This window comes from Bubalus kerabau, chromosome 4 (genome assembly GCF_029407905.1).
Source record: "Bubalus kerabau isolate K-KA32 ecotype Philippines breed swamp buffalo chromosome 4, PCC_UOA_SB_1v2, whole genome shotgun sequence".
NCBI classification, from domain to species: Eukaryota; Metazoa; Chordata; class Mammalia; order Artiodactyla; family Bovidae; genus Bubalus; species Bubalus kerabau.
In genome coordinates, this window is record NC_073627.1 from 8000624 (window position 1) to 8223528 (window position 222905).

The 222905-nt window shown below is 46.3% G+C and overlaps 7 protein-coding genes, 1 long non-coding RNA gene and 2 other non-coding genes across 24 annotated transcripts; 3 read left to right on the forward strand and 7 right to left on the reverse strand.

Moving 5' to 3' along the window:
• Positions 1-7189: 7189 nt before the first annotated feature.
• SUMO2 (small ubiquitin like modifier 2) lies at positions 7190-16152 on the reverse strand. Of its 6 annotated transcripts, XM_055575111.1 has the most exons (5): positions 15905-16152; positions 14159-14290; positions 11448-11514; positions 10289-10334; positions 9992-10019 (listed from the first exon to the last, which is right to left on the reverse strand). In XM_055575111.1, the coding sequence occupies exons 1-5, from the start codon at positions 16118-16120 to the stop codon at positions 10007-10009; spliced, it is 474 nt and encodes a 157-aa protein (XP_055431086.1). In that variant the 5' UTR covers positions 16121-16152; the 3' UTR covers positions 9992-10006. The 6 variants fall into 6 exon arrangements, with proteins under 6 accessions (XP_055431085.1, XP_055431089.1, XP_055431084.1 ...); XM_055575110.1 differs by lacking the exons at positions 10289-10334; positions 11448-11514 and adding an exon at positions 7190-7849 and having other exon boundaries at positions 9948-10019; positions 15905-16143; XM_055575109.1 differs by lacking the exons at positions 10289-10334; positions 11448-11514 and adding an exon at positions 13662-13767 and having other exon boundaries at positions 9965-10019.
• A 16226-nt stretch (positions 16153-32378) lies between these two features.
• Positions 32379-61672, forward strand: NUP85 (nucleoporin 85). 3 transcript variants are annotated; one of them, XM_055575117.1, is made up of 20 exons: positions 32379-32620; positions 33347-33428; positions 37753-37846; positions 44310-44472; positions 47415-47485; positions 48030-48073; positions 49090-49159; positions 50291-50412; positions 52982-53116; positions 53209-53331; positions 53534-53665; positions 53907-54013; positions 57124-57207; positions 57362-57427; positions 57624-57775; positions 58516-58633; positions 58736-58836; positions 60560-60711; positions 61062-61163; positions 61494-61672. In XM_055575117.1, exons 2-20 carry the CDS (start codon positions 33387-33389, stop codon positions 61593-61595), a joined length of 1980 nt encoding a protein of 659 aa, XP_055431092.1. In that variant the 5' UTR covers positions 32379-32620; positions 33347-33386; the 3' UTR covers positions 61596-61672. The 3 variants fall into 3 exon arrangements, with proteins under 3 accessions (XP_055431092.1, XP_055431093.1, XP_055431094.1); XM_055575118.1 differs by lacking the exon at positions 33347-33428; XM_055575119.1 differs by lacking the exon at positions 33347-33428 and having other exon boundaries at positions 32551-32696.
• Positions 61673-62975: 1303 nt separating this feature from the next.
• GGA3 (golgi associated, gamma adaptin ear containing, ARF binding protein 3) lies at positions 62976-76314 on the reverse strand. Of its 2 annotated transcripts, none has more exons than XM_055575115.1 (17): positions 76184-76314; positions 70957-71041; positions 70755-70830; positions 69323-69421; positions 68624-68747; positions 68361-68464; positions 68169-68249; positions 67687-67824; positions 66959-67040; positions 66738-66854; positions 66221-66445; positions 65810-65880; positions 65300-65595; positions 64900-65108; positions 64434-64603; positions 64219-64329; positions 62976-63451 (listed from the first exon to the last, which is right to left on the reverse strand). In XM_055575115.1, the coding sequence occupies exons 1-17, from the start codon at positions 76221-76223 to the stop codon at positions 63275-63277; spliced, it is 2205 nt and encodes a 734-aa protein (XP_055431090.1). In that variant the 5' UTR covers positions 76224-76314; the 3' UTR covers positions 62976-63274. The 2 variants fall into 2 exon arrangements, with proteins under 2 accessions (XP_055431090.1, XP_055431091.1); XM_055575116.1 differs by having other exon boundaries at positions 63310-63990.
• Positions 72827-74165, forward strand: LOC129648634 (uncharacterized). Of its 2 annotated transcripts, none has more exons than XR_008712809.1 (4): positions 72827-72939; positions 73280-73408; positions 73830-73920; positions 74030-74165. It is a non-coding gene; the product is annotated as an uncharacterized LOC129648634 (long non-coding RNA). The 2 variants fall into 2 exon arrangements; XR_008712808.1 differs by having other exon boundaries at positions 72900-72998.
• A 60-nt stretch (positions 76315-76374) lies between the features above and the next one.
• On the forward strand, positions 76375-79749 carry MRPS7 (mitochondrial ribosomal protein S7). The gene is made up of 5 exons (XM_055575125.1): positions 76375-76622; positions 77163-77354; positions 77460-77523; positions 77888-78055; positions 79140-79749. The coding sequence occupies exons 1-5, from the start codon at positions 76540-76542 to the stop codon at positions 79359-79361; spliced, it is 729 nt and encodes a 242-aa protein (XP_055431100.1). The 5' UTR covers positions 76375-76539; the 3' UTR covers positions 79362-79749.
• Positions 79654-84309, reverse strand: MIF4GD (MIF4G domain containing). Of its 3 annotated transcripts, none has more exons than XM_055575126.1 (6): positions 84167-84309; positions 82719-82850; positions 81457-81566; positions 81119-81274; positions 80935-81027; positions 79654-80414 (listed from the first exon to the last, which is right to left on the reverse strand). In XM_055575126.1, the coding sequence occupies exons 2-6, from the start codon at positions 82798-82800 to the stop codon at positions 80187-80189; spliced, it is 669 nt and encodes a 222-aa protein (XP_055431101.1). In that variant the 5' UTR covers positions 82801-82850; positions 84167-84309; the 3' UTR covers positions 79654-80186. The 3 variants fall into 3 exon arrangements, with proteins under 3 accessions (XP_055431101.1, XP_055431102.1, XP_055431103.1); XM_055575127.1 differs by lacking the exon at positions 84167-84309 and adding an exon at positions 83781-83911; XM_055575128.1 differs by lacking the exon at positions 84167-84309 and adding an exon at positions 83676-83814.
• Positions 84310-85146: 837 nt separating this feature from the next.
• On the reverse strand, positions 85147-96660 carry SLC25A19 (solute carrier family 25 member 19). Of its 4 annotated transcripts, none has more exons than XM_055575120.1 (8): positions 96564-96660; positions 95991-96043; positions 93537-93706; positions 93202-93357; positions 91417-91587; positions 90214-90397; positions 89440-89570; positions 85147-86676 (listed from the first exon to the last, which is right to left on the reverse strand). In XM_055575120.1, exons 3-8 carry the CDS (start codon positions 93666-93668, stop codon positions 86494-86496), a joined length of 957 nt encoding a protein of 318 aa, XP_055431095.1. In that variant the 5' UTR covers positions 93669-93706; positions 95991-96043; positions 96564-96660; the 3' UTR covers positions 85147-86493. The 4 variants fall into 4 exon arrangements, with proteins under 4 accessions (XP_055431095.1, XP_055431097.1, XP_055431099.1 ...); XM_055575122.1 differs by lacking the exon at positions 96564-96660 and adding an exon at positions 96483-96537; XM_055575124.1 differs by lacking the exon at positions 91417-91587.
• LOC129651874 (U6 spliceosomal RNA) lies at positions 89207-89314 on the reverse strand. Its single transcript, XR_008714378.1, has one exon. It is a non-coding gene; the product is annotated as a U6 spliceosomal RNA (small nuclear RNA).
• Positions 96661-119831: 23171 nt separating the features above from the next.
• Positions 119832-187432, reverse strand: GRB2 (growth factor receptor bound protein 2). Its single transcript, XM_055575130.1, has 6 exons — positions 187251-187432; positions 178538-178754; positions 131793-131890; positions 125492-125614; positions 122623-122791; positions 119832-121874 (listed from the first exon to the last, which is right to left on the reverse strand). Exons 2-6 carry the CDS (start codon positions 178613-178615, stop codon positions 121689-121691), a joined length of 654 nt encoding a protein of 217 aa, XP_055431105.1. The 5' UTR covers positions 178616-178754; positions 187251-187432; the 3' UTR covers positions 119832-121688.
• An 18501-nt stretch (positions 187433-205933) lies between these two features.
• Positions 205934-206036, reverse strand: LOC129651869 (U6 spliceosomal RNA). Its single transcript, XR_008714373.1, has one exon. It is a non-coding gene; the product is annotated as a U6 spliceosomal RNA (small nuclear RNA).
• Positions 206037-222905: the final 16869 nt, after the last annotated feature.

Here is a 222905-nt window from a genome sequence, read left to right on the forward strand (position 1 = left end):
TGACAGTCCCAAAGCAGCAGCACTATGAGTCAGCAATAGAAAGCACACGGGGATGATCCCTTGTAAAACGACGGGAAATTCTTAACATTTTAATATAACTATTTAGCTGTAACGCGTGGTGCACGCACTAAACCAAAATTACAGTCGTTCCGATTTGAGGGCCGGTTCTTAAGGCGGGTCAATGCCGGGCTTCGGGGAATGGCCACATCCCTTGCTACTAAGGCCACGGGAGTAGTCCAGGCCTCTGCAGCTGTTTATAACCGTTAAGTCATGACTCTTCCACCTGTCTGGGTAAATCTATCCCCACAACAAATGCAGACACACTTGTAGGGCTCAGGAATGACTGTTTATAAGATCATAATAGCAAAGTCTTGGGCTATTATGAGGCGAGGCCTTCCCGGTCACGCTATTTCCTCAAGGCAGATCTCTTTATTTCCTATAAGAAGTGAACTACATTCCTCTTTGTGTGGCCTCCTCCTTCCTGGTCATCTGTATTGGTTAACCACTCTCCTGGGTTTTCATGAAAAGCCAGAGACAAGCCCTCCTCTTCCAGAAGGCCTGGGTCGTGTTTACGTGCTTACCACAAAAGCATGAAGCATACCACTTGTTTGGATTAAAATCTCTTTCCAAAGGCTGGACGTAAAGTTCCTAAACTGTAAAAACAACCCCCCCAAAAAACTCTTCAGGCCAACCTAGTGAACATGCACCCCCTCTTCAAAAGTCACAGTTATTAATTAGGAGGTAATGGAATTAGGAGGTGGCTGTGAGCTCAGGGTCTCAAAGGAGAAATTCAGGTTTGAATCTCAAATCTTAACTTTTCTGAGCACTGTTTCATTTGCAAAACACGGATAGACTAGTATCTAGACTCCACAGACTTGAGAAGACTGGATGAGGTAATGGATGTAAGGTACTTGTCCTGACATATCAACATGATAGCCATTTTTATTATCAGACTTACTTGGAAATTAACCACATTTTTCTTTAAACAATCTCCAAATGGTTTTCTTTTGTTAAGTTAAATGAGGGATTTAGACTTGACTCTTAGGGTCCATTTTTGCCTAAGTTTTTGAGTTTGCACTGGCTTGCCTTATTTCCTCTGGAAACAAGAAAGCCTATGTTCTGGTTCCACTTCCTCCCAATTTAAGACACTTGTAGGTCATTTATATCCTTGATCCCAGGTTTTTCATCTGTAAAATGGGTTAACAGCAGCTATTCTGTAAGATTTGGAATGAGATCATTAGGTACCCCATCCTGGCTGCGTAACAGAATAATCTATGAGCTTCTGGGGGATTTCTGGATACAAGATACAGCAGTGGATATCTGGAATAAGTTAAACAGACAATTCTCATATACATATAGCTTGGGCTGAGAACCTTCGCTTCAAAGGTAAGGAATCAGTTCCAAGAGAATCCTTTTTAATCTAGTCTGAGTCTGATTTATGAAGAGTAAATTCACATAAAACAGACATCTGATTAAAGCCATCTGAGCTCTGTTTGGAACATTCCTTGTATTTTAAAGTAAACACTGCCAGAAATTTCCAGAATAACTAGCCCTATTTACTTGTTCACATACTTAACAATGAGTTGGTCAAAAAGCTCATTCGGATTTTTCCATAAGCCGTTTTGGAAAAACCCAAAGAATTTTTGGCCAACACAATAGTTTTGACCAAATTACCGTACTTTACTTTCTGCTGCAAAATTGAGATTTGGGGTAAAAGATACGATAAGTAGCTCTGCTATAATCTTTGCTTTAGATTTTAGGTGACCAAGTAAGTTGAAAATGGGACATTAATCAAATTACATTTTTCCCCCAAAGATCAACACAGATCAAGATCAAAAGATGCAAAAGGATGGGACGATGTGAGTATCTGCTTATAAAGTCATGAAGGCCTATCATTATGATTTTTAAAATACACACAAGGGTCTGTATCAATATGAAATTTGCTTCAAATTCTCAGGTTAACCTAAAAATCTAAAGAAATAGAAGACACATGAAATCTTGTAACAAGGAATGATTCCACAGCTATTTCAGGACCTACAGCAGTGTTTTTAAACTTTTATGAAGCAGAATCCAAATACATAAAATAGATTAACAGAACCCTGGCTCTCTCTGCTTTCCCATCCTTGGCCACTCTCTACATGGTCCTCTCCTCTTTTTGCACAACCTCAGGGGTCCATGAAATTTTAAAATCACTGCCCTCTATGCATGTCCATTTTCACCTGCTTTTTCAATACAGTTAATAGAAGAATGAGTAGTGGCCTCCACTTCTTTTTCAGCAGTAAATACTCTTTAGCTTCCTGTAGTCCCAACTGCCACTTCCCTACTATATCCATTTGTACCACTCTTCCATTTTAGTTCACTTCAGGAAGCCTGGCAATCAGCTTTTGCAATGGGTCTTTTGTTTGTTGGCATCAGGTCCTAGTTTTAGTTGCAGCATGTGGGATTGAACCCAGGCCCCCTGCATCGTGATCACTAAGCCTTAGCCACTCAACCGAAGTCCCAACGGATTTTTCTGGCCACTTCACCCAGCATGCATAACTTCCACAACCAGGGATCAAACCTGTGGCCTTTGCAGTGGAAACTCAATCTTTAACCACTGGATCACCAGGCTTTTGTAAACCCAATATTCTTAGAAATTCCTTAGAACACAATCTATTGTTCTGAAGCATGTGGCAAAAAAAATCTTTACTATTTAAAACATGTCAGAAAATGATTAAGGCCCTAATAAATTTTTATTTGGACAGGAATCCTGTTGCTTTTTATATTTGTTGCTGAGGGTGTGGACAGTTTTATCCAAGTATGCAATGTACAACTTAAAATAGAAAAATCTGCTAGTTGTTCTTCACTACTTGTGCCTATTACAGATAATAAGTAAATTTTCACCAAACACAAAAAACGCACTAATGTAGCATCTCTTTGGAAAAGGCAATGGCACCCCACTCCAGTACTCTTGCCTGGAAAATCCCATGGACGGAGGAGCCTGGTGGGCTGCAGTCCATGGGGTCGCTAAGAATTGGGCACGACTGAGGCTTCACTTTCACGCTTTGGAGAAGGAAATGGCAACCCACTCCAGTATTCTTGCCTGGAGAATCCCAGGGATGGGGGAGCCTGGTGGGCTGCCGTCTACGGGGTCGCAGAGTCGGACATGACTGAAGCGACTTAGCAGCAGCAGCATCTCTTCGTTCTCACACATTTGTGTCTTGAATGTTACCAGCTCTCCCATTACCAGGTAAACTGAGGTGCCCATAATTTCAACTTGTCCCTATTTATCCAAAATGCCAGAGGAAATGGGCAATCTACATAGTCTCCTTACTGGAATTTATTCCACCTAGATTCTGCAATTGGGTTTGAACCAACCTCTTAAAATAGTGTCTTTCACTGTGATCCAATACACATATATGAGGTTGAACCGTATGACACTGCAGATACCTATTTCTGATCTACATGAATAGCAATTACATGTTTAACCATACTTTCATACATACTCTTAATGTTTTCTAGTCCTTATTACTAAAAGGAAATACTGGTCATGTGCTTCTGAACTTGGTTGAGTGACTTCATTAACGAACAGCCCAACAAGTACAAGTTTTACTTTCATCCCCTATTGCAGCATGCTGTTAAGTATATCACTCATACATACATTCTGCATCCATCACTCCTAGAGCCAAATTTAGTATGCATCTGTCCATTCTTTTCTTAGCTGCATCCTCACCACACAAAAAAAGAAAAAGGCAGATCAATGCCACTGAGAGAAAAACAGCCCAAGGAGTTTGGTTTCTCTTAAAACTCACTTGCCATTAAGTAAATCAAATAAACCAACCTAGAGGCCTCAAATATGGAAAATGGCTTTGTTATATTCTTGCCTTCTCCTTCTCCAAAGTTAAACAAAAAGGTATGCACACTCTACTAAGGTCTGACATGCCCTCTGGTCATTCTGAAATACAAAGAGGAAGAGCATGGTTCCTATTTCCCTATTTTTTTCCTCCTCCTCTCCTACTAAGAGCTGAATAAGATTGTGATTTTTGTCTTCTTTCCTCAATCCCAAGTTTTCTATTTAACTAAAAAAAAAAAAAAAAAAAAAACCTAAACAATCTATCCTGTTCTAGGTGAATTTAACCTCTTTTACAAAAGTAATTACTAAAATTACAAATATCAAGTAACTTAAAAGGTTATGCTCAGAAAACGGGAAAATTCTTAATATTCCATATTCTGTAACTTGTTGCAAAACGAGTCACATAATACTTCTTAAAACATCTAGTGCAAAGAAAACTATTACATGAAAATTCTTGGACTTGTCACAAAGGCCCTAAGGGTGTAGGAAATCCTAAAATGAGCACATACATTAAGTCACATGTCACTGCTTACAGGGAAATAACACTCCACATTCCAAATAACAGATTAAATTCCTAACCTGTTTATATACTGTTCTAATTATGTTCCACTATTTCCATTAGTTAACCACTACACATACCAGTCAGTACAAAACACATATATTTCTTACTAAATCCTGGACTAACCCTCAAATCATCACCCAGATAATCAAAATGTTGAAGCATCTTGTGGATGAGTCCTTTGGTTCTAAAGTATTGGTGAATTATTAAAATCTTGAGGATTGTTTTTCCTTTAAGACTGGTTAGGGCACAATTTAGTATTAGTATTTATTCAAACACCTAAAGAGACAAAGATTATATTCAGTTTTTGAAATGAAAAGAAAATACAGGCCAATTGGTAGGGATTACGGTATTCAGTTGATGACCCAGGCAGAGAACTTACTTCATACTGAAAATAATTTTTATTTAAAATTAAACATGGAACTTCCGTGGTGGTCGTGGCTAAGATTCTGCCTTCCAATGCAGGGGACACAGGTTCGAAACATAGTCAGGGACCCAAGATCCCACATGCCATGGAGCAGCTAAGCCCAAGAGCCACACTGAGCACATGCTCCAAACCTGTGTGCCAGAACTAGAGTCAGCACGCTGCAACTTCTGAGCCCCTCTGCCCCAACTTGAGTCTGTGCACCTCAAAGAAAGATCCTACATGATGCAACTAAGACAAATAAATACATAAAATTAAAGAGTTCAGTACATGGAAGGGATTGTTAAGACAGCTGAAACATCTCATTCAATCTTTACCATGAGGTGCTTGGCTCTCAAGAGTCGTGAGAATGCTTCTCAGTTCCATATTGCACTGAAAATATATTTCTGGGGGTAGGGCCCAGGCACTGGTATTTTTTAAAAGCTCACCAGGGGATTCTGATGCAAAACCATGATCCAGTCAGTCATATTTAAAAGCAGCATCATTCCAACTCAAAAATAACCCTCTGTGGCACAGCTGGCCCTCATAGCCCCCACAAAGACCTTGGAAAAACTTTCCAAAGGGCCTCCCTCAAATCCTGGGATTCCATCATCTTACAGACCTCCTTGTGTCACAATCCGCTACACAATTACACACTGACTCAAGTCTCATTTCTCCTTGAACTGTTTACTTCTTCCTGTTCCTTCCATTCAACCTCACCCTTATTAGACACAATGTAACCTAATCACCCAATTAATTTCCATGAAAACATACAAAAGAAAAATAATACTTGAAATAACTTGATACTCTTATTTCTGAAAAGTTGCTAATACCTTTTGAGATCAAAAGCAGCTTGTATTAAGTCTTCCCAGGTGGCGCTAGAGGTTGAGAACCCACCTGCTGATGTAGGAGACACAAGAGACTGGGGTTCAAATCCCTGGGTTGGGAAAATGGCTGGGGAACACAAAGGCAACCCGCTCCTGTATTCTTGCCTGGAAAATCCCATGGATAGAGCCTGAAGGGCTACAATCCATGGGGTCACAGAGTCAAACAGGGCTGACTCTATACAGACTGGGTTCACTTAGATACTATATGCTACTTCTGAGATACAAACGTGGGATATGCAAGCACGGCAAGAAAGTGTTTAGCAAACTATCCTAACAGTTAACCAAAACAGCAGTGTAACTCCCATCACTTGAACCTCTCCTCCCAAGCCAAAAAAAATTAAAATGCTACAATTACTTTTAGCATTTTCAACAATTCGCTTATTTTCAAAGTGTTAAAAAGAATCCTTCCTTAATAAAGTTCTCTGGCTTGAATTTCAATCCTAACTTTACCTTTGGGGACAACAAAAGTCCACTACTTAATAGTACCTAGGACAAGAGAAATGTACTTACCTGATCTAAGAATTCTTGGGGCAGGCTTCTCACATTATTTCACAATAGAAATTGTAAAAACAGGTTGGCACACTACACATACAGGAAAATAAAAACTTCAGTTGATTTAACTTACAGTCAGGAACCTATGCAATTCCCACTGTCTCTTGGAAAGCTCATTCGCTATAGGAATGTAAGACAAACCACATTGCAACAGAAGAGTGCATGATAATTCATGCGGTCTTCATTCAAAAGGCCACATTTAGGCAAGGATGGGAATTGTTTCTTGAGAACCATTATTGGAAAATTCGATTAAGTCATCAGAAAACCTAATCTCTAGTCCCAGTTCTATACCCATCTATTAATAATTGTGAGAAATTATCCTCTGGACCTCAGCCTTCTCATATTTAAAATAGGGTTAGAATTAGTCTTTACATCTTTCCAGCTCCAATATTCTATTTATTGGTTCTGTAGTTGTTTTCTTTCCCTATACATTTGAATTTAAAAACTGTAGTGATCTGCATATTTAATTGCTGTAAGAATGTATATATAGGTAAAAATGTTTTCTGTCATTTAAGATCCTTAAATAAGGAACAAAAACTCTATTTTAGGTTAGGGAGTATTTACCATGAGACAAAATGAAGATTAGAATGGTGAAGTGTGATACATCAGCAGAGTCAGAAAAATCCTTTTTCCTAGCTTTGTGTACTAATCAACTCTGCCTCAGGTAGTGGTTACAGAAAAGAATACTTACAGAGTAAACCCACAACACTATAACCCAATTTTTTGCTAGTAAAAGTTACATACTTGAAACTGACTAAACTTTCTGAATGGAGGCTGAACATTCCTTGCTAGTCATTTATATAACTTTGTTATTCTTTGTTTTGCATTAGTCTGTCAGAAATGCAAAGTAGCTTTATTTCTTCCTTGAAATGTTACTTTTAGCAGGCCTATTCAGGTCACGTTTTCCTCTAAACCTCAACTTTCTATTTAATATTCCTCAGAATAAAGAAAACAGCTCATTTTAAACAAGAAGTTTATTTAAACAACAAGACGCTTGACTTGAAGGGAAAACTATCTAGGATTCATTTCTTTTAGAGTAATTTATCCCTACTTAAAGACAGATTGCCCTACATGTAACAGCTACGTACAAAAAAGTTATAAAATTGTCCTTGGTTTTACAATGATAAATGAAAAACATTAAAATTCTCCAATCGAACAAGGTATGCAAGAATTTTTATGTTGTTCTTTTTTTTGTTAAACAGTGAGAGCAAAATAACTTACTGGAATATAAAGATAGAGAGCTGATGAGCATGCCACTAATGGAGAAAAGGGGGTATTTTCACAGAATCAGTATTTTTCCCCATCCCATCTCCATTTGATGTCGATCAAAACATACCATTGGCCATTTAGTTAAAAAAAAAATGCAATATGCTTGTGCACATACACCAGTTACTTTATGTACAATAAAGGAATGGGGAAGGGGAAAATGAAAGAATAGAGAAACTATACTGTAGTAGTCAGGATGTGGTGGAACCAAATTGCGGTTTTCTAATTGAGAATGTCTTCTTGGTCTGGAGCAACAGAATTCTGGAGTAAAGTAGCAGGTTCCCTTTTTAGTAGACACCTCCTGTCTGCTGCTGGAATACATCAATTGTATCTTCATCTTCCATCTCCAACTAGCATAAATGAGAAAAAATAACCCACCATTGGTTACTCAGTTCTTAAAATGTTTAACTATCAGACTTAAATATCCTGAATGAGTTCTACCCCTTCCAGTGTTATTTCCGATGTCCCACAGCTTAAAGCAGCATTAGACTTAGGTTTGAATAATTTTTCACTTGGTCTTTTTATTAACATTATAGAAAACTGAGTTTTAAGTTAAAAAATGAGTATGACCATGAGTTAAATCATCTCATCTTTCATTACTTAAAATAAAAGTGATGTGTATGAAGGATCTCAATGCAATGTTTAGATGAGCAAAAACCTGGAAATAATCAAATTATCAAAAACCCTAAGAATTATGGTACATGCATACATGAAATACCATGTAGCTATTATTAAAGAATAAGTAAGATTTACACATGCAGAAAAGAAAATATCCCTTAGAGATAGTATTAGGCTAAAAAACAAATTTAAAAACCAGGCATCACATACAATATAGTATTACATTTGTATACATATTTTTAATTTTGTGTAAATGTGTGTACAACAGGAATATATCCTTGCCTATATACAAAACAGTGGTTACCACTATGAAGTAAGGAAAGGCATATGGGAAAAACAGACTTGTTGAAATCAAAAGGAACTGTTTCTAATGAAGTTGAATCATAGTACAGGTAGGGCTAAAGTATTAAAATATTAAGTCTCAATTCTCTATTTGTAAAATGGAATATCATTCAGTTATAAGAATTCAATGAGTCAAAGAAAGTATCTAAGAAAATGGTTAAGTGCATCAACAATTATACTGCTGTTAAAACTGGCTGCTAAGATGTTCTAATTTATACAATTCTGCTACTTAATAAATACTGGAAGAACAATTCTAAAATGAGTCAGTTTTATTCTAAAACAAATTCAATTCCAAATACTAAAATGGTCAATTCCTAATTCAATTTGAAGATTTTATAAATGCAGTTGTGAATAAACCTTCCCTAGATTTAATTATTTGCAGTTAGCATAACAGACAAGTTCCAGAACTTTTTGGTGGTGGGTGAGAGTTTCAAAAAACAGAAAATACATTATCATCAGAGCCCAGCATTAATGGTTTAATTCTTTTAAAACCATCAAAACTGGTCTTCAGCCTATCTACTAAAATGAAACTACTGAAATGTTTTTAAATTTTATAGTGAAAGTTTAAACGCTTTTGAAGGATACAGGAGAGCTTTTTCTCTCATTCAAGAGAATTCAGCTCCTCCTTGTGGCTACCCACTATAATTGCTTCTTAGAGACTCACCAACAGAAAATAGACATGTGAAATTTTTGAAGATTATATACAAAAACAAAATCTGGATGTTCTGTTTCACTCATATTTTATAACTTCCTATTTTTTATGGGGGTTATAAATTCAAAAGTACAAGGGGTCCAATTTAAATTTCTGCTGTCAATTTTTTTCCCCCAAAACTGGAAGTCTTAAACTGAATTTCAGAAGGTAAAAAGAAACAAAGACAAAAAATGTCTGCTACAGAAGGTAGCCCAGTCGATTCCTTACAAACTGACAGAATAACTGAGGTTATATGTAGAGATTAAGGGATCAAACAATTAAGGGTTTGGGAACAGACCTACTATCAACAGCCTTATGAAACATAAGCTATCAAGAGACTTGCAGTTACAACCACTAGATTTCCTTCAGTTCAGAAATATATGTAATCAAGACTTCAGGAGGAGCTAAAATGGCTACAATAGCCAATCAGTCACTTGTGAGAAACTCTGAGTATGATTTAGAGTTGCAGCAATGAAAACAGAAGGAAAACAACAATCTGAAGTAACAGACACGAATTTTAATTTTCTTCTTCCAAATGATGCTTGCAAGAGGAAAACTTGGATTAAAATAAAATGACCTACTAGCTTTACTAAGTGATAAGTAGATATTAAAAAACCATTGGCACTTCGTGAATTTATTCCTGTTTTTTCTTTTTACTCCCCTTTGGCCATATTTTACGTAGCTTTGAACTCTGGTAAAGAACTATACTCCAACGACTAGAAGTTCACAAGTTAACAAAGCTGCTCAGAAAATTATGGACACATTTGTTTTCAAGTTAGCACAAAGAGATTTTTTACCTGTGCAGGTGTGTCTGTTTCATTGATTGGCTGCCCGTCAAATCGGAATCTGATCTGCCTCATTGACAAACCCTGGACAAAGCGTTTAAATGCAATAAGAATGCAAAGAAACGGTTAGGATTATGTTAAGATTTCCATACTGGTTAAGTGATTTGGGGTGATTTTTACTTTCTCTAAACTCTAGTGTTTTTCATTCTATTACTAGAGCTTAACTAATAAATTCTATTACTAGAGTTTAACTTCAAGAAATTTTTATGTGCATTTAAGGAGATAAATGAGCCGAAACATGCAACTTTCTGCAAAGGGGACTCCAATGTTTAACTTCTTCAAGAATTACCTACCTGTCACAGGGGTGGGAAAGGAGCAAAACAGTGAAGCTGTTGGTAACTGCAGCCACATGAGAACAAGATAGAAAATAAAGTATCTTTGGAGGTATGCTGTGAATATATTAACTAGAAAAACAGCTTTCTTGGAAGTGTCTTACACAAAGTCATTCCTGTATCATGCACAAGTTATAAACTATAACTCTTGTTACACAAACTCTTTGCTTTAATATTTAAGAGAAAATTAAACTGAGTTCCTAGGACTAAAAATATTGAGATCAAGTATTCTACAAACACTCGTGTAACACCTGTATTCACTTATTCAACAAGGATTCACTGAATTGGTCTTTAAAACTACCTGTAACATACTGCTTCCTTTAAAACTCTAGTCTTGACACATACCACCCACTTCCAGACTAGCCCTTGTCTTGAGGAACACAAGCAATCCCCCACTAGGTAGGTGACAGCCATAACCTAATTCATTTCTCATGACTTTCAAATTTAGTTTGTGATTACACAAAGCAACCAAGAATCCAATGCCAAGCCATTACTACTATTACATATTTACAAACACTATAGATTGGAGACGATTGCTTCAACAAAACACTAAGCACCTTTTATATGCCGTGTTCCTCACTACATCGACCGATAAGGACATAAGGTCAATGGTGTGACCATTCAAATTAAGGAGGGGGGAGGGGAAAGGCAGGGCCAGGAGAACACAAGCAAATTGTACTCCTTTATTGCCACCTTTTTATGCTTTTCCTTATCAATAAAACCTCTTTTATTTTGCTAGAGATCAAAAGTCCAAAATTCAGGAAATTGGCTTTTAAGATTCCATAAACTATGTAAAATTAAACAATGAATTTATACTAAACCAGTACTTGGTTTTCTATGTATAAATCTCAACACTGAGCTTTAATTGTGCCCCAGAAGAGCTGTGTGAGGCTATCTCTATATGTTCCCACTTCTTCATTTCACAAAAATGAACTGGACTAAACCAATTATTCTGGGCTCTCTGAAACCACTTGATACCCTAGAAAACAACTAGGGTTGGGGTAAATTTATACTAAAATGGAATACTATGCTCTCAGTCATTTAGCTTAAGGACCTGTGGCTGATATAAAGTGGGCAAACTAATTCTACATGTGAATGAAAAACTTATTTAGAAACCAACCTCTAGAGATACTAGTCTGAATCTCTAACATTTGAAGACATTCTGTAAGCCAGTACTGGTCCAGGATCTATCTAGAGAAACAGTGAACAAAACAGCCCTATGCTCATGGAGCTTACATTTTAGTGCAGAGACAGGTAAATACAATAATCAATGAAAAAAACATCAAAACAAACAAAAAAGAGAACTGAGTTAACAAGGGCACTTTGAAATCAGAGAAGTCCCTGAGGTAGTAATCAAGCGTAGAGTAAAAATGATTGAGAGCTCAGCACTATCAAACAGAAATACAGTGTGAGCCATACATGTAATTTTAAGTTTTATAGCTGCCACACTAGAAAGTTAAAAGTAAGTAAAAGCTTAATGAAAATGTTTTAACTCAGCATAATTAAAATACTATCACTTCGACATACAATTAACATTTTAACAACTGAACCTTTGTCATGCTGAGTCTCCAAAATCTGGCATTTATTTTACACTTTGCAGCACATCTCAATTTGGACTAGCCACATCTCAAGTGGTAATCGGTCACATACGGCTTGTGGCTACTGTACCGGGCCAAGTTTAGACAGAGAACACAATTGGGTGATGGATTTTGAGTTATGTTACATCATCAAGGAAGATCCTAAGGTTTCGGCAACTAGATGTAAAATGATGCTATTTACTGAGTGGGGACACTACAGAAGAATCAAGGGTCCTCTTTTGCATGTTTAGTCTGAGATGCCTAGTAGGCATTCACTTGGACTCCTGCGGAGATCCAATGCCAAATGAGTGCATAAGAAATTAAATATGAGCATTCAATTTAAACCTTGATAGGAAATTCTTGGTCTTCTTCCTCACCTGCCAAAAAACTTAAGCTCTGCAAATTAGGTGGGATAAATACTGAGGTTTTTTTTTTAAATAACATGTACCACACTTAAAAAGCAGGGACTCAGTCCTCTTCCTTAGAACAAGAGAAACCACTTGCAAAGTAAACAGGGACCTTCTGTCACTCAAAACTTTGAGGTTTCCCCCATTTAAGAGGAAAATGGGAATAAACATCTTTCCAAATTCTTCCTGGATACTATCTTCAAATCCTATTTGCATTCCAATGGATATACAGTAGAATTATATTCTTTATGGATTGCCAATGTTTTTTCCTCTAGTGCAAAGTAAGAATGGCCTCAATACGTTTAGTCAAATATAATCCCAATCTCATGCCTAATAACTGAGAAAAATCAAAGAAAACTTTAATCTGGGCAGTACAGTAGATTTATTTTAACACAGAAGGAAAACTAAAAAATCCTTGATTGACCCACTAACTGACCTTATAGAACAATTCCCTATAAAAGGAAAATCTGGAATACAGAGGATGCGCTTTACTTTTTCTGGGACACAGTATAATGCCCCAGTTTATATGCATCTTGCAAAAAAAAATAAATATGTAAACTTAATCTAGGGGTAGACTCATGGGTATTCAATGTATCTTTCTCTAAGTTCAAAAATTTTCAGTCCAATTTTAAATGAAAGCTAAAATTTAATAGTAATCAGAGAAGAGTTAGGCATGATATGCAGAGAATTTTGTTAAAAGTTACCAAATTTAAGCATGAGTTTCTATTTTGTATAAGGTTGTGCTACATAAAAGTTCCACCTTTTAAAATTCCCCTGTAACTTGAAGGGGTATTATTGCTAAAATACTGTAGATACTCTTTAGCATAATTAATAAGTATGTATTTACTAATTGTTACAGGATTTAACCAAAATGCTTCAAATAAAAGTACACTGAAGGGTGTATCTTTGTAAAGAATTATGAAAAACCTTACCTATATAAAAAATTATAATCACAGTATTCTGTTATGTAAGTAAATTAGGCATAAACTAAAGCTTCAAACTCGAAGTCTTCGGTTTCTTTAAGAAGCCTTTCAATGTCATAAAGGAGACCCAAGTATCAATTCGAATTCAATCTCCCAACTCTCGAAACTTGTAGATTGTAACTTTATTTTGAACCTATTTTTAGGAGGTCAGTATGCAATGTAGATAAATTGTTTTAATCTAACAGAATAATTTTCCAAACTTTTATATGTTATTCACCCAGGGTAAAGCAAGAAAAATACTTATTGTTGGATTAACTGATCTACTAGTTTCTGCTATACTTGCAAAAGTCAACTTTAAAGTTGCCTTGTAGTATTATAGACTCAACATCACAAAAGGAAGCTTCTTTGTCTTAAAGCTCACATTTACCTCCTAGCATCTGTTGATTTCTACTTCCTCTTCTTGATGTAAAAAATTTACTATTTTCTGAGTAAAATTCAAATGTCTTGAATATAGCAGTGTTTACGCCTGACCTCTATTAGTGTAAAAAGAAAATATTACAATTTTACGTGATTCAGAAAACTTGCAATGTCCTTAAACGTACATTTATTTCCAAGTTGGTTAAAATACTTGAAATAAACTGTTTCAACACAAGACAAATTTTAAATTGTTCAAAAAGAGCCTGACAAGAATGCATTATGGCACAGAACCAGAATCATGTATATTAACCATCTTAAGGGGTTTCATGAAAAATCAACAAACCAAGTGTATGATAAAACTCTGACATGTCAAATATGTAAGTGTATATATATATTCTACCAAAAACAATCTATTGTCATATTATGCTGGTTTCTATTTCTCAAGAAAATGTTTGTGTTTTTTAAAATCTGTTTTATTCAGAGGAAGTACACATGTCAGCTCCTCACCTGTCGTTCACAATAGGCTTTCATTAGTTTACTAAGTGGTGTATGCCTCTTAATCTTAAACTGCACCACAGAACCATCCTGCCCCGCCACCTTCAAATTAATATGATCGTTGTTCTCAGTCTTGACTCCTTCCTGTTGAAGAAAAAAAAAAAAATTTAAGTATAATTTGGAAAATGTGAAAGACAAACACCTTTTGAAGAAGCAACAGCCCAAGTCACTTCAGAAATCAACAGGTTTCTCATTCTGTATGACAACAGAGCATACAGCTGTTTTCAGCTGCTGAAATCAATCTGAAAGATGAGAAATCCTGAAGCAACAATATTAAATAGCTGTCGCAGAAACAGAAAAGCAGCCTACCTCCAATACTATCAGTATCAACGATCGATTTTTAAAGATGTACCCTCTTCAATTTATTGCAATGCCCTTTTGATTCTGAGTTTTAAAAAATGACATCTCCCAAAATATATCTTTGCTCTAAAACGATTAAAAACAAGCATCCTGTCTCCTTTTAAAGTGCTTTGAGTACACAATGCAAGAAACAAGAATCTAGAGCTTGCAATTCAAAACTCATCACAAATCTCGTTAAAAAGTTAACAAATTAACTTTACCAACAAATCTCAAACTACATTAAAAAAACAAACAAACACCTAACTGAGGAATATCCTTAGATTCTCTCGGAAGCAACAGTAATAACTCAGAACCACTATTATTGTTCGCCTCTATGAGCAGCTTCATTTTTGTTTATTTTTAGTTAAGCGCTTTTTCTCCACTCCCCTCTGTTGTCATGAGTCAAATGCACAGTTTTATTCCAAGTCTTCCTTGTAGATTTCGACAAAATCTTAAGTTCACCAAAATCAAGTGCAGAAAGAATTCTGTAGCCCCTAAACCACTTCAGAAGGGAAGGGGATGGCGGGAGGTGGGGGTCACAAAACAAACCAAAAGAAAAGTCCCGTGTGCCAGGGAGAAGTGTGCGCCCTAGTCCTCCAGGGAAAAGCCTGGTGCCTCAAAACTCACGTTAAAAAAGTTAAGCCCTGCAAAGTCTCTCTGCTCGTACATCTGCCTCCAACTTCTCCAAACCACATGGTCTCGGCAAGCTAAGGGTTACTTGGCACCCAGGGAAAAGCCCCTGCCCATCCTGACAAAAAATGTGGGAAATACTCCCCGGGAATCCCCCAATCCCTGCGCCCCTGAGGACGGCCCTACAGGCATCCGGCTTCCAGCTCATAGGCAGCCCATTGATTCACCCCGAGCCCTCAGCCGGCCAGTGCGGCCAGGGCAGGGGTCCTCAGAAGCTTGCGGCCCCCACCCCCGAGCGGGGAAGCCCTGGGCCGAGGGAACTCCTCGCCACCGCACAGGCGGCAACACCCGCCCCGGCGCGGGGTCCGCCGAGGGTGGGGACACCGCGCGCCCTAACGCCCCTCGTCACGCGCGCCCGGCCAACCGGGCCCGAGAAGCCCCGCTCGCGGCCGGTGGGCCCGCGGGTGTCCGCGATTCGCCCGCCCAACTCGCGCCCGGCGCGCACTCCGAGGCGGCCGGGGGCGGGGGAGGGCGGCGGGGCCTCCTCCCGCGCGGGAGGGAGGAAGAGGGGAGGGAGGAAAATGGCGCGGAGCGCCGGGGCCTGAGCCGCGGCCGCCCCGTGGGGGGCCCGGGAAGGCGCGGGGAGCCCGCGGCGGGCTCAGGCCGGACCCCGGCCCGCGCCGTGACCCCGGCCGCACGGCGAGGCGCGGAGGCCGGCGCCGAGCTCACCTTGGGCTTTTCGTCCGCCATGGCGAGCGCCGGAGTCTCCTCAAGCTGCCGCTTCACAAAAGAGGTACCAGGTCCGCACGGAACGAGCACACAAGCAGCACCAGGAGCGGCAGAAGAAGGAGGCGGCAGCGGTGGAGGAGGGAGAGGGCGCGCGCACGTCGTGCGCTCCCTCCCCCCACCCTGCGTGCGCGAGCCCGAGTCACCGAGGCTCCTCATTGGTTGCTGCCTCGCGGGAGCGCGCAACGCTTACATAACCACCCCCAACCCCCGCCCCGCGCCGCCCCTGCCTGGCCCCGGCGCCCGCCAGGCCGGCGGGAAGAGGCGCGGACACGCGCACGCGGCCCTCCGCGGGGGCGCGCCTGACTCTGGGCGGGGCTGTATTGTCCTCCTTCTTTGGTGGAGCTTAATCAAAATGGCTTCCAGCTGGTCCTCGGTGGGGACAAGGAGGCTCGAGGCCTAGACGTGAGAGACAAGCTGGGGAAAGCAGATTGACTAGGCGAGGCAGGGGGACCCAAAATCAAAGCCCCAGCACGAGGTTCGGGGAAAAGAACCTCTCATTTTGTGGCCCAAATGCAGCTTTCCTCTGGATGAGAGGAACATCACACTTTCTCTCAGTCAGCCTCTCATCCCTCGAATTTTAAAGCTTCAGCCTCAGCCCACTTCCCACTAGGCTCGTGCTTTAGCGCTTTGACTACTTCTGTCCTGCTGGAAACCTCGTACTTTGACTAGCTGAGGAAAAAAGGTTCAGCCTACAAACTCCTTACTCATGGCCTGGCTCCCAACTTCCCAGAGGATAAACAACATCCATCAAAGAAAAGTACCAGATATCTATCTTCCAAATCAGTCGATCATTTTCTCCGTCAGTTTCACAAATAGAAGTAGGTCCTTCGCATCTTAAGAACAACCCTGACATCTGTGCCCTGCTTCTCTCCATAGGGTTTATTGATTATTTCTTTTGCCCTATATTTTCCTCCACTCCCTGGTTAGCATAGAAAAAGATTCTCATTTCTAGTTCCATCTAAAGTTACCACCGTATCTCTCTCTGTTCTTGGCCCAACATCTTGAAAAAAATGTCCATGCCAGCTGTCTCCACTCCCTCACCTCCCACTCACTCCTCAATCCACTGCAATCTGGTGCTGTCCCCAAGGCTCCACTGAAACTGCTCTCTCCAAGGTCACCAACGACTTTCCTGCTGAATCCAGGATGCTTCCCGGTTCCTCACTCCTTGAACTCCCTCCCTGTGACTTTGGGTTGTGACTTGGCCTGGCCTTGATCCCTTTGCACTTTTTTTTTTTCTTTCTCAGCCCTTCCCTTAAATGTTCCTTGGATTTTGTTCTGAACCCATTCCTTTCCCCATTCTGTTAACTCTCCTGGGATGATTTCACACCACTTCTTTTACCATCTATTTGCTGATGATTCCCAACTCTAGATTCTAATCCAAATCTTTCTCCAAACTTCCAGCCTATAAATCCAACTGACTTCTGAACATCTGCACTTGAATGTCCAGTTCAGTTCAGTTCAGTCATGCAGTCATGTCCGACTCTTTGCGACTCCATGAATTGCAGCACGCCAGGCCTCCCTGTCCATCACCAACTCCCAGAGTTCACCCAGACCCAAGTCCATCAAGTCAGTGATGCCATCCAGCCATCTCATCCTCTGTCGTCCCCTTCTCCTCCTGCCCCCAATCCCTTCCAGCATCAGAGTCTTTTCCAATGAGTCAACTCTTCGCATGAGGTGGCCAAAGGACTGGAGTTTCAGCTTTAGCATCATTCCTTCCAAAGAAATCCCAGGGCTGATCTCCTTCAGAATGGACTGGTTGGATCTCCTTGCAGTCCAAGGGACTCTCAGGAGTCTTCTCCAACACCACAGTTCAAAAGCATCAATTCTTCGGCGCTCAGCCTTCTTCACAGTCCAACTCTCACATCCATACATGACCACAGGGAAAACCATAGCCTTGACTAGACAAACCTTGGTTGGCAAAGTAATGTCTCTGCTTTTGAATATGCTATCTAGGTTGGTCATAACTTGCCTTCCAAGGAGTAAGCGTCTTTTAATTTCATGGCTGCAGTCACCATCTGCAGTGATTTTGGAGCCCCAAAAAGTAAAGTCTGACACTGTTTCCACTGTTTCCCCATCTATTTCCCATGAAGTGATGGGACCGGATGCCATGATCTTCGTTTTCTGAATGTTGAACTTTTTTTTTTTTGAATGTTGAACTTTAAGCCAACTTTTTCACTCCACTTTCACCTTCATCAAGAGGCTTTTTAGTTCCTCTCCACTTTCTGCCATAAGGGTGGTGTCATCTGCATGTCTGAGGTTAGTGATATTTCTCCCGGCAATCTTGATTCCAGCTTGTGCTTCTTCCAGCCCAGCGTTTCTCATGATGTACTCTGCATAGAAGTTAAATAAGCAGGGTGACAATATACAGCCTTGACGTACTTCTTTTCCTATTTGGAACCAGTCTGTTCCATGTCCAGTTCTAACTGTTGCTTCCTGACCTGCATACAGATTTCTCAAGAGGCAGGGCAGGTGGTCTGGTATTCCCATCTCTTTCAGAATTTTCCACAGTTTATTGTGACCCACACAGTCAAAGGCTTTGGCATAGTCAATAAAGCAGAAATAGATGCTTTTCTGGAACTCTCTTGCTTTTTCCATGATCCAGTGGATGTTGGCAATTTGATCTCTGGTTCCTCTGCCTTTTCTAAAACCAGCTTGAACATCAGGAAGTTCACGGTTCACATATTGCTGAAGCCTGGCTTGAAGAATTTTGAGCATTACTTTACTAGCGTGTGAGATGAGTGCAATTGTGCGGTAGTTTGAGCACTCTTTGGCATTGCCTTTCTTTGGGATTGGAATGAAAACTGACCTTTTCCAGTCCTGTGGCCACTGCTGAGTTTTCCAAATTTGCTGGCATATAGAGTGCAGCTCTTTCACAGCATCATCTTTCAGAATTTGAAAGAGCTCAACTGGAATTCCATCACCTCCACTAGCTTCTTTGTAGTGATGCTTTCTAAGGCCCACTTGACTTCACATTCCAGGATGTCTGGCTCTAGGTCAGTGATCACACCATCGTGATTATCTGGGTCGTGAAGATCTTTTTTGTACAGTTCTTCTATGTATTCTTGCCATCTCTTCTTAATATCTTCTGCTTCTGTTAGGTCCATACCATTTCTGTTCTTTATTGAGCCCATCTTTGCATGAAATGTTCCCTTGGTATCTCTAATTTTCTTGAAGAGATCTCTAGTCTAGAGGCACCTCTAACTCAGCCAGTCTCAACTAAAATTCCTCAATTTACTTTTCAGACCGGCTTCTGTCTTTCAAGTTCTCAGGTCACTGTATGACACGCCATTACAACCATAACATTGCTTTAAGCCAAAAAGCCAAGGGGCATTCTTGACCCCTTTACACACTTCCCATACAGTCAATCCCCAAGTCTTGTCTATTCCCCCTTTCAAATACCTGTCAAATCTACCTACTTCTTGCCTATTCTACCTACCTACTTCTTTTCAGCCTCTGTCCAATCTTTGCTTCCCTGGTGGCTTACGCAGTAAAGCATCTGCCTGCAATGCACGAGACCCAAGTTCAAACCCTGGATTGGGAAGATCCACTGGAGAAGGGAATGGCAACCCATCCAGTATTCTTGCCTGTCCAGTCTTTGGGGTCTATTCCATTTGCTGAGCTTTCCAGCTGGTCCTCCAAGGTGAAGAGGAGGCTTGAGGCCTTAGATGTAGGACAGGCCAAGAAAAGCAGATTGATTCTGGGCAGGCGGTGAAAGCCTCAGTTCAACTCAAATCTCTCCAGGGCTATTGATCTTTTGGTTTTAAGTTGTGTCCTAACTGCGTTTGAATAGTTAAATAAATCAGAATCATCTAAGGTGCTGCATTTTTTGTTGTTTTGGTTTTTGGCCACAGCATCTAGGGGTATGCAGCATCTAGTTCCGGACCAGAGATTGAATTCAAGCCCCCTGCAGTGGAAGTCTGGGAGTCTTAGCCACTAGACAGACCACCAGGGAAGTCCCTAAGGTGCTAGTTTAAATGCATATTTTCAGGCAGTATGGCTCTGGGAACCCTCTTTCTTAAGCATTTCCCCCCCTTAATTTTTGGCTGTGCCATACAGCATGTGGGATCTCGGTTCCCTGACCAAAGATCAAACTTGTGCCCCCTGCAGTGGAAGCGAGGTGTCTTAACCACTGGCCGGCCAAGAAGTCCCAAGGGATCCCTCTTTCTTAACAAGTTTCCCTGGTGATTCTTAAGCACACTAAAGCCCCAGAACCCCAAACCATTCTAAAATAAAAACAAAATCAAAAAAAGTTTCTGCCACTCCTTGGTTCAGTGGCAATCTTCTGCCTTATGGGATACAGTTCAAAATTCATATAAGACCTACAAAGCCCTTTGAGAGCTAATCCAGGCTCATCATTTCCTCCTCACAATCTCTGCTTCAGTCATAATCAATTACTTGGGGTGTCCTGAATGTACCTGTTCTCTCTCAACTCTAAGCTTTTGTGCATTTTTGATGTGTAAAGATAACACTGAATGACTGACTAATTGAAACCATCACTATGCATAAGATCCTGTGCTAGGATCATTTTGTCTGGGGTGTGGGGGATCAGACTGCAGTAGGGAGGGGAGGCAATATACAAGCAGTGAAAGGAGAAGAGAACCAACTGCACTGTGTCAGGCAGTGAGTGGGGCTTTACTAGTATTAGTTCTTTTCCTCCTTTTACAAACCTATCCAAGTGTATTAGTATTTATTTACTCCTGAGGCTCAAAAAGAGCTAATAATTTGCCCATTATCACACATCTGACAAGTAGTGTTGACTGAGCTCCTATTATATGCCAGGGAATTAAGGAGTTAGGTACTGTGCCAGTTACTGTAGAGAAAGAAAAAGAGGTGCTATCCTTGCTCTCCTGAACCAAGGACTTTTTGTTGTTGTTCAGTGGCCAAGTCATGTCCAGCTCTTTGCAACCCCATGGACTTCAGCACACCTGTCCTTCACTACTTCCCACAGTTTGCTCAAACTCTTGTCCGTTGAGTTGATGATGCTATCCAACCATCTCATCCTCTGCCACTCCCTTCTCCTTTTGCCTTCAATCTTTCCCAGCATCAGGGTCTTTTCCAGTGAGTCAGCTCTTTGCATCAGGTGGCCAAAGTATTGGAGCTTCAACTTCAGCATCAGTCTTTCCAATGAATATTCAGGGTTGATTTCCTTTTTTTTTTTTTGAGTTTCATATTTTTTTTAATTTTATTTTTAAACTTTACAAAATTGTATTAGTTTTGCCAAATATCAAAATGAATCCGCCACAGGTATACATGTGTTCCCCATCCTGAACCCTCCTCCCTCCTCCCTCCCCATACTATCCCTCTGGGTCGTCCCAGTGCACTAGCCCCAAGCATCCAGTATCCTGCATCGAACCTGGACTGGCAACTCGTTTCATACATGATATTTTACATGTTTCAATGCCATTCTCCCAAATCTTCCCCACCCTCTCCCTCTTGATTTCCTTTTGATTGACTGGTTTGATCTTGCAGTTCAAGGAACTCTCAAGAGTCTTCTTCGGGACCACAATTCAAAAGCATCAATTCTTCGGCACTCAGCCTTCTTTATGGTTCAATTCTCATATCCATACATGACTAACACGACTACAGGAAAAACCATAGCTTCGACTACACAAACCTCTGTCGGCAGTTATGTCTCTGCTTTTTAATATGCTGTCTAGGTTTGTCATAGCTTTCCTTTCAAGGAGCAAGCCTCTTTTAATATTTTTAAAAATATTTATTTGGCTACACCAGGTCTTCCCTGATGGCCCAGCTGGTAAAGTATCCACCTGCGATGTGGGAGACCTGGGTTCAATCCTTGAGTTGTGAAGATCCCCAGGAGAAGGGAAAGGCTACCCACTCCAGTATTCTAGCCTGGAGAATTCCATGGACTATATAGTCCATGGGGTTGCAAAGAGTCAGACACAACTGAGGACTTTCACTTCACATTGTTGGGCTTCCCTCGTAGCTCAGTCAGTAAAGAATCTGCCTGCAATGCAGGAGACCTGGGTTCAATTCCTGGGTCAGGAAGATCCCCTGGAGAAGATGGCAACCCACTTCAGTATTCTTGCCTGGAGAATTCCATGGACAGAGGAGACTGGCAGGCTACAGCCTATGGAATTGCAATATTCGAACACAACTTAGCAACTAAAACCAAACACCAGGTCGTAGTTGCAGCATGTGGGAACCTGCATCGTAAGTGTGGAGTCTTAGCCACCGGACCACCAGAGAAGTCCCTGATCCCAGGTCTTCTATTGCCATCACACATCTTCCCAGGCTTATAGGATGGCAGAACCATCAAAGAGGAACATGTCACGTCAAACTTAGACTCAGTAAAATGTGGGGGACTCCAATAATCAAATGGTTGTTCAGTTGTTAGCTTCGAGGTGACAGGTGGGTCCTACAATATCATCCCCCCTTCTAAAGTTCTGCTAAATTACAAAAATCACCTTCAGGCAAAGAAGGAGCTCTATAGAAAGTCGTTACATGTATTCAAACATGTGAACAATACATGTTTAAATGACAAACTGGAATTCTGTGAGCTGAGCCTAGGCAATCTACTAAAACTGAATACTGAGAGTCTCTGCAACTGCCAGGGGAAACAAATTGTGAAAAAATAGAAATTTCCCAACATTAAGATTTTCCCTCTATCTTTTCCATAGGAATGGGAAGTTTGGGGGGAGGCTGTGCACTGGAAAAGGGTGTTTTGGGGAGAGAAAGCACATGGAGTAGTATACATAGAAAAACTGGCAAACGTTAATTGAGTGATTACTATGTGGGGATTCTGGCTAAGCCTTTAATCCTCACAAAGCCTGTATTATTATTCTTCCCATTTTGCAGGCGAAGAAACTGAAACAAAGAAAGTTCAGGTAACTTGGTCACCCAGCTTGAAGTGGTAGATTCAGTAGACCTGAGACTTCTGACTCAGAGCCGAGTTTGATTACTGCAGGATTGCATCCAGGTCCCAGTGGAAGGCCTCAGAGAGATGAAAATGTGCAGGAAAAAAGTCCCAGAATAGTGGTGGGAGCACAAGTTGTTTTGACTTATTTTTATATATAAAATTTTATTTATTTTTGGCTGTGCTGGGTCTTTGCTGCTGCACGAGCTTTCCTCTAGTTGCAGAGAGCAGGGGCTACTCTCTAGTTGCAGAGAGCACAGGCTTCTCATTGCAGTAGCTTCTCTTGTGGAGCACAAACTCTAGGGTGCTCTAGAGTTTGTGCTACACGGGCTTCAGTAGCTACAGCATGTGGCTCAGTAGTCCTGGCACACGGGCTCAGTTGCTTCCCAGCATGTGGGATCTCCCTGACCTAGGAATTGAAACTGTATCTCCTACATTGGCAAGATTCTTTCCACTGAGCCACCTGGGAAGCCCCAGGAATAATGAGTATTCAATTCCTGAATACTGCAGGAAATCTGAAGACAACATCACAGAATCTCTCGTGGAAATCTTCCAGCTTTCTACCCTTGGATCATGGCCAAGAAGAGGGGACCCAAGCTTGCACCAGCAGTCAAAGCCAAGAAGCTGGTACATTTCACTTTAAATGTATCAGCTGGGGTATTAAATGTAGGGAAATATTGTTCCATTTCACAGTACAATCGCTGAAATTTTTCTATTGAAGTATAGTTAATTTACAATGTTATGTTAGTTTCAAGTGAACAGCAAAGTGATTCAGTTATATATGTGTATCTTTCTTAGATTCTTTTCTGTTATAGGTTGTTACAAGGTATTGAGTATAGTTCTCTGTGCTATATAGTAGGTCCTTATTGCTTACCTATTTTATACATATTAGTGTGTATGCATGCATTAGTGTATATATGCTAATTCAAAACTCCTGGTTTGTTCCCCCTCCTTGCTATCCCCTTTGTTAACCATAAATTTGTTTTCTATGTCTTTGAGTCTATTTCTGTTTTGTAAGTTCAATTTGTATCAGTTTTTTAGATTCCACATGTAAGTGACAGGCTTCCTTGGTGACTCAGTAAAGAATATGCCTGATATATTTGTCTTTCTCTGGCTTATTATGATAATCTCTAGATATATCCATATTGCTGCAAATGGCATTATTTCACTATTTTTTTAATAGCTGAGTAATATTCCATTTTGAGAATTATGGCTCAAAATTCTCCAAGCCAGGCTTCAGCAATACGTGAACCGTGAAATTCCTGATGTTCAAGCTGGTTTTAGAAAAGGCAGAGGAACCAGAGATCAAATTGCCAACATCCTCTGGATCATGGAAAAAGCAAGAGAGTTCCAGAAAAGCATCTATTTCTGCTTTATTGACTATGCCAAAGCCTTTGACTGTGTAGATCACAATAAACTGTGGAAAATTCTGAAAGAGATGGGAATACCAGACCACCTGCCCTGCCTCTTGAGAAATCTGTATGCAGGTCAGGAAGCAACAGTTAGAACTGGACATGGAACAGACTGGTTCCAAATAGGAAAAGGAGTACGTCAAGGCTGTATATTGTCACCCTGCTTATTTAACTTCTATGCAGAGTACATCATGAGAAACGCTGGGCTGGAAGAAGCACAAGCTGGAATCAAGATTGCCGGGAGAAATATCACTAACCTCAGACATGCAGATGACACCACCCTTATGGCAGAAAGTGGAGAGGAACTAAAAAGCCTCTTGATGAAGGTGAAAGTGGAGTGAAAAAGTTGGCTTAAAGTTCAACATTCAGAAAACGAAGATCATGGCATCCGGTCCCATCACTTCATGGGAAATAGATGGGGAAACAGTGGAAACAGTGTCAGACTTTACTTTTTGGGGCTCCAAAATCACTGCAGATGGTGACTGCAGCCATGAAATTAAAAGACGCTTACTCCTTGGAAAGCAAGTTATGACCAACCTAGATAGCATATTCAAAAGCAGAGACATTACTTTGCCAACCAAGGTTCGTCTAGTCAAGGCTATGGTTTTCCCTGTGGTCATGTATGGATGTGAGAGTTGGACTGTGAAGAAGGCTGAGCGCTGAAGAATTGATGCTTTTGAACTGTGGTGTTGGAGAAGACTCCTGAGAGTCCCTTGGACTGCAAGGAGATCCAACCAGTCCATTCTGAAGGAGATCAGCCCTGGGATTTCTTTGGAAGGAATGATGCTAAAGCTGAAACTCCAGTCCTTTGGCCACCTCATGCAAAGAGTTGATTCATTGGAAAAGACTCTGATGCTGGGAGGGATTGGGGGCAGGAGGAGAAGGGGACGACAGAGGATGAGATGGCTGGATGGCATCACTGACTCGATGGACATGAGTCTGGGTGAACTCCGGGAGTTGGTGATGGACAGGGAGGCCTGGCGTGCTGCGATTCATGGAGTCGCAGAGTCGGACACGACTGAGCGACCGAAGTGAACTGAACTGAACATTCCATCACTGAACATTAATATTTACATTGCACAAACATAACTTAATGAATGGTCCTGTAAGCTTTTTGAGGGCAAGTATTGTCACTTTTCAGTTTCATAGTCTCTGCAAATAACAAGTTCCTGAGAGCAAGCGATGGATAAACGTTCACTGACTGACTTTTGCAATAGTGACGTAGCACTTGGCATGAGAATACCGGAAATGCTTGATTTAGGGTTCCTGCAAGGTGTTCTATCAGGAATGCAATCTCTACGCTGGTATGACGATTTCAAGTTCTTCTATCCTGTGAAATGCTCCAGTCCTACTCCTTTGTCCATTACTGGATTCAGGAAGGACCTGTTGTGTTTCATAAGATGAACAGAAACAAACTGAACAAAGTTTATATTTTGCAATTGTGCCAAATATAAATAGCTGTTCTCTTCAAGCTCCTGTCTGTGACTAATTACTCTCACCCTAAGGTAGGGAAGGCAGAGCTGGAAGGATGGTTCTCAAAGGATGGTCCCTTGGGCAACATCACTTGGGAACTTGTTAGAAGTACAAATTAGAATAGATTCTGGGCCCTAGCCCAGACTTACTGAGTTAGAAGTTCTGGGGAAAGAGTCCAAGAATCAGTGGCTTAGAAAGCCCTCTAGATAATTCTGAAGTTTACTAAAGTTTGAGAACCACAGGGCTAGAGCAGCTTTAACTCCATTTCTCAATTGAAGTCTTATGTACATTAGTATGGCTATAAAGATGCTTGCTCCTTGGAAAAAATGTTATGATGCACCTAGACAGGATATTAAAAAGCAGAGATGTTACTTTGCCAACAAAAGTCCATCTAGTCAAAGCTATGGTTTTTCCAGTAGTCATGTATAGATATATACATGAATTATATACATCACCCAGGAATTGATGCTTTTGAACTGTGGTGTTGGAGAAGACTTTTGAGAGTCCCTTGGACTGCAAGATCCAACCAGTCCATCCTAAAGGAAATCAGTCCTGATTATTTGTTGGAAGGACTGATGCTAAAGCTGAAACTCCCAACACTTTGGCCACCTGATGCAAAGAACTGACACATTTGAAAAGACCCTGATGCTGGGAAAGATTGAAGGCAGAAGGGGATGACAGAGAATGAGATGGTTGGATGGCATCACCAACTCGATGGACATGAGTTTGAGTAAACTCCAGGAGTTGGCGATGGACAGGGAGGCCTGGTGTGCTGCAGTCCATGGGGTTGTAAAAGTCAGACACAACTGAGCAACTAAACTGAAGTGATGGCTATAAAACAGGTTTTTCACAAAACGGCCTTATTCATGTATGTGTGCATATATATCTACATTTGTATTTAAAATATTTATCAGTAAAATATTTTTTAAAGAATAAAAAATTTTAATTCACATTCCCATAAGGCAACACTTAATTCCCAATCCTTATCCACATGTAAATTTCTTCATATAATTGTAGGAAGTTTTAACTTGGTCCTAAATTTTTAAAAATTTTAAATTACGTGGTAAACATGCTAAAAGGTAACGTTTTCTTTTTTCTTTTATTTTTTAAAAGCATTTATTTGGCTGTGTCCAATCTTAGTTGCAGCACACAGGATCTCTGATCTTCAGTCTTCATTGTGGCAGGCAGGTTCTTTTTTTTCAGTTGTGGCATGTGGGATCTAGTTCCCTGACCAGGGATCAAACCCCAGCCACCTGCATTAGGTTAGGGCTACCTGGACCACCCTATTTATTATTAATGGTTGTCTGAGGAGGCTTTGCAAATAGCTGAGAAAGGCAAGAGAGCAGCAAAAGGCAAAGGAGAAGAGGAAAGTATACCCATCAGAATGTAGAATTCCAAAGAAAGGCAAGGAGAGATAAGAAAGCCTTCCTAAGTGAACAATGCAAAGAAATAGAGGAAAACAATAGAATGGGAAAGACTAGAGATCTCTTCAAGAAAATTAGAGATACCAAGGGAACATTTCATGCAAAGATGGACTAAAAAAGGACAGAAATAGTATGAACCTAACAGAAGCAGAAGATATTAAGAAGAGGTGGCAAGAATACACATAAAGTGAAAAGTGAAAGTGAAAGTTGCTCAGTTGTGTCCAACTCTTTGTGACCCCATGGACTGTAGTCCATGGAATTCTCCAGGCCAGAATACTGGAGTGGGTAGCCTTTCCCTTCTCCAGAGGATCTTCCCAACTCAGGGAGCCAACCCAGGTCTCCCGTATTGCAGGTGGATTCTATACCATTGAGCTACTTGGGAAGCAGAAGAACTATACAAAAAAAAATCTTAATGACCCACATAACCACAATAGTGTGATCACTAACCTAGAGCCAGACATTTTGGAGTGTGAAGTCAAGTGGGCCTTAGGAAGTATCACTATGAACAAAGCTAGAGGTGATGGAATTCCAGCTGGGCTATTTCAAATCCTAAAAGATGATGTTGTTAAAGTGCTTCACTCAATATGCCAGCAAATTTGGAAAACAGCAGTGGCCACAGGACTAGAAAAGGTCAGGTTTCATTCCAATCCCAAAGAAAGGCAGTGCCAAAGAATGTAACTATGCACAACTGCACTCAATTCACATGCTATTTATTATTAAATAGGCCCTATTTATTATTACTGATTTTTTTTTCAAAAAAGTTAAAAACTCTTTACTGATTTTGTTACAATATCGATTCTGTTTTATCTTTTGGTCCTTTTGCCACGAGGCATGTGGGATCTTAGCTTCCCAGCCAAGAATCAAACCTGCACCCCCTGCATTGGAAGATGAAGTCTTAGCCACTTGACCACCAGGGAAACCCCCTATTTATTATTATTATCTTTTGGCTCCACTTAAGGGCTTGTGGGTTATTAGTTTCTTGACCAGGTATTGAACCTAGGCCCTAGGCAATAAAATTGCAGAGTCTTAACCACTGGACCACCAAAGAATTTCCAAGATAACTTTTTTCCAATTATGAGAGTAATAATACACACTCTTGTCAATATATTTTTCTGCATAAATAGTGATAGCTTTTATTATTATTTTTTTTACAAAATTGAGAAAATTTTTAATTAAACTTTATTGTGGACTTCCCTGTTGGTCCAGTGGTTAAGAATCAGCCTGCAGATGCAGAGGACAGGGCTTCCATCTTTGGTCAGGGAAGATACCACATGCTGAAGGGCAACTAAGCCCAGTTTCAGAAAGCTGAAACTACTGAGCCCATGCACCACAACTACTGAAGACTGGGGCGCTCCAGAGTCGGTGCTGTGCAACAAGAGAAACCACCGTAAAGAGAAGTCTGTGCAGAGCAACTGGAATAGAGTAGCCCCCACTTGCCACAAAAGACCTAGGGCAGCATAAATAAAATTTAAAAATAAGACTTTACTGAATTTTATCTTTATAAACATTTGCTAATTACCTTTCCACGCGTGCATGTGCGCTCACTTGTGTCACACTCTCTGCGACCCCATGGACTGTAGCAAGCCAGGCTCCTCTGTCCATGGGATTCTCCAGGCAAGAATACTGGAGTGGGTTGCCATTTCCTTCTCCAGGGGATCTTCCCAACCCCAGGAATGAATCGGAGTCTACCTGCACTGGCAGGCGGATTCTTTACCACCAAGCCACCTGGGAAGTCTTATCTGCTTCCTTTTAATTACCTCTTGCTATTGCTGTTGCTATTTGCTAAGTCACTTCAGCCGTGTCCGACTTTGTGCGACCCCATAGACGGCAGCCCACCAGGCTTCCCCATCCCTGGGATTCTCCAGGCAAGAACACTGGAGTGGGTTGCCATTTCCTTCTCCAATACTTGTCTTAACTCCTCTATTTCTTTTAGCTACTCAATTTTGTATTGCACCTGTTCAATTCAATCATAGTGCCTACAACTGGGTACAAATCAAATTTCATTTACAAAATATACATGATAATGCCTCTCTGGATGTACATTTACTGCAAAAAGAAAATCTTTAAAACTTTTAATTACCTCTTAATGACCGCATAATCCTTCTCTAACTGTGAGACATTTCTTCCCTTTTTTTGGCAACTATTCAAATGTCTCTTGATTATTTCCTGGAAGTGAATTTATGTGAGGAAAAAGAAGGACTTCCCTGGCGATCCAGTTGTTAACACTTTGCCTTCCAATGCAGGGGGTGCAGGTTTGATCCCTAATCAGGGAGCTGTGATTCTGCATGCCTTGGGGCCAAAACACCAAAACATAAAAAAAAGCAATGTTGTAACAAATTCAATGAAGAATTTTTAAATGGTTCACATAAAAACAAGTTAAAACAATTTCTTGACTTTTCCATGCTCTTATGTCTTTGTAATTCTTCTGAATAGGTGAATATTTCATTGATATTAACTATACTAACTAAGCTGTTCCTCTCTTCCTGTGGTTGAATATCTATGCCAGTAGTTCTTAAAAGAGGTGACTTTGCCCCCAAGGGGACACTAGGAATATCTAGAGACTTTTTTTCCCCTTCCAGTTTTAATGAGATATAATTGACACACCCGAACTATACAGAATAATGACTTGACTTACATGTATCATGAAATGAGGACCCCCGTAGGTTTACTGAACATGTCATAAACATACAAAATTAAAGAAATAGGAATTGTTTTCCTTGTGATGAGAACTCAGGATTTATTCTCATAACAACTTTCATATGTAACATACAGCAGTGTTAATTACATTTGTCATGTTAATTACATTTGTCATGTTGTATATTACATCCCTATACTTGCTTTGGAGAAGGCAATGGCACCGCACTCCAGTCCTCTTGCCTGGAAAATCCCAAGGATGGAGGAGCCTGGTAGACTGCACTCTGTGGGTCACTAAGTCGGACACGACTGAGTGACTTCACTTTCACTTTTCGCTTTCATGTACTGGAGAAGGAAATGGCAACCCACTCCAGAGTTCTTGCCTGGAGAATCAGAGGGACAGGGGAGCCCGGTGGGCTGCTGTCTATGGGGTCACACAGAGTCAGACACAACTGAAGTGACTTAGCAACTTAGCAAGTACTTACTTATAACTGGAATTTTGTATCTTCCGACTGTCTTCATCCAGTCTTCACACCTCCCATCTTCTAGAGACTTTTTTGGTTGTCACAACTGTCAAGGGTATTATTGGCATCTACTGAACAGAGGTTAGAGATTCTGTTCAACAGCCTGCAGTGAACAGGACAGCTCTGTTTTGTCACTCAAGTTACTTTTTTTCTCAGGTCTTCTTCTGAGGATGTTTTTTCCTTCTGGTCTTTCATGTTTACCAGAATATTTTTTTTTTGGTCTTATATTGGAGTACAATAGATTAATGGCCTTCCCCTGGTGGCTCATTGGTAAAGACTCCACCTGCAATGCAGGAGATGCAAAAGATGCGGATTCGAACTTGGGTTGGTAAGATTCCCCTGAAGAAGGAAATGGCAACCCCCTCCAGTATTCTTGCCTGGGAACTCCCTTGGACAGAGGTGCCTGGCGGGCTACAGTCCAGAGGGTCACAAAGAGTTGGACATGACTGAGCAACTGTACACACACAGTTGATTAGCAATATGTTACTTTCAGGTGTACAAAGTGATTCAGTAGCAAAGTGATTCAGTTATATGTATACATGTATCTATTCCTTTTCAAATTCTTTTCAGAATAATTTTTTTATGGAGGAAATTAGACATTTCTATCAATATCTTACTAAACTTGGCTTTAACTTCACTTCTGATGCTTTAAACACTTTCAATAGAGCAGCTATAATAGCCAGTTTTTAAAAACTCATTTATCTGCTACTAAAAGTTTATTTTACATTTGGAAACTATCAGGCTTCTTTTCACCCACTAAAAAATGGATATGACTGTAATTTCTCATAGCCACACCAATGGTGTCAAAAATGCTCAGATCAGAGAAACTTTGTGAAACATTTGGAAAATGCAACAAGACATGGTAGAACAGTGTGGAATTTTGTGTGAAACTACATTAAATTTCATCGTATGGATGGCTGACTTCAGAGATACAGATTTGAGTAAAATTGTGGTAACCATAGGATTTTTCTCTCTTTACTAAAAAGTGTATACCTCAAAAGAACAAACTATTGGGGTCACAGGGTTTTCCTAACATTCCAAGTCATCTTATTTCTACTATTCAAATAGGTCGTTGAGAATCATCTCAGTGAAGGAAGTGCTTCCCCAAGTAAATTACTGAAAATTTGTCTTATTTTCATATCGAATTTCTTTTCTAGATAATAAGGGCTGCTACATTTTCAGGCACCATTTCCAAAGGTTTAAGATATCGAATTAGCTCCAGCTTGTTAAAAAACAAACAAACAAAAATGCGCTTATTTGGGAATTCAGAACCAATAATATTCTCTTCTTTGTATGTCTATGCATTTGTAAATATGGAACTCACAAAATAAATAACTCCTTTAGGTCACCGAAGCATTTGTGAAGTTTTCCATAACAAGACCTGGGATTCGAATTCCCTGATTTTTTTTCTCCTGCTTTTCTTTGGTGAGATAACAAATCAGTTGTTCAGCCGCTAAGCCGCGTTCGACTCTTGCGACCCCATGAACTGTAGTCTGCCAGGCTCCTCTGTCCATGGGATTTTCCCAGCCAAGAGTATGAGAGGGTTGCCATTTTCCTCTGTAGGGGATCTTTCCCATCCAAGGATCGAACCCGCGTCTCGGGATTCTTGACCACTGAGCCACCTGGGAAGCCCATAACAAACCAGTATTTGTGTTCAACTGAGCCCAGGGGTCTCCATTTCCCAGCTGTTTCATCTGCATCAATCTCGTCCCCTTCGTGCCTCTGGAGCCTTTTGGGGTAGGGGCTGGTGACGAATACCTTCGTACACAAGCCCGATGGACCATCGGGGCTCCTGCCATGGAAAAAGCAGCGGCGCCGACGACGCGAGCCTGCAGACCAAGGCGCGGGGAGGAAACCCAGGCTCGGCAGAGGTGGTGAGCTCGCTCCCGCCGGGGCCAAACCGAGAGCTCGCCCTCGGCCGCGCACGCGCAGCCGCCTCCCCGCCGCTCCCGCCGTCTCCGGGGGGCCTTTTCTCCGCCCGGCTCAGGGGTGTCCGCGGCGGCGCCGGATCTGGCGAAAGCGGTCCCGTGAGGGCAGGCCGCCCCTGGCGCTGCCTTCCCCGTTCATGTGGTCGAGGCCAGAAGGAGGGGCGCGTGCGGAGCGCCGCAGAGGGGTGGCCGTGGCTCTGAGGAGAAGCCCCCGCCGCGGCGGGCGGCTGGGCCTGCAGGCAGTGCGGGAGGCGCTCGCGCGCGGGGTCCTCTCTCTCAGCGGGCCCTGAGCCGGAGCCCTGAGGCGCCAGCCTTGGCGGCACTGCGAATTCCCGGCGGCTGTGGTGCGGCGATATGGAGGAGTTCGACGGCGAGCCGACGGTCACTGTAAGGGGGCCCCGAACAGTACGCTTCCGCCCCGGGGCCCGGAGATTGGGTCCGTCTCGTCCCTGCCGCTGGCGAGGTGCCCGGCCCTTTCACAGTTGCCCCCCGTTCGGAAGTCGCATTAATTCGGTCCCCGCGTGTGGGTCGCGGTGGTCGCTGGGTTTCTGCTCCCTTGTATATTCTGAGGAATACCTGGCCCTGGAGACCGCCCCCCTAACTCTGTTCCTTTCCGTCCCTCGCCTCCCCGACCTCCCTGCTTCTCTGGCTTTTCCTCTTGGGCTAAAGCTTTAATGAGCGGGTTGGAGCCAGGCGGAGGTATTGTACGGCTTTTTTTCTCCCAGCATGGTAACCCACTCCAGTATTCCTGCCTGGAGAATCCCAGGGAAAGAGGAGCCTGGTGGGCTGCTGTCTATGGGGTCGCACAGAGTCGGACACGACTGAAATGACTTAGCAGCAGCAGCAAAGCTTCACGTCGCAGCCCCGTGAGCTTGGCTTCTGCTTGAGCTGGCCCAAGGTTTACCAGGTATAGTTCTCTTGAGAGACTGCTGTTGTTCAGTCGCCCGGTCGTGTCCGACTCTTTGGGACCGCATGGACTGCAGGACACCAGGCCTCCCTGTCCCTCACCACTTCCCAGAATTTGCTGAAGTTCAAGTTCATTCTATCCGTGATGTTGTCCTGTCATCTCATCCTCTGACGCCCTCTGCTCCTCCTGCCCTCGATCTTTCCCAGCATCAGGGACTTTGCCAAATGAGTCGTCTGTTCTCATCAGATGACCAATACTGGAGCTTCGGCTTCAGCAACAGTCCTTCCAGTGAGTATTCAGGGTTGACCTCTTAAGATTGACTAGTTTGATCTCCTTGCTGTCCAAGGGATTTTCAGGAGTCTTCTCCAGCACCACAGTTCAAAGGCATCAATTCTTGGGCGTTCTTCCTTTACAGTCCAACTCTCACAACTGTCCATGACCACTGGGAAGACCACAGCGTTGACCACATGGACCTTTGTCGGCAGCGTCTCTGCTTCTCAACTCACTGCCTAGGATTGTCATCACTTTCCTGTCAAGAAGCAATTGTCTTCTGATTTCATGGCTGCAGTCACTATCTGCAGTGATTTTGGAGCTCAAGAGGAAATCTGTCATTACTTCCACCTTTTCCCCTTGTATTTGCCATGCAGTAATGGGGCCAGATGCCATGATCTTAGTTTTTTTTTTTAAATATTTAGCCTTAAGCCGACTCTTTCACTCTCCTCCTTCACGCTCATCAAGAGGCTCTTTAGTTCCTCTTCACTTTCTGCCATTAGGGTGATATCTAATCCGCATGTCTAAGTCTGTTGATGTTTCTCCCGCTTATCTTGCTTCTGGCTTGTAACTCACCCAACCCAGCATTTCTCATGATGTACTCAGCCTATAGATTAAACAGTGACAGCAGACAGCCCTGTCATACCCCTTTCTCGATCTTGAACCGATCAGTTTTTCCATACAGGGTTCTAAACTTTGCTTCTTTGCCATTTAGCAGGGCTTATAGGTTACCAAGAGCTAAGAGGTGTAGAATAAGCCTAAGTGGACGGACGGAAATATTTGCCGGTCAGGGAGTATTTCTCAGGAGACAAGTGAGATGGTCTGGTGTTCCCATCTCTGTAAGAGCTTTCCACAGTTTGTCATGATCCACACAGTCACAGGCTTTAGGGCAGTCAATGAAGCAGAGATAGATGTTTTTCTGAAATTCCCTTGCTTTCTGTATCATCCAGCAAGTGTTGGCAATTTGATCTCTAGTTCCTCTTTCTTTTCTAAGCCCAGCTTGGACATCTGGAAGTTCTTGGTGTGCATAATGCTTCAGCCTAGCATGCAAGATTTTAGGCATGATCTTACTAGCATGTGAGATGAGTGCAATTGTCCGATGGTTAGCACATTCTTTGGTACTACCCTTCTGGGGAATTGGGATGAAGATTGACCTTTTCCAGTCCTGTGGCCACTGCTGGGTCTTCCAGACTTGCTAACATAATGAATGCAAAACCTTGATGGTATACTCCTTTAGGGATTTGAGTAGTTCTGCTGGAATTTCATCACATCCACTAGCTTTAACAGCAGTGCTTCTCTTAAGGCCCACTTGACTTTGCACTCCAGAATGTCTGACTCTGGGTGACTGACTATACCACTGTAGCAATCCGCTTCATTAAGATATTTTTTATACAGTTCTTCCATGTATTCTTTCTATCTCTTCTTGGTCTTTTCAGCATCTACTAGGTCTTGGGAGAATATCCTGCTTTTTCATTGCTCTGTTTGCTTTCACATCTGTTTGAACTCTCAGGAGAGTATGTCAGATGTGGATGATATATGATGCTTAGAAGGAGATCCATGGCTGTTAGAAGAGGGATACTTATCCTTCCCCCATCTGGAATGCTCTTCTCTCTTGGGTTTCTATCCCACACATTTTTTTACGTACAAGCTCCAGCAGCCTCTTTGTCAGAAAAGCTTTCCCTGACTTCCCTGACTAGGAAATATTTCCGTCTGTCTATTTAGGCTTGTTTTGCATCTCTTAGCTCTTGGTAACCTGTAAGCCCTGCTAAACAGCAAGCTGCTTGACCTTATATTTTTCCTTTTTAGAAAGTTGAAATGCCTTCAGCTTTCTGCTGAAGCCATCAAATTGCAAAGCAGTATCTCACAAAAGCAAAAACTGAAAATAGAAGTCAATTCAAAGCTAACTAGACAAGAGACATGAGATCTCAAACAGCAGTGAATGTGGGATGTTACTCTCTATAAAGCTTACTGCTATATCCTATAGAAAGTTAACTTTTAATGCATACGTGAAGTACTTTAAATGCTAAATATCCATCAAGGACTGTGTCAGTGTTTTGGGGGAGGAAAAATAGACTATTGGAATCACTGGGACTTTTTCAGACTACATGTTATCTTGCTTTTCCCTCCTTTACTTATGTCAGAATCTTTGGATGGGGAAACTTTCCCAGTACTCTGCGACCCTGGAGAGCTACTTGCTATTGAACCATGACAATTAGTCATGCATTTACAAATAGAATGAAAACAATCTAAGCTGAGTTTTGCCCCCAGTAGTGATGACTGACTTGTGACAACCCAGCTTTACATTGGTGTTGGGGAGACCAGGTAGGAGGACCAGGTTGGCCTTGTGGACACAGCCTCTCAGAAGGGCATCATCCATAGTCTAGAATCTGAACCTCAACAATGAAAGTTTGAATTCAGTCATGTCTGTATTTGAGAGTTAGTCTGCTCTTTAAGCTTGCTCTATGTGGTGTTGGAGAAGACTCTTGATAGTCCCTTGGACTGCAAGGAGATCAACCAGTCCATTCTAAAGGAGATCAGCCCTGGGTGTTCTTTGGAAGGAATGATGCTAAAGTTGAAACTCCAATACTTTGGCCACCTCATGCAAAGAGTTGACTCATCGGAAAAGACTCTGATGCTGGGAGGGATTGGGGGCAGGAGGAAAAGGGAATGACAGAGGATGAGATGGCTGGATGGCATCACCGACTCCATGGACATGAGTTTGAGTGAACTCCGGGAGATGGTGATGGACAGGGAGGCCTGGCGTTCTGCGATTCATGGGGTCACAAAGAGTCAGACACAACTGAGCGACTGAACTGAACTGATACACACTCTCAAGAGGCTGATGAGTAACCTTGAAAACTATTGTCACTTTTTGTAGCAGGGTGAATATATCAAGGCTCATGAAGGCCAGTTAGTAACTAGCAGATTCAGAAATGTTTCAGTGTGGATCCAAAGAGATTAATCTTGAGTAGTTTTTCTAGACCAATGGTATTATCTTTTTAGGTCAAGGACTCTTAAGAAATGTGAGTTACAGTTCTTGTCTTTTTTTTTCCTAAGGGCTTCCCTGGTGGCTCAGCTGGTAAAGAATCTGCCTGCAATGTGGGAGACCTGGGTTGGGAAGATCCCCTGGAGAAGGGAGCAGCTATCCACTCCAGTATTCTGGCCTGGAGAATTCCTTGGACTGTATAGTCCATGGGGTCACAAAGAGTCGGACATGACTGAGCAACTTTCACTTCACTTCACTTTTTGGTTCTTTCCAGATAAATACCTAGAAGTGGAATTGCTGGGGTATAGGAGAGATGCATGTACTCAGTTGTGCCTGACTCTTTGTGACCCAATGGACTGTAGCCCTCCATGCTCCTCTGTCCATGGGATTTTCCAGGAAAGAATAATGGAGGGGGTTGCCATTTTCTTCTCCAGGGAATCTTCCCCACCTAGGGATCAAACCTGTGTCTCCTGCATTGGCAGGCAGATTCTTTACCCCTAGCGTGACCTCAGTGGGTCATGAGGGAACGAGGAGGATTACAAGGGTTGCTCCTAACAGTTGGGGAAGGCTTTGTCCTACTGCGGGAGCTGGAATGAGATTTGGGAATGAGTAGCAGAAGTCCCTGTTTTGGGACTTCCCTTGTGGTTCAGTGGATAAGAATCCACCTGCCAATGCAGGGGACACGGGTTCAGTCCTTGTTCCAGGCAGATTTCACATGAGCCGCGGGACAGCTAAGCCCATGCGCTCTAGAGCCTGTGCGCCACAACTGGAGAAGCCACCACAGTGAGAAGCCCGAGCACCACAACTACAGAAAGCCCGTGTGCAGCCATAAATTAAGTTCCTGTTTTGGCTCTTGATTTTATGGATATAGCTCTGGAGGTTAGATAACACATAAAGGGTGGATTATGCAGTTGGATTTATGAAGCTGAGACTCAGAGGAATTGGTGTGACTGAGTTGGAGAAAAAAATAAAGCACCATTAAGATGTGACATAGAGGCCATGGGATTGGAGGTCTTTTTAGTGAGTACAGTGGTTCAATTCCTGTTTAATTTTTTTAACTGCCCTTTTTCTGAACTACAGATCACTAAATTACCATATAATAATTGATTAGGGGGTAGCTTTCTTTTTTATCAGCACTTGAGAAGTGGCAGGCTGGGTTAAGGTGCCTAACAAAACTCTCTTGCTCATTTAGGGTCTAACAGACTGGGCTCATCTCAGCCACACTCAGTTGTATTTTTAGATTTATAGATTAATAACTTCTACTACCACTGATTACTAGAATTATACTTGCAAGTCAATTGATAGCAAAGCCTTTAGGAAGAATAACAATTTCTGTGCCTTATTTTTTTTTACTAGTGGATTCCAGGAGTGAATTCCCAGAAAAAGCAAATGTGTTTTGACTGGGGTCCAGGGGAGATGCTGGTGTGTGAAACCTCTTTCAATAAAAAAGGTAGGTTTTTTTGTTTCTCTTGTAGATTATCTGTGTTGGTACAATTGTTTTTTTTTTTTTCTTTATTCTCTCAGATTTGAGTACCTGAGATATGAAAACAAACGAACTTATTTTGTACCATTTTCATTTTTGAAACTTTTTAGCTGTTTAAGATTTTCATTGATTTGTGAGACTTGGCAGATGTTGAGTCTAGGGGAAAAAAGTTAACAATGATCTTCCCAATGTTAAAGAAGGTTTTCTTTATACTTAAAAGCTTGAAGCTTTTTGTTTCCCTTTTTGTCCTGAGTGACTAAATTCTCTTTGTAGTGGTCCCCTCACTGTGAATGGTGGCAGATGTCATGGCCCTTACCTTCATTTTTTCATTGTGAACAAAATAACTTGTCTTCTAAGCTCCATCAGGTGTCAGACATGGCTCTTACCTTTCCGATTGAGACTCCCTATAGGAGTAAGGTAAAATCGACATCTTGATACTTGATTTTGCTTTCTCCTTTTCAAGAGAGAAATCTCAGGAAATGTTGAAAGGATTATTTTGTGAATCTTTGTCATGTTCTTTATCTAAATATAGAGGTTTTCCTCTTTTGTTGGGAGCACATTGAGCTAATGAAGGTCATACAATTAAGGTAGTATGCAGTTCGTGTGATTTTTTTTTTTTTTTTAAATTAAATTTTTTTGCCACTTGGCATGGCATGTGGGATGTAAGTTCCCTCACTAGGGATTGAACCCATGACCCCTGCATTGGAAGCATGGAGTTGCAACCACTAGACCACCGATGCTCAGTAGTGTCTGACTCTTTGCAATCATATGGACTGTAGCCCTCTAGCCTCCTCTGTCCATGGGATTCCCCAGGCAAGGATACTGGAGTGGGATGCCATTTCCTTCTCCAGGGAATCTTTCTGACCAGGGATCGAACTCTCATCTCTTATGTCTTCTGCATTGGCGGGCGTGTTCTTTACCATTGTGCCACCTGTGAAGCCCCTCATGTAATTTTTAAGCAGAGTAGTTTTTCTTTATTTTATAGTTTGAAATGATCCCTGATGTTGCCAAATATCTATGGGATATCTTGGTATTGAGAATCTCAAGTTTGGTAGAGTGGTAGAAGTTGCTCAGAAGAGAAACTTCTGTGACTGTGTCTGAATGGCTTCTTTCCCTGCTTAATGGGAAAGCTTATCAACATTTCTAGCTTGTCCTTGATTGTTGGAAACTCAGGATTTTCTTTCTTTTTTTATTTATTGAAATCACATTCACAACAAGCCATTGAACATTATCACAACTTATTTGAGAAGCTGCTGTATGTGAAATTTCCATAAATTGGTGGTTTATAATTTATCATTACAGAGCCTTTTCATCACTGTTGCAAAATAGTTTAGTCAGTTCTTGATTCTTTGTTTTAGGAATAATGGCAATAAAAAGTAATATAAAAAAAATATTTATTTCGACATTTTGTAAAACTTCAGCTGTAGGTTTATTTATTTAGAGTTTACATAGGGTAATATTAAGTGGTTTCCTTTTTTTTCCTAGTATATTTCAATGGATAGAGGTGAAATGTCTTTACAGAGTATGCTAGTGAGTTGAGGGATGAAGTCTAAGAGTAAACATTTGCGTATAAAAATTCACATATGTCATAAATCAAAGCAAGATCCTCTATGACCCACTTCCTGCTGCTGCTGCTAAGTCACTTCTGCTACTGCTAAGTCACTTCAGTCGTGTCCGACTCTGTGCGACCCCATAGATGGCAGCCCATCAGGCTCCCCCGTCCCTGGGATTCTCAAGGCAAGAACACTGGAGTCGGTTGCCATTTCCTTCTCCAATGTGTAAAAGTGAAAGTGAAGTCACTCGGTCATGTCCGACTCTTAGCGACCCCATGGACTGCAGCCTACCAGGCTCCTCCGTCCATGGGATTTTCCAGGCAAGAGTACTGGAGTGGGTTGCCATTGCCTTCTCCGTGACCCACCTCCTAGAGTAATGGAAATAAAAACAAAGTAAATAAGTGGGACCTGATTAAACTTAAAAGCTTTTGCACAGCAAAGGAAACTGTAAGCAAGGTGAAAAGAAAACCCTCAGCATGGGAGAAAATAATAGCAGATGAAGCAACTGACAAAGGATTAATTTCCAATATATACAAGCAGCTCATACAACTCAATACCAGAAAAACAACCCAATCAAAAAGTGGGGAAAAGACCTAAACAGACATTTCTCCAAAGAAGACATACAGATGGCTAGCAACCACATGAAAAAATGTTCAACATTGCTCATTATTAGAGAAGTACAAATAAAAACTACAATGAGACATCACCTCACACCGGTCAGAATGGCCCTCATCAAAAAGTCTACAGACAATAAATGCTGGAGAGGGTGTGGAGAAAAGGGAACACTCTTGCACTGTTGGTGGGAATGAAAATTGATGTCGCCACTATGGAAGAGGGCATGGAGATTCCTTAAAAAAAAACTAGGAATAAAACCACCATATGACCCAGCAATTCCACTCCTCAACATACACCCTGAGGAAACCAAAATTGAAAGAGACACATGTATCCCATTATTCTTTGCAGCACTATTTACAATAGCTAGAACATGGAAGCAACCTAGATGTCCATCAACGGATGAATGGATAAAGAAATTGTGGTATATATACACAATGGAATATTCAGTTCAGTCGCTCAGTCGTGTCCGACTCTTTGTGACCCCATGAATCGCAGCACGCCAGGCCTCCCTGTCCACCAACTCCCGGAGTTCACTCAGACTCAACGTCCATCGAGTCAGTGATGCCATCCAGCCATCTCATCCTCTGTCGTCCCCTTCTCCTCCTGCCCCCAATCCCTTCCAGCATCAGTCTTTTCCAATGAGTCAACTCTTCGCATGAGGTGGCCAAAGTACTGGAGTTTCAGCTTTAGCATCATTCCCTCCAAAGAAATCTCAGGGCTGATCTCCTTCAGAATGGACTGGTTGGATCTCCTTGCAGTCCAAGGGACTCTCAAGAGTCTTCTCCAACACCACAGTTCAAAAGCATCAATTCTTCGGTGCTCAGCCTTCTTCACAGTCCAACTCTCACATCCATACATGACCACAGGAAAAACCATAGCCTTGACTGGACGGACCTTTGTTGGCAAAGTAATGTCTCTGCTTTTGAATATGCTATCTAGGTTGGTCATAACTTGCCTTCCAAGGAGTAAGCGTCTTTTAATTTCATGGCTGCAGTCACCATCTGCAGTGATTTTGGAGCCCAAAAAAGTAAAGTCTGACACTGTTTCCACTGTTTCCCCATCTATTTCCCATGAAGTGATGGGACCAGATGCCATGATCTTCGTTTTCTGAATGTTGAGCTTTAAGCCAACTTTTTCACTGTCCACGTTCACTTTCATCAAGAGGCTTTTGAGTTCCTCTTCACTTTCTGCCATAAGGCTGGTGTCATCTGCATATCTGAGGTTATTGATATTTCTCCTAGCAATCTTGATTCCAGCTTGTGTTTCTTCCAGTCCAGCGCTTCTCATGATGTATTCTGCATATAAGTTAAACAAGCAGGGTGACAACATACAGCCTTGACGTACTCCTTTTCCTATTTGGAACCAGTCTGTTCCATGTCCAGTTCTAACTGTTGCTTCCTGACTTGCATACAGATTTCTCAAGAGGCAGATCAGGTGGTCTGGTATTCCCATCTCTTTCAGAATGTTCCACAGTTTATTGTGATCCACACAGTCAAAGGCTTTGGCATAGTCAATAAAGCAGAAATGCATGTTTTTTAGGAACTCTCTTGCTTTTTCCATGATCCAGTGGATGTTGGCTATTGGATCTCTGGTTCCTCTGCCTTTTCTAAAACCAGCTTGGACATCTGGAAGTTCACGGTTCATGTATTGCTGAAGCCTGGCTTGGAGAATTTTGAGCATTACTAGAGTGTGAGATGAGTGCAATTGTGTGGTAGTTTGAGCATTCTTTGGCATTATCTTTCTTTGGGATTGGAATGAAAACTGACCTTTTCCAGTCCTGTGGCCACTGCTGAGTTTTCCAAATTTGCTGGCATATTGAGTGCAGCACTTTCACAGCATCATCTTTCAGGATTTGAAAGAGCTCAACTGGAATTCTATCACCTCCACTAGCTTTGTTTGTAGTGATGCTTTCTAAGGCCCACTTGACTTCACATTCCAGGATGTCTGGCTCTAGATGAGTGACCATATCATCTCAGCCATAAAAAGGAACGCATTTGAGTCAGTTCTAATGAGGTGGATGAACCTAGAATCTATTATACAGAGTGAAGTGAGAGAGAAAGATAAATACCATATTTTAACATGTATATACGAAGAATTTATTTGCAGGGCAACAGTGGAGAAACAGACATAGAGAATAGACTTAATGGCCATGGGGAGAGGGGAGGGGAGGGTGAGATGTATGGAAAGAGTAACATGGAAACTTACATTACCATATGTAAAATAGAGAGCCAATGGGAATTTGCTTTATGGCTGAGGAAACTCAAACTGGGGCTCTGTATCAACCTAGAGGGGTGGGACGGAGAGGGAGATGGGAGCGGGGTTCAAAAGGGAGGGCACATATGTATACCTATGGCTGATTAATGTTGAGGCTTGACAGGAAACAGTAATATTCTGTAAAGCAATTATCTTTCAATAAAGAATTAAAAAAACATAAAAAAATATTCACGTATGGGGGCTTCCCAGGTGGCTGAGTGATAAAGAATCCACCCACCAATGCAGGAGACATGGGTTCGATCCCTGGTCCAGGAAGATCCCATATGCCATGGAGCAACTAATCCGGTGTGCCACAACTTGAACCTGTGCTCTAGAGCCCAAGAACTGCAACTGCTAAACCAGTGCACCACAACTACTGAAATGCATGCCCTAGAGCCCGTGCTCCACAATAAGAGAAGCCGCGGCAAAGAGAAGCCCGGGCACCGCAACTAGAGAGTAGGCCCCGCTCCCTGCAACTAGAGAAAAATCCAAGCAGCAACGAAGACCCAGCACAGCCAAAATAAAAACTTAAAAATTCATATATGAGGAATTTCTCCTGCTATCCAGTGATTAGGACTCTGTGCTCCCACTGCGAGGGTGTGGGTTCAAGCCCTGGTTGGGAAACTAAGGTCCTACATGCTGCATGGCCAGAAAAAGTAAAAATTGCCGGGGTCCAGCCCCGGTGGATCCAGGGAATTCGAAGCGGGGACGGCGTCGGCGAGGATCAGGAAACAACTGCTTAATTAAACGTTAATTAAGGATATAAAGAGTGGTGAAATAAGGATAGCTCAGTAGGAAAATTCAGTGAAGAAAAGAGGCTGAATAATTCAGCCAGAAGGTAAGAGAAAGAAAGACATGAGGAGACCAAGTTTCGGTGAACAAGGACTGCACTTTATTTTCCAAAGTAGTTTTTATACCTTAAGTTATGCATAGAGGATAATGGGGGAAGGGGTAGAGTCATGCAGTAAGCCAGGCTTTCTTCCTGCAAACTTATCATATGCAAAAGTTTAAGTGATTTGCATCATCTTCTGGCCCGGAGGCCTGTTAACATTTTAAGACCCTTTCTTCAGAAATCTTATTTTTCTCTAAAGGTGATTAGTCAAGCGCCACCCTCCAAAAGCCTTAGATAAAGTTGCATTCCTACGGAGCAAAGGTGTGGTGGGCTATAACAAGAAAAAGAATTAACTCAAGGGTCCCAAGTTACAAACATTAAAGCTACTATTTACACCAATTATATTAACCAATACACTGCCAGAGACACAGCAGGTAAGGGATATGGAGACTTAGCAGCAAACATTGGCCCAACAAGTGAAAAACCCTTCACCAGTACAATTTCTAATCAATCTTTTAACTACTCAAAGGAATCTGTATTTAGACAGTTTAGAACATCTCATGCCTCTCACAGTTGGGAGGCTCTGAGCAATCACATGTGGCCAGAAAAACCTATTCAGGCAGGCTAGAGTATTGCCAAAGGAGTTTGTAGGTTAAACACTGTCACACCCAGGAATTATTAACTGGAGCTCTAAGCTAACTCTTTTTTCAGAGAGAGAGGTAGTGGGGGACAGCCCCCCATAAAGTCAGAGGTGTAGGTGAGAGCACAAAGCAGAAAGTAGGCAGACTCTGGTTTTGGGGGTAGATGCTCAAGAATTTCCAGGGGGACTCCTGAGGCTCGATCCCGCCTTTGCGTATGCCGAGCCTCCTTCCTCATGACCTTTGCCACGGCGGAGTGCCTCACACTGGCTCCCAGCAGAGATAGAATTCTAGATGAACTATTCCAGATCCTGAAAGATGATGCTGTGGAAAGTGCTGCACTCAATATGCAATATGCACTCAATATGCAATATGCCGGCTCCTGGCAAAAAATAATTCATGTGTGGATAAATAATATATCATGAAATCAGTAGCAAAGAAGCTGAAGCTTTTGTAATTAGCTACTCAATTAAAATTTTTAGAGTGCTTTGATGAGGATGATGGTGATAGATGTTAATTTTTTTTTTTTCCTGTTTCAGAAAAATCAGAGATGGTGGCAGGTTGCCCCTTTATCCATATCATCCGAAAGGATATAGATGTTTACTCCAAAATCCTGAGAAAACTCTTCAATGAATCCCACGGAATCTTCGTGGGCCTCCAAAGAATTGAAGAAGAGTTGACTGGAAAATCCAGAAAAGCTCAGTAAGTTGGCTGCTGATAGGTGCTGCCTCCCACAACTAAATTTTGAAAAACCAAGTGAAATGCATCCTTTTCCTTTTGCACAATGGATGGACCTCCTGGAGAAATATGGGACTCCATGTTTGATTTTCTGGCCTCTGCTGGGCAGTATAAGTCCTTACGGTCACGGATGGAGAAGTCCTACAGAGAATGTGTGAATGGCTGCCAGTTGACTTGCTGGCTGCTTGATGAGCTTTCTTTGTTTCTATTCCTACTAAATTTACCCTCCAAAGAATAAAATTTAGGCCAGATAAGCACCTGAGAGTCATTGAATGAGGTCCCCCTGTTGAGAGTTTTGTTTTGTCTTTAAAGAATTATTTTCAAGGCATTTTTTTTGGGAAGAGACCAGAAAACTTACATTGTTTATAGACTAGAATTGGTCGAAGTATGGTTTGTGAATTAACTGCATCAGTGTCAGGTACTTATTCAGGCCTCACCTCATATCTCCAAAATTTCTAGGGGTGGATCCTAAAGTCTCTAGGTGAGTCTTAAGTACAAGTGGAGTTTGAGAGACCCTGTGTTAGGTTTTTCTTAGTGTCTATTCATATGTCTAGGGAATAGATAATGTTGGTATTTGTGTTGGGAAAACAAAACGTTTTTCCTGTGTTTCACTCATAACCCTTCTGACATCAAATGTGTGGGAGTTTTCATGCACCAAGCAGTTCTCTGACCCCAGCCGGGTGTCCTGCAATTCAGCTGTATTCTGACACCGCCTACCTGGAGATAACAACAGATTCCATCAATTAGGGGCTCTATCGCACAAAACTGCCTCCCATTCAGATGCCAGTCATAAATAGTGGGTCCCCAGGTTACCTATAGCTGCTCTTCAGCTTAGCTATAAATCAGAGGTTCCCATGGTAACCTCAGGTTTGATAAATTTGCTGGGGGAGCTCACAGAACTCAAGGAAACAAGTTTAGCAGTTCATTAAAGGATATGAGAAAGGACCCAGATGGACAGCCAAGTGACGATGAACGTGGGGCCTGGTCTGGAAGAGTCCCAGGTGCAGGAACCTCGTCCCTGTGGAGGTGGGCTGTGTCACCATCCTGGTACACGGATGTGTTCACCCACCTGGAAGCTCTCCAAACCCCTTGCCTTTGAGATTTTATGGAATCTTCCTCATGTAGGCATGATCAATTATTATCTCCATTTATGGCCCTCTCCCCTCTCCGGGGAAGTCAGGGACAGGGCTGATAATTTCAATTTCTAATACAGCTTGGGCTTTCTGGTGATCAGTCCTCATCCAGGAGCTACCTAGAGTTGGAACAAAAGATGCTGCTGGTGCTCTTGTCATCTAGGAATTTACAAAGTCTTTAGGAGCTGTGAGTCAGGGATTAGGGATGAAGATTAGTGTTTTATTTCTTCTTATAAACCACAGTGTCCAGTATTTTACTTCCTTGATAAGCATTTTACAGATGAATCACCCCAGAGGATACCCTGGTCAGCATGTGTGTGTGCCTGTGTGTTTATGAAAGATCACTGCTGACAAGAGGCTCTGGTACAGGATATTGGTAACTCAGAGAAATCTCTATTGACCATAGCATGTCAAAAGTCCTGTAATTCCCTGAAGGCAGGGACCCTGTCTTGTTTATGTGGGCCTTCTGTTCCCAGATACCCTCATTTACCTATATAGTAGGTGCTTTTAAAAATTTGCTGAATTTAATAAATTAGTGATCTTGTGAATGTCCTTCTAATGGTGGGATGGTAGCTCTTGTTTTGTGCGTGGGGGTCAGCATATCATCTTGTTTTTGGGCCAGGTGAGTTATTTATTCGGGACTGAGTCTTGACTGAAAAATTAAGTGAGAGTGTGTACAAGTTGCTTCAACTGCTGCTGGCCCCATTGTACCTTCTGTTCATCTTTAAAGGGAGCTAGAAAATAAAAGTAAATGGAGCCAGTAGGCAGCATTTAGGTCTCTTCATTTAGAACTAACGTTTCTTTCCAAGGATCTATATCTTGGTAACTAATAGTCAGTTTCTTTTTTGTTTGTTTTTTTCTGCTCTTTCCTTTTTTAAGAACTCTGTTTTGAAATAATTTTAAACATACAGAAAAAGTGCAAAAATAATAGACTTCTGTACATCCCTCATCCAGCTTCTCTGATGTTAGTATCTTATATAACCACATTACTGGTATTTAAACCGGGAAACTTAAATGTTGATGCAGTATGATTAACTGAAGGCCTTATTTCAGTTCCACCATTTTTTCCACTAATGTCCTTTTTTCTCTTCTGCAACCAAATGAGGTTGCATTTAGTTTTTTTCTCCCTAATCTGATTCATGGCCTTATTACTTTTGAAAAATATTGACCAATTATCTTGGAAACCGTCCCTCAAAACTGTCCTGGGTTTGTCAGATGTTTTCTCATGACTGAGCAGAGATTATGAATTTTTAGCAAGACTACCACAGAAGTGGTGTGATATGTCCTTCCTCACACATCATCACATCATGAGGTTCATGATGCTGATGTTTTATTATTTTATATTGACCTTGATCACTTGGTTAATGTGGTTTCTACTGGGTTTCTGTACTATAAAGTTATCATCTTTCCCTTTATAACTAGTAAGTATTTGAGGGAAAAACTCTGAGACTATGAAAATCCCATTTCTCCTCAAATTTCAACCACTAATTTTAGGATCCATTAGTGGGTCTCGTTTGAGACAATTAATATCCTTGTGGACTCATGGATATTTCTTTTAGTCCCTGGGTTATATGGTATTTTGTTTATTTTGTGGCTCAAGTTGTTTTAGCTTTGGCCATGAGGAACTCCTTCAAGTTGCCTCCTGTCTGTCAGCAAGCTTTTTATCTTTTTTTTTTTTTTTTTTTATAGTTTCTGTCATCACAAGATGTTCCTTATTTTTTGTCACCACAAACTGTTCCAGGTTCATCTTGTATGCCATTTCATCTTTTGTAGATTAGTTCGAGTGAGTAAAAACTACCGATCAGTCATAAGAGCGTGCATGGAGGAAATGCACCAATTTGCAGGTAAGTATTGTGTGTGTGTGTGTGTGTGTGAGTAATTGAAGTATTTATCTGGCTGTAAGTACTACAAGGTAAAATCTGATTGACATTCTAGTTTAAAACTTACTTTCCTATCTTACATAATCTGTAATTTTCTGGCAGTTGTCTTGAGTACATTTTAGAACAAATTAGAACATATTATGTTAGCAAGTATGAGGCTAAAGGGCCAAATTAAAGACCTTTGACAATTACATTCCAGTTCTTTGATCTTGGTGATTGAAAGTTACCATAACCCTGAGAGCCATATGACTCGTAGGTGCTGGATAGAATCTCATATAGCATGGTGGTCTCTACGTTTGCCACATTGTAATTGAAAGAGCCACTTGTCATTTCTGGGCCATGGTTTGAGATCATTGATGTACAACAGAGATATGAAGCATGTTTCAAAAAAAATCTGTAGTGAAAACTGGTGGTCATCAGAAGGCACAAGCCGTAGTGCCTGTCTGTGAAGCTCTAACAGTAAGACTCGAGTTACATTGCTCACTTAAAATGCTTTGTGTTTTGTCAGTTGCTGATAAAGATTCAGCCATTGGCCGCCAGTTCAGCAGCCAGGTAAGGGGGTGGGGCCACCTGTGTTGTACCAGCACCATTTATGTCCTTCTGAGTCCTCAGTAACCACCGGGGGTGGCTTTGTAATCACTGATACTGCAGACGTCTGTTTTCTTGCCAGGTGGACAGGCACCTCCTTGGAGTGGTAGGAATCATCTTGAACCTCCTGGTGCCCTCTCCAAGGCTTAGCGCCTTGGAACACAAGGATGTGCTTGTACGAGTTTTCAGCTCTTAGGGGAAATATAAATCCTAAGCACGGTGTGTCACCTGAGATAGTGAGCTGAGCTTTTAGAACCACTGCTTAGTCTCATAAACTATACTCAGTGAACCAGTATTTATAAATGGCAGGTTGTTACATTTTAATTGGAAGGTGACTTAAAGAATTCTCATTCTTTGGTTAGAATTTTGATATTATTCAAACTCAGTAGTCAATAGGGACTGGTACACCATCTCTGAAGTCATCAGACCATCTATTTTTCCTTACGATTAAGGTATAAATTTCTGTGATTGTATAAGAAGGATGATAGGGGTACTGCATATTCCTAAGGTCAGGGTCCACAGCTGATTTATTTTGGAGTCTTACATTGGATTTACTTTTTTAATAGACTGTTTCCTAAATATCAGTCCCTTGAATATCAACATCATTAATTTTTGCTGTACCTGTATATTACGATATTATTTGCTAAATATTTTTCTAAAAATCATTTCTCCCTTTTTACTAAGAGCTGTTTCCTAAACTGTAATATTCATCAAGATCATGGGTGTAAAGAGCTGCTTACATTTTCCTAACGCACGTTAAACTAAAACCACAACCATTAAAACAGAAACTATTATTCTGTGTCCCACCCCGTAAAATTCTCTGACTGTCTTGTGGGGAACCCTACCATAGGAACAGTCTATAAATGTTGAGTTAATGAACGACCATCATGTGTTTCAAGCTCTGCTTTGTTTCTTAGCTCTAGGGGGAAAAAATCGTAGGAATGTTTTCAGTCAAAACTTGGCCTCTGTTCCTTCCTTAGGTCTCCATTCTGTCAGCAATGGAGCTCATTTGGAACCTTTGTGAGATTCTTTTTATTGAAGTAGCCCCAGGTGAGGTGGCAGAGGTGTCCCCCTACCCTGTCCTGTGCTGTGATGAGTGTTTTGTTGCCTAGAATGTGCTTTTTGTTGCTTTTCATCAATATAAGCATTGGGAAGTATTACAGGATGCCTGAAGAAGCCTGTGTTTTTGTTAAGATACTGCAAAAAGAGTCAGAGTATCTTCTGAAAACCTTAAGTTGTAGGCAGGTGACCCCTAAAAACTATGAAGTAACAGATATTAAACTAGCGTGCGAAAGGAGTGGTTCATATTTATATCATGGACTGGTGGAGCTTTACAAAGTTTTAGAAGCTCGGGAGAGGTGTGTGCAGGTTCTTCCCCAGCCTCCGAGGGAACCAGCCCTCCCAGTTCCCAGGAGACTTAGCTTCCTGAAGCATGAGACAGTACGTTTCTGTTGTTTAAAATGTTAAGAAGAAAAAAGTTGTACAGATATGAGGCAGGACTAGGTGGTGGAAGGCAGAGCCCCTTAGAGAATTTCTTTGCTGGTGATTGGGTCAGGGGCAACCCTACAGCTTCATGCGTCCACTCTGAATTATTCCCTTGATCTTGAATTTGACTGTGGCCAGTACATCATCCTGGCTTGAGTGGGCTCTCTGTGGAGGGGCTGCAGACCTTTTTGCTTCTTCTAATGGCTTATATTACTATTGTCTGTAAGCGTGTATTAGTCTCTGTGCAGTCACAGCTTTTTATTCATACTCCTGCTCAAGCACTGAGCAGCTTGAAATTGAATTGGTTGGTTGTCTGCTCGCCTCCTCCAGTAAATTCTGACTGTTGCTATCTTTTTATCATGGTTGTGTACCTGGCACCTAGTCAGTACCATCCCCATATGGTCATTACTGATGTGGTCACTGAGTATTGTGTAGTTGTGAAGAAGCTGGGGGTGGTCAGGGTGGTGAGGTTTGGGTATCATGTTCAGCCCCCCTGATGATTCAGTGAAAGGTTGAGCTGCCTGGCAGAAGTCCACAGAAGCCCACAAGAGTCCATTCACTAGCTCAGCCCTGTGGTCAGGACCATACGCCGCTCACTGAAGAGGGGCAAACCACTTCCTCCATAGTTTGCTCGCCTGCCCTACACTCTCTGTACTTCGGGAAAATGGAATTTACTGCTTGTGTGTTTCCTCCCAGCTGGCCCGCTCCTCCTGTACCTCCTTGACTGGGTCCGACTGCATGTGTGCGAGGTGGACAGTTTGTCGGCAGATGTTCTGGGCAGTGAGAATCCAAGCAAACACGAGAGCTTCTGGAACTTGGTAAGACCCTCGTGTGTGCTGGGCCTCCCTGCCTTCCGCCTCGTATTCTCTTTGGCCTGTGCTCCTGGGCCGGCCTGAGGGTTTCCCTGCTGAGCCCATGTGCGTGTGGTTCTTTGAGTCTGTGATCATGGAGACGTGCTTAGGGAGGTGTTTTCTTCCCTGCTCCGTGGGAGAGTTTTGAACTAAGTTTTCATGTAAGAAAAATAATGCTTTGTAGACTTCACAGTGAGAAGGGAATTTTGATCTTTTTGTGGATCTAAGAATGAGGCTTGGTGAAGACAACGCAAAGCTGATGGATAGGTGCTGGGGTAGGGGTTTGATGTCAGTGAGCCGAGGGCTGTTTTGAGGTGTTAGATGTGTTCTGAAGCTGAGTTGTGATGATAGTGCCCAACTCCGTAAACTTACTCCAATTCACTGAATTAGACACTTAAACAGGTGAATGTTTATAAGATGTACATTGCAATCAGTAAAGCTATTAAAAACAAAGACATTGATGATCCCAGTCATTTTAGATGGTCAGTTTGAAAGTCAGTGTGTATGTGTGTATTCTGTGTCTGGGAGAGCAGTACTTTTCCATTCATCTATACTGACCTATCACCCAGTTTGGAGTGACCAGAGAGGAGGTTGCTGATTGACTTGAATGTTGGAGACTTATAACATCTGAAATTCAGGTAAAGAGCTGCTGCCTTTGAGGCTGTTTCTGAGGCCTTCGGGTGCTCGGAGATCTGTGCAGGTGAGGGGAGAGTCTTGGTTCAGAAATGGGCAGGCCTAGGTTTTAAGTGTGTGGTTCAGTCTCTGTGTATTTGAGTGGTGCTGTGTTCGGGCCCTGAGCAAACAATCAGGACCAAAGCAGGCAGTGATTCCTGCCCTTACGGAGCTTGCATTCTGGGTGGGGAGACAGAAATACAGAAGCAAGTAAAATATGTGTAAAAGTGAAGTGCTCTGCAGAGAAAGAGCAGGGGAGGGGAATTGGGAGTGTTAAAGTCGAGGAAGGGCACCCTTGTGAGGTGGCTTGTGAGTAGGAACCTGAGGAGGTGACGAGGGGTAAGGGCTTAGCTCCTAGAGAGGCAGCGTGGTGGTGGTGCTTAGTCACTCAGTCCTGTCTGACTCTTGGGACCCCGTGGACTATAGCCCACCAGGTTCCTCTGTCTATGGGGTTTTCCAGGCAAGGATACTGGAATGGGTTGCTGTTTCCTTCTCCAGGGGATCCTCCAGACCCAGGGATCAAACCTGCGTATTCTGCATTAGCAGGAGGATTCTTTACCACTGAGCCACCAGGAAAGCCCCAGAGAAGCAGGGTAGTTGAATGCTAAGAACAGGGTCTGTGGTGCCAAGCTGCCCAGGTTAGCATCCCAGCTCTGCCTCTTACCAACTGTAAGCTCTAGTGAGTCACTTAACTGCCTTTAGTTTCTTCATCTGTAGCCTGGAGAGTGTAACACCTGTCCCACAGGGCTGTTGATTGGGTTAGTTGAAGGAGATAAAGGTATGACCTAGCTGGTGGACAGAGTAGAGCTCCCGTTTTACTCGTGAGTCAGCTGGGGTAAGGAGGACATTGGAGAGTCAAACACAGGAACACTGTGATCTGACTGAGATTTTCTTTTCTTTTTAGAAACATGTATCTATTTGGCTGTGCTGGGCCTTAGCTATGGCACTCGGGCTCTTTAGTCGCAGCATGTGAACTCTTCATTGTGGCGTGTGGGGTCTAGTTCCCTGACCAGGGATGGAACCCAGGCTCCCTGCATTGGGAGCACTGAGTCTTAGCCACTGGACCAGCAGGGAAGTCCCTGATGTAGGTTTTCAAAGGCTTTTCTGGCTGCACTGCTGAGAACAGAGCAAAAGCAGAGCGGAGAGACCAGTCTGGAGGCTCAGGTCCTAAATCAGGCAGCTGTGGTGGTAACTTGGACGCGGGTAGGAGCTGAGCGGAGGAGGTGGTGAGAGGTGATTCGATTCTGGATGCAGTTTAAAGGTACAGTGATAGGATTCACTAAGAGTTGGATGTGTAAGAAATAGAAGAATGTAGGTTGGTGGGCTGGCGCCAACCCGGTGCTCACGGCGAGGCAGGTTAAGGTACCCGAGGGCCAAGTGGGGCCACTGGCGATAGGACGTGTGTGTCTGGATCAGGGAGGGGTGGGACTCGCAGCACGTGTGTCCTTGGCTTCTTCTTCCTTTTCTTTTGCCTTGGCTTGCAGGATCTTAGTTCCCCAACCAGAAATTGAACCCAGGCCATAAAATAGCATGGAAAAACCTGAACCAAATTTGGCTAACCCAGTATTTGAGCTAGAACTTTTTCTTTTAATTGAAACTTTTACGGATCAGTGCTTTATTTGATGCACTTTGGTAATTTTTATTTTCTATTTCATTTTTAAAAAGTCACTCATACCTGCAGTGGGATACAACAACATGCAGTTCGAAAAGCATGGTACAGGTTAGAAGGTTAGATGGTTGGATGAAATAGATTACCTCTGAGGGAGGAACCACCACGCTTCTCTGGGACGAGGAAGCCAGAGCGGGCTGGGGGAACTGGCTGCTGAGCCTCCGCCTGGATGGTGTATTCTTGGTGTCCCCCCAGGTGACCACCTTGGTGCTGCAGGGCCGGCTGGACGAGGCACGACAGATGCTCTCCAAGGAAGCCGACAGCAACCCCACCTCTGCAGGCATGTGCCGAGTCCTGGGGGACCTGATGAGGACCATGCCCGTTCTCAGCGTATGTGGAGCCGCCCGGGCCGCGGAGAGGGCTTCATACAGGGAGCGTGAGGGGCTGGCATGGTGACCGCCCCGTCCGCGTCTCTCCCACAGCCTGGGAACACGCAGACCCTGGCGGAGCTGGAGCTGAGGTGGCAGCACTGGCACGAGGGATGTGAGCGGCACCTCCAGGACGGCACGTTCGCCTCCAGCCCCCACCTTGAGTCCCTCTGCAAGGTCTGCGGGGAGCGGGTCCTGGCCAGGGGCCAAGCTAGCTCCTCCTGGGGCCCTGGGCATCCAGCCCAGCAGCAGCTCCTCCTCAGACGGGGCTCTGTATGGGCCCTGTGGGGGAGGAGTGAGCTTTTGACTCAGCTGCTCCAGCTGAGATGAGCCTTACGGGGACGTGTCCCCAGAGTTAAGAGACAGCGTCTCTTCTCAGGTCCTGCTGGGAGATGATGCCGCCCTGCTGGAGCAGAAGGAGCTTCTGAGTAACTGGTATCACTTCCTGGTGACCCGGCTGCTGTACTCTCAGCCCACGGTCAAGCCCATGGATCTGCACCTCTACGCCCAGGTGCCTCGGCTCCTCCGGGAGGGAAGGGGAGTCGGCGTCCGGGGCTCCGCTCCCTGCCGGGTCACTTTCACCATGTGGCCCTGTTGACTTGACCCTCCCTGGAGAACAGAGGGGGCTTTCCTTGGGCCCAATTTGAAGGACCCCATCGCCCTTCTCCAGGGTTCCCTACACAGCAGCCCTGCCTGCCCCCTTGAGTCTCTGCCACCATCCAGGGATTGAATGGGTCACCACCTTTCCACAGTCCAGCCTTGACCTGTTTCTGGGAGGTGAGAGCAGCCCGGAGCCCCTGGACAACATCTTGATGGCAGCCTTCGAGTTTGACATCCACCAAGTGATCAAGGAGTGCAGGTAGGACCCACTGCACCACCACCACGCTGAGCGCCTCAGGCTTTCAGCTCAGCGTCTAGTGCGTTCCCCGCGTTGTACGCCCATCACCGCCGTCCTTTTCTAGAGTGTCCTGCTCCTTCCTGTTGGTGTCTTAGCCTTCTTCCCACAGACCCTCGCCCCCCCGCCACAGCCACGTTAGGTAGACAGTGTCTTCTCTCTGGACAAGCCTGGGGGCCTTCCTGAGGCTTGCAGGCTCCCGTATCTGTAACAGTTTCCACTTCAGGGATATTTAAAGTAATATTGCAAGAAATTACTATGGTATTTAAAATCCAGAAATAGCCAGCCAGCTTATTTCTTGGAACCTGATGGACATGCAGCCACCTTACAGGACAGCACTTCTCTGGTGAGCCAGGAGCTACCACACCACCACACGAGGCTAGGTCTGTTCGGAGCAGAGATTCTACATCAGCCCCCTCCCCAGATCTCTCCCCAGACCTTCAGCAAGGCAGGAAAGGGAGGGTGAAACAATGAATCCAAAGCAAAGCTTTCCAGAATCCCCACCTGTAGTCAGAGAGAACTTCTTCCCCTCCCTCCTTGTGCAGAGGGAGAAGGCCGGGAACAGGCAGGTGGCCCTGCTCAGGCATCGAATTCACTGACCTCAACTGGATCTTTTCTTTGTTAGTGAATCTGGGCAGTGGGAACGTCTCCCCACTTCCACCCTCCACCCCCACCCCACCCATGCTACCTGCTCTTCCTGTTTGGCCAAAAGAAAGCCAAGGTCCACCATTCAGAAAATGGTGTTAGACTTGGAGAAAGGAAGGTTTGTGTCCGTATTCTTTTCACAAACCTCTAAAATAAGACTGGTTGGACCTGGAAGATAACTTACAGAATTCAGCTGGTTTTGGCGAGGGATTGTATCTGCAGTGAAGGATCAGTGGGTGTGGCTCCCAGAGGCACAGACACCAGTCTTTAGCTTTGTCAGTGTCTCTGTCTATAATTCAAAGCAATAGGCATTCCAGAATGTGTTGTCTGTTACAGGCAGTGGGTTATTTCCTCCAGGGCTTCCTTCATAAGCCACATCTGGCATTTTAGGATCAAGACAGATTTGAGCTAAAGGGGAAGGAAGGACAATAAAAAAGGTAAAGCACCTTGCTGCTTTCAGTGGTTGTAGAAGGAAAAGAGAAAGAAGTGTACGAAGAGGCGTGGCACTAATGAACGCCGCTGAAAAACGCATCACCCCTGCCAGTCTTGAAGGAGGAATGATCAGGCTTGCAGCCCCTCAGTCTGGGCATCCGTCTGCCCTGGCAGGCAGGGAAAATATCGAGGTATTTCCACTAGCTGGGAATCTAGGAGCTCGGGTTTTCCTGACCAGTAAGCTGCTTCCTGCCCTACTCTGAAAAGCAGGTCCCGGGACCTCTGCCCATTAATTGAAAGAAGGGCTGAAGTATCCTCAGAGAGAGAGTGGCCTCCTGGACGAGGAAGGGTGGGATCTGGGTCTCCTGAGTACTTGCTTTCTCACGGGTTGTTCCGGTTAGGCCCCAGCTCGCTTCCCAGGGGAGAGTGGCGCCTCTGTCTGGGGTGGGCCGGGGGGCTGGTGCTGTGGAGGAGCCTTGAGCTTCAGGTGTGGTGTCAGCTGTTCACTCCTCTTGGGGGGAATGAGGAAACCCTTCCTCAGCCAGAAGGGAGCTTTCTATGGGGGTACCTGATGACCCCCATGTCAACAATGCCAGGCCGTGGGGCAGACAGGGCTCCTGAGGCAGAGCAGAGAGACCCTGAAAGTGAAAGTGTAATCGCTCAGTCGTCTCTGGCTCTTTGTGATCCTATTGACTGTATATAGCCGCCAGGCTCCTCAGTCCATGGGATTTTCCAGGCAAGAATGCTGGAGTGGGTTGCCATTTCCTTCTCCAGGGGATCTTCCTGACACAGGGATTGAACTCACGCCGCCCGCATGGTGGGCAGGCTCTTTATTCTTTACCGTCTGAGCCATGAGGGAATTCCAGGGAGGCCCTGGGAGACCACAGTTTACCAGCTCCTGCTGAAGGGCCATGTGTTTGCCTGGCATATCCACAGCTGGAGGAAAAATTGGATTTCTTCCCTTGTGGGTTGCAGTTGCCAATTCTTGCCATCCAGCAAAAGGAAAAGGCGAACTGGCATGTACTTCACAGGATGACAGCAGCCCCAGGGCAGGGCAGACAGCCCATTTAGTCAGTCATTCAGTGTAAACCAATCCCTACTGTTTTTATATCCCGAGAGCAGGATTTTTCACCCTAGCAACATTGAAGGTGCTTTTCCCTCTCCCAAGATTTAAAAAATACTCAAGCATTATATACAGATGCAGAAAGGCCTATGCCAAGTAACAAATTAAAAATGTAACTCAAAATGATGTATTCACACTGCAGTGAGTGCATTGGTATATTCTATACAAAATGCTAGTGAGTTTACAAAATTTGGTGATGTAAAAAAACATCTGGAACATTTAGAGGGTCCTAGAAAATGTCATTTTTAATAAGGGCTAGAGATGATTTTAGGTTTTGATTAAATGTGGTTTGGGGACGGACTTTTAGACCTTCGTTATGTGTCAGATTACATATCCAGTAAAATCAAATTATTAATCATGTAATCAAGCAAAAATTTTTATACAAAGTATTAATAGACAATACAAGGTGGTTTTTAAAGTGCTGTCATGTATATATAATTGTGTTCATAAAATATGCTAATCAAAACTATGCAGCAGTGAGAAATGTTAATAGAACATAAACAGCAATCCAAATGCACACAGATATAGTTCTTTGAATTCCATGTCTCATCAAGAATCAAATCCCATCGATTTTTTCGTCCTTTTCTTAGCCCTTACCCTGTATCTGCATTCTCTGTATCTCACTGGGTCCCTGGATTTTATTTTTCTGTGTGACGTTCTCCAATGAAGCATCTCGCTGGCTGCTGTTTTGGGGTTGAATGTCCTTCTCAGGGTGTTACTAGTCCCCACCTAGCAGGCGACAGAGCCCAGCTTGCCACTGTGCCTCCCCTCCTTTTACAGCAAAGGAGGTGTGGGCTCCTGCTTATGCTCCACACCTGCAGGCCGTGGCTGCTCATCCTGACGTTGCTTCTTGCCTTGGTATCTGAACCCGTAGCATCGCCCTGAGCAACTGGTGGTTCGTGGCCCATCTGACAGACCTGCTGGACCACTGCAAGCTGCTGCAGTCGCACAACCTCTAGTAAGGACGCCGTGGCCATGCCAGCCTTCTGCTTGGTGCCACCCAGGCCCTTGAGGGTGGGGTGACCAGAATGCCTCGGAGGGAGGTTGGGCTGCTGAAGGGGGCCCTGAAGAGCAGCCCGGGAGCCTTGGTCTCGTGGTCTGTTCTCTGCCAGCTTTGGATCCAACATGAGAGAGTTCCTCCTGCTGGAATATGCCTCAGGACTCTTTGCTCATCACAGGTAGGAAGGCCGCAGGGCTGAGGGGCAGCGGGGTGCTCTCCAGCAGGCACTGCCCGTGCCAGATGGGGTTCTATCCAGTCTGGTTCTTTGACGGCACAGGGTCTGGGGAGGAGCTGCCTTGGAGGCTAGTTCCTGGCCCCAGGGCAGCCTCTGGGCTTGCCAGGCCCTCATGTCTGTCCCCCTCGGACCCATGCAGCCTGTGGCAGTTGGCTGTGGACTACTGTGACCACTGTCCTGAGCTGGGCCGGGTCTCTTTGGAGCTGCATATTGAGCGGATTCCTTTGACCACGGAGCAGAAAGCCCTCAAGGTACTGCGGGTCTGCGAGCAGCGTCAGATGACGGAGCAAGGTGAGTGGACTCTCCTCCCAGCCTTCAGAGAGTCTGGGCAGTAGCTGCCAGGAGGTGAGCCAGAGCACTGGAGAATCCCTGGGGCAGGGGAAGGAAGAGCTAGGGACCCACTGGGACCTAGAAGCAGTCAGGCACGCTGCCTGTTAAGGTCCTGACCACGTCTACGCTCATGCTTCCAACCAGAGGTCGGGCTGGGGCAGCCGTGGTTTGTCCTGTCCCAGGGGGGTTGCCGTTGCTGGCTCAGGCTGGCTTGGGGGGATGCAGGACGGAGGTGACTCAGGAAGAGCATGGGGAGATGCTGATGAAGTTTGCCCCGTCTCTTCCCCCTTCACTGTCAAGTGGTACAGGCCTAAATAGTTCTTCTTCCCAGAGGCACTGCGTGTTCATGACCGTCCCTGAAAGCATACAGTACTCAGGACCCAAAGCTTGGTAGGATTTTCAGCATGTGGACAGATAATGACGTGTGATATGTGGGGAGCCTTGCAAATATTCTTGCTACCCCTGAAGTGAAACCTACTCAAAACCAAAGCCTACCAGGGTGGGTCGTACGGTTAACGAGGCCAGAAGACAATTTATAAACCTCACAGTTCCTAGTTGCTGCTGCTCAGCTGTACTTGGAGCCCACAGAGAAGCCACATAAAACTCAGAGGCGGTGGGAAGGCTGCTCCTATCTCGGCAGGGTTTGGGAATGGAGTGATTTGTAGGGTAAACAATTTGCCTTTTCTCTTTTCCCTGCAAAGTCCGCAGCATCTGTAAGGTCTTGGCCATGAAGGCAGTCCGCAACAATCGTCTGGGGTCTGCGCTGTCTTGGAGCATTCGAGCCAAAGACGCTGCCTTTGCCACGCTGGTGTCAGACAGGTGGGCGCCCCTTCTGTGTGCTTCCCGGGTGCTGCCTGCGAAGTTGCAGGGCTGAGGAGGGGGCCTGGGACTGCTGCTCTCATTTCTGGGCTGGCCTTGCAGGTTCCTCAGGGATTACTGCGAGCGAGGCTGCTTCTCTGACCTGGACCTCATTGACAACCTGGGGCCAGCCATGATGCTCAGTGATCGACTGACGTTCCTGGGTGAGTCTCTGAGCTGTCCCCTGGGCCTTCAGCACAAGCACACAGATATGGACTTGCACAGAAGTTCTAGACTTCTCCAGTCCAAAACACACAGAACTCTAAGGGACTTCCCTGGCAGTCCAGTGGTTGAGACTCCATGCTCTCTTCCGGCCTCTGGGCCCTCCACGGGGGCTGCTTGCGGGCTGACTGCAGACTGTTTGCCCACGCGTCACGAACCTCAAACCAGGGGCGGATTCTGTCACAGGTTGTCTCCAAACGGCGTTTTCCCGGAACTTGCTTGGGATTCCGTTTCAAATCTGTAAGATTGTCACCAGATGGCAAAGTTTTCGGTAGATTTGCCCAGATATGGTACTTGTATAATGTGGAGACGTACCATTGAGAAAGGTGGGGTTACTTCTCCGGGAATTCAAGGCTTCTCGTTATTCTGGTTGGTCTTACTCTGTTAGTCTTAGGTTTTGAAGAACTGATGTTTAAAGTCATCAGGATGTGACTTTTTAAGAGATAAGTGGTTTTTTTTTTTCCCACTAGGAAAGTACCTATTTCATCTACATTTTCAAACAGTATAAAATTGTCTATGGTATTAAAATTTTTTGATCTCCAAAAAAAAAAAGACTCCATGCTTCCACTTCAGGGGGTACAGGTTTGATCCCTGGTTGGGGAACCAAGAGCCCACATACTGTGCAGCATGACCAAAGGGGGAAAAAAACAGATCAAAATACACAGGAGCCTGTGTGGTCTCTGCAAAGTGTATTTTTTGGTTAACATTTTCTGGTAATTTGAAACTTAGAAATCGTGAAAGTAGTGTAAGGAATAAGAGACTGCCCTACACACTTTACCAAGTTAACCAGTTATTTATGTTTTTGCCTCATTTGTTTTATTCTGTCAGTCAGGTTTTTTGGGAATAGTTTCAAAGTATGTTGGAGACATTGTTTCCCTTCCTCCATAAATATCTGAGCATGTATATCCTAAAGAATAAGAACATTCTCTTAACCAGTTAGGAAAATCAGGAGGTTCAGCATTGATACAGTACTCTCACCTAGTCCATATTCTGATTCCATCAGTTGTCCCAGTAGTCCTTTGTCATGAATTTAGTCTTCGAATCTCATTAATGCCTCTGCCTTTGTTGGTCTTCCTTAACCTTGACGTTTTTGCAGTTTGTTCAGCTCTCTTGTAGAATATTCTTACTTTAGGTTTATTCATGAACAGCCTCAGGTTATATACTTAGCAGGAATTCCACTGAGGAGATGTGTTAATAGGAACTCCTTAGTGGAGTTCACCTTGATCACTTGGTTAAAGCAGCATCCACCAGGGGTCTCCTCTAAAATTTATTAAACTATAGAGCTGTACTTCGATATTATTTAAATCTCCTCATACTTTGATCCACTAGTGTTCGTAACTACTGGTTATTTTCTGACTGCGGATAAAATTGTGTTTTAGTTGGCATTCCTATATGGAATTCCCCCTCCTCCCGTTTATTCTTTCATTTATATCAGCCATGGCCTCGAGGGTTATTTTATTCAGTCTGTTATCAACCATATCTCTCGTTCATTTTGATGCTTATATTCTCCCAGGTTTGGCTCTTTGGAGCCCCCTTTAAGCAAGGATTTTGAATCCTTTTGGTCTCGTTGGCTGATGAGCTTGGAGGCCGCTTTGGAAGAATTTCCCTGCTCTGGGGTCTCTTGTTCTGGGTCACAGGAGACCTAGGGTTCTCTCCTCCCAATAGGGAAGTACCGCGAGTTCCACCGCTTATACGGGGAAAAACGCTTTGTCGATGCCGCTTCTCTCCTCCTCTCATTGATGACGTCCCAGATTGCCCCCCGGTCTTTCTGGATGACGCTGCTGACAGACGCCCTGCCCCTTTTGGAACAGAAACAGGTACAGGTTGAGACCACAGTGTCTTCTCTTTTATCCCGTAGCTGTTGCAAATGTATATCCATCCATCATCTCCTAAGTAGGGGTGTGTGTTTGTATCCCCATAGCGCCCACTCTGGAAATCTAGTATCTCAAGTTATCAAGTTAAGTCTAACTTGAAATGAGGCAGCCGTCCACTGGCAGTGCTCAGCCCAGGGCCCTGACGAGAAGAGCTGGGAGTGGGTGGGGCCTCTCACCCGCCAGTACACTTCTCCACATGAGATACAAAAAAGGCTGCCTCAGCCCGAGCCCTTGCACAGACCACTGCAGGCTCTGGCTGGCGAGCAGCTCCGCGAAGCAGCCTCTCCCCGCAGGTGATCTTCTCCGCAGAGCAGACGTACGAGCTTCTGAGGTGTCTGGAGGACCTGACCTCAGGAAGGCCGCTGTGTGGAGAGCCCGACGCCCAGCAGCTCCAGGTCCGTCTGATGGTTCCAGGATGGAGAGGCGAGAAGGCACCCTGCCCCACAAGATGCTGGCCCCTTACAAACTCACACGCCTCTCACGTTACCACTTGTGACTGGGGCACGCTAACTTTTTGGGAGGAGATGGGGTGACTTTAGTGTTCTGGGCTCTCCATCTTCTTTCCTGTCAGTTGTGGTGGGCCTCTGCATGCAGCTTGGTCTCATATTAAGAACTTGCTAGAAGATACTACTGAACGTTTTGGGCTCTTTATCTCCCTTTGGATTAGTCTTGGGAAAGAAGGAAAACTTCCTGCTGGCCTTCACACAGGCTCTCTTTGCTTTTAGGATGATGATATCGAGACCACCAAGGTGGAAATCCTGAGACTTGCTCTTGCGCGGAATCTTGCTCGGTCAATTATAAAAGAAGGCTCACTGGAAGGTTCCTGAACTTGGCTCCAACATGGTATCTTTGTAAAGGCAATGTATATACACTTTTAAAAGAATAAATGTTTCTTTTTGCAAATGCAAGTTCTCACAGAACTTACAGTTCTTACACTTGGGGAGGTTTTAAGCTGCCAGCACTGGAAACCTGAGGTAGCCACCTTGGAGAGAGAAGTTACAGGGAACACAGAGCCCTCCTGCCTGCAGGTCGAAACCTGAACAAGAGTGTTCAGTGGTTTGCTTGTGCATCTGAAACTTGGCTTCACCTCAGAATCATCTGTTCACTTTCTGGTTATTTTATTTCAGCTTTTTATCTGGTGCTGGAGTACTGCCGGTTAACATTGTTGTGCCAGTTTCAGGTGAACAGCGAGTGACTCAGCCATACACGTGTCCATTCTCCCCCGAACTCCCCTCCCGTCCAGGCTGCCCCGTTAACAGTGACACTGAGTAGAGTTCCCTGTGCTATCTATACAGTAGGTTCTTTGTTGGTTATCTCGCTCAAATATAGCAGTGTGTACATGTCCATCCTGAACTCCTTAACTAGCCCTTCCCCTCATCTTTCCCTTTGGCTGGTTATCTTCTTTAAAAAAGCAAACAGTCTAGGAACTTAACAGAAACCTCAGGTGGCACCGGCATAGCTGCCTGCCTGCGTTTGGAATTCCCAAGTGGCACCTTTCCCCACACTGGGGTGACTGGTATCTGTATTAGAAAGATTCCAAATAGGGCAAAAATGGTTTTATTTAACATGCAGCAAAACAAGGGCAGCAGTTGATATATCCAGTACAGTTTTTTGTCACGAAGTGACCTCAATAGTTACGAGTAACTCTCATAAATAACTCTATAAAGTCTAAAGCTTATTGTAAAGGTACATTCCGTGTAGTAGTCCCACAGAGCTTCCCAGGGCTGCAGCAGCCCATCTCTGGAGCTCTTGGATTTACTCCTTAAGGAGTAAAATGGATTCACTTTCTTTCGTCTGTCCTAATGAAGCAGTGAAACCTGCTCGCTGATGAGGGGAGGGGAGGGGGCGATGGCCTCTTGATTAAGGAAGCCTGGCAAGAGCAGGGAGGGGTCAGGGTTGCCTCTCCCTGGAGCTGGCTCTGGCGCATCCAGCTGAGCGCAGGTGAGCCACGTGCTCATTCCCCAGCGGCTGGGTCTCACCTGCCTGTCGCCCCGTGAGGCCTGGACTCCCCGGCCCAGCTGTAGCCAGTGGACGGAGCACCGCTGAAGCAATAGGGTCTGGTGACTCGATTCAAGCAAGGCCCCTAACCTCACCACCTCCAGACCCAACATATCGCCGACAGTGCCCCTCGGCAGCTGGGGACTCGGGGTTTCTGGGCAGCAGGTAAGGACATAAGTTTAGTGCAACGCGCCTGATCCTGAGGCTTCCTGTTCCCAACAGCCAGCCACCCCGCAGGCCATCTGGTGGGAGGAGGGGGGCCAAAGCGGGACACAGGGTGCTGTCCTCTCCTTCAGAGGCGTGAAGGCAGCATAGCGGTTTGTTCCACGCCGAGCAAGAGGTAGTGAGTGAGTGATAGCCTGTTCCCACGGCAGGAGGCACCCTTTTCCCAGAAAGTGCTGGGTACCTGCTTCCGGAGAAGGCGCAACACTGCTCTCTTCCATTTCCTTTCCTGGCTGTGGTTTAGGCTGCCGCAAGGCCAAGTTCTACTTCCAGCAGCTTGAGCTCCTCATCCTACCGTGATGTCCATGGGACACAGCCTGCCGCTGCCAGGGCCCAGCACAACTCCTCTGGTGCCCGTTCCAGGGTCGTGCTGCCCACAGAAGGCAGGGGTGGCGATCTGGCAGTACCAGCGCCCTAGGCCCAGGGCCATTCGGGAGCCGTGGGCTGTCCTCCTCCCAGGAGCCTGCCAAGGGGAAGCCTGGGTAGCAGGGGGGCTGAGAACTGGGGATGTGAGGACGTGGTCCTGAAGGAGGGCCCTGAGTCTCTGCATCAGAGGATGCCAGCGCAAGGGGAAAACCCACTCCAGCCTTGGGGCCATGTCCCGGGCCGGCAGGGGGAGGGGGGCGGCACCTGGGGCCACTCCCCACTCCTGATGTATGTGGCCACTTCAAGTCACACAGGTAGATAAAAAACAGGTCCTTTTAGGGGCCGAAGGAAGAGAGATCACAGCAGCAGCCCGGCTCCCCGGCAGCAGCGGCCCGGTCCCCTGTTCCACATCAAAGCTCTTAAGCACAGCGCTTAGGACGTGAAGGAAGACCAGGCCTGGAGAGCCTCCCCTCTCGGGGCAGCCTGCCTGGGCTCCAAAGTGCAGCTGACACGTGTGCTCTGGGGTCATAGGTTCCCCCACTGCTCCACAGGGGGGAACTGGTCCACCTCACCCACCTCGGTGCTCAGCTGCTCCCCCAAGGCGAAGGTCAGCCTGTACCGAAGCCTCGCCTTCTCCTGCAGCAGAGGGGCCGCGCGTGAGACACCCCTTCTCTGATACCCTTGGGGTGCTTTCGTGCAGGGGACATGCCCTGCTCCTACCACCCCATCTTCACTCAGCCATTGGGCCAGGGTGGAAAAGGGACGCAGGAGAAGCGGTAACAGTCCAGGCTGGGAGGCGGTGGACGCAGGCGTCTAACCTGGGGCAGCCGGGGCTTTCAGGTGGGGTCCCCAGTTCCAGCTCACCTTCAGTGGGTTGGCCAGCAGCATGACCTGCGTGATGGCTGCAGGTGGCTGGACGGGGCTGAAAGGAGAGAGTTCTGTCCCAGAGGGTGGCTGCAACTTCACTTTCATTGACTAAAGAGAGAGACAGGCTCCTTTGAAGAGATGGCAGGTGCCCTTGAGGGGGAACGGGGTGTGGACACGTGGGTGCAGGAAGAGGCCCCAGGGAGCGGGGATACCTTGGGCACTGCGGCCTGCAGCACGATGCTCTTGATGGGCAAGGGAGCCGTGTTCAGCATGGACACCACCACCACCAGCACGTCAGGCCGTCCTGGAGGACACTCCTTGGCAAAATGGAAGAGGATGCGGAAGCCGTTTTTATCATAGGCTGTCACAGGAAGGGCGCTGCCTGTATGTAAGAACGGGGCAGATGAGGGCACGGGGAGAGGTGGGCCTGAGACAAAGCACCGCAGCCAAGAGAGAGGTCACAGCGGCCCCGGGACCAGGAAGCTCCTGAAGGAGCCTGGGAAGAACCTCTCGAGTGCACAGCGGGGACAAGGACAGACTGCGACACGGTAGGGAGGGCCGCGTATGGCTCTAAGGGACCCTGGCAAGGAAAGCCTGGACCCACCCATCCCTCGCCATGCAGCCCACACCTCTGCAGGCTGGGACCCCCGCCCCTCACCCCGAGCCTCCAACACCTACTAGGCTTGATAGACTCCAGGGGCACGTGGACACTGGCCAGGGAGAGCTCGGGCCCCTTCATGGGGCTGCCCTGGGCCTGGAAGAGAGGGCTGCTGGGCCCCGCGGAGAGGGGGAGGAGAGGCCGAGTGGAGGCGCCACTGGGGAGCAGAGGGGGGGCAGCAGCACCCGGGAAGCAGCTGGAGGTGGCAGGTTTCACCAGGCTCGAGGTCCTGGGCAGCAGGAAGGAAGACAAGGCATGTCGAAGGCCAGGCAGAGCTGCTGGCCGCCCTGCACGGGGGCCCCCAGACTAGAGCCAGCTCTCCCCACATCCCACTTCTAGATTCTAGCCGACCCACCAGACAGAGGGAAATCCCGCAACCCCCTGGGGCTGCCTCCCCAGCGCCCCTCTCCTGCTCATTACGCTTTGGCCTCTTCGAGAAGCTGGTCGAGGGCATCCAGCTGGTGCAGGGTGCTGTTGCCCAAAGTGGAACCACGGTGCCCAGGGGCGATGGGCTCAGCCTTTGGGGCCAGAGCTGGGGCCAGGCCAGTGGAGAACAAGAAGGGGCTGGCTGTGGGAGCAGGAACGCCAGCTGGGGCCACTGGGGCCTGGGAACTGCCTACGGGGGCCACTGAAGGCTGGAGGAGAGGCCCGTCTGTGGGGCTACAGGCTCCCGGCCCGGGTTTGGGGCTGAAGAAGTCCAGGTCTGACCGCTCGCTCTGGGGAACAAAAGCAGGAGTGAGGGGGCCCTGCAGGTGGCAGAGGCTGTAGGCTCTCCACCCTGCCCGCCCCCCACACTGTTCCCGGGGGCTGGGCTGAGCCCCCTGCACGAGCAGCCATCCTGTGGATAGAGTGTGCAAAGCGCTGTGTGCGGGACGGTGCCCAGGGCCAGGACGAGGCTGGGAGTGGAGGCGACACAGCGGCCACCCCTACCTGGAGCAGGGGCCACTGGCTGTTCCCAGCCGCCTTGGCGGGAGGAGCGCTGGGCGCCAGGTCGGTGAGGCCTGAGGACAGAGGAGACGGCTGTGGTGGAAGAGGCTCTGGGCTGGGGCGGCCCCAGCCCCACCTCACCTGAGGGAGGGTCACGTGACCACCAGGCCACCCAAGGGTAACGGGGCGTCCCCCATAGCTTCCGGAGGGGAACAGACCCTCTTCCGTCTTTATGCTGTGGGGGGCGCCTCCCGGGGAAGGGGGAGCACAGCCAGACAGGATGTCCACCCGAGGACACTGCCCTGAGCCCTACTTCCCACCCTTGCTAAGCACCCGGGGTCCCCCTCTGGCCATCCCCAGCACCTCTCCTCGCTGAGGCCCTGGAAGCCCCGAGCAGCCCCCTCCAATACGCACCCAAGCACAGCAGCTCCTCGTCCAGCAGGCTGAGGGCGTTGCTCGTGCTGCTGGGCCCTGGGGGGCCCTCAGGCTGGCCGGCCGAGTGGCTGCGCCCAGGGCCCGAGGCCTGGGGAGGCGGGGGGAGGACAGGAATGCCTGAGCCAGCGGGGGCAGGGGCCAGCGCTGGGGGCGGGCCGCTCGGCACCTCCACCTCGGCAAGGTCAATGAGAGTGCCTTGGTTTCCTGGATGGAAACAGAAGGGGACAGGAATCATTGGGGGCCCCTCCTGGGCTGCGCAGGGGGAGAGGGACCCTGAGCACAGCCTCTGGCCGCCTCCCAGAGCACCTGTCCAGGCGGTGGTGAAGAGCTGGTGGAGGTGGCGGGTGGGGGAGACCCTGTGTGACCTCCCGGCAGGCGCTTAGAGGGGCTCGGGGTCCCCTCAGGCCTGTGGGCTGACACAGGGTCACCCTGCAGCGGGGCCTCGCAGCAGGGCCCCAGGCTGCTCCGGAGGGAGTGGGAAACCAGAACACTTTACCTTCCGAGTCGGGAATGGCTGAGGTCACCACCTCACCGTTGACGACCTGCCCTTCCACGACTGTCTTGTAAGAGCTGATGACTCGGGAGAGGTTGTCGCTGGCCTGTAAGATGTCCCCTAGCACCAGAGAGGAACCTGTCACTCCCGGCCTGACAATGCCCCCCACACACACATCCAAATCCCCGGGGCAGCCCCTCAGCCACCCTTCCCAGGCCACTCACCTAAACTATTGTCATTGTCCTCGGTCTCGCTGGCGAGTTTGAATAACGTCCGCCTCTTGTTCTCACACCGATCAAACAGCTCCTAATAGAGACCCAGGCAGGAAAACTCAAGCCGCCAGATCACCCAACCCACCATTCACGCCACCAAATTCCGGCTCCCCTGGTACATGGGTTGTACCACACTTAACCCAGATCACCTAACCCAGCATCCACGCAGAGTCCCGGCTCCCCTGGCACCGTGGTCAGCTCTAGGAGATCACCCAACCCAGCGCCCACACCAGAGAGTCGAGGCTCCCCTAGCATCAGGTCAGCTCCTGGCAGAATCAGGCTCTGCACACACATCTTCCTGCTGCCAGCCTCGGCCACTCTGCGTCACAAGACACCTGCTCAGGTGGAGAGGCCGCCAGGACAGCAGGTCCCTTCCCGCTCCCAGCCTGGCACATGCCTCAGAATTCATGGTCTCTATGTGACCGAGGATGGAGGCGCACATCAGGGAACCAGGGTGGGCCTTTCTCTGCCCAAGCATCCCCAGGCAGAAGTGAGGTGGAGAGCAGGGGCGTGCCCGAGGCGGGTCTGCCGAGTCACGCAGATGGAGGGTGCGTGGAGTGAATCAGCCACGGCTCACGGGCGCTCGGGGGCACCACCGCTCTCGGCCTGGCTGCTGGCGGAGAAGGACCGCCAGGTGTGCAGCAGCGTCTCGGGGCGGAGACGCCCTCTCCGGGGCCTACCTTCATGAGCTCCTTGTCTGCCTCCGCAGAGCCCTCCCTGCTGTAGTGACGCAGCATCTCACCGAGCAGCTTCACGCTGTTATCGACCTCCTCTAAGGTGTGCAGACGCTCGGTCACCTTCTGGACCCGCGCCTCATCCTGCACCAGAGAGGACCAAGGAGTGAGAGCTCAGCTGGACTTGGCCCGCTGCCCCCCCAAACCCCGCCAGGGAGGGTGCACACCTGCCCCGGGAACACGCAGGCCAAGGCCCGCCCCACGGAAGCTCCTTTCAACACGTGATTCTTGGGACCACTGGTCTCAGACTCAATCGACAGCTCTTCTTTCAAAGCAGCAGCCCGCCTGCCCCCAAGCCTGGCCCGACTCCTGCTCCTCTCTCCTATCAGCCCCCTGCTCCCACATACGGGTGAGCCCTGGGGACAGGGGAAGGGACCACTGCTCTGGGGCCACAGGCTCCTCCTCCCCAGGGCTCAGGGCCCACCCACCTCCTTCACCATGGACTTGATTAGCTTGTTGGCCTCCTGCAGGTCGTCAGGGTTTTTGCTTTTCAAGAGCCTGGCTAAAAGCTGGAAGAGGAGGGCATTAGAGGCGGAGGGACGGCAGCACCCACTGGGGAACACACAGGAACCGAGTACACCCCAGCGCTGAGCGAGCCCACGCCCCATCGAGGACTTCACCTTGGATTTCTCCTCGTCATCAAAAACGGGGTTTTTGGGACGAGGCGGTGGAGACGGAATCAGCGTCCTGTCCACAGAGATCAGCGGGTCGGAATGCACGATGCCTGAAAGGGGACGGAGCAGTGGTCGCACAGGCTGGGCCGATCTGGCACCCCTTCCCACATAGCAAGGGGGCGCCCCAGGGACCAGGCCTGCAGGCCGCACACACCTCAGCCCCTCAAAGCTCAGCCCAGTGCCCCCTGCTTGGGCAGACACCCGCGTACCCTGTCTCTTCAACATGTGGTAGGCATCCTTGATCTTTGATTCTTCCGGCAAGGCCAACGTCCAGCTATAAAGCAGCTCAATAACCTTGGTCTTCACTTTCTCAGACACCCTGTCCCCCAGGTACTAAGGAGCAAAGGAAATGGGAAAGCTGAGTGCGTGTGGCCTGGAGGAGAGACAGAGGGGAGGCTGTGCTCACAGCAATAAAACGGCTGCTAACTGGCTACAGTCCCCAAGCCGCCTCCAGACCGCAGGTGTGAGCCAGCACGGGGGAGGGGAGCGGCATCTATGGGGCACAGACTCCGCTCAGGCAGGGGGCCGGAAGCTCGTCACTGTGTTCACGCACAACAGGCCAGACACACAACTGCGCTTTCTCCCGAAGGAGTGAACGAGAATGCCTTCACTGTGAAGAAGTGTCCCCTCTGCTGTAAGCGGGTGCCCGGAGCTGAAGCGACACTACTGTGTGGCCGTGGTCGAGAGACGAGGGCGGCCACGTGAGAGCAGTCAGCGGGCACACTGAGGCCGGGAGGGCAGCAGAGACGTCCCTGTGTGCACGTCTACCCTCAGCACAGCGTCCTCTGAGCACAGGACCCAGGAACCCCAGCCCCGTGGAGACGCTGGTTCACGTGGTGAAAGCCGGTGAGGCGGGAGGGGGAGGAACACAAAAGAAGTTCTGAGAAATGAAACTGCCACCGACTGACCTTCGGAGATACGACCTTGATCAACTCATTCAAAAACCGGAACTTCCCCACTTCGTTATGGAACCTCCTCCCGCAGTTCTTCATGCAGGCTTCCAGCACCTGGAGCACAGAGGCCAGGCGCTCAGGCCAGGACCTGGCACTTGGCCAGACCCCACACGCTGGCAGCGCTGCACACTCACTCACCCGAGGAAGGACCTAACCAGGAGAAGAGGCGGCCCTGGGGGACATCAGGGCAGTGGGATTACTCACAGAAGAGTCCCTCCAGGTGCAAACCCCTCTGGGGAAGCTCAGCAGAAACTAAAGTAAAAAGCCCTGAAGCCCAGATAACAAGACAGTCAGACGGTCAGCCCTGGAGGGGGCCTGCCTGCAAATCCTGCCCTCGGGCTTCACAGGTGAGGAGATGGAGGCAGAGACCACACGCTCCTCTGATTCAGGGCTCTTTACACAAGCTGATCAACATGTTGGGCAGGCCGGAGAGGATGTTTCAATTCTGTTTTCTCCATCTTAGACGGACATGCTATTTTCCCACCCTGAGCCCCATCAATCTTCCCTCTGGGGCCTCAAGTTCTCAGGTGCTGCTGTGGGGCCTGGCGCCCGAGTTTATGCCAAGGAGTGCACCACCCAAGTGCTGCCCCCTGCCCCGGCTTCCATCTTTGTAAATCAGGGATTTTCAACCGCACTACTACGGACGTTCTGGGCCAGGTACTTGTTCTGGGAGCCTGTCCTGGGCACTACAGAATGCTCAGCAGCACCCCAGGCTCCACCCACGTGATGCCAGTAGCACCCCCCGACCTGGGACCACCAACAGTGTCTCCCGACACTGCCCAGGGTGCCCGGGGGACAGAGCCGCCCCCGCTGGAGAACCTTTGCTCTGCGGAGGACACAGCACAGGCAGGTGCATAGGCTAAGCGCCTTTCCCCAACGCCCCCCTCCCACCCTTCCAGGAGCTAGAGGGAGTCAGGAGAGAACCCAGGCATCCTGGCTCAGGGGAAAGGCCAGAGGCGCCCCAGCACTGCACTCGGCTCTGCGTCCTGAATCCCCCAAGTCTGAATAAACACTAATCTGCCCAATGGGGTGATGTCTTCACTAGCAACCCGCATCATTTTTAGCTACAGAACAAATTACACTTGGCCAGCTCTTACCTGGCAAGACAGCTCTATCAGCCTCTCTGAGCCCCACCCCAGGGCCCACGGCCACTACCCCTCTGCCTTGGCCTCTCTGCTTCTCCCATCAGACATCGTGCTCACACTCAGTCATCCATGATGCTTGGGCCTGGCACAGGGGCACATGTGTTTGTGGAGCAACTGACTGTGCAGGTCCAGGTAAGTCTAGTTTGTATCCAGGATGCTCAGCTGGCTGACGGCGTGAGCCCTGACCCCCTCAGAGACGCCAGCGGACTTGTGAAGATCCATCACCAGCACGAAAAACCTACCGTCAGGGCCTGGACTGCCTCCCATTCCTGTGGAGACTGGATCTTATGGGCCAGCAGTCGGACGGCGATCTGCGGCCTGGAGACCAGCAAAATCACACTTTCAGGACGCTGGCCCTTGGCCGCCCGGCCAGCCCTCCTTTACCAGTTTCTCACTTCCCCAGTCAACCATCCCTCATCTGCCCCCTAACAGTTTGAGACTCACCCTTCAAGCTCCTTGTTGATCTGATCACAAAAGCCAATTATGTATTCCCAGTCCTCCTGGCGGTTAGAAGGATTGGTGGCTTTATCTGGGGAGAGAACGAAGACGACGAGTTGTTACAGAGAGCAAGCAGGACACTGTGGAAGGTTTCCCTCACATTTTTAAGGCACCGATGTGATGATTTTTTCTCTAATGGAGAAGACTCAATAGTTCAGTCAGACAGCAACTCAAATACAAATACTCAAAAAAAACTTTTTTCTGGTTGTGTCACATGGCTTCTAGGATCTTAGTTCCCTGACCAGGGATTGAACCTGGGCCCTAAGCAGTGACAGAGCTGAGTCTTAACCCCTGGACTACTACGGAATTCCGTACAAATATCGCTTTCTGTCCAGTATTCTGAAAGTTACAAACAAAAGAGAAAACAAATCTGAAGCTTCTCATTTTAAGGTAAGCTAACGACGTTTACTGAGCCCTCTAAGCACAAATTGTGCTGTCTGTCCCTGGGGTCACAGAAACAGAACCTAAGCTTGAGTAAGCAGCATCCCTGAGTTTAAATGGTCTTCCACGATCAAGGACAAAGACAAGCACTGAAGAGGGTCTCCCAGGGTTTAAACTCCAAGACGTAATGCCGAGTCTCCTAACACTTGGCGTGTATCCTCTCTTCTCCGTCATGCCCAGATCCTATGCTTAGAGAGGATGGCCCCAGCTGACGGTGGTTAAATGCGTTCCCATCTCCGATTCAGATCTTGGAGTCAGCCTCTTCCAGAAAGCACTCTCAAGCTGTTTGCTAAATTTAGGGCTTCAGGTTCAGAAGACAAACGGAAGACTGAAGGCGTGTAACCTTTTTTAAGTCCAGGCTCCTCCAGCTGATTTCCGCCAGGGCCAAAAGCAGAGTGAGAGCCTTGAAAAAGCCCTTCCCAACAAGGGGTGACGTTAGAGGTTCCTGAATTCTGATTGCTCGTGACTGTGTTTCTTCACTTCCCTTTTCCTAACGTTAAAAATCACTAGCTCTGCTGGAATCCTAACAGGGCCTCCTAGCCAGCACCCCCCACTCCCCACCCTCTCCACGCGGCCCGCAACAGGCATCACAAGGCAGCAGACGCCACCCAGCGGCAGAGGGGAGACCTGCAGCGTCCAGCGCGGTGCGTGCGGGCAGCGTTTCTGCTCTGGAGGCCAGAAAATGCTGGTGGTTTAGGATCATATTTGGGAGAAAAGAGAGATGTCAGTTCTCAGTCTTGCAAAGAGAATTAGCAGGCCCTTGTAATTGTCATGCTTGGAGGGACGGGAGATTAATTCTATCAAGAGGGGCTACTAGCTGTCACCCTCCAGAGAAGCCCTGAGTCTCCCTCCACCAGGTGCCTGAAATTTTCTCAGGTGTCAGCGTGACTTTGTTACCAATCCCTAGCATTTGAGACGCTTGGAGTTCTCATATGACATTAAGAGGGTGTGGGATACAAAAATAAGTTGGTTTGAGGAGCCATACTTGCCCTGTGACTACAATCATTTTGGGAGCAGCCACACGCCTTCCACTGTTTGCCCCTGGAAAAGATGTCACAGACACAGGGGGCACGCGCACAGCCCTCCCTCCCCACGCACGGGCACAAAGTCACGGGCATTCAGCAAAAATGTGCCCTGCCCGGGGCTGCCACGACTCCATTTCTGCTTCCAGGAACGCTCCCACGTACTTCTCATTTTCGTTCAACAGCTCAAGAATCCCACTTCCTGTCCCCCAATAGACTTTTCTACCGCAAACCTGCAGGGAGCTCTCAGCCTACACATGAACACACAGCCCCGGTTTCAGCCACGGTTAGCCCCACTTCTGAGTATCTCCCCCCACTCTCCAGCCAGCAGACCTCAGTCACCCACAGGAACTGCAAGAACCTCTGGAGATAACTTGGGGTGACTCAGGCGCCCCGCCTGCCACCGCCTCCCGATAGATGCACACACCCACCACCCACTCAACGTTCTCCTTCACCTGCAACGGAGGTGACGCCAGGGCCTCCCCTGTAGATCCTGCCTTCCAGAACCGCCCCTCTGGCCTCCAGGTTTCTATTTTGGGGTCTCTGTTGACAGCCTTATGCTAGTCCGTGTCTCTGCCTCTATATATCCTGCTCTCATTTTCAACTAGCTGTGACTGTCGTGGGACCTCTGGTCCAGGAGGGAGGGGAACAGCAATGGCCACCCCGCCCCAACACGGCTCAAACAGTCCAGTGACAAGTTCCACGTAGCAAGGATAAGGATGCAGGGGAAGTCAAGCGGCAAACTTTAGTGCGAAGGTCTTGAATCAAGGGAGACTTAGTCAACCACCAAGTCTTTTGTTAAACAGCCACAGAAAACTAAGCAGACAAGTTAGGCCCTGGAGGAACTACAGGCAAAGTACAAGATTCGGATGCTACCCTGAGGAGGTTACGCAACACACGAGAACAACCGGAGCAAAACAAGACAGAGTGTAATTGTAAGTGCTCATTTGGTGCAGAAACGAGTCTAAAAACACTCATCATTTCTCCTCCCTGACTTCCCTATTTCTAAAAATGGTGCCACCATTCCAAAGCTCCCTTTGCCCCAACCCCAGGCACCCAGGTCTGAAGGCTCCTTCTTCCCTCTCCTCATCCGTTTTCACCAGTCAGTCCTAATTTCTTCCTTCTCCATGTCTTTACTATGTTTCTTCCCCTCGAGGCTTGTAGGGTCTTAGCTCCTTTACCAGGATTGAGCCCTGGCCCTCGGCAGTGAAAGCGCGGAGTCCTCACCACTGACCTGCCAGGGAATTCACCTCAATGTCTTTTTGTGTGCCGTGCTCAGTCACTCAGTCATGTCTGACTCTTTGCAACCCCATGGACTGTAGCCCACCAGGATCCTTTGTCCATGGAATTTTCCAGGCAAGAATACTGGAATTGGTTGCCATCTTGTACTCCAAGAGATCTTCCTGACCCAGGGATCAAACCGGAGTCTCTTGCCTCTCCTGCAATGGTAGGCAGATTTTTTTTTTTACCACTGAGCCACCTGGGAAACCCAAATGTCTTTTTAAAATTGTTTTCTTACTCCTGCCCTGACCTCCTGATTTCTCACTTGCTTCCAGAACTTCTGCTCCAATCCATCCTATGCAGAACACCTAGAGGAACCTTCCCAGAACACTGACTTAACAGGCACAGTATGAATGGGAACCTCTTAACTGGAGACACAGACTTCTTCGGGTGGAAGTAGAGCCGGTCCAGAGTTTGGCTCTTCCCAGCTTTCTCTCCCACGTTCCCACAGGAACGCCCTGCTTGAATCAAACGTATGTTACTGCGTGCCCCAAACATGGCCTGCTCCCTCCACACCACTGTCTGCTGTTTTCTTAGCCTATTTTCCCATTCTTTAAGGACTAGCTCGAGTGCCATCTCCCCACTGGGAGAACCATCTCCCATTTCACTTATCCCCAATTTCCCAAAATAAACTGTCTGTATTTCAGCATTTATGGTTCCTGCTTTTTTACTTAAAAATGCTTTATCCACTCCAGCACCACTATCATCAAACTGAAGGCAAAGACTTTGAACTTAGTTTTCATTAACACCTCACACAGCAGGTACTCATTAAGCACTGATTAACTGTAGTAATGACAGGACTTTAGAGAAGGCTGAAGTCATCAAGAGGTGGTTCGTGGGGAAGGTTTCAAAGCATGTAAAGGGCAACAGGGCTCTCAGGAAAGGAGAGGAACGTGTGTTGCTGGCACAAGAACACCCAGCTGAAGAAGGTGAAGCAAGGAAGAATACCAGGAAGTCACAGCGAGGCAGAGGGGGCAGCAGAGCAACGACCTGCGTGAGCAGAGGGTTCTGGGAGCAGAACTGGGGGAGAGGCGGGGAGACCTGAGGCCTGCCCAAAACGTCAGTCTAAGTAACAGCAAAGGGCCAAAGGCCAGTCTGAGCTCTAGTCTCTACAGACACCCTCCCTCTCCCCCATCACCATCTCCACTCTCCCTCAAAAACAGGTCTAAACGCTAAACCTAGCCTATTAGACTCAGCTGAGGTCATTTAAATTTCTCCGAAGTCCCCATTAACATCTGTAAATGGAACCAATTCCAGAGTATTTATATCCAGCTGGGTGGCTCTGGGCAAGAGAACTGATTAGAGCCAAGGTGTCCTCCTCTGTGGCACTGAGACACTAGTGCCTACTTTGCTAGGATTCTTGATAAATGAGTGTCTTTGGAGCACTCTGAGCTCCTGGGAGAACAGCTCCATACACACAGAAGGTTGTGACCTGCCAGCAACTGCAGACCTTGCAAATGTAACCTGCGTTCAACCACCTGAACAGGGTTTCTTATCAAGGGGAATCAGGCAATTGGAGGAAACGGGCATCACCCCTCAGGAGGCTGCAGGCTCTAGTAAATCACTGACAATGCACAAGGCAGCATCTGGGCTCCAGCCTGTCTTATCACCCTGCCCAATCTGTCCTCACTTAAACAGGCCTCCAGGAGCCTCCTCTAGCCCATACTTAGTAAACTCAACGTACTAACCCTTCGGCCAAATGCAACCTGCTAAGGTTAACCTGCATTTCCTCAATAGCATTATAAATGAGCAATCATAGCAATAGGCCGCTATAACTACAGTATCAGGCTGCGTCTCTCAGCTTTGCTGAGTAGTTTACCAACGAATGACTCGTTAAGACATGAGGGGGGGCGGGTGGGGAGAAGGGTCCCCCAACAGAGCTTTCATCATGTTTCGGTTACTGCAGGGAAAAGTACTCTTTTTTTACCTCTCTCTCTCTGGATTATTTTCACCTCAAACATTCATGCTGCGCGAAGCAGTCACTTCTCCTGGAATACACGGTCAAAATTCTGAAGCTATGTGGGTATGCTCAGCACCACCCACCGCTCCCGGAGTTTCAGCCCCAGTTCGGAGCTTTCCCCTGGGTCGGAAGAGCGCAGGGGTCCCGGAGTCACGGCCTTGCGCGGCCCCACCACAGCTTCCCCAAAACGCCGATGCACGTCATCCCGAAGCACTGGGTTGTCGCTCTCGCGGAGCCCGCGGGGCCCGAGCTCACGGCGCAGCGCGCAGGAGCGAGAGGAGGCGCCGCGGCTCAGAGAGCACGGGCCGGGCCGCCCAGCTGAGGAACGGGCGCGATCCCGGGGCGCTCGCAGCGCGTGCGAGGCTTGGCGCGGGCTACCGGGCGGCGCCACCGCAGGGCCGGGGGAGGGGGTCGAGGGCTGGGGAGAGGGGCGGCTCGAGCGCGAGCAGACTCGGCCGTGGATACTCACTCAGCCAGGACTCCAGACTCTCCCCTTCCGCCTCCGCCATATTGCAGCCGCCCGGGCCGGCCCAGCGGCCTCAAACCTCGCGAGAACCTGAGAGAGACGAGCCGGGGCGGGGCCTGCATAGGGACCTGAGAAGACCAAGCGCCTCCGCCGAGAATCTTGCCAGGCTGCGACGGATAATGCGAGGGCGAACGTTTCCTTTTTGACTCTCCGCCTTAGACCTCGGAGTGAGAGACTCTTCAGGCCCAGATTAACAGGGTGCTGCGCAGAGCTAGGACCCTATAGCTCCCTTCCCCGTCTTTAGTCACTCGCTCAGGCACGCCGAGGGCAGTCTCCGTGGGGTCCTGCTGGCAGCCAAGATGGCTGCCCCCACGGTGACGCTTTCGCGAGGGTGGTCCGGCTTGGCTCTCGGTGTGCGGATAGCTGTCCTGCGGCTTCCAGGGTGAGAGGGTGGCGGGCAGCTGGGCGTCCTCTTGGGTCTTCACGGAGAGACCTGCTGGGGAGGAAAAGAGGGGGCCACAGGCAAGCCTCGCAGGGACCTGGAGAGAGCCTGGGAGGCCGGGATAACTGAGTTCAATCCTCTTTAACCCTCTCCGTGAGTTTGGGTCAATCTGAAAGCTTAGTAGTTGCTCCCTGCCTGAGGAATTCTCACTTGGAACTGAAAGTGCGATCTTGTTGAAAAACTCAGAACTGGGATTTTCTTTGCTGGGAGGTGGGGGGAGAGATGCATAGGCGGATTGTCTATTTTGAAGTTCAGGAGCCAGTCCTTACTGTTGGCACTTGAGGAGCAGACTTTCCTGGCCTCTTAAGGGGAGGTCCTCCTACCTCTTGGGACAAGAGCCAGAATTACTGCAGCTCAGCTTTGGCCGGCGGTCTCCCCGCTGCTCGCTTGGCGGCGGTTTGGCATACATGCCTATTGTTAAGTCAGCCCTTTTCACTTGAGTCAGCTTTTGCCCTCTTCTTCCTCTTCCCCCCACCCCAGGCTAACCCAGGTGAGGTGGAGCCGCTATGGCCCTGAGTACCAGGATCCCCAGATTGACAAGGAATATTACCGCAAGCCCTTGGCCCAGCTGACTGAGGAGGAGACGTATGAGCGGGAGCTCAGGAAGACTCAGGTTATTAAAGCTGCCCCAGCCACGAAAACAAGCTCTGTGTTTGAAGACCCAGTGATCAGGTTAGCAGAAAACAAACTTGTTCCACAGAGTGGGACTATATGGGGGAAGGCGGAAGGATCTACAGTGACAACCTTGGGGCCCTAAACATCTTTTTCTTCTTAAAGTAAATTCACCAATATGATGATGAAAGGAGGAAACAAAATACTGGCCAGATCACTCATGACACAGGTAAACAGTACCTCTCTCTCTGTCATCTTTGTTTTCCCCATAGCTTTGTGTTTGGCTCTTTTGTCTTAACACAAAAAACAATGGATTCTGTACCTGTCATTAAAATGAGTTTCTCTGTATTTATATGGGAGCGGAGGCTTTAAAAAGTCCTACAGGAGTCAACCACTGCCATCCCCCAGCCCCACATTACAAATCTTAGCTCATTCTTCTGTCCTGGTCCAGGGTTTTTGTTTCAGAAGTACTAAGGGAATAGTTGGGCAGCTATAGAAGAACAGGATGATGGGAATAAAGGGCAGGGTCCTAGCCCAGCTGGGTGAACCCTTTAGGGACCCCGGGCATCCTCTTCCACTGTATCCCTTTGCAGACCCTGGAAGCTGTGAAAAGGAAGCAGTTTGAGAAGTACCATGCTGCTTCTGCAGAGGAACAAGCAACCATCGAACGCAACCCTTACACCATCTTCCATCAAGCACTGAAAAACTGTGAGCCTGTGATTGGGCTGGTACCCATCCTCAAGGGGGGCCACTTCTACCAGGTGAGTGGTCAGGGTGGGAAAGCAGTGCTGCTCATGTGTCAAACGGCGGGGGTAGAGTGGGGGTATTTAGAGTTGGGCCAAGATCGATAGCTTTTTTGGGACTGCAGAGTGCCAATGTCTTCTCATCTCAGTCCCATGGTATAAAGATTATAGGCAGAAGATGGACGAGAGCCAAAAAAGTATCTACAGGACCTCTTTAGAAGGCCCACAGTACCTCCCCCATTGCCCCTTCTGTCCAGCATTCTGTGTCCAGAGTATAAGTTTCTGATGGTGAGGAGCTGCGTTTCTGCCTCATCTTTATACATCAGTGTCTAGCATAGTGTTCGACTGACGCTTCATCACTGTTCAGCTGAACTAGGTGAAGTGTTAGTCGCTGTTATGTCCAACTCTTTTCGACCCCATGGACTGGGGCTTGCCTGGCTCTTCTGTCCATGGGATTCTCCAGCCAAGGATTTTAGGAGTGGGTTGCCAGTTCCTTCTCCAGATCTTCCTGACCCAGGGATTGAACTCAGGTCTTCTGTATTGCAGGCAGAAGGTGGCTTTACTGTGTGAGTCACCAGGGAAGCTAGCATTTAATTATACTTCGTTGTCATAAGTGGATGTTCTTTCCTTTTTTTTTTAATATATATATTTGTTTTGTCTTTCCTTTTTCAGTGTAAACCTCACAGAGTAGAGACTTTCTCAATGCCTGTGTCCCTAGGGTCTGGCGTAGTACCTGGCACATAGTAGGGGCCTGGCAAATGATTCTTGGGACGAGAGAGACCTGTTTCTAGGCGCTCATGATCTGTGTTGGCTAAGTCATGCCAGCTGACAGGGCTTTTCCCAGTGGTGCTTTTATCAACTTGGCTGAACTCCCTTTAGAGGTGAAAAAGGCCAGTGCTCAAGAAGTGTTTGTTTGACAAATGCCTGTGATGTCTGCTGCACTGAGGTCAGCCAGGGGTGAGAGGAGCTCAGAGAGGAGCAGTCAGGCCCTCCTCCTCAGCACCCTTGCCAGGGCTGGCCCTGAGTGGACATGTGGCTACTTAAGGAGGCTGCAGTCCTGGCAAGTTCTCAGACTAACCTGCCCCTGTCCCGTCTTGCCCAGGTCCCCGTTCCACTGGCTGAGCGGCGTCGCCGCTTCCTGGCCATGAAATGGATGATCACTGAGTGCAGGGAGAAGAAGCCCCGGCGGATGCTGATGCCGGAGAAGCTGTCTCAGGAGCTGCTGGAGGCTTTCTGCAACCGCGGCCCTGTGATCAAGAGAAAGCATGACATGCACAAGATGGCCGAGGCCAACCGCGCACTGGCCCACTACCGCTGGTGGTAGTGTGGGCGAAGAGTCGGGAAGACAGCAGCATGCTCTGCTGCCAGAAACGGTGTGAGCCTATGGGTTAAGGGAGCCATTCCCTCTTAAGGGCAGGCGGGCCTCCTACCAGGGACGGAGCCACATGTTTACTGCCTGTTCATCATTTCTCTGGGGGCTGGAACTTGCTCTCTCTGTCCCATCTCCTTGGAAAGAGGGGGCATATGAAGTTGGATTTCCTAAGAAACCTAGGGCTCACCCAGCCTTCTTTTCCTTCAGCTTGGGGTGGACCTTTGGGTGATATGAGAAGAAGCAGTTTTAGTATCAGAAAGAGTTTATTAGAAAATTCTCGTCCTGAGCTGGTGTAACACGTGATGTGGTATTACAATTCATTAAAACCAACTGGAGGAAATATGCTCGGTTCTAAAGTGGTCCTTGTACAGAATGTATAAAAAGCAGTTTCCGGTGTGACTCTGCTTATCCCCTTTGATATCCCTAAGTGGCCCCACCCATGGCTCTGGGCACCCATTTTACAGATGGGGCATCTGAGGCAGCAAGCCAGCTACTGCACCAGTGGTTCCATAGGCCAGTGCTCGGCAGGAGTTCCCAGGTCAGCGGTGAGGGGAGAAAGGCTGGTGGGGCCGCAGGGCAGGTGTGCCTGTGTCTTCCCCCGTCCTGGATTCGGAGGGAAGGTGCTCAGGGCAGGACCACTGCATTAAGTGGGAAACATCTCGGGTGCTCCTGAAAGTCTGAAAGGGAAGAAGTCTTTGGCAGAGGTGAAGACTCCGCTGCCAGGTTGGAAGGTGGGCAGAAAAAAGGCTGGCGCCACTGGGGAGGAAGCCTGGAGGCCTAGTCAGAGACCTCGCTGTAGTAATACTTGTGGGCAGCCGGGGTGGTCTTCCAGCCGGCTGCCCGGAACTCGATGATCTCCAGCAGCAGCAGCTGGGCCAGGGAGCTGAGGCCGGCTGGGAGCAGGAAGCCATCCCGGATCAGGACAAAGAGCTCATCCATGCGCTGCCCATTCATCTTCTCCAGCTGCTCCCCGACCCGATGCAGCTGCAGCACCAGGCAGTCCACCTGCAGGGGCAGCGGGAGGTGACCCCAGGCACGGCCCTCCGTCACACAGAGCGGCCATTTACTGAGAGCTCGCTGTGTGCCAGGCTCCGGGCTTGGCCTGTGCACACATTTCCCCGCCTTCATCCTCACACGACCCGGTGGGCACTGTCTCTGCCTCACGTGAAAGGAACAAGCTCAAAGACTTGCCTCAGATCTCTCACCTGGGCCAGGTGGAGGAAGGCCCCATCCCCTAACTGCTTCTCAGGCCCACTCCCCTGCCCTCCTGCCCCCCGCCCCAGTTTGGTTTCTGGGCCACCAGTATCCACAGTTGCTTTCCTACTGGGAACACAGCCTCTAAACCAGGAGGTTCTAGCGGTGCTGTGTTCTGGATAAATCCCAGACCTAGCACCTGTCCTGTAACCCTGAGAGGCCATGAACACCCCCACCAGGTTCCTGCCCCACAGGTGAAAGTCGCCATGGATGGGGGCAGGCATTACAAGTTGAGCCCATCTCCACAGTCTTCGGTGCCAGGGCCACTCACCTCCTCCTCCTTGCTCAGGCTGTCGGGCTGGGCCAGCCGGAAGAGGCAGTCATAGACAGGGTTCACCAGGGCCATCATAGGCATGTTGTTCACCTGCAGGGGGAGAGCAGGGGCCAGAGCACTGGCTTAGTGACGCAGGAGACAGGTGGGTGGCCTCTGCTGAACGTGGCTGGTGGGGCCTCACCCTCAGGTAGTCAAAGATGTTGCAGATAAAGGTGACATAGCAGACCCAGCCCTGCAGGGAGCGGGCTCGAAGCTGCTCCCGAGTCTGGTACTCTTGCTGCAGCCGGTTGAGGAGTCCACGGCGAAAGACACTCTGGCCCGCTTGCTTGCTCTCTGCCTGTGAGCCAGGGAAAGGGAAGGGCAGTCCCAGGACCCAAGCTTCCCAGGCCGAGTTCCCTGCTGTCCTCCTCCTCTCTTGCCTCTGAGGCCAGCCCTTCACATCTCTGCCCTGCTGGCCTCTGCCCACTTCAGAAGCACCTTCCTCAAAGCATCTCCCCTTCTCTACCAGCCCCACCCAACCTGAATGATGGCGTAGCACATGCGTCCTGCTTCCTTGCTGAACACACTGTCCTGCAGAGAATGGTCCACAATCACATTGGCCACTTTCTCCAAGTCCACGGCACCTGGATCTAGGGTAAAGACAGGTGGGGAGTCTAGAGCTGCTTAGTTATATATGCCTCCACCTGCTTCTAAAGGATTTGAGGTATTCACTGACAAGCACTCCCATTATATACTTCCACTGCTGGGAAAGATTGAGGGCAGGAGGAGAAGGGGATGACAGAGGATGAGATGGTTGGATGCCGTCACCGACTCAATGGACATGAGTTCAGGTAAACTTCGGGAGTTGGTGATGGACAGGGAGGCCTGGTATGCTGCAGTTCATGGCGGCGCAAAGAGTCGGACATGACTGAACGACTGAACTGAACTGAAAGAGACCAGAAGGGGGAATTCCTCAGAGGTCCAGTGTTTAGGACTCTGCTCCCATTGCAGGAAGCGCAGGTTCGATCCCTGGTCAGGGAACTAATCCTGCAAGCCATGTAGTGTGGCCAAAAAAAAAGAGAAAGAGATCAGAAAACAGAGGAACCATCACACAGGAGCAGCTGCAGCCATGAGCTCCTGGTGGCCCAATCAGAGAAAACAGGGTTGTGTGGCTGATAAAGAGTCAAAGAGTGCTCGTTTTTTTTAGGACACGTCTTTTCCTGGCACTAGGTTGAAGATTGAACACTGACAGCCATTCTACGGAAGAAAGCGTTCTTACAACACACACATGAACCCCTGACCAAAGCAGGCCGGGGAGGGCCTCTCTGCAGGCTTAGCTTGGCACGCTACAGGCATTGCTAATCGTTCGCTGAGTCAAACTTCTGTCCTGAGTGCTGCGGGAGGGCCTTGGCCCAGGACAGTTAGTGGAGCTCTTCTGCCAAGCAGAACACTCCATCTTCTGTCCCAAGTCAGGCAGCTCCGCATATTCAAGAGAGGGGCTGCAGCAATGCAGAAACCAGGTCCAGCGTAAGGACTTAAGGGGCAGGAACTGGGTTTTCTGTGCCTCACCCTCCTTTCCTGGGTACTTTAAAAACACTTTACAATCTGAGGGGTAACCATGATCTATGATTCATACTCCCAAATACTGGCCTAAATGTCTTCCAGTTCCAGAATTATGTTGCGGACTCCTGCTCTCAGAAAGTGAAGGGCGAGGGTGGTGCATTCCCAGGGTCAGCCCAGTCCTCCGGTCCTGTCCCTCTCTGGTGCTCTGGAGCCAGGCTCAGGGGGTTCCCCATGCTCACCTTTGAGAGCTGTCTTCAGCAGCTGCTGGGTCTCTGCATCAAAACACTGGATTTTATACTCCTCTTTACCCGGCTCCCCCATGACTATCCAGGTGCAGCAGCTCTTTACTGGGGTGGGACTAAGGACAGCACCTGGGTGGGGGGAGAGGCGAATGGAGAGGTCTTAGGTGTGGAACACGGAGGCAGGGCTCTCAGCCCTATGGGCCATGGACAGGGCTGGGCAGTCCATGGCATTCAGGGGTTGGCTGGGTGCCCACCAAGCTTGGCTTCTAGTGGAGACTGGGCACCAGCCAGGCACCTGCTGCTCAGTTTAAGAATCCTGATAGTCTCTGGGATTACACAAGAGTAAAGAGATGAAGGGTGAATGTGTCTGCCCTCTAGTCTGCCTCAGTTATTCTCAGCTGATACCAAAGCTGGGGTGGGGTCGGGTGCACTGAGATGAGGGGGTGGATGCGTGGATATCAGACACTTTCCACGCCTGCATCAGACGACCCAGAAGCTACTGGTCCACCACGGCTCCCGGCGAGTGAGAGGGCCGGGGCTCCAGGCTGTGGGCATCTGTCCCAGCAGGGTTCGAAGCCCCTCTCTCCAACCCTCTCCCTTATGTCGGAGTCCTCACCCCAGAAAGCCCAGTCCCGGGTTGGGGCCGGCCAGAGAGCTGGGTGCCGCCTTGACTCCCCTTGTACCGGCCAGTTTCTCCCCGGGACAGAGTGGTTAAACTGGCCTCCCGAGGGGCAAGAAACCTGGCCCTGCCGTCTCACGAGGGGGGCAGTGCTGAGAGTCCTGAGCTCCATTCTGAGCCTTCCTCTTAAGGCGGGGGTGGGGGGGGGGGTGGGGGGGGGTGGGGAGGGGGGAAGCAGTGACGTGGCCCCCAAAGGTGGTCCCCGCTGGAGTCTCCCCTCCGGACTCGGTGCCTCTCCCCCCGGCCAAAGGAGCGGATCTTAAGGGTCTCCAGACCTGGGCAGCATTCCTAAGTCCGGAATGCCCTTCCCGGCGGCTCAGTGGAGCCCGCCGTCCGGTGTCCCGCGAGCTGTAGGGGTGGCGAGAGAGCCGGGGACCCACCTGCCGCGTCGGCGCCGCGCCCGCGTGCCCGAAGGCCGCTCGGTAGACATCGTGCGCGCGCCCCGCGTCCGCGGCGCTGCAGGCTGGGCCGCCGGCGCCTCGCGCAGCTGAGGTCATTTCCTAGTGCTGGGGCTGGGGGGGCCCTCGGGCGGCGGGGCGGGGCCTGGGCGGCGGGGCGGCGCCTGGGCGGCGGGGCGGGGCCTGGGCGGCGGGGCGGGGCCTGGGCGGCGGGGCGGGGCCTGGGCGGGGCAGCGTACGAGCGCCCCCTGCCGGAGCCCCGACGACGCTGCCCTCGCCAGCAGGCCGCGCCAGCTCAGAGGTTCCCGGCGTGGGACGACGCAGGACGCCCGCGACCCCTGCCCCCACCGCCCCCTTCCTCTCCTCACCTCTTTCTCCCCGGGCCTGCCCGGGACCACGCCGGCTCGCAGGCGCTGGGTCGGACCTGCTCCTCGGCCTGCGTGAAGCCCTCGGTCTTGAGCAGTGGTACCCACCCCGCCCCGCCCCACGCCGGGCTGAGGTTAAAACCGGGTCAGGAACCGGGCCGGCCAGCGGCGTAGGAGGGGCCTGCGGAGGGCGCGGTCCGCAGCCCGGCGGCAGGCGCGGGGAGCAAGGTGGGAGCGCAGAGCAGACGGCAGGAGGGGCCGAACCTCACAGGCGGTAGGCCCGGGCTCCGCGCCCCCCCGCCCCCACCCGAGGTAGAGAAGGCGAGGAAGCCGTCAGGGCTAGATCGAGTTCCACGAAGCCCCACTCCAAGTACAAACGATATTGGTAAAATAAATTGACAATCAATGAATCAGCCCAAAAGAAAGGGGTCCGTTTGCCAACTTTTGGTGCCCCAGGAGTTGGGAGTGTGACCCTGACATTGAGCTTCCCCGGGGGCTCAGACGGCAAAGGATCTGCGTGCAATGCAAGAGACCCAGGTTCAATCCCTGGGTGGGGAAAGATCCCCTGGAGAAGGAAAAGGCAGCCCACTCCAGTATTCTTGCCTGGAGAATCCCATGGACAGAGCCTGGCAGGCTACAGTCCACTGGGTCACAGAGTCAGACATGACTGAGTAAACACACCCACATCCTGACTGATGGATGAGCAAGTGCCTGGCTCAGTCCGTCCTGGTCTGGGCTTGGGGAGAGGTGTGGGCTCAGCAGCCCAGACAGGGCCAAGTCAGAGGTCAACCCTGTGCCGCAGGAAGGCATACAGGAGAGGCTGGGAAAGAACTGCCTTTTCCTGTAGCTTGGACAAGAAAGATGTGTTGATGTTTCTGTATCCAGGGCTCGCTTCTCCTGCTCACAGAGCTGCCCAAGTAGTCACCAGAAAATGGATCGAGGAAGAGAACCTCAGCTGCTAAGAAAACCAATGAGCAGAGAGCTGAAGAGAATAAAGTTTACTTCCATGGATATCAAAAAAATACATTCGGACAGCGGCCCCCTTGGGCAGCCGCAAGCCTTGACTGCCAGACACCCTCTAGCCACACATGGACCTTCATAATCAGCAACCAAGGGCAGGGAGGTTCCAGGATTCCAGGTACCAGACCAGAAAGGACACGATAATGGTGAGAACGGGCCCAGGACCCCAGGAGAGCCATGACGCCCACCCATGGCTGCTCCTCGCTGCCACCTTCCTCGGCTGTCAGTGCAAAGGCTGGAGCTAGAGCCGAGGTGAGGTCAAGGGAGCAGTCCTGAGCGGGACTCCCCCTGCACAGCCAACCTCTAGGGCCATGCTTCCCAGCGGGTGGTTTTTCTGTGACTCTCTTCTCCTTTCGTACCGCTGGCGGTGTCTAGACTGTGGGTTCCTGTGCCTGGCAACCGCCTGGGCACCGGGGGTCCCCGCAGCAGGCGGCCTGCTCAACCCCTTCCTGCGGGGATTGTAGAGGATGCACCCAGGGCCATGCTGGACCCAGGAGCTCACAAGCGGGCAGCTGATGCCCACTGGCCCAGCCTAAGCTCCCACCCACTGAGGAGGGCTAACCCAGCCTCCAGCAAGAGAGTGATCCTGGGAGACTGAGGCAGAGGGCTGCTGCCTTTACCCACACCCCCGCCCCATCGGCACACCCCCACTGCCAGTGGCGCCGCTGGGATCAGCTTTTCCTAGAGGCCCACGGGCTGGGACCAGTCCCGCCAGGGAGAGAACAGCCTGAGCGGTGCCTTTATAGACATGGAGATCTGAGTATGGTGGAGTTTTTACATAAAGAGACCAATTCAGCTAGTTCTAGGATTCTTCCCCTAGAACCAGAAGCAGAGCTGCCTGAGGGACACAGCTGCGGAGCGAAGTAGAAGCAGGGAAAGCAGGGCTCCCTCCCTCCAGCTTTGGGAGCAGGGATGTGATTTGGAAGGGAAGGTGGAGGGGAAAGACTGCTTTCAGCTTTAACGTCTATTAAATAGGTGGTGGGAGTAAGCGTGGGGACCCTGTACGGGGCCCAGTCCCAGCCTCACGCTCACCCTGCGGCCCCGCCCAGAGTCAGGAGGGCTCTTTGGGCAGCCAGGCTTAGCAGGAGGGCAGCTGCTGCCCCCAGTGTCCGACAGACAGAGGATGAACGTCCAGCTCCTCCTGATGGGCCTCCCGGTGCCCTTCCAGTGGAATCCCGACGGATCTTCGTGCCCGAGACAGCTGTCCTGGAGGGAAGGACCAGGCAGCGCCTCTCTGTGCAACAGGAGACCGTTGATCGAGTCTACTTCCAGGAGGGGAAGACCGCAGGCCACCCTTCCTGCCCTCGAGGCTAGCTGTCTGCCTTCCTCATGTGATGGAAGAAGTTACAGAAGAGCTCGTACCAGAAGAACACCAAGCCGGTGGAGAGGGCGGCCTTCAGCAGGCTGGGGGACAGGCCTTTGAAGCAGCCCTGTGCCCCCTCCTCTCGCAGCACCTGCCCGGCGCAGTCCAGGAGGCCCTTGTAGCTCCGCACCTGGGGAGAGGAAGGGTACCCTGGTTAAGGAGAGAGGAGGGGGTGGACACGTGGATGTGAGCTCTGTTCTTCTGTCAACACAGGGCCTGGCACATTCAAAGCTCCCAGCAGATAGCTGCTGGAAGAAGGAATGAATGCCAAGAAGACGGAAGAAGTGAACCTCATTCTTTCTCTTCCAGCTGGGCTAATTCAGGCTTCACAGAGGAGGGGCGTGGAAATCAGCACTGGACAGAGCTCCTTTTTGCCGGGGAAGTTCCCACGGACCGAGGCTCTTAAGGACCCAGTGAGAGCTCTGGACCCTCTTCCCAGAGGTGCTCCGGCCGTGTGCCCCATCACTCCCCGCCCACCTTGGGCAGTAGATCTGAATCTGGTCCTTGTGAGCTCTGAGCCTGACCGGTGTCACCAGGCTGGCCACCTCCACTTGACCACAGATGGCTGCTGTGTCCCCAAGACACAGCTCGGCTCAAGCCTTGCTCAACCCCCAAAGCTCCAGGACCTCCCGACGACGATGATGAAGAATCCAGTCCAAGCCACGTGGCCTGGTGTTCAGGGCCTTCCACCATTTGGCCTCAGCGTCCCTCCCTGATCTGCCTTTATCGCCCACTGGTCCACTCACGCGGCCCCCCTCCAGCCACGCCTGCTCACACTACATCTCCGTTGGGAGCAGGGCCTCCCTCCTGTGTCCTGGTCTCTCACCAGCTCTCCCTGTCCAAATTCAAACCATCTCTTCAAACCAAGTTGGTAACTGGAAAGAGGAGGTTATAAAACCTTGTGTACAACCCCATTTTTGTTAAAATGTCTACGTTTTCTTCTGCAAAGAAACAAAACAGCAGCATGGATGGACCCAGGGGGTGTTATGCTTAGTGAAATAAGTCAGAGAAAGGGAACTGGTGTGTGTTATTACTAATGTGTGGAATCTAAAAAAATAAACTACTGGTGACTAGAGGGACGCGGGGAGGAGCAGGCGAGGGGCAGGGGATTAAGAGGTACAAACAAACCCCTATAAAATAAATTACGTGGGACCTCCCTGGAGGTGCAGTGGTTAAGACTCCATGCTTCCACTGCAAGCGGTGCGGGTTTGACCCCTGGTTGGGAAACTGAGATTCCACGCAGAGCCAAGAAATAAAACAAATAAATAAGCAACAAGGATATACTGTGCAGCACAAAGAAATGTCACCATTATTTTATAATTAAGTGGAATATAAACTATAAAAATGTTGAATCACTACACTATACACCTGAAACTAACATAGTATTGCAAATCGAGTATACTTCAATAAGAGAAAGAGAGGGGGGAGAGGAAGGGAGACAGAGAAAGAGAGGAAGAAAGAGAGAGAACTACTACAGCTAAAGGTTCTGTGTGATCCTCTCGGGGTGGGTGGTGTTGGATTTACCTGGGATTTTATCTTCCTTTTTGTCTAACATCTCTGAAGTTTTCTACAAAGAAACTGTACCATAATTTGTAAACCCACTTCTTTCTCTCTCCCTGAGTAAGGCGTGCACTCTTCCCTTCCTGACTCCCGTTCCATGCCCTCTCGCTCCTCTGCCGTCTGTCAGGCACGTTGGGCTGTGACGTCTTCTTGCTGTGACATCCCAGGGTCCCAGGTTCCAGAGGGAGCCGCCCAGAAGTCACCCAGCCCTGCCTTCCACCCGCACCGCCCCACTGCCTACCACCCTGGCCTTTCACAAAAGCAGCACTCCACAAGGAGCAGATGAAAACCCAGTATGTGAAAATCGAAGCAGATTAAGGAATGACTATTAACATTACAAAATTACCCACAACGGGGCTTCTCTGATGGCAAACCCTTCTAGTGCATTTAAAATATATTTTAGTTGGTCAGATTTAATCCACCCCTATCCTGGGACATCTATAGCATAAAGCAAAGAACCCCACACACCAGTATGAGCCTGCTTCTCTGTGTTCTTTGATATCTTGGGGACCTTTCTTATGTGAGTAAACTCTTGGTCCCCAAATGAACTGCACGCTTTGTAAGAGCAGAGGCTGAGTGTGCCTTCTCCTGCGTCTCTGCATGGCGCCCGACACACGCAGGGCTTTGCCTGTGGCTTCTCATGTGCTCAGGGCTCCCCGGTGTGAGATAAAATTCAGATTTCAGGGCAAGACAAGACAAATCTAAATATAAAAATTCTTCTCCGCTCTTTGGCCGCCCTCTCCCTGCACTGTGCATCACGTTATCTGTATTTTGCGTTGACCAGACCTTTCCCATCGGCGGGAATACCTGCCCAACCATAGACAGCAACATTCTCCCAGCATCGACAAGGCAACTCCTTAAAGACAACGTTCCTTCTTGATCTCGTAAGGGGTCACATGACCCACTATGATGGTGCTTAGATCCGGATTATGTAAATTGTCAATAATATTTGATGCACAGCCCTCTGTCTTAAAAAAAACTTAACCTAAACTGTGTCTCAACATCCAGCAGGCAGGACAGTTCTCAGAGCTTTCTGAGATGCTCCTCCTGGGTTATAATCCTCAAATTTTCCAATTCTCTCTTAGATCAAATTTTTTTTTTTAAATCCAGAGCACTGCATGAATTTGCGTGTCACCCTTGCTCAGGGGCCATGCTGATCTTCTCTGGATCCTTCCAATTTTAGTGCATGTGCTCCCCAAGGTGAGCACTAGATTACATTTCCATGGACACCAGGGCCAGGCTGGGGGTGAGAGGGCTGGGGGAGCCGACCCTTGCTCCTTCACACGCCCGGTGGGCGGCCAGGATCAGAGCTGTCTGCGGGGGGACGGCTCACCTGGCCAAAGGAGGCTCGGGCCTGCTCAAACCCTCCGACCTGCAGCCGTTTCTTAAAGAGGTCCAGCGGGTACGTGAGGGTCTTGCTGATGACGCCAGCTCCGCTGCCACAAAGCAGGTTTTTGAAGTTCCCTGGACCAGAGATGTGGGATGGAGGGGGGAGAAAGCAGAGAAATGCAATCTACGGTAAAAGTCAAGGTTACACCTTCTAATTCGGGGCCATAAAACAAAACCCTACAAGCATCCTCGATCTCAGAATTTAACCCAGGAGAGAGAGAACCAGACGCAGTCCCTTTCATCAAGGATGGCGGTGGACTGCAGGTTGGACAGGCTGGTGGCAGAAGGGGTGTGAGCCTGGAACACGCGTCGCCCCAGCGAGAGGCATTCGGGGCCTGCAGGCTCTGCCACGCGACCCGGGTCATGCTCGGGAGGGAACAGGATGCCTGTGCCCCTCCCCGGCTTCCCCAAATGAAAACCAAACCAAACACGTAAACAAAACCAGGCTGTCTGCAAGTTGGACCTTGGACAAAAATGAAAACCATGACCGGTGGCCAGAGATAACAGTGGCGAGAGCTGAGAGAAACAAAGTAACCTGTGAGTGAACGGATTTGTTTTGCTGGAGGCACTAGAGCGGGGGGGTTCAGAGGTCTGCCGTGTCCTAGCTGCTGGAGGAAAGCCTTCCTTCCTACCTGACTCAGAAAGAGATGCTATGGCTGGGGAGTGGGGTGGTGGGGGAGTGAGACCCAGATCCCCTTTCCCGGGAGGGTGGTCTCACCGTTTTTCTTGCCTTCGGCCGGCAAGGCCCACTCGTAGGCGCGCTTCAAGGAGCTGTAGATGGAGAACTGGAACCCCGCGTAGGGGAAGATGGCGATCAAGGTGGGGTTCAGGCCTTTGTAGAAGACCAAGGGGCCTTCGGTCCTGTACATGGTCACCACGGCGTCTCGCAGGGTTTTATAGACCTGGACACCACACGTGTGAGGATGAACGAGGTTATTTCGGCCCGAAAACCCAGCCCGCCAAGTATATTTCCCCGAGCCTAGAAACCAGCTACCAGGGGTGTTACTTCTCCTGCCAGGACGACAAAGAAAATGCTGGGCCAAAACTCCGAGGGTGGAATTGCCCAGCGGCTCCCCTTCTGGCTATTTACACCACGGGCTTCCCAAGAAGTGCACAGAAACAGGCGGGACTGCGAAAGGTGTGAAGTCCACTCTTGGATGATCCGTTTTATAATTTACAGCATGCGTGCCTGCAAGCTCAGTCCCATCTGCCTCTTTTGTGGCCCCGTGGACTAGAGCCCACCAGGCTCCTCTGTTTATGGGATTTTCCAGGCAAGAATACAGAAGTGGGTAGCCATTTCCTTCTCCAGGGGATCTTCCTAACCCAAGGATTGAACCCGAGCCTCCTGCATTGGCAGGCGGATTTTGTACCACTGAGCAACCAGGGAAACCCATGCATATACTTAACCCTTCTTAAACTGTCAAAATGCCATCTTTATGCATGGAGATCACAGATAGTTTTTTTTTAAGTATACTTCTGTTTGACATATATTCTATATATTCTTTGCAGTGGTCCAGCGGGGCTGACTCTGCCTGCCTGTGGGTACCACAAGGCACCGCATTGACCAAGGGTGACTGATGGAAAAGTCCGCCCCGGGCAGGGAGGCCCTCTTCACACTCGCCCCCAGATGCTGGCAGCTATACTGAAGGCTTCCGCCTTCGGAACTTGCACGAAAGGGCTGGGCCTCAGAGGAAAGCCATTTGGTATTTGTTCTCTTTCCCTGCCAGGTTCTGTGTCCCCTCAGGAGGCTGTGAGCACCTTGTCTGGTGCTGAGAGCAGTCACAGTTTAGGGGACAGGCTGAAGGGCCTGAAGACCCCCGCTCCCCTCCCCCAGCTTTGTTCCCTCTAAGGAAAAGGGCCCCCACCCTGGCACACACCACCCCCATCCCTCGGGCACCCCTTTTCTGACCTGGCCACTCACCCTGGGCTCACCCTGAGCTGCAAAGCGGGTGCGCAGCACGTCCACGGGATGCACGGCGAGGGTGGCCACGCAAGCGGACAGGCCGCCGCACAAGAAATGCACGGAGAAGTCGCGGGCATCGCGCACGCTGGCCCTGTGCACCAGCTCGGTCAGCACTTCAAACGACAAAAACTGCAAGGGTGCGTGGCAGCGTCATGGATAAACAGCCCCGGATGCTTCCCCTCCACCCGTGACCAGGAGACGCTCTCCTTGAGCAGGGACAGAATTCAATAAACACGGAACCTGTGCCCTTTCGCTCTGAGCAGAGCCAAACACCCAAGGGCTAAAGAAATATGCGAGGGAGTTTTTATATCAGAAAATTCTACTCAGAAACTAGACTTTGAGTTGTCTAAAGTAACGGACAAGAGTTCACAATTTTAGAATTATCTCTGACATCCTTCAGCAGCTAAGAATTGGAGGGTATTTTTTAAGTGGCTGAACAATGAATTCTATATTCGGCTCCTGGCATCATTCTATCATCTTGGATACAAGTTAAAATAAACAAGCACATAAGGGAGCAAAAAGAAAGAAAATTCTACTCAGGAATTCCCTGGAGGTCCAGTGGTTAGGACTCAGTGCTCTAGCTGCCATGGCCCTGGGTTCAATCCCTGGTTGGGGACCTAGGATCCTGCAAGCCACAGAGTGAGACCAAAAAAAGAAAGAAAAAGAAAGGAAAGAAAATTCTATTCATCACTTAGTTTCCTGACAACTGAGAAAAGATGGCCATCGTCTGATTCTAGGCTGGGCACCCTTTCAGTGCAGCGAGCCGTGGCCCTGGAGCTGAAATTCCATTGGGAGAATTCCATACATTACATATTCCATGGTGGAAGCCCCCCTTGGGCTCAGATGCTTCTCTATCCAACTCGCAGAAGCTCAGGGTGCTGAGAGCACATGTCGCTGCATGAACCCAGCAGCATGCAGCGTCCGCGCGCCGGCTCAGGGCGAGAGCTGCAGAGCAGGTAACCTGAGCGACCCCTGTGATGTCACAGGAAGAACAGGCAGGGCAGCTCTGCTGCTGGCCGCCGGGCTGGGAGTCCTGGCTCGGCCACTTTCCACCTAGCGACTCTGGCCGGGCTAATTGCTTACGCTGTCTTGGCTTCCGTAAAATGGGGGTGACAGCAGAGCCTGCCGAAGGACCGCTGTGAGGCGGCGGAAGTGACACGCTTTCCCACGCCCCAGTTAGCACGGTGCAGGACTGGCCATCTCATCACCACCTCTGTACAACTACAGACTACACGCTGAGGGGTGAACTGGCACTCAGCTGAACAATGCGTACCAGACAAGAAGCCTGGACCCTAAGCCCAGCCTCGCCACCTACGGGCTGTGTGGCCTCAGGCAGCTCGCTCAACCTCTCTGTGAGCCACGAAATGCCTGCTGCACCTTCCTCACAGCGCTGCCGGGAAGTTCAGAGGAAGCACAGACGTGAAAATGCTACTTTGAAGAATGAAAAGTGTTTGTACTGCCATCTGCCAAGCCCCTCTGGGCCTGGCATCAAGACAGTCTCCTGGACACAATGCCTCATGTTCTGTGGGTGCCAAGTCCCCAGGCTTGGGCGACGTGGGGAAGGGGATGCTTCTGGTCTATGTCTTCCATTTGCCAGGTAGCTTCCCCACCAAGGCAAGTGGGAAGTGTGTGACTACCTCCTGTTGCCTTACCCCAGGCGGCCCGGGTGCCCACCCTACCACCCCCGGTTCCCCCATTGTGCAACGTGACCCTAGGGGCCTGGCTGCTTCCCCTGCCACCTACTTGGACAGCTCCATAGCCTATGGAGAGAAGCTGGGCTGGGATGTGCCCTTTCCAGAATGCTGTTGGGCCCTCCTCTTGCAAAATCTGTCTCCCGGCCTGCAGGATTCCGTGGTATTTTGCATTGGGGTCACTGCGAGACAGGCGCTCAATCTGAAGCTAGGTATCAAAATGGAAATGGTCAGGATGATGGGGTGGGCGGGGGTGGGCAGGAGGAATTTCAGAGATGGCAATAAAGCGCTTCTCCTTCACAAAACTCCAAGCCCCAGGAGCTGCTTTGGCAAAAGAGAGTGAATTGGTCCTCCAGCCCATTACACGGATAACAGGGGAAAGGGTACCTGGAAGCGGATTTTGATGACGTCCAAGGGGCTGATCAGCACCCGAGTGACAAGTCCGGACACAGACCCAGCCACAGCCACCTCAACATTGGAGATATCCCTGTTGTCTGCTTTGGGGTCATAGCCCACCATCCCTGCCTCTGGCCCATGCAACGTCCATCAGCTTCAAGCTAAATGGGAGAGATAAAGAATAAACACTAGAGCAAGTGCTTAGGGTCCCTGCTCACACTCCCCAGAGCAGCCCTCCTGAAACAACCCCCCAAAGCAGAGCCCACATCCTCTCCTTATCCTGCTTTATTCTTCTTTAGAGCATTTACATACTGAACATTGATTCTATCCATCTGTTTCTTGCCTCTCCTCCCCAATAGAATTCGAGCCACTCTTTCGCAAAAGAAAAACAGCAAGATATACATGCACTCAATTGGTAAAGAATCCGCCTGCGATGCAGAAGATCTGAGTTCGATCCCTGGGTTGGGAAGATCTCCTGGAGAAGAGAATGGCTACCCACTCCAGTATTCTGGCCTGGAGAATTCCATGGACTGTATAGTCCATGGGGTCACAAAGAGTCCGACACGACTGAGCGACTTTCGCTGTACCAACGTATAAAGAATGGGGGAAAGTCTGCAAGGACACACACACCCTGACAGGTTGGTGAGGTTACCTCTGGGGGAGAGTTGGCAAGGGAAGAGGGAGGCCAGGTCTCCCTTTTTCTATATGGACTGAATTCATTATGCCCCACCCTCCCAGCCTCCCAAGCCCCAGTTAAAACAAAATATAAAATGATTTCCAAAGAGACTTCAGGGCCTCCCTGGTGGCTCACTGGTAAAGAATCTGCCTGCCAGTGCACGAGACATGGGTTCGATCCCTGATCCGGGAAGATCCCACATGCCGAGGAACAGCTAGGCTGGCGCACCACAACTTCTGAGTCTGTGCTCTAGAGCCTGGGAGCTGCAACTCCTGAGCCCACGGGCCGCAATGGCTGGAGCCCCTCGGCCTAGAGCCCGCGCTCCACACGAGAAGCCACTGCCGTGAGAAGCCCACACCCGGCACTGCTCACTGCAAGCAGAGAAAGCCCACGTGCAGCAATAAAGACCCAGCAGAGCCAAAAATTAAGTATATAAAATAAACAATTATTTAAAAAAGAGAGAGAGACTTCAGAATTAACCTAGTTCTTGAATACCTTGTGGCAAGGCTGGTAAAGAATCCGCCTGCAATGCGGGAGACCTGGGTTTCATCCCTGGGTTGGGAAGATCCCCTGGAGAAGGGAAAGGCTCCCCACTCTGAGCGACTCACTTTCACTTTTGAATACTTTTAGGAACAGGAGAGTCAGGGTGCACAGTGACCCCCTCCACCCCGCTATTGTTTCTTTTTCTCCTTTCATCCTCCCAAGTCCTCACTTTTCTGAAACTACCAAAATAGCACTCCAATCCATCCTTAAAATTAACAAGCACATCCATGGGGCTCAACTGGCAAGGTATTGTAAAATAATGTCTTATTCAAGGTCTAATGGGGGACTTCCCCAGCAGTCCAGTGGTTAGGACTCGGCACTTTCACGGCTGGGGCCCAGGTCTGATCCCTGATTGGAAACTAAGATCCTGCAAGCCTTGCAGTGTGGGAAAAAAAAAAAATATACTAATGGTATGAAACTTCCCACCCCCTGCCAGAAATGTGCCTGCCCCTTGGTAACTTTTACCCAGACCCTCAAAGGAGACCTCAGTTTTCCCATCAAGTTCTCTTTGATGCTAACTCAAGCTGCGACTCCCAGGGCACCTGTGAGGAGCAGTTTAAATGTGAAGCAGGTGAATGAGAGACACAGTCTCTCCACAGGTCACCCAGAGACTGCTCGGGTCACACAGAACACTGTCAGCTCCCTGCTGTCAGGGAGGGAAGCTACATTTCTATAAATAAGTAGCTCTGCATAGCTGGTCATAATCTTAAACCTCAGATCAAGAAGCCTGAGTTCAAATTTCTGATTCGCTCATGTACCGTGGGCAGGTTTATTTAACCTAGGCTCAGTTTTTCTTCTGGAAAATGGGAATGACAGTGGCCCCGCCTAACGAGATTCCTGGGAGAATCATGCAAGATACTATATATGATGCTGCTAAGTCTCTTCAGTCGTGTCTGACTCTGTGCGACCCCACAGACGGCAGCCCACCAGGCTCCCCCGTCCCTGGAATTCTCCAGGCAAGAACACTGGAGTGGGTTGCCATTTCCTTCTCCAATGCATTAAAGTGGAAAGTGAAAGTGAAGTCGCTCAGTCGTGTCCGACTCTTAGCGATTCCATGGACTGCAGCCTACCAGGCTCCTCAGCCCAGCCCATGTTATTTTCCAGGCAGGAGTACTGGAGTGGGGTGCCATTGCCTTCTCCGACTATATATGATAAGCTCTGTCAAAAAGGTAAAAGTCTTATACACGTGAAAGGGCTTGCTGAATACAATTCATTAGTGGCCTTACTTTTTCTGCTTGCTCAGAATTTCCTTCTTGTACCAAAAAGCCTTGATATTTATCTAGAGACAAAATAAACATGAAACATGATTATAAGCATGATATAATAAAGTATCAGATGGTGGGAGGGGTGCCTTGGAGTGAACAAGGGCAGGTGTGTGCGGGGGGTGGGTGTGTGTCTGCTTTCGCCACCCCGTTTTCACTGCGGGAGCCCCTGGGGTTCAGATATGCAGGAGCCCCGCGGTAAGCGCGTGTGCCCCTGAGCCCACGTGCTCAGCCGAGGGTCTCTACAGATGTCCCCGCGTATGGACACCGGTGTCCACATGTGCTCCAGGGCTTGTGTTTGTACCCCGGCTCCAAGAAAACGCCAGCGAGGCGTGCACCCGACTGTACAGACAGGTGCCCCGGGCGTGTCCAGGGTTTCGCTTCCTGCGTCCCTGAAGATGCTTCTCAGGTCAGACGCCTCACGTGTGGGCACGGCCCCCGCCCCCGCGTGAGTACCTGCGCGTGTGGTCGCCCCCAGGGAATGAGGGTGCAAGTCTCCGAGCGGACAGCGAGAGGGCGGAGGCAGAGGTCACTCACCGGGCTGAGAGGGCGCGGCTCCCGTCGCTCGTCTCTCCCCCCTCGCGCAGTCTAACAGTAAAACTTAACTGAGCTTGGCGGTAACTGACGGGTTTCCAGGCCAATCACAGCACAGCTTCCGACAGACGCTAAACCAATGGTTGTACTGGCGCCCCCCTAACCCCCCGATAAACGCCTATTGCAAGGAGTTGCTGGGTAGTGTAGTCCTCTGCGACCAAGGCCGGCCCCTGCGAGGCGCAGAGCCTACTGGGAGATGTAGGCCCTCGGCGCGCGCGTGCGCAAACGTCTCCCTCGCGTTCGAGGAAGGCGGGTCCAGAAGCCCGGCTGCGCCTGAAGAGGTCGCCGCGCCGAGTTGGGCGTGTGCCTAGGGTCAGACTGCTGGCGGGCGGAAGTTTAGGGCGCGCTGGACTTGACCCGCATTCGTCAAAAGTTTCTTATTTCCATTTCCCGGATACTGTAAACTTGGAAAAGATGGCGGGAAGTTTAGCAAAAGCCTGGGGGAAAGAACAGATGAGTTTTTAAGACCTGGACGAGGACGGCAAAAATACAGAGATTTTGTTTTCCCCCTAGGGTTTATTATGAATGAAAGGGTTAGTCGCTCAGCTCATTATGAAAATAATATAAAAATATATAGCCACAATACAGACAATGTAGAAATGAAGGGGGAAATGACTCACCCTACCACTCTCACCCAAGTAGCATCAGCATTTTGCAGGACAGTCTTTCTTCCCGATTTTCAAACGGTGTTTTTCACATTAGCGCAATAATTTTGATGCACAGTTAAAAAAACATTTTTATTGCACAATGTAAAACTATTTTGGGGAATTTCCCTGGCAGCCCAGCGGTTAAGACTCCGCACCCTTCCAATGCAGGGGGCATGCGTGAACTAAGATCTGGCACTTGGGGAGGCAAGCGAGCAAGCAAATAAATAAATTCATACATATACAAAAGTAGAACAGCCCGATGAACCATCATAGAGTCATTACTCAACTTCAACAATTAACCAACTTCTGGTCAGTCTCCTTTTCCTCTATAACTGCACCTAAGTGGTGCTGTTACTGAGTCTAATAATTAATTGATTCCCTAATCAATGAGTCTATTATTGTCATTATGAATACATATTTTATATCTATCATTATGAACACATAGATTTGTGTCTATCAGTCTGAACACTGTATTACTGTTTGTCCTTTTTCAATCCACTGTGATTTCCATCCACAGTAATTATTATCCTAATTGATACTCATATTTTCCCATCGGTGGCCAGTGGGTGCCTATTTAAGTTGGAACCTGAATCTTTTTGACACACCGACTAGTTTCCTTGTTTTCTGGCATGACAAAGCGTTCTAGGCTCCTCACAATTTTCTGCACAGCTTTATTGATTTATTTATTTATTTATTTATTATTATTGATTTATTGTAACAGACATACAGTTGACACGTTTCCAAAGTGAACAATGTTATGTTTTGACCTGCAGTGTACATTACCATGAGAGAGTGAACATACATCCATTGCCTTCAACGATTCCTCGTGCCTCTTTACGATCCCTCCCCCTTGCCCTCTTTTCTCCGTTCCCAAGCAATCTCTGATGTGCTTTCTGTTAGTTTGCATTTTATAGACTTCCATATAAATGGAATTATACATGACATGATGTTCTTTTTGTCTGGCTCCTTTCCCTCAGTATAATTATCTAGAGATTCATCCATTAGTGTGTATTATTTTTTAATATTATTATTTTGGGTCGTTGTTGCTACACGAGGGCTTTCCCTAGCTGCGGCAAGCGATGGCCACTCTCTAGCTGTAGCTCGGGCTTCTCGTTGGAGTGGCTTCTCTTGGAAGCACCAGCTCTGAAGTGTGGGGGCTCCAGTAGTTGCTACACGTGAGCTCAGTAGTTGTTTTCACGGGCTTAGTTGCCCTGCAGTACGTGGGATTTTCTGGGACCAGGGATGGAACCAGTGTCCCCTGCATTGTAAGGTGGAATCTTAATCACTGTGTCAGTAGGGAAGCTGTGTGTGTTGTTAATTGACCGCCTTTTATTGCTGAGTCATATTCTACTGTATGGGTATACAATAATTTTTTTTTTATCCATTCACCAAGATGGACACTTGGGTTGCTTCCAGTTTTTGGCTCTTACAAATGAAGCCCTATTGATAGGGACAGAGTAGGAGAATGAAATAGTTTCAAAATCCTGCTAGGGGATAAAAGACAGAAAGGGAATTTTAAGGGAATTGGGGAGACTGTTGTAAGCTAATAACTACTCAGGAAAAGAATCGAGTAACCTAGCAAAAAAGAAATGCAAGTAGGCAAAGAGGTTGTCTGAGGAGGCTTTACAAATAGTTGAGAAAAGCAGAGAAGTGAAAGGCAAGGGAGAAAGGGAAAGATACACTTAACTGAGTGCAGAGTTCCAGAGAATAGCAAGGAGCAATAAGCAGGCCTTTTTAAATGAACAATGCAAAGAAATGGAGGAAAACAATAGAATAGTAAAGGTTAGAGATGTCTTCAAGAAAATTCGAGATATCAAGGGAACATTTCATGCAAAGATGGGCACAATAAAGGACAGAACTGGTAACAACCTAACCGAAGCAGAAGAGATTAAGAAGAGGCGGCAAGAATATGTGAAGAATTATACAAAAAAGATCTTAATGACCCAGATAACCACGATGATGTGGTCACTCACCTAGAGCCAGACATCCTGGAGTGTGAAGTCAAGTGGGCCTTAGAAAGCATCACTACAAACAAAGCTAGTGGAGGTGATGGAATTCCAGTTGAGCTCTTTCAAATCCTGAAAGATGATGCTGTGAAAGTGCTGCACTCAATATGCCAGCAAATTTGGAGAACACAGCAGTGGCCACAGGACTGGAAAAGGTCAGTTTTCATTCCAATCCCAAAGAAAGGCAATGCCAAAGAATGCTCAAACTGCTGTACAGTTGCCCTCATTTCACTTGCTAGCAAAGTTATGCTCAAAATCCTTTAAGCTTAGGCTTCAGCAGTAGGTGAACTGAGAATCACAAGCTGGGTTTAGAAAAGGCAGAAGAATCAGGGATCAAACTGCCAACATTCGTTGGATCATAGAGAAAGCAAGGGAACTCCAGAATATCTATTTCTGCTTCATTGACTACGCTAAAGTCTTTGTGTGGATCACAACAAACTGTGGAAAATTCTTAAAGAAGTGGGAATACCAGGCCACTTTACCTACCTCCTGAGAAATCTGTATGCAGGTGAAGAAGCAACAGTTAGAACCAGAAATGGAACAATGGATTGTTGAAAATTGGGAAGGGAGTATGTCAAGGTTGTATATTGTCACATTGCTTATTTAACTTATATGCAGAGTATATCATGCAAAATGCGGGGCTCAGTGAATCACAAACTGAATCAAGATTGCCCAGAGAAATATCAACAACCTCAGATATGCAAATGATAACCACTCTAATGGCAGAAATTGAAGAGAAACTAAATAGTCTCTGAATAAGGGTGAAAAAAGAAAGTGAAAAAGTTGGCTTACAACTCAACATTCAGAAAACTAAGATCATGGCATCCGATCCCATCACTTCATGGCAAATAGGAAGGGAAAAAGTAGAAGCAGTGACATATTTTATTTACTTGAGCTCCAAAATCACTGCAGATGGTGAGTGCAACCATGATATTAGAAGATGTTTGCTCCTTGGAAGAAAAGTCACGACAAAGTTAGACATCATATTAAAAAGCAGAGATATAACTTTGCCAACAAAGGTCCGTATAGTCAAAGCAATGGTTTTTCCAGTAGTCATGTATGGATGTGAGAGTTGGACCATAAAGAAGGCCGAGTGCCAAAGAATTAATGCTTTCGAATTGTGGTGCTAGAGAGGACTTTTGAGATTCCCTTGGACTGCAAGGAGATCAAACCAGTCAATCCTAAAGGAAATCAACCCTGAATGTTCATTGGAACGTCTGAGGCTGAAGCTCCAATACTTTGGTCACCTGATGCAAAGAGCTGACTCATTGGAAAAGATCCTCATGCTGGGAAAGATTGAGGACAAGAGAAAGGGGCAGCAGAGGATGAGATGGTTGGATGGCATCACTGACTCAATGGACATGAATCTGAGCAGACTCTGGGAGATAGTGAAGGACAGGGGAGCCTGGCGTGCTGCAGTCCATGGGGTCGAAAAGAATCAGACATGACTTAGCGACTGAACAACAACAACAAACCTAGCAACAATCTACTCTGCCCTGAAGGAAGACTGGGCACATTGAAGCCCCAGACACACTCAAGCCACAGAGTCCTGATGGTTAAAACAACACAATCGGGAATTCCCTCGCGTTCCAGTGGCTGGGACTCCACGCTCCCGGTGCAGGGGGCCTGGGCTTGACCCCTGGTCAGGGATCTAGATCCTGCATGCCACGGCTAAGAGTTTGCATGTGGTAACTAAAGATCTGGCACGCCTCAAGGAAAATCGCAGATCCAAGTGCAGCAACTAAGACCTGGTACAGCCACATAAATAAATTAAAAAAACCCACACACACACAAGGCAATAGGCACGGGGTGTACATCTTGTTACATGAAGTCAGGGAGTTAGTAGTCCTTGAAGAGTAGCACTTCTGCAGGTAGCCAAGACAGGAATAGAGGTGAAAGGGGGAAGAAAACTAGGTGAAAGAGGACATTATACTGACACCTGAGATGATATTTTAGTACATGTTGTGTGTGTGCTCAGTTGCTAAGTCGTACCCACTCTTTGCAGCCCCATGGACCAACCTTTGGCTAATAGGCATATGATTTCAATAGCGCCATGGCAGTCCTTATTAGACCATATAGGGTTAAAGGAGGAACTAATGATGGAGGTCTTGACGTCTACCCAAAAATGAGGAGGAAGTTGGTCTTCTCTCCTCCCCACAGTTTCTCTGATTATACAAACGTATCTGAGTGTATTCTGGGGGCTGTGCCCCCTTGCCTGCCTGCTTGTAGCTGTCACTAGCACTCTATGCTAATAAACTCCCTCATTGCCTGCCACTCACCTCTTAGCTCTCATCGGACTCATTCTGCACTGAGACAGAAGAACTCTAACTTCAGGAAGTCCTCGGACCAGGTGTGCCGTTTCAATTAAAAGACAGTGGGTTCGAGTCTCCTCCTTGCTCACGGATTGTGGATTCAAGTCCCCTCTGAGGTGTGACTGGGTTCGAGTCCCACCTGAAGGAGTGTGGTTTAACTGTGCATATTTGTATATATCTCTGTATTGACAGCTGTGTTAATTTCTCTTGGGTACAGACTAGGAGTGGAATGTCTAGACCATAAGGTCAATGTGTATTTAACCTTTTAAGATACGCCAAACTGTTTCCCAAAGTGGTTGTGTATTTTACTTTCCCCGGGCAGTATGATCATCCTAATTCCTCCACATCCTTGGTAAGGTCATTTTTAAGAAATTCAACCATTTCCCTAAACACAGAGAGGTGTCTCATCATTTTTTTTTAATCTTTTGGCCACACCCCAAGGCATGTAGGATCTTAGTTCCATTTGCCCTATCAAAGCAGCGTGTGCTAACTATTGGATCAGCTGGGGAGTCTGCAGAATTTCTTAATTTTAATGAAGTCCAATTTATTGAGTTGTTTCCTTTTATGAATTTTTTTTTTTTTTCTGTACCACGTGGCATGCGGGATCTTCTCCTCCAGGGATGGAACCCCTGCCCCCTGCACTGGAAGCACCAGGAAAGTCCTGGGTCATGTTCTTGGAATCATACCTAAGAACTCCTTGCCTGTCCTAAGGATTTGAATTTTTCTCCTGTGTTTTCCAATAGAAATTTTACAGTTCTAGTTGTTTGTTTTTGTTTGTTTATTTAGCTGTGCCAGGTCCTAGTTGCAGCACGTGGGATCTTTAGTTGTGGCATGTGGGATCCAGCTCCCCAACCAGGGATCAAACTCCAGGCCCCCTGCATTGAGATCTCAGAGTCCTAGCCACTGGACCACCAGGGAAGTCCCTAGTTTTAGGTTTTACATCTAGGTCTCTGACGCATTCGGGGTTAATTTTGGTGTAAGGTGTGACATATGGGCTTCCTAGGGGGCACTAGTGGTAAAGAATCTCCCTGCCAATGCAGGAAACGGAAGAGACCCGGGTTTGATCCCTGGGTCGGAAAGATCCCCTGGAGAAGGGCATGGCAACCCACTGCAGTATTCTTGCCTGGGAAATCCCCTGGACAGAGGAGCTTGGCAGGCTCCATGGAGTCACAAAGAGTCGGACATGACTGAGTAACTCAGCACGCATGCACGCCTCCTTCATTTGGATATTATTCCAACACCTGGAACACTGGTTTTTGTTGAAAAGTCTATTTTTTCCCCCCACTGAATTGCCTTTTGCACCTTTGCTGAAAATGAATTGATCATAGGGACACAAAATTTTTACTTCTGCTTTTTCCCTCTCAGCGTAAATGCTACAAACATTGTCCTCATGGGAATAAAATATTAAGGTGGCCCACAGTAGGCAGAGCCTGGTACAGAAATGTGACTTCCTGTTCTTGAAAATGTCCCCCACTGTGTCCTCAGGGTCATCTTTATCATCAATCACTTCCTCTGTCTCCTTGCTTAGAGATTGCTTTATTTCCCCCATGAAAGCCCCGCCTGTGTTACCTCTTCATTTTCCAGCAGTTTTGTGGACTGGCCATTAACTTTTCTACAGATAAGGTTGTTGGCTATTGAGATCTTCGGTTCTACTTTGTTCTTCTGGATTAGAACAAGCCCACATTAAAAAAAAAATTTTTTTTTTCATTTATTTATCTTTGGCTGTGCTAGGTCTTTCTTCATTGCTGTGTGCGGGCTTTCTCTGGTTGCAGCGAGCAGGAGGCTGCCCTCTAGTTTCTAGTTGCAGCGTACAGGTTTCTCTTGTGGCTTCCAGGCTCCAGAGCGTGGTTTTCAGTAGTCAGGATGCACAGGCATGTGGGATCCTCCTAGACCAGGGATGGAACCCATGTCCCCTGCACTGGTAGGTGAATTCTTAACCACTTAACCACCAGGGAAGTCCCAAGCCCACATTTTAGAATAAGTTTCCCAATGGTCATTCAACAGATAAGCCAGCAAGACTTTTGGCTACAGGCTAATTGTAGAGTGAATTAGACTGAGGGAACCACAGAGCATCAGAACTAAAAAGACTCAGAGCCAGGGGCCAGGGGCTGGAGGGACTAGGTGATTCACCCAAGGTCCCCAAGGTCCCCAAGGTCCCCCAAGGTCAGATGGCAAATTGGTGACCAAGCTGAGGTGAGATTAATGGCAGGTGCCAGTTTTCTCAGGCTTACACCCTGGTTCTAGTTTTTGCATATTGGAAATCTGGTCATTTCATTTTAAGTTTAAATATACTAAGTAAATCAAATCATGTGAAAAGAGAAACCAGAAAATAATGGTTCCCGTCAACTTGGGGAAGTGAATCCTTCTGTGACTTCATCATCATTTACCCAAAGTAGACTATTAAAAGTTCCTCTGGACTTCCCCTGCCTCATCGGAGGGAGTAAACACCTCCTTGACCTTGACCAAATAGAGCTGGTATTTATCAGCTGTCTAGATCTTTGTCAATGAAGATTAAGAGCTTGGGAACTTCCCTGGTGGTACAGGGGTTAAGAGTCCGCCCACCCATGCCAGGGGACATGGGTTCAATCCTTGGGCCAGGAAGATTCCACGTGCTGCAGGGCAACCAAGCCTGTGCGCCGCAACTGCTGAGCCTGTGCTCTTAAGCCCGGGATCCGCAACTGCTGAAACCTGCCGGCTCCAGAGCCCGCGCTCTGCAGCAGGAGACGCCACCGCAATGAGAGGCCTGCGTACCGCAACGGAAGAGTAGCCCCCACTCACCGCAACAAAGACCCAGCGAGGCCATAAAAAAAGAAATAATTTTTAAAAAGATTCATCTCTTATTTAAGGAAAAAAAAAAAGATGAAGGGCTTGAACGACAGGGTGTTCCAACCCTTGCTGCCTCTGCTGTCTCTCCACAGGTCTAAAATCATCTGCATTTTTAATAAGCCTCTCAAGTGTTCTTAACTTCAGCTGACACAAGCATCATCTGGGATGCTTAATAAAAATGCAGATTACCCTATCCTTCAGGACATTTTGGGCTTCCCTGGTGGCTCAGCTGGTAAAGAATCCGCCTGCAATGTGGGAGACCAGGGTTCGAGCCCTGGGTTGGAAAGATCCCCTGGAGAAGGGAAAGGCTCCCCACTCCAGTATTCTGACCTGGAGAATTCCATGGACCATATACAGGGTTGAAAAGAGTCAGACATGACTGAGCAACCTTCACTTCAGGACATCTGTCCTAATCAAGCAGATCTGCCGCGTGGTCTGAGCATTTTGATCGGTGGCCCTCATTTGGAAAGAGACTGACTTGGGGATCTACTTCTCAGTTGATCATCCTAAGTAGCCCTTGTTTCTTCCTCCTTTCTGATGACTCAGAATGAAAGGAAGGGACTCTCACCCATCATTTATTTTCCCCCATTACATATTTTTTGAGGGTCTACATGGGCAGAGCAAAGGATATAGCAATGAACAAGTCAGAATTTCTTCCTTCTTGGAGCTGACTTTTTCACTTAGTGATACATATCCAAGGTTCTCCCATATCTTGACAGCTCTTTTCCTGTTATAGCTGAATAACAGTTCACTGGATGTCTGGATGTATCACACAGCTTGTTTAGCCATTCATCTGTTGAAGGATATCTTGGCTGCTCCCATGTTTTAGCAATTATCAATAAAGCTGCTATAATTAAGTGTGGGTAGGTTTTTGTGTGGACATGAGTTTCCATTATCTGTTTACTTATGTACTTATTTTTCAAGCTGTAAGTTCGAGAAAATCAACTGTTGGAAAATTCTGGAAGATGTTCTGACAGAGTGCAGGGGCCAAAGATAGAGACGACTCTAATCCGGTTCCCTTTTTCATCCTTTCAGATTCACTCAGCAAATGATTAAAACACCAGTAAACGAACCAAGAGGAAAAAAAAAAAAGAGGAGTCACTGTCCAGTAACTTTCAAGAGCTGATTTCTTATGCATTTCAACTTTCTTCTTTTGCTCTTCTCAGTAGAGCCAAAGGGCAAGAAGCTACGTGTGAGTGCTCAGTCGTGTCTGACTCTTTGCGACCCTATGGACTGTCGCCCATCAGGCTCCTCTGTCCATGGGATTTTCCAGGCAAGAATACAGGAGTGGGTTGCCCTTTCCTCCTCCTGGGGATCTTCCCGACCCAGGGATCAAGCCTGCGTCTCCTACATTGCAGGAAGATTCTTTACTGCTGAGCCATCGGGGAAGCCCAGCAAGAAGCTATAGGAAATGTCAATGTCAGTCTGAAGAGAAAGGTGTCCAGGTTTGCTGGAGGGTTTTCCAGGCTTCCAGCTGCCTGGTTTTCAGCATCTGGTTCTCTGTAACCAGATCACCCACCTTTGTGTTTGACAGCCCGTCACCTGTCACCCACTTCTGAGCTTCACTGAGAAAGTACTTCCTGTCTGTGCAGAGCCAGTCTTCACTCACCGCCAAATGCACAGAAGGAGGCAGTGGATGCAGCTCTATCATGAAGGCAGGGTTGGTGGGCCCTACGCTGACCTCAGACCACATCTTCTTCCTCTACAGCGTCTCAACCCAGCAGACTAAGGGGGTAACTACATCTGGGAATCTCAAATCTGAAGGTAAAGTTGACAATAAAAAGATGAACAACCCCACGAACAAATTAGATTTCAACAGACATTTCACAAAGAAAGATACAAATAGGTAATAAGCAATCAAAAAAGCACTCAATATCATTAGTCAAAGCAAGTGCCAATTAAAACCATGAAGAGATACCACCACCCAGCCACCAGAATGGCTAAAATTAAAAAGGCTGACAACTCCAAATGCTAGCAGACCTGTGGAGCGACTGTGTAATTCTCAGGCATTGCCCAATCCCTCCCAGCATCAGGGTTTTTTTCCAAGCCAGTAGGAGTATAAAATGGTACAAGCACGTGGAGAAAGGCCCGGAAGTTTCTTATTAAACCAAACACCTTATACCTATGACCCAACAGTTTTACTTCTGGGTGTTTATTCAAGAAAAAATGAAAACATGGTTACCATAAAATTTGCATAAAAATGTCCATTGCACCCAAAACTGTAAATAGTTTAGATATCCATCAATAGAGCACCATACCGTGTAGCATATCTGTGCACGTGCGGAGTCGCTTCAGTCATGTCCGATTCTTTGCAACCCCATGGACGGTAGCCCACCAGGCTCCTCCGTCCAGGGGATTTTCCAGGCAAGAATACTGGAGTGGGTTGCCATCTCCTCCTCCAAGGCATCTTCCTGACCCAGGGATCCAACCAGAATCTCTCATGTCTCCTGCACTGGCAGGTGGGTTCTTTACCACTAGCGCCACCTGGGAAGCCCAGTATATCTACACAATGGACTATTCAGTGACAAAAAGGAAAGAACTCTGCAAATACACCATGGCATGGATTCTCAAAAACGCCCATGCCTTTTGCTGTGTTACATCCTGTTCTAGTCCTCCAGGCCTCTGAGGGTAGAATCAGGTCACCGGGTGCTATGAGTGGAGAAGGTGAGGTGGTAAGATGGAAGCCACAGTAGAGACCAGAACATGTCTGCACACCCTTGTCATGACTTGCTGTTGTCTGCTTCTCTGACGCCACGCGCTTGTGCGTATGCAATCTTCCCTTCTTTCCCCCAGTGTCTCTCTGAAGCCCTTCTTGACCTGTCTAAGTCTGCGGTCCCTCTCATCTCCTCGTCCCCTCCCCTGTCCTGGGATAGATCGCTGTTCAGTATCCCCCGCAGGTCTGGAGCAGAGGTCGGTGTTTGATAACTTTCTTTTTCTGTCTCCAGCGCCTAGCATGGGTCCATGTTCAAAATGCTCAGTAGATTCTGTGAGAGCAGCAAGGGAAGAGACGAGACTCGGCCGGGCTCCGACTTCCCCTTTCCACGTCTGCCTCCACCCCTGGAAGGTATTTATAGACGGGCAGTGTGGGCGTGGAGCAGGATTATATGGGTGGGAGAGTCAGAGAAAGACTGTGGGGGCATCTTTGGATGCCTTTCTTTGGCTCACTTTGGAGGGAGAGACACCTGCTTCTGAGGTACCTTAAATCCTGGAGAAAAAGAGATGTCAGGAAGTGTGGAGACTGGCCACTTGGTAGACAGTCCTGAACAACAGGGTACAGGATAATATTCAGGGGCTGGGAAAGTGAAAGGGCTCCATGATAATTGTGCTTTAAATTCATCAAAGTCCTGCCCAGGTCTGGTCTGGCAGCTATCCCCACCAACTTCCCAGGGGCATGGACTCTTCCCAGTTCACCATGCCCCCCTTCTAGGGTGTGGTCCTCACTGTCTGACCCAGGCCAGCAGGTGGGATTCCAGCACAAGGATGGGGGATGGATGGAAGGAGAAAGGGGTCCTGGGGAGTATGCCTGGAGCTGCCGGGGAGATTTATTTGGACCGTATGGCCATAACTTAGTCACATGGCCACACCTAAATGCTAGAGTGGCGAGGACAAATACTCTGCATGACCAGGTATGGGCTAAAAATCGAGCATTCCTCTTGGAGGGGAAAATGGCTTACAGATAGCCTCTCTGCCACCGATGGACAGATGAAGAGAAACATGTACTGAGTGAGACTACTGGCATTGCGCATGGTATTTCATATATGAGTCACTTCTCCCCAAAACCTGAGGAGCAGACACTGTGTGCCATGCAATCATACTCGTGAGGAAACAAGCTCAGAGGCGTTGGGTAAGTTGCCCAAAGTTACACAACAAGTAGGGTCGGAAGCTACAACTACAAACTTTGTCCTGGATTGCAGGTTGAGAGAAAGTCGTTCAGTTGTGTCCAACTCTTTGCGGCCCCATGGGCTATACACTCCCTGGAATTCTCCAGGCCAGAATACCGGAGTAGGTAGCCCATCCCTTCTCCAGTGGATCTTCTGGACCCAGGAATCAACCGGGGTCTCCTGCATTGCAGGCGAATTCTTTACCAACTGAGTTATCAGGGAAGCCCGGGCTGAACGTTGGCGTTCCCCCAAATCATATGCTTAAGCCCTAATCCCCAAGGCGAGGGTATTAGGAGGTGGGGCCTTTGGGCTGGAATCAGCTGTAGATGAGGTCATGAGGGTGGGGTTCTCACCGTGAATTAGCGCCTTGATTTCCAGAGTGCTCTCTGTCTGTGTCTGTCTCACTTTCTCTCTCTCTTTGTGGGAGTCTCCACAAAGAACCGAATCTGTTGGCACCATGATCTTGGACTCCCTGGTCTCTGGCATTTTGTTAGAGCAGCCAGAGCTGATTGAGACAGGCTTCAGAGCTTTTCGCCCGCTTTCTCCTGCCTCAGGAGTCTCAGAGCAGCAGAGGGTGGAAGAAGGATGTTCAACCACATTTTTTTTCTGTTCAGACCAGCTCCTCAGGCCAGGAAAGGGAGAAAAGGTTGGGAGGGAAAACAGTAACTTACAAAATAAGCATTTGGGGACTTCCCTGGCAGTTCAGTGGATAAAGAATCTGCCTGCTAATGCAGAGGTCACAGGTTTGATCCCTGGTCCGGGAGGATTCCACATGCCGTGGAACAGGTAAGCCTGTGCAGCACAACCACTCTCTCTAGAGCCCGCAAACTAAAACTATTGGAGACTCTGCACCCAGAACCTGTGCTCTGAAATAAGAGAAGCCACCACAATGAGAAGCCCATTCACTACAATGAAGAGTAGCCCCTGCTCGCCACAATTAGAGAAAGCCCGCGTGCAGCCATGGAGACCCAGCACAACCAGTACATGCATAATATATATATGTAAAGAATCCCTCATTGCATAACTAAGATCCTGTGTGCCACAGGGTGCGGCCAAAAATAAAACATAAAATAAAATTAAATCATCATTTGTCTTCTCATTTTTAACTCTTAGGGTGAGGGGTGCAGATGGCGTGCAGGAAGGCAGTATTTTTGCTGGTCTGGTCTTCACCAGAGCTGAAACTGGGTGACTGTTCACGAGAGGGCTGAGATTCTAGGGGCTCTGGAAAGACCCTCATTACCGCCTCTGGGTGTCTGTTCCCCGTGCATCCCAGCAAACGAGGAGGGTGGGCCGGAGCAGGGCTCCCCGGGCACCAGAATCCTGGCGGAGCTTTGCAAAGATTATTTTTGTTTCTCTTCACACGGCTATTACCCACTTTCCCTCTCCCATGAGGTTCCAGAACCAGCTATTACAGTCAGCGATCTTTCTTTATATTTTTTAATTTTTTTTAATATTTTTTAATTTTTAAAATTTTATTGTGGTAAGAACACTTAGCATGAGAGCTACCCTCTTAAACTTTTATGTGCGTAACACATCATTGGACAGTGTTGTACGGCAGAGCTCTAGGACCTCTTCATGTTGGTGACCTGAGACTCTCTGCCTAGTGATCAATAACTCCCCGTTTCCCCCTCCCCCAGCCCCTGGTGACCGCCATTCCATTCTTTGATTCTATGAATTTGACTACTTTAGATTCCTCGTACAAGTGGGATTATCCTTCTGTGACTGGCTTATTTCACTAAGCATAATGCCCTCATGTTAATTGGTGTTGTTGCATGTTGCAGAATTTCCTGCTTAAGGCTGAATAGTATTCCCATGTGTGTGTGTGTGTGTGTGTGTGTGTGTGTGAGAGAGAGATACCTTCTTTATCCATTCATCTGGTTTTGTTTTTTCCTTGTATAATCTAACATTTTTGGGAGGATTTGATTTTCTGTTGTTGTTTTCGGTTGTGCTGGGTCTTCATTGCAGTATGCAGGCTTCTCTAGTCGTGGTACATGGGCTTACTTGCCCTGTGGTATATGGGATCTTAGTTCCCCAACCAGGGATCGAACTCATGTCCCCTGCATTGGAACATGGATTCTTGATCACTGGACCATCAGGGAAGTCCCATCCATTTATCTGTTGGCGGACATTTGGGTTTTCCTGCTGCTGCTGCTGCTGCTGCTGCTGCTTCAGTTGTGTCCGACTCTGTGCGACCCCATAGACAGAAGCCCACCAGATTCCCCCATCCCTGGGATTCTCCAGGCAAGAATTGGAGTGGGTTGCCATTTCCTTCTCCAATGCATGAAAGTGAAAAGTGAAAGGGAAGTCTCTCAGCCATGTCCGACTCTTCGAGACCTCATGGACTGCAGCCCACCAGGCTCCTCCGTCCATGGGATTTTCCAGGCAAGAGAACTGGAGTGGGGTACCATTGCCTTCTCCGTGGGTTTTCCTACATCTTGGCTATTGTGAACAGTGTTGCAATAAACATCAGAATGCTAATATCCCTTTGAGATCTGGATTTCAGTTATTTGGAATAATCCCAAAGTGGGAGGGCTGGATCATCAGATTGTTCTATTTTTAATTTTTTTGTAAGCCAGAAAGAAAAACACCAATACAGTATACTAACGCACATGTATGGAATTTAGAAAGATGGTAACAATAACCCTGTATACGAGACAACAAAAGAGACACTGATGTATAGAACAGTCTTTTGGACTCTGTGGGAGAGGGAGAGGGTGGGATGATTTGAGAGAATGGCATTGAAATAAATTAGAAAAAAAAATTTTTTTTGACACACTGTCTTCAGTTCAGTCGCTCAGTTCACCAACTCCAGGAGTTCACCCAAACTCTTGTCCATTGAGTTGGTGATGCCATCCAGCCATCTCATCCTCTGTCATCCCATTCTCCTCCCGCCCCCAATCCCTCCCAGCATCACAGTCTTCCAATGAGTCAACTCTTTGCATGAGGTGGCCAAAGTATTGGAATTTCAGCTTTAGCATCATTCCTTCCAAAGAAATCCCAGGGCTGATCTCCTTTAGAATGGATTGGTTGGATCTCCTTGAAGTCCAAGGGACTCTCAAGAGTCTTCTCCAACACCACAGTTCAAAAGCATCAATTCTTCAGTGCTCAGCTTTCTTCACAGTCCAACTTTCACATCCCTACATGACCACTGGAAAAACCATAGCCTTGACTAGATGGACCTTTGTTGGCAAAGTAATGTCTCTGCTTTTCAATATGCTATCTAGGTTGGTCATAACTTTCCTTCCAAGGAGTAAGCGTCTTTTAATTTCATGGCTGTAGTCACCATCTGCAGTGATTTTGGAGCCCCCCAAAAATAAAGTCTGACACTGTTTCCACTGTTTCCCCATCTATTTCCCATGAAGTGATGGGACCGGATGCCATGATCTTAGTTTTCTGAATGTTGAGCTTTAAGCCAACTTTTTCACTCTCCTCTTTCACTTTCATCAAGAGGCTTTTTAGTTCCTCTTCACTTTCTGCCATAAAGGTGGTGTCATCTGCATATCTGAGGTTATTGATATTTCTCCCGGCAATCTTGATTCCAGCTTGTGCTTCTTCCAGCCCAGCGTTTCTCATGATGTACTCTGCATATAAGTTAAATAAGCACGGTGACAATATACAGCCTTGACATACTCCTTTTCCTATTTGGAACCAGTCTGTTGGGCTTCCCTTGTGGCTCAACTGGTAAAGAATCCACCTGCAATGCAGGAGACCTGGGTTCAATCCCTGGGTTGGGAAGATCCCCTGGAGAAGGGAAAGGCTACCCACTGCAGTATTCTGGCCTGGAGAGTTCCATGGACTATACAGTCCACAGGGTCCCAAAGAGTCAGACACAACTGAGCAACTTTCACATTGTCTTATTTTAATCAAATACCAGTCTGCTCCATGTGGTTCTGGAACACTCAAACAATAAAGCAGATATAGTCACATGTTAAAGACTGGTCTTGGATGGGGAACACGTGTATGCCTGTGGTGGATTCATTTCGATATATGGCAGAACCAATATAATATTGTAAAGTTTAAAAATAAAATAAAATTAATTAGTTAAAAAAAAAAAAAAAAGACTGGTCTTCAAACATCACAGTTGATGATGCCAGTCTTGCCCAGGATCTTGCCAACATAAAACCACATCCACAGCTCAGTGGCCACCAAGCCGTTCAGCAGAGCTTTCTTAACTGTGGGCTGTTTGCAGTTACCAGTTCGAGCAATATGGACAGTTTGTTCCAAGCTCTGATTAGCTGTAGGGACCTCAGCAGGAGTTGGAGGAACCTGCTCAACTGTTTCAAAATATGGCCAGTTGGGGCTTTAAGTCACACAGCATCGACCAATGGCAGGGCTTCTCGGCAAGGTTATGGACAAACTGGGCTGTGGTTCTAGAATGGAGAGTCCATTGCCCTGAATGGCTGGCTGACTTTCACCTGCCAGGAAGGCTATTTTTAACTTCTTGAGGAACCTACATACTGTTTTCCAAAGCAGCCGCACCAACTTACGTTCCCACCAACAGTGTACAAGCTTCCTTTTCTCTGCCTTCTCATCAGTACTTGTTGTTTTTTGCCTTTTTTTTTTTTAATAGCCATCCTGACAAATGTGACATTTTGTCCCGAGAAACATAAACGCTCCCCGTGGGTTAGTTTTCTCAGGCTCCCAGAGTGTTGGAAAGAGCAACTTTATGGTCAGGAAGTGTTTACAAAAGGACTTATATCCTTTGTTCAGAACTAAATATTTTGAATTGTGTTCACACAAGATGTTTGAGCAGATTTAAACAAATTTCATTATAGGAGTCGTAAAGCATCTCATCTAAGAGAGCACCTTCAGCTCTTTTTTATGTTTTTTGTTTTAACATTTATTTATTTATTTGACCGTGCCGAGTCTTAGCTGCAGCACATGGGATCTTCCATCTTCATTTTGGCACATGGTATCTTTAATTGTGGCTTTCAAGCTCTTACTTGTGGCATGTGGAATCCAGTTCCCCGACCAGGAATCCAAACCCAGTCTCCCTGCACTGGGAATGCAGTCTTAGCCACTGGACCACCAGGGAAGTGAAGTGAAGTGAGAGTCGCTCAGTCGTGTCTGACTCTTTGAGACCCCATGGACTATACAGTCCATGGAATTCTCCAGGCCAGAATACTGCAGTGGGTAGCCATTCCCTTCTCCAGGGGATCTTCCCAACCCAGGGATCAAACTCAGGTCTCCCGCACTGCAGGCAGATTCTTTACCAGCTGAGTCACAAGAGAAGCCCGCATAACCAGGGAAGTCCCCTCCAACTCTTAGCCTCAGTATTTGCTCCCTAAGCTAATTTTGTCTGCTTGGTTTTGGTGCAGGGAGCTCTGGAAGCAGTGGAAAAGCCTTCTTGGAGCTTGCCTGCTCGAGGGGTTTAAATGGGAGATTTAAACACAGCACTGTGTGTGAGATCAACTGCCAAACAACTTCAGTTCAGTTCAGTTGCTCAGTCGTGTCCAACTCTTTGCGACCTCATGGACTGCAGCTTGCCAGGCCTCCCTGTCCATCACCAGCTCCCAGAGTTTACTCAAACTTGTCCATTGAGTCAGTGATGCCATCCAACCATCTCATCTTCTGTCGTCTCCTTCTTCTCCCACCTTCAATCTTTTCCAGCATCAGGGTCTTTTCAACTGAGTCGGTTCTTCATATCAGGTGGCCAAAGTATTGGAGTTTCAGCTTCAGCATCAGTCCTTCCAAAGAACATTCAGGACTGATTTCTTTTAGGATGGAAACTTCAAACCATCCAATAATTCAGTAGGGAAATGAGATCAACATTTGTCTAGAGAAATCGATACCTTCCCATATGTAAACAAACACCAGTGAGATGAAAAGACCAGGGAAAAGATGGCTGATTTAAAGTATCACTAAGGGACTTCCCCAGAGGTCCAGTGGCTAAGACTCTGTGCTCCCAATGCAAGGGGCCTGGGTTCCATCCTTGGTCAGGGAACTAGATTCCACATGCCACAACTGAAAGACCCTATGAGCCACCCCTAAGACCCAGCACAGTCCGAGAAATATATAAATATTAAAAAAAGAGAAAAAGCCTTTCTTGTGCTCTCTCCTGCTTCCTCATCTTTAAAAAAAAAAATCAATGAAACACAGGGAGTTCCCTGCTGGCCTAGGATTTGCTTTCACTGCAAAGGCCCGAGTTCCATCCCTGGTCAGGGAACTAATGAGCTCCTGCAAGCCATGCAGTGCAGCCAAAATAAAAATAAGTAAAAAGTTAAAAAAAAAAAAAAAAGACAGTAAAAAAATAAAATGGGCTTTCCAGGTGGCGCTAGTGGTAAAGAACCCGAGTGGCAATGCAGGAGACGTAAGAAATGCAGGTTCCATCCCTGGGTCAGAAGATCCCCTGCAGGAGGGCATGGCAACCCACTCCACTATTCTTGCCTGGAGAATCCCGTGGACAGAGGAGCCTGGTGGGCTCCTCTCAGTTAGACACGACGGAAGCAACTTAGCACATGTAAAGACAAAAAAAAATATCCACAAAACAGATGAAATATTAATATCTGGGAATAAATAGGACAAGAAATGTGCAAAACCTCCAGGAGGAAAACTGAAACTTTCCCAGGGGACATGAAACTGGAGACACACTGTGTCCTTGGACAGGAAGGCTCAACGTCATAAAGATGTCAGTTCTTCCGAAGGCAGCTTGCAAATCTAACAGGATCCAAATAAAGACAGCCAGAGGCATCTTTTTTTTCCCTGGACCTAGACAAGCTGATTCTAAAGTTTACATTAAAAATGTAAACAAGCAAGAAGACCTGGGACAAGGCGAGAAGGGAGAGCGACGTGGGAGGAGCAGCCCCATCAGGGGTCCTGACTGCTGGGGAGCCTCAGGGAAGCAGCCCCTCCAGGACCCTGCCACACGGAAACTCAGCACAAAACACATCCTCTCAGTCTACTGAAGGCTATGGGGCAGCCTGGAGGGGAGGGGAGTTTAGGGGAGAATGGATACATGTATATGTATGCCTGAGTCCCTTTGCTGTTCACCTGGAACGATCACAGCATTTTCAGTTGTGTCCGACTCTGTGCGACCCCATAGACGGCAGCCCACCAGGCCCTGCCATCCCTGGGATTCTCCAGGCAAGAACACTGGAGTGGGTTGCCATTTCCTCCTCCAATGCATGAAAGTGAGAAGTGAAAGTGAAGTCCCTCAGTTATGTCCGACTCTTAGCGACCCCATGGACTGCAGCCTACCGGGCTCCTCCGTCCATGGATTTTCCAGGCAAGAGTACTGGAGTGGGGTGCCATACCTCCATACAAAATATATATATATATATAAATTATATATATATAAATATAAAATATATAAAAATATATATTTATATATATATATATATCTTTTTTAATGCATTCTCTCCAATCTGAGAGCTGACAATGGCTCTTTTAATACATGCTATGTGAGCAACTGGATAGCCATCTGGAAACAAAGATGAACCCAAACTCTCACTGATCACAGCCTTCAAATGGATCAAAGACTTAAATATAAAAAAATTGAAAATCGTGGACGAATTCTTTGGCCCTCAGTAAGAACAAGAGTTGTGGGTAGGCACAGGGCTGAGCAGGAGTGGGCTGGACCCTGAATGAATTGCCAGCTGTGGGAGCCAGCAGTGAGTAACAATTACCCCGTGCAATCCTCACTTTCTTTTTATCCACTTGTTTCTTGACCTGCGGCTTAGAAAGGTAACTTGTTTAAGGTTACCGACCTGGTGACCCACTCCCCAGACACAGGAGGTGACCTGTCTGAGGCCACCGCAGAACCTGGGTTCCTCACTGTGGCACCACTGCTCCCGGCTGTAGACAAGATCCACCGGCAGCTGAAGCAGCCCCGGGGCTTGGAAGCAGCGGGTGGGGTGGTGTCACAGGACTGGACACGGAGCACGCCTGCGTTTGGGGCTCTGAGACGGTGGTGGAGCCAGTGTTCACTGGGCGCCGGTCAGGAAAGGTTCTCAGAGGGTGGGGTGTGTAGAGTTGGGGGTAAGCAGACAAGCAGAGAGGAGAGACCTTGGCTTCAGATTAGAGAGCAAGGTAGATGTTGGCAAAGCCAGGGATACTCAAGGGGCTCAGTGGGCCAAAGGGCTGGAGGACTTGCCGACTGTAAAAGGCTTTGAACACCAAGGCCATCGTCAGTACCAGTCCCATCGTACTTATTTTTTTTTCCGGTTACCTTTACCACAGGACTGCCAGAGAAGTCCCGCATCACACTTTAATGGTCTGTAAGACATCTACAGATCCCTCAGGGCAACCTGGTGACAGGGCTTGTTTTTAAGCAGATGAATGAAGGGATCAGAGGTGAAGGGCTCTGCCCAAGGCCACACAGCCTGGAACAAAGCCCTGGGTCTCCTAACTCAGAGCTCACGCTGACCTCTCAGCACACGTGGGGGTCAGGAGGCTGCACTTCGTCCTCTCAGCAACCTGGCAGCTGGGGAAGGTCTCTCAGCAGAAGGGAAAAGGCGTGCTGGGCAGTCTGGGGACCATAAGGATGGGCTGGGAAAGAGACAGGGTGGGGGTTGAGGGACCTGGGGGAGGATGGCCCTGGGGGCCAGCTCCTGGACACACAGCTACCCCCACGCCGGCAGCCCTGTCTGCATCTTGCCTCTCCGGCCGCCACCTCTCCTTTGCTGCTTCCTCGTCCAGGCCTCAGGGCTTGGCTTTCCTCAGGGCTTCAGCCCGCATCCTGCCCTGTTCCCTCTCTGAGAGCAGGTGTGATCTTTTGCCCAGGGCAGGGACTTCAAGGCCACCTCCACACCTCTGACCCTGATCCGAGTCCCCTGCCCAGATCCGTCTCCAGAGGGAGAGGGGAACATCTCTGCTCCAGACGTATGGCCACAGGCACCTCACACGAAGCTGTCTACCCTCCCTCCCCACCGCACCCCTGCTCCCTGTCTCAACGGACAGCAACCTCAGGGCCCCTGCTGCTCAAGAAGGATCCCCACGGTCATCACTACCCCTCCTCTTCCTCAACCCCCCTACCCGTCCTCCCACACGTGGCTCCGATCAACCAGCTTCTGGTGGCTCCCCCTGCGGCCCCTCCTGCTCACCAGGACAACTGCTCCCCAAGGGGTCTCCTCTGTGGTCCCCATTCTTCACTGTTCCAGCCGAAAAGGACTGTCTGCTCCTCTGCTTCAAGTTCTTCAGGGTCTGTCCTCGTACACCCCGACACATGAATGTTCATAGCAGCATCGTTCAGGACAGCTAGAGTGGACACAACCCGTATGCCCATCATTGCTGCTGTTTACTCGCTAAGCTGCGTTTGACTCTTTGTGATCCCATGGATTGTAGCCCCGCCAGGCTCCTCTGTCCATGGGATTTCCCTGGCAAGAATACTAGAGTGGGTTGGCATTCCCTTTTCCAGGGGATCTTTCCGGCCCAGGGATCAAACCCTCCTCTCCTGCACAGCAGGTGAATTCTTTACCACCAAGCCACATGAGATACACCCCATCGTTGTATGAATGGATAAAAAAGACATGGTGTCTCCACACCAAAGCGTGTTAATGGCTGTAAGGAATGACATCCTGATACGTGTCACCCCAGGGATGAGCCCTGGAAACATGACGCTGAGTCCAAGGAACCAGCCACAAAAGACCATGTATTATATGATGTCACTTATGTAAAATGTCCAGAATAGGTAAATCCATAGAGACAGAAGGCAGATTAGCCGTTGCCAGGGCCTGGGAGGGGTTGGGGGAAAACAGCAAGTAACTGATCATAGATGTATGGATTCTTTGCGGGATGATGCAAAAGTCCTAAAGTTGATTGCATCATCTGTGAATACTAATAAACACACTGTTGAATGGTCTACTTTATTAAAGGGTCCCCCCGCCCCATTTTAATTTTTGGCCACATTCTGCACCATGTGGGATGTCAGTTCCCCCACTGGGGACCAAACCCCCAGTCCCTGCACTGGAAGCCCCCGAATGGGCTACGTTAAGTGGGTGACTTGTGGGACTTCCCCAGCAGCCAAGTGGTTAGGACTCCAAGCTTCCATGTCAGGGGGCCTGGGTTGGATCCCTGGTCTGGGAACTAAGATCCCACAATCTGCATGGCATGACCAAATAAATAAACAGGTGACTTCCACATAGTGAACTGAATCTTGGGAAAGCTATCCTTGGAAAAACAAAGCTCCCCAAACCCCAACCTTCCAGAGCTGCCCATTTCCAACTCTAGTGGAGTCCTGCTTCATCCGGCCCCACCTGGGGACTTGGGTGGAAGGAGGGGTCTGTAACTCCCCAGCCCTAGTCTAAGAAGCCCCCAGAGGAAAACACATTCCGTCAGTAAGCAAGCTCTCCATGCTCTTCTGTGAAAAACAGGGCTCAGGTGGAACCTGGAGAATTTGCATGTCAATTCAGGTTCGCTGGTTCACTTGTTTGGGAAAGCAAGTCATCCTGACTTGAAGGTCAGCTACTCAGAGGGACGAGTGTTGAGGAAAGGCAGACACAGCGCCCATGACCTTTCTCCTTCTAACCTGCCCCCTGCCTGGGAGTGCCGGGCAGGCACTATCACCGCCACCCCCTCCACAATCATGTCTAAATCGAGCTTCTGTTACAGACTCCCAGGGCACTAGGTAAGAAGAGTGTCAGGAGGGCCGCCAAGAAGAGAACAGGGCGGAGCCCACTCATCCAGCAGAGCTTTCCATCGTCAAAGCCGGACGAGCTGTCCCACAGCGGAGTCTCCCCAGCAGAGCTTTCCATCGTCAAAGCCGGACGAGCTGTCCCACAGCGGAGTCTCCCCAGAGACGCTTCCTGCCCAGGAATGACAGGCCCAGGGTCGGAGGAGGGGGACACAGCCACCAAGAACCTTGGGACCGGACTAGTGCAAAAGCAGTCATTTTCCTATTATTTCTGAGGTTATTCTGAAGCCATGAGTCAAAGGGGGGGGCAAAAGAACCTCACGGAGCCTACAAGTTTTCACTCCAATGGCCCCGTTTTGGATCAGCTTCAGAGGAGCCAGCCTGGGTGGACCCTGAGCCCCTTGGCTCCCAGCAGGCCAGCCGCAAGCAAGGCGGTGTGCTGGGCTCCAAGGACACAAGTGGAAACTCCTCAGGTTTGGTGCTGTTTTCTCTCTACGCAACTCCTACCTCACCTCCTGTTGCCAGTGCTGTGGGTGGTGACAGGCCCAGGGTCACCCTGAAGAGGCCCACTGCACCGCCGAGACTCCTTCCACACGGCTCCTTCTGTCCGTCTGTCCTTTGGGAGGGGGGAGGGGGGGGATGAGAATCAGGCCAGCCACACTTGGTCCTAAGTACTAGATCTGGGCTGGTTTTCAAAGTGTGGCCTGTGCCTTCTGTCAGAACCACCAGGCATGCCTGCGGGTGCCCTCAAAGGCGGAGCTGAGGGTGGGGACTCCGACTCGACACTAGGAACCTGCTCCCAGGGATTCTGATCAACATGACATGGGCATCACTGCTCCCAGAGCCCAAGACACCCACATGGTTCCCCAGAGTGAGGTGAGTCGGAAATAAGAGCACAAGCACCCCCAGTCCCCGACAGTCTCTAGGTTTTTTACTTTAAGGCAAAGGAGTGAAAAAAAAGAAAAAATATACAGTGAAGAATTCATTGTATGTTTATTATTCACAGTTAATCACTACCTACCAAATGCTATCCGCAGAGTTAAAGGATTAAGTACATAGGTCTTTTTAAACACTGATTTTCTTTTAAATATATACACACAAAACTTAGTTCTGCAAGGCTGCATGATATACACCAATTCCAAAATAAAACAATCAAATGGTCCAGGTCCAGAATGCCAGAGATTCCTTGTATTATCAGAAGAGAAGCGAGTGGAGAGTGGCGGATGCTCTGTCCAGGAGGGCAGCGCCTCCTGGGCCCCAGGCACTCCAGGCCAAGCCTGGTCCACGACCAGAGTCCAGCAGAGACGCTGACTGACCACTTTAGGAGTTGAAGGCCACCACCAACTCCCAGCGGCTCTGTCTCTGCTGTGGGAATGGGGCGGGTGGGGAGAGGATGCTCACGGCGCATCACCACGAGGGACAAACCGGCAGGAGGCGGACGGACAGAGCTCTGCCATGGACTCAGCATTCCTAGTTCCAACCTTCCTTCCGCCTGCCCCTGCGTCACAGAGACACTTCCCTCTCCGGGAGGGGTGGGGGGGTGGGGGGTGCAGATGGAGCAGCTATGAACACAGCCCGCTGTGAATGCAGAAACGAAAAACCACCCAGCTGCTTCCCGAACTCAGCCTGAAGCTCATCTGGGCGCGTCAGGCAGGGGACACAACAGGTGAGAGCCATGAACAGATACCCTCAGCTTTCAGAGCAAGAAAGATGAAGCAAAAATGCTCGTCTTCTCCCCCAGTGTAGAACATGGTAGAACCTGATACAGTTTAAACTCCTTGGACTTTCCTGCACTTGAAACTGGCTGGCTCCAGAGACTGGTTACTGTGGGTGTCTGGGACTAAGGTGGGGACAGATAACAACCAAGACTGCAAGGTCAAGGGCCCAGCCCCCACCCCAACCCCCCGCCAGATGCAGTCAGACGTGGGAAGGCGGCAACCTGGTTCCACTGCACCCTGGCTCCCTTAACCTCCAGGGGCTACAAATGTTAAAGCTGAACCTTAGAGGCTCTGGCTGCCCACAGGCAGGACCCCCACATCCTCCTCTCGCTTGTCTCCTCTTCTCTACCCTGTCCTCCCCTCCCCGGGGGGAAAATATTTACACAGAGTAGGAGACAAATTGGCTGACTGTCTTTAACTTATTTTTAAAATAAAACAAACAAGGAAAAAAACACCACTCAGAAGCAACCCTCGAAATAAGGCAGAAGGCACTATGAAAAACAGCATGCTCAGGAACACCACTTGAAAGGGAAATGGATATAGAAAGGACACAGGCTTGGGGCCTGGCTCGCAGGAAGCCCTGGGGGGCACCAACCCCTCCTGTCACCCCCACTCCCGCCCGCCCTCCTCTAGCAGAAGCTGAAGGGCAGGGGCTGCCTGCTCCTGTGAGTGTATATAAAACACAGAACACAGGAGCGGCTGTTTGAAGTCTTCCCAACTAAAACAGACGTTTTGCATAGAGAAAGTATCAGCCCACGTGGTTTCTTCTCTTTTATTACTGGCGTCAGCTAGGACTGTGTGTGGCAGTAAATGTCATGCACTGATGGACAGAGAGGAGAAAGGATGAAAAGAGGACAGAGGAGGAAGAACAGGAGCAGCAGTGAAAGTCTGTAATAAAAACTCTTCTTAATTTATAGGTAAGTTTTGGCATTGTTATATCCAACTCCCCCTCCCACCCCCCGAGTTCCAACCAAAGTGAGCCGGTCACCAGGTGACCCGGCCAGGTGTTCTGAGCTCCCTCACAGGCTGCTGACAGAGGCAGCTCGTGGGTTTAATTCTTTTGTGTGTGTTTAAAATTTTTCGCTTTCTTTAAATAATCTCTTGACTCTTAGACGTTCCGGTTCACGGGGGTGACGTAATTGCGTGGGAACATGCCGGTCTGCCCGTGGCAAGCCCCTTTCCACCAGTTGGGGTCTGAGTTATCCATGACGTGGATAAAGTCTCCCCGACGGAATCCCAGCTCTCCATCCTCTTGGGGGTCAAAGTCAAAGAGGGCTTGGACGTATGTCGGCTGCTGCAGAAAAGGGCAGGGAGAAGACACACACTGCATGTGACTGTGGCCAGCCCCCTGGAAGCGCGCCAGTGATGGGAAACGCATGCGCGCCAGCCTCTCCACACGTTCTGAGACAACCCCTCGCTTCCCCTCCCCTCCACAAATTCTTACGGAGTTTACTCTTGGCCGGGGGGGGGGGGGGGGGTGTCATGTAATCTTTCACCAATGATGGAAGCCACCGCGGGGTCCCCACTGAGGTGGCCAGCCTCGCCCCAGCATCCAGCAGCAGGTACTGCTTCAGGAAAGAACTGCAGAAACAGCCCCTGGAGCTTTGCTTACAATCCCAGATGAGGAAATGTTTCAGTTCCCATCACTGTGTCACTTAGGAAAAATCGAAAGGGTAAAGCTTGTACACAACAGGCTGGTGCTCACCAGTACGTGAGGCGTAGGATTTTAGCCATGAGTGTGGACCCCACCCCCTTACAGGTGTGACTTTCCTCACAGTCTACTTCCAGGCAAACTGTGTGTGAGGGTGTGTTAAAGACCCTCGTCCTAGAGACACAGGGTAACTTTTGCAGCACACTGCTTCCCAGAAGCAGCCTCTGGGAAATGCAAAACTGTTTCAAATCCAAATCTTTAACATGAGTTAATAATGAGCATGGAAGGCCCTGAAGTAACCCTTCCAAAAAAAAAAAAAAAACAACCTGCTTGCCTAAGGAGCTATTCTTAATTGGTTAAGGACGATCCCAAGCTCTCTTTCGAGGCTTACCTGTGGCACCTGCTCTATGTCCCGGAGAAATATCTGCTGGTTTCTGGAGACGGATGTAGATCTGTGATAATCTACCAGCTCATTCAAAGAGTTGAACTTGACCACCCAGAGGAAATACTTTCCAGCCCCATCTCGGAGCACCTTGAAGTGCTGTACATCATTTCCAAACCTGGGGAGGGGCAGAGGATACACATGAGACCGGGCCGGAGGGCTCTGTCCTGGCTGCGCAGCGGCCACCTGCCCATCAAGCAGGATCCCTGGAAACCCTGTGTCTCGGCCACGCCCTTCCAGGCTGAGGAGACCAGGACTGTAGCACAACTTGACTGCCTGGTGGGTGGAGAGTGCCCGGAGACCCTCCATCAGGATGATGACTGCCAGCGACAACAGGAAGAATCCTTGCTGGACAGGAAGCCCTATTAACCTAATTCTGAAGACATTTGTTGAAAAAAAAAAAAAGCCCCACCCTACAAAAAGTTTCTACGTGCCATGGACTGTGCCAAATGAAAAAAAAAAGAACTGAAATCCTGTGTGACATCTGAAGACTACAAAAGGTAGGGTAAGAAATAAGGTGAGAAAAGGAGGGACTGGACACACTTCCAACAATTCTCCTGTAACTGGGAAGAATTTAAAGTTGTGTTTTCTAATCAGGGATTTTAGTTCTACACACGCTGAAGAGGTCGCAAAGAAAAGGACATGTAGGGACAATAAATAAAGGCCCAGGCACCGCCTCACCCCCCCCAAAGGCTTCTCTACCACCTGGAGAAATGACAAATGCTCTCTTTACAATGGCCCAGAAAAACAGCATGATCTGGTTGAATGGGAATGGCCCACCACCATCATGCTCTCTGCCTTGAACATCAGCTCAAGCAAGGCCCCACCCATCCTGCTCTCTGCTGAGTCCTCAAGGTCCCCACTGGCATCCAAAGATGCTCTATGAACATCTGTTAAATGAACAAACGGGAGCCTCGTCCTCCCATCTTGGGTGTTAAAGCAAAAATACTTAAAGCCAACCCAGCAGGTGGCAGCACTGAGCCTGACGGAGTCAGCGCAGGTGCAAGGGGCTTCGAGACTGCACCGCCGGCTCATGAGGAGGTGGCTCATGAGGAGGTGGCAGGGCAAGAAGGCCTTACTGAGGAAGGGCGTACTTAAGTGGCTCATCTGCGCTCAGGGAAGCGCTCTACCGCTGTGCACAGCACGCGGCTTCTGAAAGGGGTACAGGGCCCCTGATGGGGTGAGCTGTTAACGACAGGAGTCTTTCTACCACAGATGCCCAACAGCTTGAAAACTTGAGGCTGTGGAGTCTTGAACCTCCTTGGCTCGGGTGCTTGTGTTATTAAGAGGTGGTTATGACACCTGTTTCAAATTTTACTTCTAAAGCAAGGAAAACATGAGCTCTTTAAAGGTTTTATTTGCTAAAATGGGAGCTTTCTGGCGGCCACCCGGCGAGCATGGGCAGGGACCACGGTCATCAGACAACCAAACGTGAACTGTCAGGGGCTTCTGGGCACTTTTCAAGGATTAACTGCCTGTATCCCTCGTCTTCCGCGGTTGGGTTTATCCTGGGGTCTGTGTAAGGTGTAACAGGAGGAGGAAACGCAAGTTAAGGAGAAGCATAAAAACTCTTCCACCTCAAGGAGCTCCTCGCCCACCAGGTCCTCGTTTGCATGTGTTCAGTCAGGCTCGTCAGAAAGCCACTGATCTGCGCATGTGGGAGTGAGGGGCACACGGAAACCTCTGTACCTTCCACTCAATTTTGCAGTGACCATAAACTCTGCTCTTTAGAAAAGTAAAGCCTATTAAGAAGAAAAAAGAAAAGCCATTGCTAGAAGAGGAAAACTGATCATTAGATGGCTTGATTTTTTCATGATGGGACTAAAACCAAACTATACTGGAAATGTAGCTGAGAATACTGAAAACGTTACCTGAAACCACCTCCCACATCTTCACAGAGAAAAGGAACACAAAAATTTTTCGATTTAAACCTACAGTAAAAAAAAAAACCCCAACACTTTAACCACACATTTGGTCCTAAAATGAAACAAGATACTGAGCTGATTTCTGAAACTGAAAAATCTTGATATCATTTGTAAATGGCAAATAAATAGTTTTACAGTCTTCATTTTAAATGTATATTAAAGTGGGCTGAGTTTTAATCTAATCAGCCCTTCATCATATAAATGATGAGGTGATGAGTAAGATTCCCGGGATGGGAGTGGGGTTAGGGGCAGGTTTCCTGCAGTGTTAACTAGAAATGGACAGAGTCAAAACACATATGGGAAGGACAAAGGAGTCAAAATCCTTATGTCATGGGTGGGGAGTGATGAGCTGAGAATTCTCAAAGTTCCAGTTTATATTCTCCACGATCCCCACGGTGGTATGACTCCCTGCCTTCCCCCACTGCATACCAGCTCCCTCCCATATTTAAATTTACCCCTGGGAAAAGCAAAAAGCCCCCAAACTCCTGTGGTCACCTTTTGCTGATGCTGGCAGCCTTTGGGGGGACATCTGGAAAAGGTGCACGAGGCAGCTGACCTGATGACCAGCTGCTGTCAGAGCCGGGTGTGTGGGGACACTGCGGGGCGGGGGGGACTGGGGAGAACTGACAAGTGTCTCCTCTCTGACGCTCAGCTGCTCAGCAACTGAAGACGGTCTCCACACGGGCCTCTAAAGTGCTGCGAGAGACAACTTTGAAGAGGAGCCAGAAACGAGGATTTTAATATACAGTTTTCTGATTTAAAACAGGCTGTTTAGACGAAACCTGTCCCAGGTTGCCACCTTCGGTGTGTGGAGCCAGACACCTGGCCCCTGGCTTCACAACATCCATCAGCTGGAGACAGGATTCCAGGCAGTCAGAGCAGGAAATACTTACTTGACGGAGAGGGAGAAATCCCCAGGAGCACTCTCGCTCTCTCGGATAAGAAAGGCCCCGTCATGCCGCTGTTTGCTGAGCATTTCTTCTGCCTTGGCTCTGGGGATTTTGCCAAAAAACCACCTAAGGAAGGAAGGCAAGCCAGTCAACATCTGCTTCCCCACAAAGAAACGGGATGTCCAGCCTCCCAAACGTAACAGCACACTCCTCACCAGGGGAAGGGCCTCCTCCTCAGCCCTCCTGTCTGTACACACCCGTCCCGGCTTGCGAGGGGTACCGTCTCCTCCCTTCCCCACTCTCCAAAAAGTGACTCATAAGACACAATCGTGGGCCACTCTTTTCTACAGAGGAAGACACTTAAAGATGGGCCTCCTGAGCCAAAGCCCAGTGGGCCCCCAGCTGACTCATCAGCAAGGCACCGGGGGAAACCCCAGATCTATCGATTGGAGCACAGAATGAGCCACTTAAGGTGAGACAGGCCTTCCTGCAGCCACTTGATAAGGCAGCAGCCTCTACAGTGGGATGAAGAGAAGGCGGGGCAGGAAAGCCAGTAGGCCCAGAAGCTGGGCCACTTCTAAGGGCACCAAGGGGAGAGGCTCGGGCTGGGAGGGAGCAGCCCCGGCAGGCAGTTGTGGCTGACGCTCCTCTCAAGGCCTCTCTCTGCCATCATGGCTCAGAGGTTGGTTTTCAGGAACCACCAGGAATGCTATGGTCTACCCGGTGCAGAGCTAGCTCGTTGGATTTGGAGCAAGTTACAGAGTCTCCTCTCCCAGTGCTGATTCACCAGGGTCACAAGAAAAGTGGGATAAGTCACGGGAAAGGGCAGGAGCGGCTGGGGCGGGCCCGGAGGAAGAGGAGAAGAAATCTCTGAAACAGTTTCAGGTCACAGGCGCCTCACTTCTCACAGGAAAGCCACAATGAATTAGGACAGATGACTTGTGAAAACAAGGCTCTCTCTGCAGAGCTGTCTTTACTGCTGTTATTTAAAAAAAAGCAATTGACACCACTTATAGCTGATAAAGACCTACCCACTTCATCTAACATGCATTAAATGTGCAAACTAGAATAACTAAAGTTATACATCTAACATATCTATCTTTCTTTTAAGTGACTGCACTGCAAGATGTCTCTGAAGTAACTGTCATTATTGTTCAGTCGCTAAGTCACGTCTGATTCTCTGCAACCCCATGGACTGCAGCACGCCAGGCTTCCCTGTCTGCCGCTATCTCCCGGAGTCTGCTCAAGTTCATGTCCATTGAGTTGGCGATGCTATTTAACCACCTCATCCTCTGCCGTCCTCTTCTCCTTTTGCCTTCAATCTGAAATAATACACTCTGCTAAAATTCCAAGAGAAAGATGGGGGCTGCTGGGAAGAGTGCATTCAGAAACTGCCATTAGTGACTCTGAACAGGCCTGAAATCCGTAGCCCTGTGTCTACCTCACTGGAGGCAACACACTGCCAAGCTGCTGGGGAGCTGGTACCACCTATCTTCCTGTGCCTACAAAGAACTCAAGGGCGAGTCCTCCAGTGCCCGGAAGGAAGGCCACACCAGAGAAATCAGGCAGTAACACAGCAGAATGACGGCCAGCCAGGAAAGGACAGCTCCCTTGTAGGTGCTTTCTGGTTTGGTCTGTGCGCTCGGGTGGACAGCACACACGCCCTCAGCAGTCCTGGGGCTGAGAGGCAGGTGGAGTGAAGCTCCTCAACGGTCACACTCTTTCCTCACAGACTGCCTGCCATCTTCCCACCAGGCAGGCGTTTCCTTTCTGTCTTCCTGTTTTAAGGTATAAGTAATGGATCTAAATTAAAATAGCTTAGATGTGTGTGAAATACAAATAAAAAGCAAGACTTTTCTCCCAAACTCCCCAGAGGCAGTGATTGTTGGCAGGTAGGTGTGTGTGTGTTTAGACCTTCCCCTTATGGTGCACGGTGATACAGATACAGAGGCAGTATTTTTTTGCTCCCAGCTTAAAATTAACTAATTTTTATTTTCAACTTTAAAAAAAAATGCTGTAGTAATGCAAAGTACTGATTCGAAGTTTTACAAAGTAAACACACCCTTACAATAAGCACCCCGACTGAAAGATAGAAAATTAGCTGGGGAGTCTGGTGTCTGCTCCTATTTTCACTAAATACCCCCCCGCAACCCCCACCAAGAGAAAGGATGTCTCACAATAGAAGGGATATGATGCTACGTGAGGAACAGCTGTCACTCTCAGTTAAAACATTTAATACCATGTACACTTGCTTAGCATTTCACATTGTTTATAACTAATTTCTTTCAATGGAGATATTTGGGCTTTCCAGGTGGCTCACTGGTAAAGAATCCACCTGCCAATGCAGGACACACACACAGGAGACTCAGGTTCAATCCCTGGATCGGGAAGATCCCCTGGAGGAGGAAATGGCAACCCACTCCAGTATTCTTGCCTGAAAAATACCATGGACTGAGGAGCCTGGAGGGCTACAGTCCATGGGTCACAAAGAGTCGGACATGACTGAGCACGCATGCAATGAAAGGTGGTATTTATGTGGAATTACATGGCTATGGTCAAACTGTTTAAACTTTTTAAAAAATATGGGTTTATGCTATAATACCATGGGAAGAAGCAGCTTATTTCCAATTCAAGTATATATTTCATCCCATAGGCGCTCATCCACAGGCATTTAATGTGAAGAGCATATATCTGGACCCGCCCCAGTATACACAGCTCATGCTGCAACACTAATGCCAACAACCATTTCGCATCTGTGTTTAATTTGTTAGCTCAAACGCTGTATTAGGTCATACTCCAGTTTAAACTTCCCTCTTCCTAACAAAAACTTTAAAAGGGGGGAGAGAGGCGACGGGGAGGGAGGGTGTTCCATGCCCTCCCACAGCTCTGAAGCCAACTCTGACCCCGTGCTGCTGGACGTCCATTCACAGAGCAGCTCTGCCCCGTGAAACAGTTCTAAGAGGCCAACCACACCCTTGGTTCAGGTCGTGGTCTTTTCTGTACTATGGTTTCTTTTTTCAGAACTCGGATGGATGAGCATTGCTTGCCTTCCACTCAGAGTCTGGGAAGGAAGCACCACGGGGCCTGGACTCGATGCTTCCTGATCAATTATTATTTCGAAGTTCCCTATAGTGGGGAGACACCAGCAGGCATGAGAGTGGTCTTCTCAACCATCAGGCCAGTAACCGCAGCTATCCAAGGAGGATGGCCTTTTCCTATGTTTTCAACAGTCAGATTGGAAATGCCTAAGTCACCTGAAACAATCTGAAGAAAAACAAAGATTTAGAGCCGCAGACAGTTTTTTTAATATAAAAATTACAGCCTGCTGTTCTGCTGAATTTCCCTTCAGCCTGGAAATATGAAAATGAAAGGGAACTTAAGTTGATTTTGTTATCACTGGATCTACTGCTGAAGTCAGCAAACTATGTATGACCCTTAGCCTAAATCTATCTGGGTTTGGTATGACTTACTAAGACTATTTTAAAAATTTTAAACAAAGATGAATACGTGACATGACAGAGACTGCACATGGCCCATAAGGCTTAAAATATTTATTATCTGGCCCTTTACAGAAAAGCTTGAGCAAATCCTGGATCTCTTGAGGCAGGATTGCAGGAAAAGACGTGCACATTTTTGGCTTGTGTGGACCGAGAGGTAGGAAGCCCTGTGTGGCTCCCACTGACCACTCGCCAACTGCTTTTCCTGAGGGGTATATTCTGTGATGCAGTCCGTGAAAAGCCCACATAGTCCCCAAAGCAACTATGGAACCTAAGTAGCCACAAGAATGCAAAAGTGTGCTTAGTGCACGTCCCAGGAATCTGTAGCGCTCTGCCGGTCTTTTGGAGTATCTTGGATAGCACTACTTGCACCAACATTTTAGGAACCCAGGCATCAGTCCAGTCGCTCAGTCGCGTCCGACTCTTTGCGACCCCATGAACCACAGCACGCCAGGCCTCCCTGTCCATCACCAACTCCCAGAATCCAACCAAACCCATGTTCATTGTGTCCGTGATGCCATCCAGCCATCTCATCCTCTCGTCCCCTTCTCCTCCTGCCCTCAACCTTCCCCAGCATCAGGGTCTTTGCATGGCTAAATGTTCAGTTCAGTTCAGTCGCTCAGTCGTGTTAAAATGTTAAATGTTAATGGCTAAATGTTAAAACCCGCCAATCTAATGTTACAGGGACCTCAAATGAGGGACGTTATCAGTCCACTGACAAGGGGCCAGGAATCTCTTCCATGGAACGCCTCTGAGTATTTAGTACTTTGGCTCTCATTGTCATGGACAAATTGGTCCCAGCCTTTCTGCAAGCATTTGGGTCTGAGTATCAATTCAAAACTACTTACTGAGCTACTATGTGCAGAAGCAAGGCATGAGTTGCAAGGGAGTATAAAAGCAGAAGACAAAAATTCCTCAAGGAATCTAGTATCTTTTTAGAGGAAGTCGGGAGAAATCAAACTCATATAGCTATAAAGATACAAGACAGTCCAAGTTTCAAACAAAAACTAGAAAAATGTCCTTTACAAATTAGACTGATTTTCTCCTTGTAAATCATTCCATGAAACATTTAGTGAGCCATCAAAAGGTGCTGGGTTTTTTTTTGAAGCATAAGCAGTTTCCTTGAAGACCCCACAGATGCTTCATTACAGACAGTTCTGTATCTATACAGAAGAGACATTAATAGGTTTCTTCCCATTGCCAGACTGAAGGGTAACCCACCCCTCACTCTCCAGGTGATGGCTTCCTGGATGTGATTTCTCAAAGAACTTTCTATTAATTGTGCAGACATTTTATTATACATAATTTAACTACAGAACCTAACTCTGCAGGTCTCTGCACATAATGAGAACTGTGTAAGAGTTCAGTGACCAAAACATGAACCTGACAGATGGTTCAGGGGGAAGCTCCGGAGTCATTTGTCTTGTTTTATGGAAGGCAAAGCATCATCTTAGAGCCGATTCGGTTCATAAGGGAGCATTTAAGTCCCTTCACTTCCTGGAAAAAGGGGTACATCTATGGGGAGAAACTCACATTGCCCTGTAGTTTTCTACACTGTTAGTCTTTTATAACGAGAACCGTATTCACACAGCAGGAGCGTGGGATGCACGCACACTACTGATGTAAGACAGATAACCAACGAGGACCTACAGTGTGACAGAGCGAACTCCACTCTATTCTGTGATAACCTTTATGAAAAATGAATCTAAAAACACAATACTGCAAATCAACTACATTCCAATCAACTAAAATATTTAAAAAGATGAGAACTAGATTCATAAATTAGTGGTTTTAAAATTGAAATACTGGAAGCTTCGCAATTTGCAGGATAGAGAGGAATGAGCTGTACCACGGTCAAGGCCCTTTTGCGCTCTATGGCGCCTGGGTAAGATGATGTGAGATCTGTGTAAGACAAGCGGAGGTTAAGATCTTTGCTCCAGTATCTGGGGGAAGAGAAGCGACAGGGACACATCACAACAGTGACAATGCGGGAGTGGGACAAATGGGCTGCTGCTTGAGGTGGGGCAGTCATCGAAAAGTCTTCTTTACCATTCTGTTGTTAAAACAAGTAGGTAAGATCTACCATTTCTCTCTGTCTCAGTGGCATTCTAACCTGAGCACCGAAAGCCTCAGTTCTCCCTGATGTACAAGAAAACGACTGTGTCTGAGGCAGAAGCAGAGACGATGCAAGATGGGAGAGAGAAGGGTGGGAGGGAAGTGGTCTGTAAGGGCTCCCAGGACCCCACCCTGTCACATAGCAACATAAAAGCTTCTGGAATTAAAAACAAAATTTTCCCCACTGTTCTCAGCAGCCTTTTGTTTTCTCTGAAGTGGGAACACTCAAATGGAGGCTAGGCCAGTGATTATAGTAACACTGACGGAGAACCAGTTACAGGCCCAGTGCTGTGCTCTGGTGGTATCAAGATTATTAAGACATGGTCCCATAGGAAAATCAAACATACCAATACAAAACCATGTGACAAGTACCTCTTCTAAAAACTCAAAAAGCGCAGAATCTGGCATTTTTTGCAAAATGCAAAACACATATGGCACCAAGGGTTTCACAGAAGAATAATTACGGACCTAACTTTTATCACTTGCAGATCACTGACAATCATCACTGAAAACACAGACCATCACTGACTACTATGCTCTCGTCATATACTCTTACGAACATGGAAAATCAACGTGCTTTGTTAATTCCCTGGGAAAACAGAGTAAAAAGCATGACATCCATCCCGATGATCTCAATTTTAGAAACAAGCAGGCGTGTCTGACCCTGGATGGTCAAGCAGAGCCCAACTTACGGATGTGGTTTCATTTCTATGTAGTTCTTGGGGATGAAGCCGTCTTTCCCATTGAGCTCTGCCTTGTACCAGTTCTGATCACATTCCTCATTCAAAACCTGAAAAGAATTCAAACAAGGAGAGAAAACAGTCATTTCCTTTTCACTCTTGGGTGGGAAGCCATGAGGGTGATCATGGCGCCTTTTGGGTTTGTCTGTAAAAGGTGTTCTTTTGGAGTATGATCATGTGGACGCCAAACTTGTGATTTCCAACAAGCCGAGTTATGGCAACTTAAAAAGAGAAGGAGTTGTCTCTGGAAATGAGAAGTTCAGGCTCCTAAAAATCTAGCATTAATGCCTCAGCAGAAAAGGAAAGGGAGGGAAAAATAAAAGGTGAGTTTCTGTGAGGAGATTCTGGAGAGCAGCAAACACTGAACAGAGAATGAAGGACAGGGAAGGTGTAACTGCATAGGCGGGTGGCAAAAGTGCGCGCTGAGGCCCTGTCCAGGGGTCTCCCAGCCGATTTCCACCACGAGACCCCACCCGGGGCTCTCCCCATACTGTCTCTGGGTTACCCCAAGGGTGGGTCAGCCACCGGCACACTGCCACCTGCAGGCACCGCTATGTGCCCTTGTATGCGAAAAACGTATTTTAATGAAGAAACAGGGCAAGTCCTACTTCCCTTATCCTCAAGGGCAGTTAGAGAATGCTCAAAGCACACCAACCAGCCTAATTAGGGGAAAGACCCAGAGACCATACAACTGAGCCACTGCATTCTACAAAGTGAAAACAGACCTAGAAATGTGATGTAATCCAAGGTTAAGAGCTAGCGAAGACCACATGGATTTTCAGAACTCAAAGGAAGGTGCTCTCCAATACTGACTTATATGGACAGGTCAGGCCAAGATACTGTTATCTGCAGAGTATTAAAAGAAGCAGAACAGAGCTAGGCACAGTATAAAATCCACTCTCTGAATCCCAGATTTCTAACAAAAGGTAAAGGGTATAAGGCATTTTTAAAAAACTATTGACTTAAAAAGAGAAACTGAAATGTGAGGCCAACTCCACAACATGAACACAGGAAAACGTTGATGAGCTAACTAGTACGGTGGTAGTTAATCTATCCTACAGAGCAAAATTCTAAGAGGAAGCTGGTAAAATTCTTGAAAAAATTATTTATTCATGATGCTGAACAATGCTGGGCTCACTGCCAATTTACAACCTGGGCTGCTTGGTGTACATGTAGTACTGGCATTTCAAAGTGAGGTACAACTTTGGAAAGGACAGATGAGGCTGACAGACACCAACAGTGAAGCTGCACTGAAGGCGCTTCCTAGCGACTTCGCTTCTGACAGGAGGCTGCGACGGAGGAGTCTTCCACAGCTGGTGCCTACTGGTGCTCTGCTAACCTGAAGTCCTCAGGGTCAGTCACTGAGCCGAAGTGTGCACAAGACAGGCAGCAAATCTTGCAAGGGCTAATATATGTGATAGCTGGGGGTGGGGGGGTGGGGGGGTGGGCAGCTACTGCTGAATCCCATCAGACTCAGATGAAAACCTTTTTCTTTCCATTATTTCCCCTTAAATTTTTTTCAAAAACTGTACTGTGAACAGAGAAGTCATTCTGTTGCTAGGCAAGTATACAGCGCCCGCGCGCCCGCACACCAAGGACAACGGCTGGAGACAGAGGGGTTCCTGAGGCGCTCCTGGCCACAATGACATCAGTGTCTGGCCTTGAGCACTACAGCTACTCCACCCGGATCACAGAAGATTCCAGAGCATGAGAGCACGAGAGCAGAGGAGCTTCGGGCCAGGATTCTCGTGTCTACCAAAAAGAAGGGCCAGAAGAAAAATGTGGTCTAGTAATTATCTCATAAAGCATCATGGCCTGTTTGGACCGAAAAACAGAGTAAGGTAAAAAAGGACAGTTTTAATTCGTGACTAGTAACCCTGCAGCAGAGGTGCTACACGCCAAGTTTTTGGAACTGTACATTCTTCTTCTCACCTAAGACAGAGGCAAACCTCCCCCTAAAAAAATGCCCACAACCCCAACAACAAAGAAACTCCAGGCCAACCCCTGGAGTCTCTTTTAGAAACTTTTAGAACTATGGTTTTCTGTAGGACAAAATTAATTACTTGTTGTTGAGTATGCTCTTCTCCCAAGAAGGCAGGGAAATACGGAACTAACACGTTGGGATCGCCATCACTACTTCAGCTGCGTGCCTGTGAAACCTCAGTTCCCCAACCAATGATGAACCTGGCCTCGGCAGTGAAAGCCCAGGATCTCAACCACTGGACCACCAGGGAACTTCCCAACACTTAGATTATTTTTAATGTAATGTTTGAATATGGGAGGCTAAAATTTTAGTTCTCTGGGAACATTCTAGTATCCAGAATATCGCTCTGCCAGAAAGCCACAGTGCTGCTATGGTGTGCCTCTAAATCTCCATACACGATAAATTAAGCACAGACTGCTTCTGCAGGAGACAGAGCGCAGGAGAAAGGGCCCTGCTAAGCCAGGGTCACAGAGAGTGAGGACCAATTACCACCAAGCAGGCACATCAGCTTTCACAACTCAAACCAGGAAAGCCCAGGATGGCATAATTCAAGAGCTGAAAACCAAGTTTAAATGCTTGAAACAGTGAAGGGCATAAATTGACATAAGTGAGTCTAGAGCAGAGCTGAGAAGGGCACCAGGACCAGACGCATCTGTGCCTACAGAGACCGTGCTGAATGTGCTGTGGCTTTAGATGAGGTTCCCACCCTCCCCGAGTGATCTGCTCGAGCCCAAGCAGAGTTCTGAGAAGGAGCAGACTGCTCCTATCACTACTTCCCCGAAACACAGGCAACTCACCCTTCACTCATTCATGACCTCTTAACAAAAGAGATGATTGAGTTCAACCACCACATTTTCATTCTGGTTTGAAAATTCCAAGGAATGTTTTTAGCTGTTTCCCCACAGCTGCATGTTCTATGCCAACCCCCATATTCCCTCGAGTGATGACTTTGTAGCCATCAAAACACTTTGGTTTAACGGAAGCAGACTGATCAAGAGATGAGATTATGAGAGGAGGAAGAGACAAGTTTTAGTGAAGCTTTCATTTGTTCTTCTTCTGGTTGCAAAAAGACTGAAAGTAAGATCACAGCCACAATCAGGAAGAAAACTGAAAGATAAGGAATGGTCTGAGGTTTGCAAAGAAGAATTAAAACTACTGCAGTCTGTTTCATGGAAGGGACACAATGGCTGCTTTTGAGCTGTCTAGCGCTAAAGTTAAATTTCTTAACCTGCAAGCTGATAAACCTGGGTATATTCAGCCTGTGAAAATTCACTGAACTGTGCACTTATGATATATAATTTTTCTATATGTATATCATACTTCAACTGAAAGAAATATTTCGGTCAAGAGAACAGTAATATTATAGTCCAATTTACTTTTAAGTAACACACACCCCTAGGGCCTCATTCACCTCCAGTACAAACTTTTCACACCAAAAATACACAGGGGAGCAGAAAAGAACACAGCGAGGCTTCAGAAACCCCCGCCATGATAGCCTGACATCACTAACCTGTGAAAAAATTTAATTCCCGGAAATAAGAACTTTCTGCACAAATGATAACTCAGAGAATTCCCCATGTTATACTTCTGTGTATATATATATATTTTATTAGTTGCTTTATTAATTGCTTTACAGTGTTGTTAGTTCTGTTGTACAAAGTGAATCAGCTATATGTATATATATATCCCCTCTCTCTTGAACCTCCCTTCCACCCTTTCTATATTATATAATTTTGATAACGTGATTCACTGTTGCCCCCACCCCACCCCCAATCTGAGACTATTCTAAAGGCAATGCAAATTTCCACTTATACTGCCAACTTAAAGGTTTCCAAATAGTTTAAAAAATAAAGAAAAAAAAAAAGTCAAAGGTCAACGATTCAGGTCTCAGACCTCTTAGGATACAGCTAATGTGACAGGATTTGACAGGCTCACATGGGTTCAAATTTCAACTTCCCCAACGAGGAGCTGTGTGGCCTTGGGCAGACGACCACTTTCAAGATTTTGGTTTCCCATCTATAAAGTGGTGATAATACCTACCACTGAGAGGGTTTTCAGTGGTAAACGGCACTGCATTTCCATACAAATTACAGAAAAAAGGTGTCTTTTAGGGAAATGGTAGATAAAGTTTGTTTGTAGACTGCTGTATTTTGAAATATTGGGGGGGGGGGCGGGTATTTTCTTGCCTGAACACATCCAGTCATTTGTAAATAAACAAAATAAGGAAACCATGATTTAAAAAGACAAAAAAGCCGTGCAGTTCTAGAACAGTACCCATCAAAGCTTTCAATATTCATTCTAACAGCTTGCATGGGGTTCAACACTTCCTCAGGGAAAAATTATCCAAAGTTTTATATCAGTTTGTGAAGCAATGTATAAGAGAGAGCATTTGTACAAAAAAGATAGAAACGATTACATAGTTAAGCTCCTTCACCACATAAAAATAAAAATGCCAGTACAGCTGGTCCCTGCTTTACAGAAATTCTACATGAGGAAGTGAGGTTTCCCTCACTTCATCTTAAAGATCAACCAATCCCACTCAGGCAACACTGAAATACCGCCCTGACCTGAGGACAAATGTAAAGAGCTTTGGTGATCCTACTACATAATTTCAAACACACACACACACGCAGGCTTTTTAAAACATTATAACCCTAAGAACAACTGTACAGGGCCCTGGCTAGGGTAACAGTACTGGGACAGCCATTTAAAGTCAGTTCTCTTCAGCCTGTTACATATTTTATTAGAAACTATTAGGATGCTCTTCAGCTTCTCAGACTCCTTTAGTATGGATGACTGTGTCGGCCTCAAACTACACTGATTCATTCTGAACACTTTAAATAAGTGCTTTACAATCACCAGCTCCATCTGCTACAGTTTTTGCTCAACATGAAAAACATCTTGGCTACGCTGCTTGCTCTACTGTGTGCCAAATCATGAAAAACACCCACACTGTAGACGAGTTACTCTGAATTTTAATGATGAAATGATCAACTTAAACGTAGTTTAATAATTAAGGTTCCTGGCCCCACAGAAACCTAAGTTGCTTATGTAAGCGCATAGAGCAACAGCCTTCAAATTCGCGGCAGGTCAGTCTCCGTGATGAAAGACTACAACTCTGTAAAGACACAGCAGTACCTTTTGACCCTGTCAAGACGTTGACAGGTAGTGGGCCCTTAAAGACCAGAAAGTTGAGAAGAAATATATATATGAAGTTTTAAAGCTCTCTCAATTTTGGCAGATTTATAAAAATGTGTGTAAACACCAAATTATGTTTTATTAAAAGAAAATCTATTCATTTAAAAAAGTATTAATGTAATGATATCACATCAAGGGGGTATTTTTGCTTTATGGTGATGACCTCTTTCAACAGAAGTACAATATCTGTGCCATGAAATGTGTTTTTTGTTCCCTTTGAAATGGATATTTCCAGAAGACTCATTTCTTTGGGGATTAAGAAGCCCTAAATTCTTAATTTTTTACATTACTTTCAAGAAAGGATTCTATTTACCAAACTAAAGAAATCCAAAGGGCATTTGTTGATCAACTTTCCTTTCTGACCGCCAGACACATGGGCATGCTAGGTTTTCCCCAGAAAACCCCCAAACCTTCCACTGGTAAAAATCACTCATCGCTTGTATAATCCCACCTGGATACAACCAGTAACGCAGTGCCTTTTCTCCTGTTGCCCAAGAGAGGTCTCGCTACCCTCCCTAAGCAGCTGCTACTAACAGGGATCAGTTCAAAAGAGAAATACTGGTGAATCAAGAGGTCAAGTCTCCTACAGGTCCAGGTGTTGTAGTTTAGGGCTGACCAGGTGTGACCTCAATCTGTATCTGGTGCTCTGAATCACTTCAAACATCACTGTTTTCCTGTTAAGAAGTCTTAAGGAGCCTCCTATTGGTCCAAGTTATTCTCAGTTTGGCATTCCACTTCTCGTAACTTAGCCACCAACTACTTTCTGTCATTCTCACCCACTTCTCTAAATGAACCCTTCAGTTTGCCAAGCTAGTCCACTCAGCCACCTCTAAACACAGTCCTCCACGTCCACAGTCTCGCGCCTTCCCTCTTCCCCATCTACTCATACCTCACCCACCGCTGTTTTAGTACTGTGCACCTGAATGCTCTGTCCTCTCCTAAACTGCAAGCATCCTAAGAGCTTGGGTCCACGCCACTCTCATCCGTATTCTTCACAATCCTCAGAATGTCATCGAGCATATTCTGAGGAACTGATTTGTATGTGGGGGGTTTGTTCTAAGTAATGCACATGGGATCAGAGCTAGCTAGGCCTGGGGACAATTGAAAGGGCACCATACGTTACATGTTACCATGAAATGCCTTGCGAAACTAATCTCTCTTAAAATGACCCTCAAAAGAAGACTGATCGTCATGAATCTGTTCCCCCCAAGGAAGAGAGGCAAAATAAAGGAAGTAACAGAATTAGGCAATCCATCTTCCTGTAACTTAAGCACCATTTGGAGTACTTCAAAAGGGAGTACCCCAAATTCTTCCCACAATACTACCGCTTCTAACTTTCTCCAAGCTAAAAAAGTAGAAGGGTGGGGTGCATAGGCAGGGAAGGGAAATTTCTCTATGACTGATGAAAGGGTATGTCCTAGGTGGACTAGGGAGGGAAGGTCTCTATATACGTCCTAACTGACAGCTCTCAACATGGGCACTTCCTGGACCAGTAAGATGCCTGGTTCAGCATGCACGTCTGGCTGCTGTTGCTGCTGCTGCTGCTAAGTCGCTTCAGTCGTGTCCGACTCTGTGCGACCCCATAGATGGCAGCCCACCAGGCTCCACCGCCCCTGGGATTCTCCAGGCAAGAACACTGGAGTGGGTTGCCATTTCCTCCTCCAATGCATGAAAGTGAAAAGTGAAAGTGAAGTCGCTCAGTTGTGTCCAACTCTTAGCGACCCCATGGACTGCAGCCTAAGCAGGCTCCTCCATCCATGGGATTTTCCAGGCAAGAGTACTGGAGTGGGCTAGTGACTTACTTTTGCAGGTTGTTAATTTTATAGCTACAACTCCTCCAGCAAAAGGCTTACAAAGGACAGTAATGAAGATCTTCACCTTTTTCCTTCTTCTGAATGGCAGTCAAGATGATGCAGAAAGAAAAATGCCTGTACGCTCTCTCTCACACACAACCATGATCAACTATGTTAAGAGTTCAGGATCACTCCCGCATTTTTTTTTTAATGAAAGATTTCCTTTATAATATTCACATATGTAGGAGGATGAACAATTAAGAAGACTAGCCAAATTATTATAAGAATAATTATAAGAATAACCAAAAGATTATTTTTCTTTCTTTGAGAAATATTTCAGTACTCAAAAAAAAAAGCAAAAAAAACCAACAACAACAAAAAAAGGATTGGGTACTCTTATCAACCTCTCCAGGTTTGGCTGTCATTAAGAAAGTTGCCCATGACATTTTAACAAAACAGGAAGGTCGTTCACACTTATGTAACTATTACTCCACCCAGATGAATCTGGAGGCAGTGAAACCTAAATGCACAGGCAGTACCCCAAAATAAACTCTTTATATACCAAACGGTACAAGAGTTTCCATTCAAAATAAGTGTCTTCTGTATCTGGCGACTTGCGGAAGACCTATTACTTTGGTATAGCTGACTGCTCAACAGAAGAATGCAATGCTCTCAAGGTGTCAGGATTTCAACCGCGGGGGTTTGGGGCAGTTGGGGGGAGGGCATGGTGGACAGAGACAAAGATAAATATGAGGGAGTTTCAAGAGAGAAAATGCTGTGCATTTGAAAAACTCAACAATCCTGCCACAGCCTGCCAGTAATGAGATTGCTAAGCCCTGAGCCAGGTGAACTGAGGACACAATGGCCACCCTTCCCTCCCCAGGGAGCTTGGAGTCTGGTGAAACGCCTGTGGCAACACCATGGGGGGATGCCAGGAGAGGAGGGGAATTACGGGTACTACGGCAAGGACTGATTCAACAGAAAATGTCTGAGTTCCAAACACCAAAGGGAAAGACGTTAAGTCCAGTTTAGGGGTTACAGGAAAGCTTCCTGGGTGAAGTGTGCTTAGTCACTCAGTCCTGTCCGACTCTTGGTGACCCCAGGTTCCTCTGTCCATGCAATTCTCCAGGCAAGGATACTGGGGTGGGTTGCTGTGCCCTCCTCCAGGGGAGCTTCCCAAGCCGGGGACTGAACCCAGGTCTCCCACATTGTGGGTGGCTTCTTCACTGTCTGAGTCACCAGGGAAGCCCGGGTGAAGTGTGAGGAAGGTTACATCCCCAGCCCCAACCTCAGGGCGCACTGTGTGCATCCTTGGTTCTTCTCCGCTTGCGCAGAACTCTGCGTGGGAGGAGCATGGCAGACTTCCCAACTTGCTGTCAGGCAAATGGAGGGGTGGACGGTTCCCTCGGTCCACTTGGCAGCCACTGACCAACAGACTGGTTAAGCTTCCCTAAGTTAGTAAAACGTTTACTAACGGTATCAGAACTCCTAATTGGAAATAACCAAAATAATCACAAAACTTCCTGGGTGAAGATCCCTGGGTTGGGAAGATCCCCTAGAGAAGGGAATGGCTACCCACTCCAGTATTCTTGCCTGAAGAATTCCATGGACAGAAGTATCTGGCGGGCAACAGTCCATGAGGCTGCAGAGAGTCTGACATGACTGAGCGACTGATACACACACATGGCTAACTCTTTGATGATATATATTTAGCTACCGTCCTTGTTCATTAACGGAAGACTGTCAACTTTAGGCTAAATCCTACAACTCTCTCCTCAAAAAACACCAAACAAAATAAAAAAAACAAAGCCTCTCAAGCCAGGGGAACAGCAGTCACCTGTTTTCTAATGACAGGCAAACCGGCTCAGGTTCATCAGCTCTACACTCTATGATCTCACTTCCTGTTGCTTCAGCAAAAAAAAAAGCAGGAGTTTCCCAAAAAGTCCTTTTCTGCCCCAAATTAATGACAACAGAGTTTATTAAGTTTTACTCAGGCTTACTGATCCAAGATGTGAACTAAACAGGGTCTATTGATTTATAGTCATTGTGGGACCCAAGAGCCACCCCACAGAATCTAATAGAAAAAAAAGGCATCAGTCACTGAGCTTAATCACTGGCAACTGCATGAGAATCTGCTGCTGCTACTAAGTCGCTTCAGTCGTGTCCGACTCTGTGCGACCCCAGAGACGGCAGGCCACCAGGCTCCCCCGTCCCTGGGATTCTCCCGGCAAGAACACTGGAGTGGGTTGCCATTTCCTTCTCCATTGCATGCAAGTGAAAAGTGAAAGTGAAGTCGCTCAGTCGTCTCCGACTCCTAGCGACCCTGTGGACTGCAGCCTACCAGGCTCCTCCGTCCATGGGATTTTCCAGGCAAGAGTACTGGAGTGGGGTGCCATTGCCTTCTCCAGCATGAGAATCTATGACTCTGCAAATCTCAATGCCAGGGGTCTTTACACCTAGGGTGCTACCGTTTTGAACCGAAAAAACTTAGTTCCAAAAGCATTTTCCACTTCTGAAGCAGCTAATCCAGCTCCATGGCAGGAGAGTCCGTAATCCCATGAGAGACAGAGGGACTGGGCGAGCATGTTAAGTCCCTACCCCACTGCCAGGGTGGAGGTGATGCAGGCAATTAAACAGGTAAGTACAAATACTAAACTGAAAATGTGGATTCGTGCTGTGTTAAGTGTAGGATTAGGGAGCAGAAAAGACAGGGACCTCCTTTAGTCTGGGAGGGAGGGGGCATGTGGGCACAGAGTAATATTTGAGGGGACACCCAAAGAACTGCCTATGAGTAGTCCAGGCAGAAAGCTCCAGTGAGAAGATCAGGGAGCTCAAAGTGCTCAGAAGCCACTGAAGAGTGGCAGTCAGGTTTGCCTTTTTCAAACGTTCCAATGTGAGAATGAAGTGGAGGGAAAACCGGGTGAGACCCACCCTAGCTGCCAGGTGGAAGATGCCAGCACTGGGACTGCAGCGGGAAAGTGAGGTGGAGGGAAGCAGACAGAGTCAGGATATCTAGAGGTGGAATCAAAAGAGCTCGGTGGGTAGATGGGACTCAGTGGGCTCCCTCTTGGCCATCGATTCTCTTTTTCCCTCTGTAAAGCACTTTAGAAAAACAGCTATGTAGAGCTGCTGGTGAATATCCTTCTTTTAGCGTCCTCATGAGTAAAGAGCCTAACTGCAAAGGCAGACGGTGCTCCTGAGCCTCTCCAGGTCCAGTGGACACTCTCCCTCACCTCTCTGTGCCCTGTACGGACCTGCCACGGCTCTCTGGTTCCCCATGGTTCCCCAACGGGGAGGCCCGCGGAAGGCGGCTTCCTGCTGGGGATTCTGTGGGCGGCCTTGGCCCCCCAACTAAGCGTTCAGCCCTCTCAGCTCAGTCGCCTCCTCCTCCTCCAGGCTCTGGTAGCGCCTCCCCCTTCCTGCAAGCTACTGTCTTCTTTCTCCAAGCCTCAAGATGGTAACCCGCTTTCCAGCTCTGGGTACTGCACCATCCCCTGTGGTTTCCAGAGAAACCCTGCCCATACCTTTCTTGTAAATGGTCTCATTAATAAAATCTCTTCAGGTTAGCCCATTCAGGTCTGTCATGTGTCTCCTACCAGGACCCTGGCTGAGATTCCCCTCAAATCAGTTCTATTCATCCTTTGGAACAGATTAAGGAGATATTTCATCATATAAAGTGACAGTTACAGGGCAAACAGATCACAGAAGTATTCCAAATTCGACTAACTACTTGGGAGAAGAAAACTTAAAAGACTCTTGAGGTCCACCACTCTTAAGCCGCTAAATAATTCTGCCTACTATTAAAGTAGTTACAGGGAACTAAGAAAGGTGACGAAGCGATGAAGACCTAGGATCTGTAATCCAGCCAACACCAGGCGGTCCTGAGGAGTTAGCTGCAGCTGCTGTCCTCTTTGGTCCGTGTTTGAGTGCGTACTACACTGACCGCTTTGCGCTAGGAAGCTGCGATGGGACCTGGGGGGTGGCGGAAGAGACACAGTCCTACCTTTGGAAGTGTTTACAGCTGAGGGAGCTATGCATGTAGATAGTAAGGGAATAAGTACAAAGTGGGATAAAGGAAATGGCTGATTTTAAGCTGATTATGGAATTCATGGGAGAAGGCAATGGCACCCCACTCCAGTACTCTTGCCTGGAAAATCCCATGGACAGAGGAGCCTGGTAGGCTGTAGTCCATGGGGTCGCTAAGAGTTGGACACGACTGAAACAACTTAGCAGCAGCAGCATAGAATTCACAGCTACATGTTTCCAAATGAGCTGCTTGGTTGATGTAGAAAAAATTCAGTTCATGTCTGGAGGAACCAGAAAAATGGCAACTTGAAATAGTCCAGGAATAGAGAAAGAACTTAAAGGCAGAGCAACTCAGAGTAGGTAAGAAGGTGTGGTAAAACAAGGCCATTGTTCCTTTTATATTTTAATTGGGTTCAAAAAAGGAGGGAGTTGCTGCTAAGTCACACAGCTGGTATCCTCTCTCTGCCAGGCTACAAAGTACCCTCCTGCGAAACGGAGTGGTCACACGTTTAAGCGACAAACAGGCACTGTAGATGGCTGGATGGGGCTCAATGGCGTGGAGCTGCCTCTCAGAGGTAATCTCCAGGGCGAGGCTACTCCACTGCCCCTCCTCGCTGTCTCCACCACTCTGCTCAAGTGCCACCGGGAAGGCTGAAGAGTCTTGTAGCCGAGAAACCTTCAAGGCTGGGGTATCATGTGGGCCTGCCTGGGGTAACTAGATCAAGTGGTCTATTCCAATCTTCTATCACTCAGAGATTTGACAGACTACCCACTTCCTCTACTTTTTGGATGACTGTACTGGCAAAGATAAAAACAAGTTAATATTCAGTGATGATGACCGGCTGTTCCTGGTGGGAGTATAAAAAGGTGTATGGTTTCACTGAAAAGAATTTAGCCTTAAGTATCAAAGATCTGAATTTTCATACCTATTAACCCAGTAAAGCCCAGCCATTCTTAGGACTCTATTCTAATCAAATAATCAAGATGTACTGTGTTAAGACTCATTTTGAGTCAGCGTCTGTGCTCAGTCCTGGGGAGACCACAAGATGGAAATGATCCTTCCTTACAAGGAGCTGACAGCAGGGAAGGGAAGGGAACCATGGAACTTAAGGAATCACAGGTTATGATGGAAAGTTCAGAGTGCTCCAGATGTGAGTGCACCTTGGGGAGACCTAATCGAATCACGCATAGAGGTGGCAAGGAAAGCTCACCTGGGCAGTAACATTTCAACTGGAAACCCTAAGTACCAGTAGGTCTTAGCCAGGTTTAGAGGTGGGAATGGAGGACACGAGTGACAGACAGAAGAAATATTCCAAGCAGAGGGATGAGCACACGTAGAGGCTCTTGGGTGGGAAGGGGTTTAGTATGGTCTGGAATGGAAATAACAGATCCAAAGGAGTTTTGTGAAAAGTAGAGGCTTGGAGGCTAGAGAGAAAGGGAACTGGCTAAACTGTGCAGGGCTCTAAAGAGGAGAGTAAGGATCCTGGGAGACCAGGGACTGAACCTGCTCTTGAGTATGATGATTCAGGTTTCTGTGTGGCACAGAGATCTGGGAGGGATGCAAAGTGGCAGCAGGAAGACCACTTAATTAAGGGGCTACTGCAGTAAGCCAGGCCAGAAGAGATGGACATTCTGACTAGGGTGGGGGGATTCTAATTGCCTTGAGAAGACTCTAAGATGAACACAAGAAATCCGTTCGCATTATTTTCACACTCTTAAATTTACCCCTGCACCCTGTTTGCAGGAACAGGGAACACAGTATAAATTTGATTTGAGATCAAATTTCAAGTCATATCACTAGCTTCTCAAGGCCACATAACCTAAAACTTAAAGTTTATTCTTCACCATAAAGTGAAAATGTATAAAAGGGATAATCCCTCAGTTGTGCTGAGGTGATGTTTTGATAGCTATTAATACATAAGTAAACATCTACACCGGAGAAGGCGATGGCACCCCACTCCAGTACTCTCACCTGGAAAATCCCATGGACGGAGGAGCCTGGTGGGCTGCAGTCCATGGGGTCGCCAAGAGTCAGACACGACTGAGCGACTTCACTTTCACTTTTCACTTTCATTCACTGGAGAAGGAAATGGCAACCCACTCCAGTGTTCTTGCCTGGAGAATCCCAGGGACAGGGGAGCCTGGTGGGCTGCCGTCTATGCGGTTGCACAGAGTCGGACACGACTGAAGCAACTTAGCAGCAGCAGCAGCAAACGTCTACACAAAACTTTTTCAAACAACCAATTCAAATAACTATAATGTGCAAACTGTAGACTCTCTGAAAATACTCAATTTGAACTAGTATACCCTAACATATGCTTACTCACATATTAAACTTTCTCTACTCCCAAAAGTGACCCCAAATACAGACATTTTCATTAAGAAAACAGACATGAGAATTCAGGATATGACAACTTTTTCTGGGTACCTCTCTAACGGAATTGGAGACAAATATAGCTGCTGTTGACAGACAGGATGAGTTACCCCTCCTTTTGTCCTGTAATTAACTAGCTTTCACGGCCTCCTGCAGGCAGCTGCAAGGCTCAGAAGGCAGGAGGGAGGCCGGGGGGAGGGGAGGGTGGTGGGGCGGGGGCAGGCAGAGCGCAGCCTCACAGCTCTGCTCTCAGCCTGTGCCATCAAAGGGAGACGAGCCCAGCCCTGCTCCGCCTATTGGTTTTATCTGAGCACCTACACACTGTTTCATGTGGAAAATCAGCACTTTCGTCCCACAGAAACGTCACAACCTGCAGAGAATAGGGGGACTAAGAGGACTAAATAATAGGATGTATTAATGCAAACAACGGGCTTGTCAGGCCCTCAATTCCAGATTACAAGAAGGACTTCCTGATTTCAGGCAGTATTTAAAGTGGGAAACTAGTGTGCCACCCACAATTCTGGGTCGCTACAGGACTTAACAACGTCGGTGCTGCCTGGAAATTCAAGGGGAAACCAGGCATGTGGGGTTCTTCTCTTGCCCACAATAACAAGGAGCTTTCCAAACCATAAAAATGATCAGCCATATGATGATCAACTCAGGTATGACTACTGTTGGCCAACTACAGAATGATTATTACTGAGCCTTTCTAACCTCTCGACCCCTCCCCATAAGGTCAAAGGCTATGAATGGCTATGCAGAACAGATCTATAATGATTCAACTATTCAGTCTGAATTGACCAGAACCAAAATGCCCAGGTAAATTCTCACTGTTGAAGTCACAGTTTGCAGCCCTGGGAGGTACAATGAGGCTGGTTTTAAAATTTGTACTCCCTTTACTGGATGGCCTTCTGTTTTCCCTAGAGTTCTAATGGATTTAACACAATTTCTCTGGCTTTTATATATTTTAAAATTACCACTTTTCAAGGATGGTATGTGTAAGAAAATGTCTTGAATACTCATTTCCCTCTTCAGTCTATCACTCTGGGATTTTCCTGATACTTTCTTTGGTTGGACGTGTGGATTCTTAGGCTTCAAGGCTTCCTCATTCTTGGTTTTTACAGTACGGCACCAGTAATACACCCCAAGAAAGGGTGCTGGGGAAGCAAATGATTTCAGTCCTGGCATGTCTGAAATTGCCTTGATTCGTCACTTGTAACCGAATGCTGGTTCAGTGAGGTGTAGAATTCAGCAGAATTCTAGGCTGAACAGCATTTCTTTCAGAATTAGGAAGCCACTGAAGCTACCGTTCTCTGGTATTCGGAGTTGTTCATCCGAAGTTTACTGGCAATCTGATTATCAGAGACTTGCTTCTTAACAGAGACTTGTTTCTTTATTTTCAAGATGCTTTTAGAACCTGTTCTTTCTCCTGGACACTTTGAAATTTAACAATAACCTGTCTGAGGGTGGATCTGTTTTTATACAAATTGCTTGGTAGACTCGGTGGTCCCTCCTCCTGCAAAAATCCACATCCATCACTTGTGAGAAGTTACCTTCTTTCTTCTTTAAAAAAAAAAAAAAAAAAAATCTGCTAGTCTTTCCTTTGCACTGTTCTCCTCCTTATTTGACTTCATCAAAGACTTCCAGCAGGCTCACACAGCATTTCCTGAGTCCATTCACACCCTCTTAGACGACGATCTCATTTTCTCCTTGAGCCTCAACAGCTCCTCCACTATCCTTCCCAGCAGATGATCTTTCTATTTCACCAAAAATACAGCAGCAAACAGAAGAGATCCCTTAAAGCTCCCACCACCTGTGTACAACCACTTGTACCTGTAATCCTTACCCTCTGCCTTCTATTTCTTTTGTCCATGCTCCTAACCACATAAAATTCTACTTCTGTGCTAGACCCTACGTTTTTGCCTGCTCAAGGACATTAGTGCAGTAATTTTCCCTTATTTCTTGCTCATCATCAATTTTTTTTGTCTCTACTGGATCTTTTCATCAGTAAATAAAAACGCTATTATTTCTCCCAACTCTCGGACTGGGATGAAAACAGACCTCTTTTGATTCTACATCAAAACTCCCTGGAACAGTTGTTCACATCCCCTGTCTCCAGTTTCTTTCTTCCTGTTCTCTCTCCCCAACATTTTATTATGAAAGCTTTCAAACACAGAGCAAAGTTTAAAGAATTTTACCAACCAAGACACATTTACCCACCACCTAAATTATGCCATTAACAATATGTGCTTTATCACATATCTATCTATACAATCTCCCATTAATCCAATTTTTTTAATGCAACAAAGTTACTGTCATCCGCATTCTCCAAATACATAAACACATTATTAACCATTAGTTAAATGTTAGTTTGCAATGTCTTTTTTTCAAATTTTATTTACTGATCTATTTTTGGCTGTCCTGGGTCTCTCTTGTTGCGCAGGCTTTTCTCTCTGGGGAGCACAGGCTCGAGGATGCTCGCTTGGGCTTCAGTAGTTGCTGCATGTGGGCTTAGCAGTGTGGCTCCCGGGCTTAGTTGCACCTCTGCATGTGGGATCCTCCCAGACCAGGGATCGAACTTGTCTCCTGTATTGGCAGCTGGATTCTTTAGCCCTGAGTCACCAGGGAAGCCCTATTTTATTTTTTTCATGTATCTCAAAATTGCAGACATCAGTACGCCTTCTCCTAAACACTTCTGCATATATATTATTAACTACAGTTAAAATACTAGTTTGCAGTGCTTTCTTTTGGTGTAGCATTTACACAGCCATTGCCACCCCCACCAAGGCTCCCCATACCCAACTCCCCGCCCTGACTCACCTTCTCTGAACCCACTCCCGGTATGTTTTTGCTCTCTCCACTGTGACTACTCAGAGGTCACCAGTGATGGTGATGGACTGTTACTGAATCCAAAGGTCAGTGCCCCGCCCCATCTGATCTGGCCCATCAGAAGCCACAACGGAGTGGTCACTTACTCTGCAGTGAACACTTGTTTGGCTTCTAGGATACAACACATCCTAGGTTTTCTTCCTATTGAACTGGCTGCTCTTGTTTGGTCTCCGTTGCTAGTTTCTTTTTATTTCATTAAGTGTTAAAGGGCCTCAAGGGCTCCATCCCAGAACCTATTTTCTTCTCTACCAACACTCATTCTCTTAATTTTCTCATATAGTCAGATGGCTTTTATATACCCTAAATCAACCCCTTCTCTCCACTTCCACAGCTAGAACTCTGGTCCAAGCTGCCAACAGCTCTTCCCCGGATTATTACATCGTATCTGCCCAACTGGTCTCGCTGCTTTCACTTTATCCCCTTCAGAATGTTCTCTATTCTGCAAACCAGAATAACATTATTAAAATGTAAGCCATACCTGTTGTCACAGCCAGGAGTTGGCGGAGCAAATGTGACAACTAAGTGTACTGTGGTATCCTGAAACAGAAAAAGGGCACTAGGGAAAAGCTAAGGAAATCTGGATAAAGTACCAACTTTAGTTAATCACAATGTGCCAGGAGCAGTTCACTAATTGTTAAAAAAAAAAAAGTACTAATGCAAGATGCTAAAAACAGGGAAAATTTGGTGTGGGGCATACTTGAACACTTTGTACAAGTTTTCTGTAAATCTAAAACTGTTCTGAAAAGTAAAGCTTATATATATACATATAAAAAAAAGCTAGACTGTGGATCTGCTTAAAATCCTTCAAAGGTTTCTCATTTCTCTAACACTCACTGCTCCTCAGTTGTGTATTCACATTTAAAACTGAGGCAACACAAAAGCAGTCTAGGGACTTCCCTGGCGGTCCAGTGGCTAAGACTCCAGCTCCCAATGCAGGGGGCCCGGGGTTCCACCCCGGCCAGGGAACTAGATCCAACATGTTGCAACTGAGAGCTTGCGTGTCACAACTAAAGATCCTGCATGCCTCCACTAAAAGATTGTGCATGCCGCAGGGAAGACTGAAGATCCCAAGTGTTGAGGGCTGCAACTACGACCCAACGCAGCCAAATAAATATTATAAACACAAAAGCAGCCTAGGAACTGTTGGAAGTGGGTGAGGCTTGACAGAGAGTTTGCTTTATTTAAACAGAGCTCTAGATGCAGGTAACTTTAGCAAAAGTACCAGAAGAACACTATTTCCAATGCCACAACGTTTTTCTGAGACAATTTAATGCAGAAGTACTATTGTCTTGAGAATAGTACTCAATGACAGTTCTACCTTTGTTGACAACAAATTCTGTCATCATATTGTGACCTCTCTCTGTTGACCGTTCTTTGTATTGTGTAACAGTTAACACTCAACAAACACTGGAAGGGAGTGGGGAATGAGTATGTTTACAGATGACCTACGAAAGGCTATAATGTAACTTAAATTGGGATTAAAAACCACCATCATCACTACCAACAGCAGCAGCAAATCACCTATAATGGAGAAAATAGTTAATAAAACTCATTATGTCTTTAAAACTCTAAACAAATGTTAAATATAAGGATTTTTTAAAAAAACAATTAAGGTAAAATGCAATTTGCTATCAATTCATCTTAGCAGGCCTAATGGTCTCATTTTTACTTTAAATATTTACTTACCTACAGAGCTATTTTTCTTACTCTATACTTACCTGTGTGGACAATGAATCTTATAACTAACATAAGTGAAAAGACAGAGATGATCAGAATAATTCATTTGGCTAATATGGTAAACCTTATCAATCGTTTGGCCAAAGCCCACAGCACTTCTGGCCTGGCATGAGGCAGCGCAGCACTGAACACGGTGCCTTCCACTACTTGCCCCCCAATTCTCCAGTCTTCCTGCCACTTCCTTTCTTGAACTCCAAATTCCAACACTACTACTGCTGCTGCAAGCTGCTTCCCAACTGCCAAGCTGTTTTATGGTTTTCCAGACTCGGTACATGTGTTTCCTCTGGTTAAGATAGCAAAGTCAAGATTTAAGATCACTTTCTGTCTGCAATCATGGATCTTTGTATTATAACCACAGCTCTATCATTGTACCAGCTTCAATATATTGTGACTACTTGTCCTTTCTGCGACACTGAGCTATCTGAGGGCAGGTGCCTCATCTGTTCACTTTGGTGTCCTCAAGGACACGTCTTGCAAGAAAAACCTTCGTTGGTGAAACAGTATGTCCCCAAAATATTTTAGATCTTCCTTAAAAGAAATGATAAGCTATCTCCCAAATGCAAATGAGGAAATGTGATTATTACATAATCAATTTTTATGCCTGGTTTTCTTTTTGTTCATGATAAGCAAATGCTCCAGTAGCTTAAATCTCAAAAATATGGTTTCAACAGATTTCAAGCACTATAGTGTGTGTGTGTGTGTGTGTGTGTGTCTCTCTCTCTCTCTCACTTTCTCTCTCACCCACCTACACACATACATACACACTCACATCTTAGAAAGACAATTCTGGACAACATGGGCCAGTTTTATGTGTTTGGAACAATTCCTGGTAATTTTAAGTCCTTCACACACAAAAATCAAAAGACCAGATGGGATTTTAGGAGATTTTCCAATCCATTTTCCTATTATAAAACCTAGTAAGTAAATGAAGTCACCAATATGGGCAAGATAATTATCCTATTTTAGAAGGCTTCCACAGAACTATCCTTAAGAATGTACCCAAATGTAATCCCTACCGATGCAATTTAGGTCAAACTCAACGTTAGCTCACACAGGAAAGCAAAATACCATCATTTCCATGCATGTGTGCAGAGTAAGGAACGACATGACACCAAAGGAAAGTGTAGTGGAGCGAAAAGAACACTGAGAACAGCGACATCCGTGCCGTCCCTGCCGCTAACCTTGCTCTGGAGCCTTGGCCTGTCTGGGCCTCATAAAATCCCCCGTAAAATAACAGTGCTGGGCTGGAATGCTAGGTTCTTTTTTAAAGTAATATCTTAAAAAGGCACAATGCACTTATTGTGCACCTGCTGTATGACCTTTTATGTATATTAAGGACGACCTTTCCCAGAGAGAGCATTTTTTTCAGATGACTGCACAGTTAATAAAAAGCGAAACTGTAATTCAATTCAAATTCAGGTCTGCTTGTTCTAAAAGACATTGTGCTAATCTGCCTCCTGGGAAAGGGAAGAAGGGAAAAGAAAGGAAGGAAGGGAACTACAGACTGGCAAAGATGCAAGTAAGTGTTTTTCCTGCAGGCAGCATAAGGACAGAAAAATAGGCCAGGACGACCGCTATGGATGAGCAGTGACAGGGAAACTAAGAGAAATGGGTCCCGTACTTGGCCCTTTAAAATTGTCATCACAAAGGCCAACTGCTTCATCGGCTAGGATATGCCATCCCACTACTTCTTGTGTGTGTGTGTGTGTGTGAGCGTCGCTCAGTCGTGCCCGACTCTTTGCAACCTCACGGATTGTGGCCCGCCAGCCTCCTCTGTCCGTGGAATTCTCCAGGCAAGAATACTGGAGTGGGTTGCCATTCTCTTCTCCAGACGATCTTCCCAGCCCAGGGATTGAACCCAGTCTTTTGCATTGCAGGCAGGTTTTTTTTATCATCTAAGCCACTAGGGAAGGCACGTCTCATATCTACTTGCAAAATACCAGACACCCTGATTGAAGGTATGAGGGAAATACTGAAGAATCTGAGGAACCAACCTAGAATCCATGGTTTGGGGAAGGGTAAGGAGTAGGCATGCAGGATAACACTCCTCAAATAAGGGGGAAACCTCCCAATTTAATAGGTTTTAATATCTCTGAAAACATGATTCCACGAGCAAAATATATTACGCCTGTTATGTACCTGTTACTAAGCAACACCACTCATACAGACTATTAAGTCAATACTGTAAATTGTAATGTTGCAAATATCACAGGATTCATGTCTTCCCACATCTAGTATTTTTCTCAGCTTATTTTTGGTTTAAACCGAAGTTTCCCAATGAACTGTATAAATATATTTTTCAAGCATTATTGTATTTCCTGGTGTTAGAATCATACCTTTTTTTCTTTTTTGGTCATAATCCTAATACCCATAAGCATTCACGAAGCACTTCAGATTAGTGACGGAGCTTATCACCCTGAGATCAGTTTAGAGAGGAGAGCAATAAAGAAGGTGCACTAAGATCCTCAGAGCCTTGGGCTCAGGCATGGCAGGTACCGGAGTAAAGATGCCCACCATGTCTCAGCCTTAAAATTAAAAAATCACCCCCTCCAGACACATGAAAATGTGATTCACTGATACATGAATATCAATTTCTGTACTGTATCCATAAAAAGAGTAAGATTTTTTCACCCTCCAACCACTAAATTTCTCCCATTTGGAGGGCGGAGAGAAATCACCCCTGTTGAGAATATAAGACCCAGCTCATTTACTCTACTAAACTACTCAGAACACACAAAAGTCAGGAAGTACTAACAATCTGGGAGCCAGCAAATATTTTTTAATATATTGATTTTTACCCAATAGATAGCAATAGATAGCTAACAACAGATAACAGATGCTAAATAACTGTCACTTTATTCTTGTTCTCAGTATTTTAACAGCTGGATATAGGACAAGAAAATCAGAAACAGAAACGCTCCTTTGTAAAGTTTACCCCACCCGCCCTACCAGGTGCACGGGCTTTGTCTTGCCTTTAAAGATTCTAGAACTACATACTCTCCCACCCACAGGATCACACTTTTGAGTTCAAAATTCAGCCAACTTGCCTCAGCTCCTGTGTGGGCACCTAAGTACAATGGTGTGTGGGCCAATCTTCAAAAGGGCAGAACAGCCCCCCACCTCCAGCCAGAATCACCCAATTACTAATCTGAAAAACACTGACAGCCAAATAAAGTACTCCAGTTAAAAGTGAAAGGCTTTCTCCATTGGGGAGTAGAGGAAGAACAGTCAGTCTAGAAGATTAAAAAAAAAAAAAATTTACAATTGTTTGAGCTGGGTACTGAAAGAAACAGAAGCGAAAATAAAGGTGCTGCTGCTGCTAAGTCCCCTCAGTCGTGTCCAACTCTGTGTGACCCCATAGACGGCAGCCCACCAGGCTCTGCCGTCCCTGGGATTCTCCAGGCAAGAACACTGGAATGGGTTGCCATTTCCTTCTCCAATGCATGAAAGTGAAAAGTGAAAGTGAAGTCGCTCAGTCGTGTCCGACTCTGTGCGACCCCATGGACTGCCGCCTACCAGGCTCCTCCGCCCATGGGATTTTCCAGGCAAGAGTACTGGAGTGGGGTGCCATTGCCTTCTTGTCACAAAGGCTATGTGTCTGCTTTGGGGGGAAGGGAGATTCTTCTTCATTACACAGATCCCCTGGTTTCTAAAAAAGAATCAAGAGACCCTTCCTCAAAGGTTTTGAACACCCAAATTATCTTCTTCATGCCCTAATCCCTAACCACTAAAGAGTGGGTGCAAAGTCTTCCACTCCTGACCTCTAAAATCAGCCACAGGGCGTCCTATCATTTCCACCCATAAAAGCACCTTCCACTTTGAAGGCTTCTCTCTGGAAAACCTTTTCCACCTTGTAAAATTATGTGGATTATCTAGACGGCAGTGATGGATCTACTCTTTGATCATTATTTTTCAGAAACCCAAAGGACAAATGCAAAGAATATTACATCTACAAAATGTTTTACTGAGTCTTTCTTGTGAAATCACAACTCTAAATTTTTGTTAAGCTTGTCCTAACAGCAAATCAGACAAAGATCACAAAGATGCAGCTGACCTGTGTACCAGAAAGTCAATATAAAAACTGTGACCCAAAAAGTCAATCTAAGATACTCTTGGTAAATTCTACAATGGCTCTTTCCTGTTTCAGGGGCAGCAGGAATGCCTCCGTGGACAGCACCAATTACTGCTGGCTCCTTGTCAAGTATTCTCTTTCTGGTCTTGTGCTAAGGCTACATTTTCACTTTAGGAAAAACTCACCACAAGCTTCCATTACTGGCTATATTCTACTTCAGTTCAGTCACTCATTTGTGTCCGACTCTTTGTAACACCATGCACTGCAGCATGCTAGGCTTCCCATATTCTACTTGGATATATGCAGATATCTCTAGCCCAAAAGAACCTCAACAGCTAAATCTCTTTCCCTGGACGTCTCTCAAGCACCTCAAACTTAACCACAACCAAATGGACCTCAAGATGTTCCAGAAAGTATTCATCTCCCATATTACCTTTCTCAGTTAACAGTACCCATAGCCACCAAGTAGCCTTAGTCATACTTCTTTCTTATCCATCCCTGAATATAGTTCCTTCTACTATATAAATACATGTCCTCTTCAATTAAAATGTCCATCATCTCTACAAAACCCTGACTTCCCTTTCTTTACCACTCTGCTACAATTTCTCTCTTAAAATGCAACTGATGTTATTTCTGTGCTTATTGTCCTTCAAAACTTCCGACCCTTGAAGAATCAAGTCCAATACTTTTTAGTCCGGCATACGATCTCCCTAATGATACAGCTTCTGCCTAACTCTTCAACTACCTCTGCCATTTCCCCCACGAGGATCTCACATCTTGTCTGCAGCCACCTTCTGTCCATCCCAGCTCACCTGCTGTGCGTTCATGCCTCTGCCTGGAATGCCCTTCCCTCCGTGTTTGTTCACCTAGTCTTATTTCACTCTTCAAAACCCAACGAAATGTCCACTCTGTGAAATCTATCACCACCACTCTCCTTGTAAACATTTCTACTAGTGAACGGAAACTGTACAACCAAAGAGTGCACGCGGCCACGTCCTTCACAAAGCAGTGCCTGGTTTTACTACATAACTATAGAAGGTGAACACTTGATGCCTGTTGGTAAACCACCTCTCCTCTAATAAATAACTAAAATAACACAACTTATATTTATTAAGAATTTATCACATGCCAAAATTTACAACATATTAGGCCATTTCATCCTCACAACAACTCCATAAGGTAGGTAGGTATTATTCCAGTTTATAAATGAGGAATCTAAGGTGCATTCAAACAAGCCAGAGAACCTGCCCAGGAGCTACAGCTTTAATGGAAGAGATGGGACTGGAACTCAGGTCTGAACGATTCCAGAGTCCACGCTTGTAACCTCTGTGCTTAATTCTCACTACATTTTACACTGTCCTTAACAGGCCTCCCAAAGAGTGTTGTCCATACTATTTTGTCTAAAACTTCAAGAATCAACTATCTAGCTAGGTTTCTATTAGGGTTTTATACTTTCTGCAGCTAAGGGAATAGTTATTCTGGACTGTCTCATATACAAGTATCTGGCACCCAACCTAAATTCAGTCAACCAGAAAAGTTTTTCGAAGTCCATGTAGGAAAAAGAAAATAAATACTTATTTCCTCAGATCAATCTTCCAAAAGAATAACTCCTTCCACTTTTTTGGAAGGCAGGGCAATCTGCAAATACAAAGATTCCTTTTATTTGGGAGTTTTGAGCCATATACCCAAACTCCTAATAGCAGTCTATGAAGAAAAAGTCAAGATCAAACTAATCTTGTTAAGCCCCTCCTCCTCTGCTCCTGGCCATCTTTATTTTTAGGACATTCTCTGGCAGTTGTAGTATCAAATGATGGCAATACTGAGAATATGTGAGCTTCACAAGCTGGCAGGTGTCGGATGGCGACCCTGCAGCAGCTCCATCGGCAGCCCACCCAGATGCTTACATTTAAACTGGGAGAAAGTCCACGAAGCGGGCAGAAGCCAGTGGCTCATCTTACACCAGACCCCCTACTTTCAGCTGTCTCAAAAAAACAAAACCCCAAACCCTCTAAATTAGAATCATTTCAATCTTCTCAGACAGAATCTTGTATCAAAGAAATTCTAAATCCTACTTTAATGACTTCTACTTTGTTGCAACGGTACAGGAAATTCAGCTGTCCTTTTGCTCAGAGGAAACCAGTGTGAGCTTTAAACAGAAGCTGAACGCAGTAAAACCCGAAGGGGACAGACATCAGGGACAGGCTCTTCTGGCGTGATGTTACCTTCACAGCTGAGCTGGGAGTGACTGGCTGGTTTCATCTAAAAGAAACATTTGGTACCATCTATACCAAGGTGGAAAAGCTCAAATCAAAGTATAATGGAAAGGTGGGGGATAGAAAATGAGCAAAAAAAAAAAAAGGCCATCATCAGTACCTTTAGTATTTTTAAAAGATAAAACAGAAGAATTTAAAAAATAAAACCAAAGAATTTAAGTGGGAACAATTAATAACCAGCGGGTACCAAGAGATTGTTCAAGTACGTCCAAAAGATGAATGAAACAGCCCAGGACTGGACCTAATTCGATACCAAAACCACTCATCCTCCCAAGTCTCCCCAGTACCCAACTCGCCGAGTCTATGGAGCTACCGTTTTCACAATTACTTCTTCTTTCCCTTTATATTCAAGTCGTACCGAGTATTATATTATACTCTTCTTTAAAACGCCTTTAACTATAATAAGGATGGTCACCTAAATTTATTTAAAATAGTGGGGGGAGGGGAGAGGAAACTGTAAAATGTCCAGCAGCAGCAGTGAAAGGGTTAAATCAAGTACACTCAGGCGTGGAGACACTCTGCAGCTGTTACAAATGTTCTTTACTAAGAGTTTATAATAGCACGGGTCGGGTGGACAATGGGTGGTCTCCTAAACCTCTGTTGGGCCTCTAGGAAGCAGCCATGAAGTTTGGGTGGGACTGCCCCCTCAACCAAATCTCCCAGAGCAAGTCTACCTCCTCTACCCCACACTGACCGGCTTAGTCCCAACCTGGACCAATCAACCCACACAGTAAAACATTTGCTGTGAGGCAAGAAGGGCACACTTCCCTTTCCCTGTGATGTTAACGAGATGTCTTCTGATTTAAAAAGGTAATTTCATATACAGTACCATCTTTAAATGTCCAGAAAAAAAAAAGATTATTAGGAGAGATAATAAAATAAACTTATTATTTCTGGGCAACAGATTGGGTTGGATTTGGGTACTGATCATTAACCATCATATATATTTTTAATTTACAAAACAGATTGCCAGATTAATCACTGTCTTTGAAACTCACATTCCATTCAGACTCTAACCCTCTGTGAATCCTTTCACCTGAAATGCCATTCTCTTTTTTCCCCAAATCAGTCACTTAGGATCAGGGCTTCTCTTCTTCCCTACCTATAATCCCCAACAACTTCTTTCTCTGAATGCTCGATGCCTTCAACAATTAGCAACCATTACAGTAACTAAGTCATTTACTGAACACCTACTATAATGCTACAGTCCTGGGCACTCTTGTTATTACATTTAAACATAACTGTTTCTATATGAGTCATTTCTACTCAACCAAATATGAAATTCTTGGGGGGCAGGAATTGTTTTACATTTATGTTGATTTGTCTTATTGCCTAACATATTCATTCTATCACAAAATAAAGCAGACATTCTAAATATGGATTGTTTACATACATTTGGAAGGGGGAAATACTTTTAACAGAGCCTCATGGGGTATATAAGCATCTGAATGCAGAGTTTCAAAGAATAGCAAAAAGAGATAAGAAAGCCTTCTTCAGCGATCAATGCAAAGAAAGAGAGGAAAACAATAGAATGGGAAAGACTAGACATCTCTTCAAGAAAATTAGAGATACCAAGGGGACATTTCATGCAAAGATGGGCTCGATAAAGGGCAGAAATGGTATGGATCTAACAGAAGCAGAAGATACTAAGAAGAGATGGCAAGAATACACAGAAGAACTGTACAAAAAAGATCTTCATGACCCAGATAATCACGATGGTGTGATCACTGACCTAGAGCCAGACATCCTGGAATGTGAAGTCAAGTGGGCCTTAGAAAGCATCACTACGAACAAAGCTAGTTGAGGTGATGGAATACCAGTTGAGCTATTTCAAATCCTGAAAGATGATGCTGTGAAAGTGCTGCACTCAATATGCCAGCAAATCTGGAAAACTCTGCAGTGGCCACCGGACTGGAAAAGCTCAGTTTTCATTCCAATCCCAAAGAAAGGCAATGCCAAAGAGTGCTCAAACTACCGCACAATTGCACTCATCTCACATGCTAGTAAAGTAATGCTCAAAATTCTCCAAGCCAGGCTTCAGCAATATGTGAACCGTGAACTTCCTGATGTTCAAGCTGGTTTTAGAAAAGGAAGAGGAACCAGACATCAAATTGCCAACATCCGCTGGATCACGGAAAAAGCAAGAGAGTTCCAGAAAAACAGCTATTTCTGCTTTATTGACTATGCCAAAGCCTTTGACTGTGTGGATCACAATAAACTGTGGAAAATTCTGAAAGAGATGGGAATACCAGACCACCTGATCTGCCTCTTGATAAATTTGTATGCAGGTCAGGAAGCAACAGTTAGAACTGGACATGGAACAATAGACTGGTCCCAGATAGGAATAGGAGTACGTCAAGGCTGTATATTGTCACCCTGCTTATTTAACTTATATGCAGAGTACATCATGAGAAATGCTGGGCTGGAAGAAGCACAAGCTGGAATCAAGATTGCCGGGAGAAATATCAATAACCTCAGATATGCAGATACACCACCGTTATGGCAGAAAGTGAAGAGGAACTCAAAAGCCTCTTGATGAAAGTGAAAGTGGACAGTGAAAAAGTTGGCTTAAAGCCCAACATTCAGAAAACGAAGATCATGGCATCCGGTCCCATCACTTCATGGGAAATAGATGGGGAAACAGTGGAAACAGTGTCAGACTTTACTTTTTTGGGCTCCAAAATCACTGCAGATGGTGACTGCAGCCATGAAATTAAAAGACACTTACTCCTTGGAAGGAAAGTTATGACCAACCTAGACAGCATATTCAAAAGCACAGACATTACTTTGCCAACAAAGGTCCATCTAGTCAAGGCTATGGTTTTTCCAGTGGTCATGTATGGATGTGCGAGTTGGACTGTGAAGAAGGCTGAGTGCCGAAGAATTGATGCTTTTGAACTGTGGTGTTGGAGAAGACTCTTGAGAGTCCCTTGGACTGCAAGGAGATCCAACCAGTCCATTCTGAAGGAGATCAGCCCTGGGATTTCTTTGGAAGGAATGATGCTAAAGCTGAAACTCCAATACTTTGGCCACCTCATGCGAAGAGTTGACTCATTGGAAAAGACTCTGATGCTGGGAGGGATTGGGGGCAGGAGGAGAAGGGGACGACAGAGGATGAGATGGCTGGATGGCATCACTGACTCGATGGACATGAGTCTGGGTGAACTCCGGGAGTTGGTGATGGACAGGCAGGCCTGGTGTGCTGTGATTCATGGGGTCGCAGACAGTCGGACACGACTGAGCAACTGAACTGAACTGAAAAAGGGGTATGACCTTCAAATAGGTTAAGACCCACTGCACCAGAGATTCAACAAATAGTTCTTCAATCATCACTAAACACATCACCAATAAGCCCAGAAGATTCCCAGGAAAAACAGCTTGTGATACAGATCAGGCTGCACAAATGGAAGAACTTGTTTTTAGTCACATTTTGAGTGTATGACAAGGTACTGGAGTGGCATGTGGACAGTACTCTAATGAAATGGAGTCAAACACAGAACTTCTCGTTGACAACTGACAGCACTGTTAACAGTCGCTCTCCACCAGACCTGGGGAATGCCTTTGTTTTCATCCTTCTGTTTATATGAATCAGCTGTTGAAACGGTAATCATTTTACCCTAGTCAGAAAGCTCTTCCTAAGCCTACCATAAATAAGCACAGTAGCATAATGGGGGAAGTGACAAATATAAAATTAACACAGTGTGGCAGTACTTCAGGGTCTTATAATTGAGAATTCTCACTTGAATTTTTCTAAATGAATAAGGTTTCCCTGGTGGCTCAGTGGTAAAGAACCCGCCTGCAATGCAGGAGCTGCAGGAGACACGGGTTTGATCCCTGGGTGGGGAAGATCCCAGGAGGAGGAGATGGCAACCCACTCCAGTATTTTTGCCTGGGAAATCCATGGACAGAGGAAACCTGGAAGGCTGCAGTCCATGGGGCTGCAAAAGAGATGTATATGACTGAGCAAGTAAACAATAGCATTCTTACCATTAGCTACAAATAAAATTTAAAAAACTGAAACTAATTTAGAAAATCTACAGCAATGGAATGAGGCATTTGCCACAAAGGGTCATCCTCCCATTTATTACTCTGTTTTGAGAGCTAGTGAAATATTAATAGGAAATGCCCAGAGTAGTCCATCTCATGTTCTTCAACATTCAGGCTGCTTCTTGCTGTGGAAGACGCAGAAAGAAGTTCCCTCGTGAGAATGAGTTCGACGCTGCTATTATTCACAGCCGAACCTCTTCCTATGGTTTAACATCCAACCTTTATCTTCCCCAAAAGATAACCACTAACGTTCCATCCTGCTAAGGACGCCAACACTCTCCCCAGCCTCAAAGCCTTAGCATGCTCCTGCTGGACCGCATCTCCTCCCCAGTCATATGGCGTCTTCCCTTGCAATGCCCTCTAGATTTGGACTCTTCTCCATTTCCACTAGGGCACTTCCCTTGTGGCTCAGCTGGGAAAGAATCCGCCTGCAATGCAGGAGACCTGGGTTAGATCCCTGGGTTGGGAAAATCCCTTGGAGAAGGGAAAGGCTCCCTACTCTAGCATTCTGGCCTGGAGAATTCCATGGACTGTATGGTCCATGGGGTCGCAAAGAGTCAGACACAACTGAGCGACTTTCACACATACCATTTCCACTAATTTATTTCAAGAGCTTGCATGCAACAAAACTACTTTCTGGGAATTTCCTGATGGTCCGGTGGTTACGACCATGTGCTCACCCTGCCGATCGGGTTCAATCCCTGGTCGGGGAACTAAGATCCCACAAGCCTCCATTTACCACCCATCCCCCATAAAAAAACAACTGCTTCCTATTTGATAATAACTGTATACTTGTGGTTTTAAATGCTTACATGTTTCAATTAATTTAATCCTCACAACAATCTGATAAAGTGCTATCATCATCCCTGTTTCTCCAAAGAGGAAATTTTGGCACTAAGAAGTTTAAAACCTTGCCCAACATAACAACTATGGCAAACCAGGTACCGCTGAAGCCTGAGCCTAGCTGGCCTGGCTCCAGCTGGGCCTCCCTTCCTGCGCCCCATCTTGCTTCTACTCTTTCTCCTCTTTAATCTCGTACTACTCAAAACAGTCTTTCTAAAACTCTGGGTAATTTCACTGCTCCAGGACCTGTTAGAAAACACTGCTCTTTCATCATATGAATGTCTGCTTTCTGATTAGTTCAAAATGTGAACCAGATCAAATTATGCTCAAAAATCTATTCTCTCACCGATTAGCTGTGCAATTTTATGCAACTTACTCAACCTGTGTGTTAACACACTTGAAAAAGTTCTTTCACTGTTGAGAGGAATTGAGCAAAGTACTTGGTAACAGAGCCTGCCTGGCTCTCAAGACTGTATGAGCTCAGTGAGAGCTAAATTTCTGGGCTCATATGAAAGCTTCACCTTCAACAAGGTATCGCCACGTCATATGAAAGCTTCACCTTCAGTAAGGAATCGCCACACTCAAGTCCATCTCTGTTCTCATGCTTCCTCCCACCGGGAAGGCCTGATTACTCAGATGGCAGCTACCACTTCCCAGTACCTTGAGTCCAAGATGACTTACAGTACAGAATCACTACACCCGAATCTCTCTTGCTGTAAGTCCTCTAAAACAATGTTCAATCAGAAGACATATTTAGCAGAACGGTCTTCTTTACAACCCGCTTCACAGGGATGTATACAGAGCCTCACCACCTCAACTCTAAGTCCCCAGTATACTGAAACTGTCTCCCTGGCACACACACTCAAAAGCTTGCAGACCAACCTAAATGTAGTCTATAAAGAGAGAATCTGAGAAATGTATTATGTGAGAATTTTCTACATTTAATGTCAATGTGTCACTAGATGCTCCTCAGAATTCACAACGGGACGTATCGAAACTATCTTATGTAAATGATTTGAAGCTGGACCAAAGGAGTAGCAGCCTCAAGTTCTAGCAAAACTGAACGTTTCTTTACATTATAAGGCCAGAACCAAAAGAGAAATTTAAGAAGACATAAACAACCATATGCAGCTTTACTCAGTTGAAAGATGCTGACAGACCTGATTTATTCTTTGCTTCTTCTGAGCTCAGCATAGGGTCACAAAATAAGACTCCTGAGATGAGGACTGTGGGCTGATTCAGACTGGGCTGGCCAGAGGCTGACTGACTCCAGCCAACCAGCTGATCTGAGAATGACACCGGTCAAGACACTGATGGTGTTTACGAACTTACTGACCGCCCCCCATTTCCACCCCCCGTACACACCCACCACTAGACAAACAACTCAAAGCGTATGCACTCCTTTGCTTTAAGGACAGCATTATTTCCTCAAAGCATGAACCACCATCTTATCAATGAAGAGACACAAACACTTAAAACTAATGAATCCTTAAAATTGACACTTAGATTGACTTAATGGAGTCAAAGCTAAAGACAGGCCCCACTAGAGATGTGAATTCATTATTTTATTTTTTTATATCCTAACAACATTCAAGCTCTGGGTTTATCACCAGAATACACACATTCCAAGAGCAAATTCATGAGTAAATTTAAAAAGAGACATTAGTGTCTTGTTGACTGAGACCAACTACTCAGGGCCTAGAAGAACCGAAATGTTAAGTCTATGAACAAATTGTCCTCAGCCTGTCAGAGCCGCCTGCATTTCCCTCTCCTGAAGACTGCTAAGAGCACCTGCACCACTTGCTCGCTCTGACTTCGGGGTTGCTCGGGCTGGGCCGGTTCCAGGCTGGCTTCAGCGATGTTTGGCACCGTGAAGCTCACTGCCAGGCCGGGGTGTGTTGCCAATGGGTCAGAAAGCAGCCCTGGAGACGCAGGGCACCGATGAGAGTTCACACAGTTGTTCCTAAGTGAAGTGTTCTGGCAAATCTTGACAAACAAGAAGAAATTCTTCCCCCAACCCACCTCACTTTTAGCAGCAAAGTAAACTCAAGAGAACATCAGATAAGACCAGCCTCCTCTTCCTGCAGTCCAGCCCCTGCAGAGCGGTTCTCTATGGATCCTGAGGCTGGGAATTGTGTAGACTATGTAAATTAGAACAAACCATCAGGGTTACTCTGAACCATTCCTGTAAATCTGTTTTTCTTATACACTTAAAGAAAAAAGAATTCAAGAGAGAAAGCCAAATGTTTGCAATCTCCTTCTATATAGCAACATCTTATGAACCATCTGCTGAAATAAAATGCCATCCTGACTATAGATGGAATAAATGTCCAAAAATAAAAATTGGTGGAAATCGGGAATGTTTTTTGGACAGTAACAAAAGTAATACTGGCTAAACAGTCTTCAGATCACATGCATAGTAAAGTGTAATTATACCTTACAGAGACACAAAGGAAAAGTAGCTAAGAAGCATAACTCAGGTGGTGGCAAAATAAGGGAATAAAAAATTACAGCAGAAATTCCAGAGTTCCTATTTCTGGTTTATGTCACCTAAATAAATACAAAAACAGCTGAGGCAACATAAGAACCAAGTCTGACCTCTGACAGGGTAATACTGGGTAATGAAGACAATATCCAACTATGGACTCAATTTACACTGAGTGGGATGAACCTGGTGTGGGTTTCAACGCTTCTTCTGTTCCAACAAACTAAATGACCATGTTGCTGGGCACTTTGCAAGACACTGACACACAGGAATCTGAGGCCTAGGGAAACAAATGTGCCAATGGCCAGCACACAGTGGCACCTCTTTTGGGGCACCTGAGGGAAAGAAAAGCAGGGAGAAAGATTTCTGAACTCAGGCGGGCGTGCTGTAAGTCACGAGAGAAGGATGGGAGGTGACCAAGGTCATACTGGACAAAAGGAACGGCAGGTCTGAAGACCACAAAGTGTGAAATAGCTCAGTGTTCACGGAAACGATGCACCTCACGGAAAACTGACCAAATATTGTTTAAATGTAGTTACAATGGTTCATCGTCCCATTATTTGACATTTCTGGCAAGTTATGTTCACTAATGAAACACTGTAGAGCTTTTAGGGTAAGGATATTTAATTGTGCAAAATATCAGTGTAATTTAACACAAAGAAACAAAATGACTACAGTAAGAGTAAGACTTTGCCCAAGATATTTATGTAAAACAGAGTTCTGAAAAGAAAACACAATAATTATGGTTTTGCTGAATTCAGAGAAACGCTGCTTCTGCTCTCCGGATGGGCCTCAGATGCTGCTGTCTGCACATTCAGCTCAAGGCCACATTACACATCCAATGACACAAGGAACTCAAATTAGAAGAGGCAGCACTGGACTCAACAACACACTGTCTGTCACCCCAGTGGAGCCATTCGATGAGCACGCTTCAGACTCCACAGGATGACTACAGGTTCCTAGCATCTGCCTCTGTCTGCACGGCTGGCGGTAGAAAAGGCTCAGCGCTATGGAGAAAAGGGTCTGGAAAGTCAAAGAGCCACAAAGAAAGGGAGTAGTGCCGCCAGGGAAGAACTCGTGGAGAAGAGAAATCCTGCCCCAGTTCCACTGTCAGTCCACAGCAACCTCCTTACTTTCCCTCCCCCGGCCTGATTCTGCCCAAGGGACCCACCTCCAAAGACCAGGGTCACCATCAATGGTTTGCACTGAGAGGGAAGATATGATTCCCAGCATTTCCAGCTGACACCCAAAATACTCTGAACACAAAAACACTGTTATTTGGGTGGTGACATTCTACAGCTGCTGCTGCTGCTGCTAAGTCGTATCCGTCGTGTCCGACTCTGTGCGATCCCATAGACGGTAGCCCACCAGGCTCCCCCCGTCCCTGGGATTCTCCAGGCAAGAACACTGGAGTGGGTCATTCTACAGCAGGGTTGTCCAAAGAAGCTTCCTGCTGCTGCTGCTAAGTCACTTCAGTTGTGTCTGACTCTGTGCGATCCCATAGACGGCAGCCCACCAGGCTCCTCCGTCCCTGGGATTCTCCAGGCAAGAACACTGGAGTGGGTTGCCATTTCCTTCTCCAATGCATCAAAGTGAAAAGTGAAAGTGAAGTCGCTCAGTCGTGCCTGACTCTTAGCAACCCCATGGACTGCAGCCTACGAGGGTTCTCCGTCCATGGGCTTCTCCAGGCAAGAGTACTGGAGTGGGGTGCCATCGCCTTCTCCGAAAAAAGCTTCCTACAATGACATAAATGTCCTGTAGCTGCACCGTCCAATACAGCAGCCATTAACCAGACACAGCTAGTGCGATCTTGAAACACAGCCAATGCAAGTGAAGAAGTGAATACCTTACCCGATTTCAACAGTCATATAAGGCTACTGGCTATAGTATGGAAGAGTGTGGTCAATATCCAGCATACGGAAGCCAAATACTTGAATGGTCCAACCTTAAAAATGTCAATAAGCATTACATGAGCAATAACATTTTTCACAAAAACACCAATTTATGAGCTTTTAGAAAACAATCTTTTAGAAGACAATTCTTAAGTACGGACTATCAAAAAATCAAAAGGACATATTAAACTTTAAGTGTTTGTGTTTGTTTAATCTATGTTCAGCCAACACAAGCCTAAGGAGACACAACTAAACAAAGCAGTATCCTGGATGCAATCCTGGGACAGGAAAAAGGACACTAGGAAAAATGAAGCAAACCTGAATAATGCACGGACCTGAGGTAATAACAAGCCGTGAACTCCCCTGGTGACCCAGGGGTAAAGAATCTGCCCGCCAGTGCAGGAGACACAGGTCTGAGCCCTGGTCCGGGAAGATGTCAAAGGCCGCAGGGCCGCTAGGCCAGTGGGCCGCAAGTGCTGAGCCCGTGCCACAGCGACTCAAGTCCAGGTGCTGAGAGCCTGTGGCCCGAAACAAAAGAACCACTACCATGAAAGCCTGCTAGCCGCAGCTACAGACGCCCGTGCGCAGCAATGAAGGCCCAGGGCAGCCATAAAAAATGCTTAAAACGGTGGCTCAGTATTGGTTCACTAGTGGTTAACAAATGTACTCCACCAACGTTAGGACATTAGTGAGAAACTGCGTGTGAGACATAGGGGATCTTTCTGTGCTCTCTTTGTTAAGTTTTTTGGTAAATCTAAAATGTTTTAAAATAAACTTGCTTTAAAAAAAAAATCTATGTTAAAAAAACTCCCTAGGTTCATAAAGGGAACTCTGCTCAGTATTACATAACAAACGGGAAAAGCACTTTTAAAAGGACACAAGCGTAACTGCTGCGCACCTGAAACCGCCACAACCCCGTTAATCAACCATGCTGCTCAGTCGCCCGGCGTGTCTGACGCTCTACGACCCCATGACCGCAGCACGCCAGGCCCCCCGTCCCTCACCTTCTCCTCAACCTTGCCCGAGTTCATTCCTGTCCGTTGCGTCGGTGATGCCATACAGCCGCCTCATCCTCTGACGCCCTCTTCTCCTTCTGCCCTTAATCTCTCCCAGCACTTTACTATATTCCAATACAAAAAAGTAAAAAAAAAAAAACAACCCGGAAAACTATGCTCAGTAAAGATGCTGTAGCAGTTTTAGTTTTATCTTAATGAGAGAATCCTGTCGAGGGACCCTGGCTAAGAGCGCCAGGAGCACTGACATTTTACTCTACCCTTCCTGTAAACAGAACACTGAACTCTGGGGCTCCCATTCTTATATCTGATAAACAACTGGGTACATGTTTAGCTGAGTAAATGTTTTCAGGTCTATGAAGAGGGATCTTGAACTTCTTTATTTACTTGAGCAATTTTCTTTCAAAGGCTTCATGAAAAGGTATTCAATTTTCCACTTCTTTGACCACAGATTTTTTAAACTTTAGAAACTAACATCTAGATAGCGGATTTCAGGTGTATACCATGCTGGACCATAAACTTGTTAAATATAATTCACATTCATATGGTGTTGGAGAAAATAAAATGTTTAATCCTTTCCATTTCTGAAGTTACTAGTGTAAAGTTCATGCTATTTTAAATAGCTGGAAAGTTCTAAAGTAATCCCCCTTAAAAACACTACTCAGCATGTTCTACATACAATTGTGTAATAGAAACCTATTTCCATAAGTATTTCCTTAAAAAGTGGGGTGGTCGTGTCATGGGCATAAAACTGAGTGATGGTTACAAAACATCAAGTGTCATAATGACTTGGAAGCTCTCTGCATGGGCCATGTTGTCATCAATATGTCTACTTTTGTAACTGTCAAATACACTGAAAGGCAATCAACCTTTCAAGTTTACGTGTTCCAGGACAACGTCAACAGCTCTTCAGAGTTTGACAGCAAGCTCCGCTAATGTCAGAAGCAAAGGCCTCCGTGTGTCAGGCATCTGGATGGACAGAGCAGTGACGAGTGTTTCTAAATTAGCTCAGAAGCTTCTCAATACACCTGTCTTACCAAGTCTGTTTTCATTCAGAACACTGTGCATACCTCTAGCATAGCTCTCAAAACCGAATTATTAAATACATCTATATCTCAAACCCTTTGCACTAAGCACTGTACCCTTAACCTAGGGAAAACTCAGTGTGTTCATGTGATTCACCAGGACACCGGGGTAGCAGTCTTAATGTACTGTTGACAAGAGACATATTAATACCACAGGTGTTAGTTTCTGCAAAAATCCACCAGTCAATAATGTGTTAAGAATTCATCAAAATTCTACAATTATCATGACACATACTCAAGGAAAAAAAAAAACTTAACCGACTAGACCTAAGAGACATCCAGAGAACACTCAAACCAATAGCAGAATATACATTCACCTCAAGCATACAGCAGAACATTCTCCAGGACAGACCACATGCCAGGCCATAAAACAAGCCTCAATAAATGTAAAAGAACTTTAATCAGTATGCTCTATAAGCATAATGGAATTAAAATAGAAATAAGCAGCAAAAGGAGTTCTGGGAAATTCACAAATATGTGGAAATTAAACACACTCCTAAATAACCAATAGGTCAAAGAAAAAAAACAACAAATTGGAAAATATTTTGAGATTAATGAAAACAAAAACCACTGCACACCCAGATTTATGGGACGTAACTAAAGCAGCATTCAGAGGGAAATTTAAGGCCACACTCTAAGTATTTATAAATATTTACATTAAAAGGAAAAAGTGTGCCATAGTTCACTTCAAATTGAGGTCGCTGTTCTTTTATTTATAAAACTCAACCCCCTCCTAAACCAGGTAATAATCGTTTTTCATCAGGTTATTGGAGAATATGCAAATGAGAAGTCTGCTTCTTTTACGAGACCTTTAACATCTAATAAGAAAGGAGAAGAGAGAGAAAGAACATGCAGAAAGCTTACACTTTTGACACACAATACCAACACACTAATAGCTACATTTGAAAATAACTTCTATAATCTTTAAGGGCAACAACTGTTCAGGTATGTGTATGTATATCAGCTGCTCCAAGAAGGCAGACAGAGGGCACCTGAACACAAGGAGAATGACTTTCTGAGTTCTTTCTCAATCAGTAACCTCAATTTGTTGTTCAGTGGCTCAGTCATGTCTGGCTCTGTGTGACCCCATGGACTGGAGCACGCCAGGTTCCCCTGTCCTTCACTATATCCCAGAGTCTGCTCAAACTCATGTCCACTGGGTCAGTGACATCACCCAACCATCATCTCGTCCCCTGTTGTCCCCTTCTCCTCTTCTCCTCCCCTCAATCTTTCCCGGCATTAGGGTCTTTTCCAATGAGTTGGCTCTTTGCATCAGGTGGCCAAAGTATTGGAGACCTCACTGGTCTCCAGGAAAAGACTTGCAGGGCTACAAGTTTCCACTTCTAGCACTAAGTGAGGCCATTAGCCACAGACTCATTTGGATATCAGATGCAGACAATGTTAGCACAGCTTCTGGGAAAATTAACACCAATTTCAGGTTCAAGATCTACTCTGACTCAGCTAAAACATGTGACTTTGAGAAAGTCTTAATCATTATTATCTTCTCTGATAGGCTGGCAAAGAAACCTTTTGACCTACTGCTTTTTTCTAAAGAGGTTCAGTACATTTAAACAGAAACCCCATCCTTCCTTCCGAAGACGAAGTACCTGCTTACTTTCATTATTACAATTTTGCATATGGCTTCACTGTGCTTCTCATCATACCCAGAAAGTATAGTGAAAGCACTTATGGCTATATTCGTTAAATGCTTTTTTTTCCTGAAGGTTACAGAAAAGCAGAACAGTTACTTTCTATGGGAAGAATGCCTGCCTTTTACATCTGCTAACAAGTACAACATCTGTTTATTTAATTTCAAAAAGTTATCTGGCTGACAGGAGGGATTATGGCCTACCTTTCCTTCATACTTTTCTATTAAACTACTTTGATAAACATTTTAAAAGAGTGAAATATACAGACATCTGATTTTTTTCAGTGCACAACAGATAATTAAAACCCACTAATAACTGCAAATCCTTATTTTTTTCTCTTAATTTTACTTTTCAAAGCCAAACATTTTTATAGATGTTGATAAATAAAACGTAAACTTGATTAAAGCTAAATATAGACAGCAGACAAGGAAGGAGACATGGATAATTAAACCTCTGAAAAACTGCAATTTGGCTGCATTACTAATCTCAGTACAGTTTGGAGACAGACTGAAATCAAAATTACATAAGTAAGAAAGCACATTACATTAGTTTTGTATCAGGTGCAGGGAAAAGATAAGCGAGATTTAACCAGAAATCTGGGCAGCAATACCAGTTTTAGGGCCAATCTTAGTTTTTCCTAAGGAAAAGGGCAGAGCAGGCTTTTAGCTTATTGCTGTATATTCTCTATTTTACATCTAGTCATTCTACAGAGTAGACCCAGATAATGTGGAGATACTTCCGTGCCTGCACCAAAAAGAACTGAAACAAATTTAGTGTATGAAGCTGTACATTGTGATTTCTTTGTCCTTTTAAGAAAGCAAAAGAGACTGTAAAATGTTTGTTGACTTACACACTGACATCTAAAAGACTACTGTAGTGTTTTTGTTTTTTTATGGCTTTTCTGATTATGAAACTAATATATGCCTATAAAAATATCCATTATAGAAAAGCATGCTATAGAAAGCAACAGTTCTCAGTCATCCCAACAATCAGAGAAAACAGGACAGTTTCTTTTTTCTTTGTATCCCAGTGCGCGTAAGAGCGTGAGGATGTTTCAGTAAGTCACTCTACTTTGCCAAAGCTCTCAGCAGAGCCTCCTGGCTCTAAAGCTAAACATTTGCAGCATCAACTCAACAAAGCCTGGTTTGTCTGTCTTCCCATCTTTTTCCAAACATGAGTGAGGATGGATGATCTCCCTCTAGAAGGGATTCATTTAGCCAGAGAAGTAAAACTGAATTAAAACTACATCTATGAATACACATCAAATTTCTCAGCTATCAAAATTACTTGTTTACTTGACACAGCTATAAAAAAGCAAATTAATCACCTGAAAGAACAGTAAGAAATAAAGCGTGCTTCAGAAAGATCGTATGCTGTTGTGAGGGATCTTAGATGCTGAAGAAGGGATTCAATCACTTCACAAATCTGGCTCCACAGTCTTATAAAACACTGTCAAACTGAAGAATGTTCTATTGTTACAGGAGGACAGAGAAGGAAGCCAACACTAGCTGCACTGTTACTGTGTATCTACGATTACGGCCATTCTCATTTAACGTGATCTCAAGTAGGTCATCTGTTCAGTCCTTTAGGACAACAGAGCATCAGACATAATCAAAAGCCTCTTCTGAGATTATGCACTAAATTTTTAATAGAAACAAGAATCCAGCAATAGGAAAATATCTAAGTCAATTATAGAATATTAACTTTACAAATATCTAAAAATACTAAACCATTCAAAATAATTAGTAAAACAAATACAGGAAAATGGTAACATATGTTGTATTTTAAGTCTGCTATAATTATAGCACTATAAAAATGTTTGTACAATGATAAAGCCTAGAAGAGACCTGTAATAGTAAAAATGCTGGAGTGAGGAGTTTATGTAGGTCTTTGAATTTCCTATTTTTTTCTATTCATCTCTGTTAAAGTAATTTTAAATGTTAAGAAAAATGGAAAAACTGATAATAAAATGAAAATATATTCTTTTTCCTCTAGCAATCCATTTCAAACCATACACATTTGTCCAGGAAAGTAAAAGACCTATGAAATAATGACACAAAGAGGACATGCAATGGTCAATATTCTGACTGAAACACTCTCTCTTGTTCTCTGTGAAGTTTACAGTTTCAAGGTCCAAAATACATTTCCTCTCACTTAAAAAAAACAAAACAAAACTGATGCTTTCTGTAGTTGTCAAAAGCAAAGTATTACAAAAGTCTTTGCCATTTTGCTAAATGTAGATTTTAAAGCTCTGCTGTTAAAGAAAAAACAAGTTGGTTAAAAATCAAAGCCATTGTTAGCATGAAAAAAAACACTATTTAACCACTAATAATTATTACCTGTTTCAATAAAAACATTAGGACAGAAAATATAAGAGCTACTGCTGGAAATGAGACCAAAACAGGCTCTAAGCTTTTCTACATGATAAAGAAGGAAACATACCAAAGCATTGTTTATAGCATCCTTAAGATTTCAAAAAGCTGTCTGAGGGGAAAATATACCTCTTCTAGATACTGAGACCATAGAGAACATTCTCCCCCAAGTCCTGCCTGGGGACGCCTATAATAACCAAAGACTCCAGGCTCCTCTGTCCATGGGATTCTGCGAGCAAGAATACTGGAGTGGGTAGCCATTCCCTTCTCCAGGGGATCTTCCCGACCCAGGGATCAAACCCATGTCTCCTGCATTGCAAGGGAGATTCTTTACCATTTGAGCCACCAGGGAAGGCCTAATAATGAAGGACACCCTATAGAAAATAAGCACCTTTTCCCAAGGCTGTTTCATCTATCATTTCAGCATAATCCCAAAGCTCCACTCAGCCCAAGAAATATACAACAGCGAGGTCCCCAACAGGATGCTGGGCTAAATACCCACCTCTTTCCTTTCCGGTTTAACCCTAAGAGAGATCAGAGACTGTAAGAACAAAGAAACTACTTGTCTTTCACACATCCTCCATCAATATCATGCTTTCAGCTCAGCTCTGGGACAGTGCACATAGTTCCGAGTTTGAGGTAATTTTAGGACAAGCACCTGGCCAGTTATGTGCATCAAGTCATGTGACTTAACAGTTACCTGAGCCAGTGGCTGGACAGACACCCTCTTGCCTCTTGTGTGTCTGAGAAACATCAATACAATTAATGGCAGGGAGTTCAACTATCTACTTAATGCAAGTCACTGCCTTAAGCACACTAATGTATTAGTTCTTGAATCCTCACTGTGACTCTAGGAAGGCAGATGCCACTGTTCCCATTCTGAGGATGGTAGAACCAAAGCAGAGCTTCCCAAGACCACAAGGCGGGACCTGCCAGTGGCCGAGTCAGGATGTGAAGGTGAGTCAGGCCTGGAGCACGTTACCACAGGTGTCTCTCGTTCCACACCCACCAGGAGGTAGAAGAGAGGACATATCTGCCAAAAAGACCAACCTTTTCCTCAAAAAAGGTATTGCTATTTTTCAGTTGCTCAGTTAATTGTGTCTATCTTTGCAACTCCATGGGCTGTAACCCACCAGGCTCCTTGGTCCATGGGATTTTCCAGGCAAGAATACAGGAGTGGGTTGCCATTTCCTCCCCCACAGGATCAAACGCACATCTTCCACAGAGCAGGCAGATTCTTTACCACTGAGCCACCTGGGAAGCCCACTTTACAGGCACCACAATCAGCTCTTGTAAGGTTTTTTCCCCTAATAGGTAATTTTATGGATTCGAAGATGCCTTTATTTACATCTTTTAATATCTCTGAAGTGCATCTTAAAAATGATCCTATATCATAATTAAACTGCAGAAATTTCTTTTCTAGGTGGTATACAGATTCACTGAAATAAATATCCTTATATCTAAAATTTAAATATGTGTGTGAATTTTGTTAAGAATGAATTCTTAAAAGTAGAACTGCTGGGTCATTTTATGGTCTAACCTGTATCACCAAGCCACGGTTCAGAAAAACCAACTGTATTCGCGCAAACCTCTACTGGCTTCAGAAAAACCAACTGTATTCACGCAAACCTCTACTGGCGGGAGGCGACAAACCCATATCCTCACACCCTAGCCAAGAGAGGGTGGGCCCGTGTTCATCAGCTTTTCTCACCGGACAGGCGAAATGACCATTCTCCCCACCTCATTTCCTCATTAACCTCAGCTTACTTTAGGTAGGGTATCTAATATGTCACCGTGCACAGACAGTGCCATGAGACAGCTGTCTGTGTCTCGTAGGTGAGCAATTCAGGACTGCTGAGAAGTTTCCGTTTCTGGTTTACTCATACCTGATGGTTAACAGGGGCATTATGTACTGCTGGGCAAGTACTGCAGCCAGCTGAAGATCAATCCCCAGCTCTGCCTCTTACCTGAGCCCATTAGTTAACTTCTGCACCCACGAGATGGCACTAATAACGCCAACCTTTCGATGCCCCAAATCAGAAATCACGTATAACTCTGAGGCACATATTAAATGCCCCATCAACAGTAGCTATTCAATGATGACTTAACTATAACGGTTCATGGCGGTCAAAACTGAAGACCGCAAAGGAACAGTGCGTTAGCTTAGACGTTTCTTTCTCCAAACAGGGATGACTGGTCTTCTGCCAGTTCCCCCACCTCCCCGGGCCCCAGTCCCCTCAAAAGGAACACTGAATAGGAACTGAAAGTTCATTCTTAGCACCTATTTAGAAACAGTCCATTCAGATGGCGGAGGGTGAAATACATACAATGAAAGGCAAACAAACTGCTGTAAGAGAACTCAAACTGTCCTCATTCTTGAGGGTTAAACACAACATTTCCAGTTTAGTTAACAAGACTGGTAACAATTCTTATCAATAGGCAAAGAAATACTTCAAAAACTATATCAATAAGCTCATTTTGAAACACTGAAGGAAAAAAACCTACCCTATCTTCTTATTTTTTAGGTATGATGTTCAAACACCTGAAATGAGACTTGTGTACTGAAATCCAGGACTTACGAGCTGTTGTGAAAACTGTAACTAATCAAACCCGAGTTCATGTTCCTGGTTCTCAGGAGCATACTCAATGGACATTCTTTTCTCAGTTATACAGGAGATGTATTCAAATGCTACCCCCCACCACCCGTGACAAGCAGAAATCCCATTATATTTCCTTTAACTCAAAGCACCCCTGTCCTTCACTCCTGGTCTCCAATACCTGTGCAGGCCCATATCTCACAGCCTGATAACTGTGACCTGGGAGGCTGGAACTCCAGGCTCCCCTCCTAGAAATCATTAGATTTACACAGAGGATACTTTCATCATCAGCTAATAACCTTCAGAGGCTTAAGGACAAGATCGAACTCTTACTGAGTTTTCTTTGCTTGGCTCCAATTCTCTCTTATTTTCCATTCTGTCACAGACTATCACCTTATTCTAACATTCCTGTGTCAAACACAACAAGCCCAGTCCCGCTCCCCCTCCCCCTGCTCAACACAAGGACCAGCGCAAGTCACGCCTCCCCCACGCAGCTCTCTCCGACTTGAGCTCTTACCCATCTCTTTCCCTCTACGTTACACTGGCAGTTGAAGTGTGTGAGCCAACTTCAGCATCTCCCAAATGCCAGATCAGCACCAGCAGCTGTGACAGTAGCCTCCACGGCCACCACGTCCTCACCTGTGAAACAAGGACGTCTCTTCCTGTTCTGAAGATCCTCTAACTTTACACACTCTTGCACAGTTTCACATATTTACCTTATTTCTCTTATTTTAGAGTTCCTGAAGCGATAACGTACATCTATTTTTCCCCCAACTCTCAAGGCCACTTACCCCAGAATGTGGCTCATGGAGATGCTATGTAAGCGTGAAACAGGGCCACCAGCACTGACCGAGTTTTAAAGCAGTTTAGGAACCTGGAAAGGAGGTTCGTGCCAAAGAGCATGAGATGATCTACTGCTGGTATTCTTCAAGAGTCAAAGGTCTGTCTCTAGAAAATAAGGATCCAGCTCAAGAATGCAATAAGCCCAGGTATGAGAGCTCAAAACAGTCTCTTAATTCCTAGCTGAAGTAGAGGTACAAAAAGGCCACTAGAAGGCAGATGCAACTTCAGATAAGCTCAGCATTCTGTGTGTTCTAGGGCAAAGGATTCAGGGCCTCAGTGGAGAACCCCTGGGGCTATCTCAAGGCTGCCCTCCAATGGGGGTGAAATTTAGGTTCCTTTCAGCCATGCAGGACGGGGGAGCCTGGTGGGCTGCCGTCTATGGGGTCGCACAGAGTCAGATACGACTGAAGCAACTTAGCAGCAGCAGCAGCCATGTAAGGCCTGAAACTGCCTTAGTAGAGCAGTTTCCTCCATTCCCTATGTCCCAGTGCCCTCCCTGGCCCTCCTCAAGAAAAACGTAAAGCTTTTTTTAATAGGGAAATTAACAAAGGCAGATATATTGAAGCCTTACTTAAGGCTTCCAAAAAGCTGTTTTAATTTCTTCTCTTTTCTCAGGGAAGTACAAATCAATACCTAGATAGAAATTAAGGAAGTGGTGTGCTGGAGGACAGGCATCAACACCCACCAAAAGTTAACCAGGAACTCTAGCCAGAGGCAGAGGGCTGAGCCACTTTCTATTTCATTATCTTCAAATAAAATGTATTCAATGCCCATGTGTATGAGTCCCTCTTATCAACAAAGAGAAAATGTATGCTTATTTCAATCGAGGGAATCTGGTCAATGCTTTCCAGCCACTTCTAACCATAATTTGGCTCACAACCAACAGCCTAAAGAGTTAGCAAAACAAATCACAGCCATCCAAATGAAGCCAGTTACTCCTTGAATAATCAAAAGAAAAAAAAATTATTTTTTAAATAATAGCATTTAAGACAAAGCAGTGTCCCTCCTCTTCACTCAGCTGTTTCACAGAATTATGAGACAAAGGGCAACTACTGTACCGTCACTCTTTTTTTTGGAGTAAAGCCACAAGATTACTAACAAACAGCTAACGGCTACCATTCAAAAGCAATAATGGCAGTATGACTTCATATGCCAGTTATCTGCCAAACTGGAAAGAACCAAACATATGTATTTTCTCTTTCCCTAGACACTCTGAAAGTAAATGCGAGCACTCTGATTCACTTTCTCCTCCATCATAAAAATTCATAAAAAAATTACATTATCATCCTCATTGTGGGATGGGAAAAGATATTACACTTGTTCAAGAAGTTTGAACAAGAATCAATGGACAGCAAGGAGAGCAAACCAATCAATCCTAAAAGAAATCGACCCTGAACATGCACTGGAAGGACTGCTGCGGAAGCTGCAATCCTTTGGCCACCTGATGTGAAGAGCTGACTGACTGGAAAAGACCCTGATGCTGGGAAAGACTGACGGCAAGAGAAGGAGGCAACAGAGGATGATATGGTTGGATGGCATCACCAACTCAATGGACATGAGTTTGAGCAAACTCCAGGAAATACTGAAGACAAGGAAGCCTGGTGTGCTGCAGTCCATGGGGTCGCAAAGAGTCAGACACAACTTTAGTGACTAAACAACAAGAAGTTTACCGATTTAAGGTGGAGAACTTACAAAATGCTCGTGATCAAGACTAACTTCAGTGGTAGTACCAACAGGGAACGTTCTCACCTAAAAATTCTCTAAAACAGACTCAAGCTCACAGTTTTGTTTTGATCTGTTGCTTCAGTGCTAAATGTGCAGCTGGACAGACTTACAGAAAAAATATGAACTTCTAGGTGCAAGTTTCAAGTTTCTAGGGTAAGCTTAACAAAAAACTCTAATTTGCATTTAAGTAAACACACAAACAAACAAAACCCCAAAGCTTGACCCCCAAAGCATTTTTGTACAAGTGACAAACGTGGCTACTTGTCTTTTTTTCTTCCTGTTTGAAGAGCCAATCTTATTATGCTATCAGGTTATCTGCTGAAAATAGTAATCACCTAAGAAAACATCAATCTCCTCTGGACATCAACGATAGAATAATTTAGGGTCTAAGTCTGGTGATTTCTACCTAAAGAAACAGAAACAGACGACGTATAGTATTTCACTCAGCTGGTTTTGTCTGCTTTCTGACAATTTCATGCTTACTTGGAGAATACTGTCAAAAAGCTTGGCATTGCAAAAACAGCTGAAAAGAACACACGCAGTCTGCTTCTTACAGGGCTCTTCAATCACCTTCTATGAAGCACAGCCTGCATTTCTAACATGAAGGAAGCCACCGTGTAGGTAGCTTCGGAGCAGGACTCTGCGCCTCCGGTAGCCAGAGCAGGAGAATGACTCTCCTCAGGCCCACAAAACTCAAAAACAAGCCACAAGCCCTCTGATAAAGAATCATACTTCTGTATTCCTACTTTCTTCTTTATAAAATGCTAATAATTTCATTCAAGAGTAATAAACAACTGGTTGGCAAATTCCAACCATCTGACTGAGGTTCAGTGGAAAAAAGTCAAAACTGGAGACACAGTGAAGACTCAAACATTAAACTTCAGGTTTTTCCCAGGGTTGATGCACTATTTGATAACACCCACCCGTGTAAAAATGAATTGTGTATCCAAAAGGGCAAGCTGCTGCCATCATGCTACCCTAATTAACACGTGCCAAGTGGAAGGCGAATCTCATGTAAATAGTGGGGCTCAAAATGAGCTGCAAACTGTAAAGAAGCTTATTTTTAAACTGTCAGCAGGTTTCTTTCGTGCAACTAAGTGTCCTAATATGGGGTAACTGCTCAAGTTTCTTTCAAGAAAATCAAAATCTGTTGTACAATAGCAAGTTGAACCTTGTTATTTAGAACTCCATTAGCTGTTTCACAAAGAATAAGAATACACTGAGGTTCTTGAATAAGTTTTGCCATGTACTTCTAACCACCTCTCTAAACCAGGGTAAATTAATTTCTAACCTACTAGAATCACATTCCAGAATGCAAAAATCTTTTGACTATGTAAAATAAAACTGTTGCTGTTAAGTCGTTTCAGTCGTATCTGACTCTGTGTGACCCCATAGATGGCTGCCCACCAGGCTTCCCTGTCCCTGGGATTCTCCAGGCAAGAATACTGGAGTGGGTTGCCATTTCCTTCTCCAAAAATAAGACTAATTGAGTGCTATTCACAAATCCTTCTTAAAAAAAAAAAAAAACAACTCTACATGAACTACCAATATCAACAAGCAAATATGAATACTTAGGCATTCACACAAAGACAGTTAAAGACCGTACATCACCCCAGCCACCTGAAGTCATATTTGATATTCCATCAGGTATCTAGCTTTCCAAATCACCCAGGATGGTAAATGTTAAAGTGGGCAATGAAACAAGAACAAGCACAGTTTCTTTGTGTGTTATCAGGGCAAAAGAAGGCAGGTGAGCACACGGAGAGGCCGTCTCACCGCCTGCTGGGCATCAGTACTTACCTTGAGGATGTCCCCCCTTTTGAAGCTCAGCTCGTCGTCTGCGGTGGCTTTGAAGTCATATTTGGCGATGGCTTCCATTCTGAGCGGGGCTCAGAGCTCAGCAGCCTGGAGCAGGGGGGGAAGGGAGTCTTCCCTGCTGAAGAGACCCAGCGCTCTGGGCTCAGCCTCGCCTCTCTTCGGGGACTGGCTCCCGAACGCCGGGACACACAATGCCACCCTGAATCAGAAGAGCGCAGACTGTGAGAAGTGGCCCGATCGAAGGCAGCCCCGCCCTGCCCGTCGGCCTGCCGTCCCAGCCCCCACGCCCCCTGGCTCGGTCGGGCTCAGCCCTCCGCCCTCCCTTCCAGGCAGAAGCCCCGAGCTCCTTCTTCCTCTTTTCAGCCTCAGCCCCCAGGCGACTGACAGGCCTGCCGGCCAATGGCGGCGGCGGCTCGGGCCTTTCCCGATCACACTTCCTCTTCCCTCCCGCTGGGTGTGCTCGGCGTGCAGGAACCGGCTGGAGTCCCGGTGGTCTCCGCCTTTCCTCCCTCGACCCTCACGCTGCTCCCGGGGCACGAAATGCAGTCCACCGGAAGAAAGGCCTGCTCCAAGGGATGGCCCCCTACTCTTCTCAGTGATACAGGCCCCTTCCCTCCTTTCTCCTACCAACCGATTTGGTTTTTTGAAAAAGCTGGGTCCCCTTCTCCATAGTCAAAAGGCAGCAACGTGGGTTTGGTCCCGGGCTGCTTTAACTGTTTTCTGAAACTAAACCGTCTCCCCTAGAAAGTGGGAGCATGACCCTGCGAACTACTTTTTTATTCAGTTGGCTGCTCTCCACTCGCAATCTGTGATGGGCAAGCTCAGGTGACCAGAGAAAGGAGATGGAGCTCAGAATCTCTGGTGGGCGGAGACGGACTCCTGCAAAGGGCTCCCCTACCAAGACCCCTAAGACTTCAGGGGCCCCAGCAGCCCTCGAAACAGCCATCCAAGGCTCAGCATTCCAGAAGCAGCCTCCGACTGATTCCTAACTAGCCTAAGGAGCACAGTTAAGTCCTGATCTACACTTGAAAGCAATCCCTTTTTCAGAATCTGAGCTGCCAGATATCTTGCCTAGGAAATTGTGCCAAAGGGCCAAACAGAAGCCTCTCACAGTTACCCTGAGAACAGCTGCTTTTCTCAGAGCCAGAGGAGTACTAAACTGATCCAAACAGCATCTTGCAGGCAAAGACGCTGTAATAACCCTTGGGTCATGTACCAGGCGATGAGGAAGGAACCTGGGCAGTACAATCACTGCAGAGGAGTGAAGAGTTTGGAGCCCTGAACTTGAAACACAGTCTTGGCCTTTGCACAAGTAAAGGAAAATGAAGCCCCATTCTTGTCTGGCCAGCCACTATTTTCATACAGGCTAAACAAAAGCAGAAACAACAATGACCCTGGCAGAATGAGGACAGATTATTTATAGTGACACCCTTCGGTGGATAATTACCATCTAGCAGAGGACTCATTTGAGGGGCACGAGTGATTATCATTCTTTTGTTCTAAAGTTAACAATTGGGGCATTAATCAAGCATAGCTGCAAAAAGACTGAGGCGTAAACCAGCTGGGAATATTAAGATTACAGGGAAATGAGTGTTACCAAGGAGGAAAGACTCACCAGGCAACAAAAGTCCTTCAGTCGAATTCTGAAGGCCAAACATTCCACGGCAGGTAAACTAATAAACTAAACCCATGTTTATTCAGTCAGGCTATACCTAGGATATATTATGCTGTGCTGGCTCTAAGAGAGGAAAGCAAAGAAAAGAGTCCCAGCAAATATATATATAAAAAAATGAACACCAATCTCAGAGTATTTGTGTGTCCTTAAATACCCTTTACTTACACTCACCATAGTTACTTTTTAATGACATGAATCCATATATGTAATTTTTAAAGTCAGGGTAAATAAAAGGCTTATTAAAAAGAACAGTTCCCTACCCAACACCCACAAGCAATCACTCTCAATTTTGGTTATAGTTTCTCTAAGTTTACTAACAATATTTCTAAATAATATGCTTCTGCTGCTGTTTCTTAGTTTATTCCAGCCGTCACCTGTCACCTAAAAGACAAGGACGTAGCTGTTTCACCCCTGCCAATTTCACCTTGCCCCATCCCTATGGCTTCCCAGGTGGTTCAGTGGTAAAGAATCTGTGCTGAGCAGGAGACGTGAGTTCCATCCCTGGGTCAGGAGGTCAGGAGGATCCCCTTGAGTAGGAAATGGCAACCCACTCCAATAGTTCTTGCCTAGAGAATCCCACAGAGAAGCCTGGTGGGCTTCAGTCCATGGGGTCGCAAAGATTCAGACATGACTGAGCAAAGACAGCCCATCCCTATAATGCCACACATTCTGGTTTAACCAGCTGGCAACCTACTCCAGTATTCCTGCCTGGAGAATCCCATGGACAGAGGAGCCTGGCAGGCTACAGTCCACAGGGTGGCAAAGAGTCAGACACGACTGAGCAACTAATGCTTTTTCATACTATTACATTAGGAAATACTGTTCACTAGTGATTTAAATAACGTATGATAACCAGTCTTCCTTTCTGGTATAATCTTTTAGTTTTCCCAGCATTAACAATTTTCTCCTCTTTCTGCCTACTTTCCAATGTATACATATTAAAAAAAAATTTTTTTTACAGCTTCTCCAAAAAAATCTCTGCTACATGCCTATCAACATTTTCCATACCCTGACCTGACCCTTTATTTTTACTGGTCTCCAGGTCTGATGATTGTTGGGACTAGGTACCAATGATGAGAAGCTGAAAGATAATTACGCAGGTCAAAAAAAATTAAAGAGTTTCATTTTTGAAAAACAGAAATCAGACAGAAACCCAAAGCACTGTGGCTCTAAAGGTACTATGTGTCACGGGGCATAAACTTCGTCATTCAGGATTCCAGACAACTGCAGTGTGACCAAACAGCCAGACCCTAGAAATCAAGACGGTTTTCAACATTTGCTTTCCTGTTACTCAACTTTCTACCTTAGGTTTTCTAGAGAAAGCTTAAACAGACTAACACTCACGAAAACTGTGTTTCAAGCAACAATTGCTTTGTAAGATACAGTTGAATAGAAATGAAACTAATCAGTAGCTCTGTGGCTGTGCCAAATAAAAATTAGTGTCTCACAGAGGAAACGCGAGGAGGTCAGCTTGTTAGGCTAGCCACAGAAAAGAACCCAGGCTAGAGAAATTCAAAAGGGTGTGTTTCACTAAAAGACAGAAACATTCTATCACGTACGCCACACTAATTACTTAGCAAGAAATCTAAAACTACACACAATGTATAACAATTTTAAGAGTGGATGCTGCTGTTGATTCCCCAGGAAAATGGACTGGGAGTACACTAACCCGAAGCCTGACAAGAGTGTGTCTGAACTGTGACCAGCCCACACCCTGCAGCCCATCTCCGGCAACATTAAAACAGTGAGTGCAGCTCAAGTTGTTCATTTGCACCACATCCTAAAAGGCAGCCTCCTAAAGGTATTTGTGGGCTTCCCAAGTGGTACAGCGGTAAAGAATCTACCTGCCAATGCAAGAGACTTGGGTTCGATCCCTAGGTCAGGAAGATCCCCTGGAGAAGACGGCAATCCATTCCAGTATTCTTACCTGGGACAAAGGAGCCAGGCAAGCTACAGTCCCTCGGGTTGCAAAAAGTCAGACATGACTGAGCACACACAGGCACACAAAGGTATTCATAGGATTTTATTTTCTCTATGCAACTCTCTCCTTCCCAAAATTCACAGAAAATAAAATACAGGACACTAGACCAACATAGCTTAGTGTTAAGCCTGCATGGTTTGTAACAGCAGGTTGACCCAGGTTCAAGTACTGACCCTGATGCATATCAGCCGTAATTTTGAACAAGCCTTTTAAACAAGCCTCAGTTCTCTCTTCTGTAAAAATGGGGATAGTATCACTTACTGATTCACGAAGCATTAAATTAGATAACATACATACATGAAGCGCATTGGATAGAGACTGACATTCAGCTCAGTCGTTCAGTCATATCTGACTCTCTGCAACCCCATGGACTGCAGCACGCCAGGTTTCCCTGTCCATCACCAACTCCCAGAGCTGACGTCTCCATAGAGACTGACATTAAGTCACTCAAAAATAAGTTAAAATGGACTCTACTTAAAATGGACATCTACTTAGCAGATGTTTATCTTCACTATTAAAAATGGCAAATTAGGGCCTTCATAGCCATGGCCCAGGTTCAAACCCTGGTCAGGGAACTGATATCTCCCAAGCTGCATAGCACAGCCAAAACAAACAAAAAACACCCCACCCACTCCAAAAAAACCCAGCAAATTAAAACAATGAGATTTCTTTCACCTACTAATTGTCAAATTTTTAAAGATTTATCCAGTCTCTGCAATACTATTTTCAGACTCTTTATCCAATGTTTATTAATTTAACATTTTGAAGAATTACTATATATCTAACAATATGCTTGGAACTGGATTAAAATCATTAAAACCGTTACAGTCCACACTCTAGCAGGGAATTAATCAATTCAATCTTTTCGGAGAGTAATTTTATAGCATCTCTTGATAATTTTAAGACACCTATTTATCCTTGGACAAGCAATATCACGTTCCAGATTTATCTCACTAAAACAGTGACACAAATACCATGTGCAAAATACATCTATCCCCGATCAATATCCATGAAGCTAACTAAGAAATACCTTTCTATGTAAGCACCAAGACATATGCTCAAGTCTTTAAAGAACCGCAGAAAAATTAGTTATTCCATTTCTATAAAACAATATGTATCAGTGTGTTATTAAACAATTTGAAAGGTTGACAATGATTATCTCTGGAAGTAAGACAGATATTTTTGTGAGACAGAATATTTCTACTTGCTGGACCACAGGCCTCAACTGCACTTTCACTGTTTTCGCCATAAGCACGTATTGCTATTACAGTTAGAAAGAAAACCCAAAACCTCACTGATGCTCTGGAGTTAGACCAAGATTCAGTTATCACTTTACCACTTATTAACTGGGTGGGCAACACTGGAGAAATAACTCACGTTCTCTAATTCCTAGTGTCCCTCAGCTGGAAAATGAGGAAAATCACAGCACCTACACCTTATAAAGTCATTTTGCTAATTAAAAAGCCTGTAAAGGCTGAGTCCCTGCTGTAAAGCGCTAAGAGGTATTAACCAGCATCACTGGTCCCTCTTCAATATCAGTCCACGTGCTCTCAGTAAATCTAGAGTTCCATCTACACACAGACTCAGGAGAACGCTCTGGTAGGCAAATTAACAATCCCATTAAATATAGGTTTCCCTGGTGGCTCAGTGGTAAAGAATCAGCCTACAACACAGGAGACACAATGCAGGAGACGTGGGTTCGATCCCTGAGTCGGGAAAATCCCCTGGAGGAGGAAATGGCAACCCACTCCAGTATTCTTGCCTGGGAAATCCCACTGACAGAGGAGCCTGGTGGGCTACAGTCTATGGTGTCACAAAAAAGTCAGATGCAATTAAGCACACTGACCAGTAAATATAAACTTCAACAGCTCCAAATCCAAGTCCTGAAAGTGAAAGTCACTCGGTCATGTCTGACTTTTTGAGAGCCCATGGACTACAGTCCATGGAATGCTCCAAGCCAGAATACTGGAGTGGGTAGCCTTTCCCTTCTCCAGGGGATTGTCCCCACCCAGGAATCAAACAGGGATCTCCTGCATTGCAGGTGGATTCTTTACCAGCTGAACCAGCAGGGAATCCCAAGAATACAGGAGTGGGTAGCCTATCCCTTCTCCAGCGGATCCTCCCAATCCAGGAATCGAACCGGGCCCTCCTGCATTGCAGGCAGATTCTTTATCAGCTGAGCCACCAGGGAAGCCCCAAATCCAAGTCCTAACAATGCACAAATATTCCCACATGTAAAACTGATCACATCTATAGTCACTTATTCTGTTAGGCTTTTAATTGTTTACTCTGTACAGAAAGTGTAATTTTAAGTTGAGTAATTTAAAGTCACATTGCAGTCTCACGAATTTACAGATGCATCCTGTAACAACAATTTTGGCCCTTGGACCAGTTACATCAAAATCAGCCCATTCAGGGACTGCTTCACTAAGAGGTGCCTTCTGGAGTTCTGCAGTGTAGTGTGACCTTAGCCCTGGAACCTAACTTGAAACAAGATTCACAGGTAATGTTTTTTGTTTTGGCCTCGCCACGCCACATGAGACCTTAGTTCCCCGACCAGGGATGGAACCCTCGCCCCTCTGCAGCAGAAGTTCAGAGTCTTAACCACTGGACCACAAGGGAAGTCCCACAGGTAACTCTTATGCATGCTAAATTAAAACAAAATGAAACAAGGCTGTACTGTAAGGGCTCCTAGACCAGATTTCACACACTGCGTCTCAGACCGTGCACTACCATGTCTTTGCACAGAGTGAAAACATACTCACTTGGCACAACTGGGAAAAAGCCAGCTTTGACAAATAGAACCAAAGGCTCTCAGTGGAATTCAAGACTGCCAGAAAGTTCTTCTGAATTAAGCAAGTAACTATTAGCTTCTCTCAGGATGGATCTCTACTCCTTATTACTTCATTTCTCCAAGATCTACCATCTTCTGTTCTAAGTAACAACTAGAGCTGTTGCTGTACAACATGCAACACGATAACAGGAATCATGGAGAAAAATCTCTAAGTACCACTGACTCAGATCAGATCAGATCAGTAGCTCAGTCGTGTCCAATTCTTTGCGACCCCATGAATCGCAGCACGCCAGGCCTCCCTGTCCATCACCAACTCCCGGAGTTCACCCAGACTCACGTCCATCAAGTCAGTGATGCCATCCAGCCATCTCATCCTCTGTCGTACCACTGACTAGTAGTATTTAAAACCTAGCAGTCCCTCAAATCTGTATACATTGGCTGAGTAAGTAAACTGCCTCAAGCATTTCAGTGCCTGCTTTTAGTATCAAAGAAAGTTGATTACAAGAATTAACCTTTTTTAATTTGGGGATTCAGAAAATTCTTAACAAAGGAAGGAGTAACAAAACAAAGTTATTTCTTTCTGCAAAAAAACCTAACAATAACAAAGAAGGCTGATTATAACAGATGCAGGAAAAGACACCTGATCTCAGAAGGCTGGTAAGGAACAAATTAGTACTATTACCACCAACAAGCTTTTAATTAATTCATCAATGATCTAAATAAGTTTTATTTCCTTAAATGTATCAGGCTATCTTAATTCTACTGTAGTACAGGGCTATCGTTGGTATTCGTTTTGAACATTCATCACCCCCACTAAAAGCCAATATAAGCTCCAAAGTGACCCAATCTCCTTTTAAGAGAGACATAGAGAAGCGTGAGCAGGCAGAAAACCGTGATCTAAACACAAAGAAAACAAATAAAACACAAAAACACAAGCAAGCTACACTTATGACCTAGTGGCAGTATTGATTACTTGTGGCTGAATACAATCCTTTGAGCCTCCCAGTTCCCAGGGGGGAGAACTTAAGTCTCGCACGGCTCTCTAGCAACCCTTCTGGCTGGCTGAAGGAACACAGTGAACGCTCAAAAGTAAAGGATAAAGCAAGAAAGAGGGCATCTTCCCGGGAGAGACACGGGATCTTTAAATGAGGGAGAAAACAAATTATGCCAAAGAGCTGAAACCTCAAAAAACTGTACCAGAGAGGGGACAATGAGGAGGAAAGGGAAGTAGATAAGAAAAAAACGGGGGGGAGGGGGCAAGTGACTTGCATTATACGAGTAAGCATTTAGTGTCCGCAGTGGAAAGAGAGAAACAGAACGAAACAACTGGGGAGCAGGGAAGCGAAAGAGGCACTAGAAAGCCAAGACTAACGCTAATTTCTCTCACAAGTCTTTCCCGCTTTTTCCGAGAATCAACAGTACCCAAAGGCAGACTTCGAGGGCACCTGGGCTCCCCTGCAAATTATACTGTTACTGTACCTGAAGCCAACCTAGACTTAACTCCCTAAATAAGCTGTAACTCACAGGGCTTACCATCAGATACACGGAGAGCGCTGCAAAATGAAGAACACTAGGGATTCCCTCCCCTCTCTCCTCGAAGCATTCCAGTCAACTGCTGCTTATTTTTCTTGACAAACGTTTTTTCCCAAAGAGTAGTCCCCCGCAAAAAAAAAAAAAAAAAAAAAAACGCGACAGAAACAAAACCATTTCGACTGGCTCCGATAGCAAACGTCCTCGCTCACAGGATTTAATAGGAGTGGTGGGTTTTCTCCCAAAATTCGGCCCCCAAACACCCAGAGATAGTGACGTGGTGGCCGAGCAGGTTGAAGAAGCATCCATTACCACATTCGCAACCACCGCGAACCCCCAGCCTCCCGGTGCCGAGTCAGACTGACTCACGGAATGAGCGCCCGGTGCTCTGGGGCTTCTTCTCCCCGGGCCCCTGCGGCGCAAAACCCTCACGGAAAAGGCGTGAAATTCAATTAGGAACCCACCCACCCCGTCCTCCTGCGCCGCGGTCTGGGGCTCCGTCCAGGGTCAGGGGAGGAACGGTGCCCAGGAAGGAAGCGCCCCAAAAGGGGAAACGTGGAGCTCCGAGCCCGGGGGTTCCGCTCTCCCGACCTCCAGGCCCGGCAGCCCCCGGTTCGCCAGGCCCGGGCCACCTCCCCACCCCGGGCCAACTCCCGCTACCGAAGCGGGGAGGAAGGGGCACCGGGGCAGCGGCGCCGCCACCGGCCGCGCTCACCGTGGCGCAGCTGCTCGGCTTCTGGCCCGGCCGGCCCCTCTGCACCGGTGCGAGCGGCTGCCGACCCCGCTGCGGCTCCCAGAAGGCAGCGCCTGTCCCCGCCGCCGTCACCGCCACAGTCCTGCTCGTCGTCGTCGTCGTCGTCGCCGCCGCCACCGCCGCCGTCCGGTCGCTGAAGCAGCACAGCCGCCTAGCTTCCGCTCCTCGTCGGGGTCCCGCGAGAACTTGCGCGCGCGGCCCCGCCCCGCCCCACCCCCGCGAGACTTCCCCCGGCGGAAAAGGCCTAGAGCGCAAGCGCCCCACCCCCGCCAGGCCCCCCGCAGGTAGACCGGCGACAGGCCAGGGCGCAGGCGCCGGGCCGCCCCGCAGCAGGTGGCACCGGCCGGGCTCCACCCGCCGCGGTCTTTGTAACCCTTTCTGTGCCAGAGCGGGTAAATTAGCCCTCACTCGGAGAAATGACTCTCCTCCACGTCCTGATCGCTTCTTTTCCCCTTCCACCAAACCGAGGCAATTTGGCTGGGGGGGGGGCGGTGCGGGGGGGGGGGGTAGGGCGGGGGAGGTGAGGAGGAAGGCATCTCCAGCGTGAAGCACTCCAAATAGAGGACTAGGTCTTGAAATATTTGAGAATTTGGTCCAAACAAATTCTCCAGTATGCTTGGGCTTCGCTGGTGGCTCAGCTGGTAAAGACTCCGCCCTCAATGCAGGAGACCAGGGTTCAATCCCTGGGTTGGGAAGATCTCCTGGGGAAGGGAAAAAGCTACTCACCTCCAGTATTCTGGCCTGGAGAATTCCATGGACTGTACAGTCCACGGAAGATTCGGGTCACAAAGATTCGGACACGACTGAGCGACTTTCACTTCACATCAAACTCTGCAGTATGAGATGAATTAACCTATTCGTTCATCCGTTGAATCAAGTGCTTAATACATGCTAAGCACTGTGCGAACTATAGAAGGTACAACAATGAACAGAAATCCTGGCCCTCAAGGAATTCAGGGTCTAGAGGAGTGGAAGAAAAAGAAACAGAAACAAATAATACCGCAAATACTGTTAGAATTATTTGGAGTAACGCTGAGGAAGCTAAAAAGATGGGAGAGAGGGGTTGCTACTTTGCCCATCTCAGAAAAGCCTTCTCAGAGAAGGTGATGACTGAGCCGAGTCTTGGAGGATGTGTAGGAGTTCGCCAGAGAAGCCAGGGTAAGGGCATTCCAGGCAAAGGGAACAGCATGCACGTACAAAGGAACGGAGGCGTGAGAGTCGTGTTCCCTGCAATGCTGAGGAGTTCAATTCATAACCGGGGAGTGGCAGAAGATCAGGCTTGGAGGAGTAACTCTTATTTTTCAGTTCCAAAAGCTCCTTGCAGTTAAAGGAGAGAACAGAGCATCCAATGGTAATGTGCTTCCTGGAAGCCAAAAAAATAGCTAGAGGTGAGAATAACCAAACGTCTGATCCTATAGAGAAAACAAGCCCACTGAAATGACGAGAATGAATTGTTCTTTCACTCAGTACTTGTTGAGCATTAGCTGCATGCCAGGCACTGTGCAGAGTGATAGATGAACCTGACAAAGCATCTGCTTTCAGAAGTTTGTCTTCTAGAAGAGAGTTGCCTAGTCTGCAAGGAAAAACAGTTGGTCCTGAGGGCCACTGAACTACATACAGGACTGCAGAGGAGGGAGCCAGTTACCTGGTGCTCAGGCAGTCAGGGAGGACTTGGTGTTTGAACTGCAACATGAAAGCAAGGAGGAAAGACTGATGAAATCAGCCAATATTTCAGATTGACCAGAGTTTAGGATTTAAGGGGAGGAGTAATGAGAAGTAAGGCCAAGATGCACAGTTTAGGCTTCATTCCAATCCCAAAGAAAGGCAATGCCAAAGAATGCTCAAACTACCACACAATTGCACTCATCTCAAAGGCTAGTAAAGTAATGCTTAAAATTCTTCAAGCCAGGCTTCAGCAATATGTGAACCGTGAACTTCCTGATGTTCAAGCTGGTTTTAGAAAAGGAAGAGGAACCAGACATCAAATTGCCAACATCCGCTGGATCACGGAAAAAGCAAGAGAGTTCCAGAAAAACAGCTATTTCTGCTTTATTGACTATGCCAAAGCCTTTGACTGTGTGGATCACAATAAACTGTGGAAAATTCTGAAAGAGATGGGAATACCAGATCACCTGATCTGTCTCTTGAGAAATTTGTATGCAGGTCAGGAAGCAACAGTTAGAACTGGACACGGAACAACAGACTGGTTCCAAATAGGAAAAGGAGTACGTCAAGTCTGTATATTGTGACCCTGCTTATTTAACTTCTATGCAGAGTACATCATGAGAAACGCTGGGCTGGAAGAAGCACAAGCTGGAATCAAGATTGCCGGGAGAAATATCAATAACCTCAGATATGCAGATGACACCACCCTTATGGCAGAAAGCGAAGAGGAACTCAAAAGCCTCTTGATGAAAGTGAAAGTGGACAGTGAAAAAGTTGGCTTAAAGCTCAACATTCAGAAAACGAAGATCATGGCATCTGGTCCCATCACTTCATGGGAAATAGATGGGGAAACAGTGGAAACAGTGTCAGACTTTATTTTTCTGGGCTCCAAAATCACTGCAGATGGTGACTGCAGCCATGAAATTAAAAGACGCTTACGCCTTGGAAGGAAAGTTATGACCAACCTAGATAGCATATTCAAAAGCGCAGACATTACTTTGCCAGCAAAGGTCCATCTAGTCAAGGCTATGGTTTTTCCTGTGGTCATGTATGGATGCGAGAGTTGGACTGTGAAGGAGACTGATCGCCGAAGAATTGATGCTTTTGAACTGTGGTGTTGGAGAAGACTCTGAGAGTCCCTTGGACTGCAAGAAGATCCAACCAGTCCATTCTGAAGGAGATCAGCCCTGGGATTTCTTTGGAAGGAATGATGCTAAAGCTGAAACTCCAGTCCTTTGGCCACCTCATGCGAAGAATTGACTCATTGGAGAAGACTCTGATGCTGGGAGGGATTGGGGGCAGGAGGAGAAGGGGACGACAGAGGATGAGATGGCTGGATGGCATCACTGACTCGATGGACATGAGTCTGGGTGAACTCCGGGAGTTGGTGATGGACGGGGAGGCCTGGCGTGCTGCGATTCATGGGGTCGCAAAGAGTTGGACACGACTGAGCGACTGATCTGATCTGATCTGATCTGACAAGTAACAACCTCTCAAGGTTTTTAAGCAGGAGATGTCTGACACAGAAACAACAAGAGGTATCTGTTTACCACCTGACTTGTACTAAAGTCATAGTGTTTCTACTGTGTATAATATCCCCATTTCACAAACTGGGAATTTGAGGCTTAAAGAGGTTAGAAACTCACCCAAGGAAACCCAAATATAGTAGATCTGAGATTGGAACCTAGACCTGTCTTGTTGTAAAACCCATATTTTTCCCCCACTTTGAAACTGTTCTAGTATGGTGTCAGGAAAAAAAAAAAAAGAAATTAAAGGGAAGGACTTAGTTGCTGAGCAGAGAGGAGGAGGAAGTGAGGGAAGAGTTGCCTTTGTTTTGAGTGGGCAGAGAAATCTGCCAGTTAGAGGAGGAGCTGACTGGGCAGCAGATGGGGATCATGGGGCTGACTTGGGGGGTAGGGCATGTCCTGGGAAGGGGCAGGTAGAAAAATACTGATACCCTACCTGGGAAGGGTAGGGTTCATCATTCTGAGAAATATGCAGGTAGAAATAACAAGTACATTGTCCAAAAGCTCCATGCATTCATTCTTGCTGTGTACAACGTTAGCTGAGCCTCTACTCTGGAGATAGCAAGATAATCTGTCACAGAGCTCACAGTCTGAAGGGGAAGACACACTGCTGAGAATATAACACTCAGGAGGGGCAGCTTTAAGACATAGAGCAGGGGACCTGATCTAGTCCAGGACCAGGGAAGACTGAGGCCGGAGGTTTCAACTCAGACTCTGGTTAGCCGGAGAGGAAAAGATTGCTCCAGGAGAGGGCACAGCATGTGCAAAGCCCAGACATTAAGAAAGAACTCCAGGAAGCCATTTACACTTGGGATGAAGAAGAATGTGGCTCATGGGTGAAGCGTCTGGAGAAGGGAATACCGGGACTTTCCAGCACTGCTAAAATCTAGGGATTGGAGGGACTTCCCTGGTGGTCCAATGGTTAGAACTCGGAGCTTCCACTGCAGGGGGTGCAGGTTCAATCCCTGGTCAGGGAACTAAGATCCCACCTGCCGCTTGATTCTGTGGGATACTGAAGCACTGGGTACACCTTGGTTATCTCTCCATCTTCACAATACATTCTCACTCTAGCTGCAGAGTGACAAACCCATTGGAACTAAGTTGTTCATCATCTACAAGACAGTGTCCTAAGACCTGTGCAAGACCCTCACGGATCTGGTCCCTACCTTACTGTCTCAGTCTCCAGCCAACATACGCTCTACCAATATTAAACCACTGTGGTTTCCGGAAGATGCCATGATGTTTTGAGTGTCTGTATCTTTGCATTTGCAGTTTCCTCTCCTCAGCTGGTCTTCTCCCCTTTCTTCAGGCCCCCAAGTCAGTTTTAGGGTTTCTTCCTCAAAAAATCCCACTGGATCACCAATCTCACTGCAGCATAATGATCTGTTCACTTCTCCACCCTCCCCATCCACCACCAAAGGCTCTGTAAGCTCCCAAACAGGACCACACCTTCTTCTCACATTTGTATTCCCAGTCCGCAGCACAGTGCATGGAATGAATTAATGGATGGATGGAAGGATGGATGAATAAATACCAGAGGTTGAGTGGAGATAAACATGTGGCTGCCTTTCTAGGCAATGTGATATTTGAAGTTCAGGAAGTGGGTGAGATCTCAGAAGAGACTAGATACTTAGCAGAACAGAACATATATATATATATGAGCTTCTTTTTAAAAATGATAAAACAGACTCTGATTATGTCTTTGCAAAAATGTGTGCCTATGGACCAGGTTTGGAAGGGAACACTTTTAAATAATTTAAGCAATTGTGCTGAAATGAAGCAATTGTAGATGACAAAAACAAAACTTCAACATTTGTTACACTGTCTCTTCGATTAAAAACCCCTCTCTGCCGACAGACTCAGAAATTTGAGAGAATGCTATCCAAGATCATTCCACGCAGAGGAAAAATCCACACTAGAGGCAGTAATAGGTAGAATATGTGTTTAATAACAAAAAGAAATCGGAACAAGAGGTGCAAGGCATACCCTGGTGTGAAAAGCTGTTGAAACTGTAGCAAAACTTGCTAATTACAAATTAGCCACATCAATCGCTTTGGAATGCACAAATTAATCACCAAAACGTCCCTCGTTTCAGTTGGGGGGTGGTTTGCGGTTATTTTTTTAGTCGTCGGAAACCATTTCTCATTTTGGTTTCTGTAAGTTGTCATGCTGCCCCCTGCCGGTCATAAATGGACACTGCCCTGGCACTGCCTGAACCCTGGAAGCCCATTGCAGGCACTTCCTCTGAGCCCACTTTTATGAGTTTCTCTTAGTGGGAGAGATGGAAACAACCAGTGACAACCAAAATGGGTCATTGAAATTCTACTCCTATATGCTCCATTGATCTTGGAAGTTCTCATCTTAGAATTTCCTCTGTTCTAGTTGTGAGCCTTTTCATACTGAAAAGGCTCTTGGACGGCAAGGAGATCAAACCAGTCAATCCTAAAGAAAATCGGTCCTGAATGTTCATTAGAAGGACTGGTGCTGAAGCTGAAGCTTCAGTACTTTGGCCACCTGATGGAAAGAGCTGACTCATTAGAAAAGACCCTGATGCTGGGAAAGATTGAAGGCAGGGGAAGGGGGTAACAGAGGATGAGATGGTTGGATGTCATCACCGACTCAATGGACATGAGTCTGAGCAAGCTCCAGGAGATGGTGAAGGACAGGGAAGCCTGGCGTGCTGCAGTCCATGGGGTTGCAAAGAGTTGGACATGACTGAGCAACCGAACAACAACAGCTGTGAGCCAAGACTGCATACACTCTTCTCGGGCTTGGAGGGTGGCCTCTGATGTTGAGCCTATCACTGGGACCCCAAGCCCTGTCCCTTCCCTTCCTCAATCTCCTGACTTCATGTCTATCACCCTAGCTGGTCCAAACACTACCATCCTTCCTGATGGACTGACCAATCATCTTACCCCTCCCAAATCGCTATCTACACTGCAGCCAGAATGGACTCTCTGAAATACAAATTGAATCAGATGGTCACAGGGCAGGTACTTAGTTTGCCCCAAATGGCCCTCTTGGCTGGCCCCTGCCAGCAACTCTGGCCTCAGCCCTTTCAACTTTTCTATCTTTTCTCTTCTGGATGACTTGCAGCTTCCTGAATGACCCCACAATTCTCTTACCTCCAAGGTTTTGGCATACTGCCTCTTTGGGCTGGAATGTCTCCTCTCTGTGCCTTCCCTGCCATCACCCGGCTCCTGTCTGTCTTCCTAATCTCAGCTCAGGGCCACCTCCACCAGGGAGCCTCCCATGAAGCTCTGGTCCCTCCAGTTGGTTCTGATAGCACCCTTGCAACTCCATCATTCCTATTTTGCATAAGACCATATATGAGCCATCTATTGATACTTGTCCTTTTCCCCTTTAGGCCAGAGTTCCTTATGTCTGTGTGGATGAAAAATATTGTCTGCCTTACCAGTAAGCAAAGGCTATTGCAGCCATCAAACCAGCACAACACAGTGCCCCAAAAGGTGAGCCCTGAGGGACTCAGGATGGAGACAAAGGGGCTGCCAAACCCTCAGTGACTGCAGTCACCCCCAACTTCAGGGCACCTTGAGGGCATTTAGGAAGGAGATAAGCAGGATACTGACCCCAGAGAGCTGAGGTGCATTTCAAAGAAATGATTTCAGTGAGCGCAGACTCTTGCATCTTCCCATTCATAGAAAAGCGCTAAATTCCTTAATGGGAGATATCTGGTTTTCTTTAATTAACAGGAATCTTTCCGATGTTCTAAACACCTGGTCTTTGCTGAAAAACCTCCTATATATCCTGGCTGCCTTCTTGCCTCTTTGGAGCTGAGTCCTGTCTTCTGCCTCTAGATCAAATAGCAAGTTTTTAAAATGGACAAAGTGTTAGTTGCTCAGCTGAATCTAACTCTTTACAACCCCATGGACTGTAGCCCACCAGGCTCCTCTGTCCATGGAATTCTCCAGGCAAGAAGACTGGAGCGGGTTGCCATTCCCTTCTCCAGGTGATCTTCCCCACCCAGGGATCGAACCCAGGTTTCCTGCATTGCAGGCAGTTTGCTTACTGTCTGAGCCACCAGGGAAGCCCTAAAATTGAGAAAAGGGCCAACAATTCTTCTCTAATGTTAGCAGTGCTCACATTTTAATACACAAGAGAATTGCTTGGAGACATTTAAAATGTAAGTTCCAGTGACCCAGAGATAGTCAACTCCTTAGGTCTGGGAAAGGCTCAGAAATATGCATTTTAAATAAGCAGCTGCAGGTATATTCTTAGGCTGGTCATCTTTGGAGCAGACTTTGAGAGAGACAATGCTTACTGAGTAATTGAGCCGCGAAGATTCAGGGATCTTCCCACCCCAGTATCCTAGATAACAGGAATCAGGATGTGAGTTGCCTTGGGCAGGAGAGAACTTGGGACTCTTCCCCCAGTGCTCTCCCCTGGGTCTTAAGCTGCCTGAGGCTGTGAAATGCCAGTAAAGCCAATTGGTGTGGTCAAGGTCTTGGGCGGGTAGCACTTCTTAGCACCACATTGTAAACAAATTAAAAATAAAAGCCCAGATAAGCAAATGGACTCTGATCCTCAGAGCTCTCCGTTGGATACCAGAGTCAAGTTTAAGGAGGCTGGCCCTTCTCTGTCCCTTCTGTTTCAGTTTCCACGTGACTCTTTCATTAGAATACATTCTGTTCATTAAAGACAGGAAGTCGATTCCACTTTGGCCTGAGCTAAATTGCAAGTGATGTATCCAAAGGGTGGAAATTTCCCCACTGTTTCTACGCCTGCGAGAAAGACATATTAGCAATTTTAATACTAGGAAGTTCCTCTGATGTTGGTTTTAATTATATATTTGAAAAATAAATATTCTAACATAGGAGATTCTTCCTCTTCTTCTCCCTTAACTTTTCCCATTTCAAAAAATTTATTTGCGCCTCTGATGTCTTTTTGCTTTTTAATCTTTTTTTATTTTTGCGAACTAAGTTTTGATTAGACAAGTTACCTGCACTTCCTTATACCCCATTGTCCCTTTTCCCCCCTCGGTTCTTTTGCTAATCTCCTCCCCTAGACTCGCACCCCACCAGCTACAGAGAATGTTCTTGTTGTTGTCACCTACAATCTCCATCCATACAACAGACAAGTATTACACGAACTCATCCTCCCATGAAATGTGAAAATACTGTATTTAAGATTCTGACAGGGGGACTTCCCTGGTGGCCCAGTGACTGGGGCTCTGTACTCCCAGTCCAGAGGACCTGGGTTCGTTCCCTGGTCAGGGAACTGGATCCCACATGCCGCAACTAAAGACCACCCCCTACCACAGCTAAGATCAAAGGTCCCGTGTGTCGCAGCTAGGACCTGACACAGCCAAATGAGGAAATACTTATTTTTTAAAAATTGTAAACTTAAAAAAAAAAAAGACTAGCTGGCAGGGGCTAAGCACTAATTCGAGGCCAGGAAATGTCTAAGGCTTTGTGTACGTTATTTCATTTAGTCCCCACAATAACCAGACATGGTAGATATTACGACTATGCCCATTTTATGGATGGGGAAATTAAGGGTTTCCATATGGAGGGGATAGTCAGCTGTGTCCAATATTGCTGTAGAGGATGGGCAAGGTGAAGATGGAGACTCAACCATTGAATTTGGAGAGATGGAGACTGTGGGAGACATTGTCAAGAACATTTTCAATAATTGGTGGGGTGAGAGTCTGAGGGAGGAGATTAGAGAAAGAATTGGGGGCAAAGAGGGATGATGGGGTGTAAGGAAGTGCAGGCAGCAACTACAGGTAACTCTGTGAGAGGTTTGCTAGAGCAAAGAGTAGGAGAAGGCAATGCCACTCCACTCCAGTACTCTTGCCTGGAAAATCCCATGGACGGAGGAGCCTGGTAGGCTGCAGTCCATGGGGTTGCTAAGAGTCGGACTTGACTGAGTGACCTCACTTTCACTTTTCACTTTCATGCATTGGAGAAGGAAATGGCAACCCATTCCAGTGTTCTTGCCTGGAGAATCCCAGGGGCAGAGGAGCCTGGTGGGCTGCCGTCTATGGGGTCGCACAGAGTCGGACACGAATGAAGTGACTTAGCAGCAGCAGCAGCAAAGCAAAGAGTAGAATTTGGGGAATCTTCTACCCTGTTGGTAGGAATGTAAATTGGTGTGGCCACTATGGAAAACAGTATGGAGGTTCCTCAAAAAGCTAAAAATAGGGTTGCCATATGATCCAGCAAGCCCACTCTTGGGATTATATATCCAGAGAAAACCATAATTCAAAAAGACACATGGATTCCTTTATTCATACAACACTATTTACAATAGACAAAGCATGGAAACAGCCTAAATGTGCATTGACAGATGAATGGATAAAGAAGCTGTGGTGCATGCATACAATATACCATATGATATATTCAGTGGAAGGACTGATGTTAAAGCTGAGGCTCCAATTCTTTGGCCACCTGATGCAAACAGCTGACTCGTTGGAAAAGACTCCGTGGTACAAATGTACATATATATACATATACACGTGCACATAAGTCGCTTCAGTCACGTCTGACTCTGCGATCCTACGGACTGTAGCCCACCAGGCTTCTCTGTCCATGGGATTCTCCAGGCAAGAATACTGGAGTGGGTTGCCATGCCCTCCTCCAGGGGATCTTCCTGACCCAGGAAGGTCAGGAAGTGTCTCTTACATCTCCTGCATTGGTAGGAGGGTTCTTTACCCATGAGCCACCCAGAAAGCCTATATATATATATATGTGTGTGTGTGTGTATATATATATATATATATACACACACACACATATACACATACATACATATAATTTAATCAATTTGCTGTATAGCAGAAATTAACAGAACATTGTAAATCATTTATACTTCAATAAAATACATTTTTTAAAAACTGAGTGGGATTTGGATGGCCAAGAAAGGGATTTTAAATATGGGACCTATTAGGGCATGTGTGCTGAAGGGAATTATCTAGTAGAGAGGGAAACTTTAGGACAGGGAGAGAGAAGGGAATTGAGGAGCAAAGTCCTTGCAATTCATCCATTTTCGTGGACAGGCAGCCGTGTAAGTGAAAAACAGATGTAGGTCGGTGGGTGGCAGCGGAGGCGGGCAGAGGCAACCTTTATACTGATGGCTTCTCTTCTCTCAGTTAGATGCGTGAGGTCACTACCCGAGTGCAAGAGGTTTGTTTGGATTAGAAGGCATGACACTGAACTTTTGGTCTGTGGGGGTTCAAGAGAATATAGGAAACACTGCGGGTGGTGCTAAGATCCCACTCAGATTTACGGTGGTTAATGTAAAAGAGGCCACTCCACCTGGTTGCCTGTTTTAACCAGTTCCATTCAGCTGCCTGGTTGCAGACACAGGGCAGGTGAAGAGCCTGATTTTTCCAGATTGGGATTTGCCAGACCAATACCACCAAAGGGGTATTGGGTGTTGAGGGTGCATGCAAGATACCAGATAAAGTGGGGGGCTTGCAGTCTAAGCCAGGCAAGAAAGAAAGGGGAAAGGGGCGTGTGTTTGTGGGGGACAGAGTTCAGTTTGGAAAGATAAGAAAGTTCTGGAGATGGATGGTGATGATCTTTGCACAAAGACATGAATGTCCTTAATGCTACTGAACTGTACATTTTAAATGGTTATGTTATGGATATGTTACCACAATAAAAATTTTTTTCAAATGTTGAATATCCCTGGAAGTCCAGTGGTTAGGACTTGGCACTTTCACTGCCGTGGCCAGGGTTCCACTCCTGATTGAAAAACTAAGATCTGTAAGCTGTGTGGTGCAGCAAAAAAAAAAGTACTATCTTGATCAGTCAGTTCAGTTCAGTGGCTCAGTTGTGTCTGACTCTTTGTGACCACGTGGACTACAGCACGCCAGGCTTCCCTGTCCGTTACCAGCTCCCAGAGCTTGCTCAAACTCATGTCCATCGAGTGGGTGATGCCATCCAACCATCTCGTCCTCTGTCATCCCCTTCTCCTCCTGCCTTCAATCTTTCCCAGCATCAGGGTCTTTTCCAGTGAGTCAGTTCTTTGCATCAGGTAGCTAAAGTACCGGAGCTTCAGCTTCAGCATCAGTCCTTTCAATGAATATTCAGGACTGATTCCTTTAGGATTGACTATCTTGATACCTAGCCCCATCCCAGATAAGTTAGAATCTCTGGGCTAGGGCCTCTAGACATGAGTATTTTAATAGACTGTGGAATTGTTGAGTTAGTTATGTCATTCATTCCACAAACACGTTGTATACACATCATGATTGACCCTGGGGGTGCGCTGATTAATTTAAATGGATAAGGCTCCTGCTCTCATGGAGCTTACAATCCCGTAGGGGAAAGGTAGACGACACATTAGTCAACAAAGAAATGTGTAACAACAATTTCAGAAGTGTGTTTCAACCATCCAAGTGAGCTTGAACTAGGATGATGTGTTGGAGATGAGCAGAAGGGCTGTGGGTATGGACAGACCTAAGATCTTCAGTCAGGGAGAAGCCTCAAGTGACAGCAAAGGATCATGGAGACACATGACTGCATCTTGCTGATGGATTGTGAGAGGTGTGTGAGAGCCGGGAATGAAGACCAACTCCCGGAGTTAACTCAAACTCATGTCCATCGAGTGGGTGATGCCATCCAACCATCTCGTCCTCTGTCATCCCCTTCTCCTCCTGCCTTCAATCCTTCCCAGCATCAGGGTCTTTTCCAATGAGTCAGTTCTTCGCATCAGGTGGCCAAAGTATTGGAGTTTCAGCTTCAACATCAGTCCTTCCAATGAACACCCAGGACTGATTTCCTTTAGAATGAACTGGTTGGATCTCCTTTCAGTGCAAGGGTCTCTCAAGAGTCTTTTTCAACACCACAGTTCAAAAGCATTGATTCTTCGGTGCTCAACTTTCTTTATAGTCCAACTCTCACATCCATACATGACTACTAGAAAAACCATAGCTTTGACTAGATGGATCTTTGTTAGCAAAGTAATGTCTCTGCTTTTTAATATGCTGTCTAGGTTGGTCATAACTTTTCTTCCAAGGAGCAAGCATCTTTTCATTTCATGGCTGCAGTCACCGTCTACAGTGATTTTGGAGCCCCCCCAAATAAAGTCTGTCACTGTTTCCATTGTTTCCCCATCTATTTGCCACGGAGTGATGGGACCAGATGCCATGATCTTAGTTTTCTGAATGTTGAGTTTTAAGCCAACTTCACTCTCCTCTTTCACTTTCTGCCATAAGGGTGGTGTCATCTGCATATCTGAGGTTATTGATATTTCTCCTGGCAATCTTGATTCCAGCTTATGCTTCCTCCAGCCCAGCATTTCTCCTGATGTACTCTGCATAGAAATTAAATAAGCAGGATGACAATATACAGCCTTGACGTACTTCTTTTCCTATTTGGAACCAGTCTGTTGTTCCATGTCCAGTTCTAACTGTTGCTTCCTGACCTGCATACGGATTTCTCAGGAGGCCGGTCAGGTGGTCTGGGTAGTCCCATCTCTTTAACAGTGACTTTCACTCACCACTATACGGTGAGAGAGGTGCTTCCAGCACAGTCTTTCTCCGATAGGCGCGATCACCTGTTGGCAACAATTTCCTCCTTGAGGAAAAAAATAGGGAAAATAGGGGCTTCCCTGGTGGTCCAGTGGCTGGGACTCTGCTCTTCCACTGCAGGGAGTGCCAATTCGATCCCTGATTGGGGGACTAAGATCTTCCACGCCACACGGCATGGCAAAAAAAAAAAAAAATTAAAAATATATTTTAAAAATGAGGAAAATAATACCTCACTAAACAGTTGTCGTGAAAACGAAACAAAATAAGATAATGTGTCATCAAAGTGATGCAAAATGTTTCTGAGTCGTAAACTTTTAGACACACATCTAGTTTTCCCTGTGTGCATTTTAGCGATGTCATATGGATGCACTTCCCGTCGTTACAAAAAACATATCGGGCCTTATCTCTTAGCTATTTTTTCCTGAGTGGACACACTTATACTCCCGACCCTCAGATGATCTCAACACATGTAGATGATCACCATTATTTTTCCTATAGAGTCTTAAGGTCCCTCCAGAGAGAAAATGTTCATGGCCACTCTGTGACCAGGCAGATTGCACCCCTGGCAGGTGGACAGGTGTCTCATTCCAACACAAGGTGATTACTGCCACAGCCAGGAGGTTGGGCACATTTAAACATATTCAGAGTTTTCATGTTTTACTTAAAAGAGTTGTTGTTTAGTCGCTCAGCCATGTCCAGCTCTTCTAAGACGCCATGGACTGTAGCCCACCAAGGTCCTCTGTCCATGAGGTTTTCCAGGCATGGGGTGCCAACCCAGGAGTGGGTTGCCATTTCCTTCTCCAGGGGATCTTCCCCACCCAGGGATCCAACCTGCGTCTTCTGCATTGCAGGCGGATTCTTTACCACTGAGCCACCAGGGAAGCCCTATGTGAAAGCATTCATCATGGTTTTGATTACCAAGTGGAATGACTTGCTCATGTTGTCAGCCCTACTTGTCATCATCAACCACAGGGCAGTTAGTAAGGGAAAGAACCAAGAGGCTTCTGTTGCCACGAAGGAGTCCAACATTTCTAGGCTGATTTTTCCATAGGCTGGAAAATTGGGCGACTCCCCGTGGTCACCACTAGAGGTCACTCTAGGGAAGCTCTACCTTGAGGTTGCAGAACTCACCGCAAAAGAATGCTGGCGTTTGACTCCAAAAATGGATTCGACCTCGCTTCTGTTGGGACTCGCTGCTCCCGAGTGCCAGGAAATGTTTGCCAGGTCCCAACGATGAACCGTGGAGGAAATATCCAGTTGCACCCTTTGCAATGGAAACCCCAATTCCCTGGAACCTGAACAGAAATCAAGAAGGAACAAGACTACCCACCCCCTCGGTCTCCCTAACCCCTAAATCTTTAACCACACATTTTAATTCTCTGTGGTTACCGGAGAACACAAGTCATATTTCCCGGTTTACTGAATAAACCCCAACGCTGCATTTCCTCTGCCTTCTCCTGTGAAACATGTTTCGTCTCTGCTAGCCTAATCTTTTGGTTTTATGACCAAAGTGCAGAGTGTTATGGATTTTATTCTCGCTTTCTCAAACTTTTTCAGATTCCGATAGCTCAGCAGCCAGGTTTCTGGTGTCCTCCCATCTGGCGAGGATCCTCAGTGTCTGAACATTTTGTCTTTGGAGCCTCAGTGAAATAATGTGTGGAGTGTGTTTAAGTCAGAGCCTAGTCCTCAGTAAGCTCTTAAGAAAAGTGAGCTTGTGATAATTATTACTGTTGTTACGGGACTTGGACTATGACATTAAGATAATTGTCAAGACTAAGGGAAACAAGACTGATTGCAGGAACTCAGTGGCATCTCAAGGCCCCTCCCAAGGTGGCCAGACAACTTAAACCAGATTGTCTCTGAGAACAATCCTCTTGGGCAGTTTGGCTATAGATGCCATTTATTGCCTGTGTTTTATATGACCATACAGCTGAGGGTTTAACTGGCAGCTGGCAGAATGTCAACTGCATTACTCCTTTAACCCTTGTTGTTGTTGCTAAGTTGTGTCCGACTCTTTGCAATCCCATGGAGTGTAGCATTCCAGGCTCCTCTGTCCTCCACTATCTTCTGGAGTTTACTCAAATTCATGTCCATTAAGTCAGCGGTGCTAACCATCTCATCCTCTGTCATCCCCTTCTCCTTTTGCCTTCAATGTTTTCCAACATCAGAGTCTTTTCCAGTGAGTTGACTCTTTGCATTAAGTGGCCAAAGTATTGAAGCTTCAGTTTTAGCAACAGTCCTTCCAATAAATATTCAGGGTTGATTTCCTTTAGGATTAACTGGTTTGATCTCCCTGCAGTCCAAGGGATTCTCAAGAGTCTTCTCCAGCACTGTAATTCAAAAACATCAGTTCTTCAGTGTTCAACCTTCTTTATGGTCCAACTCTCACATCTGTACATGACTACTGGAAAAACTACAGCTTTGACTATACAGATTTGTGTCGGCAAAGTGATGAACCCTTTTTGTTAATAGCAATACAGTTAGAAAGAGAATGAACTTGTCCTGAGTTCCAACTATGTTTCAGGGCTCTGTGTTAGGCACTTGGCCCAATTTATCTCATCTAATTAAACTTCAGGGTCCTCAGTCATAATAATGGAAGGATATTGTGAGAAATAGTCAGTAATATATCTTTACTTGCTTGCTTTCCTTATTTTTAATAGATTCTTCTGATGTGGACCATTTTACAAGTCTTTATTGAATGTGTTACAATATAGTTTCTGTTTTATGTTTTGGTTTTTTTGGCTGCAAGCCATGGGGGATCTCGGCACCTCACCCCACCCCCCGCCCCCCCAAGCAGGGATTGAACCCACGTCCCTTGTATTGAAAGGCAGATCCTTAACCACTGGACCACCAGGGAAATTCCTCTCTTTTTTTTTTTTTTTAAATTATCTCTAATTTTGGCTGTGTAACTTTCAGGATCTTAGTTCCCCCACCAGATTTTAACCCTGGGCCCTTAGCAGTGAAAGCACCAAGTCTTAACCATTGGACCGCCAGGGAATTCTCAAGTCTACTTGCTTTCTTCCTACAGCTTGTTTTATTTGAAAACAGGATAGGATGGCTTATACATCAATTATAATGCTTTTTACTTTTCAAACTCTTCCTTTTCCTCCTCCTTCTTCCACTTTTTTTGTCTGTCTGAGTGTTTCATGAGACTTTACCCGGTCACAAAACCCTGGGAAGTTTACTCAGGCTATCTCTGTTCTTCTGCTTCTGAGTTCCAAAATAATAAAGCAGCTTGTTTCACAGTCTTCCCAAAAGCCTTTTTAGGTCTAGGAATCAAACTCCATCCTTCAGTCTTTGGCTCGGCTCAAGAAATCAAATCTCCACCCTCTCCCAAATTAACGTGAGCATTTGAGCTTTAGGAAAATTAAATCTCTGCAAGCATCATCATGAGTTCAGAGCAATATAAATACCAGGGCTGCCTACAGACCAGCAGGGAGTGTCATCTTCACTCGCTCTGAGATTTAGGAATGTCAGATGGGCAAAATCTTCTGCTTTATATAGCTGAGCTTATAGACATGCCAGCCTGAGATGAACGAGGCAAGCAGCTCCAAAGGTTTGAAGGATGCATGGGGAGAGAAAAGTGGAGTAAAAGATGCTGTCAGAGGTCTTTCTTGATATTTTGAACCAAGAAAGTTCTGGCCTGGATTGGAGGCCGAAAAAAGAGAGCCCACAGTCACAGGAGTAAATGAGGGGTTAGAAATTGAATGTAAATGGAAGATGAAAGAACTTGAATGGGCTTTCATTTAATATGTTTTTAAAATATTTATTTATTTGGCTGCACTGGGTCTTAATTGTGGCACTCGGGATCTTCGTTGCATCATGCAGGATCTTTAGTTGCAGCAGCTGCTGCTGCTGCTAAGTCGCTTCAGTCGTGTCCAACTCTGTGCGACCCCATAGGCGGCAGCCCACCAGGCTCTGCCATCCTTGGGATTCTCCAGGCAAGAACACTGGAGTGGGTTGCCATTTCCTTCTCCAATGCATGAAAATGAAAGTGAAGTCACTCAGTTGTGTCCAATTCTTCAAGACCCCATAGATTGCAGCCTACCAGGCTCCTCTGTCCATGGGATTTTCCAGGCAAGAGTACTGGAGTGGGGTGCCATCGCCTTCTCCTTAGTTGCAGCAAGTGGGATCTATTTCCCTGATCAGGGGTAGAACCTGGGCCCCCTGCACTGGGAATGTGGAGTCTCATCCACTGAACCACCAGGGAATTCCCTCAGTTAGTATTAAAGGGACAAAGGCTAATGAATGTTTCAAGTACACGGAAGATGATCACCACTATTTTCCTTAATGACTGAATGCCGGATAAATTCCAGCTTGGTGAATTCAGATTAGATCCAAGTGAAAACTTTCTGATGTAAACTTAAGTACTGGAATGGGTTACCAAGGTGGCAAAATCTTTCAGTTTGGTGATTCAGTACCCTTTTGATTGACAGAAGATTGGTGGCAAGTGGGTGACCTCTCTTGGCTCCATATTTATGCGCGGTTACCGTGTTAACAGTAGGGTAACAAATAGCCCTGTTTATCTACTAAACAGGTGCGTCCTGGGACTTGAGCAGGTTTAAATTTCCCCAGTGGATCCTGGATAAATATATATGTATTTTACAGAATAGAAACTGGACTCCAGGAGGCCAGTGGGGAGAATGCAGGAAGGGACCCTTGGCTTCTGATCATTGTCTCCTCTAACCTGTCCTCCGGCCCCTCCAGCAGCTGAAGGCAAAACTATGTGACCCAGAGTATCCCTGTCCGGGAGGAGAGCAGAGGCCCTAAACCCTCAGGGAATGTTGGCAATGCGGGCTTGGCACACGGGGAATGTGGGGAATGAGTCCACAGTCCAGAGTTCAGATCTCACAGTTTGGCTTTGCCCTGCCCTGACAGTGTCTGCCTCACATGAGAGGCTCTGCTTGGGGAGCTGTGAATCCTGCTTCTGAATCATATTGCTTTTCTGAGCACGTGGGTCTTATTATAGCTAAGAAGACTTCACCCAGTCTGGCTCAGGCCGCAGAGAACTAAATATGCTTTCAAAATACTCCCTCCACTTGGGGTCCAACACGAGCACACAGGCAGCTGTCTTTACTACATCAGTGTCTTCTGCCCTTCAAAACTCATTTCCCTCTGAAGCTGATTTAAAAAAAAAAGGAAGTATAGTTGATTTACGATGGTCTGTTAGTTTCAGGTGTAGAACAAAATGATTCATTTATATAGATATATACACACACATATTCTTTTTTGGATTCTTTTCCCTTATAGATTATTACAAGATATTGAGTACAGTTCCTTGTGCTATACAGTAAGTCCTTGTTAGTTACCTTTTTGTTTTTGGCATGTGAGATCTTAGTTCCCTGACCGGGAATCGAACCTACTTCTCATTGGAAGTGTGGAGTCTTAAGCGCTGGTATGCCAGGGAAGTCCTATTTTATTTATAGTAGGAGGTATCTGTTAATTCCAAACTCCTAATTTATCTCTTTCCCCTTTGGCAACCATAACTTTGATTTCTAAGTCTGTGAGTCTATTTCAAACAAATTTTTTTCAATATTGAAAATTTCTGGGAAGATTCTCAGGAAACTAGCAAATTAGTTGCCTCACAGAGGGGAACTGTGAGATGAGGGGTGGGAGGAAGACCTATTTTTCACCCTTCTTTGTTTCTTTTGAATTATTCATGTGCATGAATAGGTATATTCCAAAATAAATATGATAATTTTTTTAACATAAGGTTTATAAAACTCTGTGTGGAATTTCACTTAACTCCTTTTTTATTTTCTTTTTTTAAAAAAATTATTTATTTTTAATTGAAGGATAATTGCTTTACAATATTATGCTGGTTTCTGCCATAATGCATGGATCAGCCATAGGTATACATACATACACCCCCTCCCTCTCACATCTCACCCCTTCCCACTCCTCTAGATTGTTCCAGAACCCCAGGTTGAGTTTCCTGAGTCATACAGAAATTCAAAACTATGGAACACTTTACAAATTTGCATGTCATCCTTGCACAGGGGCCGTGCTAATATTCTCTGCATCGCTCCAATTTTAGGATGTGTGCTGCCAAAGCACACCACTTAACTCCTTTTCTTCCAAGTCAGATTTTTCCCTCCGTCTTACTCAGCTGCCCATTTCACAAGGACAGCATCTGCCTTTGACTAAACACTCACTGTGGCCTAGGCGTTGGGCTCAGCATCTTCTGTTCATTATCTCACTTTCTGGTTGGGATTCCTTGCTCTCACTGCCAAGGGCCCAGGTTCAATCCCTGGTGGGGGAACTAAAATCCCACAAGCTGCATGGCATGACCAACCAACCAAACAAAGGCACAAATCAGTGAGAAGTTTCTCTAGTTACCCAAATTCTACAGGTGAAGAAACCGAGGCTTCGAGAGAGAGGTCCCATAGCTGGTAAGTATCAGGTCTGCTATTCAAACATGGGTTTAATTGACTGGGCCCCAGTAACAATCTGCCTGGAATGTGGGAGACACGGGGTTCGATCCCTGGGTCAGGAAGATCCCCTGGGGAAGGGAATGGCAACCCACTCCAGGATTCTTGCCTGGAGAATTCCATGGACAGAGGAGCCTGGCAGGCTACAGTTTATGGGGTCCCGAAAAGTCGGACACGACTGAGTGACTAACATTTTCACTTGTTTTTTAAAGAGTGCTTTATTGTTATTTTAAAAATCTTTATGTATTTATTTATGGCTGTGCTGGGTCTTCACTGCTGGCACAGGCTTTCTCTAGTTGCAGTGAGGGGGTTCCTCGTGTGGTGGCTTCTCCTGTTGCGGAGCACGGGCTCTAGGAGCACAGGCTTCAGTAGCTGCGGCTCGTGCGCTTAGTTGCCCCTCAGCGTGTGGAATCTTCCACCATCAGGGATCGAACTCACATCCCCTGCACAGGCAGGCGGATTCTTAGCCACTGGACCACCAGGGAAGCCCTGGGCCCCACTTGTCACCCTCACAGCCTGCTGCCTCCGTAGCTGAAAGAACACTGATGTGTCAGCTGCCAAACTTAGTAGGAACTTTCTCACAAACTCCTTTGTCAAACAAGCCCTTAAAAGCTGCAAAAGTGATGAAACAGATTTAATGCACATTCTTCGGCCAAAGGAAAGCTGGGTTCTCAGTACATGTGTCTTTTCGTGTTGGGGGCACTGATTATTATGCAGAATGACTGACTCATGGGCTTATCGAAGTCTGAAGCCTCTGATCCCCCGCAAGCAAATCCTGAGCCAGGAGCCTATCAGTGGGACACATCTCAGGCAGCATTCAAATGGAAAAGGGGACACTTCTGCTTCGAGTTTGAAGACACCACCAGTACGTGCACCAGCCCTATATCTGGCTAAAGCTGGAAAGCTCTCGGGCTCAGAGCAAAGCTGTGAGAATCTTAAAGGCCCCGTGAAAGGACAAGTCCCCGCATAACTGCTAGTTTCTATGGACACAGAAGAAAAGACGGGATTGCAATGAAAAATAGCTAAGCAGCCAGCAATTCGAGATGAGGCCGCAGAAGGCCAGGTGGACTGACAGCTGACAGTATATCACACACTCTCATGAAGCCCCTATAACCCAAAGATAGCAAAGAAGTTTTATAAAGAGCCATCAATTGTTCCAAGTTTTTGTGTTGAAATCAAGGCAAGGATCTGGTCATCACCCTTAAATAAACTTGCCTTGCTTCGTGTAGCTTATTCACACCGTTAGGGAGAGGATTTATGAAATACTTTATATAGTTTTGCAGCATAAAAGCATCTTCACAGGGAATTCCCTGGTGGTCCAGTGGTTAAGACTGTGCTTGCATTGCAGATATTCAATCCTTTGGTCGGGAACTAAGATTCTGAAAGTCAGATACTGCAAGCCACGCATCTTCAAGTGCATTATCTCATCTAACCCAGGATCTTCACGTGCGTCATCTCATTTGGTCAAGAGTGGGTCCTTGTCCACCTCCAGTCCAAGTACCTCTCTCTCCACCCCGACCCCCCAAGCAACCACCTTCAGTGGGCTGCCTTTGAATAACAGACCCTGGGAAACAGCAGCAAGGAAGGTTCTTGGTCCGAAGGTTCTGTCCAAGGTCAAGTGTTTTGGGACACATGTTGTTGTTGTTGTTTAGTCACTAAGTTGTGTCCAACTCTTTTGCAACCCATGGACTATAGCCCGCCAGGCTCCTCTGTCTGTGGGATTTCAAGAATACTAGAGTGGGTTGCCATTTCCTTTTCCAGGGGATCTTCCCAACCCAGGGATTGAACCCTAGTGTCCTGAGGCTCCTGCATTGGCAGGCAGATTCTTTACCACTGAGCCACCAGGGAAGCCTTTGGGACTTATATTTGATTTTAAATAACGAGGGTCACAATGATTCGGTGTTAGCATCAACACAACATTTAAGGGAGATTCTCCCACCTTCCTTCTCAAAGTTTGTATTCGTGATGCTCTTGAAATTAACCATTTGCAAATGGGAGCAACCCCTGGAGTGAGCCGTGTGGAAGCAAAGGGGAAGAAGACAGCCTGAGCCCTGGGAAGCTCTCCTTTCTCAGTGCTCACCCATGGCCCTGACAGATCCTAGCATGATGCTACCCTCCAGGCTATGCAGGACTGATTGCCACCATTCCAGTGCTGCGACCCTGGAAGTCTGACTCCCAAGTAATAATCAAGACTTCTAGACAAAATCGCAGCTAGAGATGTTCTGTGGCTGAAGGAGTCTTTCCATGAGACATGGGAACTTCTCTTAGAGCAGTGTTTTTTTTTTGTTTTGTTTTGTTTTTTTTACTTATGTTTATTTTTGGCTGCACTGGGTCTTCATGGCTGCGCCCAGACTTTCTTTAGTTGCGACAAGTGGGCTGCTCTCTAGCTGCGGTGAATGAACAGGCTTCTCATCACAGTGGCCTCTCTTGTTGCTGGGTGCAGGCTCTAGAGTTTGGGCTCAGTAGTTTGTGGGGCATGGGCTTAGTTGTCCTGCAGCAAGTGGGATCTTCCCAGACCAGAGATCAAACTGGTGTCCCCAGCATTAGCAGGCAGATTCTTAATCACTGGACCACCAGGGAAGTCCTAGAGCAGTGTTTTAAACTTTTTTTTTTTTTACAAAAAATTTCCCCCAAGAGGGAAAAAGTAAACTGAATTTCTCCTTCATGAAGGAAATTAAATACTAAGAAATAAGATTGTGTAGGGTAGAGGTGAGTTTTGGAAGACCACAAACTCTTACAAAATCTTGTTTTTTTCATCTTCCAAGAACTGATTTTTTCCCCCCTTTAGGAGCAATACTTCTTTCAGTGAGAATTCATTTGGTAGGGGAAATTCAAATGTTTATCTTTCAGGAACATAATTTCTCCCCCTAGATGACCTCTTAAACATCATTCTTAACTTGGGAATTATGAGTTCTATCAAGCAATTGATATTACAATGCCAAATAGAAAAATAGAAAACTGTGTGTTTTTTCTTATTGAGTTTTTTCCTCCGCTTCCCCCCCACCAAATCAGGTAAATTTGGGCTTTATCACTTTTTCAGTTTCTAAATCTTCAACTACACATGAATAACTGGAGCCAAATTGTTCTTCTGCAACTATGGAATAGCCTGGATTCCCCTGGGTGTTTATCGAGGATAAGGAAAACAAAGACAGCTACATACTGTACCTTCAAGTTAAGCCAGGATTTTCCCTTCCAGTCTAGAAGCTGAAGGGGCACGTTTGAATCAACTGGGATCCGGAGGGCACGGGGGTGCAGGCCCCAGGAATCTGCTCCCCCACCACGTGTCCCCTCCCCTTGTAAACTGGGCTTAAGCTCTCAGACTGTGGGCAGGGTGTGTTGAATGACAAGCTTAGGACTTATTTTCAGTCCTCAACCCACAGCCCATTTATTACGTGATCCTAAGCAAAACCACTTGGCCCGCTTGTCCTACTTTTCGGCCTTATAGGCTACAGATATGATAAGATGTTAATCACCTCTGTAGGCAATTTCACAGGGATGTCCTAGGTCATCAGTGAAAAAACGCTCTGTTGTTATGTCGCTAAGTCACGTCCGACCCTTTGTGACCCCCTGGACTGAGGCACGCCAAGCTGCCTTGTCCTTCATTATCTCCCAGGAGTTTGCTCAAATTCATGTAAATTGAGTCAGTGATGCTATCTAACCTTCTTATCCTCTGACGCTCTCTTCTTTTGTCTTCAATCTTTCCCCGCATCAGGATCTTTTCCAATGAATCGGCTCTTTGCAAGTGACCAAAATATTAGCGCTTCAGCATCAGTCCTTCCAATGAATATTCACAGTTGATTTCCTTTAGGGATGGACTGGTTTGGTCTCCTTGCTCTCCAAGGGACTCTCAAGAGTCTTCTCCAGCACCACAATTCAAAAACTTCAATTCTTTAGCATTCAGCCTTCTTTATGGTCCAACTCTCACCCAAAGGAAAGGTGGCAAGTGAATTCAAGGGTTTATTATGAGAACAGCAAATAGACCTGAACTTCAGTCCAATAAAGACATTCAGGCAAAACTAAAGTTCGTTTGGTTCTGAACACCACACTCACCACACCCATGATAAAATCAAAACAAAACCAAGGCAACAACCTGTGTTCGTTGGCAGTTACACCCTCCGTGACCTGCTCAGGCTTGGGGCTGTCTTCTCCTGAGCCCCGGAGTGCCTCCCCGGGGCACCTGCTTTCTGAACTGACATTGATCTTGCAGTCCGTACTGCGCCAGCGGGCCCCTGAGGCTGGCCCCCTCAGGTGGGCAAGGTGGTGGGTGGGCAAGGTGGGCTGAGGGGTGTGACAGCACTAACCTGACAAAGGATTGTCCAGAGCTCAGCAGAGACACCTGAAGGGGTAGTCCCAGGTGTTTCCCTCAGGCAAATCCGCCCTGCTCCTTCTTTTTTTATTTTTAATGTTTTATTTAGTGATTTATTTTGGCTGTACTGGGTCTTAGTGCTGGTGCATGGTATGAGGCTTCTTAGATGTGGCATGCAGACTCTCAGCTGTGACATGTAGGATGTAGCTCTCTGACCAGGGATCGAACTGCATTGGGAGTGAGGAGTCTTAACTACTGGACCACCAGGAAAGTCCCTGTTCTGATCTTTCTCTAAGGCTGGTGGGTCTTGAGAGTCCCATAGCTAATTTGCTTCCATCTACACGTCCTGACCCTGGAAGTGGGACAAGCTCCCTGGGGAGAAATGTCCATCACGGTGAGTGGATGAGCCTCGGTCCTAAGGGGCTGACAGGTGGTTCAAGCCTGAGCTGAAGGACTGGGAAAGACCTCGGTGGCACTTGATCCCTAAAGGACTAATTTTCTGGAAAAAAAGGATATTCTACTTTCGGATATTGACAGCACCTCCAGACACTAACCAGTCACCTCATATGTTTCTGCCCCTGACCCGAAAAGACCATAGATAAGACGATGCAGGTGGATGGATTCAAATCCATCTCTCCTCTTAGAAAATTAAGTAGCATAAGCCTTGTTCGGGAAGGACCTTATAAAGGAATCTGAAACTGGTAATAGTTTTTCCTCTGGAGGCATTTTCTGTCATTCTCAGGCCAACTGCTCACTTCTTGGGTCACCTGGAAGTGATCAGATTCTAGGGTCAGGCAGGAGTCAGTTGCGTTAAGACTCTCAAGACTGATATCATCCCCTGGTGGTCCAGTGACTAAGACTCTGTGTTCCCAATGCAGGGGGACTGGGTTTGATCCCTGGTCAGGGAACTAGATCCCACATGCTGCAACTAAGATCCAGGGTGGCCAAATAAATATTTTTTTATATATATATTTTTAAAAGACTGATATCATTTAAGCCAAACTGACCATTTGGCTCAAGGTATTTATCCACTACAGGAGGCTGTATAGTGAAGCATTTAAGAGCCTGGTTTCTGTACCACACGACCCAGCAATCTCACTCATAGGTGGCTATCTACCAAAGAAAAACACATCCACACAAAAACACACATCCACACGTGTTCATAGCAACACTATTCATGATAGATAAGGAGTGAAAAGAGCTCAAATGGCCACCAGCTGATGAATGGGTAAACAAAATGTGGTCTATCCATATGCTAGAAAATTACTCTATAATGAAAAGGAATGGAGTGCTGGTATATATCATACCATGGATGAACCTCAGAAACATTGTGCTGAGTGAAATAAAGCAGTCACAAAAGATCACAGTCTGGGACTCCCCTGGTGGTCCAGTGGTTAAGAATCCACCTGCCAGGGGACACGGGTTCAATCCTCGGTCTGGAAAGATTCCACATGCTGTGGAGCAACTAAGCCCCTGTGCCACAGCTACTGAGCCTGCAAGCCCTAAAGCCTGTGCTTTAGAGAGTAGGGGCTGCTAGAGAGTAGCCCCTGGTGGCCGCAACAAGAGAAAACCTGCGCACAGCAATGAAGGCCTCGTGGAACCTAAAATAAATAAATTTTTAAAAGGTCCCAGGCTGTATAATTCCAATTACACGAAATGTTCAGGATAAACAAAGCCATAAAGACAGGAAGTAGACTAGGTTTACTGAGACTGGGGGAGGAGGTTGGGAACAAATGGAATTGAGTGTTAGGGGCAATGGGGTGTCTTTTTGGGGTGCTGAAAATGTTCTCTAATTGATGTGGTGACGTGGCACAACTCTGTGAACATACTAAAAGCCATTGAATGACACCCTTTGAATGAGTGAATTGTGTATGACATATGAATTATATCTCAATAAAGCTGTTTGAAAAAAAAAAAACTTGGCCTCTAGAGCCAGACCGCCTGGCTTGAATCCTGCTTGGTCACTTATTAGCCTTGTGATCTGGTGGTAAGCTACTTGGACCTTCTGGGCTTCACTTTTCTGACCTCTGAAATGGGAATGATAGTATTTCTATCCTCATAGGGTTATTATGAGTTATATGGACCAGACAGTTCATAGTACATAGTAAACCCTACACAAGGGTTGACAATATTAACCTTGGGTTAACCTAAAGGTTAACTATTACGATATTATTATCAGTCACATGTGTCTCTCAGGACATCCCCTAGCTGGTTATGAGACTCAGGTCTCTGTCAGAGGATGCTTAGAAAGCATGAAGTCCGAAGCAGGTACATATTCTTATAGATACTTCATCAGACCTTGGAAAGCCCTTCATTCGCTCATTTGTCAAAGTCATGAATATGTGCCAGGCACTGTTCTAAGTGCTGGGAAAGCAGAAGTGACCAAAATAGACTCAATTTCCTGTTCCGATGAGGCTTGTGTCCTCATGGAAGAGACAGACAATGAACAAATAAACAAGAAAATATAGAAGATAGACATCAGTACTCAAAAAAAATTTTTAAGGAACTTTTCTGATGGTTCAGTGGTTAAGACTGCATTTCCAACGCAGGGGGTGAGGGTTGGATCCCTGGTCCAGTAACTAAGATCTCACATGCCTCAAAGCATGGCCAAAAAGTAAAAATAAATAAATCATTGAGAATGTGTTTTTTTTTTTAAATTGAAAAACTAGTGGGATCTTGACTAGGGGCATGTCAGATTGGGAGTCAGAATCATCCACCCAAGCTGCTCCCAGATTCCTGACTCATATTAATCGAAACTGTCTGAGATAATAGATGCTCACTGTTTTTGAAATATCAAGTTTAGGGGTATTCCCTGGAGCTCCAGTGGTTTGGACTCTGTGCTTTCACTGCCGAGGGCCTGGGTTCAGTCCTTGGTCAGGGAACGAAAATCCCACAAGCTGCACAGCAGCGTGACAAACATAAAAAACCCACCAAACTTGCAGGCAATTTGTTACACAGCAATAGATAGCTAATACATCATAGTGAGGACTTGAGATTTTAGTCTAAGTATGATGGGAAGCCATGCAAGGATTTCAAGCAGTAAAGTGATGTGATGTGTGTCATGCTATGAAAAGATCCCTCGGGCCACTGTGCAGACTGGATTGGTGGGGTGGGGGGTTGCTGGAGAAGGAAACAGGGTCCTAATTAGGAGGTGTTGCAGTAGTGCAGCAGGTGTTGAGAGTGGCCTGGACCAGAGTGGGAGAGTTGGAGTGAGAGAAGTGGATGAATTAGGATGGTAGTTTGGAGTTAGAGCCCGTAGAGTTTGCTGATAGTCGAATACAGAAAGTGAGGAAAGGGAAGGGATGAGAGACGACAGGTTTTAGCTGGAGCAGCTGGGTATTGCTAGTGCCGCTTACTGTGCAGCGGGGACGTGGAAGAAAGGAGTGGGTAAAGGAAAGAGGCGTGAACTTGGCTTTGAATGCTTTAAATCTGAGATGCCTGTGGGGCTGCCCTGGTGGTCCCGAGGCTAGGGGTTCACATGTCTTGAAGCCAAAAAAAACAGATGGTAAACAACAGAAGCAATACTGTAATGCGTTCAATTAAGACTTGAAAAATGGTCCACATCAAAAATCTTTTAAAAAAATAAATTTGAGATGCCTATTAGACATCTAAGCTGAGCTGTCAAGTAAGTGAATCTGGGGTGAAGAGGAGAGATTAAGCCTGATATAAGTGTGGGACTCACCAGCATATACATGGTATTTAGGACGGCAAGACTGAATTGGACCACGTGATGTGACTTACGTGAGACTCGAGCAGAGCAGAGAGGAGGTCCTCCCTACTCTGATATCTGGGGTGCTGAACAGAGGAGGAGCTAGTAAGGGGGATTGAGAAGGAGTAACCAGTGATGTGGGAGGTGAACCAGAGTGACCCAGAGGCCAGCAGAAAAATGTATTCTTCCGAGAAGGGCGGAGCGCACCAAGAGTAGCTGTTTATGTTTCAGGAAGCACGTCTGTTATCCTCCGCAGTCCTAACTGCTCACTGACAAACAGCACTGCTCTGCAGGATGTTTTACTGTTTCTGTAAAGCGCTCCATCCTGTTTGATTAACGTGCCCGCTCTGTAGATAAGCCAGTGTTCTCCCGCACTGGGAGGAAGCTGGTTGCCTCCTCCCGTTGGCATATGCCAGAGTAGAGGACCCCTGTGACGGCTATGTAAGTGTTGTTCAGGATCAGCAGGGGTTTCCTTGGTCTTTTTAGATCTAGACATTAACTTGAACCCTGTTTGAAAGAATTCTCTGCAGAATCTTGTGTTCTCATGAGCTTTTCTGGTTCCCAGCTGAACTGGTTACCTTCAAGGATTCTCCCACAATTCTACTGGTGGAGTTCCGTTGTCCATATCCTGCCCCTTAATTTTCACTAAGCCAATCACTCACACAGGCATCTTTATGAGTACATCTCTCTGTTGAAGGATTGCAGAGATGCAGGGGTTTATATTGTAGAAATACCAGCAACTGTATTGTATTTATGTACTAGCCGCCTCCCACAGCTTGCTGGATCTTAGTTCCCTGATCAGGGTTGAACCTGTGCTCTTGGCAATAAGACCATGGAGTCTAACCAATGGCTCACCAGGAAATTCCTGAAACACAGGCAATTTTAAATCCATACCAGGGTATATTTTTTACTAAAAGTGCTTTGCCATTTCAACACTTCAGGCTTCAACCTCCCTTCACATCATTCAGCCTTCCTCTCTGCTCCTTCCCTCCTTTCTCATCCAGCTCCAATTTTGGGGTTCCTTTTTTCATGCAGAGCATTTGGGCTCATTCTCTTACTGCTTTGGCGCTTGCTGACCTAGGCCTTTTCGGTCTTGTCTTTCTTGAAAATATTTATCAAGTATTTTTCTAAACAAAGACAGTTTCCTTCCTTTTCAGGACTTTTGGTACCACTTTGAGGACACGAAGGTACATGTAAACAGTCACCACTCTGATTATCTATGAGGGATTATAGAGCAGTAAAGTGCTGTCCATGCCCTCACAGAGCTTAAAAGCTGGTTGATGACATGATATTTATACCTAAGGTGCTAAGAAACAGTGCAAGAAGGAGTCCAGAATGCCAGATGAAGAAGCCTCGAGTTGGTGTTTGGAGATAAAGGGCTGACAATAGTTCCTGGGGTTGGGGTGGGGCATAAGGATGCCGGCTGCCTTGTCACTTGGCACCTGGACCATATCCTATGGCTTCCTGTCTCCACTGGCTCCTCTTTCATCTACAAATTCATCTTTCTTCCTTCCAAACCTGACTGTCTCATTTCTCTATTTATAAGCATGGGGGGGACGAGGGAGCATTCTCCTTTTACTTCAGGTAATAACTTTCGGAGAAGGCAATGGCAAGCCACTCCAGTACTCTTGCCTAGAAAATCCCATGGACGGAGGAGCCTGGTGGGCTACAGTCCATGGGGTCGCGAAGAGTCGGACACAACTGAGCGACTTCACTTTCACTTTTCACTTTCACACACTGGAGAAGGAAATGGCAACCCACTCCAGTGTTCTTGCCTGGAGAATCCCAGGGACAGGGAAGCCTGATGGGCTGCCGTCTATGGGGTCGCACAGAGTCGGACACGACTGAAGCGACTTAGCAGCAACAATAATAACTTTCATGGATCCCCAGAAAAATGCCTCTGACCTCCTCTGGCAGGATTCTCTGCCACAGCCCCTCCATGCAGTGCACCAAACTCTCTGACTACAACAGGCAGAGCACGTGTGTGCTAAGTCACTTCGGTCGACTCTTTGCGATCCTATGGACCTTAGCCCACCAGGCTCCTCTGTCCACTGAATTCTCTAGGCAAGAACGCTCCCAATCACTGATAAGCGGTGAAATGTGGCTTTCGTGCTGGAAGATTACATGGCTGCTTGGCGGCACTCAGAAGATCTGGCTGTGAGTGAGCTGCTGTTATTTCTGGAAAGGAAGCAACACAGAAGCCTCTCCTACCTGGAATCCCAAAGATCAGTAAGAGGACACAGTGACGGTGTCTCACCTGAGGCTACACAGGATTTCTCAACCTCGGTGCCACTGACATTTTGGACCAGATAACTCTTTGTTGCGGAGGCTGTCCTGGGCCTGTGGCTTGTTCAGCAACAATTCTTTAGCTCTACATACTAGATGCCAATAGTAGTCCTCAATCTGATGACAAAAATGTCTCCAGATGTTGCTAAATGACCCTGGGGGACACCTTACCCCATTGAGAGAGGAGACTGTTTTATACATATGAAAGTGAAAAGTGTTAGTCGCTCAGTCATGTCTGACTTTTTGTGACCCCGTGGACTGTAGCCCGCCAGGCTCCTCTGTCCATGGGATTCTCCAGGCAAGAATACTGGAGTGGGTTGACATTCCCTTTGCCAGGGGATCTTCCTGACCCAGAGACTGAACCTGGGTCCCCTGCATTGCAGGCAGATTCTTTACTGTCTGAGCCACGACCTCTCTATATCTGTACTGATATATGCGTATATATACATATATATATATATATATATCAGATCAGTCGCTCAGTCGTGTCCGACTCTTTGCAACCCCATGAATCGCAGCACGCCAGGACTCCCTGTCCATCACTAACTCCCGGAGTTCACTGAGACTCACATCCATGGAGTCAGTGATGCCATCCAGCCATCTCATCCTCTGTCGTCCCCTTCTCCTCCTGCCCTCAATCCCTCCCAGCATCAGAGTCTTTGCCAATGAGTCAACTCTTCGCATGAGGTGGCCAAAGTACTGGAGTTTCAGCTTTAGCATCATTCCTTCCAAAGAAATCCCAGGGCTGATCTCCTTCAGAATGGACTGGTTGGATCTCCTTGCAATCCAAGGGACTCTCAAGAGTCTTCTCCAACACCACAGTTCAAAAGTATCAATTCTTCGGTGCTCAGCCTTCTTCACAGTCCAACTCTCGCATCCATACATGACCACTGGAAAAACCATAGCCTTGACTAGACAGACCTTTGTTGGCTATCTAGGTTGGTCATAACTTTCCTTCCAAGGAGTAAGCGTCTTTTAATTTCATGGCTGCAGTCACCATCTGTAGTGATTTTGAACCCAGAAAAATAAAGTCTGACACTGTTTCCACTGTTTCCCCATCTATTTCCCATGAAGTGATGGGACCAGATGCCATGATCTTCGTTTTCTGAATGTTGAGCTTTAAGCCAACTTTTTCACTGTCCACTTTCACTTTCATCAAGAGGCTTTTGAGTTCCTCTTCACTTTCTGCCATAAGGGTGGTGTCATCTGCATATCTGAGGTTAGTGATATTTCTCCCGGCAATCTTGATTCCAGCTTGTGTTTCTTCCAGTCCAGCGTTTCTCATGACGTACTCTGCATATAAGTTAAATAAACAGGGTGACAATATACAGCCTTGACGAACTCCTTTTCCTATTTGGAACCAGTCTGTTGTTCCGTGTCCAGTTCTAACTGTTGCTTCCTGACCTGCATACAAATTTCTCAAGAGGCAGATCAGGTGGTCTGGTATTCCCATCTCTTTCCGAATTTTCCACAGTTTATTGTGATCCACACAGCCAAAGGCTTTGGCATAGTCAATAAAGAAGAAATAGATATTTTTCTGGAACTCTCTTGCTTTTTCCATGATCCAGTGGATGTTGGCAATTTGATCTCTGGTTCCTCTGCCTTTTCTAAAACCAGCTTGAACATCAGGAAGTTCACGGTTCACATATTGCTGAAGCCTGGCTTGGAGAATTTTGAGCATTACTTTACTAGCATGTGAGATGAGTGCAATTGTGTGGTAGTTTGAGCATTCTTTGGCATTGCCTTTCTTTGGGATTGGAATAAAAACTGACCTTCTCCAGTCCTGTGGCCACTGCTGAGTTTTCCAAATTTGCTGGCATATTGAGTGCAGCTCTTTCACAGCATCATCTTCCAGGATTTGGAATAGCTCAACTGGAATTCCATCACCTCCACTAGCTTTGTTCGTAGTGATGCTTTCTAAGGCTATTTATGTATATTTATCTATAGATACATATATATCCTGGACATGAATTTGAGCAAACTCTGGGAGATAGTGAAGGACAGGGAAGCCTGGCGTGCCGTAGTCCATGGGGTCAGAAAGAGCTGGACACAATTTAGTGGCTGAACATATATGCATATAGATCCATATATGTGTGTGTATATATATATTTAATATTAAATATACTTCAGTAAGAATATGTGCCTATATATGTATTTCTTACTGAGGTATAATTTAAATACATGAAAACATACAGATTTTAGGCATATAGTTTGATGAGTTTTGACAAATAGATAAACCTATGTAAGTCTCACTGTAATCGATGTAGACAACACTTGCTTCATCCCTCCAAATTTTCCTCATGTCTCTTTTTAAAAACTACTTATTTGGCTGTGCCAAGTCTTAGTTGTGGCACATGAGATTTTCAGTTGCAGCATGTGGGGTCTAATTGCCTGACCAGGGATTGAACACAGCCCTCTGCATTGGGAGTGCAAAGTTGTAGCTGCTGGACCATCAGAGAAGTCCCCCTCAGGCCCCTTTGATTTCAGTCTTCACCTACACCCCAATCCCTGTCTGAGGCATTCATATAATGGAATCATGGTGTGTAATCTTCTCTGACTTCCTGCCTTTAGAATAATGTCTGTGAAATTCACTCATATCGTGATGTGTATTGGCGATCTGTTTATTTTATTGCTGTGGGGCACTCCCTTGCATGGATATACCACCGTTGTTTGTCCATTCTTCTGTTGATGCACATTTGAGTTGTTTCCCATTTGAGGTTATTATGAACCAAGTCTTTATGGAGATATTCACGTCATCCAGAGATTTAAATTTCAGAAAGAGTGGGAGCTCCCTGGTGGTCCAATGGTTAGGACTCAGCCCTTCGGCCAAAAAAACAAAGATTCTGGAAATGGAATGTAGCCAGATGCTTGCATTTTGTTGTAAAGTCGTGCTCTTGTTTCAGGACTGCTCTTCAGGAGAGCAAATGAGTGTTGCCTCATTCTCAGCATCATTTACAACAAAGTTCTCCCAGAAGACCCCTCAAGGCAATCAAAGAGTTCGAGAGAAGGCCTTCATCAGTGAGACATGACTACCACTTTCTCCTAAAAATGTCACTTACAGCTTAGAGACAAATGGCTCCTGCCAGCTGAGGGAGGAACATATGAACTGCCCACTCAAGAACCAACATCCCAGACCATTTCAGCTGCCTCACCTCCCAGTTATCCTCAGGCCCGATTCCAAATGCCAGGCCCTGTCATCAGCGCCTCTTTCACAGCCTCTGGGCCATTTCCTCCACTTCCATCCCCTCCAAACCTTCCTCCTGTGTTACCTGAAGCCCTTATTTGTTTGTGAAGAAAATCTCCAACAGCCTCAGCATCTTCAGAGGACTCTCCGGCTATCTCCTCCTTCACCTGAGAGTGGCTTTCCCATGAAGAGGCCACTGCTCCTGAAGCTCTTGAGTGGAGGGAGAATTCTCCCAAATCCAAGTTGGGAAGGGAAGCAGCAGCATAGTTTTCTATGCTTTCATGGCTCCTTCCAGACCATTCTGCTTCTTTCATCCTGAAAACCTTTTTTGAGGTGCATGCCACATGGTGGTCCTCTGGGACCCCACCTTTCACACTTGGCTCCAAGTTCTACTATAAGCCTGAGTGGACACTCCATCCAGGAGCTTAGTTGCTAAGTTGTTGTTAAATTGTTAAATTGAGAAATCCTTGACATATGACATTGTGTAAGCTTAAAGGGTGAGTTTTCCTGGTGGCTCAGTGGTGAAGAACCCATCTGCAACACAGGAGGAGATGTGGGTTTGACCCGTGGGTCAGGAAGATCCCCTGGAGAAGGAAATGATAACCCACTTCAGTATTCTTCCCTGGGAAATCCCATGGACAGAGGAGCCTGGCAGGCTGCAGTCCATGGGGGTGCAAGAGAGTAGGACATGGCTTAGCGACCAAACAATAAGTTTAAAGGGGAGCACATTTTTTTTTCTTTTGACCACACTGTACCACATGTGGAATCTTAGTTCCCAGGCCAGGAATTAAACCCACACTCCTTGTGTCAGAAGCACAGAGTCTTAACCCCTGGACCACCAGGGAAGTCCAAGGGTAGAACCTGTTGATTTAATAATACATTTTTACATATTGCAATGACGATCACCATAGTAGTGTTAGCTAATACCTCTAACATGTCTCTTAATTATCATTTCTTTTTTTGTGTGTGGAGGACATTTAAGACCTAGTCTTTTAGGGAATTCCCTGGTGGCCCACTGGTTAGGACTCTGCACTCTAGGATCCCACTAGCCAAACAGGTGCAGCAAAAAAAAAAAAAAAAGACCTAGTCCCCGGTGGCTCAGCTAGTAAAGAATCTGCCTGCAATGTGGGAGACCTGGGTTTGATCCCCGGGTTGGGAAGATGCCCTGGAGAAGGAAATGGCAACCCACTCTAGTATGCTGACCTGGAGAATTCCATGGACTGTATAGTTCATGGGGTCGCAAAGAGTCAGACACGACTGAGCAACTTCACTTAGCAATTTGAAGTATGTAACACAGTATTGCTGACTATGATCATGATGTTGTGTTTTCCATCTCGAACTTAACTTTCTTGTAGTTGCAAGCTGGCTACTAAGTTTCCTGCCCTCTTATGTGATAAGAATCCCTAACAACCAGGTTATTTCAGCCCCTGACTCCCATGCCACCCCCTGGACCTTGTCATCGTTTGAATGAACAAAGAAACAAGAAAACAAATATATTTAGGGGTTGAGAAATATCAAGCCCCTGCTTATCCTACAAGGCCCCACTCGTATCCACCCCACCCTGCTAACAGATTCAAGGAGTTGGTGTTGGCCGAGATCCTGCAAGAGAATCAACTATGTTAAAACACACACACAGACACACACACACATTGTTGAGAATAACTTCTAACAAAGTTCAGAGGGTTGTAAGTGTTATCCAGAGAATTCACAGGTAGGGGCTGAATTATATTTCCAAAGTCCAGACCAACGTCATCCAGAGACCTGCTGTGTATACAATAACACTTACAGATGAGTGCCTGCGTGCACACTAAGGCGTTTCAGTCGTGTCCAACTCTCTGTGACCCCATGGACTGTAGCCCACCGGGCTCCTCTGTCCATGGGATTCTCTAGGCAAGAATACTGGAGTGGGTTGCCATGCCCTAGTGCAAAATGCATTTAATTAGGTATTCGCACAAATACATGTTCTCACTGAAGCTTTCTGTGGTCTCCGCATCTCAAACAAACCCAATCCTCGGCATTCTCCATTCACCTCCCCAGCTATTTTTCTGTATATCATTTACCACCATCTGACACATTATTTTACTTTTTTTTTTTTAATCTGTCAGCAACTCCCCTCATGCCTCCAAACTACAATGGGAGCTCCTAGAGGGGAAGGATTTTTATCTACTTGTTCATTGCTGTATCTGCCACCCCTCCAACCCCCATACACAAAGAGTTGGAATTATTTCCTAAAGCAGTACTATCATAAAAAGAGATAATCAAGAGTTGATCCTTTTATGGTTCTTTATCACCTGCTGTCATGGAAAAAGCAAGAGAGTTCCAGAAAAACAGCTATTTCTGCTTTATTGACTATGCCAAAGCCTTTGGCTGTGTGGATCACAATAAACTGTGGAAAATTCTGAAAGAGATGGGAATACCAGACCACCTGACCCGCCTCTTGAGAAACCTGTATGCAGGTCAGGAAGCAACAGTTAGAACTGGACATGGAACAACAGACTGGTTCCAAATAGGAAAAGGAGTACATCAAGGCTGTATATTGTCACCCTGCTTATTTAACTTATATGCAGAGTACATCATGAGAAACGCTGGACTGGAAGAAACACAAGCTGGAATCAAGATTGCCAGGAGAAATATCAATAACCTCAGATATGCAGATGACACCACCCTTATGGCAGAAAGTGAAGAGAAACTAAAAAGCCTCTTGATGAAAGTGAAAGTGGACAGTGAAAAAGTTGGCTTAAAGCTCAACATTCAGAAAACTAAGATCATGGCATCTGGTCCCATCACTTCATGGGAAATAGATGGGGAAACAGTGGAAACAGTGTCAGACTTTATTTTTCTGGGCTCCAAAATCACTGCAGATGGTGACTGCAGCCATGAAATTAAAAGACGCTTACTCCTTGGAAGGAAAGTTATGACCAATCTAAATAGCATATTCAAAAGCAGAGACATTACTTTGCCAACAAAGGTCTGTCTAGTCAAGGCTATGGTTTTTCCAGTGGTCATGTAT

Coding starts and splice junctions, on each gene's coding strand:
- SUMO2 (XM_055575109.1), bottom strand. CDS start 16,120: ATGAGGAGCCTCGGTGACTCGGGCTCGCGCACGCAGGGTGGGGGGAGG. Junction 14,291..15,904: donor TGGCGGACGAAAAGCCCAAG/GTGAGCTCGGCG, acceptor TTTCTTCAACAG/GAAGGAGTCAAGACTGAGAA. Junction 10,020..13,661: donor AAATCAACAGATGCTAGGAG/GTAAATGTGAGC, acceptor CGCTTTGTCCAG/GGTTTGTCAATGAGGCAGAT.
- NUP85 (XM_055575117.1), top strand. CDS start 33,387: ATGACCAATACTGGAGCTTCGGCTTCAGCAACAGTCCTTCCA. Junction 54,014..57,123: donor CAAGTGATCAAGGAGTGCAG/GTAGGACCCACT, acceptor CTGAACCCGTAG/CATCGCCCTGAGCAACTGGT. Junction 58,837..60,559: donor TGATCGACTGACGTTCCTGG/GTGAGTCTCTGA, acceptor TCCTCCCAATAG/GGAAGTACCGCGAGTTCCAC.
- GGA3 (XM_055575115.1), bottom strand. CDS start 76,223: ATGGCGGAGGCGGAAGGGGAGAGTCTGGAGTCCTGGCTGA. Junction 70,831..70,956: donor ATCAACAAGGAGCTTGAAGG/GTGAGTCTCAAA, acceptor GCTGGTCTCCAG/GCCGCAGATCGCCGTCCGAC. Junction 65,596..65,809: donor GCCAGTGGCCCCTGCTCCAG/GTAGGGGTGGCC, acceptor TTTGTTCCCCAG/AGCGAGCGGTCAGACCTGGA.
- MRPS7 (XM_055575125.1), top strand. CDS start 76,540: ATGGCTGCCCCCACGGTGACGCTTTCGCGAGGGTGGTCCGGCTTGGCT. Junction 77,524..77,887: donor CCAGATCACTCATGACACAG/GTAAACAGTACC, acceptor ATCCCTTTGCAG/ACCCTGGAAGCTGTGAAAAG. Junction 78,056..79,139: donor AGGGGGGCCACTTCTACCAG/GTGAGTGGTCAG, acceptor CGTCTTGCCCAG/GTCCCCGTTCCACTGGCTGA.
- MIF4GD (XM_055575126.1), bottom strand. CDS start 82,800: ATGGGGGAGCCGGGTAAAGAGGAGTATAAAATCCAGTGTTTTGATGCA. Junction 81,275..81,456: donor TGTGCTACGCCATCATTCAG/GTTGGGTGGGGC, acceptor CCTGGCTCACAG/GCAGAGAGCAAGCAAGCGGG. Junction 81,028..81,118: donor ACATCTTTGACTACCTGAGG/GTGAGGCCCCAC, acceptor CTCCCCCTGCAG/GTGAACAACATGCCTATGAT.
- SLC25A19 (XM_055575120.1), bottom strand. CDS start 93,668: ATGGTGGGCTATGACCCCAAAGCAGACAACAGGGATATCTCCAATGTT. Junction 90,398..91,416: donor CAGCTCAGGGTGAGCCCAGG/GTGAGTGGCCAG, acceptor TGTGGTGTCCAG/GTCTATAAAACCCTGCGAGA. Junction 89,571..90,213: donor GGCCGAAGGCAAGAAAAACG/GTGAGACCACCC, acceptor TCTCTGGTCCAG/GGAACTTCAAAAACCTGCTT.
- GRB2 (XM_055575130.1), bottom strand. CDS start 178,615: ATGGAAGCCATCGCCAAATATGACTTCAAAGCCACCGCAGACGACGAG. Junction 125,615..131,792: donor ATAGAAATGAAACCACATCC/GTAAGTTGGGCT, acceptor TTCCTTCCTTAG/GTGGTTTTTTGGCAAAATCC. Junction 122,792..125,491: donor GATTTCTCCCTCTCCGTCAA/GTAAGTATTTCC, acceptor GCCCCTCCCCAG/GTTTGGAAATGATGTACAGC.